The following is a 266,163-nucleotide window of genomic DNA, read 5'->3' as shown; positions in this document are numbered from 1 at the left end:
TACCCAGCTGGGTCCAGTTGCGGATCAGGCGACTTCGGCATCGTGATATTGTACGTTGGGCCGGGAGAGAATGGGGTGAGCGGGGTACCGGAACCGCCTGTGCTTGTGGTGCCGGCAGACGTGCGGTGCAAAATGCGGGAACTTGTGTTGATAGGAGTGATGATGCTTGAGGATCCTGATGTGAGAGACGATTTTGAATGGGAACTGGAGAGAGGTGCTGGCGGGATGCTCTCCGCCTTCGGTGCCCGGTCTCGTCTGGAGAAGAGGCCCATGTTGGCTGCGGCGAGCTGTCCGTGGAGTTTGTCCGAGTGGTCGGACGGGGGCGTCCGATCGGCAGGTCGCGGCGGTCTGCAGGTGACCGGGTTGCGATTCGACAGCGGGGACTGCGAGAGCTCTCGTGACTCGGTGGGGCGGGTGCGAGTGCTCCCTCGACTGTCGCTGGTCACGATTGGAGGGCGTGGCGTTGACTCTGATAGTGGGGATGGAAAGGGGATGGTCGGGTTGTGGCGAGCATTTATGTCCTCTGTTGTTCACTGGTGGATGTGCTGATGTCAAACGGCCGCAAAGAAGGGATACTGGCTTTTGGTCTGCGTCGTCGGCGCGGCTAATCACGGTTGGTGAGTGGATGGTCAAGCAAGAATTGGATGCGGATGCGGGCTTGCCCTCTGTTTTGTGGTTGACGAGCCAGAGCACATGGATGTGGGAACCAGGAATTTTATGCGGCAGGGGGCGTGCTGAGAATGCTTTCTTGCTTCGACAGCAGGGGAAGGTCAACAGCAGCAACAAGAATTGGACGGGACAGAAGGCGTGAGGTCGCAATGGAACGAGGCCGTGGAACCGTCCTCTGTGCCTTCCATCCGCATCACGGATCGGTGGAATCCCGCCGGGGCGAACCTGGAAGTTCGGGATCAAGAGGGGCATGGTGGGGTCTCTCTGGCCCGCCCTTGCACAATTCCTATCTTCAGGCCCGGGCGCCCTTGCCCAAAAGACCCGCACCACACTGCTGCATGCAATGGGAAATTGGAGGGGAAATGCATCAACCCTGGCTCGAGGAACGCACTTTCTCTTCCCATCAACTGCGAAGATCGATCGATGAAAGCGACTGTCGAAGTATCTTGTTGGATCCAAATTCTTCTTAGACGCATCGTACCAGGGCGTATTTACTACATTACAATGTCCTATCCACCAAGCTTTCCATTAGTGAGCTGTGAGGTGAAAGTTGGTGGCTTTGTTTTCATCGCCCCCGGGATTGCTCCTCGGCCTCACGCCCTTCACGGAATCGTCAACATGACTTCTGCTAGGTCTGCGGTCTTGTCTCTCCGCGCTGACGCTTTTGTCGATATGTTTGTAGCTCGGAATCGCCGTTGCTCCCGCCCATCGCAGCCTCGACGCCCCGCAAAATTCAACAGGCGATGAGCAGATCAACAAGAAGCGCGCTTCAACTGGCGCTCTGTCCTGGCGCCCTGGGCACGAGTTCAGGATTTTTCCAATGGGACGCAAGGAACGAGAATCCTGGCGCTGGTGGCTGGATAACTTCTGACGGGCGCGAACCTTGTCTTTTCGTTACCAGCGAGCCGGAGTTCGAGCAAGCCAGCGCCCTGGTCGATGACCTGGCTGGGTCGCGACAACGCCGATTAGCGATGCCGAGATGGACTGATGTTCAGCGGTCGAGAACCGCTCAGAGGATATCCCCCATCAAACCAGAATCGCAGGCGACAACTTTATCCCTGCACGCTATGGCCGGCAAGCATTCTAGTTGGGTTGGCCAAAAAAGGCGCCGCGCCTGGGCCACAACGTGGTGAGGATATCCCCTGTCCGAAACCATGGCTTTCCTGCAGGTACGGCGTAACCTCAGCCCTCCATCTCAGGAAGCGCCGGGGTTGATGCGATCCTTCCAAAGAGCCATTGCACGACGGCTGCGAACAGGTGTTGTGCCTGAATTCAGTCGCAGCAGATAATTGATACTTCAGCAATATTGACGAGAGCCAAGCGCTGCGGCTTGTCTACTTTCGTCACTCGGTGACAAGGGGCCTCGGAAAACAAAGCCGACATCGTCCAGTGTGCCCGAGTCCAAGATCTTGAGAGATGGGAGGTCGTTGTCCTCCCTCGACGGCGTTGGACATTCACGTCACCCGACGCACGATTGACATTGGGGCGCCCCATTGCGGACTCTCTGACCCGGATTGGGCATTCCAATGTTTTTGTGAGTCTCCGAGGGTTGCTTATTGGATCGTAGCCCATTTTGTCAGACCACATGGAATCGCCAGCGCAACACCGTTTGCCCAGCGGCGATTCCCAGCTGGGAAGGCACTAAGCTTCGGGCGTCCTAGCGCTGGAGTAAAACCGAGACGCCCAGCCCACCCACCAGCTTGGTCCGGCGTTGCACGCCCTGGCGGGTGACTAATCCGTTGGTCTTCAACAAGCAAATCACGTTAGACAAGACAGCAGCGCCGAAGCTTTGTTCAACGGAGACCGCCTTCTATCAATCAATACCGGTGTTCGCACTATGTACGAAGACTCTCCGCCTCTTTTCCAAGTTCCTCTTCTGTCGTTATGTGTCGGAACCTTCGATCAGCTGAAGAATGATCGAAAGCCAGGGAATCTCCTGGCAGCGGGCAGTATGGCCGGTTCCTCGATTCCTTTGTCGTGACGTCTTTCCCACTCCATCCCACTAACCATGTACTTCCTAAAACTCTGTCATTCCTGAAAACTAAGCGGCGATCAACCCCCAGTACGGCAGTCGATCGCTAGCCGCTGGTTTGAACAAACGCTGCTGTCAACCTCGATCAACAAAGATCCTCCCCTCGACTAGAGGATTTCTGCCCGGCATTCGCTCGAGTTACGGTTTGCATATCGTCGATATGTTAGCCAACTAGAAGAGGGCCGATTGCAAACATGCTCCGTATTTTGCTCTCGGCGAATGCCTTGTTTTACCACGGCAGGGAGAGTCAACCTGAGCACGACGAGGCGGGCAGCCTCTCCACAACCGGGAAGATCGACACATTTTTGGAGTTTGTCACGATTGCGGGGCCCCGTCCCCTGGCTTTGGTGCCTTTACCCATCCGAGGTGCATTGGAAACTGAAGGCAAATATTGAAAATTGGCACTCTTCACTCTCCTGCCGTCTTTGCTTCTTGGTCTCGAGATCATCCCGCCTGACCTGCATTCTGAGACAAATCCTAAACTGGCGAGATGCAAGAAACCTAAGTCATGGGCAGTACTTCCTAATTCACATCCGGAACAGCGGGGATTCTCACATCGTGCCTCTCACCGTCCAGTCCCTCTTTGACCTCCCACCACACCAGTACACTACGGCCGTCAATCACCGTCATGAACGGACGGCTCTCCAGGCAGATCCTCATGATAGCCAGTTATACACTAGTGCAGTGTACCTGAATCATGAACTGCGACCTCACTCTGAGACCTGCATTCTGGTCTTGCCCCAACCCGATTCCGGGGGTGTGGCACACTACTACCACAGGCCGCACGCCATGCCCGTTCTGTCGTTCGACGCGAACCCGAACGGACTAGTTAGCACTTTGTCCCTTGCCCCCGTGAGAGTTGCAACCGGCGATGTATGATCAATTTGGATTTCGTACTAGTAGGCGGTGCCGCGTGAGGGATCATCGTGCTATTTGTCAAGGGAATCAGGCTGGAGAGGGAAGGTTTCACATGCAAACAAGACTCGGAAAGCCGAGAGTCCGGAAGGGCATGAGAGATATCCCTTGGCGGGGAGCGGTAGAGGACAACTCGCCCATTTTCAAGCCGCTCTCTCTCGCCCACCATCTCTCATTCAACCCGCTGTCCTTCCTCACCGCCTCGGAAGATGGTAGCCGCAAACACGGAGAATCAACGCCGATGGGCTCTTTTTGAGCTATGTATGTAGCCTTCCTGCATCCTCATCCACTCTACGGCACCACCACCGACGGCAGCGCTGGGTGAGGGTAACCCAGAGTGAGTGAGTGAATTGCAGCCATCTAATGCAAATGAGTAGGAACGAGATGGAGATGAGGAAAAGATAGAAAAACAAGCAATATCAACAATATCAACCAACCACACTCCGTGTCAGGCCAGCCACCAGGTATCTGCCCTTCCTCCGCTTCCTTTCTTTCTTCCCTCCCATCTTCACCGCAGTCACCCATATCTACCTTTTTCGTCTCACCGAAAACACCCCACTCCTTTCCATACCCCTCTTTCTTTTTCGCCTCAAAAACGAACCAAGCCAAACCCAGTCCACAAAACCCACGGCAAAATCGTCAGCAAAGGGTTTGCGTGACTAGCCATAGAATACACAGTGATGTACATGAAATTCCCATCGGCCCCGTAAAAGACCGATGCGCGAGATGAAAAGCAAAATGAACAGGAGACAATTACCCTTGTGTGAAAAGACCACGGGATAGAAGACAACGCAAATGGAATACATAAAGCAGACAAATGTAAAGTCAAGAGATCAACGCCTCTGTGTGCATCCATCTGTCGACCCACCCACCACTCACTCCCATCTCCATGGTGGTTTCCCCATACGCCATATAGACGAAAACCATCCTTCCATCTCCCTTGACTTCCACGCCCCAACGAACCATGGCGCAAGGGAACCCCGAATGCATAACGTAACGTATTGCGAAAAGGCAAGAAGCAACCCAAAAGACGACCAGTGCAGCACGCGCCAACTAACGTCTAGAGCCACCCGGGATGCGAGTACGAACCGTCCTACGGTTCCTTCCTCTGGTCCATCCACGCAGCCGCCTCGCCATCAGCCTCCCCTTCACCCCGGCCGCCGTGCTCGTCCAACAGATCCGCAGCTTCATTTGATGGCTGCGGGGCCTCAACAGCAACGCTGGCATTGCTACTGCCACTGCTGCTGCTGTTGCTCCTGCTGGCACCCGCGCCAGCACCGCTAGTCTTCTTCCGACTGCGACCAGGATGATCGGCACCATCGTCATCATCGTCCTCATTGACAAGATCCACAAACATGCTGTCGTCACCGTCGCCTTCGTTCCCAACACCAATGCCAATGGGATCGTTGTCCCGCGCCGCAGACGACGGCGCGCTAGCACGGTCACGGCCCTGGTGGCCGCCCCATACGGCGGGTCCAAAGATCTCCTCGGCACGGCGTCGGCCGGTTTCGGTGCGGGAGAGGATTTCGAGCACGCGGGCTTTGCCGCGGTCGGTGGCGAGGTGCGCGTTGAGTTCTTCGTCGTCAAAGGTGCCGCGGAGAAGGCGCTCTTCGAGTTCGTGCGTCGAGTCGCCGGCGACCAGCAATTGTGGGCTAGGGCCTGCGCCGTCCCGCATGAAGAGGGTCGCGTGGCTGGCGGATGGGTCGATGTCCATAGGGTCACCGCGGAGCATGGAACTAGAGCCAGACGGGCCGGGCTGGTTGCGTGATGGCGACGCGTCTGACCCGGCCGAGGAGTGGGCGTGGAGGTTGCCCGCCAGACCCGGGCCCGAGGGTTGGACTGAGGAATTCCTCTGGAAGAAGGTATGGGGCGAGGGGCCAAACCCGGGGCTGCCGACCATCATAATGGAGCCTGAGGGGGCTGAGGCAGCGGCCGCAGCGGCCTCCGCATTCATCGCCTTGCGCTTCAGACTGTTAGCCTTGCCCTTGACGTTCTCAGGGAGGTCGTCCGGGTCGTCCACGCCGTAGTGGGCCAGCATCTTCTGTAACTTGGTCGGCCGCGGCTTGCGCGTGCTCTTAGATACTTCCAGGACCGGTGGGGGCTCCGGGGCTACGGGACTCCATTTGTGCAACTCCTGGCGGAAAAAGTTGGTCTCATAGGCCAAGAGGATCTCGGCGCCTTCAATCTTGCGCAGATAGAACCGCTGGGTCTCGGCTTCCGAGGCTGTGGCCATGATCGGGTTGCAGTAGCCACTGATGTGATTGCGGAAATCGGTCGCGTTGTCAATGATTTTCTTGAGAACCTCCTCTTCCTCGGGCTGGAAAGGCAAGTTGGGAATCTCATCCTGCCAAGACAGGAGATCCTCCAGCTTGGGGCGAGCGGCATCACGAGGGATCTTGACACGCCAGTCACAGATCGGGCACGTGTACTTGTCATCTTCCTTGACCTTACCACGGGCGATTTTGAGACACTTGCCGTGGTACCACTCGTGACAGAGCTCGCACTCAATCATCATGCCGGCTTCGGTGCGGCGGCAGATGCAAAAGACCTCGCGGAACTTCGGGTCTTCCCATCGGCTGACCTTCTCCTTGTCCGGGCTGGGCTCTCTGGACGCAGGCTCCGCAGGGACACGAGGCTTGTCGTGGACGATGTCAAAGCAATCGAGGTTTCGATCCAGGACGTAATCCATATGGCTCTTAAGAATATGAAGAGGGGCGTTGGTCTTCCCAAAGAGCTTCTTTCCCTTCCTCATCCAGTCCTCGTGCCGCTTCTGCTCCTTCTCCAGCTCGTGCGTTCCGGTCGGCTTGGCCTGCAGCTCCTCGATCTTCTTCATGACCTCGGCAACCTCAGTGTACTTTGGCCGCTTCTTGTAATCATGTTCTTGCGATCGTTCGTTGAGGTCCATGATTTGACGGTGCGCTTCACGTTGTTTATGAAGAATTTGGTCTACCGTAGCCATGGTCTGCGGGGAGACAGGCCAGGCATTGGCCTGAACCTGGTCCGCCAAAGCCTGGAGTTGTGGGTAATGGATGGAATCGGCGTTGATGAGTTCCTGCACCTTCTTGTCCCACATGTGACCAGACGCCAACTGCTCGTTGTAGAAAGCGAGGTGGTCGTTGTAGACCGGCACGTTAAGTCGGCGGCCCTCATCAAGAAGTTGTCGGACTTCGTCGAGCGTCATGATCGTGGTGCGGCTGCTGCTGGCTTTCTCGTTCCACTGCAACTGATCCATGAGTCGGGTCAGCTGATCCAATTCCGGGATATCAACGTTGAAGCCTTGGCCTTCTTCCAACAGCTTCTCTACCGGGCCTAGAGAACGGGTCTGAGGGTGTTCGAGCAGCTTCTTGGCGTCCTCTTGGAAGGCTTTGATCGCATCGGCACGCTCCTGGAGCTGCACAATTTCTGGGCTGTCAAACCCAATCTGCTTGGCTTCGTTGAGAAGACGATAGATGTCCATGACGCTGCGCATCTCCTTCTGTTCATGCTGAGCGTTTCCGATTGACCTGCGCGCTGCCGTCTGCCACACCTTCTCGTTCTTGCGCCGATTCTGCTGTTTCCGGACCGTGTAGTTTGTCGCCTCTTCGACCCAGTGGTTGCAACGCTCGACGAAGGCCTTGAGCACGGGAAGTGAGGGTAGCTCGAACGGAATCTTCTCGCCTTCGGCCAACAGCGCCCGCAAAGCCTTTAGAGACGGCGTGTCTTCTTCGTCCAAGAGTTTCTCGTATTTCTCCTCCCAAGCTTCTGGGACCTGTGCCTTATCCGCCACTTTCTTGCGCGTCGCGGCCATGACTTCATTCGACTTGCGGTAATAGAGGGCATGTTCTTTGCCAAGGATTCTGTCAGACTCTGGCATCTCACAGCACGGGTGATTTCCTGCATGCATGAGACATAAGACCTTGCCCGTTTTAAGGCAAATAAATCTTGACAGGTAGGTGAAAGCTTTGCAGTAGAAGCATCCGTACTCCTCTTCCGGAACATCGGTATCATCGATCTTTAACGTCATGAGGCACTCGTCATCACCCTCCCCGCCAAACACGCACTTGTGATGCTCGTTGGGGTGTTTTGCATCGCGGTGCTTGGCGATGAACTCGTGCTTTGCGATGAAGTCCTCTCTTTGAGACAGCTCCCGTTTCTCAACCTTCTCCAGCGCCGGCGACAGCCATTTCGCTGTCTGGATGGTGAGTCCCCCACTTGTGACACCCTCCGCCGCGGTCCACAAGAGTTCGTCGTGTGAAAAGCATGGTTGACGACGAAATTGCTGAAGTCTCTCAACCCCCGCAAGGCCATATGGCTCCCAATCGCACGGCGCAAAGTTGACAGCCTCGTTGAAGTTGAAACCATGGTTGAACCCGGCATGGTAGGCTTGCGGGAAGGTGATGACAAGTTGACCCGCACGCTGGTCGAGAGCAAACACACGCACGCCAGCCTTTTGCAGTTGCTCCGGTGTAAGCAAGGTCACCAGCTGGAAGAGCAGGTCTGGCTGTGTCTCGAACAACTCAGGAACCGCCTCGCGCATGGCGTTCTCAAACTTCTCAGCGTCGTCGCCCGGAATCCCGTACCAGGTTTTCGTGGCGCCAAAGTGCTGGTAGTTGGCCGAGTAGGAGTAATGGTCTTCGTTATGCCAACAAAATGTCGAGAAAGTCATGCCGACATACACCCATGGGACCGTCATGCCAGAAATATCGGATTTGATGTGCCGGAACAGACTGTCCGGGTGGAGCGGGAGGACGTTTAGATTCCAGGGGTCGGTCGCGTATGGGTTGTCGGGGAACTTCTCAATTGTGGGAAAACCTGAGCCGTGTGTAGTGCAGTGAATGTCAGCGCCGTACTCCACCGTCACGGTGTCTTCAATATCAGCCACCAGGCGCCAGAATTCTTGCTCGACATCATCTTCGGTAACGGGCCGGTGGCAGTTGAGAACCGGATCAAATGGCATCTTGTCCGAGAAATATTGCTGTTTGAACTGGGCAGCTTTCTCTTGGAACTGCTTGAGTGAGTATAATCCACCTTCTTCGAAGCCAAATTGGCCATCGCCAACGAGGCAACGCGGGCAGTTCCACTCGGTCTCCGGCTTGATCTTGAGCGGAGGATCCAGGCAACTGCCATGGTAAGTATGGTCGCACGATTCACACGTCAGGAGGAAACCCGTCCCCATATAGCCTTTGCCGCATTGCTCGCATCCCTGACCGGGGGCTGCAGATTCGTCTCGGGGGATCCTGGGAGGGGCAGAGCGGAACAGAGACATGTGTGAACCAGCAACTGTAGGTATCGTGTCTAGAAAACGTACGTCAGTACCTTAAGAGAGGCAACAAGCCGCCGTTAGTGCCAACATCTCTCACCTTTCTTCAGCCTCTTACTCCGACGGCTCCCTGAATCTCCATCATCGCCATCGACCGGCTCCTTCTTAGCCGCCTCCAGATTCTCACAACTCATTTGCCGCTTCAAACCTGAAGGTCCTAACGCAGAGGAGCGAAATTCGGGGGTGTTCTTCGCAGACACGGCGGGCGTACCGTTCGGCTTCGGCGTTGCCGGGCTCTTCCCATCTGACACCGCAGCTGATGGGCGATTGACACTCGTAAAGCCTGAATTGACGGAGGTAAATCCACCGGAGTTGACTGCCGTAAAGCCGGATTTGGGCTTCGCAGCGTTGGAATCGGACATCGACACGTCGGCGTCCGCCTCCCTAGTGTGGCCATTGATCGAAGCTCGCAGGGCCTCCGCAGCTAGTCTGGCGGGAGACTCGGAGCCGACGCCCGCTGGGGTAGCCACGTTGGATCGTTTCATGGGGCTAGGCGCAGGGCTAGGCGTCAAAGGACCGCCGTATTCGAGCTCCAGTTGCTGGTGGACTCCTGGTTTAGCGATCCGCAAATATTCCTCATACGGGCAAAGCCACTTCTGGTACGAATTCTTGAGTGAGGTAGACAAAGAAGACATGATCTTCCCACTGTAGCCCAAATCACGGCCGATTTCGGCCCATTTCTTGAGTTTGCAGACCTTCTCAAACCCACCCCGGGCCTCAACAGCCTTCTTTAAACGGTAAAGATCGAGCGGCTTCTTGTCAACGTACGGCCATCGTGTCATATTCGTCCCTTGCTGTTTGTGAAATTTGGCAAGAGCATCGAGGTAAGTCAGATTCGCACGAGTGCCTAGACGGTTAGTTTCAGCGACAGGATTTGAAAAAGCTTTATGGAACACCTCGGGTGGAAGGTAGCCTTACTGCCTTCAACAGAGTTCAACTCTTGTTTGCGGGTGCGAAAATGGAAGCGCTGCAGGAATCCTAGTGTCAGCTCTACGTGCGGACCAGCCATACCCTCTACATATCTCTAACGAATACCACCTACCTCTGTGTCAATAGCAAAGTCGGGATTCCAAGAATCTGGCGGAATAATTTTGCAAATGCCATACTGCCGTGCCTCCGCCGAAATCTTGGTGATGTACTCAAACGGCTCCTTCCATTCCTCCTCGGTCGGCCGATATGAAGGCGCTTCCTGCAATCCGTGCGGCCGGCTCTTCCTCTTGACTGGCTCAGGGCACGCGTTGGGCTGGCCCCTTCGCTCGACTGAAGCCAGGTCCAAGGGAGCGTTGGTCAGGGAGCTGAGGGGAAGCGGTGACTTCGTTGACTGGGCTCCGTTGGAATTGGAGTGGGACGCCTTTTGCCTCATGCCATTTCCAGCCATTCCCGATGGCGCCGTCTGTGGTGATGGTCTCATGCTTGCATTGGGAATCGAGCTCCGGGTGCTCCTTGCTCGAATTGTGAAGCGTGACAAGAAGCCTCTACAGGGGCCGGGTCCGCGAACGGTCGAAGTTGGTGTTACTCAATGGCACTGGCGGCTGCCTGTCGCGGAATCGGCTCGCGGTGGTATCTCAAGCGCTAATTCGGTCGGGGTGTGAGCATGTCACAGTGCCACCTGGTGCATTGTAGCGGGAGAGTTCCTGGAAAAGTAGGAACGGCGCCGGTCAGAATATGCGCAGCAAGCAACGTGTGCCTCACACAACTAGTCAGCTCTCCAACGAAAAGATACATACCTCTCGGGCTTCTGCAGGATAAAGAACGTTGAGGCTTGGGCCACCCTCCTCGGACGGATGCGAAGAATGAAAGAGATCGAGCGAACACTGCTCGTTGTTCTGGCGATCACGGGGAATTTAGACACGCCAAGCCGCAATCGAGATTCGCGGGTTTGCCGGTTAGTCGGAATCAGACTCGTGGGTAGGGAAGGCGGTTCGGTGTCGGAAAGATATATCGTGAAGGGTGAGTATGGGTCAGTTCTAGGGAGAACAGTCGTGAGAATTGTTACAAACCGCCCCCGGGAGTGTGGTGAAAGAAGGAAAAGGAAGGCGGAGAACGGGGGTCTCTTGAGCGTGTGATGGAGTGGGCGGGCTGTGGGTGAGAATGGACATGGGGCCGAAGACAGAAAACACCCCAAGGAAAGCGGCAGTGACCGGGGTGAATTTGGGAGGCGCAAAACCACACACCCATGCACCCGACATTCGACATTCCGTCGGCACCAGAGTGGGTCTGCGGGGGTAACTTCTTGGACGCAGGCCTCAGCACTTCAACCTCCATGTTCAAGGCAGAGGCAATGCTCACCACAAAAAAGGAATTTGGCCATCCACCATCAAGAAATACCTCTCGGCATTGGTTTTAACACCTATCTACACAAATCATTGCCAATCCCGCGAGACCAGTCTTTCGTTCTCCCAAGCTCCTATCCCGTGCGGCTGTGCTATGATTTCCATTTCTGAGCGCACAGCACCGCACCAGTGGGAACGGATGTGAATGCCCCGTCTCGTGAAGGGGAATCCCTGCATCTACGCTGCAACATACAAAAAGATGACTGCAAGATGATACAGATAACCGTTAAAGACTGTTTACCTTCTCATGCCCCGCCGAAGCCCTTGTTTTAGTGTTTTCTTTGCGATATCCCTGACATCTACCGTGGGCGAGTTTCTTGCTGACTGATCGGCTGCATCTTGCGAGGTCAGTCTGGTGATATCCAACTTGACCCTGATCAGCCCAAGCAGACAATGCGCTTGTTGGACGAAAACGGGGCTGCCGGTCCGTACAAGCGCAGAATCAAATGCACGAACCAAAAACATATCTATCTTAGCCGGTGCATCTTATCCTCCAACAAAAAACAAAACCAGGCTGAACATGATCAAGGGCCGAATGCGATCAAGAAATCGAAAACGGTGCAAGTGGGCTGTGCATGTGGTCTTGGTCCTCGCACATTGAGTCTAACCCAAACCGAGCATCCACCCCAACCTCAACGTCGGCCCAACATGTCGCTGCAAGTGCTCCTTGCTGCAGCCTACCCAAAATGAGCGAAGGTTTGGGTCTGATATTGGCAAGGCCCTGGTCGGGCTTGATTGCCCAGCGCGCCAATCAGCATTGGCCTGACGTTAGAACAGCATGCCTGTGCTGACGGATCGCTCGTGCAACCCTCGGCAGGCAATTTCCAGCTCCGACTTGACATCTCTGACGACATGAAACGGCCTGTGGTGATCGGCTTCAGGGATAGGAAGCGGACAATTGGTCCTCCAGGAAAAGATAAAAGGAAAAGGATAAGAAGACATGATAGGGAGAAGTTGACCAATAGGCAGCCAAAGTCCAAGATCAATTATTTCAACAAAACGCCAGGGTATCTCTCCGTCCACCGATGCTCCCGAACCAACGCCAAATGTGAGCCGTCCAACCTGGCCCAAGACCACAGAATAAGAAAATGGCCCCTTACCCTCAATTCTTTGCGGCCTTCTTTGCGGCCTGCCTTGTCGTCCGCTTCTTCTTCTCCTTCAGCAGCTTCTCAACCTCCTCCCCACCTCTCAGCCTTAACGTCAACTCCCGCATCATCTCGCCCCACTGCACCTCGCCTTTACACTTCGGGCACCGTCCCTGGATCGGCACGACCTCATCCGTCTCGCCAGAAGTCCGAAGAAAGTGTCTACCCCAGCAGGTAATATGCCCAACTCCGTCACAACCCTCGTTCGTGCAAAGCGCCTGTAGCCCCTCGCCCGTCTTCATCTCCTCGTGACAGACAACACAGCGGCCCTGACGTTCAAATTCGAAGATATCCCGCCCCTTGGCGACATATTCCTTCATCGGTTTGTAGTCCAAAGGCAGGGCATGTATTCCCCAGGGAGCCGGCGCCCGTTCTTGCTCTTCACCCTCTGTCATCCCGCCATCCCCAACTGAGCCGGCATCATCCCCTCTCACACTACCACCACCAGTTATCCCCCCGTTAACCATTCCCTCCCCAAAATCTGTCACAACCCTCAACTCTCGTTGCTCATCACCGCTCACCTCAGCGCACCACTGTTCCCACGCCGCGAAAAAGGGTTTGTTGAAAAAGTGTACTCGTAAGGGCCACCGGGCAAAGCTAGGCACACATAACAGCAGGTGCAAATTCGAGACGATCGAATCGATCGACTTGGAGGGGCGACCGGTCCGTCGGCGTTTGGACTTGGTGCGGCGGACCGTGGGGCCGGCGAGCCGCGAGGATGAGGGGATATGCGTCGAGATGTGTGGGTTGGTGAGTGCCCATCTGTTATCGCCGAGTGAGAGGTTAGTACTGGAGTGAGACGGAGGCTAGCAGAAAAGCTGCGGTGGGTGGGAACGTACTCGAATTTCAGAGCCGCCACCATACTCGGGAAACCTGATACTAGCGTAACCATTTCCCATGGCCTCAGGCTGGCACGGGAAGTGCGGGCCGCACCGCCCTTGACTAGCCCATTGTGCTGGTTCAGTCGGCGTGGCGGGTTCGGCGTGGAGCCGACGTAATAAGAGGAATGCCGGACGGTTGACCGCAGGACGTAGACGGTGTATAGTGCTGGGATCGGTTTGTGTGATGCCGACATCGTTGGCACATCCGTGATGATATGTATGTATATCGAGGTGGGAGGGGCCGAGTAGTTGTTGCGGGCGCAACGATCAGGTAAACATCCCGCGACAGGACGAGGCAGGGAAAGGCTGGTGAAGAGCCTATTTAATACGCAAAATAGGTAGTGCAATGATGAACGGCAGTGGGCCGAAGACCATGTTCCTGGTCAAAGTTTGTTTACTGTGTATCTTCAGTTTTGGTTGGTGCTACGGTGACGAGAGCCTGCATGTGCCCCGCAGGTACGCGAAACAGTGGGCCGGAGGCTGCTCAGGGCTGAAAGTGGGGCATCATGGCCTGGAATTCCATGCGGCCGGCACGTGAACAACGCCTGGATATAAACCAAACTACCTGCTCCGTTAAAACAAACAACCATATCGACCTAGCGCAAGCTTCCTCAGGTGGTATCTATTCAAACAAGCCAGAGATGGATGGACCACACGAATCGTACACCTGAACATTCCCCCCGCCACCCCAACGGCTCACAACAACCCCTGTTTCTGCAAATCAAGGTACACCTTCTCCGGCATCACGTTACCCTCGGCGTCCTCCATCTGCACCACTGCGCCGTCGTCAATATGACCCTTGTTCTGATCCCGTTGAATCTTGTCCCAAAGACGCACGGCCTGCTCGATGGAGGTGATGTCGCGGAACAGGTAGGTATTGGTAATCCCGAGCCGCTTGAGGTTGGTGATGTGGTTCGTCTCGTTGAAGTGCTTGTCGAAGGCCCTCCGGCCACGGTAGACAAAGTTGCCACAAATCTCGCATGGGAACTCTTGTCCCAGGCCGTGAAGCCTGTACAGCCAGAAAGGAATGGGCTTCCCGTCCCAGGCCAGCGGCAGCTTGAGGGGGTTGTAGAACTTGTCGTCGCCCTCATCCCTATCCTCGTCCTCTTCCTCCCGGTTTTGCGGCCCAGATGTCATGTTGTAAAGGTTCTCTAACTCTTGCTGCCGTTCTCGTTCCGTCATACCTTGTCGCCTCTCGACGTTGATTCGCGTGTCGTCCCGCTCGATGTTCATGGCGCCGGTCAGTTTTTTGACGCGGAACTCCCTCTCCGCAACGGCTCTCTCCTTGAGACGCTGGACTGATGTTGTACCAGACCCGGCACCATCCTGGGACTCCTCCCGCTGCGCAAACGCCTCGGCCGCCTTGACGTGTTTCCGCCCTGTCAGGTGACCATTGTAGACATTCCTGTTCTTGAACTCCTTTTCGCATGCTTCGCACCAAACGGCATCGGGAGAGCTTAGCGTGCGCGTGGCCGCTGCTGCTTTCGCTGCCTTGTCGGTTTCCCACCCAGGGACTTCGCTGTGCTCCCATGCCGATTCGAAATCTTGCTGCCAGGTCTCTAGTACTTGATCGATATTCTCCAACGGCCGCGTCCGACGCATGAACCCTTCCAGATACCCCATCAGATCGCCCAAATACTTGAAGTACGGGTCCGTCAATTTGTCCGCCCGCTTCAACCCCCCAAATCCCGGTTGAAAATTGTCAAAAACCTCGAGGTACTGCAAATACCCCAGGCGCTTCGCGTTCGGAAGGTTCAGGTAAGAGTCGTGGCAGTTGTGCAGGTCGAAGAATCGTCCGTACGCCTCCTCGCCCGAGAACATGGTCTCGACAAGGTACGGCTGGTCATCGCCTCCCTTTCGCGGTCGGTACCATTGCTCCGAATTCTCGGCTTGTTCATTCGCATATCGCGCGTGGTGATCCCTGATGTTGGTTACTTGGCGGTAAAACTCGTCGAGCGGGTCGCCAGTGCTGATTTGGAAAATCTCTTTCGATCGAAGCCCGGACCTGTCCTCGTAGAGAGGAAGAAGTTCAGAGGATTGGCGCTGGATTTGATCCAGGAGCTGCGATACTTCGTGATCTCGGTTCAAGCGATCGCGGATCTAATAAGGCGCAGTTAGTTTGGGCAACTTACTCAACGTGGGTGAACGAAAGGGCCGTACATGTTTGGGTTCCTCGCTCATGCGATCGGCAATACCCTGCTCGAGGCGCTCGAGGTCCTCATGAATGTATCTTTGATCTTCAAGTAACATTTTTCTCCTAGGCTCACTAGACTGTAATAGATGTGCGCTGAAGAAAGTGGCAGCCGTTTGCAGGACACCAAGATGGGCGGATGGTGGTGGGTATCGAAGGTCTGTCGCTCCGAACTTTTCTTGGCATTCAATTGCTTCTGCGAAGTTGCGACGCCACGACGCGTCTGGACCGTGCAGCTAAATTGCCGGAGTTCAGCCGGTGTACACCCAAGGGAAAAGTTGCAGATCCGCCGCCTTCTGCATTTCGCATCCAGACAGACGCATCCACACACCCTGCCGTCCACCTCGACACCCAAATTCGCCCGTTCTTCCAGGATCAAGACCCAAATCGACATTGTAGCAAACCGCGACGATGGCTGACAGAGGGATCGACCGCAAAGCCGATGAGAAGATTCAATTCTCCACCTCGAAGGAGGTGACGGTCCACCCGACCTTCGAATCGATGTCATTGAAGGGTACGTCGCAAAGCAGCAAAAGAAGCCCCACGATGCCCATCCACTAACGCCGATGCCCGGATCTAGAGAGCCTCCTTCGTGGTGTCTACGCTTATGGATACGAGTCGCCGTCCGCCGTTCAGTCTCGCGCCATCGTCCAGATCTGCAAAGGTCGCGACACCATCGCCCAGGCCCAGTCCGGTACGGGTAAAACCGCCACCTTTTCCATCAGCATGCTCCAGGTTATCGACACGGCGGTGCGGGAAACACAAGCTTTGGTTCTCTCCCCAACCCGCGAACTTGCGACACAGATCCAAAGTGTTGTGATGGCGCTCGGCGACTACATGAATGTGCAATGCCACGCTTGCATTGGCGGAACAAATGTAGGCGAGGACATTCGTAAACTCGATTACGGGCAGCACATTGTCTCCGGAACACCAGGACGTGTCGCGGACATGATTCGCCGGCGCCACCTGCGCACTCGTCACATCAAAATGCTCGTGCTCGATGAGGCCGACGAGCTACTCAACCAGGGCTTCCGGGAACAAATCTACGACGTCTACCGTTACCTACCGCCCGCGACACAGGTGGTTGTGGTGTCCGCTACCCTCCCTTACGATGTTCTCGACATGACCACCAAATTCATGACCGACCCCGTCCGCATCCTCGTCAAGCGTGACGAGTTGACGCTCGAAGGGCTCAAGCAGTATTTCATCGCCGTCGAAAAGGAGGACTGGAAGTTCGACACGCTGTGCGATCTTTATGATACCCTCACCATCACCCAAGCCGTTATCTTCTGCAACACCCGGCGGAAGGTCGACTGGTTGACCGACAAGATGCGAGAAGCCAACTTCACGGTCAGCAGCATGCATGGAGACATGCCACAAAAGGAACGCGACAGTATTATGCAGGATTTCAGGCAGGGAAACAGCCGAGTGTTGATATCGACAGATGTCTGGGCTCGTGGTATTGACGTTCAGCAAGTCAGCTTGGTCATCAACTACGACCTGCCAAGCAACCGTGAGAACTACATCCACCGCATCGGTCGCTCGGGCCGTTTTGGGCGCAAGGGCGTTGCCATCAACTTCGTTACTAGCGAGGATGTGCGCATCCTGCGTGATATTGAGTGTACGTTAGCGCTCACCCTCCAAAGCCAGGCCCTGACTAACGTTTCCCAGTGTACTACTCTACACAGATTGACGAGATGCCAATGAACGTCGCCGACCTGATCTCATAAGAGAGAGGCCCGTACGTCGTGGCAATTGAAGAAATTTGAGAGGCAAACATGGGTCCAGATCCAGTCCACTGTACGTCAGGTACAGTCATAAGGTTGTGGGAGGAAATGGGCACGGAAAGCCAAAAGTAAGGTGACTCCTTACTACAGAACTTCGCCCGATCTTGGACTAACAGAACCCAGAGGATGGCCACCCCCAAGATTGTACAGCCGGAAAAATTCTGTTTTAGGCACTCCAACGAGTTATCCTAGCCGCCTCTCAGCATCAATGAATTTTGTATCCCTACACATCATTCCATTCATAAAGGCCGGTCAGCTCGGCAGGTGACGATTTCAAGTGGCTCAAAATGCGTGATAAGATAATACAATATTTGAGACCTGACATTCGCTCTGCGTTTAATGTCGAGAACCCAAAACCGGTGCGCCATTCCTACTTGCTTGCCTCTTGTGCCCATTCAGTCACAGCACATGAACGGAGCCAAATCCTCATGGTCCCCCATTTCAAGACCGAGTTGTCCCAAAACCCTCGGCCTTACGGTTTGGCTGCGGGATCACCAGCCCTGATTCAACGGGGCCAAAGCGAAAGACTAGACAATCTGCAATAATTATCATCTTTCCGACCGAGGTTTCCTCTCCACGTTTTCCAGCCTTGGAAGATTCGTTGGACCCCCCCCCCTCCTCGAACCCAGAGCCGCCTTGTTTCTTGAGCGCCACTCAAGATCTTGGAGGCCCTTAGGGACGTGGTTGAGCCAAACATGACACATCCCCCGCCTAATCTCATGGTCACGGCCACGGGGCGGATAGTAGGACAATAAGGCAGCCTGCGAGCCGAGCGGTTTGGAGAGTACGTACGGCATGCTAATGTCTGAGTGTTGAGTATGGCCATGAAAACAGAACTGTCCTCGGGAGGGGGCCCAACATGTGGGTCTACATTGGTGTTCTCAATAACTGTCACCTTTTCTTTGCATTCGGGTGGCCTCACAGTTGTGTAGGTTTTATCTGTTCGACAATGCGCATGATTTTTGTCTGGGCAATGGCAGAAGAGTCTCCAATCGAATAGTTGGCCCAGCCAACTTAGCTCCTATAATTGGCGAGAGGAGCCAGATTTGAGAGGCATCCAAGGTCCAACACCAATGTAAGCGGGAGGGACAGGCAATATCAAGATCAAAAGAATATAGATCCGATCTCTCATCCGCTCTCGTTCATATTTTTTAACCACGCAACCAAATTTCAAATACTTTGTGGCAGAATCATTCACACGCTCTCCTCCTTCACGTACCGCCACAAACACATTATCGCCAGAGTCCAGACTCGACCCGCCTCGCCTCAAGGATCAAATGGTCGCCTCTGAATTCACACCGCTAGTCGACAATTGCGGCTGGGGCACCAGGCGCTGGCCAGGCCGATCCACATATAAGGTGAAGGTGTCAGATTGCTGGAAGAAAGCGTGTAAATTCTCCAAGACCTATGTCGCAGACAAAAGCAGCGAGGCCTACCTTGCGGTTGAAGTTTGTTCTCTGAATCGCCTCCACATCGCATGTACTAACATTAGTGATAACGGAAGAAGATGTTGACTTTTGAACGGGGGAGCATTGTATAACCCAGAGGATGGAACATATCCTAAAAATGTTTCTCGAGGAAGATGGCTAGGGAGTGGTTTGTGCTTTCTTGCTCCATGATGGCGTTACGGGTTTCCGTGAGACAATGATACAAGCACACTTATCCCTATTTTTGTTTGTTCTTGTCTCCTGTATCCGAGGTATGGCTTTTCCCACCCCTTTCCTCTCCATCGCTCATGGCCCTGCTCCCACATCAAGGCCGCGACTGACTTGAAGGAGAATGAATCTTTGATTCCCCTAAGATATATGATCAATGCTTCTCCCGGGTAGGTGAATGAATAGTCGTGGCATGTTTTCACCTTCCTTGACCATTGACCACTGCCCACAACTAGCTTGACTTCAAGGTACCACAGTCCACAAACTCCTGTGGCCCGTATCCTTTCACCACATGGTTGACTGGCAACGGAAACCACCAGGACAAACAGTTTAGACTTTAGATGAGATTTAACCTAATTATGGGGACATGTCAGGTTGGAACTTCATGTGACACTCAATTTCAAGCAAACTCGCGCGGTTTGCCCTAGAGGATTATTACTTCGGTGCCGAGTTCAACTTTAATTCAATGTCGAGAATAGGCAAGTGAGACAAAAGAGGGGACGTTCGGGAAGATTTAAACATAATGCTTCCTTCCTAGAAACGTAATGTTGAAACGTAATGATGAAACCGGTTCGCATTCGAGTTCGTCATAACCGCCAGCTAATTAACGACAAAAAAACTAGATCGGCGGGTTTTAGCCGCACGCCGAGTTCCACGGACGATGGCACCTAGCCAGACTAGATACAAACGTTGAGGAAGTGCCCGGTTGCTCCATTGGTGTCCTACCTAAGCTAGAGGGAGGCGGGAAGGCGGTCTGTTTGACTTTGTGGTCGTGGGAAACGGAAATGGCGCGGCTGAAGTGGGACATAACTAACCTTTAAAGGACTTGGCCCTGCCCGCGGATGGGCATTCTCTTACTATTTCTAACGTAGTGTTGTTACGCCCGAGTTGTGTTTGTTTAACATCCCTCCCTCATCTTGAAGTCTCTTGCTACGCGTTTTGAGTAGATCAAATCGGGTTGTTTGCCTGTGTTCACCCGATCCCGTTATACTAGTGTAGCCCGGCCCACGACGCTCGTGAATCTTCCCTAACCTTGTAAATTAACCGTGCTCTGCCCGTGTCGTTCCCGCATGGCGCGCCATATTCATGCGGTTTAGCGCTTCTTCCGCGCCCTGATAAGTGGTTCAATCAGGTATTTCCCGCGAACGAGCTATCATCTTGCAAGGAAGCTGGGACGGTAAGCTCGCACGTAATTGGAGCTCTTACTCATAAGGGGTGCGAACTTCCTAACACGGCAGGTTCGGCTTCCACGGTAACGTTATGGAGTGAGGATGAGCCGTGGGCGTCAGGGGAGGGGGGAAACGTCAGCGACAGGTCAGAAAAAACAAGCTCTCAAGGCTGCGCAGTTAAGCTTTCTTGGGAGTTCCATCCGCCCTGGGCCGTCCTCCTTCCTTTTGCTGGGCGTCGCTAGGCATGCTAGGCAGGCGCCACGCGCTGGGGCCATCCACGGCAGGCCCGGCCGGCTCCAGCGCCCGGATTGGTCAATTCGGTTGACAGCATGCGTGGCTCCAGCGCAACAACGGATGAACCACCACAATCACGTCGATCTGGGCCGAAAGGGGAAGTTGGGAAACCATTCAGTTCATCCGAAATTCCCCCTGGCGGCCGCGGCAACAACAGGAGCCAAGTGGCCCAGTTGTTGCACGGCCGTCGCCCATAAACACCGGGGTTCGCTCCCCGCTTCGTTCAATTAGCTCCCTCTTCCCTCCAGTGCCCTCAGCAGTCACCAGCCGGCACCAGGAATCGCACCTCACCAACATCCTATCTCTCCGGTCGCGATCATGCTTCACAAGCACGCCCTTATCACCGCGGCCCTCGCGGCCCTCGGCCAGTGCGGCTCGTCCGTGTTCGAGTCTGTCCCCGAACAGCCCCGCGGCTGGACCCGTTTGGCCGACGCTGCGGACGACACGCCGCTCAAGTTGCGCATCGCTCTGCAGCAGCCCAACGAGGCCTTGTTTGAGCGTACCCTCTACGAAGTGTCGGACCCGAACCACGCCCGGTACGGTCAGCACCTCTCCCGCGACGCCCTTTCGGCTTTGCTCGCCCCCCGTGCCGAGTCTATCTCAACCGTGCGAAACTGGCTCAGTGACGCCGGTATCTCGTCCGACCAGGTCAAGGAAGATGGCGACTGGATTGACGTCAAGTTGACGGCGCGCGAGGCCTCCGCCCTGCTCGAAACCGATTTCGGCCTCTGGAACCACGACGGCAGCAACGTCAAGCGTGTCCGGGCCCTCAAGTACTCGGTGCCTGACGAGGTCTCTAAGCACATCCGTATGGTGGCTCCCGTCGTGCGCTTCGGCGACATCCGCCCCGACCGCAGCCAGGTCTTTGACGTGGTTGACGCCCCGCCGCAGGCGAAGGCTGCTGCGGCTATCCCGCCCCAGGACCTGGATGAGGCGGCCTGCAACAAGACTATCACCCCGGAGTGCCTGCGCGCGCTCTACAAGATCGGCTCGTACCAGGCTAAACCCAGCAAGAAGAGCTTGTTCGGCGTAGCTGGTTACCTCGAGGAGTGGGCTAAGTATGACCAGCTGGAACTGTTCGCCAACGCGTACGCCCCGTACATCTCTGACAACAACTTCACCTCCGTCGGTGTGAACGGCGGCGTGAACAACCAAAACAATGCGACTCAGGACGATATTGAGGCGAATCTGGACATCCAATACGCCGTCGCCATCGCGTACAAGACACCCATCAACTACTACATTACTGGCGGGCGTGGCGAGCTCATCCCTGACCTTGAGTAAGCCAATTCTAGACTCATGATGATTGAACCGGTCACTGACAGCCTTTTAGTCAGCCGGACAAGGACGAGGTATGATTGATGATCCTCCAGCCCAATGTAATATTGGCAGTCCTGTGTACTGACTTGATACTAGAGCTCCAACGAGCCGTACCTCGACTTCTTCTCCTACCTGCTGAAGCTGAAAGACGATGAGCTGCCCCAGACCCTCACCACCTCCTACGGCGAGAATGAGCAGTCCGTTCCCCCCAAGTTCGCCGAGACGGTGTGCAATATGATCGGTCAACTGGGCGCCCGCGGCGTGTCCGTCCTGTTCTCGTCCGGAGAGTAAGTTGGATCATGAATCACTGAGAAAAGGACGGAAGACTAACGAACGTGATCTTCCAGTACCGGCGTTGGCTCGGCCTGCCAGACCAACGACGGCAAGAACACCACCCGCTTCCTGCCCACTTTCCCTGCGTAAGTCTCCTCGATCAAATACTCGCCGAAAGGCTTATGTCTGGGATTAACAACCGTCTCAGTTCTTGCCCATTCGTGACGTCTGTCGGTGGTACCCGCTATGTCAACCCCGAACAGGCTGTCTCCTTCTCCTCGGGCGGTTTCTCCGACCTCTTCCCCCGTCCAGCCTACCAGGAGGCCGCCGTAAGTGGCTACCTGGACAAGCACCTCAAGAAACGCTGGCACGGCCTCTACAACCCGGCCGGCCGTGGGATCCCTGATGTTGCCGCCCAGGGCGTCGATTACCACGTATTCTCGCAGGGCAAGGATGTCCTCGTCTCCGGTACTAGCGCGTCGGCGCCCATGTTTGCCGCCCTCATCAGCCTACTCAACAACGCACGCCTCGCCCAGGGCAAGCCGCCGCTTGGTTTCCTCAACCCGTGGTTGTACTCGAACAAGGTTGCCAGCGAGGGTCTGACCGATATTGTTCATGGCGGTTCCACCGGCTGCACTGGTACGGACATGTACTCGGGTCTGCCGACGCCGTATGTGCCCTATGCTAGCTGGAATGCTACCCCCGGCTGGGACCCTGTGACCGGCTTGGGTACGCCGCTCTTTGACAAGCTCCTCAAGCTTAGCACGCCAGGCATCGACATCAAGCTGTCGCTCATCGGTTCCTTGTCCCTGTGAAGGGATTGAGTGCGGCAGCAACCGCTGGTGTGGACTTGGGAGGTCAGCTTGTGGTGTGAATCATGTAATTAAGTCATAGAATCAATGGTGTTTTAATACTGCCTTTTCTTTTCTAGCCGTCGAATGTCCGCTACAACGATGGTTGACCGTAATAATGCGGCTTGGAAGTGAAACCTGGAACTTTCGTTCAGGAGGGATCCGAGGAAGAGCAAACGTTGGAAAGTGATCTAAGTCTCAGTCTGAAGGGAGCCACCTCAATACTTGCTGAAGACAATCGTAGCACTATCTCTGTTTGCCCAACACTTCAAGTCTCGGCGGTTCCCAAGATCCTAGCCAGCACCAAGCAATATCCCTCCACGGCAGACACAACCGGTAGTTGAGAACCGCCTCAGCCCTGGTTGGACAGTTTCCTTTCGCTACCTCGTTACGGGATGCGATGAATCTATTTGCGCCTGCATGGGCTTCTCGAAGGGGACGGACGACAAGGCTCAGCATGTCGCGTGACACTTCACCACGCGACGACACCTGGCTCGACCTAGCTCGACCTAGTAAGCCTTACGTATCGTCAACGGCTTTTTCCGATAAAGGGCCGAAAACAAATACGCAAAACTAACAGCCTGGAAGAACAAACGACGCCTGGTAAAACGTTTTTCAGAGCCCCTGGTGTTTTTCTCCTCAATCCAGGTTTTCTTGGTATCATGATGCGGCTCCAAAACCTTGAAGAAGGTAGGGGTCGGGTTTTGGGGATTGAGGGCGATGGAAGCTTATTGGGCGATGGGGTGGTGGGATGCGGGGGAAGGAGCCGATCGGCAATTGGCGAAAAAGGCCGCGGCAATGGCAAAGGAGGAAGGTGGGACCACGGAACCTAAACAAGCACCGAAAGGCCTAGAACTGCGTTGTGGTTCGTTCGGGCACTTCTTCCCTCTGAAGAGCTTACACTCCGCTAATACTTTTTCTGCCTTTCTTGCACAGGGTATGAAGGCATGGGACCGGGGCTAGGTTTAGTCGCGGCTAGAGAGGGCTGGGCGGAAAAGAGCTTTTTTTCGTCCGACTTTTTCCTTCCTATGATACAGGTACCAGGAAACAAGCACCCTCGGCATAGCCTTCGACATCGGACAAACCGAGCTTCGTCCGTAGTTTCATCCCATAACCCCGGGCCCGGTTTTAGGTGGATTTTCGGGTTTCTCGAAATGTCAGGCCGCAGCAGCAGCGCTAACCCGCCGACTCCTCTCGCCCCAGGATCAGGATCAAGGTGGGATTGGAGACTTTGGGGTCGACAACGAGAGTTTGTTGCAAGGCTACCCCAATCTGAGGCTCCTTCAACATTACACTACACTCTCGGTGCATCAAGCGCAACCTTAATGGTTGTATCCCGTGTGGGAGGAATTAATTTAAAAAGTGTAGATAATTTTCAAACTCATGGATTCCAAGGCTATTTCCAGCATTCCACGTGCAGCTATGTAGCACGCTATCGCCGACCTGTAAGATCTCGGTGAAGACGGAGAAATCACATCTCTGCTGCCAGTCCATACCAAGACCTTGGCAAATGCCAAATTCTCGTGCCGTCTAGGCGATGAACGAGACCACGGATTTCTCCGGACTTGTTTGTCTCCGCATACCGTCCAACAGGTAATTCTTTCCTCGTTCGATTCTATCTGGTCTGGGGCCCCGATTTCCTCTCCGCAAAATATGAGAGAAAAAGACCTGTGGGGTTTAACCCCGCACAGCATCCTTGCCATTGTCGCATCAGGGTGCGGCATCCCCAAATAGGGATTCGTCTCAGGGTGTCATTCCTCCTCACAACACAACACCACCTTGCCCGGCGGAAAACATGACAGGACCATTCACGCTGGTTGTTACTCAGCATGGGGGAGAGATGGGGATGACAATCATTGCCCGGAGCGGTGAGCGCAAGTCGTGCGACCTGTGATATCCAAGCTTTTTGTGAGACCCTTCCCCGTTTCTTGGCCCTGCTGCATCATCGGGCTTCTTGACTCTGCATGTTCGTTCCATGCGCATCATCCGGGCATTCCACGGCGGTACATATTAGACGCCGCCCTCCTAGCGTGATTTGGTTGGATTTTTGGGGTGCCTATCCTCCCTTCGTTGTCTCCCCCTCCTCCACCTAATCTCCTCTGAATTCACCGCATCTCCGCCCGAACACATCACCAGCAGCAAAGGGGGGGAACCATGGAATCAACACACGAGCCGGCGGACCCCATCGCAAAGGGCGTGCTGGCCACGGCCAAGCAATCCTGGAAGGACTTATTCATCTGGAAGCAGCGCGTCGTCGTGACCAACGAGCTCGGCGAGACCAGCACAGAATGGGCGCGTCCCGTGCCCCTGCGTAACCCAGTCAGCCTGATGCTGCAGCTCTCGTTGCGCGACTGGCTCTTCTTCATCGTCGGCCTGGCCGCCTGGACCGCCGATGCCTACGATTTCCACGCCTTATCCATCCAGCAAGTCAAGCTGTCAGAGTACTACAACACGACCGTGACTAATGTGTCGACCGCGATCACGCTGACGCTGCTACTGCGATCAGTCGGCGCGGCCATGTTTGGTCTGGCGGGTGATCGGTGGGGACGCAAGTGGCCGATGGTGTTCAACATGATTGTCCTGGGTGTGCTGCAGATCGCGACCATCTACAGTTCGACGTTCCAGCAGTTTCTGGCTGTGCGCGCGCTCTTTGGCTTGTTCATGGGTGGAGTGTATGCTTTTCCTCTCCAAACTTTATTTTCCTCTCGAGCGCGCGCTGACTTTCACAAAATAGCTACGGAAACGCCATCGCCATGGCTCTCGAGCACAGCCCGCCGGATGCTAGAGGTCTTATGTCCGGTATTCTGCAGCAAGGGTACTCCTTCGGGTATGTTCTTGCAGCCTGTGTCAACCTCGGTGTCGGTGGCGACCCGGAGAGCTGGAAGACGGTGTTTTGGATTGCCGCCGGATTATCCATCGGTGTCGGTATCATTCGTATCTTCTTCCCCGAATCGCAGCAGTTCCTGGAAGCGCGCAAGCACGGACATCAGCATGTTAGCGTCTCGGATTTCTGGAAGGAGACCAAGTTGATGCTCCGCGAGGAATGGAAGCTGTGTGTCTACAGCGTCATCTTGATGACCTGGTTCAACTGTAAGAGATTGTTTCATCGTCACACTCATAACGGTGCATGTGCTAACGGTTTACGCATCAGACTACAGCCATACCTCCCAGGACAGCTACACGACCTTCATGCTCACGCAAAAGGAACTCGACAACTCCGGTGCCAGCCGCGCCAGTATTCTCATGAAGGTCGGCGCTTGCGTGGGCGGCACCATCATCGGCTACATCTCGCAGTGGTTCGGCCGCCGCCGCACTATCGTGGTGGCCGCCCTCATGAGCGGTGTCCTCATTCCGGCCTGGATCCTGCCCCAAGGCGAGCGCGCCCTGTCAGCCACCGGTTTCTTCGAGCAATTCTTCATCCAGGGCGCGTGGGGTGTGATTCCGATCCATCTCAACGAGCTGTCCCCGCCAGCCTACCGTTCCTCCTTCCCCGGCCTGACCTACCAGCTCGGAAACATGATCTCGTCGCCGTCTGCACAGATTGTGAACGCGATCGCTAGCAGCCACTTCGTTACCAGCAAGAGCGGTAAGCTGGTCAATGCCTACGGCCCAACCATGGGGATTGCGACGGCCATCATTGCGACTGGTATTGTGGTCACCACCGCGCTTGGCCCAGAGAAGAGGGGTCGCGAGTTTGAGAAGGCGTTGCCGGCGGGTCTGAACGTGGTACCGGAGAAGAAGGTGGATGATTTGGAGAGAGCTGAGTCGAAGCCGACGGCCGCCGGCGCCGAGAATGTGGATGAGAAGAAGGAGGATAAGATTTGATGTAACGGGCCGGGGGTTGATGCCTGGGAAATGAGTGCTATGAGAGACAATATACCGATCGGTGGCTTGTATACTTGGATATGAAGTTGCAGTGTTACTGTCCAAAGCACAGGAAAGAACTTGATGATAAATATACCGCAGGGATTCACATTCAAAAGGCACAGTGTCAACGACAAAACATAACCCACTTCCCCTCTATCACCTTCCAGCCGGGTTCCTGAACTTCTGCCCCCAAAGAAGCTTCCTCTATGATTGCGGTTTCCATCACCTATCCCGCATCTAGGTACCATCGTCACGATTACCCACCTCCACGTATCTCTGCCGATTGACTACAGGAGGCTATTGCTCTAACTTCCAGCGAATACCCATGTCCGTATATTCGTATGTGTAGTTTAAAATATACAGGCAAAGAGGAAAGTATGTCGAAGGGGCTCCACCCCTAATCGGGACCGTGAGCCTTGAGCAACTTACAGACTCAAATAAGCTGTAGTGAAGGAGGTATATGTTACACGCTAGATGAGATAATGTGCCATAGTCCAAACGCTCTCTCAGGGAAGACATATTAGCAGACCTTTTTATGACCTTTCAAGTGTCGGTTACTTTGTGCTGTTACGAGTTCTATTCCCAACTCCGGAGTGTCTTTGTGGTCCCCTAACCTCATCTCTCATATATCTTCTTCGTTCTTCCCCTTTTCTTTTCCATCTTCAGCATTGCCCTTCTATTTTCTTCCTGTTCCCTCCCGGATTTCGCAGACCATAACTGGCCGAGCGGCAAAGCTCAGCGCCCAAGTCGACCGGCCATGAGGATGTACGAGCGCTAGATATATCCAGGATAACCAAGGCAGCCGGGATGACTTCATCCGGCACGGGCCTTTCGGTAGCAGTATATGGGCTGCGGTAAGCCCCCGATCCCAAAGCCCCTGAATCGCAGGTACTGGTTACGTTGCCATTGAGAGCATGCTGGCACAGTTGACGTACCTAAACCAACGATACGGCGCACAGGGAAACCATTTCACGCTGCTATTGCCGTGCGCCTGGGGGTTTTCGCCACATCCGCTCCGCTCAGTGAACCACCGCCAGTTCCTATTTCACCACCACAACGACGGCCGCTGGAATGCGATCGTGGTGCGGGCTGCTCTCTGCCGATAACGAGAACGCAAGACCCTCCGCGGTCACCTCTTTCCCGTCGCGCCCAGACTTCAGTTTGTCGGGGGATATAGTCTCTGATTCATCCCCTTGACCCTTCTATTAATCTCCTGTACCCCCTTTACTGCTCAGATTTTGTTCTCGAAGAAAATTGGAGGGAAGTTCAAGTGGACGGAGTTATTGTGTTTGCTCTCGCGCGCGGTTCTATCCTTGTGGACCAGGAAGAAGCCCGCGTTTTGCTTCGCTACCGGCCGGGGAAACTAGACGTGGCAGCGGCAGCGGCAGTGGCAGCGGCAGTGTCGTCCAAATTTGGCTTTCTGTCGCCCGGCTTGTCGCTGGGGATTGTTCTTTTGGTGGTGGTACTAGTTGGTACCCACCTGGCACAACCACCCCACCAAATGCTCGCCGAACACCATCTCCGCAAGCTTCCTCGGGCTCAGCGGAGAATATCAAGACCCATGAGTTGGACGTCATCAGCCCGGAGACGATGGCCCTCGAAAAAGATAGGTCTAGGGATGAAGACATGGTGAATATGGCCCTGGTTTCACTTCTGGACCCGATCACCATCTGTTCAGGAATCAACCAGCTTGGGGCCAGACAAAACCTATCGTGGCTCTTGACTCGTCAGTCATTTCAACTCGGTCCGGCACACAAGCCCGTGTGCGAGTCGTCTTACGCGCCTATGAACTGGGCCAAACCAAGTACTATGTGGCATATAGCCGTTTGGCTGGCACGCGGATGCTGAACCACGCGGTCGTGATATAATTGCGGACGACGTTGGAAGGGCATCGGACGTGAAGGAGTTGGAGTTCAATTCCTTGGTTTGATGTCGGCGTATTTTTTAGGGACTAGCAGCGTCTTGCCATGGACATCGTCATCCATAGCGAGTGAGGCAGCAGAAGTGACACAGAGGGCACGAAATACATTAGAGAGCGATTACCTCTTCATTGAAATGACGAAAGAGTACCTGATGAAGCGGTACATCTTCGGCGCATTCTAGTCTGCCACAGCAGTGGGCCGGACCAGCTCAATTGGTGCGTGTTTCTTCCACGGCTGATACTGCATCATTTTGAGGTTCCACCAACGATGCTCCAAATCGCTCATTGATCCATCTGAGAAGGACTATTTCCGGCCTGAGCCTGCTAGCATAGGTAATACGGGGGATTGCAGACTTCCTACGGGCCGAAAATATGTCCTTAGAAATTCACTTCACGATTCGGGCAGCACTTCCTCTCTGCGCTCGGAAATGTAGATCTCTAAAAATGAAACAATCGACAGATTGATGTCCTGACGACAGTGATTAACGACGGATCTCTTTCTTCTTAGGGCATCCATGGACGCCAAAGCACCCGCGCCACACATGCATTGCCGATTGAGGCAGCAATGCCATGGCTGGACACCTATAACTATCTGAAGAGGAAAGAGGGAAAAAAAAGAGGAACAAAATTTTCGTGGAGAGTTGGCGTTGAAAAGCCGTGTTAAAAGTGGGGCGTAGAGCATCCTGTCTCACGTGCTTGGAGCCGCACGCTCCAGCCAACTGCCAACCAAGAGCGGCATTCGAATCGCCGACGTTGTGATTGGCTGCTGAAGCCGAGGTGCCGACTGGCCGGGGTTTGTTTCCGAAGCGCAACTTCGTCAGTCCCGCCGGCATCACCATTGAAACCTGAAATCTCGCATCACGACAGCCTCAACGCTTGCTGGTTCGGCTCGTTCCTTTGTCATCAGCCCACACGCCCACGCACGGAGAATACAATCATGATTGCCCAACGAGCGGCGACGACGACGCTTCGCCGAGGTACGCTTGGCTCTTTCAATTGCGGCACTTCATAGCGGGGGACCAGGACGAGAAGGGGAGGGTTCGGGAATGTCGAAGCATACGACGAGCTAACAATGCATTCATTACAACAGTGGCCGGCAAGCCGAATGTCTTTTTCACCGCCAACGTTGCCCGGCTAGCCACCCAGCCTCTGTCCACCACCCAGACCAGGTCCGTTACCTCCTGATCGAGTTCCCCACCAAACAAAATATCACACCCGTCATACCACACCACCCACCTCACCCAGGCTAATATCCCCTTCCTCCCAACCAAATAGGCCCGTAGCAACCCAACCGCACCTCACCCCCGCCGACGCCAACGCCATCCTCGCGAAGCAGCGCCTCAACCGTCCCGTCTCGCCTCATCTCGCCGTATACGACAAGCAGCAGACCTGGTTCGGCGGCTCCATCTGGATGCGCATCACGGGGTCTCTCTTCAGCGGCTCGCTCTACGTCTTCGCCACGGCCTACCTCGCGGCCCCGCTTTTGGGCTGGCACCTTGAGAGCGCCTCGCTCGCGGCCGCTTTCGGCGCGCTGCCTGTGGCTCTGAAGGGTGGGATTAAGTTCTTGGCGGCGTGGCCGTTTGCGTTCCATGCGATTAATGGCGTGCGGCATTTGCTGTTTGATATGGCTAAGGGGTTCCAGAGGCAGACGATTGTGAAGAGTGGGTGGTATATCTGGGGCGCGTCGATCGTGGGGGGGTTGTACCTTGCTTTCCTCCTTTAAATTTAAGCAGGGGAAAAGAAAGGGAACTGCTTAGGGAGGAGATATTGGAGGCTCAACTCGGTGGGTGTATGGATAAATGGAAGGCATGGATTAGGGGCTGGGACGGCGGGGCATAGGGAGGTAGCGGGTCGGTTGGGTTATGCCATCGGAAAACTGTAACCCGGAGATGAGGGAAATGTTACGAGGGGCAAGAGAGGGGTAGACAGGATGGAACTGCATGTATGGACTACGCTGTCACCAACACGAACTGTTTCTTTGTCAGATAAACCCCGGGCCGAACATCAAGCATACGGCAACAGTGAGTTGAGAAATGTGAGGTATCGATGGTCGCTTGATGACGCCCGTCTTGCTTTTCCGAAATAAATAAAGCCCAATATTCGTGTCCCAGTCCTAAGTGGACGGAGCATAAGCAGTAAATAATAATAGAACTCATCCATGTCCGCCGGATAAGGATCCCCTAACGCCAAGTGTACCTCACTCTCCCTGCCGAAACGCCATGACCGTGCCTTAGGGTATCGGACAGTCAAGCCGAAAACCCTTCCTTACCTATTCCAAATGCCGTACCTCCAGGATCGCCCTATTCAACGTGTGATTCCTTAACCGCGCAACGCGTTGACCAATAATGGGCCCAACAAACTCCGTAACCTGTTCCGCCTCCCTCGACAGTTCCGGTGCGCTGACTCCGTTAGCAACGGCAATACCAGACCCACCCACCAGGCTCTCCACCCCCTTCATAATCCCGCCCACTAACATCTCGAGCTCCATCGCGTGGGACTCGCCCTTGTCGGATAGCGGCTGCAGCACGGCGGAGTCAAAGCTCTTCATATTGGGCAGCACCAACACGCGCACGGCTTCCGGGCCACCGGCGGCAGCGACACCACGCACAGCACCAAACAGCACAGCGGGCGAGCGCGTCGGATCCAGGAAGTGCTTGAGACAGGTGCGCGTCAGCTTGGGCCGCAGCAACGCGTTGCTCGCACCGTACTTGCGTGCGAGGATCTCCAGCAGGCTGGCGGCTAGCTCGCGCAAGTTGTACTGCTCACGCAGGGTGTCGGGTGAGTCTTCGGATGACGCCCCGCTGCCGTTGCCCAGTTTGCGTGACATCAGGCAGGTGAGGACGGGCGCGGATAGGGCGCTGGCATAGGGGTCGAGGAAAAGGTTGGGATTTTGGATGACAGCCTCGGCCAGCTCCATCATTTGGCGGAGGATGAAGAGGTCGTCGAGGTGGTGGGTGACTTGGTTGGTGACAAAGTTGACAAAGTAAGGGAGTAGTTGGTGTAAGCCAGGATCGGAGCGAACTGATTCGAGGGCGGCTTCCCGAAGGCGGCTCTTTTCTTCGTCGGGATCTTCGTCTAACACGGCGGCTTGGATCTTATCGAAGTAGAGGATCAACTCTTTGCTGATGACGTGTTTTACTGAGGGTCGGAAGGATACATTGTCGTTACCCGCGAGAGCCGCCAGGGCTGGGTTGGCGCCGGGGCCCTTGGGTAGGAGGTCCTTGGAGGACGTCTCGGCGGTTGTCGGGTTCTGGGGGATAGACGGTTGGACGCCTTCAACCGCGAGCCAATGGGCTGTAATCGGGATGCCAGGTCAGCAACGGACATCCAAAGCAGAACACATCGAGCGAATTAGAACTTACCCGTAAAGCTCATATCCCGTGGTACCTTCGGAAGAGGGGCATTGACCACCTTTTCAAAGTCGACTTCTTCATCGTCAATGTAGAACAACGGTTGGCCGGGCCCGAGGCTGGCCTCGCCGTATCGCAACGGCCGGGTGGACTCATAGCCATACAGCGGCTCGACGTCGAGCACCTTCAGCGCCTGAGACATGTCCTGAACGGTGAGGGTGGTGCGGTTGGCGGCACGCATGAAGCGCAGCGACTCGATGATGACTTGGCCGATGCGGTATTCGACATCTTGGGCGAGCACGCGGAGCGGTTCGTCCGAGAGCGAAATTCCGATCGAATCGGCAACGTCTCGCACGTTGTCAGGGTTCCAAAGGAGCTTAGGGCCATCGTTCGCTGCCATGTTTCCATCAATGACCCGCAAACCGGTTGCGGCCAGGTGGGCGATGAGGCAGAGGGCGTTGGCAGTTTTGGAGGTCGCGAAATGGTTTGGCGGTTTGATGCAACCCGAAGAAGCGCTTGCATTGGAATGGTTCAAAGGTGCCGAATCAGCAAATGGCAGGCTGAGAACATGGTGGGGCTTCCAATCGCTCCAGCGTCCGTGCCCCACAAGAGCTGGCCATCCACAATAACGTTAAGGGACGGCTGACTCCGAACGGTTCCTGAGCCCAGCTCACAGGGCTGTCACCAGGGCAGCTTTTCTCGAAAGCATCTGAACCATTCGCAACCACACTCTTGAAAAGCTTTGCATCAAACCACATCACCAACACATCCGAAGAGCCTCCTTGGGCTTGACCGACTATTCCTCTTCACATCCCCCCGAAGGGCCGGACTGCGAGTCCAACTCGAAATTTCTTTTTCGCGGCCCCCAAGAGCCCCCAAACTGCGTGTTGGCAAGTTCCTCCACACCACCCTCGCGCAAACCCGGTGTAAGAGCAGTGCCACAATTGGGCCCTCGCTGAAGGGCATGAACGAGTGACTTTTCCCTTGAGGCCGACATGCCTAAACTAACGGTGTAGCGCACTGCTATGGTAGATTCACAATGCAAAATTCCGATAAGTCCTCCCACCCCTGATCACCGTATACTCAAAACAAACATGCATCACGACGTGTAACTCGATTACCTATCGTACCTCATTGCCAGGATTGCCAATTACATCGATATACAATGTGTCGCGATTGTAATCGTATTACTGGTTGTTGTATTTTGGACAATTCAATACCATAATTGATAAGCCTGGCCGAGAGGTGTAATAATCGATGCTTGTTTAAGTGTACGATGAGCAAGCTCGGGGGGAGGGGGACTGATCAAGGCTGGAGCCAAAAGTGGGTGTGGTGGTGATCTCCTCGCCTCTTGCTGTGTTTCTGGAATTTGCACCGTCAATCTAGTGAACTGCATCGTCGATTTAGGCGGTTCGTTGGAGGTATTCCGGAGCCGCAAAGCCGCGTTTGGCAGTGTGGCTTTCAAGTCCGTCGTCGCCTTCTCAACTGCATGGTCGCCTTTCAAGCCCGCAGCCTCCACTAACTTCACGCCCTCCCTGTTCAGCCCAGATGCCGGGTCGGCCCTTGCTTGCTAGCTGCAGGGCGTGTAACATGTTACACACCCATCTTAGGTAGGTAATTCACACTGGCGTCATGAGTTTCCACGCGTCGGCTGCGTGTGGTGGTGAATTCCAGTTATTTCGGGCGATGTCACGCGCAATTTCGCGAACATGTACACTAACCGTTGGACTCTGGAGAAATGTCGGTGTGCAAGAAAGATGCCGTTGTCTGCCCGTGGGCCCGTGGCTCCTGGCCAAACTCCTGCGGCCGTCCAAGGCTGGAAGAGACGCGCACCTTGATTGGTTCTCTTTTCCATTCGAGGTCAACTTCGAGTCTGCGACCAATTGCACCAAATCTTAGCGTCTCGCATGCTTGTTAGCCTTGGTACCTAGTCGAGACTGGGGAAATTCTTCTCAAAATACTGTATGGACAGCGTTTTCCAGTCTTCACATCAGTACCCGGCTTCACCAGGCCTGGTGCCCGGTCGGGGAGGGTGCCACCTTGCATAATGGTGTGGTAACTTTGATAACAGCTCTCCAAAGTAAACTCGCTAGAGTTCCGCTGGCAAGGCCGCTGGCAAGGCAACAAGTGGCAAGCACAGCACACTGAGCACAGCCTTCGACGGGACCCAGGTCACCCAACAACATCAGTTGCTTTTGCGGCTCCCAGAAGGTGCACTTTTTGTCTGCCATGGGACATGGGTTTTTCTAGATTTTGGAGTTTCGTTGTCAGATGCCACAGGTGGTTTGAGGGGGGCTAAGATAACTCAATGAAGTGTGATATTATATATAAAGCGCCCTCGATAACAAGACCACAGAATCCGTAGTTCCGCTCAGTAGCGTTCCGTCATCGAGTCAGTTTGCCTACTACCTTTACTCTCATACCCAAATTACCGCGTATATTACAGTTGGGGGTGTTCACTGTTCAGTCGACATGGTTCAGCAATCGGTGGCCTCAGCGGCCCTCAGCCGCAGCGGCGTGGCCCCTATCTCGCCAGCCTTGCGCCCTTCCCCGAAGCTTTCCTTTCGCAGAAGACCCCAGTCCTGCCCCTCAAGTCCAAGTGTTGTCAATTCCACTCACGTTCCCGTTGTGTTTAACAACTCCACCATCTTCAACCTCGCCGAAGGCCACTTAGATGCCCGCCCTGGGAGTGCTTTGGGCCATGTTCCCCGGAACTTGCCCGGCCCTATGGCATGGGCCCAGGGAGCACCCATCGATTACTCCGAGGCCGAAACACATTCGGCTAGGTTCTGTCTGGGCGGGAGTCTTGAAAACCCCCAGTATTTCCCCCAGGCTCCATCGGCGGACCGGCAGCCCTTCACGATTGTGGCTGGCGACCACGGACCATATTGCAACTATGGCTATTATGCCGCTCCACGGTCCGATCGCAGCGGTTACCTGGGACAGAACGAGCATCGACAGTCGCAGAATGACGACAGCCACCCTGCGTCGGACGACGGTGACGCTGGCTCAGAACAACAGGACGATAATAATGGGGACGGAGACGAAGACGACGATGAGGCTCACAACCAACAACCCTGTAGCGGTCCATCCCATATAAGGCCGTTCAGCTGCCCCTTCCGGAAGAGAAATAAGAGACGATTCAACGTGAGAGACCATCCGAACTGCAACAAAGAATTCCGCACCTACCTGGATGTCAAGTTCGTACACCCTCAACTAGCCCCCCCCACTCACCTCCCCTTCTTTCTCCCCCAACAAACAACAACAAACACCAGCCGTAAACTGGGAGATCATTGTTTCAGATGTCAAACCTTGAAATACTTTCTGACTGGGATTTTGTTCTACAATAGGAGGCATGTCAGAACCGAGCACCTGTTGCCAGCGCACCATCGTTCCCGTACCGAAGAACAGAGAGCTGCCAGAGATCCTGAAGACGGCATTGACGAGAATATGGTAGCCAAACTGATCGAGCGGGAGCAGAAATTGAAAGTCAACACTTGGGAACTGTTGTGGGAAAAACTGTTTCCCAATGACGATGTCATACCCAGTCCAGGTTTGTGCATCGCTTGATTCAAAGACGTCATGCCCAATGACACCCCTTCTCATTAACCTTTGTCTCCTTCCTGGTCTAGACTACGAACCTTGGATTCAAGCAGCGACGATCGAGTTTGATGACATCGCCGATGTGGCGAGGCTTCGCGCCAAAGAAATCTTCCCTTGTCAATTTAAAGAGAAGCTACAATCGCAGCCTTTGGGCCCAGATACGGACACAATTGTTTCTCTTGGCACCGAATTAGCAGACGATATTTATGGGCATTGTCTTGCTGAGTCCCGACTCGAGTTCGACGCAAACACGGCGCCTCAACACCGCAAAAACCAGCAGACAAAGCAAGCGACAGGTGGCCCGTCAAATGCGGGTAACAAGAAAAAGCCGAACGATCCTGACCGTGTAATGGGCGGGCGCGTGTTGAAGTCGACAAAAGCCACCCAGTCCCGAGTCAGGGAACCTGGAGCCTTTCAACGCATAGCACCGAGACCGATGGCGAGCAACAATTTTACTGAGCTTACTGAACCTCAACCTCACCATCATCACTCGCTACCCAGTACCACTTCTGCGTCACAGTCAACACATCCACTCCCCGCTGCCCCAACCCCAGAGCATAGCTACTCGGGACCCCCCGAACACCCCCCGATTGCCATCACCCCGACCTGGCCTCCCCAACCCCAACCTCAACAGCAACACCAGCACCAACAGGCCCCAATTGTCAACAACCCGGCTTTGCGTCACCCCCCCCCACCTCAACCTCAACATTTTCAACTGTCACAACACCAGGTCTTCGCCAACACGCAATATGATCCCTATGCTCCTGCACAGAGGAATGTGAACTACCAGATGCCGCCTTCTAGCGGACCGCCGGGTGGAAGTATGGGAGGAGGTCGAGGATGGCCGGGTCAGTAGGGGCCTCCACTCGGTTCGTTGGTTGGGTTACCGTTGGACTAGGTAATCTGAAAAGAAAAAAAGGTGTTTGGCAGTTTGCTGGTAAGTCAACTATGGCTGAAGTGATGCTTCCTCATTGGTGTGCTTCGCTTGTTTTAAAGCTAAAGCTGACCATGCAAAGCAGTTACGTCCTTGACCTAGTTCTTGGACGTCTCGTAATATTTTGTTATTGCTCAAAATTTCTTAAATCTTTTCCTTTCTTCTTGGTTCCCTCTACTCCCCTCATCCTTTACTGTCCGAAAGTTAAAGACTGTCCTTTCCGCTGTTGTTTTTGATTTGTCTGCTTTTCATTTCATTATTTCCTTGGCTGCTGAAGGATCTGGAAGTAAGATGCAAAGACAAAAAAATATTAACTAGTGTGTTTCGACGAGATTGGTCACATCATACAGTTCGATTTGCTTAATCAGGTAGTTGCGGTTGGGTGAAGAGCGAATCATAAAATCTAATAGGACCCTGTCTTGTTTTGTTGCATGAGCTACCTATGCCAAACAAATCCCCGCTTCCAGGTTCTCATGTGAGCCATCAGCCATGTCATGCCTTCCCTCCCCAGTCCGGCCCTGAACCCGTCGCCCCGCCAAGCTGCCGGGCTGTGATTCCCGGTTATCGGCACGTGTCCCGCACCGGGAACTGCCGCTCCGGTCCGATTTGTCGCTGTGGGGCCCCGAAACCAACCAGGCCCAATTGGGTGCTCCCATCCAAACACCCTTGAGACCGCCAAGCACGCCATTCGCTGCTGTCCTCTCCCCTTGCCGCAGCATGACCACGCCTTCCTCACAGGGGCCCTTGTGGCCTCCCCCAGGCATTCCATGGGCCTTTGCACCACGCGACAACTTTTTGCTTCTGTCAAGGCTTGTGCAGCGTGTGGCTTGCTGGACTCGACTCCTTTTTAACAGGACAGTGGCCCCCCCGAAACAGAGCGCCGTTTTGGATCGTCCAACAATCGGCTCTTTTCCCCCCTTCCCTGCTTCGTTGTAGCGTTATCTGCAGCGCGGCCCGTACCGTCATTCTCCGATGAGTGACCGAAATGGCAAGCGGCCCGTCGTTGTGGTCCTCGACCCGCCTTCTGACGATGATGAATCCGGGAACCGGATTGTTGCTGGGGGCGTCGCAGGCGACTCGGCCCCCAACTCTTCCAGGAGAAAGATTGGCGCAGCTGGGACTGTGTTTTTGATTCTCAACAAGATGATTGGAACGGGCAGTAAGGCTTCACCATCCTGAGTTCGGAACTTCTGGTGAAACCCCCGCCTAACGAGTGTTGTTCCGTCGCAGTTTTCTCAACGCCATCGGGCATTTTTGCTGCCACGGGCTCTGTGGGAATTACTTTGTCGATGTGGGCAGTCGGTAAGGAAGCCTCGCACTGATTACTCATTTAATTACTCCTCATTTCTGCCAGTTATTAACTTGCATCAGCCGGCCTCCTCACCCTCTCCGGCCTGAGCGTTTTTCTTGAGTTCGGCCTTGCCATCCCTCGATCAGGGGGAGAGAAGAACTACCTAGAGCGAGTGTACCGTCGACCGCTGTATCTCGCCTCGAGCGTCTTCGCCGTGCAAATCGTGTTGCTCGGATTTTCCGCCAGCAACTCCCTGGCATTTGGCCGTTACGTGTTGTTGGCTACCGGCCACCCGATGCCGGACGGCTGGATCCCACGGACGATCGCCGTATGCTGTGCCACCACCGTCGTTCTCCTGCACGGCGTGCTCCCGAAATGGGGGCTCGGGCTCACGAATGCTTTGGGGGTCTTCAAGGTCCTCGTTTTACTCCTGATTGTCTTCTCGGGGTTTGCCGCGCTCGCGGGCCATCGTATGGTTCCGGATCCCCATAACTTTGATGACTTCTGGGCCATCGAAAAGGGAGATGGATATGGTGTAGGCGGGGCCTATGCCTATGCCACGGCCATGCTCCAGGTGGTGTACAGCTACAAGGGGTGGGAAAACGCCAACTATGTGCTTGGAGAGCTGAAGAACCCACAACGTACCCTCAAGGTCGCCGGCCCCCTCGCGGTGATCAGTGTCACTATCTTGTACACTCTCGCCAACGTCGCATATTTTGCCGCCATTCCGAAGGGGGAACTGGCCAAGTCCGAGGTCATTGTTGCCGGCCTGTTCTTCCGGAACATGTTCGGGGACAGCGCTCTTGCGCGAAGCCTGCCTGCGCTGGTTGCGCTCAGCAACATTGGCAACGTACTGGCCGTCAGCTTTGCGCATTCGCGTGTCAACCAGGAGCTGGGGCGAGAAGGGATCTTGCCGTGGAGCAGGTTTTGGGCTTCCACAAAACCGTTCAACACGCCGGCGGCTTCGGTACGTGTTATTGTTGATCCCACAGAGCATTTCGGTATTGTGCATTTGACTAATCATACTAACCGTACACAACAGCTCTTCCTACATTGGATAGTTACTGTGACTGTGCTCGTCGCACCTCCCCCCGGCCCTGCATACAACTTTATTGTCAACTTGTAAGGTCCCCATCTCACCACATATTTTCAGTGGCTTGACTAATCACCACTGTTTAGATACACGTACCCCAACGCCTGGATGAACGGATTCGTTGCCGCGGGGCTCATCTACCTGCGGTTCAACAAATCAGAGAAATGGACCTCGCCGTTCCAGACATACCTCCCAGTCGCCGGCATCTATCTCCTCCTCAACATCTTCCTCGTACTTGCGCCCTTTGTTCCACCATCCGGCGGCTGGAGCGCAGACGGATACCCATACTATGCTTACCCCCTGGTCGGCCTGGGAATTCTGTTTCTGGGTGTGGCATACTGGTTCTTCTGGACGAGGACGGGTAACCACTTGGCGACTAAATTGGATGTTGGTACCAATGGGGAGAGGAGAAGCGATGATGGCAAGTCGTTTGAAGATGAGCGTCCTCTGCTGCAGGAGGCGGAGGAGTCTCTAGTGGGTCGAGGGAATGGTGCGAGGCATGGGTACACGAGGATCGATGGGTAAATTTGAATTTGGGTGTCGCATTTTAAGGTATATCTACATATTAGAAGGCATGGAGTTCTGGTATGTTTTTGCGAGTCATGGCCACCTGTGCCTAGATGACTAGAGGCCATCTAGGATGATTTAAACCTGGCGTGGGCATAGAGACGTTCGTATAGTAGATTTGTGCCAGGGGTTTTCATATCACATCCTCTGCTATCTCCAACATTCTCGGATCAAGGTTTGTTGTAATTATACAAGCTCAGACTGATAGAATCCTGGGATTCTGCCCGTTATCCCCGCCCACAGTATCTTTGAACCCGTCCCCTTCCTAGACTGTGCAACGAGGCCACGACACAACAAATGTGCCAGGAACAGGGTTCAGCAGGTTCGAAAAGTCCATAGATTTCAAGATTAGATATTGAATATTAGCAGTCGTAGTAGTGATAACTTTCTTTCCAGTTTCTTAATCAGCATAAGCTGCCGAGGAGAAGTCTAAATCTGTGCGTATTCCTTGATGTCGTTGTATAGAATAGCTGACTTTGAGTCAAGGTAATAGTTGGATATAGTATAATTACAGCCCCGGTCTTTGTCTTATTGTTGGTGAATATGTATTATCGTGCGTGATTACCATGAACACTTAGAGTTCATGCCAACTTGTGCACACTAGACCCGCCGGTCCCCATGCGGAGCTCCGGAAAACTACCTTTTAAAGCACATCAAATCTCACTTGATGTCAACAATTTTCGTAACCACTTGTGTCTCGTCCTTGCTCCTGCCACCCACACTTTATGCTAACTCTACAATATCATCAATAAAGCCTTGGCTAGGCCAAGGACAATGCCAATGTGACTCACAAATCCTCGCAAGTTTACAATGCCTTTGCCAGCAAAACGACAACGCATGTTTCTCGTGTCACCGATGATCACACTATCCTCCAACCTACTAGGTAAGTCGTCTTCCGTTTTCACTCACACGTTTACCCTGTGCAGTGAACCATCACCAAACTACCACTGTAAGTACATACTCCAAGGTGCTCACACCGGAACATCACCCACAACCCGCCGCGTCGAGCACTTACAAAAAAATAGATACCAGGATCTAAGTATCTCCTCCCGCCGCCTCGATCCTTGGATTTTCGCCAAGGAAACAGAAAGAAGCCCGCCGCCATGGGCCAAAGCACATCGTCACCCGCCGCGGGAACCGGGAGCACAAAGTCCGCCCGGGCCCGCGAGGATTCCGCAACCAAGAACGGCGGGAATACTGCTAGTAGAAAGCCCACCACCAAGACCCCCAGCTCTGGGGATATTAATAAATATGAGGGGGTTAACGGGAACGAACCGGGCGGGGAAAAGGGACAAACAGTTGGAGAGGAGACGCTGGAGTTTCTGAGGAGGATTGAAGGGCCGTGGTGATGGGCTGGCAGTGGTGGTGGTCAACGTTTGGAGTTTTGTTTTTTCAAAAAAAAATACAAGGTACCCAGCCAGCCCAAATGCGATGGAGGAACACGATGGTGTCTGGGCATTGAAAGATCCTTCAAATACTAATACATTATCCGACAAACAAGTGCGAGCTTTAGCCTCGACCCGAAGGAAGATATTGGAGGCCTTGACTCGGGCCGAGCGGCCGGCTCGTTGGAGACCATGTTTATAAAGTGAGTGCTTACGCTTGTTCCATGCTAGCTTCTGAATCTGCACTAACAAATTGTATAGATGGCACTCTTCTATCCTTGGCGATGCGTTTAAGTCCCCGATGACTGTTCAGTGTTCGGTTCCAGACGGCTCCTTTTGAGCATCTTCCCCCAGCCTCTTGAAATGTTTCAGTCATAGTTAAAAACAATCAAAAGCCCCGGTTCAGAACCCGGAGGAATGGAGTACCTCAATTTCCCCGATCTAGTAATCCGTAATCCGGCAGTATAAACCCTCCAATCCGTTAATCCAGCGATCCCGTAATCCCCCGATCCCCCATTTCCAAACCTCAAAATCCATCAACTCTTTTCTACCCATCCACCAAAATCCCTGTTTCATCCCAACACGTTTCAACAACCTCATTCTCCCTACTCCCCTCCTCCCCAAAACCAACCTGACCTCCGGGCCCCAGACCCGGCCTGCGGCACAGTCCTATCAACTCCCCCATCCATCAACGGGTCGACCACGCCGGACCCTCTCTCCCGTGCCGCTTGTTAGTTAGTTAGTTGGTCTCCAACAAATCTCACGTGAAAATCGCCCAAACCAACCCGCAACCCGTTCCCCGTCCTTTCCTCGCCGCCCCCCTACCAACCGGACCCCCAGATCTGACACCCGGCAATCCGGCCCGTCGCACGATCAGTTACTGGAAAAGCGCGCAGAACACAGCAAGTCAAAAAGAAAAACCCCTCTCCAAGAAAATTTCCGTGCCGCTGGGTTTGGGGAAGATACATACATCTCTCTCACTAAATGTGGGCCAACAACACACCCGCTGCGGCTGCGGCTTGCGGGTGTCAGCAACGCGGCCCCAACAGCGACCACTTGCTTTCGGTCTTGTCCAACAAGCCAAGCGGGAGGTCGGGAAAGCAGGTGGGTGGGCCCGCCGCTTCGAAGCTCTTATAGTCTCTGCCCTGCCCGCCTTGGGTCGGGCGGGCTGGGTCTAGGACTTGGTGGTCATGTCGATCAGTCTGTGAGGAATAGTCTTTTCGTCCAATTTTTTCTTCCTTTCTTCTGTTGTGGTCTAGCAGCCGGGCCTGCACTTTTGGATTGGGGGATTTTTTATTTTTTTTTGTTGTTGTTGTTGTTTACTTTCTTTCGCTGGGTTGTTACACTTTTCTTCCTCGCCTTAGCCCATATTCTTTTCGGCTGCTGCCGCGGTCTGCGTCGTCTTCTCCTCAGTCTCGAACCCCCATCGCCGGTCGAATCTCTTCCTTTCTATCCTTTCGGCCGTGACTCTCCTGTCCGGCCTCATCATCTCTTCTCACTTCATTCTCGATGGACCAAAGACCGCAAGAACTCCAAATCATGTTCCAGGCGGTCCCGCTCAAGCGGACTCTTTCCCGCTCCTTCATCCGGATCATCCAGCGCACGTTGCCGCTTGTCAAAACAACTCGAGGGCGACCATGGACGACGAACGCGAAAACTAGGATGCCTATTGACTTGTGAAGAAGCCATCTGAGAGGATGGGATCGCGAGCGATGATGGGATGAGATCCCATGTTGTGGCTATGTTGTTCCGCCGGGATTCAACGGAACGAGCCGGGATGCGACGACCGTCGTTGACGAGTTCCGGGAAAGTAACAGGGTGATTCGTTTGTTGGCACCGCCTTGGAGGGAATCAAATGGTGACTGTCTCATCTGAGTGCAGAGCAGGGGCGACGGTTGTTGGGGGAATGATCTTTCGGTTTGCATCCTTTCTTTTTTTCATCAGCATGCGAGGAGTTCAGGGTCACGAAGTAAGGACGAGAGATGGTTAAAATGGTGTTACGGATTTTCTGATTGTTGGTTCCAACGCTGTTCAAATTTCCGGTCGTTGCATCGATAGACATAGACAAGACAAAACGCGCATGGCGGACCAAGGAGTTTGGCTTGGGTTAAAAGCGATAGAGCAGATAAATACCTATGCATTTTGAATGACATTATTCATGAAGCTCGAGGCACCAATGACTGATTGTAACATGTTTATAAGCTATTAATATTTTTGTTATAAGATTTCTTTTACTTCTTTCCAAGCTTTCCCAAAAGTTCTGTCCTGTTTTCAGGCTGCCCGCAGAACAGGGTATCATTGCTACAAATGCACTTTTTCTTTTGTGTAGGCCCCATATCACGGCCAGAATTACCCGACACTTCCGGGGTATCCTTTCATAGTCTGACAGTCGAGATAATTGTTCTCGATGAACGGTGTCGCCACCTGAATCCCGTAGACATCTGCCCACTTGTGTGTCGTTTCATTGAAAGGGAATGCGCGGCCTGTGGCTTTCCCACGCACTGCGACAGGGGCATGCTCGCCGGTGGACATGCTGGTGTTGAAGAACCGGATCATGTTGTCGCAGGAGCTGGCATTCGCGAAGGTGGGTTGGTTGGTTATGTTTCGGTAGAGCTCCAAGGGGTAACGATGACGAGATGAATGTGGCGTGCGGGCGAATTCGAGCTCGATAAAATCGCGAGAGTCAAGGCTGGTTGCTTTGAAGTAGGCGTTGCCGTTTGGCAACTGTTGATAGGCGTCACACGCCGGCTCGTACTCGGCCGGTGATACAACCGTCCCATACGCCCGGGATCCCTCCACGGCTATGTCGTTCGTGGAGGTGATGAGTTGGGCTGGCGCCCATCGGAAGGAGGAGTAGCCGTCACCCAAGAGGTCCAGGAATCCAAACTCAAACCCAGCACGCTGTTCCCGACGTTAGCACATACACGGGGGTCGAACACAATGAATGGAGAAGCTGACCGAGAAGTCGTCTATGGTGATGTTGTACGCCCGGAATTGAACATCATGGTCATGTGCGGCCTGCAGCAGCACTGGGTACATCCCCTTGGGAAAGTCGGGGATCAGAGCGCGATAGGCGTGCTCGAGGATCCTGTACTGAGATGGGATTAAGCGGCGAGCTGTCTCGAGCGGAATGGGAATGATGGCGAGCGTCGCGTTCAGAACTCCGGTCGAGTTGTTTGGGAATGACGTGGCCAGTGGGTTAGGCGGGTCGTGTGTGTGGCAGACACCCTGTACTGCTGCTGTTTCGCCATGGCTGAGGAGGAAGGAGAAGAATACTAGGACGGCGACGACAGAGACGTGAAGGAGGGAGGGTTGGAGAGCCATCTTGGAAACCCGGCTGAAACTCCAGTATGCCCGGCGAAGCTCGTGGTCTCGAGGGTGAGCCGTAGCAGCGAGCGAGAAGAAGCGCGGCATGTTAAGCGGCATGTCGGGCGACCGAGGGGGTTCATATAAAGGGCTGACGTGATGAGAAAAGGTCCCAGGCTCCAGGGATCAAGGGAATTTGCCGCCCACCCGCGCTCAACTCGAAAGGTCGCAATACGAGACCGAGGGAGATGGGGGGCGGGGGCCAAGAAGGGAGGAAGACGAGAAAAAGTAAACTGAGACCATGAGATCTCAGAAGCGTTGAAAGAGGTAAAATGTCCAGAGAAGACCCAAAACGGAGTGCGATGCGGTTGACTAACCTTTTACACGAGCACTGAGCCTGAGACTGGTAACAGGAGGGCAAGGGTCCGGGATGTGCTGCACCGCCGCTGTTCAGAGGAGAAGGACGAAGACGGCGGCAGTCTCATCAGGCGCAGGTCCCGTTTGCCAGGTTTCCCGACCGGGTGTCGGCTCACGGCCCTTTCCGACCGGGGAGTATGGACGGGGACTTGTTCACAACTCACGCGGTTTGCTCATCAGATGCTTCAACGGGGTTCATCACAAGTCGGGATCCAAACGAACCACGCGTGACCACGAGGCGAGGGAATGCTGACTGCAGTCCAAGTCTTACGGGTAGAAAGGTTGCCGAGTTTCGATCGTCCAATACATACAGATTGCGGTGGTGCAAGGAACAGATCCACTGGCCGGAGGAGGAGACGACAGACTAACCGCCACCGCGTGAACAGCGGGATGCCATGGGGGGCGCGGAAGCCCCAGTTGCCGGCGGGGAAGACTGACTAGGCAGTTGGCAAGTCGGCGAGGTTGGACGGCAAACGGGCGGCTAGTGGGAAGAGATCGGACGAAAGAGCGTTTGTTTCCAATCTCATTATCGGCGAGTCGCTGTGCTCATCCCAGCGCAGCCAAGCCCGTGCCCGTACAACGCCCCGTTTTGACACCAAAGGACCGGTCGTGTTTCAGCCTCGGATGTTGAACGTTCCGGAGGCGGCGATGAATGCCAGCCAATCGGGGTTGCCCCACCATCTCGGGATGCACCGACCGGCGCATTTCTTCCGGCCGGTATTCCGTCATCGTTTCTTTGGCCGGTGTGGTTGTTATTTATTGCTCATTTGGCAGCGAAATGTGATGAGAGAAGACTTGCTCGAGAATACGTCGTGAACGGTAGGCAGGCCCAGGGAGATAAAATGCGATCTTGGAATCTGTCCACCTTCCTGCAACAAAGTCAAAGGGGGTTCCATGACATCTGAAATTGTGGGGCATGTCTCAGGCAGGCGGTGTCCCACGGCAAATTTCACACCTGGGACTATTGACGTTTCCTTGGCTTCCAGGAGATTTAAACCTGTCAATGTCACCGACGCGTCCCTGCCCCAGAGTTGACGCTAGCTACCACGACGAGGCCTCGGATTACATAGGGTATCTGTTCTTCCATCTTTCCTGTCAAACGATCACGTGTTTTCCTGCCTTCAACCCCAGAGACGCGATCTGGAGTGTACTTCAAAAATACGACTGTTTCCGGACCCTGACGATCTGTTCCAGCAGCTGTGACGGACATGTTTCAAAATCGCACCAGCAACAGCCCATCAACACAACGACTGACAACTCGCACGGCCACGATATGCTTTACTTTAGCCGCGGCATATCACAGACAACGTTGCAGCTGAGCTACCTAGGTACCTTGAATTGCAACCGAGGAATCTTGATGCGTAGGGGTCACGTGCGCTCTATCTCTTGCCCACTGTCCGCTCCTTCCTCCATCAAAGCAAAAGGGCCTTCATAAGCCATTCCCGCGCTGCTTCTTCCCACGCCTCCCACCGATGAATGCTCAACCCTCGGATGGCGCATTTGGAGGGGCGTGGGCGTCAGAAATGGCGCCCGAACCCGAGCCCCCGTGAGTTCGACTCTGGTGATGGTCACAATGCAAAACCCGACCGCGGGTTTTCGTAACCGCCTACTATTCCTCGGCCCCCACCGGGGGGGTAGAGAGAAGTACGTGGTGAGCTTTTTGGCTTTCTTTTCACTAAAGACGATAATGAAACGAACCTGAAGAGCAAGAGTTGCAAATCAGGCTGCTGCAACACGGGCTTATTTTTGACCACCGATTGTTTATCAACGAGCACATTTCACAGCAACATCACCAATTCCATCCCCCATAGCGCAGATTCAAGCTTCACGAATGCGATCAATTTTACCCTACCGGGCACTCGAGCCACGGCCCCAGCTATCTCTCTACCAATAACCCCCCCTTACGCCTTCTCCGTCAGCTCACCACCCTCAACGCTCGCCGGGCCATCCCACTGCAACTGCGCCGGCACCTTCTTCTGCAGCACAGGCAGCCAGACGGTATCGTACAGACCCGGGGTGCCGTCGCCCGCGGTGCTTCCGGGCTCGAGACTACCGTACTGGTTCGAGTCGGTGCAGCAGGGGCTGTTAGGGCCCCAGAAGGGACCCGCGGCCCACGCGGTCCAGCCAATGTACTCTTCGTTGTCAGCCATGTAGTCGACCATGCTGTCGAGCATGTCGAGGCACTCGGTGGTGTTGGAGCCGCCGAACTCGGTGATGAAGGCCTTGAGGTTGTGCTCCTTGAGCCAGGCGGTGACGTCGGCGAGGTTGGTGGCCGCGTCCTGCGTGCAGGCCGTGTGTGAGCCGCTGAAGTCTTGGTCCAGGTATTCGTGGATGTCGATGGCCGTGTTGTTGGCCGGGTCCACCAGCTTGTGTAGCCACTTGCTGCTGGCCTCGTCCCCGCCCTGGGTCCACGCGTGCCCGCCCGTCCAGGAGTTGCCGGGGGCGATGATGAGGTTGTTTGCGCCCGCCGCGCGGATCGCGTCCACGGCGGCCTGCAGGTTGTCCAGTAGCAGGGAGCTGGGCATGTCGTGCGGCTCGTTCATCAGGCCGAAGATGACCTTTTCGTTGTCGGCGAAGCGCGCTGCGAGCTCGCCCCAGAACTCGCCGAACTGCGCGGTCGTGGCGGCCGTCGGGTCGGACGAGTTGCCGATGATGCTGCCGCTGTACGGCTGCGAGGAGGGGTCGTTGTAGCGCATGTAGTTGTGGGGGTCGAGGATGGCGTCTATCAGTCAGGCCCAAGGTGTTAGCAAGAAAGGTAAGCCCTCGTAAGCTTTCATCACAAGCAAACGGCATCGCAAGTAAACGGGATCACTCACAAGCCCCCTTGGTCGTGGTAATGTAATCGATCGACTGCTTGAAGAAGTCAAAGTGCGTCTCATTGAACTTGGCACCCAGCCCGTCCGCGGGCGGGCACATGCGCTCTAGCAAAAAGGCCACACGGTGCAGGTTGACCTTGTTCTGGTCCACCATGGTGTCAACGCCAGCCTCGTCGATGAACTGGTACTCGACGCCAAACGTGCCCGGCAGACCGGTGCCAGGCGTGGCATCGGCGCTCCACACGCCGAACTCGCCGCCAGACTGCGCTACACCGGCGTAGTAGATGGTCGCCGACGCTCCGGGGAGCAGGGCGGCGGCGGCCGTGACGGCTGCGGAGGAGGTGGTGAACTTCATGGTGGGTTGATGGCCGTCTTGCGTGGAGAGGGGACCTGATTTACAACAGCAGCGATGTCTACACAGCCAAGAAAGTAAACTTCAACAGTTCCCTCCCAAGAGGTCGGGTTATATATACCCTTCCCACGTTGTAGTCAGCTTCAAGTCGTGATGCAACCTCATCGACCACGCTGCCGATCCTTTTCCGATTTCCCACCCTCGTCGTTTGGTTCTCCTCCCGCCCCCCTCGATTTGGCCATCGCCCGTTCTTCCACGTCCCGGGGTATTTGGGGGTTGTGATGCGAGATACACTCTATCCATGACTTGTTCTCCACGAAAACCTTAATTCTGCACGGCAATTCTATGGGGCGATCATCTTGCCCGATTGGCTACATGCACAGGTTGTTGCATCGGGTCCCTTCCAGATTATACACTATATTATTGGAGATTCTTGAAGGTTAGCGGTCAGATATGCGGGCGGGTGGACAGGCGAGGCCTGCTAGCAATCCAATGCTGCGCGGGAGTTTTTCATTGTTATTCACTGTCGGGCAGCGAATAACTGGCTGGAATTGAGATTCCGGGCCGGGAATTGACAGGCTGTTGGTGCGAATGGAGGCTTGGGGACGCGGAAGAAGGACCTCCGTTTGAGGTTAAGGGGGAAAAAAAGGCTTGTTCCCGGGGCCCAATGGCCCGAGATGAAGTGTTTGCCGTTGTCGATCGTTTGTGTTTTCCGGTGCGGAATCCCGGGTTCGGGGGGCTTCTGGAATTCTTCCGTGCGTCCGGGGACTGGCCGCAAAGGTAAACGGCCCCACTGGAATGAAGACAACGTGATGAGACGTGGATGGTTTCTTGATCTTAAGTACTTGTAGGATTTGATGGCCGACGTATCATGAGAGGATTTGACTGTCAATCGCTCAAGAACTTGGTTATTCAACGAGAAAGCCGAGAACGACTAGTTTGACGAGTTATTAACGTGATAATGGGTGACCTTAGGTTTTAGGGACGATCTCATATTAGCAGCATTTTTAACTCACAAAACTGAAGTACAACCTGACTTGAGATTTAAGATCAAGTATTCCACCGTTTTTGTGTCAAACTTCATCTCATCGTTTTTATTAGACATTTGCATCCATACATTTACAGTCAACCCGCTATCATGAGACAGCTTCCCATGTATTAACCGCCTCATCACTCATCCCATTACCGACTTACGCCTTCCTCTCCGATCCCTTAGCGCGCTCATAATACCACACCGCGCCCTCCGCCTTCGCACAGCTGCTGATGCTGCCACCGTTGATATCAGCCCCAACCGGCTTGCCCTTACCTGCCTGCACCGGCCCATACACATGGTAATAATACCACACCTCGGTCAACGCAGTAAACCCGTTATCCAACGACCCCTTGCCAGCCTCCGTCTCATTGTACCGCTTGCCCGAGCAGCCCAGGTACGGCACCTGCCCGTCGTGGTGCGAGGCAAGCGTGGACTGGATATCGACCAGCGTGTAGCTGGTGGTGTTGCTGGGGGTGATATCGGCGGCCGCCAGCCAGTCGTAGGTGGGGAGGAATTTGAAGTACTGGGCGGAGACGTCGAAGAAAGTGAGGAGATCCTGGTGCTTCTTGAGGTCCTTGTGGGAGAAGCAGGACGGCGCAAAGGTGCTGAAGCAGGTCGCGTGCTTGGAGAACTCGTGCGCCCAGAGCTGGTGGTTAGGCTGCTTCTGCGCGATCCAGTACTTGTTCATCCACGCGAGGAGCTTGTGGCCTGGGTGGCCGAGCGCGGTCAGGAAGGTGTCGACGGAGGGGCCCGTGTAGGGTGGGACGGGCACGCCGTCGGGTTTGCCCGTGGTGGTGTTGGGGTCGGGCTTGGGGTCATATTGCCGGGCGAAGTCGCAGTACTGCGTCCAGGAGCCGTTGCAGAAGTCGGGCCAGAGACCGTGCAGGGTGAAGGAGTTGGCGGGGAGGAGCTGGCCTTCGGACTCGAGGCCGGTGTAGGTGTCCCAGAATTGGGTGGAGAGGACGAGACCGCCGAAAGTTTCGACTTTGCAGGAGTCGACGAGGCCGGACTCGGCTTCCGCCGAGCAGGAGAGCACCGGCTTGTGGGGTTTGCAGCCGGCCAGCGCCGTTTGCACCGAGCCGGCCACAGCGAGGCCGAAGAGGCCGAATCGTGCCATTGGAATGGTGTGAAAGGAGATGCACGCACGCAGGTGGGGACGGGGGATGGGAGATCTACAAGTGAGATTCGAGGACGAAGCTCGATCAGAACCTCCGATGCGTCCAACAGCCTTTATATTTGAAGGACGCGAACCAAACCATGACAATGGCAATCTCCTTGTGCAGCATCCACGTGGGATTTGGAGTCTGTTATCGACAATTCATTCGTCCAGAATCCTCCAATTCTTCAGCCCCCAGCTTTTGACCGAGCCATCGGCGCCGGATTAGGAAGTTGGAAAAATGGTTGCTGCGATAAAAATGGATGGTGGGTGCGGGTCAAAAGTCGTGGCAGGCACCCGAGGACCTGGAATTGTGTGTTTTGGCGACCTTGACATGTCCAATCAGTCGCTGATGAGGGGCATGACGGCGCTCGAAGAACCCCCCGGCTGACCACCTGCGCGCGGGGCAGCGTCTCATTCGTCAATTGGGAAAACAGACGCATGCACCACGGACACGAGGATACGACCTTGACGACACAGCTCTTTGCCTTGCACACGACACAACTTCACGATGTCACGATCGTGAAATCGCGTGTATCGAGTTCTACTGCGTAGTGTAGGAGCAGATATCCAACGTTCCCAGGATCAAGACACCGTTGAACGGTTTCAGGGGATTCCAAAATGACGGAGCCGGGCGATCAGGTGTTGGCTAAACCGGATTTGGGAGCTGTCATTTGACGAGGACGCCACGAAATCGAGGAGTGTTCAACTTTGTTTACTTTCCTGCATACGCCGTGTTCACGATCTTGCAGTTTCTACGAAGTAGAACTTTTATGTACGACTAAGAGCAACTGCAATGGCCCCACGAGCGAAAGCAAGCTCGAGCCAGGCCCCGCGAGGGCCGAAGCGTGCTAAGGGCAAACCCGACGAACCATTTGATGTAAGTGAAACCAGCGGAGATCCGGAGTTTGGTCAATATAACAGTTATGGCATGGTATCGATCAAAGCTGACCGTTTCTGTTTGAACGTAGTGGCGGGAGAAAGTGATGGCCGACTTTCGATTGTACACACGATCTTCTGAGAAGCTGGCCCAGAATATGCAGGCGGAAATGATGGCGTCGTGCTGGCCCACGGCGTACAGGTTCCAAGATGTTCCCGTCAAGAAAATCGTGGATGCCGTCAGAACCTTCCTCAGATGGAGATTCTCGTACCTTCGCTCCCCTTACCGCCAAAAAATGTTCGAAAATATCATGGCCGCTGTACCGGCTGAGTTTGCATCGGAAGCTGTCTGGGAACCGCCGCCGCCGCCGCCGCCGCCGAAAAAGAGTAAAACACCGTTCACCCCGTTCTCTGAGCCCAGGACAGTACGTTTGCCAAGTATACACCCTCGTTATCCAATGCCATAGCTAACATTGCCCAGAAACCCGGGGAACCGCCTAAATCAGGCGAGTTTTTCTTCGACGCCTTTACACTGGCCGTGGGATTCACTCCTCGTGAGACTACCCAACTGAAAAAAAGGATCATCGACTTCGAGGTCCTCGTAAATACCGGGCAGTGTGCAGGGGGCTGTGAGCACGACTTCCCAGACACTCCCGCATGCTTTGTCCGAGACTATATCATGGGGTACATCGACAGTGACCTTCCGGTGGGGACTGGGAACGAGGCTACTGCTCGGAGGAACGAGGTGAAGAAGGCGGTTTTTTCAGATCTGACCCCTGCCGAGATCGCCCAGTACTCTATACTGCTGAAAAAAGAGAGAAACGCAGAGTACCGCGAGGACAGCCCGACGCCACCACCGTACGACGAATTTGCGGTTCTACGCGACGTGGACGACACCCTCGATCTCGCCCCGCGCACCGAGGCCATCTACCGCTTCAAAGGCCCAGGTTACGGGCAATATTTTGTTCATTCCGTGGTCCACCCTCCCAGGCACTGCAGCCACGGCACCCTCGAGTTCCTCCCTGTCGAGAACCCGGAGCGACTTATTACCATCCCAAGCGAGATACACTACGACTGTGATCAGATCCGCGCCATGATCAAGATTTTCTTCCTTGAACGCGACGAGGGTGAAGGGGGATGGACATTGGAGAGTTTCTGCCCCGTGATTGCCAGCTCGCGTCAGGACCTGGAAAAGTTCCTAAAGCACCGCGGGCCTAAGCATTATGTCACCAGCAGGGCGTACAAGTATGCCTGGGAGTTCTTTTACCGCCGGGAGATGATGGGCCTGCCGTTAAGGGGCGCTGGGCCGGAGAGGGATAGTGAGTTGTTGCAGGCTTGGGCGGCCAAGCAGAAGACACCGGGCCAACCGGAGCAGACACAACAGACTGGGGGGAAACGACGGAGTACAGATGACACTGAGGATGTTGGGAATGGAAACAAGAGACGGAAAGTGGGTGATAATTGAGGTCTGGTCGTTTCTTAAGTGGGTTGGTGCTGAGCTTTCACTCTGAGTTTCTCTCTACACAGGTATGTAGGAGATAATCTCGTTAACTAAGTTTATCCGTATCGATGCAACAAACAGTTGCTTTTAGCTGAGACAGCTAGTTATATGGGCCAATCCAGGCTGGGTCGACGGAACATGTTTTACTAATTAGTGTCTGTAAAAACGTTGGGATCCAAGACCAAAGTGATTCACCACCATGTTCTTTGTCTGTTTGTGCGAGAAGAAAACCCCGTCTCTCGAACCCATTTCGTTTTTCCATTCACCAGAAATTAAGCCATTAGGCCTCTTGCTTCTATTTTCCAAGTGCCCGCGTCTTGTTTATTGACCTATTTACTTCCTATTCTTCATTTTCTTTTTTCCCCTTTTTTATTTTATTTTTTCTTAAAGAAAGAAAATGCCCCAAATGCCTCTCGATACGAGTCTCGCTCCGGCCGCCCGACCTCGCTTTGATCTCCAGGGGGAGTGGTATAGTTAAGACAATGTCTTTGCCGGGTTGTTGCCAACGGAGCCCTGAAAGTCTCAGTGAAAGAGATGCGGTTGGGCAAGTCGGCGGGTGATGGAGGGAGCGCAGGGCCAACGCAATATGTCTCAGATTTCGTCATCACAAACAACGCTAATGGATAAACTGACCTCGAGCTGGCTACACTTACAACACTTGCAGTGCTTACTCACAACCGGGCGGGCGGAAGCTATCAAATGTCGCTCTCCACGTTTTCACCGTCGCTACCGCCACAAGCGGGACTGTTCCTCAAGGTCGCTGGCAAAACACACCTCAGCGTTAACCCATGATAGAACCTCCCGTTTGAGGCCGATCATAACCTCCAACGATTCTATTTTTGTAACCCTCCCTTGTGATTTGATGGCCTAAATGTCCCCGGCTTAGGAATTAAAATCTTGTCGATCAGACTTGGATAACGACGACAACCGGCCGTCAGCCAGCCACAGAGTCTCTGCCAATCTGCTTTTGAGAATCCTTCGGCAAAGGCACCGAGCTGGATGATGAGAGGCCTGGGTGAGGAGTGATGTGTTTATCACGCTACGCAATGGTCCAATGAACCCAAAGCTCTCGGAGTAACCTTAATAAGGTACCTCATCTCCTCATGCAGGTAACTCGCTCACCCCATGGAACAGCTCACAGTTGTTGGCAGTGAGGTCAATCACAATTGGCGAAAGATATCCTGGCTTTCCCAAACTCCAGGGAATCCGAGCACCCACACCCTCTGTTTACTAAAGACGTTAATAGGTAACATTGGTGGTGTGTGTCCAGGAGGCGCGATGCCGTGGTTGGGATGCGAAAACCTGCGCCAAGCCCGGCCCCTGTGGCTCGCTGGGATGGGCTGGGCTGCAAAGGCGATCACCGCATCGGTTGCACCACCGTCCCCCGTCCCCCGTCCCCCGTCCCCCGTTCCCGGCCGCCCGGGACGCTTATCACATCCGGTGGCAGCTGAACAACACCTGTTTGATCTAGTGTAGTGGAGTCAATCCGTCAATCCGTTGATCCTGCCCGAGGGAAGCTCAGATGTTTTGTAACGACAAACTTCACCAGCAGATGCTCTGTTGGGCCCACACGTATGTACATCAGGGTTGTCTCTTAACTATATGTGAGTGTGTTGATCAGATCCAGAACATCCCACTGGTGGACTGATGTTACGGTGAACAGACTGCAGTGGCCCGTTTCCGTTCCCGGTAAAGGCTCTGCGACGTGTCGTGAGCTGTGATGTTGTTGAGGCATGAGGCACAAACTTGGGCAATCTTGGCACTTTGGACTGCTCATAGGATGGGAGCAGCAAGGCCGGGAAAGTGTGACAACGGCGGGATGAGCGCCAGCCAGCCGCAGGAAGGGAATACGGTGATGATCGAGGAGCCGAGGAGAGTGGATGGCCTGGGCAATATCCTGCTTTGCTCCGGTCTCAAATGGTCTATAAAGGGTGGCTTCACCCACCTCCTCCTTGTCTACTCTCGTTACCTCTACCATTCCTTCCCTATTTACAAAGCCAAACAACACACAAAACACAATCACACCTCATACAACGCCTCGATTTCGTAAAGATGGTTTCCTTTCGCTCTCTCTTCGCCGGCGCCGTGCTACTCGTGGCCCCTATCATGGCCGCCGTATCCCCCGAGCAGGTGACGAGGGGCCTCAACGAGCTGAGGCAAAAGGCCCTGACTCTCTAAAATTATGCCGAGAGCATTATAGATACCAACGCCTTTTTCGTTCTTTTAAACCGAGGCCCTTTAGCCGTAAGTATCAAAGACCGAACTCCTATTAGGGGTTCGCCGGCCAGGTAGCCTCCAGGGTCAATATTTGAGAAATTAAGATTGGCGGCACGATCGGCGCCGAAAGCTTGCTAACAGTAGGTACTATAGGACGTTGTTTCTAGGTATGAAGATATCGTCAGGACTGGAACTGTCTTTGCCCGCCAGATCGATTCTAACGAAAAGTGGGACTCTTCTGCCCCTGGCAACGACGCTGTGTTCGCTTCATTCGACGAGGTATGTGATTATTATTTCTAACCATATGTATCCCGGCTCTATCCGGTACTCCGGTCGCCGGCCAACTTCTACTAACTTCATTTGTAGTTCGCCGATAGAAACCGACGGGTGCTCGACATTTTGATTAACAAGGCAGGTCCTATCGAGAACCTGTCCGCCATTGGCGGGCGCGTCGCCACGACCCTCGACCAGGTCAAGGACACTTATCATGTAAAGCCTTACACCGGTTTCCAACCTTGCTCCTGTTCCCAAATTCCAATGGCTCAATTTAGGGGCCGAGCCTGTGTTTCTGCCTTGCCGCCCCGCGCAAAACCCCGGCCCGCTGATTCCAACCGGATTAGACTATCACCGCCAACATTGCCGCCCTCTCCGACGGGTTGACCAAGGACATGAAGCTGTTAGGCGACTCTCTGGAAAACCTCGTGACCCTTGCCATCCAGAAATACAGTGGCCGCGGAACGCAGAAGCGGGCCGAGACCTTCTCCGCTTAGATACACGCACACCTTCCTGTATGGCGGTAAGCGCGGTCCGGAAGGCTGTCCCCTGACTAGCCCCTCGTGAGGGTGCGACGACAATCGAGAGCGAACACGGTGATGGATGGTGCGGGGCGAGATACGGGATGTCGATCTGTAGCTGCCGATAGCATACCTTGATGTTATTAGAGTTGAATGAGTGATTAAGCTTGCAGTTATCAACCAACCTGATGCCTGGCCTCAACGTCTACTCAATAGCCGATATATATATCGCGTTGTAAAAGTCCACCCACACGCCCACACCGTGAGCACTTTATATTAAGGCGATAGGTAATCATCGGACCATCACACGAAAGAGGTAGAGGGCATATGAAGGTTAGGAGATCCCCTCTCCGAGCTCAATTCTGAAAGGCGGGTGGCCCGTCCCTGCAACCTACCTATTTATCTGCAGTCCAGGCCCGACTCTGTATCCCCTATGAGAGCTTTGTATGTAATGTCATTGAGGAGGCTGCGGCCTATAACACGGAGGCGGGTTGGGTATAGGTATCGAGGCGACAGCAAAAGCTGCGACGGTAGTGAAATGTATGTACCTGTGGAATAACAGAGCCGGGGACACGTTTGACCGAGGATCAGGCGATGGAGTTCGGGCTTTGGCTCGGGCGAAGATGGCACCCCTGCCTGGCCGGCCGTCTTCAAGCGGCTACGGCCGAATTCAGCCTTAAGCAAGTGACCTACGGGGCGTTGTGTTGCTTGTGAATAGTGAGAGCAAATTAAGCAAACCGGTTAGGTGGTCCCAATGGGGTAGGAGAGCCATCCGGGACTCCGGTCAGTATCATTACACCATGCCGTGTATATCCGGGAACATGGAAGGCGTTGCCAGTTGGGGATTTGGAGTCTCAGAGAAGGAACACCCCACTGGCCCCGTGCACCCCCTGCCCGTCCCCACCCCCGCAATATGGCCCCATAAATTACCAGATTTGACATTCTGCAGCACATTTCGTGCAGGCTTGGCAGCCCGCCGTTGGTCTCGTCTCACCTTGTCAAGCAGTCAAGCCATGCAAGCCATGCTCGAAGCAAGGTCGGGAGCCAAAAGAGAACCCCACGCGATGACGTCCGGTCCATATTGGCGAAGACCCATTCATCCAACCAACCGCAGAAAGTAGCGCGTTTCTCAGAATATCTGGGAACCGAGCCCTGTTCTTCGAGGCATGGCTCGACCGCGGGAACCCCGCACGGGAGACGGGAAGGGCGGGGAAACGGGGTTCGCTCGACCTAGGCCCCGGTGGTTCTTGAACCATGGTAATTCCACAGACCGTCGCGGGAACACCCCTCTCTCTCTCCTGTTTCGAGGCCCTCATGGCACTTTTGCATGTGCAACTCTGCGTAACAACACCACCCCGTTTCGAACTGAACCAAGGCCCAGTAGTCTGGTATCGTCGACACGCCACTCATGTCGTGTATCCGAGGACCATGACAGAAGACACGGTCTCGAATTCACGGATCCAGTAAAATACTAGGGTCTTAGCCCACTTCTCTCGCTCCTCTCGATCGTCTCATCTCCCTATCATTTCCACGCGCTCCCTTGTTCGCCTCAAGATTTCGGCCTCAAGACGTTGCCTCACGACAACTTGGTCCAACGGGTCACGTGTGAGCTCGTGACCGCACCCCCGATGGTCTACCTCGACCGCGTGAGCGTTCACGGGTAAGCCGATCGACGAAATGGCCAGAATCATCATGTCTTCGTCCCTCTTCCGGTCCGCAGCGGCGAGCAGCTCCGCTCGGGTCTCAGGGAGCGCCATCACCAAACGCGGCTCTATTTTGGTTTCCGCCTTCGTCGGATGCCAGCGCGCATGGCACACCACAAATTTCTCAAAAGGCCAGGGCCAGAACCTCCAGACCAAAATTGGCTATGTCAGAAACGCCCCCACCAGCCTGGCCTTGACCGTGGCCTCCAAGACACCACCATCTCTGCAACTGATCCGTCACGCCTCGGTCCTTTCCACTCTCCCCCCCAAGCAGGCATCCTTCTCAACCGAGACGATCACCACCCCACCAGCAACCCCTACCACGCCCTACGCCCAGCTTACCGTCGGCGTGCCCCGGGAAACGTACCCGAACGAGCGGCGCGTAGCGCTCACGCCTCAAAACGTCGCCCTGCTCCTCAAAAAGGGGTTCGACAAGGTCCTCGTCGAAAAGGGCGCCGGCGCAGCGGCCGAGTTCCTCGACGACGCCTACGCCACGGCGGGCGCCACGCTAGTCGACGATGCCTCGGCCGTCTGGAACGGCGCTGATATCGTGCTGAAAGTGCGCGGGCCCAGTGCGGCCGAGGCCGATGGCGCGCGCGAGGGCCAGACGATTATCAGTTTCCTCCAGCCCGTGCAGAATAAGCCGCTGGTGGAGAAGTTGGCTGCGCGCAAGGTGACGTCGTTTGCGATGGACTTGATCCCGCGGATTTCGCGGGCGCAGGTGTTTGATGCGCTGAGCAGTATGGCGAATATCGCGGGGTATAAGGCAGTGCTGGAGGCGTCGAACAACTTTGGTCGGTTTCTTACTGGTCAGGTCACGGCCGCGGGCAAGATTCCGCCGGGGAAGGTGTTGGTCATCGGCGCGGGCGTGGCTGGGCTGAGCGCGATTGCCACGGCGAGAAGGCTGGGTGCGATTGTGCGCGGGTTTGATACCCGCTCGGCTGCCCGAGAGCAGGTCCAGTCACTTGGTGCCGAGTTCATCGAAGTGGAACTGAAAGAAGAGGGGTCGGGCACGGGGGGTTATGCGAAGGAAATGTCCAAGGAGTTTATCGCGGCCGAGATGAAGCTGTTTACGGAGCAGGCGCGGGAGGTCGATATCATCGTGACGACCGCGCTGATTCCGGGAAAGCCGGCGCCCAAGCTGATTACCAAGGCCATGATCGAGATCATGAAGCCCGGGTCGGTTGTGGTGGATCTGGCTGCCGAGGCGGGCGGAAACTGCGAGAAGACCGAGCCTGGCAAGATGGTCACCTACAAGGACGTCAAGATTATTGGTGAGTCCTGTCCCCTCTCTCGCCCCTTGGAGGTCTTGAAGTGCATATACTGACCATCCCAGGGTACACCGACCTCCCCTCTCGACTGCCGACGCAGTCCTCGACCCTGTACTCCAACAACATCACCAAGTTCCTTCTCTCCATGGCCCCCAAGGACAAGGAATACGGCGTAGACCTGACCGACGAGGTCGTCCGCGGCGCCATCGTCACACAGCGCGGCCAGATCATCCCGCCTGCACCTCGTCCCGCACCACCTCCGGCCCCAGCTGCCTCTGCCTCTTCCGCTGCGGGCAAGAAGGAAGCCGAAGTCGTGGCCCTGACCCCTTTCCAAAAGACCACGCGCGAAGTCAGCCTTGTCACTGGCGGCATGGGCACAGCTTTGGCTCTGGGCAAACTGACCGGCCCGCTGTTCATGGGCAATGCGTTTACCTTTGCGCTGGCCTCGCTGATCGGCTACCGCGTTGTTTGGGGTGTCCAGCCGGCGCTGCACTCGCCTCTGATGAGCGTGACCAATGCCATCTCGGGTATGGTCGGCGTGGGTGGGTTGTTTATTCTAGGCGGCGGGCTTTTGCCGTCAACGATCCCGCAGGCGTTTGGAGCTGCGTCGGTGCTGTTGGCGTTTGTCAACGTGGCCGGCGGGTTTGTGATCACGAAGCGGATGCTGGACATGTTTCGCCGGCCGACCGACCCGCCAGAATATCCATGGATGTACGCCATTCCGGGAGTGCTGTTCGGCGGTGGTTTCCTGGCCGCTGCGTCTACGGGCGCTGCTGGTCTGGTACAGGCTGGTTATCTCGTCAGTTCGGTCCTTTGCATCACCTCCATCTCCAGCCTGGCGTCCCAAGCGACCGCCCGCATGGGTAACATGCTAGGCATGCTCGGCGTCGGGTCTGGCGTTCTCGCTTCGCTGCTGGCCGCAGGATTCTCCCCAGAAGTCCTCACCCAGTTCGGCGGGCTCGCAGCCCTCGGCTCCATCGTCGGCTTCCTCATCGGCAAACGCATCACCCCCACCGACCTCCCGCAAACCGTCGCGGCGCTCCACTCCGTCGTCGGTCTAGCCGCCGTGCTAACCAGCATCGGCAGCGTCATGGCCGACCTAGCGCACGTGTCCACCCTGCACCTGGTGACCGCCTACCTGGGCGTGCTCATCGGCGGGATCACCTTCACCGGCTCCATCGTCGCCTTCCTCAAGCTCGCCGGCCGCATGTCCTCCAAGCCACTGATGCTCCCCGGCCGTCACCTTCTCAACTCCAGCCTCCTCGCCACTAACGTAGCCACCATGGGCGCCTTCGTCACCATGGCACCCGGCTCCCCGCTATTCGCGGCCGGCGCACTCGCAGCCAACACCGTGCTGTCCTTCCTCAAGGGCTTCACCACCACAGCCGCCATCGGCGGCGCCGACATGCCGGTCGTCATCACAGTCCTCAACGCCTACAGCGGCTTTGCCCTCGTAGCCGAAGGCCTGATGCTCGACAACTCCCTGCTCACAACTGTCGGCGCCCTGATCGGCGTGTCAGGCTCCATCCTATCCTACATCATGTGCGTAGCCATGAACCGATCTCTCGTCAACGTCCTCTTCGGCGGCATCTCGGCACCCACCACCAGCGACTACAAAGTCGAAGGCACGGTAACCCAAACCACAATCGACGACACAGCCGAGGCCCTCGCCAACGCCGAATCCGTCATCATCGTGGTCGGGTACGGCATGGCGGTAGCCAAAGCGCAGTACGCCATCTCCGACATCACGCGCATGCTGCGGGCCAAGGGCGTCAACGTGCGGTTCGCCATCCACCCCGTGGCGGGCCGCATGCCGGGCCAGTGTAACGTGCTGCTGGCCGAGGCGAGCGTGCCGTATGATATTGTGCTGGAGATGGATGAGATTAATGACGATTTTGGGGAGACGGATGTGACGCTGGTGATTGGGGCGAATGATACTGTCAACCCGATTGCGTTGGAGCCCGGTAGTCCGATTGCGGGTATGCCGGTGCTGCATGCGTGGAAGAGCAAGCAGGTCGTTGTCATGAAGAGGGGGATGGCGAGTGGATATGGTAAGCCGGACACTGACCCCGTTCTTCGGCGGAAACAGTAGGCAGACGGAGATGGATGGATGCTGACGTGACAATAGCGGACGTTCCGAACCCCATGTTTTACATGCCCGGCACCCGGATGCTATTCGGAGACGCGAGAGTTTCGACGGAAGGTAAGCTTGCCCACTTGTGCTAGTGGAACGCTACGGAAAATCGCTGACACACCTTCCTTTGTAGCCATCAAATCCGCCATCGAAGCTCGCCTTAAGTAGACTGGCTAAACAAACCGTACATTTGGTAAATACGGCCCGTAACCCGTACATACGCCCATTTCTCTCTAAGCCTAGCGTTGGAGATAAGCCTCGCATGGTTTGGCTGCTTGCATGTGTCGCTCAACTTGTGTAGATGCGCGCATAGAGTTATATCTCGTTTCGTTGTGTTGGATGTTTACCTAGGGATTGATCTGTTGATCTATGTCGTTTGATGGATTCCCATGTTTGAATGCATTGTTGTTGACAATAGTTCCGAGTTAAGGTCTTGTGACACCTGCTTGAGTAAATCCGAAGCTTGTTTCCTTACAAAGTCGCACTTAGCCTGGGCGCCGCGTCCTCCAGTTGTCACTTCGTCCCCTATGTGAAAATCGGGCAGTTGTGAAAAACCCGGCAAAATGAAGTAAATTCCATTTCTTCCGCCAGTATGTACAATTCAACCATACCCCTCCATCTCCCGTCCTCACCTTACCCCACTCACCTCGGCGCGGCAAACGGCTCCCACGCCTTGATCTTAGGCTGCGTCCTGTACTTCCAGTCAGCACCCACAATAGCACTCACACCTACATCCACAAAGTGTCAACAATAAAAAATGGAGGAGACGAACGTGCTATAAGTCTTAAATGCCCCACGCGTAGCCGTCCGGTTGGGTACATGTTCCTTGGGCGCCCACGGCCGGTCGGCCGCCGCGCGGAGGGGGTCCTGGTTCGGCGGGACGTCGTTCACGTACGCGAGCCATGCGTGCCAAAGGGGTTCGCTGTGGGCGCTGGGGGCTTGTTAGTCTGGTTTATCTACCCCATATGAAGGATAAAAACGGGTGGCGGGGGGGCGTACGCATCGTAGTCGTGCTTAGCGAAATCAACCCATCGTGTGCGGACTGTGGAAGGTCAGATGTATGATCCGGTGTGGAAAGAGAAAGAAGTCGGGGCCACGAACGGGGCAGCTCGTCCTGCATGTTCTCGTAGTACTTGTTGCCGAACCTGTCGGTGCCGATCAGAGTGCCGGCTTTGGTGTCGCCTGTATTTTGGTCGTCAGTCACCGTCGTCCTCCTGATTCGGTAGCTACCGAAGCTGGTCGTGGTGTGATATATCCGTACCAATGTACTGTTGTCGGGAAGAGGGAGGGTTAGCTAAACTGTCGTAGTCGTCGGATCGGGCGAGAGGGGCTCACGTTGAGTTGATGCCAGAAGTCCTGTTCAATCATGCTGTTAGCGTCTGGTCGGTTGAGTTAGATCTGTTTTTCGAGAAACCCACCTTCAGGCCAATCTTGCGCAGATTGCCGAGGGTCCTGGTAACGGTCGACATGGTTGCGGCGGGGGTCAATCGACCGTGGGATGGTGTGAAGTTGCTGTTCAACTCTCCCAGCGATGATGGAATGCGCTCGGGGCCGCTTCACCACACCAGGAGCTCAAGGGTAGTGGGGCATTGGTTGGACGGTCAGCCAATCGCCGAGCTTGGAATGATCCCGGCCGATGCGTGGACTGCCAAGACTTTCCTTGTTCCTTTCCTTGTCTAAGGCCACTCGCGGGGCCGGAGAATCGCATTTTCGGCAAGTCCAACGTCGAATTCGATCCCAGACTTCCACAAAGAGCCACTCTCGCTCGCCAGCCTTTGCGGCAACCCCATTCCTCGCTCTGGGACCCGGCTTCTGCGACGGACATGCTAGCCAGGAGCGTGTCACGATGCTCCCATAGGCTCAGGCGCCCGGTTTCGGGCGCATCTGGAGTTAACGTTACCCCCTCCCTCCGATTCGGGTTCGGCCAACAAGCGCAATGCCGACGATTCTCGATGCACGCCGCCGGTCCGTCCTCCTCGGGACCTCCTCCGCCCATGTCGAGCGCCGGGATGCTGGCGCCCTTTGTGGGTGAGCTGGACCGGATTGCGCCCTCGTTTCGGATACATGGCTCGCAGATCCAGGTGCTGCGGACACCTGCCGAGTTCTACGAAGCACTCAAGGACAAAATCCGCGGGGCCGAGCGGCGCATCTTTTTGTCGACGCTGTACATTGGGAAATCGGAATTGGAACTCGTTAGTCTGCGTGCGAGCACCGGGCAGGCCCGGGTAGATGCTAATTAGACGGCTCCGGCAGATAACCACCCTACAAGAAGCCCTCCGCGCGAAACCTGAACTCCGCCTTAGTATCCTTACCGACGCTCTGCGAGGGACCCGTGAGGCTCCGGATCCATCATGCGCCTCGCTACTTGCCCCCCTCGTCGCCGAGTTTGGGCCTGAGCGGGTCGAGATCCGCATGTACCACACGCCCAACCTGACGGGCCTCCGAAAAAGGCACATTCCAAAACGGATCAATGAGGGCTGGGGTCTACAGCACATGAAGCTGTACGGTGTCGATGACGAGATTATCCTTTCCGGCGCCAACCTGTCCAGCGACTACTTTACCAACCGGCAGGACCGTTACCATCTATTTTCATCAAAAGATGTTACAGAATACTTCGCCAACGTCCAGGACGCCGTCTCCTCGCTCAGCTTCCTGATCCTGCCGGCCGACTCCCAAGCAGGGTTCCGGATGGTCTGGCCGGAGGACAACGCGGCGCCGTCGCCCCTGGAAGACCCTAAGCAGTTCATTAAGGAATCGACATCCCTCCTGGCCGGGCTCATATCACCCAAAACCGCCCCCCTAACCTCCCATGACACTACCCCGCTGGACAAGCGGGATACCTCCGTCTACCTAGTATCACAATTCTCCCAGCTCCTATTCCCCGACACATCCACCGAGCTACCCGCCATCACCCACGTCCTCAAAACCCTCTCCCTCCCCCAATACGCCAAATCCTCCTGGACCTTCACGGCCGGCTACTTCAACCCCGCCCCCTCACTCACCGAGCTCCTCCTCTCCACCCAATCCCACAACAACACCGTCATCACCGCCGCCCCACAAGCCAACGGCTTCTACGGTTCCCCCGGCGTATCCGGCCTGCTCCCGGGCGCCTACACCCTCCTAGCCCGGCGCTTCGTCCGCGAAGTCCACGCCCGCGGTCTCGACACCACCACTACCCTCCGCGAATGGCGGCACGGCACCGTCGGCGAACCGGGCGCCTGGACCTACCACGCCAAGGGACTGTGGATCACCTTACCAGGTCAGATGGACCCTTCCATCAGCATCATTGGGAGCTCGAATTACACGAAGCGGAGCTACTCGCTGGATTTGGAAGCGAACGCGATGATTGTGACGGAGAATGCGGATTTGCAGAAGAGGTTGGGGGAGGAGCAGCGGTGGTTGCAGGAGGAGCATACGAGTGTGGTGACGAGGGAGGATTTTGCTAAGGTGGAACGACGCGTCGGGATTAAGGTTCGCGTGGCGATGATGATTGTGCAGTTGTTGGGGGGTGCGTTGTGAAGGGGGTGAAGTATCCGTGTTGTGTATGGTTGTATGAATAGGTAGGTGTAACATCGCTCGGAAAACCCCCAGGATAGAAAAGTATTTATACCCAGGAACAACAATGTTATCAGATTAAAACATTGAGAGATAAAAACAACCTTAAAATTATCAAATATCATGGATGCCGCCGCTATCTCTAGATTTTTGTCTTGAATGCTAATAATAAAAACGCCCGAAACGAAAGAGCTCCAAATATGATTCCCAAAACTGACCCCATTCACGCTCATCGTACAACTTTCCTTCTCAAAAATTAAACCTGTGAGTTACAAACACCAAAATCTCCGGTAGAGTCAAACATCCCAACTGAGAAAGTAGCATGAAATAAGACCCTTCCTTCTCCCTTTTCTCCCAACTTCCCCATCAGCCATCCTTGTAACCTCCCAAATCTTCCCTCCCTCACGGCTTCATCAAATCAAACATACTACTAATACTCGGCATCGTCTTCAAACTTCTCCCGCCCGCACTCCCCTTCCTCAATCCCAAGCCCCCTCCTAATCCTCCTCCTACCCCCAACCCTCCACCACCTCCATTCCCTCCACCGTTGGGGCCCAGACCTCCCATCGCAGAAAAGCTGGACGCGCGAACCGGCGAGGGCTCGAGCAGGTCTTCCAGCCCGGGGGTGGTCGGTTCCATGTCGTCTTCGTCGTCGTCGAAGAAATGGCTGCGGAAAATCGGGGAGTGGGAGAAGCCCGAGAAAAGAGGAGTGGTGGGCGAGGGCGTGGCTGTGGTTGTGGCCACTGTGCTGGGTATGCTTCTGGTTGTTGTAGGGTGGATGCCGGTGAAGGAGGTGGTGGTGGGTGAGACCGCTGCTGGGGTGTGGATAGTAGTCGGTGAGACGGGCGGGACGGGCGTGGCTTCGTTGAAGAAGGCGAGGAGAAGGAGGTGTAGCTCGGCTGTGGCGGTCGGGGAGAGGAAGATGGGCCGGCTGATGCGCTTGTAGGAGCGGGGACGGAAGGTCGCGGACGAGGAAGGCGGAAGCCGGGAGGGGGACGGTGATCGGCTGATGGAGGTGGCCCGGGAGTCAAGGTGGTCTTGCTCGTCCTCGTCGTCATCGTCCTCGCCGTCGATGGATACGGGTTCTGGGGAAGAGAGACGGAGAGAAGGGGCACGGAGAGGAGAGCTGGGCCGGTCGAAGAAATCCATGGGGGGGAGTTCGAAAGACGGGAGCTCAATGGTCGGGAGCTCGGAGACGGCCGGGGGCGGAGGTGATCGTGCTCTTGCGGGAGAGACGGAGATGTGGTCCAGAGAAGCGCGAGGTTGGGTAGAAGAAACAGAGGAAGTCGCAGCAGGACCAGCCGCGGGCCGGAACCGCGATGGAGCAGCCGACATCCGTTTGCTGTGACGACGTTCGAGCTCGGCCTGCAGCGTCCTCAGGGGCTCGGGCGACCGAACCGACCGCTGCCGGCTAGGCTTGTTTACATGACGGTCAAACAGTGCAATGGCATCGGTTACGGGTACGTTGCTGGAGGTGGTGTGGTTGAGGTCGTCCAAAAGATGGGTGATTTGGGTCTCTTCGAGGTCTGCCAGCAGATCGATGACCCGATCGATGGACGAGCGTGAGCGGGTATGGCCTTTGGTCGCCATGGTGGGCAATGGGTATCTGGGACGTCGATGCTTTACGCGGAGTCGAAAATAGCAAAGGAAAATGAAAGACCCGAAAGCAAAGGAATGGGCGGGTCAATGTCCAGTGCAATTGAGCAAGAGACAACGATAGTTTATGGTGTTTGGAGGCCAAAAGGAGTGGACCAACTGCTCCCAAGGAGCTTGTTGCTTAGAGGTAAGAACAAAAAAAGAACGATTCGACGGCAGTTGTCGAAATTGGGGTTTGCAGCAGAAATGAGGATGCCCGGGACGCGCCCACGCGAACCCCAACGCCTTGTCGTGGGGTGCCCCATCGTTGAGTGACAGGGGCTGCTGATCCCCTTCGGGGGTCCAAACGGGCGGGTCATCCCAGCCCGTTCTTGCCCGCATTTTCTCCAATTCAACACCGGGCAGTTGAGGTCGGACGACGGGACCTTCCAGTTTCCATGGCCAAATGTTTTACATCCGATGACAGGTAATAATCCTTTGCTGTTTCCGCACCATATTCAATTCACCTTCATTTATGGCATCGGACGCTGCTGTCTATTCTCTGCAGACCCTTGCTCCGGATTCGGGTCCTACCGTGGCGGTCTCACCATGCCTCGAACCCCTGGAAGGACTGCCAAGTAAAGGGTCACACCGACGGCCTGCACCCGATGCCGCGTTTGAACAAACCTCTGCACCGAAACGCAAGAACAAAAGAATATAAAAAGGGGTGGGAAGTTGTTGCTGGGAGGAGACGGGACAACTATGATCTCGTCACATGATGTCTCCTTTATGCAGTGCCGATGCCGTTAACTCTCGAGCAGATGAGGATGTGAGACAACTCGTTTCAGTGTACAATAGTTAGTGTACAAGGGTTAGGGTTTTCGACGCTCCCAGTGCGCAAACGGAGGAATGTTCCCCTTTGATCAATCCCGCCGTTTAAGTCGAGTCCATTCCAGCACACACGTGGCCCATCTCGCACGAGTAATTACTCGAGGGGCTCACATCGCGCTTCTCAAGGGCAGGCCATATGGCGGGCCGTCCCGGTACTATGTAGTCGACGGTGGACACCTTGGAGTGGATTGTTTCGACGCTTGATAGGGAAGCTCTGTGAGAGGCCAGCGGAAGGATTGCCTGCCGAAAGATCCCCCAACCACCAATGCGAGCCCTCAGAGACAGACCCTGGAGCGTCACGACCAAGAGCTCAGGGATCTTCAAATCACACAGCAGCTGCTAGATTTTTTCCCTGATTTTAGTTATGACATGACAAATTCCCCCGCTTCCATCTTACTTCTTTTGTATCGATGGTTCGATAGTTATTTGGGGGTTTAAACCTACGAGACGGCTTGGCAGTTTAGTCGATCCGGTAACTCCGGACACTGAGTCGCTCACCAAATACCAACAAGTTGATCAACACATAGCTGGCCTCGCCAATCACGCGCGAGTGAGAGTGAGCTCAGCATGGCGCAACCACAGCACATCAACGCCATGAAACAAGATTTTAGCAGCCTCCTCAACCTCGGCGCATCAAGCCCTATCGCCGTGCTCGGACTGGCCGCCATCGTCCTGTTCAGCGTGTATCGCGCTCTCTGGTCGCGCAACGCGGGTAATCCACCGCTCCCGCCCGGCCCGCCTGCGGAGCCCGTGTTGGGACACTACCGGATCGTTCCACAAGATGCCGCCTTCCGGCGATATGCGGATTGGGCGAAGGAATATGGTATAGTCTCATGATCTCATTTTCGGTTATGTTGGGGGTTCGTACTGTACATAGCGTACGTGACGATGACCGGACTGACATGATTCGCTTTGGTTTTCCTTGACGGATAGACACCGACGTCCTCTTCTTCCACTCGTTTGGCACCAAATGGGTTGTTCTCAACACCCTCGCTGCGGCGACTGAGCTGCTTGACAAGCGCGGGTCCAACTATGCAGACCGGCCTCGGTTTGTCATGTTTGAGGAGTGCGTCCTCGTTCTCATTCTGCTATCCCCTGACAGACTACAGCTAACTAACACCTTCAGAATGGGCTGGTCCCCAACCCTCACCTGGCTCCGCTGGGGTCCCAAATACCAACTCCACCGCAAGGTCCTCCAACCCCCTTTTGTCAAGTCCAAAGTTGCGCAGTACACGGCACTACAGCGCCGGGAAGCACTACGGTTCTGTCTGGGGGCGATCGACCACCCGGAGGACTGGTTGACGGCGGTCCGGCGGTTCTCGGTGTCTATCGTGCTCAAGATTGCGTACGGGATTGAGGTGGAAGGTCGTGATAGTCCGTGGATTAAGCTCGCGGGGGATACCGCCCATGCAGTGGGCAAGTCGGGGGCGCCGGCGAGTTCGATTATGGATCGGATTCCTGCGAGTGAGTTTTGCTGATGGTGTGGGTGAGGTGGGTTTGATTTTTGGGAGGGGATGTGGAAGGCTGATGATGTTGCGTTTGTCACAGCTCGATATCTGCCGGACTGGCTTCCGTTTATGGAACGGCTGCGGTATGCCCATACGTGGCGGCCGACGATTCAGAATCTTACTGGGTTGCCTTTTGAGGCGACGCTGAAGACTAGGGCAGGTTTTATTTTTCTCCTTCTCTTTTTGATTTCCATAAGGATTTATAAACTGACTGCTCCAGGCCGCTGGGACGGAAAACAACTCCTTTGTGCACACCCGAATGGGACACTGGGACGCCAACAAGGCCAAAGGCCAAGTCAATGACTTTAGCCTCGAAGATATCAAAGGCGCAGCCGCCACGATTGTCATCGCGGGTAACGATACTGTATGCACCCAGCCCAACAGACCATTACCCATCACTCCCTATTCATCCACGGACTAATTTACTTTTCCCCCATAGACCGCAGCAAGCCTCATGCTCCTAGTCCTCTACCTCATGCAAAACCCATCGGTCCAACACAAAGCCCAAGCCGAGCTCGACTCCCTCCTCAACAACAAAGAAGAAAACCGCCTGCCAACATGGTCCGACCTACCCAACCTCCCCTACACCAACCTCATCCTGCAGGAAACCTACCGCATGAACCCGCTGTCACCGCTGGGCATTCCGCACGCTAGTGTCGCCGACGACGTGTACAACGGCATGTTCATCCCTAAGGGCACGATTGTGTACCCGAATGTGTGGGCGATGTGTCATGATGAGAGGGTATATGAGCGGCCGGGGCGGTTTTGGCCGGAGAGGTATCTGCCTGAGGAGGAGGGGGGGAATGGGGAGCCGTTTCCGGTGGGGAATTTTGGGTTTGGGAGGCGGTAGGTTCCTTTTTTCTTTCATACCTATTTTCCTTTCTCAGGGGGAAACAATGAGCGAGAGACTAACGGCGTACAGGATTTGCATCGGCCGGGCACTGGCAGAAAACAGCCTGCTGATCGTCCTGGCCACGATGATTTCGACACTGCGAATCGAGTGGCCCCTGGATGAGGAGGGCAAACGCACGCCGTTTGAGCCGGAGTGGTCGTTCAGGGGGCAGGCGTATGTTCCACCCCTTGTTAACACATCTTTACAGCCGAATTAAGACTAATCAACTTGAACAGGATTGTCATGCCGTTCAAGACCTCGATCACGGCCCGGACGACCACCGCGAGGAGTCTGCTGGCTGCGGAATTGGAAGCGCTTGAGCGTCATACTGAGGAGTAATTGGGAGTGCTGTTGCAAGCAAGAGGGATCATGTCTTGTCATGTTTTCGTATCTATTCTCAGCTAATACGCCAATACCCTATTTTTTGGTCCTTATTTCCAAACTGCCTTGTGTTCGATCCTTCTCTTTGGTTTTGACCCCCCCTATCTCTTCCCTCGTCTCCCTTAACCTCTCTCAGACTCTCACTCAAGCATCAAAAAAGTCCAAAGGAAACCCATCCGCCATGGCCTGATATCCCGCCACATTCGGATGCAAATGATCCCCCCCATCATACTTCCCCGCCAACTGGCTCACCATCGTCGGATCCCCAATCAACTTTGCAAAGTCCACCGTCGCATCAAACGTCCCACTCCCCAAAATCCACTCATTCACCGCCACCCTCGCAGCCTCCCTCACAGGACTCGAATACGCCTGTCCATTCCCCCCAAACGGCGTAATCGTCCCCCCAATCGTCTTGATCCCCGCCGCCTTACAATCCCCCACAATCTTCGCAAACGCCTCCTGCAACTCCGTCCCAATCCTCGTCTGCGTCCCGCTATCCGCGCTGCCCCCACCAATATCATTCACCCCCTCAAAAATCATCACATACTTCACCCCGGCCACCTGCAGCGCATCCCTCTGATACCGCGTCAACAGCGTCGGGCCCAGTCCCCCCGTCAACACGGCATTGCCCCCAGCCGCCTGGTTATTCACCCCCACCACCGCCGCACCACTCCCATTCGACGCCTGCTGCATCCTTGCCAGCAACAAATCCGGCCACCGATCATTCCCATCATCCGTACTCCCCCTCCCATCCGTAATACTATCCCCCAGAATCACCAACGCCCCCATCGTCGGCGGCGCCCACGCCTCGACCGCACTGACAAAATACCAGTGCTTCGTATTCGCCACACCACTTCCTCCCGACAGCGTGGCCGCCTCAACGTTATTCCCCGCTACCATCCACGACGTAGTCCTACTCCCTGGGTGGCCTGTGATACTCGACCCGGCCTGACCGGCTTGCGAGTACAGTGACACGGCGATGTTGGATTGGGCCGGAATAGGGGAGGGGAAGTCGATCGGGTCGGTGTAGGCTGTTTCGCCGGCGGGGATGGTGATGGTGGAGGAACCGTTGTGGAAGGTTAGGGGCTGGAGGGTGGTGGTGTCGATGGAGGAGACGCCTGGTTTACCGCTGGAGGGTAGGGCGATAGTGGCTGCAGTGATGGGTAGGGGGGTGGTGCCGAAGGTGTTGCTGATTTGGAGGCGGAGTCGGGAGGTGCCGAGGGAGAGGTGGAGGGTTTGGCGGAGGGTGGCGTCCTTGAAGGTTGCGCTGCCGCTCTATTTGTTTATATCGGTTAGTCTAGAAAGCAACAAAGAGAGTGAGGTTTGCAGCTCGGCATGGGTCGTGGTGGACGTACAAACGGCGCTGGGGGCATGTTGTTTGGCTCGACGAGCTGCGGCATGGACGTCCATGTTGCAACCCAATGCCAGTCCTCGTCCTGTCGTGGAGCTAGAGGGGTGTCCTGTGTGGGCGCGGCCAACGTGCTCGGCGACCATAGCAGCAGTGCTGCGATGGTCGCTAGGCGGGGTATCGACAACATCATGGTGGGAAATCACTGTCAAGAACGAAACAACAAGAACTTTCTAATCACACCCGTGACTTTGCTCAAATCCAAACGGGCAGATCAGTTTGTCTTGGCTTTAAACTCGTGCCATCACGTCGGTTTTGTACACACACGGAGAAAACATCACGCTCTCAACGTCACATTGCGGACATTCACAAGCCGAAAGGTTAATTTAGGTCAAGCATCAAGGCTGAATTCCATAGGCAGCCCCGACAAGAGCCTGACCAGCCCCAGCGCTGATCCAGCTGTTCATTGCGAGCCAGGAAGCTACTTCTGCGCCGCGAGAGAAAAGCTCCATTTGGATGAAGAGCGCTCGAACTGGGGCTTCAAGGGCTCCCAACTTGGTGACAATCATGGTGTATTTATCCAGCCGTTTCGTCGGACAGGACCCGCTGCAATTGGTCTTTCTGACTGGTGGGATAAATAATTCCCGGCGATCATCAACGCTGCGCCGGCAGACAGGTTTCCTGGTACTGGGTATTAACGGCCTGGTTGTTGACATATTGGGAGGTATTCCCCGCGCCAATCCAGCGGCCCAAGGGAAGTTGTAATTATTAACTTGTGGAAAGCGAGAGGATAGGACGATCTGAGGGGAACCCGTTGTTCTGAGGTACAGTACACATGTACAAGCCAGCAGTTAGCTACGTGACATGTAAGACGGGCCGTTCTTTGGAAATTATTGGAGTAGTTAATTAACATTGACAAAGAAATAGAGGTCGAATAATGAATCGAGTGGCTAAAAGTTAATTATAAATTATCCACGTCGAACCCTAACCCTCATTTCATTGCCCCTTTTTTCTTTGAAGTCTCGCGAGGCGACATAGTAATAGATCACAATGCTGTTCGAGTGGTCATATGGTTATTTCTTTGTCTATTGTAACTACTGCCAACAGCCTGTGCAGAACAAATCAACTAACGATGAAACGATGAGCTCGGCGTATTGTTCAGGATTCAACTCGGACAACTCGACTATGCTGAAGTATTAAATAAATTATTAGATTTTTCAAGTTCTCAAAGATTTAACCACTGGTTATCCCAAAAAGATTTCTTCAAACTGTTTAAAGAAAGTCATCCCCAGGCTCCAGGAAACAAATCAATTACTGGTCAAACTACTGCAACGTACACTCTACACTCACCGACTGACTTAGACAAGTCATGTTTACTATCCTCCACAACCGCCGCGTTCGCACCGGACAGGCTGGCTACGCCTATCTCTTCACCACCGAGTCCGGCACCTCCTATCTCTTCAACCGGCCGCTCTTCTCCGGATCCCAGAGCCACGTCCAGCTGGTCACCAACACCCTGACCCACGAACTAACCGTCCAAAAGGTAAGCAAGCTCCGGCCCGTCCTCCAGACCGCCGACAACCTAACCAAGGTACCCGAAGACAACGAGATCCGCATCGTCCACCTGCTCAATGACCTCGCCCAGCACCCCGTCAACCCTCTTCCCAAACTCACCCCACGCTGGACCACCCTGATCTCCCACGAGAACGCAGCCGTGACCAAGCAAGGTCCTAGTTCCTTACCACTTCGTACCGAGCACGTCCGCGTCAGCTACTGGAAACTCTGCAACGGCGGCGACCTCGCCACGCTCGCCTCTGACTGGGCCGGCGGACTAATCCCAGGCATCGCACCCGGCCATCTCTTCCCCGTGTGCGTGGTGGCCCTGTGCATCGCCCAAGTCTGCGAAACCCTCCACTTCATGTACCACGCCGGCGCCGAAACCATCTACCACGGCGACCTGCACGCCACCAACATCTTCCTGCACTTCACCAGCAACAATACATCCACACACAACCACGGTCTGCCAGACTTCTACCTCGGCGACTTTGGCTGGGCCACTACCGCCAGCGAGGACCAAGCTTACAGCGCCACCTGGCATAAAGAGTACCAGTACAAATACATCTGCACGTCTGACCTGCCGTATCCCATGGACGGGTTTGTGAAGCCCCAGCCGGCACCGGGGACTCAAGACCCAGATGAGCGCCGGCGCTGGGACGTGGGCCGGTTTCTGGAGGGTTTGCAAGACCTCATCCAGCATACCCTTACCCCATACACTCCAAAGAACAACACCAACAACGCCATCAACAACCTCCTCTCTCCAGCTCTTAACCTCACCTGGATCGACCCCAACAACCCCCACCAACCCCGACCCAAAACCCAACCCACCCCAACAACCCAGCCTCCAACCCCCCAAGCAACCGCCCTCCAAACCCTCCTCAAAACCTTCTCAACCCTCAACACCCACGAAATCACCCTCGCCACACACTCCCCCACCAGCCGCCCCCCCTCTCTCCTCCCTCTCATAAACCAAGCCCACCAACTCGCACACGACGCCTTCACAATCGAACAACACAACCCCTCACTGCAGGCTTTTCTTGCTTGGGGTCGGGCACGTGCGGCACAGGCGCTGGGGGTTAGGCCTTTTGTTTTTGGCGCTGGGGAAGGGGCTGAAGAAAAAGAAGTGGGAGGTCAGGGAGGAGGGAGAAGTAGGGGAAGTAGGGGTGGTGAGATGGCAGCGGTGAGGGAGATTAGGGTGGCGAGGGCGGAGGTGTATGGGGATGCTTGTGTTGCTGGGCCTTGGAGGGTTGTTGAGGCTGTTGAGTAGGTAGGTATTAGGTACCTCTTTGTTGATTAAGGTAAGGTATGGTTACGATGGCAAGGTACGGTGAGATAATCAAGGTAAGTATGAAAGGTGTGAATTACGAGGCATGATTCGATGGTGAGGTAGAAGGGGACAAGTAAGTACCCAATGATAATAATAATCATACATCCAAAAAACCCGTTTAATTATGCCGAACGCGTGAACAAAACTGTCCATTGATATCATGTAACTCGATGCTCATTGCCAACCTCGAGAACACAAATATAATTACCTAGTTAAGTAATCAATCAATCTTGTGCCCCGAACAATCAATCTTCCCAATCAAAACGCAACAGACGCTTCACCCCCGAATAACCCCCCTTTTGATTACGCTGATGATTACTCCTTCTCAGAGTACAAAATACCACCCTCACACTCCCACCCTCAAATCTGCTCAAAACACCTTCCACAAACCATCACCCCCCTCACTGCGGTACTGCCTTCGACCCGCTAAGGCGTATCGGGCACCTCAATAATCGTCGTCATCGATTCCGGAAGGGAATACCGCGAAATCGGAACCGACTGGATTCTCGGAAGCGGCGGCGACAAACGCAGATCCCCCGGTACGAAATCCTGCAGCGTAAGCACTTTCTCCTCTGGCAACTCGGGTGAGTCGGGTCGAGGCGGCTCCTGGGTTTGCCGCGAATGCTGTCGGAGGGATCGTCGGACCGGCTGCTGTTGCTGTGGCTGTTGGTGTTGTCGTTGCTGCTCGGTGTACTCTTTCTTGCGCCGAGTCTGGAACTGCGTCCCAACCTGGTACTTCTCCGGACGCGCCGGGTGGTTGATTTGACCTACCGCTCCCTTCTGGGATGCTCGCTTTTGGTAACTCGAGGCCGTAGACTGCATGTAACCAGGCACCGCTCTGCCGTCGCCAGGACCGTTTGGAGTCCGGGCGGCCCGAGAGGAACCAGAATCCCAGGTCTTCCTGCGCTGGGCTCTGACTGCTTCGGCGGCCGGGCTCGATTTGTCCGAACCGGTGGTAGCTTCCGGGGTCCTGAGACGAGTGCTGTGTGGTGCTGTTTTCCGGATGCGAGACGAAGACGTTAATTGCATGTACGACTTAGTAGGGCTCGTCCTCTGGGGCCCGGCCGGTGTAGGAGATTGGGCGGTAGCGATCCGGAGTTTGTCTAGTTCGGCCGCAAGTTCCTCGTTCTTTTTCCTCAAGTCCTCATTCTCGAGCCGAAGTGCCTCTGTACTCCCCATGGGTCTGGGGGGATCTGCCATTCTCCATGAGGGATCCGCCATCCTCATTGAAATGGGCACCGAGAGTGTGGTGGAGTACGGCATGGTGGGCGTTAACACCAGCCGGTGATGAGATCAACGATTAAGTCCGAGAGAGTAGGGGTTGGATGCGAACAGGGCCCAGTTTGGGTGTAGGCCAAAAGGAAAGACTTGAGAGAAAAGGATAGGAATTTATGGTAATGGCTAGGAGATATATGCGGAAATTCGGAATCAGCGTCTAATTCTTTGCTAGTTGTCACATCATCACGCATGCGCTAAGTTCATCTACTGTTGCCCCATCACGGAGGCCAAAACACTACCAAATGCAAGATTGGACATCCTGCAGAAGCTGCAGAGGAGATTCCATGCGTCTGATGCGTCTTGCCGGTGCTGGTATGTGCTGTCCTTCGCAAGAGGGAAGGGGTGGCCCAGCATCAAAGCAGGTTAAATCGGGAAGGCAGTAATCATCCCAACCAAGCTGCGGAAGAACCATGCATTCCCAAAGCTAACACCTCCTCTCGTTCCCCTTACGAAACATACTTCTGCAATCTACAAGGCGTACGTAATTTCTAGTTCATTCCAATTCGTTAACATGAACGTCAATTCCAAACACACCTAGCACACATTTCCTGGTCTTGGAATTCATATCTCATCCAACATTCAATCTCATTTTACATCCATTTTTCATTCCCCAATTCATAACCCCCTATAATCACCTCCATCACGCCGCACTCCCCGCCTTAAACACCACCTCATCCTCCCCATCCTCCCCCTTCCTCTCCTCCGCCGAAACCTTCACCCCTTCCAACCCACTCTCCAAGCCACCCACACCCCCTTCACCGCCACCAGCGGTACCATCACCAGAACCCGTAGCCGTAGCATTCTCCTCCTCCAACCCCCCACTCTTCTCCAAGAAATAGTCCACCACATCAAACTTCTCCCCAAAACTCGCCAGGTCCAGCGGCACGTAGTTCTTGTCGTTGGCCAGCGCCACCGACGCCCCGGCCTCTACCAGCACCTTCACCACCGCTAGGTGGCCGCCTAATGCGGCCCAGTGTAGGCCTGTGTTGCCGTATTCGTTGGGTGCGTCTAGGAAGGCTTGTTTGCTGTCTGCGGGTAGGGGTGGGCTGAGGTGGGTAAGGAGGAGGGTTACGATCTCTGGAAGATGTGTTAGTATGGTGTGATAGTGTGTTTTGTATGAGAGAGGATGTAGCAGACTAAGAAAATGGTAATGGTGAAACTCAAAAAGTTAAACCGGGGGGTGGTGGGGTATGATAATGAGAACAAAAGTTGATGCATAGAAAAATATGGAAACAGAAATCACGGGCAAAAAAGAGTTGAATAACGACCGAGACTCACCCAAATGCCCATTCCCCGTAGCCATATGCAAACAAGTCGACTTGCCCTCATCTTTAGCATTTATGAGAATCTCAGCCGCCGAGACCTTTTCCCGCTCCGAAAGCGACGAGAGGAGCGTCGTCAACTCATCCTGGTCCCCAACACGAGCTGCATACAACAGGTCGTCAATTTCGTCTTCTGTTAAGTGTGGTGCCATATTTTCCTCTTTCGGCAGGGCGAGCGGGGGTCCCGTCAATGTGGATGTTGATTTTGGCGGGCAATTTTTTTTTTCAAATCATCAGAAAGGGAAATCGCGAGTAGTGAGGACTTGCCCAAAACTGACATCAACGGCTGCCAAATTTTTTGGTGGTTCATTGTGACCCAAACAGTGTGGAGTGTATGATCGATAGGTATTGCGCACTGTACTCTTAGAGAGGACTGGAATATTCCCCATGAACCCTTCACTAATTTTTGAGATAAGCGCCTTGCAGTAAGTTATCTGACACCTGGAAGCTACTAGATACCAACTTCCACACAATTCTCTGGCTGTAAAAGGTGAAGTTGTCCCATGTCAAGATTACATTGTGGTTGTCACCGCTGTCGTGGGCTGTAAACCAGGAGGGTGCAAACAAACCGAACGAATATCGGAATAACCACTACTAAACCAAGGGACCATAAAAGCCCTCATAGCCGGTGTTAGCCGCCTGCATTACGCTGTTTGTATGATAGAAAGTTTGAAACCGCCCTTCTGTGCCTTGTATCCGTAGTGGATACACAGAACAATCCCCGGAGGTACTGGCAGGCACTAGGTTGTGTAAGGTTCTTCTCGAGAATTCCATGCATGAACCTAAACATATTGCACAGACAGGAGGACTTAGAAGCTTTTAAAAAGTATAAATACGGCCGTCCCCCCAAGCTGAGGAGTTTCCCATTCTGCTCGATTGTCTCATCGTACCAACAAAAAATCATCGTCGTTATTCGTCGATATACTATCACTCAAACTCAAAACCTACAACACAACAACAACAACACTCAATTCGCTAGCAACGTTTCCTAAGCGAAAGCTTTGGAATCATCATCCCCAAAAACACCAATCTCAAAACCCCCTCTTACCACTCAAAATGGCGCGCTCTTATACCAAGTCTAAGAAGAACGTAAAAGCCGCTGAGACCCCAGCGGGTTAGTCCCCCCCCTCTCTTTACCCATCCCTCTTACCCCTGTCCCAGTCTTCCAAACGTTGTAGGACTGACAAACTCCTCTTTAATAGAATGTAAGGGTGTCATCACACACAAATACTGCCGTGAGCTTGACACGGCCAGTTCCGGGAGATCCCACAAGGTTCACCGGTGCGCGGCGTGTCTGGCTATCAAGGCGATGGAGTGTAAATCGCCCGGTGGTGAGAAGGGGAAAAGGAAAGGGACACAGAGGAAAATAAAATAACTCCAGGGGTTGAGCGAGAATTGAGAGTCGGCTACCTGCTTTGTAAATGGCACGGACAACAGGGATCTAGTAACTAGATGAAAGTTGCACATAAATAAACTTCTTCTTCTAGTTCACAAATTAGGTTCCTACTTCCTAACGCTCATGAAGATATTACCTTTGGCTTTTTCGACCGAGCCTATGAGTAAACATCTTGCATTGACGAACACACACGAAGTCACAATTCTTGTGTGCGTCTCATACAGTTTAATTGCCGCTTTCATTATTTCATATATTTCATATCTCCAGATTATTACTGTGTGAGAACTGTTTAACCTCTTTTCAGGACAAGTGCATCTTTGAGGTCTCTCCTCCCCCCCATTTTTTTCCCCAGGAAATATAAACTCTGTTTACTCAGGCTCAGAGAAATTAACGCTCGCTCACGCTTTCCGATTCTCCCTTCTCCAAACACCACCGGGTGAGGGCAACAACCATTAAACCTAAATCCGCACTCGACCCCTCCCAGAATACTAGGACTGGCGTCAGGATTTATCAGCAATAACGATAGACGACGCCCCCATTGAGCTTATACATAAATTGAACCCATTCCTGCAACGCCTTGAAGCGGGTCGGTGATTTGACAACACCTGATGGCCACAAAATCTTGGTACCAAGGGGTTTATAACTAACAAATGCTAGTGATTAATTAATTTGGCATCAAAGTTGAAACCATTTTCAACGCGACCAAGCCGAGATGCCCTTTCCCATCATTCATCCCAATGCCGTCTTTGTTTTACAGAACTCGAAATCGGAACTTCATCCTGCGAAATGAAATTGAGCTCACAGCTCATCCGTTGGCAGCAAAAACCACCCCCTACTCACCCCTTGACCTCTCCCGGCCCCGATCAGCTTCTCATCTAACCACCCAGCGAGATCACCAAAATTATCCACAGCCTGAATTTCTGCCTTGACATTGAGCATCAGCATACGCTGCAGCTCTCTTATCTGTCCCATTTCATCATCTCCGGGTTCTTCAACGTTAACAATCTCCTTTATAACATCCACAGCTTTCTTTCTGTCTCCTAGAGTGAGAGGCAGAACGGAATCACTCGGGCCCCGTGTAACCTCAACCCGAGCTCTCTTGATGCGCCTCTCGAAGGAGTTTTGCGAGCCTTAAACGAGTCAGCGAGAGCTATGCTGATATCGAGGTCCACCACCTACCGTCAAGCGAGTAGGTCGCGGAATCCTGGCTTTCGGTTTCTTGGCTGTGACCCTGACTGTCGTGGCTAGATGCATTGCTGTCTGCTGATCCGTTCGGTAGGACATCGTCACTAAGAATCCCAAGCCACCGGAGCCGTGATGACGTGGCGTTTTCTTCATGGCCCAGTCGCTTGCTCCCATATTTATAGGTTCGCATGATGGCAACCCCGTGTGGGTCAAAGTCAACCAGAGCATGCAAAGCAAGATTTGGCCGGGCCCTTTGCAAGAACGATAGGAATCGTCGGGTGGCAAGATCGGGAAACCCTTTTGCCTGCATGACTGACATGTAAGATGAATGCTCATACCATTAACCAAGGGCAGAACTGCACACCGTTATGAGGACTCCATGACCCGCTTGAGATGCCACGCAATACCGTGATGCGGCCAATGTCCGAAATGTAGCCTTGTATCATGAGTCAACTCAGGCAACCTGAGGCCAGTTTCATATGAGGGGAAAAGATCCGTACCTCTTTTTCGACGACCAAAACCCACCTCACCCCACGGAAGTCAATTCTCTGAATCAAACTCGCCGATGGAAGCAGCATTCCCTTCCAAGATTAGTGGATGCAATTTCAAATTAGCTAGTCGAAGACACATACACTGTCGCCAGGGGCGTCGCAGCAGTGAGTAGAACCATCCCGGAGAGTTATGTTTATCGGTCCTGATATTAAGCCCTTGGCTGCAGCAACCTATAGTATTCCCGGTTAGCCAATCATGGCGAAGGCCATAAAGAGTTTTGAGGCTTACAATGTTCAGATCTTCGCGGCCAATCCCAAGTGTAGAAGCGAGGTTATCTACCATCACATCTACAAAACTTTGAGACTTGAACAAGCCGGGATTTTGGTAGTAAATATTCCTGTAACTATTACCACCCACTAATCCGGCTTTACTTAAAGTGACTCGTGACAAAGTCAGGCCTTACCTTTTTGTAATGATGTTTCCGGAGAGCAGAGCCTGATGGGACATTTCAAGGATACGAAACATAGCCTCTAGAACAGTGCTCGAGTTAATGGGGGACAGAATGTCAATGGCCAGACATATCAGGAATCCTACCGAATCGCTTTGCTTCCTGGATCGTTCGACCTGGGAATCTGATTACGTCAAACGGCTCTCTACTTTGCTGAGAGGATGCACCCTTCTGCTCGTTCTGGGGAGTTCGTGAGTTTTGGTACGGAATTACGAGCTCCTCTCCACTATCGAGTGCATCGACAATAGATTCAAACAAGTCTTCAATACGAGACAAAGCAGACGTTTGGCCTTGGTGAGGTACCGGTGCCTCGTCGGAGTCGACGGTCCTTGCAGGTAGTACTCGTTGATTTACCCTCGAACGAGTCTGTGATTTCGTGACGGGGTCACGTCGGGCCCCTGAAGCTGAAAACATACTTCCGGATTTGGCAGATCGCATCATCAGAAAAAGCATTAAAGACGCTTGTGTGCAAAAAACTTGGGGGTCGTGTGAAACATGTCTTGAAAACTGTGTCTTCAATCCAAATTCAACTCCAGCCGTTTGCACTTTCCTCGTTCGTCTCCAATCCAACTGTGCTGCGTTTGCCATCGTTCCTTCTCTAACTATCCATCGTCGTGTAATCAGCTGGTATAGGTTGTCGGGGCCTTACCGACACGGCACGGAAGGATCCGACATTGCTCGCGCGGGCCCAGGCCCTGCCGACATGCCAAGAAATATCTTGACTGTGGGGGTTACAGCGGCCGAATGGTGTGGATTCAGAGAGCTGGCCGGTGTGACAGGGAAAGAAGGGCCGCTTGATCAGCGCTGAACTGTCGGGACTGCAGTGATTGGCGAATGCACGAGCAAGGGGCCATCAACCACACAAAAAGTGACCGCCCGCGCTGGCCAACGGATCTGGACGGTTCCCGAACAGCTCACAAACAACCCAACGACACCTAGAATGGCACGAAAAAAGACGAACGGAGCGAGCTCCGAGGCTAGCTCGACCATCGAGAAGGATTCAACCCGGAAACGCCTCAGCAACGACGCCGACCACGACCACGCAACCAAGCGACAGCGGTCAGAGCTCGAGGAGAAAACCGACTACTCGCGATGGCGCATGCGGGATGACCACGGCAGACATACATGGCGTTACTTGGAGGACGATGAAGCCGCCAAGGATTGGCCGCAAACCTATGCCGATAAATATTACTTGGGACTTCCATTGGTGAGTGCAGGAGCTGATCATAAAGTACGGGAATGGCAACCGGAGACTGACTTCGTACCCTTACCATTAGGGCCTCCCCGATCTTCCGAAAGCCAAAAAGCCCCTTGACGCGGTCCGAAACGGTCTCGAATTCTTCGAAAAGCTCCAGCTTCCCAGCGGCCACTGGGGCTGCGAGTATGGGGGTCCCATGTTCCTCTTGCCGTGCATCGTTATCTCGTGGTACGTGACGAAGACACCGATTTCTTGGTACTACGCCACCGAAATCAAGAACTACTTGTTTGCCCGCGCGCACCCAGAGGACGGCGGTTGGGGTCTACACATCGAGGGCGAGACTTCCGTGTTTGGGACGTGCCTCAATTATATCGTGCTGCGGATCGTCGGGGTGGATGCGGACCACCCCGTGATGGTGAAGGCTCGCGGGACACTGCACAAACTTGGAGGCGCAACTCATGGGCCACATTGGTCAAAATGGTGGCTTGCTATCATGGGCGTAGCCAACTGGGATATTGTGAATCCCGTTCCGCCCGAGTTATGGCTTTTGCCCGACTGGGTTCCCTTCGCCCCTTGGAGATGGTGGATTCACATTCGGCAGGTATACCTTCCCATGAGCTATCTCTGGTCTAGGCGGTGGCAAGCCGAAGAAACCGATTTAATCCGTTCTCTTCGCAAGGAGCTCTTCGTGGAGGACTGGGCTACTATCAACTGGGCCGCGAACCGCAATACCATCCACCCTCGGGACAATTACCACCCAAAGACTTGGTTGCTCAACCTGCTCAATTGGATTCTCGCCAATGTCTGGAAACCCATCTTCAGAGTGAAGCCCATTGTCGACAAGGCTGAGAAGTGGGCCATGAAGCTAATTGAGATGGAGAACGAGAACACCGACCACCTGGACCTGGCTACCGTATCCGGCCCCATGAACCTCGTCGCGCTTTATGCCCGTGACGGCCCCGATTCGTATGCCGTACGCAGACACAAGGAGCGGGCGGATGAGTTCCTCTGGGTCAAGGACGAAGGTCTTCTCGCTAACGGGACTAATGGCGTACAATGCTGGGACACGGCCTTTGCCATCCAATCTATCATGGACGCCGGGCTCACGGAGGACCCACGATGGAGGCCTATGCTCTTCAAGGCTCTTGAGTTCCTCGACGACCAACAGATCCGCGAAAACGTCAAAGACCAGGACAAGTGCTACCGCCAACAGCGCAAAGGTGCCTGGGCGTTTAGCAACAAGGATCAGGGCTACGCTGTGAGCGACTGCGTCTCCGAAGCCCTCAAGTCGGTCATCATCCTCCAAAAGACTCCAGGTTTCCCCACCTTGATCGAGGACCAACGCATCTTCGACGCCATCGACACCCTCCTTACCTACCAAAATTCGAACGGCAGTTGCTCCTCATATGAACCACCAAGGGCAGGCGACTGGATGGAGATGCTCAACGCAGCCGAGGTGTTTGGCCGCATCATGGTCGAGTACGAGTATCCCGAATGCACAACCGCGGTGGTGACCGCGCTCTCCCTTTTCCACAAGCACTGGCCGTCGTACCGTGCCGCCGAGATTGACCGCTTCATCGCCCGCGCCGTGGCCTGGATCAAGACCAACCAGCGGCCACACGGCGGCTGGTACGGCAGCTGGGGCATCTGCTTCACCTATGCCACCATGTTCGCGCTTGAGAGTCTGTCCAGCATCGGCGAGACCTACGCCAACAGCTCGCACGCCAAACGTGGTTGCGATTATCTCATCTCCAAGCAACGCGAGGATGGCGGGTGGTCGGAACACTACAAGGTACGCTTCCCATCATCCCCCCTTTTTTCCGTCTTATCCATCCTTGCTAATACCTCCCTCCCCAACACATAGGCCTGCGAAACCGGCGAATACGTCGAGCACCCAGACGGCTCGCAAGTCGTCATGACAGCCTGGGCCCTCATCGGCCTGATGAAGGCCAACTACCCCGACAAGGCCGCCATTCAGCGTGGCATCCAGCTGTTGATGGAGCGCCAGCAGCCTAACGGCGAGTGGCTGCAGGAAGCCATCGAGGGTGTGTTCAACAAGAGCTGCATGATCTCGTACCCCAACTACAAGTTCACCTTCCCCATGAAGGCGCTGGGGATGTTTGCGAAGAAGTATCCCGATGAAGCGGTCTTGTAACAGGCCAGAGGCGAGAAAGGTGTTGGCAACTGGTGTGTGGGCGTGGGTGTCTGTGCGTGCGAGAGTCGAGGGGATCGAGACATGTTTAAGTATGAATGTCTAGTACGTGCAATGAGTGCTTCGGATATGGTACAGCGGGGCTAGGAATAATAATAATGTAATTCGACTAGACGGACTAGGCTGGGTACTTTGCGTCTGGGCTCTGCTCATCTTCGTCGCTGATTTACACATGAACCATCAAGCCGTCCTGACAAGTCAGGCATTTGCCACAAATAATGGTGTCTCAAAGTTATTCTCCATCGCTAACGCATCTACTACGTCGCCTACAGAACATACACAACAAACAAAGTCTTCTCATACTTCAACACGGTTCCTTTTTAGGTCATACCATGAACCATCATGACACCACGCGAGGTGAGAGATAATCCACCTCAAAAGACATATCCCATCACACGCCTCAGTCTGAATCCGAGTCCAAGTCCAACCACGACGTACCCACTCTCTAAGAAGAACTCGCCTCATCAGAGTTTGCCGTCCGGTTCTCGTCCCTAATGGCCTTCAGCTGGCCGCTAAAGTCCCGGTTGACCCACTCCCAGTAGCTTGTCCAGACCTGGTTGGATCCGGTCGGGCCGGCCGCCGCTTGAGCACCGCTGGTATTGAGAGCCGACTTGTTAAGTTTCTCACCAAGGAGCAGGGTGAGACGCAGGACCGACTTGTTGGCCTCCGCTTGCTTCTCGATTTCCTGCTTCACAGCGTTGTCCTTGAGCTTGTGCGATAGGGTCTTGCGGAACCCCCCTGCAATCGAGTCGAGACGGCGGACCGTCTCGTCGGCGTCGAGGTAGACCAGTTTCGACACCATCAGGTTGCAGAGGGCGCGGATGTCGTTGTCGTCTACCAGACCGGCAACGATACGATCGTAGAGGTCGATGATGCTGACGCGCGAGAAAGCCGTCTCCATCAGCGCATACAGCGTCTCGTACGCCGCCTACATCAGAAGATAATTAGACAAAGTAACCTGAAGTCAATAGGGGCAAGACCACATACCTTTCGGACGTCCAACCCATCATCAATGATGTGCTTGAACGGGCCCATTTGCACCTCCCGGATAAGCTCTGGCTTGACAACCGTCTCGGTCATGACAAAAGGCAACAGCTGGTTGAGGTTCCCTAGAATCAACTCCGGCTTGTTGTGCGCTGCTGAGGTCAAGGTCGACATGGCATGGCGGCGGATTTCAATCTCCTGGTCGCTCAGCGCTGTCTTCAGCATATCAACCAAAGAGAGCTTGAGGTATGCGTCGAACGCCTCGTTGTCGTCAGGGAGCGTGTATCGGAGAGCTTGCACTGCGATGGCCCTCAAGACCACGGATTTGTCCTTGAATAAGGCCTAATAAAACGTCAGTGTCAAGAATTGTAGAACCAAACACCCCGGGGATTGCTTTACCTCCAACTTGGGAATGTAAGTCTTGGGGTCAATGATGGCCATGCGCCCAACGCACTCCGCGCAAACGGCCTTGTTGTCCTCAGTACCGCTAGCCGCAAGAATCTGATCCCAGATCTGAGTAGAGAACTCGCCGATGTCGGTCGAAGAGAGAGCGACCTGCTGAAGGATCTCCTTGATGGACTGCAAGAGCAAGTACTGTGTACTGCCCTTCTGTCGAAGCGACTTCAGGATGATAGGCAGGTAAGAGGAGACATTGCCCGCACCAGTGCGTCCGAGAGCAACAGCTGCCGCGAGCGACACCTTATCGTACTCGTTGGTAAACTGCTCCAGGAAAAGCGTAGGCGGGATCTGGAACCTGCTTCCAAGGCGCAAACCGGCCTCTCCTATGACGGCCAAGGCAAGGCTGCTCCGAGCCTGGTCACCAGAACTGGCTTCAATTTCTTGAACAAAGCTGTTCAGAGTAACACCGGCTGAATCACCGCTGGCAACAAGAAGTGTACCTATTACCTTGCCGACCACAGACGGATCGCCGCCGACACCGACATCCTTGAGGAGCGCCACCATCAAGGGCTTGCCCTGGCCCGTCTGCCCGGCCTGTGTGACTAAGACAAGCAGAGAATCCAGGACCGTTCCTATAACGGTGGTCTGGAGCAATCTACTAAGAGCACCGATGAGCTGCGGGTTGATGACGACGCTGGGCATCTCTTGCGTGAGACGAGCGAGGGCAAGGAGGCCGGGTCCAAGAAGCTGGGCATCGTTATTGTTAATGACGGGCACCAATGCATCCACCACGCTCCGCACGGTGGCCTCGTCCAGTGTGCCTTTGGTAGCGGGAGAGATTGTGAGATGTTTCAGAGCCATGACGCTTGATCCACGCAGCGATCGGTTGGCCTTCCGCAGTTGAGCCGCCAGCTCAACGACAACCTGGCGTGTCCACTGGGGGTCAAACTGAACTGCTTCCGCGGACATGGCGGCGGCTGTGTCGACAGCACGCACGGCCGCGAGCCTGGTTGTCTCATTCTTGAGCCTATCGAGGAGGCAAGCAAGAGCCGCCTTCCGTTTATCGTCAGCAAGAAGACTTGTACCCTCGGCGCCCGTTGTACGGGCTAGGAGCGTGCCGAGAGCATGAATAGCCTTCTGACGAACTTCGGCGTCCGCATCATTGGCAGTTGCACGATCAATAGCTACATCGTAGAGCTTCTGCAGCTCTCCCTTGAACTTCTGGGCCGTTAGGCGAGAACGCGGCGGGGTGATGGCCTTGATCAACTCCTCGGCCGTTTGAATCGCCTCTCCAGAGATTTTGTAGAATCTGTCATGGGCGACCACAACCACACCGGCGACAATTGCAGAAAGAAAGGGCTGAAGCACAGCTGAGGAGTGGTTCTTGGAGATATCGCTTGTCAGGCGAAGGGCAGCGATCCTGAGGGTAGTCGCCGTTGCGGAAGCACCGCCACCGGCCGACGCCAAAGACGCAGAAGTGGATGCAGCACTTGATGGCTTGATAGCCTCAATTACCGGTCCGATAATCTGGTCAAAGTAAAGATCGAGGCCTCCCTTCTGCACGCAAGTAACGTCATCCAGAAGCTTGATGCAGGCCTGCTTTGTCGGAATGAGCTTTCCCTTGAGCAGCTTGGTCAGGGATTTGACGATAGACGGCGTGAGGGCGGCCAGGTCTGCGCGCGGTCCGGTGGCGGGGGGCTTTTCTTTAGTAGGCGAGGTAAGGCCAGTGCCAGAGAGATCAGTCGGGGCCAAAGAAAGTGTGAAGGAGGCAGGCCCGCCCGCGCTACTCTGGCGACGCCTTTTGCGACTGGCGGGTGGCTGGCTCAGGTATTCGCTCTGAGCACCATCGATAGAAAGAGGGATTACACCCTCGCCCGTCTTTCGAACAAGGAGGGCCATTGACGATAACACCTCGAGGCGCACATTCTCCTCGCGCTCGTTGAACCGCTTGACCAGAGCTGGGGCCACCGTGCTATAAAGAACACCACTGTCCAGAAGATCGCCGCTGCTCCTAGTCGAAATGATGGTGTACAGGCCCTTGGCAGCGCAGCGCCGGACCTTCCAGCTTGCGTCGTCGTCGTCGTCAAACCCTCCGGCAGCCTCGAACTCATCGTCTTCGTCGAACTCATCTTCTTCTTCGTCCTCTTCGTCCTCCATCTCCTCATCGTCGTCGACCGCATAGTTCGGGTCAAATTTCAAGTATCGGAGGCAAGCTTCGATGGCTTCGTTGGTAAAGGGGCGCATTTGTGTCGGACAGGAAGAGAGGAACGCCTCCAAAGCGACTAGCGCGGCTTCGCAAACTTCGTTAAACTCTAATGTTGCCTCGCCCTCATTGATATCCTCAAGCTGTGCCTGTAGCTCCTCCTCGCTCAGAACACTGAGAACAAGGGGTACCAAGTCGGGCAAGTGGAGGCCAAACCGATAAGGAATCGACCTAGCCATAGAACCCAGAACCGTAATGTACAAGCGGCGGGTGGAGTCCTTGATTTGGGATTGGCGAAGCACACTAGTAGCCCGCTTGATAAAGGCAGAGAGAAGATCATCAGAAAGGTAGTGGGCGAGCATAGAAATCGCAACCACCGCCCTTTTCTTGACAACTGAATTCCCCTTGTCCTTCTCAAGGATATTCACAACAGCGTTATGGAGGGCCTCGATTTCGAAAGATTGAAGCATGGGCCCGAAGCAACGAACGACTTCAATGAGGACATCGACCGAATCCGAGCTTGGGTCCTCGGGGTCTAGCAGACTAGAGCTAGATCTGCCCCCCGAGTTCGAACGGCCAAGGAAACGCGGTATGAGAACCCGGCTAAGACTGGTATACGCCTCGCTAACGTCCCTGGCCGGAGCGACACCTGGCGAGGGGCGAGGTAGGGCCTCGACCACAGCGCGAATGGCCATAGACGGAAGAGAGTTGTCGACCGAGTTCTTGAGCTTCAAACTGCAAAGCTTCTCCATCATCGGTGCGATAAGCTGCGGTGTGATTTTCTTGACTAGCGGGCCGAGACTGCAAACTCGGTATTAGACAAAGCCTAGATAGAATATTCAAGACAGCCGACGTGTGGTGACATACACCTTGATTGCCTGGTTCTGGACCTCCCCATTCTGATCGTCCAAAGCCCGAACGACATGATCGACGGTTCGGGCCGCTGTGTTGTAATCGTGGTTCAGAAATTCCGGTTTCGCAATGTTGAATACCGCCAGCAAGTCGCTAAGGGCCATAAACCGGAAATCGGGGTCGGCATCGGTAATCTTGGATAGCAGCTGGGTGACCGTCTGCGGGGTCGGGTGAGCCGGAAGAGTGGTCGCCATGACGAGGAGCGGTGGGAGTCGATTTGGCGGGACCTGCGCAAGGTAAAATGAGTCGCGATACACGGAGTCACCACAGTAGTCCTGTAAAATCGGTCGTGTCAACGCGGTAGCAATACAAATTAACTTGATCGATCGCGGGGCTCACATACCGAACGTGCTGACACGCGGATACTAAGTCTGGACTCCAAGAACAACCTAAGTTGTAGTCTCCAAAAGTAAACAGTCTAGGTTGCGTAAGAACCAACTGAAAAAATATTAGAAAGAAAGCTTTCCGGGTTGTTCGCCGCAAGAAAGCGTGGCAGTTGAGATGCCTCCCCCACCAAATGATCAGGCAGCTTCCAGGTGCCGTTCAAGTTGTGGTGGGGACAGCTTCTGTTTGGCGGGGCACCTTCCCGCGGGGCATCTTCCCGCGACTTATCGACGCTAAGCCCAAAATGGATGTTGCGCCAAACCAACACAAACGAGCCCCATTCCAGATCTCAACAAAGCAAGCCCTGCCGGCAAGATCGCACACAGGGACTTTGGGGGTCCTCTATGTATTCATTGTATTTATTTGAGTTTCCGACGAGGTTTCTTGGTGCGTTGCTGCGTTAGTGCTGCTGAGAGAGCCTACTGACCTAACCGGCCGAGAGGAGAAGGGGGTCCATGGCAGCAACTGTTTTTCAAACACAATCGGGCAGAGCAAGACAAATAACGGAGGATATATGTAAACCAACGCTGACTAACCAATTCCGGCCGCTGTTGGATTCAAGTTGCAAAAGGAGGATGTTGAATCATGATCAAACAAGCAGATTCGGGCTTTCAATAACATCTGAAAATGGATGCCTCAAGGGTGTATGTGTTGTGGAGGGAATTTTGACAACCGTACTGGGCAGAATTATTCCGAAGAGCTTAGATCCCTGCGCATTACGACTCAACGACGCCATAGAAGTGGTCCAGGCTCTATCACCTGCCCCTCGACCGTACACTAGGAGCCCAGTTATTAAGTCATTCCGGGAGCTATGTTTGGTTTGCCTCATCTTCTCCTTACTCCAATTCTTGTATGTTAACTTGTTAAGACATTTGTATTTACTTTGGATCGAAATATTCATCTACGTTACAGCCAACCATGATTCCGAACAGAACTTGGGTCTTCCGAGTGGCTTCCCAAACGGGCCGTGCTCAACTGCGGCGACCCATGGGAAGAAGGGGATATGCGACCGTCCAAGAACGAGTAGCCCTTTCTAGTACCACGACGTGGTGAGTTCCCTGTGTGTCAGTTTGTCAAATTGTTGGGGTGAATTCTAACACAATCAAACCCCGCCCGTTTCGTAGGCAGATCGCAGCCGTTACAGTGGCAGTCCCTGGGCTTTTATACCTGCGGAGCGCACATCCACATGGTACTGGCGAACCGAGACATGGGGAGGTGGACCCCAAGACACGGAGACGAGCGAACAAGCCTGTTGTCGGAGGAGCTACTGATATCGCGACTGAAGCTAAATCCACTGCTTCCGATGTCAAAACAATTGCTGCGGAGAAATTGAAGGAGGGCATTGAGAAGACTCAGGTTCCTGAGTTGGGGAGCACCAGCGGAACAACCCCTGGAGACACTGTGGCTCCATCTGCTTCGTCTTACACGCAAGGCACATCGGCTCAGATGGGCAACGCAATCAGAGACGTAAGGCACCAGAGATGGTTCCGTTCGCTTAGTAAAAATGCTAACCAATCTTCATGTATGCAGCAAGCTCAAAACCTAGGCAATAAGGAAGCGTCCCAGCCAGTTAATCCGACATGACCATAAAGATACTCTGAGGGGTGCTTCAATGCAATTAGAGAGATTGACATACGAAGCGGGAAAGTTTGGTTTGATGACCCGCAGTACCTACACCAAAGCTTGTTGATGTATGAAGCAGTAAAAATTGAGCAAAAAGGGAAAGACGCTGGGGAAAAAGAAGAGAAAAGAAAACGACTCTTTGGACACAGTTCCATCGTATCCTGAGGCATTGTGTCCATCTACATCATCACATCCCACTCCAATGTTCTTTGGGGGTGTCGGACGGCGGCGGCCGAGAGAAGAACCTACGAATGTTTCTTGTGGAACCCGACCCTGGGTTTCTCTTAACACCTAAGGTCGCTCCAGCACTGTACGATGCCACAGTACATGTACTTACCTCCTGTGAGGTCAAAGTTTAAAAGGACAAATCGTTAAAGTTGAACCTCTTATTACAGGAAAATAGCAGATGGGCATCATACGATTCCGTGGTTTACATTATCTGCCTTGCGAGGGAAGAGAGTGCGTCTACAAACGCGTATTCTGCGGGTAATCCGCAGCGTATTCGGCCGACATGGAAGCTGCGAAACTCTAACCCCGCCCCCGCATTGCGTTCCACCGATACCCCGAATATTAATTTTTTGCCCCGCCATCCATCGGCTGTTCTCCGTTCATACTAAAAGTCATCGAGTCAGCCGAGTATTTACATTCAATCCGAGAATCGAATTTGTCCAGTTTCTGTTCTCAGTTTTTCCAACACTATAAAGTTCACTCATTGTCGATAAACTCCCCCCAAAACACCCCAAAACCACGCCAAAAATGGCAACCCCCACCACCACCATCCGCATCGGCACGCGCCGCTCCGCCCTTGCGCTCAAACAAACCGACCTCGTCATCGCCACGCTCCAGCGCGCCCACCCGCACGTCCGCTGCGAAGTCCACGCCACCGCAACCATGGGCGACCGCGACAAGACCACCCCTCTACCCGAACTCGGCAAAGGCCTGTGGACCAACGAGCTCGAGGCCCAGCTCATCGAGCGCAAGGTCGACGTGATCGTGCACTCGCTCAAAGACGTCCCGACAACGTTACCGGAGGGTTGTATCTTGGGTGCGGTCACGGCGCGCGAGGATCCCAGGGATGTGGTGATCTTTAGTAAGGTACATGGGGACAAGTATTCGAAGCTGGTGGATTTGCCGGAGGGCGCAGTGGTCGGGACGAGCAGTGTCCGCAGGGCGGCGCAGCTAAGGAGGTCGTACCCGGGGTTGGTGTTTCGTGATGTACGGGGGAATATTGAAACGCGGTTGAAGAAGTGTGATGAGGAGGGGTATGATGCGATTATCCTTGCGGCCGCGGGATTGTTGAGGCTGGACTTTGGCGGGCGGATCGCTCAGTACCTAGACTCGACCACTGAGGGCGGCGGTTTGTTGCACGCCGTAGGCCAGGGTGCGCTGGGGCTAGAGATTCGGGAGGACGATGAGCAGCTGAAAGAGCTGCTCGGGGCGGTCAAGGACACGCCGACTATGACAGCGTGTTTTGCGGAGCGGAGCGTCATGCGGACGCTGGAGGGAGGATGCAGTGTGCCGATCGGCGTGGAGACGGCGTGGGTGGAGGAGGAAGAGGACGGGGAGAAGAAGAAGAAGCTTCAATTGCGCGTTGTAGTGGTTAGTCTAGACGGGAGACGAGCTGTCGATGGGGAATCGACACTGGAGGTGGCTACCCTTGAGGAGGCGGAGGCTGCGGGCACGAAGTTGGCGCAGAGGCTGGCCGGGCTTGGAGCCCAACAGATATTGGACGACATCAACAAGGGGCGGGACTCGGGTGCAGCTCTCAAGGTTGGCGACGTATGAAAGCTCAGCTGGCGAGGAGAGTCAGACCCGTATCATGATGGCAGATAGACTGTAATGGCTGTGCATGTGGGATGAACAATCCGCGAGCTTTTCGCCCAAGTATTGCAAACCGGTTGTCTTCGACTAGGTACGTCGGACACTGAGCCAAAAGTTTTTTTGGCCCCGTACCAACTCTCTGCATTGCTCATTGTTGAACGCCCCCTCTAAATCAGATCCGTGAACCGAACACCGATCCCCCCAGCGGCCGTTATGGTACAAATCCCTATTGGCCCTCGTATCTATCAGGTTGAACTGTCCGAAATGATAGTGATGATGATATCCCTGTAGCCTCCGTCCCTTCCATGCCCAATCAACCACTAACCGCCGAGTGCCATGCAACGACCCAGCTCCTTCGTTAGACCGGTAACAAGTCCCATCGCAACCTTGCCCCAACTAATCAACAACTTTTCCCCGGTACAGAAAGTTTTAGTGGTCACCCTGCTCGGTGGTGAACTCCTTGTACTCAGCCTCATCCAGCAACCGCTCGAAGTCCTTCAAGCCCTGCTCGCTGACCTCGATCTTGGCAACCCAACCACCGCCATGGGAGTCATCCTCAGCGACCTGATTGATGGTCCCCGGCTTCTCCTCCAGGACCAAATTGGAATGGATAATCGTGCCGGAAACAGGAGAGTTGATGTCGGAGGCGCTCTTCACAGACTCAACGGCGCCGATGGGGTCGCCAGCCTCCACCTCCTTCTTCTCCTCGGGAAGCTCGACATACACGATATCGCCCAGCTGGTTGGCGGCGTATTCGCTGATGCCGATAACGCCTGTCTTCTTATCCGCGGAGAGGTCGATCCACTCGTGGTCCCTGGTGTATTTCTTGATAGCATCTAGAATTGTAGGGAAGGCCCGCGGAGGGCGTAGAAATATTAGCGCCTAGATTTGCCTCTGGTGTACATGCAAACATGAAGACAAGACCCAATCCGATCTGAGGGGGAGGGGGTGAGAGGGGTCCTCACTGGCGGCGGTCACAGAAAACGCGCGGGCGCCGATAGCACGAGGGGTCGAGTTTCGGGCAACGGCAGAAAAAGCCGTGGGGCGGGCTGCCCTCAGGCACCGAGCAATTGAGGCCATTGCAAAATAAAAATCCGCGTGGAGGTTCCTGGCGACTGTGCGAGAGGAGGAGTGCGGACAAGATGTACACTTGATGCAGATTTGAGGCGCCGACGACAACGACCGGAGCGGCACAAAAGATACCGGAATAAATCGAATGACGCCCGCAGCAAGCTCCGAAAGAGTCGAAAAGCCGGCAATCGCCGGCCAGCTGGCCGCCCACCAGTCAGGGCTTGCGAATGAGGGCCGAGCTGCCGAGCTTACATAAGAGATCTTCCCGAAGCTCTTGTCGGCCTTCCGTTTCTGGGCCTACAGTGCGTTCCAGAGTGAAGGACCGTGTGCCTTGGCCAACAAAGGCAACTGACAGGGACAAGAATCATTGATGACAACATGAAATGTGGGAGCAACCCCTCACGACAACAAAGATGGGAGATGTGGAAAATGATGGGGGGTTTGTGTGGTCGGCTTTATGGGGTACCCTACATAGTACACTAACGTTATATTTTGTCCGAACGGCTAGCCGCGGATGCCTCAAGCCTGAGACCATCTCATACTATGTATATACAGGGAATATTATCTTTGAAAGTTGGGATACATTTGCTTTTTGTTTACACCCTTTTCCCATCTACAAATGTGAGTTGGCGGTCAAATGGTCTCTAGTTCGGCTACACCAAATTCAGTTCCTTCCCTCAAATGCTTCATCTCCCTTCGCCACCAGATCTAAACCTCGCCTTTAGCCTGCGTCAGTGTCTTGAGTGGCTCCCTCGTGCTGATTCCCCTCCAAACCGTTGATCTCCAGTTCGCGTCGCGCGTGTTGTGCATAAAGGCGCGTCTGCAGGCTGTCAATTCACTGCACACACTTGCAGGGGATACTGCCAGTTGTGGCACTTTCTCGGCCGGGATTCGCTCCCTGTTCGTGGCGCTGCCCAACCCTGGCTCGAATTTAGCGGTCGAACGACCACCAAGCAGCGGGTTCCTGGTTCCTTCACTGCCGCCCTGCTTTTACTAGTTATTGCACTTACCGGCTGGAGGCACGAGAACTTGCTCGAACTCCTGCACTTCCAAACATTCTATTCCCTGGCTATTCTCGGTTTATCGAGCCAGTGCGCAAAGTGTATTGCTTCAACTCGTCCGTTCCTACAATTCCTCCGCCCGGGCCGGGTGACTAAACACGCAATTAGCGGGAACGAGACGAAAACACGGGAAGTGGCAGAAACCGACCATAGGTAGAGGCCCATCGATCCGACCCGGCGAACCCCCACCCGATCGATTATCCAGCACCTACGCCTGACGGGTGAGATTCAGCTGGCATCACCCCTCCGTCGAACTCCTTGAAGCTGTCATCCGGCCAACCCAAGCGACCACACCGCGCATCCATTCGCATCCTCTGTCCACTCTCGGCCTTCAGACGAACATCATCCGAACTTCTACACTTTGATTCTAGCGCATTTTAACGACACCGCAGCACCGATTGTGGACCGGCCAACCCCGTTGCAAACAAAACATTCCAAAAACCAAACCGGCACCCTGGATCCATCAAACTTCTCGACGGGCGCCACGCCCCTTTTCCACGCTCCTGTGGACACCATGGAGCAGGAGCAGCAGGCCATGGCCCCTCCTCTTCCCATCATTCCGACCACCGGCATAGCATCCGATGCCCCTCTTGTTCCAGCGGCAGCAGCAGCGCAGGTCCCACTCCCGCATTCATTGTCGCCCCCGTTACAAATCGACTCGCACGACGACACCCTCAGCAGTGCCGGTACCGTTTCGCACCAAGCACTACCAGACCACAACAATTTCCACGAGCACAACGGTTACCATGAACAGCCCCAACACCCCATCCAATTCCAGCCCCTCGACCACAGCGTAAACAATTCTCCACGCTCGTACTACCCGGCCGATCAAACCGACAGCGAACCGACCGCCCGTTATGCAACACCGCCCGTGGCGGCGCCTGCTATATCTCGCCCATCTTCCGGGCTCTCGGGACAAGGCGCCGGGTATGGAGCAGACCACGTGTCCAGGGCAGGGAGCAACGGCGCAGCGGCCGAGTCGTCGCAGGCGCCCGGGCGCAACCATGTGGTGATCAAGGTCGGCATGGTGGGCGATGCCCAGATCGGCAAGACCAGCCTGATGGTCAAGTACGTCGAGGGCAGCTGGGACGAGGACTACATCCAAACGCTGGGCGTGAACTTCATGGAGAAGACGATTAGCATTCGCAACACCGAGATCACGTTCAGCATCTGGGATTTGGGCGGCCAGCGCGAGTTTGTGAACATGCTACCGCTGGTGTGCAACGACGCAGTGGCGATCCTGTTCATGTTCGACCTAACACGGAAGAGCACGTTGAACAGCATCAAGGAGTGGTACCGCCAGGGCCGCGGCTTCAACAAAACGGCCATTCCTGTCCTCGTCGGCACGAAATACGATCACTTTGTGAACCTGTCGCGCGAGGAGCAGGAGGAAATTTCCAACCAAGTATGTCCGGCCGAGAAAGAACGCGCGGGAACCGCAACCGTTCTCCTCCGTTTTGTGCTAGGTTTGCTAACCATTCACTAGGCCCGGCGCTTTGCCAAGGCGATGCGCGCAGCGCTCATCTTCAGCAGCACGAGTCACAGCATCAATGTTCAGAAGGTACGTCCGTTGCAGCCACCCCGTCTGTGTTTGTCCCATCGACTTAGGTTGTGTCTAACCGTCCACAGATCTTCAAGATTGTACTCTCCAAGGCCTTCGACTTGAAATGCACCATTCCCGAGATCACCAATGTCGGCGAGCCATTGCTCATTTATCAGTCCTGCTAAAACCGGCTAGTCTAGCTAAGCTGATATTGAACAAACCTCGAACGGCTAGCTATCTCAGTGTAAGGCCCGAATCGAGTATCCTCCGCGGATTTTATTATCCACCAGCGGCACAGCCTGCTGGAGAGGAACAACGAAGCAGCACAGCACACCCAGTGCGACTGGGCCACATCTGGTGTTCCAGGGAAGCCCGGTGCACCCACCCAACACGCGCGGTGTCAACCCATCGACGGCCCGCAGGAAGGGCTTAGAAAGAGAATGTTCCGCGACACGCCTCTCATTTACTGTTTTCCTTTTGTATTCCGAAGCAAACTAAGAAGCAGGCAAGAGAAGGTATCATTGGCTTGCTGTGCGTCAGATGCGTTGTAAAGAGAATTTTGAAACGGAATGGAAGGAAGGGGGCTGGGATTGGCTGGGATTTGGGGAACCCGCATTCGAAAAACATATATCTCCCCACGGTTGCGAACGCTTGGCAGAAGGATATTACGCCGAAGACCGAAGACCTCTGTGGGTTGTTTTGGTTGGCGTGAGCAACGTAGGCTGAGGAGTGTTGTCTGTATTCCAGGCTTATAATTGTTAAATCATAAATCTTGCGTTGTGTTGCCGAGAAGAGTCATAGTTGTTGACGTGGCCATTGGGCGAACTAGCCATCATCAGATCCCAGATTATGAGAGTCATCACCAGCATGTCAAAGGCGTGTACATTCAACACAGTCACGACAGTTCTCATTCATCCCATATAGGACTTGCTCCTTCAGGGGAAGCCTCACCGTAATACATTACAGGTATGCTAAACAAGTAATTCTACGGCCAGCCGTGTCCACGCGATCTTAGTTGTCTTTGTGGTCTTCCAACTTCTAGGCCGAGCTGGTCTGTGGTTTAAACACCTCAACGTCTGATGCTAATTGTTGATATGTATGTACGAGAGGGCCTCAAGATGGATGAGACAACACTTCAAAAGACAACTTTGGCAACTTCCTTGTTCTTTCAAGCTGCAGGTTTAAATAGTTTAAATACCCCCTTCTAAGTGCGTAGAATCCTCGTTTCGTTTTTCTTTACTCACCAAGATCAACACAACCACAGAATGAAGCTATTTTCAAGCTGCCGATTGACAATCCCCTTGCTCGCTGCAGGGGGTGTACTCGCCAACATACTCAACACCCCGAACACGCCAAACATACCGAACATACTAGGATCTATCAAGCCGCTCCTGTCACTTGAGCCTTCGTCAGGGGTTTCAACGCGGACAAGTACTACTTCCCGCTTCGTATTGCCAACTACTAACACCACAGGCCAAACGCCCCCTGTTTGCGGTGTAGGCTTCACCTACTGTGGGTATATTTTGCGTGATCGTAATTGTATGTACTACCACTTTTCCTTTACTTTACTACTCCGTATCAACGACGGAAAGTTTTAACGAAATAATCTCTAGACTACAACGAGCAAGATATTCTCACTGCTTACTGCGCCGGCCACAACGACAACTGTATCAACGGGACGACCCGGACTGATCCCTTCCAGGCGCTCTACATTTGTCTCCCAGTGAGCCCGAAACCTTTTGAGGCATCGACTGGCTCATATCGGAAGGGAGCACCATCCACAGCAGTGTCCCCTGAGCGAGACGAGCATTGGCGATCCCCGGATCCAATAGCCACGTCAAATCGTCGTCGTTATCTCCCCCCAAAGCGTCGTTATGGGCCCATCACACCAGTTTCTGAGGATGAGCCCTGCCTTTTGACCGTGCAACCAAACCTGGTCCAGGAGATGATGTCCAACTCTTCGACAACCGCCACGGCTGTTTCCGAAACACCAACCTCCCTCGTCATTATTCCGGTACCATCTTTCCCAAGACCACAGGGACCTCCAAGGACAACCCAAGCTATACCAACTTCTACCACCCAATCGCACAACACGGCTTATACGTCACCAGATCTATCAGGGCAATGGACCATTATCCCATCCAGGTCCTCAACGCTCTCTCCGGCATCTACTTCTCCGCTGCTTGTCACCCAACCAACGCCCGGCACAAATCTGCCCTCCTCATTCGTCTCCATCACAATCCCCAGTTGGAGCAGCAGCGACAACGGTAGTGACATCAGCAGCAGTAACATCAACAACAGCAATAACAGCACGGCCGTATTCCCGTCCCTGACATCACCCCCCAAACCAGATCACAACACCCCCGCACAAGCAAGCGACACCTCAACGTCGACCCCAGCCTCCGGTAACAGAATTGAACTGCTCTGCGCTTGTGGCGTCCAATGTCTGGATCCGTCTGGCGACCATATTGGCCGGTGTGAGGGGGCTTGTTTTTCTTGATAAGATAGGTAGTTCGTTGGTCGGTTGGTCCTTTGGGAACCTCTCTCGGGGGTGTTGATATCTCTTTCTTTGGTTAGTTTGGTGGCTTCTGAATGGGCGAGGGGGTTGTCCCTTCCTTTCGGCTTTTCCTTCTTTTGGGGGGTTGGAGAGGAGGCTTAGCCAGCCAGGCTGGTGGTATGACTGGAAGACACAAAGTATGGAGAGGGAGCTCATCATAGGTAGCTTGGGATCTCGAATAGTCAAGGGAGTAGGTACGCACCGGGTGCGTGTAAATACCGCCCGCCAATTTTCAGCGGTATCCCACCATCAAGCTTTCCAGAGCCGAAAGGAGACAACCCAATGTACACGAGCATACAAAGCACCAGAGTGACTACCTGCTTCATCAAGTTTCTCTATCTACGGCACAAAGCCCCTATTCTGACAATCCCCGCCCAACCAACGCCACGTTCGATAACCCCCGTCATTATCTTAACCCCAAACCCGCCTCCCCGCGTCCCATTCATTCATTCTTTCCGTTTCGCTCATACATGCCGTAACGTACGTCTGTCTAAATCTTACAACTCGAGTCCGTTTACCCAACGAACCCCAAAACTCCTCCACCCCTCTGCCCATACCGCCAGTCATCCGTTTTCCCCTGTAACCCTATAATAATCCCGAAGGCGAGAAGAAGAAAAGAACAACCGGAACAACCCCCTTCAATCATCCATCTCCCCCTCCCCAATCAACCGCCCCAAAATAAGGCTCTGAATCACCAGTTCCTCCCCTAGCGTCCGCACTCTCTTCACCGGCGGTTCAGCCGTCGCAAAACTCGCCGCCGCCGACGCCCTCTTCCTCTTCCCACCCCCGCCCGTTCCGCCGGCCCTAGGCGCGGGACTATATGCAAAGAGTGCATCCTCATAAGCCTTGCCATCCACATACACCCAGTCAAACGGCCGGCCGGCGTCCTCTGCCGCCTTCAGCTCGGTCTTGGCCGCCTCGACGTTGTACACCCTCGTCAACGACGCGCCGAGCACACGGGCCAAAAAGACATAAGCGACTTTTTTCCCCTCCAGCGCCTTCTTCACCACCACGAGGATTCTGCTCCCTTCCAGCAGTTTCTCTCGCGCGGCAAAGACATCCACGAGTCTGGCGGTAGCTGCGTCGTAGGGTGCCAGGCATCGCGAGCGGATGGCGTCACCGAGGAAGGCGGATTGGCCTGCGCATAGGAGGTAGGGCGTCCAGTCGACTAGTTCGTTTCGGTCGAGACACGTGGTTACCCAGCGGGCTGCGATGCAGGGTAGTCCGAGGGCGAGGGCTTGCATGTATTTGGCTTTGCGGGAGTGGCCGTCGGCGATCAGCGCAGTGAAGCCGGTGACGCGACCTTCTGAGGTGAGCCTGATTTCAGCTTCGAGGTCGGATGTTGAATTCGTCGACACCGGGCTGCTGGTTGGGGTGCCGAGGGAGACAGCTTCGAACAGTTCATCGAAGCCGTTCTCGAGAATTCGGCCTCCGGCTTGTCGGATGCGTTTCTGGACCATGCCGGAGAAATCGGTTCGGGAATTGTACTGGTCGCTGGTCTCGCCCGGCTTCCTTGCCTGGAAAGAAATAGCGAATGCCATGTTCTTAAAGAGCTTTTGCTCCCGCTGGGTTGACGACGGCCTTGTAGCTCCACGGCCTGCCCTGGAGACTGACCGGTGTATGGACAGCCGGGACACACGCAAGCTCTGTTCGAACGTAGGCGTCCCGGATAAAGACCGAGTTAGCTCGTCCGTCGAATTGGAATCCCGTCTGTTCCTCCTTCGCGACTGCCTAAGGCTTTCACTGGATACAGTTTTGAGTTTGGGCAACCTCTCATGCCCACCGCGACGCTTCGACTGAGCAAGGATAGGCGAAGAGCTGGCGACAATCGTTGACTCGGTCGGAGAGCCCGGCGGAACGGATTTTGCAATCCCGGATGCATCACTTGTCTCGTGGGAAGGGGTCGAACCCAGATTACTAAGTGGTGATGATGATGAGCTTAGCACTCGTGGGCGGCCCCTTGTCGGTTTTCGCTTCTGGGCTCTTGTGCTGATGGCCGGAGGAGAAGACTGAAAGTTTGGCGTGGACTTGTCCTCAAACTGATATGGGTCGTTAGATGGGGGAGGGCCCAGCGAAGGATCAACTCTTTTGCTGGTTGGACTTGTCTCCAGAATCGTATCTTCGTGTGCTACTCCGTTGCCTGGCCCCTGGTCTGGCCCGGGGGCTGAGTTGGTCGACGGATGTGGAGGCTCGGGGGCAGCTGTAGACGTCTGCGCGATGGTTGGTACCTCCTCCTCCTGCGGGTCGGACTGTGTCGAGTCATCGCCAACAATGGGGCGAATTTGCGTGGATTTCGGACGGCGATCTTGGGGCTCCTCTACAGTACCGAGGTTATCGGGGTTATCCAGGTCATCAACAACCGCTTCATCCGCTTGCCTTTGGACAACAGCTGCATCGGTCTGACTTTCTCGCAGGCGTTGACTTGTTGAGGGTACTTCGACGTCGCCATATTTGATCGGACGCGGAAAACTGATGGCATCTAGGTGCCTTAAAGCTGCTTCTTTCTTCTGTAACGCTCGTCTGCGCCTCGACATGGAGTCCGGTGAATCTAGTTCATCTCCAGAGCCGGCACGCTTGGTTTGCGCCGTAAAAATAGAACGCCGTTCCTGTGACTTATGCATGGGCTCGTATGTTGCCATAGGCTCGGGAACCGATCGTTTACGACCGGGCTCATCGTGCGAAGATTCGGGTACAACGGGGGTCTCGGCAGATGCAGTACCGATAGGGCTACTCTCTCGGTCACCGAGTTTCGACGACGCAGTGCCCGGAAGGACCTCGGGGCTAGATGTGATGGCGACCCCGGGCGAGGAACGGAGACCACGAGCTTTCAGTGGGGATGAAATAGCCGGGTTCGAGGAGATCGAGTTTCCCGGAAACTCGGCAGGCGAAGGCCGCGATGACGTGGGACTAGCAAGTTTAACGGGTGATGAGAACTGCGTGCCGCGAAACAGCTGTGACATCGAGAGAAGTTCGGAGCGGCTGTTCCGGAATGGATTTTGCGGCGGGCCCGGGGTTTCTGGCCAGTGCTGGATTGGAGATTGTGTTGCCTTCTGGGGCTCTGGATGTCGGCTGTTGATAAGACTACCCAAGTCCACGTAGCCGGAATCATCTTGGCCCACGAACCCTGCCTTACCGGTGTCCGTGATGTTGGTGAAGTCAAATCGGATGCCAACGTCGTCGTCATACTCCTCCTCCCGCTGTTCCTCTTCTTCATTGTGGACGTTACCAACTCCATTGCGAGCTAACGAAGTACTTCGGACGGGCTCAGGGAAAGGCGAGGTGCGGTCTTGCGATGATGGGCGGCGATATTGGTCGTAGCTGCGGCCCGCGTTGGGCTGGGTGGATGCCTGTGTTGAATCCATCTTCCTTCGCGATGTGCTATCGATCTCGGCCGAGAGGGGAAGGGAGTCGGGGAGGTTCAAATCGCCCACAACACCATTTTCGATCGCCACATCCCAATTTTTGCGGGTCTCCGCCGGCCGCTGGTTGCCTAGGATGTTGGCGTTTTGGGTTTCCGGGAGGGAAAAAGAATCGTGAATCTGTGCCGTTTCCTCAGCACGCGTGCCCCGCGTCGTTTCCTGAAGTGGAGGATGAACCGGGTCAGTGCCTGGCCAAGGCAGATAGATGCAGGGGTTTTCTTTGGTTATTGGCCTCAGCTACGCCGTGCGAAAAGACTCACTTCGTTGACACACAAAGATTTTGTAAGATCATCCAGATCTGCGAAAATGAGTAAGAGATCTAAGGAACATAAGAGCTAGGAGTGGCGCCTACCTTCGTTGTCGGCACTATCTCCCTTCTGCGGTGGACAAGAGGGAGAAGTGGTATCGTCCTCGGCAGTGGGACTGCTATGCTGCACAGTGCACCAAAGATTGAGCTTTGTTGAATCTTGGAGGGTTGAGGCAAGGTTTCGACGCCACTCACTAGGGCAACACCATAATCCAGCATGAGGCGACGTGCAATCAGCAGGGTGTCTTGCGACTCATTGGTTCCATCGAGAACCGCGTCGAAGGCCGCGTCGTCGGCTTGGCGAATGGCATTGGACAGCATTTCTCGGATTCAACCGCATGCAAACGGATGCTGCAGGCGGCCGTCGATACCCCGCGGCCAAAAAGCCGCCAGGTTGTCAGGTCGATAATGAAAATGATATTGCTGGGTTTGTACTAAAGTGGCGGGGATTCACAAAACCTGAGGAAGGCGAACAATTTGGAATGTGACGCTGAGAGGACGCAATCTTGTGTCAAGTCCGAATTCCCCAATTCCACAGTGCACGCTTTGTCTCCCGTGGCTCGGGCGCGCGACTTTCACGCGCCGTCACGTGCCATTTACCTATTTTGGTTCGGGGCGCCCGATTGTTCGCATGTGCTCAATTTGAGCGGTTCCACTAAGTGGACTGTGCAAAAACGCTGGGTGGACGGTGCAGAATCCAATACAGCTAGAGGCCTCCACACCAACTCTTGGCAGAAACCTTGCTCTAAGTATCTTTTACTCCTACCCGCTCTCGATAATTATAATAATACCGTTTTATTCAACTCCTCGCATTATAATTATAACTGTAACATACTAGACCGAATCATTTAAAAATGTTATAAAATCTTATTATACTTATATATACCTATATCTACTCCTAACGACTACCTTATATGTTGGTATAGTCGGTATACTTAGAGTGTGCGGGCAAGGCAGGGTAAGAGGAACTTTGATCAAGGATACTGCCAAGAGGTGGTGTGGAGGCGCTCTCCTTACCTCCAGCCATAGACGTGCCATATTCGATTTTGCACAGTCCGCCCAGTGCAACCGAATTTGAGACTTGAAGCCAAGACAATTGTTGGGGAGCTCCTTGGATCGGCAATCGCCCAGGGCAGAGATGATGAACGGTGGAGCATGGCAACCCGGAAGTGTTTCAACAAAACACAACAATCTCGGCTCATCCGATGAAAATAACAACAGGTTTTTTACATAACAGAGCTATCACGGCTCTCCGGATCCGCTTCGAGAGAGCATGAAAGGGAGACGTCTTTGACCTAGTGTACTAATAGGAGAATTGATATGGATACAATGCGAACTGCATTGCCTCTCCCAGATCTGATTGGAATGGAAAATCCTGCCACTGTACCCCTGAGAGACTCGAGCAAGACACCGCGTGTTCGGTGGGACCGATCCCCTTGTGCCATGGTCCCCGTGCGGATTGTCGGGTTGTCGTGGCCGACACTCGAAAGAGCGGAGCTGGGCACCCGACTGCTTGTTGCCTTGCCGGGCATTTGTTGAAATGGGGGTCAGCAGTTCTCGTCCCTTTTTATCCATCTGCAGCCCCATCTTCCATCCGGGCTCCTGGAATCTTTTGCGACTCGCGACAACTGAAATCCGACCCTGGAGGCGTGCAACGCAAGTCCCCAACCTGGTGGCTATCCTGCATCGTTCAAATTCCCGAAGTCTCGACCTAATAAGCCCTCAGGCTGCGAAACAAATTTGAGTTTGTCGTTCATCACACCCGAGTTCCTTCGACGAGTTGATTTGTTTTTGTCGGTTTTTCTCGGTATCCCGATTTCTCAATTGGCGTTGCAATCGACTCGAATTTCTTTCTAGCGCATTGCCTGGAAACCGCCATTTCGTTCCCTGGTCCTTGCGAGGTTCCCCAGAACCCTGACGCACGTCAATAATAAGCAGCTTGAGCCTTGCAACCCACTGCCAGCGCAGCGAGACGAAACGAAACAACGGCAGACCGAAACCCTGTCGGTCTGGCTCTTCTGGGGCCCACGCGCACACCGGGGGTCGAATCCGGCCAACCCCCCATTTCCCCCAAATCTCCCCCAGAAAAGCCCCCCTCGCGACCCTTCAAGCCCCCCCTTACCCAGTCATCCAGTGAGCGGTCAGGGGCAGCCTCACCAATTGGAGCCAAGCGCTGCATGAATCGGGCGAGATGAGGTTTCCACCAGCTGTTGACCTGGTCTGACCTGCTTCTTCCATTTCTTCTTCTCCATGACCTTATTGAGGACCTGCCTCGTCTTGGCCTGCGCCAACACTCTTTTCAATACTCGCGACTCTAGCTCACCCAACTTCCACAAGGCCGCCGTCGTCGCCAGGAGAACGACCCGCCTCCACGCTTCCTACCACCCACATCAACTCCCCCGACACTCATTCGCCACTTTCCCGCGGCCGGGCAGCCGACGGAGAACACAGCGCAGCGCTTCTCCCCTCCGTTCTTTTTATTATCGTTCCAAGCTCGCACAATCCCTCACGAGACGGGCCGTAGGATCTCGCCGTCCATCGCAGGCAACAGAGGATATGGATGAGATGGTGCTCCTCCAGCGAAGCATGGACGAGAACCTGCGAAACGGCGCTTTGACCCCGGAGGACCGGCGCCACTCCAGCCGTGCCGGCAGCCGTGACGACACGAAGCCACGACGCTTCCCGGACGAGTCTATCACATCGCCTTCCTCACAGACAGAAGACTTCGCCTCGGAGACCCGGTCCGCCCGGTCTGCCTCTACCACCTCGCGAAGCACCAACAGACTCTCCTTGACGCTACCTATTGTACCACCCACGGCTTACCCACTTCGGTCAACTCCTGCTTCAACTACCACTCCCGCGTTCCCCCCAACACCCCTTGATACACCGGCTTTGATGTCCCCCGTTGACCCGAACGACCTGATTACCGCGATAGCAGCGCAGGAACGCCGCGTCCTGGAATTGCGGGAGGAACTCAACCGGGCCGAGTCAGATCTTTCCAAGCTCAAGAAACAATGGGCAACCCATGAAGCCTACAAGAAGCGAACTGGACGCCGGAACGTCGAGCCAGCCGCGGGTCTTGGACCGGCCGCTGAACTGCAGGATGAAACTGCAATTAGGCGCAGCGCCGAGATTGACAGGCGAAAGGCGTTGCTCGGCCAGAACAACCCGCTTGCGACCCCAGAAAGGAGCAGGCGGCGTGTTTTCACTGGGAGACATACCCGCACTCTATCACTCCTTTCCCCAACGCGGCCGGTCAGTTCGTTTTCCGCCACTACCGATGACGAGCCGGAGAGCGCAGGACCGTCTGAACCCGGTGATCGCTTCAACAGCCCCGAGTCGCTCGCCCTACAGGCCAAGCGCGCATCCTGGGCCGCGCGCACGACGCAAACGGCCGGCGTGAAGCAGCTCGCGGAGGACCTTAAGACGGGACTCTGGACCTTCATGGAGGATCTGCGCCAGGCGACGGTTGGCGACGAGCCGATCACGGGACAGGGAAACTACATGCGCGGCACAGACGGCAACATGAAGTCGGCCACGGGGTCAAGCGGCGACCAGGATACCATCCGCGCGCCCAATGCGCCGCGGCCGCGTCTCTCGTCCGCTTTTGACGACCCAGCCAAGGCTTCCGAGGACGCGGATAATAATGACGGAAACGACGATCCCCAAGGTCTCCCTCGGCCCCGTCTCCTCCGTCGCTCGCAAACCGATGCCGGCGCCCGCGGCGGAGCTAAGCGCTTCTCCTGGACTCCCCTAACCATCGATGCCTACGATGACAACGACTGGTCCAACTGGGACACCCCGGGCGTCTCCTCCCCACGCTGGAGCGGCACCACCGTCAACGGCGACATCATCCCGACCATTCCCGAGAAGCGCGCCGACGAGGGCGAGAATACGTCTCTGTAAGCCCCTCTTCTCCTACCCTCCCACCTATGCATGATACCAGCTCCTCCCACTACCGTTAATCTCTGAACTCTCATTCGCCCTATCCAACCCCACGCACATGCAAACAAACAAACACCCTCTAGACAAAACTCCCACCCCCACAGGACATTTTTATTGATCGCCTCGCTGAAACAGTAACACCCAAAAGTCGAAGAACAGCAGCGGCAGCAGCATCAACAGCAGCCACAACACCTCGCGCTCCACCTCCCCCCACCAGACAGCGTCGGCCTCGCCCGCCTCGTTGAGTCCCAAGAGACTTGAGGATCTACTCCCGCAAGCCTTGAACAAGCTGAAGCCGAGCAACCTCAAGCGGACCGCGGACGACTTTATGAAGGAGTGGGAGCGCAGTCTGGCGTCGCCTGAGGAGGTTGAGCCGACTATCGAGATGGCATGAGCGGAAAACACGGAGTTGAGCCTGGCCAGTGTACAGACGTGGATGAAAAACGGGTGGATGCCCGGATATGAACACGAAATGCATAAAAATGGAAACGGGTACGGTACGGTACGGTACGGCACGACATTGCGCGTCACAATGGGAAACGAAGCATGGTCAACGGTAAATGGGCGAAACGGGGAAACACACGACTCTTAAGACTGGCTACGAACTAACTGGCCCACGCCGTCTTCTTTTATTTGGGCTTGGGTTGATTTGGTTTGGTTGGGGTGAGCAAAAGCTTCGGCAGTCAAAAAACCACCCATCTCCTCACTTTATTCCCTTCTTTTCTTCATTCCCTTCCTCTTCTTGTTTTATTAACCTCTTCTCCCTCTATTCTTATTCTCTTCTCTTCTTTACGATGACCCATGACCATCCTGTTTGTCGGCACATAACGGGTATACGTCAGTCAAGTCATACCATATCATGTCTTATACTTGGTTTTTTCTTCTTCTTCTTCTCTTTCTGTCTAGATACACGTCATGTCAGACTAGAGGTTACGGGTTGGTTGGCGGGTTATGTCCCTACGGTTTATTTTGAGGATATCCTGGTTGTAACAGGTGGTGGTGCTGGATAAAAGCTGATCTGCGAGGGGCAAGCAAGCAAGCAAGCAGAGCAAGCATGGACGAGCGTGCGACCAATATTCTTTTTTTATTCTGGGGGATGTTTGTTGTTTGGGCCAGGCAGGCTAGTGGCGGATTTATTGCTTCTTCTTGTTAGGAGTAATGATAATGACATAGACGAGTGTATGAATGCAAAGGCGATTTTGATCATTTTGAACTTATAACACCAGCGGTGGTTTTGTGGATGCTCGGCAGACCGTAATCCGAAACAGCATCAAAATAAGGGTTGTTGGCAAAAATCATGACAGCAGGCACCTTAAAGAGTGCGACAAGCGGTGTCTGGTATCCTCCAACTTCAGTAATAGCACCACTTCCAAACTCACCTGATCATGAGCTCCGACAACACACAAACAGCCGAAACAGTGGGAAGAGACAACAACATGCTTTATTTCGCCACGTCCACGGCCACACGAGCACCCGTTCATAAGACAGATACAGCCAGACACGCTAACTATGCAGCATGCATCCAAATTCAGATTTCCATTTATTCCCATCACACAAACCCCTTCCACACAGTCGTCTATCTACACCAAGTTCCAAGTTCCTCTGGTCACCGCCCCCTAACTTACTCATCAACAACCGACGCAAACTTGTCCAGCATGCTCTGCTGTATTGCCTCATACTAGTTTCAGAGTGTTAGCATCATCGTCATCCCGGCAAACAAACATACAGATCCCGAAACAGCGGACAAAGACCTACCTTCTTGCAAATGACCTCCTCTCCTTCGCTCGGCACCTCAAACTTAAGACTGCGCAGCTGCGACTGCAACTCCTGGGTAGCCTCGCGCACCTTGGCCCACGACAAGCCCTGGGCGATGGCCTTTTGCGATTCGTCATGGAACCCCATCATGAGCTTCATCATCCACTCGGTCTTCCAGATCGGGCAGAATTGATCGTAGTCCGAGTAACCGTTCTGCTGCAAGAAGTCCTCCTTGAGCAGCGTAGCCATGTCGAGCGTGATCTTGTCCGGGTCGGACAGCGCCGACTTGCCGACGAGCTGCACAACCTGGTCGAGTTCCTCGCTGTCGGACAGCAGCTGGCGGATGCGATCGCGGAGACGCGGGAAGTCTGGGTACTCCTTCTCATACCACTTATCAAGGATGGTCGTGTACTTGCTGTAGGAGAGCGAGGTGTTGATGGAAGGGAAGTGTTTGCGCTGGGCCAGTTTCTTGTCCAGACCCCAGAACACCTGGACGATACTGAGTGTGGAGGCTGTGACGGGGTCGGAGAAATCACCACCGGGCGGGGACACGGCACCCACGATACTGACACTACCCTCGCGTTCGGGGCTGCCGAGGGTCTGGACCTTACCGGCGCGCTCGTAGAAGGAGGCCAGCTTGGCGCCCAGGTAGGCGGGGAAACCCTGATCAGCGGGCATTTCACCGAGACGACCCGACAGTTCTCTCAGGGCTTCGGCCCAGCGGGACGACGAGTCGGCCATCATGGCGACGTCCATACCCTGATCGCGGAAATATTCGGCTACCGTAATTCCAGTATAAATGGAGGCTTCACGGGCAGCGACGGGCATGTTGGAGGTGTTAGCAATCAGGGTAGTGCGCTTCATGATGGGCTCTTTGCGGCCGTCGACATCAATGGTGAGTTCAGGGAAATCCTTCAAGACTTCGGCCATCTCGTTTCCACGCTCGCCGCTATGTAACGTCAGCTATTTCTGGGCCTGGTATATTAGAATATGGTATCAAGCCACTCACCACCCAACGTAGACAATCACATCACTGTTGGAGAACTTGGAGACAGACTGCGAAATGACAGTCTTGCCGCAGCCGAAAGCTCCAGGAATAGCGACAGTGCCACCCTGGACGGACGGGAACAGGGCGTCGAGCACGCGTTGTCCGACGATGAAGGGCTGGTTGGCCGAGTGCTTCTCCGTTGAAGGGCGCGGCACGCGCACAGGCCAGGTCTGCATCATGCCGTACTCAGACTTCTTGCCGTCGAACTCGACCTCGAGGATCTTCTCATCGACGGTGTAGCTGCCCTTGTCGGCGATGCGAGTGATGGTACCGCGGGCGCGGGGCGGCAGCAGGATCTTGTGGGTCGAGATGAACGAGTTCTCGTAGACGGTACCCCATACGTCACCGCCTGAGATGTGGTCGCCAACCTTGAGGGTCGGAGTGAAGTCCCATTTCTTCTCACGATCAAGGGCGGGGGCGACGATGCCGCGAGGAATGTAAATGCTCTTGGAGATGTCCGAGATCTTCTCGAGGGGCCGTTGGATACCGTCGTAGATGTTGTTCAGGAGACCAGGGCCAAGCTCGACGGATAGAGGTTTGCCAGTGCGCAATACGGGATCGCCAACGGTAACACCGGCTGTGTGGTGGCGAGCATGTCAGCATTGAACGGGTGCGTACTACTTCGAGCAAAATCAAAGGGACGTACCTGTTTCTTCGTACACCTGGATGGTTGCTTGGTCGCCATTGATCCGGATAACTTCGCCGACCAGTTGGTCGTGGCCTACTTTCACCTGTTTCCCAGACTCAGCACAACTGTTATCCGCCGCCAAAGTGCTCGCTCCTAGTCACATACCAGCTCGTACATGGCAACACCGGCCATATCCTCGGCAACCACCACAGGCCTGAAGAGAGGAGTATTGGTTAGCTATATGACGAGCCGGTGCGGGCGATCGGACACGATGATGGGCCGGGGAAGCTGTTGGGTGTGGACTAACCCGGAGACCGAGTAGATCTTGCCTATTGCGCCGTCAGTTACATCTTCAAGACTACGAAAAGAGCAAGCTGTGCTCGGTCCATACCTGTGTGGAAGCCATCATCGCCACTGTCTGGTTTCGACTAGAACAGAGAACGCCGTGTTAGTTAACTTGTTGGGATCGCATAGGCGTCGACAATCTACACCGCGCAGTCGCAGATGCAAGCGATGCGGGTGGGCATCAGGCAGCGGGGAGCTCACAGGGGCCATGCCGGGCGACGAAGTAATTGCACCGCGAGGAGGGGTTGGTGCAGGGTCAGCAGTAATCGTAATTGTTGTCGTCGTGGCGGGGCGGCCGTCTGGGTCGTCGTCGTCGTTGTCGTCGGGGGTCGTGAGGGTCAGCAACGGCGATGGTAGAACGGATGGGGGAAGAAGCGGTAGTGGCGGTGGTGCTGCTGGAAGTGATGGTGGAGATCGAGGTCGTGCTGGTTTGTCGGGCGATGGTGGAAGCGGGACGCTTGCAGCTCGATCCAGAACGGCAAGGAGCTGCCGGTCGGATGCCGGGGCGGTGCCCGCCGAGAGGAACAAGAGTGGAGGCGATGATGCAGCGCCTGTTCCAGTGCCTGCTCCTGCGGGCGGCGGGGGCACGTCTGCTGGGGCTTCAGGGGGTTGTCGCTCTCCAGGTCCAGCTCCAGCTCGAACCAACAGCTCAACCAGTGACGGCCGTGGCCTCAACCGCGGCCGGAGTCCCACCTGCATTCAAGGCGCAGCCGCTGTAAACCGGCCCGAAGTGCTTTAGCATCAAAAGCCGTTATGTGTTTCCCGTGTTTCTTTGCGCGTGCAAAACGCAAAATACATGCCCGAAATCGAATTCCTGTTGTACGCGCAGCATCGGAGGACAGAGGGTGGAGGGTGCAAGTGCTGAATTGGCCAATTCCCGGCTGCAAGCAGCTCATTTCCCTTCCAAGGCACTAACGTTGGATCCGGGAGGCAGGCGCAACTGCCTCGATCAGCCCGCCCAGGCCAAAACAAAGCTTTGGACAAGAATCCCGAGTCTGCGCCGCACTGTTGGTTGCGCTCCCAGCCATCCGATTCTGTGTGTAAGCACAGGAACCAGGGTTAGGGTCTGACGATGCTTTCCACGTCAGCTATCCGTACGCTGTAATTAAATACTGGGCATTTATGAACACAATAAGAATCTATAAGTTCAAAGAGTCATCCCGCTTAAATCTGGGATTATCAGTTCAGCTCAAAAGCAAAGCCCACATTATGCTTAGGGACCTTTCGGCTGGATTGTATTTCAAGCAAACCCGATACATTACATATACCGCCGTTCACTTTCGTCCCTTACCTTAGTTCTGGTCAAAACTAAGTGTGACAACTAAAGAAACCGTTGTTATGTTGGTCTTCTTCCAGTAAGCTTGTTTAAGGAGAAGTCGAATCTAATCACCCAATAGTCAAATGTAGTTGCGAATTCTGATGCTGGTTTTTGATTACACATTTGCACAGACCGAATATATATTTACACAATCCGAACCCGACTAGCATCACACAGCACATCGTGAAATACGAACAGAAACTCTGCGCGATAGTATTAGGCTGCCCGTCATGCCCCGTCCAACGGGAAGCACGCAGCTGCCCCCATCCTGATGACTCCCGGGTCAAGCAGCAATGACCTTATGTCTCCCCCGTTTGTCATTGCTTTAGAGAGTCCCCGGTCCTCCGTTCGACTTGCCCAGGCACCAAGCAAACATGGCAGATCTATAATCCCTTTCTCATTTTCCTTTCCCGTCCCTCCCACTTCCCCGGTCCACGTCCGCTGCTCAAAGAGGAGGCCTCCCAATTTCGAAGCTGTGAATGGTTCAAACCTAGAAAAGGTCGGGCAAGGCACCGGAGCGGCAGTATCAACAAACAAAACATTATGAGTATTACACATAGAGACCCATAGCAGGCAGTGGCGGTAGGGGTAGAGTAGCAGCAGTAGGGCATTCAGTTGAGGAATCCCTTGCAAGCGGCAGTCCCGCATAGACAGGGGATGCGATCGGTGCTGCCTAGCTCGCGCTCGAACTTGTAGTCGTAGGTCAACTCCTCATCTGCGATGGGACTCAGTTAGTTCATGTTCTGGACTGGAGGCCAGGGGGGGGGGATGAAAGGGGGTGAATAGGTGTCTGGGAACCAGGAAGAGAGAAACTTACTCTGTGCAATGTCCCGGAGAGCATAAATAACAATCCGCTTGCTACCCTCCACCTTGATAATCTTGGCTGTGCAGTTAGGCATGCAACTGTGGTTGATAAACCGCGCGATGCCGCCCTTCTTGGTCGCGTCGATGACCGTATTCTCGTCGATCCGGAACAGGTAGCTACTACCAATTCCGCTTTTGAGGTACCGGTTCTCGCGTAGCTCCGCAATCTGCTGCCGTACCTCCTCGCCCACGTACTCTATGATCATGTCGTCCTTGGGGATGTTCTCCATCGCGTACAAACCCCAGTTGTGGATGGCCGACCGTGCGAACTTGACCGGCTTCTTCCGTTTCTTCAGCTGGTTGAATCGCAACACGTCCGAGTCTTGCCCCAGAGTCTTGCGCTGGTCGTTGAGGTCAGCAACAAACCGGCGGTTGTTGGCTCGGTTGGCACGGGAGTTGCCCTTGGCGACGAGACTATCTGCTGCGAGCCTGGCCGCTTCAGCAGCCGCAAGCACCGAGTCTTTGGCATTCTTGCCGTTCTGCGCCTGCCGCTCCTCCCTGGCCTTCTTGACTTTGATGTGGTGAGGCAGATATTTGGACTTCTCGGAGTTGAGAATCTTCTTGACCCCTTCGGCCCTCGCACACCCTGCTGAGTTCGGGACGTAGTAACCCTCGATGCGCACAGGGGTTTTCGCCGTCCCATCCGCCGAGTTGAGTTGACGGATGCGATCCCGCTTCCATAGCCATAGTTCAGGATCGTCGATCTTGGCGCGACCGAACTTCTTGCGGAGTTGTTCCATGTCGGGCTGATCGTTGGACCCAAGCGCCAGCGCCTCCAAGGCCGCCACATCGAAGCGGAAATCACGAGGGAGGTCAAGAACGGACACCTTTTCTGGTGGATACAGATTCTGATCCAGCTCTGGTTTCTCTTCCCGCGCCACTTTGGTCCTCTTCGACTCGGCCGCTGGTTCAGGTGTCGGTTTGGCCTCGTCCACTTCTTCTGGCTGTAGGGCTTCCTTCTCAAATATCTCCTGCTGCTGACGCTTGAGGGCCTCCCTCTCTTCAAAGAGTTGCTTCTTAGACTTCTTCTTTGTCTTGCCAGGCGCCTTCTTCTTGGTCTTACCATCTTGAGGCAGAGGTGTCGGTAACCGGGAGCTGTCTGAGTCCTTCTCCTCACCGGCTGTTGCATCAGGAAGGAGAATGTCGTCTGGCGAAGGTTCCCTCGACGGAAACTCTGATGTTTCAATGCGATTAATAGTCACGCCGAAAAGCTCTTCGTCCGTCTTCTTTTGTCGTTTGATTGCGGTTTCCACCTGGAGGTCTAACTTTCGCTTCTTCTGCACCGTCGAGCCGTCGCCCAGTGCAAAGCTAGCCTCAGTCATGGAATCGTCCTCGCCAGGGCCCCATGATGCATAATCATCCTTATCCACATCCTCATCCGTACTCATCCGGCTGCGAGGGCGAGACTCGGGTTCCTCTGTGTCACGGCCGAGCGACATCCGGTTATCAGCTTCGTCTTCAGACTCGCCCTCGCTGTCGCTTTGCAGCCGGTAGTGGAGAGATCGGAAAGCAGTACGCCTGGCAACCGGGCGGCTGCGTGCGAACGGGTCGTTGAAGCCATGCTTGCGCGTGTTCAGCCCAGCGTTCTTCACCTTCCGAATACGAGGTAACGCGGATACGTCGAGGCGGGCGGTCCGGCGCTCGATGGGATCCGCCCTCGAGTTGGGTGTGCCGACCGGGGACTTGTCTTCAAACTCTTCGGGCCGAATTGGAGCCAGCCTTGTGCTAACAGGATCCTCAATATTGAGCTTGCGTCGCTTCGCCGCATGGTTAACGGGGTCGAGAAAGCCAAACAGCGCGGGTGCCGCAATTTTGGTGCGGATGTGCTTGATTAGCTGCTCCTTCATCTCCCGTAACACCACGTCCCTGGCCTCGAGAACAGGGTCGTAGTTCTTAGCCCTCTGCCGTTTCTCTTCCTCCAGGTCGGCTTCTTCCTCTCGTCGACGGCGATCGTGTTCCTCGCGCTTGATCCGCTCGTCGTCGCGCCGACTTCGGCCATTTTCCCGGTGTGATCGGGCATCATCGTGAGGACGCCGATGTTCCGGCGTACGGCTGCGGCGCCTGGTGTCGGGCGTATGTGGTATTTTGCCTTCCGTTCCGTACAGATGCATGTCCATGACCATGGTGTAGGTGAAGAAGGCGGTTTGGTTTGCAGACCGAAAACACCGCTCAGTCTCAGCACGCCCGTGTCCTGAATCCCGGAAGACGATGTAGTAACCGGACCGGTCGGCCCGGACGTCCTCGAACATGTATGTTTTGAGACGTCGCTTCATGTGGGCGACGGTGGTGGGCATGACGGGCACATGTTCATGGCCAACGAAGAGGTAAGGGTCGTGCTTCAGCTGTGGCGAGATGGGTTCTGTTTCGATGATCGAGTCCGGCCGAGGCTTCGGTACCCATGCGCCTTGGGCGCTCACTACCCCGGCCCGATGCGCCGCTGGCCCTTTGGGGGCAGTTGGGGGAGGACCAGGAATGATTTCTTTCGGCTTTGGGCCGGTCGGAATCTTCGCGTCCGCTGCCGCTTGTGGCTCTTCGTTTCCCTTCTTAAGCACATCCTCTAGCATGCGGGAGCTTTTCCTACCCTCAGCGTCATATTCGACTCGGACTGCGCTTGCCTCAATCCGCTTCCCATGCATCGCCCTGATGGCCCGCTTGGCTGCTTCGGTCGCGGGAATTGGAATCGGGCGCGAGCGGCTTGGCTTGCTGTCTCGATATCGAAAGGTAGCAAAACCCAAGTAGCTCCCTGTGTCTGGGTGCATTTTATTGCTGCTCTCGACAATGTCGCCGAATGAAGCAAAGACAGCTGTGACCTTGGAGAAAGCGATCAAAGGATTGAAACCGATGACCACAATCTGGGTCGGCGGTCCGGGGCCGCAAGACGTCTTTGGGTCATACTTGTACGGCTTCAGGTTGTACGGCGCATGACGCAAACGGGCTTTCGGGAGGTGGAAGTCGACATTGATGTAGTTGAGCCTCCCACCTTTTGCAAGGCGTGGGTCTGGGGGGGAAGCGTCGTCTTCATTGTTCTATGCGCAGCAGTATTAGCCAATTGATCCACAATCAAGACGACGCTCCCCCCATTTCCAAGTGTGAGATTATCATTATGTACATACCAAGCCAAACTCCTTGTATATTGGTTTCGCCTTTTTCTTTTCGGAACTCGAAAGAGAGGTATCAACAAGAGGGTCATATGTACGCTTAACGCATTGAATCGGGCGAGCGGGGTCGCGTGCAGGGAGGCGTTCGATAGCCGGGGTGTCACGGACGGATGCGTTGAGCATCGAGCCAAAACCGTCTATTCCGTCGGTATGTCGAGAAGCGGTTGGAGGCATTTTGTTGTGATGTGTGGTCGTAGATATGTAGGAGGAGGGTGACGCGATGGCGGTAGGAGGTGTCAGTTGATTATTTGTCCGTTTTAAGGCGCCGGGGGCGCCAAGTCGCGTAGCGCCGCTGAATACTGAGGAGCTTGCACTGGTATGAGGACTGGCCGATCCAATGGCATTGGATGTATCTCCGGCGAGCGACTCGGTGTCGTCGGGTAGAGGATGCGCCACATGGAAATCGTTGTTGCCGTTCAAGCGAGAAGCTGATGGGAAGCCTGAGCCAGGCCCATCGCCATTGCGAGAGGAAACCGAGTTGTCGAGGGGTGAGTGATAGCTGTGTGAATCATCTAGATGGGTAGGTGGAGATTCCTGCGTCCTTTCCCTCGCCTTCTCGCGTTCTGTAGCCCTGTCCCTAGCAGCTCGTGGCGCGGCGGGGAAGAACTGGGCGAAACTCGCACCAGCGGGCGGCGTCATGGCGAGAAGGGGTAATTATTGCCGTTCCCGACGTTTCCCAACCATCATCCCGAACACTAGCGATACTGGGAGCTACCATGCATCGAGGTTGTTGATGAGATTGAGTTGCGGTGTGCTGGGGCAATTACGCGCGCATGTGCCGTTCACGCGACAGTGACCAAGCGACTCTGGCGACCAGGAGGCCGTCGCTGACCTGCGCCGTGGGCTGGGGGCCGGCGAAGGGCGCTGCTGGGCGGCAAAAAGGGAGCTGAGCAGCAGGGAATTCGTGCGATGCGTTTAGCTTTGTTTTGGTCGGAAATAGTCCGCGGGGGAAGCCAAAGCAAGGCGTTAGGGTGAATCGTAAATTGAAGTGAAGTTAAAAGTTGAGCACCGTTCGGGGCGTGTGAAGTCGCGAGTTTCCATTGTCTCGCTAAACCCAAATGGAGCAGACGCAGACCTTGTCAAGGTGGTCCGAGCGCCATAACGAGATCGATGGGTGCCTGTGACTTTGAGAGCGTCCCAAAATTACGGTGGGGACCTTGATGCATGTTGCAATGAGTGGTGCAGCTGATTCTCATGGTCAAACCAAGCCCCCGATGAGAGAGTCTGGGTGATGGAAGAAGGTTTGAAGGGTTGCCTCGAACCTCAGCCCCCAGAAGTACTATGTATTGGGCGATTTACTTGATGGGGCCCAGTGGTTGTGAAAGTTTCCATAATTTTCAAGCGATACACAACGGAACCCGGCGGATAATGTTACAGATCGTCGAGACGGTAATTTCCTTGCACTTTTCATGTAACGAAAGATCACGACGGATGAGCACGAGCAGAGTTCAATACCAAGACCAGTTATTAGGTGGGAGAGGAGGAACAAAGGCGATAAAGTGAATAAGGTGGGCAACAAAGGGCAGACTAGAATAAAGATAATATGAGTGACTGTCATTCACCCAACAGTGCCACTGTGACACGTAACTAAGCCCCCAAATCCGCGCCTTGAAAATCCGGAGCCCAAACCAACGCCGCGATCCCATGTAACGGCCCCACAGACACTATCACAGCCTTATGATTCGGAAGTAAACCCAGAGGCGTTACTCAAAGTCCGCCGTGAGCTGGAAATCAGATTCATCATCATCCATCGGAGGCAATCCTCCCCCAAGACCATCCTCCTCCTCATCGTCGAAGATGGATAGAAAGTCGGGCTGCTTTTGCTCCGTTGCCTGGGCATAACGGGAGGGTGTAATGGTTGCGTCCGAGCTGGTCGATGCTGCGCTGACGGTCCGCGTAAACGCGCGAGGCTTGGGGCCTACAGTAGGTTGCCTCGTGGGAAGGCTGCGAGCGGAGTTGCTGCTGAGTACGTGGACGGCAGACGACATGGATCGGCCCTTGTTATAGCCCAAAGTACTGCGAGAGGCAGCAGAAAATGCTGCTCGTCCCCCGCCCGAAACATTTGCTGGTTCTATGGGCTGCAATACCTTCCGCCTCGGCAGCAAGAATCCTTTGGTGGAGGCCTTTGTGGCTGCTGATATAGGTGCCATGGCTGGTCTCGCATGAGAGCCAGCTACTGGCTTCGGACGCATTGCGAGGGCCGATGCTGCCTTCCGGGATGCGACGGTTGAGGGCTGTCGAGTGCCTTGTCGTACCACTGTCTTTACAGTGGTAGGTGCCCCAGCTGCTAGTGCAACGCTGCTCTTTTTCTTGAATACGTCCCTACTCTCTGGGATATCACCAATGCTCCAGTCGAAGTCGTCCATATCTTTCTGGATTTGCTCCTCACCCCTCTCAAAGCTGCGCTTCTGCCGCTCCTCTAAGTCCCGGTCTTGGGCCGTCTTGCCCTCTCCATCCATCCGGTTAAAGTAATGCTTATAATAACCATTGAACATGTTCTCGGGGTTTAGCCCTTCAAACGTCAGGACATTTTCGGGGAAAACCTCCGACTCGTAGAGGGGTTCTATCGGGTTCGGGGGGGCATATTCGATTTCTTCGTCCTGTAGCGGGGCAATATCCTCGTGTACCTCGAGTTTGGACGATTCGGTTTGCGGCGCAGCCTGCTTGGGGCGAATCGTCGTGGTCGGCTTTAAAGCACTCTTTTCAAAATTGCTCGCTCCAGGTTTGGCGCCAGGCGTTTGGTACGTCGACCTGGCTTTAGCATTGGTTGTCTTGTTCCCAAGCGGCGCGCGGCCCGTTCTAGGACCTGCATGTTTCGTTAAAAAATGGAAACAATGTAGAAGGATTTAGTCGCGAGAGGAAAACTCACCCGCGGGTGTCACCAGGGCCATCTTTCCAGCTTTGCCATTTTCATTGTTGTTTTTGCCTCGCAACACACTCTTCCCATTAAATCCGTGGTTCACATTTTCGTCGTTTAGCGGCACCTTCAATGGAGTCTTCGGGAAGCGAGCACCAGGTGTCTTGGCCTGCAATTGTTGCTTCGAGGCACCAGCCTGGTGCTTGTAGAGATTCTCCTGGTCGTGATGTGCGGCGAGCATCGTTGCGGAGCGGTGGGATGGCCTCCCGAATGGCGATGTCGTGGTGATTCACAGGTTTTGGCGGTCAAGATGTTCGCGTCCAAGATTGGTCAGTTCGATGCACAATGGGCATTGCCTCGCGGCGTCGCGTGGCTGGGGATCCGTTTCGGAAATGGTCGTTGGGGGTTGGCACAGCAACGGCGCAGCTGGCATGGGGGCGGGCTAGGCCCGGCTAATCATGGTGGGGTCGATCAGACAAGTGACAGCACCCGTCGCAACAAATGGAAACACCGCCGTTTTGGTGAGGGGCAATCGCTGGTCTTCATTTCCTCCACGGGAACGGCTTGGCTGCCTTCTAGGACTCCGTACTTCTACCACCTTCTTCCTCCACAACCAACCTTCGAACCACAACTTCTACTGATATCGCCTTTCCGATTTTTCGTTACTTTAGTCCACGCTTCAGTTCCCAACACTGCCCAGTTCCTGCCTTTCTCATCCGCTAGCAAAAATGGACCGCATCAAGGAGGTGAGCTGCCCCGCCCCTTTTCTCGCGCGAACTATACCCCTGCTAGACCCCACCATTGGGTTCACTGGCCCCCCGAGACGATCGCGCACGTTGCTCGCTTGGTGTTGCAAAACACTCGTATCATCATGTCAACGACGAGGCGTCACTCTTATCGTTATTACCTTACCATCGTTATTAGCTCCTTTAGCAACATAGGCCTTAGGATCTCGATTTGATGACTAACATGTCTCGCTCTCTAGAAAATGAACCAGCTCCGTTTGGAGGCTGAGGAATCGTCCAGCAAGGTCGAGGAGCTCCAGGCCAAGGTCAAGGCGCTCGAGCAGGACAACCTTGCAAAGGAACAGGAGATTACTTCCCTTTCGCACCGCAACAGCGTGCTCGAGTCTGAGGTAGAGAAACTGGAGACCCAAGTCAAGGATCTCAAGTCATCGGCCACCGAAGGCCAGGCGCACGGAACTCAGAACGAAGCGCTGACTCGAAGGCTCCAACTCCTCGAGGAAGAGGCCGAGGAAGCCGACAGGACTTTACGCGAGGCCAACGAGAAGTAAGCAGACGCTGCGCGGGGGTTAAACCCCGCCCCCAAGCACCCATAAGAACAAGCCGTACTAACCGCCCCCTCTTTTCTCAGGCTCCGGCAGACCGACGTCAAGGCTGGACATTTTGAGCGGAAGGTTCAGGCCCTCGAGCAGGACCGCGATCAGTGGGAGCAAAAGTACGAGGAGATGGCCAAGAAGCACGCCACCGTGCAAAAGGAGCTGGAAGACTTCCAGAACGAGATCAGCACCATCTAAGTCGAGCACGGTCTGGTTGGGAGGCGGGTATCCTCAGGTCCAGTTGTCCGGTACAGATTTGGGTTTCTTGCGTGTAACATGCTGCCTCGACCGAGGAGCATTTCGAAGGGGCGGTTCTTCTAGCACCGCCGATATTCACAGAGTGCTGCGGCGCTACAAGCAGGTCCATTCGTCCAACTCGCTGCCTAATCACGAACACCAGACGGTGTTCTGTCCAGACAGGGCCCTTGTTCTATTTTTGTGTAGTTGTTTTAATACGCTATCGGCCCAGTCTGCTTTTTTCTCCTTTTCGCCCTCTGCCGTTTGTTTTCGACATCTCTATCGAACTTGTTCTCGTACCGGAACTTCGGCTTCTTGTTGGCCCGTTCTTTTGGCGTCTTAGTGGGACCCTTTTTCTCTTCTTGGTTCGGGGGGCCATGTTCGTTCTGCGAGTCCTCTTCATCCTCTGACTTTTCGAGTGTCGGTTTGTGGAAACCATCTCTGTCAACACTAACCGCTTCGACGGTGACCGTTGTGTACTTGTCCTCATCTATGTACTCCTCCTCCAGGTCAATCGGTGCTTCAATTACATCGTTGTCAGATAGACCACCCCATTCCTCTTCAGAACCGTTCTCATTCTGGTCCGCTGTGCCCGCGTGCTCGGCTTCGCGGAGGATTTTATTGATCGCTTGCACGTGGTCTTCTACGGCTTGCTTTCGGTCTTCCCTAATCTGTTGGTCGTCATGTTAGGGCAACTAGGCGTATGGCGCATTGTAGAGACCCTGGCTACAGCATAGCATACCTGTTTCCTGAGTTCAATTCTCTCCTCCTTGGCCTTCTGCTCGGCTACCTCCTGCGCATGCTTGATGCGCGCCTGCTTGCGCTTGTGAAATCCGGTAAGGTATTCGGTCCGGGCGTCTCGGTCGAAGGTAATCTCTTCGATCGCATGGACCGTCTTTCTCTTTTTTGGCGGCGGCGGTGCGGTCTTTCGTATCCTTGGCTGTGCAAACATTGTGAATGCTCTCAGCCAGGAGGGTGTGGCCGTCGGCTAGCTCGTTGCACTGGTCTCGCAGCAAAACGGACGGCTAGAGGCAGAATGGAATTTAATGTGACCCCTGCAATGCATCGGCTTATCGGGGTTTCTGCCAGTCTCCACCGCCCCACTATAGCCTCTTGGGATCCACTCGGCGCGCAGTTGGCCGCAGCATGCAAGCCGGCCAGTGGCAGCTCCATGGGATCGCGGCCGAGACGCAATCCATCACCAACCAACCTGCTTTACTGCTGCACAACGCCGACGACAGCAACGGCTCGGCATCACCACTAATCGCCACCACAATGAAGTTCACCACATCTGCGGCTTTTCTCGCTTGCGCAGCGTCCCAAGCGCATGCATTTTCCGACTCATCCCCGTTCATTTTCCTCTCCACAGCGAAGTATGGCTACCTATACCAACCTCTCAATCATCCAGAACACCGTCACTCTGCTAGCAACGCTTCCTCGTCCTACTCGCCCTCGCATCTATCCGCGATTCACCCAATATAAAATCACCGTCGTAGAAGCAATTAAACTAATGGATCTTTCCAACCCAGACTCTCCTCCCCACCGCAAGCCGCTCAACTCCAAACCGCCTCACAAGTCCTTACCACCGTCCAGTCCTTACTGGCATCATGCCCGACCAAGCGTTACCTTCTCGTTTCTCAGCCCAACATGCACGCTGCCGACGTGCGTAGTGACGACAACAACAACGCATGCCGCATGCCCAACCTGTGCCGCGCGGCCGAGGAGCAGAACACCTGGGCTGTCGCCGAGGTCATTGGGCAGATCACGGACGCGCCTCTGCGCGAGCAGATTGAAAAGAGCTGCGGAGGGGACGTATTGGTGGAAAAGGTCGAGTTGCGGCATTTGCCTGCTGCGTCGGATCTGGAGGGGGCCGAGAAGGAGAGGGGCGTGGCGTTGAGTGATAACGGTGTGTAAGATCCTGCGTTGGGTGGTGGGTGGCTAGTCTGTGTGAGTGGCCAAGCATACTAACATCTTGGATTCAAAGATTACGACCTCGGTCAGCTTCTCGACGTGCTCGACGACGATGATTACACCATCCTTGTCTTCTCGGACCCGAACGAGTTCAAGGCGTACGAGCCCAAGTTCGGCGCGCCGGTGCACATGGACCTGAAGCGCCGGTCGAGTGATGCGCCGCGGGCGGCTCGGAGACAGGCAGACGACGCGAGGGACAACCGTCCGCTATTTGAGAAGTACCAGTTCTTCACACCTGGTAAGTCATCCCTCGGCGCCCTTGCTTCAATTGCGCGTTACTAATTTTTGTTCAAGGTATCTTTATGTCCTTCATTGTAGTCGGCATCATCCTCTCTATCTTGGGCGTTGGACTTAAGGCCCTTGCGAGTCTTGAGGTGTCGTACGGCGCATTTGACAAGGACATGGGCCCGGCCGCCCAGAAGAAGCAATTGTAGAGTATCGTGTGATCGTGGCGTGTGTGTTGGGAAATGTACTGTTTAGTTCCTGGATATTGGATCGTCTATAGCGTAGCTACGCGGGTCGGAGTTTATTGGGTTGAGCATAATTGTGGTATCCATGGTTAGAATTTTCTGAAATCTTCCTTCGCCCTCCCTTTGATAATCCTTTTCCCGCTATGGTTGCCGCGTCGAAGTCCGATAATACCTAGTCGCTCCCTGCGAAAGTAGCACACCTCGCCCTCTCTTCATGAAAGTGACCTTCCGTTTGCCTACTCCGTTCTCCGTCATAACCGTCGTTAACCCTCCCATTTTGAAACGCCCCTTGCCTGTCTCTCCTCTCTCATACTAAATGACTCGGTAACAAAAAGTTGGCGATGCCCTCCCGTACGGCATACTCATGTCCGCAATGCCCACACACCAACTTGCCCTCGTTCATCTGGGTTTCCATGAGCAGGGTGTGCAATTCCTTCAGCATCTTCTCGTCCGCCTGGAGTTCCTCCGCAGAAGGAGGTTGCTCTGGAAGTTGCGGGAATCCAAGCTGGGAATTGTTAAAATCGATAATGATTAATGGTCCCGGGGATGGAGAGGTTGTCATGGTCGTGAAGAGAGTGTCACTTTCCCAGGAGTGGATAAGGGGGTGGTGGGGGGTTCGACAGTAGGAGCCCCCTGACTGTTGTGGAAGAGGTGGTTGATGTAAACAAGATCTAAAGAAAAGCACTTACCTCTGTCGATGTTGTCCGCAAGGCGCTCCAGTCGATACGGGGCAGTAAGTTGACTAACAACTGCGGGTTGAGTTCGACATCATCACTGACAAGTTCCGCATCCTTGGGGTGAAGGGGGAACGAGTCAGACGAGGACTTGCAGGCCTTAACGGCACACGTCAAGAAATTCAATGTGAGGACCTTCATTTTTGGCAATTTGCTGGTTTCATGTCGGGAAAATCGGTTCTTTAAAATGGATTGGATATTTTTGGGGTTGTCACTGTTGGAAAAAATGGTGATGCTTGAAACGGGGCCACTTGCATCTAAGCGAGTACGAAAGATGAGCTCAACTATATTGGGCTCAACACACACATCATACACCGGTCCAAAATAGGTAGTACCACAAGAATAATTCAATCCCTCAATATGTCTTCAACATTTCACAGCTTATGCGTTGGCCTTCTCATAGCCGGCGCCGTTCCGGCCACGCGAGAACCGCAGCCATGCCACAATCACCGCCACCACGATACCGACGAGAGCCACCTTGACCAGAAAAGGCCAGTCGTCGCCAGACTCATCTGCAGGAGCGGGCTTGTTTCCAGCGGGAGGGGCGATCGGTCCATCTTCAGGGGCATCGATGCCTGTACAAAACGGTAACAACAAAGAACCAACGATCAGTACATCACCTCTCAGAAATAGGGGGATGCATCATGGGGAAGTCTGCAGACGAGATTTGATTGGAAGGAAAGAGAGAGGCAAGTTCATAAATGTGCAGTGTGTATCTTATTGTATATCCACAGTGGTGTCAAGGGAGACGGGGAGTTTTGGCACACATATCAAAGGAGAGCATCCTAGAGCTCCACGTGAATACCTTCAGGGGGGACCTCCAACTCGCCGCTCTTGGCAATCTTGACCGTCTTAAGCGGCTTGTCGCCCGGGGCAGTCTCGACCTGCTCGATCTTCTCCACGACGTCGTAGCCCTCGAGGACCTCGCCGAAGACGACGTGGCGGCCATCGAGCCAACTATTTATCCGTTGATGTCAGCACATTCGTATCTGAAAAGGTTCGTAACGCAATATCGGTTGGCGACTCACGAGGTAACGACAGTGGTGATGAAGAACTGCGAGCCGTTGGTGTCCTTGCCGGCGTTGGCCATGGAAAGGATACCCTTCTTGGTGTGCTTGAGCTTGAAGTTCTCATCGGCGAACTTGTCACCGTAGACTGCAGCCATGAATGTCAGCAATCATCCAGATAAACAATTGTCTTTGAACTTGTCTTGGAAATCCCCGAATTATCACGTACTCGACTTGCCACCGGTGCCGTCGCCCTTGGTAAAATCACCACCCTGGATCATGAACTGCTTGATCACGCGGTGGAAGGTCGAGCCCTCGTAGCCGAAGCCCTTCTCACCGGTGGCCAGGGCACGGAAGTTCTCGGCCGTCTCGGGGACAGTCTTGCCGTAGAGACCCATCACAACGCGGCCAAGGGGCTCGTCGCCATGCTGAATGTCGAAGAAAACCTTGTGGGTGATCTTGGGGCCTTTCGCGGCCTCGGCGGGCTGGGCGAACATCAGAGCCGCGCCGGCCATAACCGAAGCGGCGACAAAGAGGCGCTTGAAGCTGAGCATCTTGGCGGTTTGATGCGTTTGGAACAGGAGTTGACGGATGGAAGGAAAGAATATGGTGATAAATCCAAGTCAATTGGATGGTTTGAAGGACGGGGAGCCGGGAAAATAAGTTAAAGCTCACGCCGACGGTTGTTTGTTGAAGCTACGTTTCAACTTGACATGGAGGCAAGGATCCATCCATTAAGGAAGCTTCCAACCCCCGGCTTTCCTGGGCGGGAGGGTGGCCACCAGGGGCTTTGCAGTGGCCCAGCGGCTCTAGGCGGGCTGTTGCGGGGCCAAAAGAACATGCACAGTGATGCGACGCCTGAAGGGGTAAGGCGCCGCTTCCCGTTCCGCTTCGAGATTGTGGACGCTGCACCCACACCAAACCGTTGCTTTAGGTAAAGTCCGTCGTCAGCCTCCGGAATACAGGAACCGAGTTGGCGAGAGCAACACCCTTTCGGCTTGCAACGTCATCTTTTGAACGGCATTAACAACAGCCTCCGGCTTCCATAACCCAACGCTTTCCGTGCGGACGGTGCCTGGCGCGATGCCCAGCTGCTGGCTTGCTAATGCGACCAGCCGGCTAAAGAACGCGATCAACCACTACAAAGGATGATGTCCTCTACAAACGAGGAGGACCCGTTCCTCCAGGTGCAGCAGTATGTTGCTCCCCTGTGCTTTGCTAGAATTCTTGCGTTCTGAATTCTTCTAACCTACTCTTCCACAGAGATGTCCTCACCCAACTACAAACCGCCCGCTCCCTCTTCACCTCCTACCTACGCATCCGTTCCCTGACCACCTCACCCACCTCTCCCGAACTCACCTCGGCCCGCACCGACCTCGAAGCCTCCCTCGCGACGCTCGCCGAAGACCTTGCCGATCTCGTCGAGTCCGTCAAAGCCGTCGAGTCTAACCCGGCCCAGTATGGCATTTCCCCCACCGAAATGGGCCGCCGCAAGCGCCTCGTCCAGGAAGTCGGCGGCGAGGTGGATGACATGCACGAGGAGCTCGCCAAAGCCTCTGGGAGTTCCAGCAGAAAGGGGCGGCCAGGCGCAAGGGGAGGGGCTGGGAGCGACCTTCCCGACCCATCAGCCTTTGCGATCCCGGACGGTGAAACCGACGCCAACAATTCCAACCCTGACTACGCTGCCGAATTTGAGCTTGAGCAGCAGGAGGTGATGATGCGTGAGCAGGACCAGCACTTGGATGGGGTGTTACAGACCGTAGGAAATATCCGGCGGCAGGCGGACGACATGGGCCGTGAGCTAGAAGAGCAGGTCGAAATGCTGGATCACACGGAGCGGCTGGTAGAAAGTCTTGGCGGGAGGCTGCAGATGGGTATGGACAAGCTCAAGTATGTTGCGCGGCGAAGTGAAGACAAGTGGAGCAGCTGTTGTATTGGGGTTTTGATCGTTGTGTTGTTAATCCTGCTGGTTTTGCTGTTGATATTATAATGCGTGCGGTAACAGGATGGATGGCCGGGCGGTGGGTGGTGAGTGCTGCGAGCAGAATCATGGCTTCGGCAATTTCCTTTTGCGATGATCGGGTTGTACGATTTTGATACTGGGACCTACATAGCAAGGGTTGCCGCGAACGGGCGTCTAGGTTGTGTCGGTTTATCGTCTTTTTTTCAGTATGTTTTGGGTATCTACATAGAACCGGGCCAATATATGCGGTGATGCGGCAAAATGCCACTCACATCCGCCGACCCAGTGTGGCCATCCTCAACAGGTACTCAAACGACTAAACCCTGACCCTCCCTTCGGAGCCAGAAACGAAAGATCGATGCCATGTCCCTGCCCTTTCCCTCGGGAATGCCCAGACCTCCCCATCTGTGGAGCTATCTATCCAAGAACTAACCCGGTGTCCCTACGTAGCACCTGGGCTAACACCTCTAACGAATTTGCCGCAGCCGACTTCTGCGGTGCTCGAGCTGGGAACTCGACCAGCGCCGCGCGCAGAGCCGGGATAGCCGCTGACCCGTAAAACTCGATAAACTTCTGCTCATAGCCGCTCACCATCGCCTTCAACACGACACACTGCGTGTTGGATATTTCCGCCGCTGGCGTGTTGACGATTCGCGCCATGGCCGTCCAGTATTCGCGAGGCGGGTATGGGTTGGTTTTGGCGGAGAGGGCAAAGTTGCGCAGCGAGATAGCCGCAAAGCCCGCCCCTAACCCAGTCATGCGGTCCATGTGTTGTTGTTCAGGCACCCACCGACCGCTGTCCTTCCACCAACCAAGCCTTTCCCTCCCCTGTTCCGTCTTTTCGCTCCCTCGATACCCGAAAAGTACCGGGCAAACAATCCTGAGCTTGGCGAGCAGAATGTCAATCAGCGACACGCCGCGCCAGAGGAAGGCCGGGTCGGAGAGCGTTGCAGCAACACACACGCCAACAGGGTCGGCGGTCTCAGGCCGAGCACCCGCCTCGTTGATGAATTGGGAAATGACCGCTTTCGCAAAGATGTTGATCAGATAAAGAAATATTGATGGGAGAATGGGGTCGTTGTGTGTGGCGCCTTCAACCGGGTTTCTCGGTTCCACAACGAAGTTGCTCGGATCTATTAGCTGCGACTGCACTTGGTTCGAAAGTGCCTCGCGTAGGAGTTTTAGGATGGTTTGTTGCTGGAGCACGATAGAAGGACAACAGTCAGTTCAACGTCCTCAGTCAGAGCCTGGGATGAAAATATCGTACCTGTGTCTTATTCACACCCGCGACACCTTGGGTAACAGTGAGCTGTCCCACTGATTTCCTGATTTCTCGTCGCATGTCGCCCATTCTGCTCTTGAGCGCCGGGTTTGCTTTCGCCTGATCTGTCAGGGACTTTCGTAGCATCTTGAGGTTCTTGTGAATTGTAGTATATCTATCGGGAAGTGGTTGGGCTGGGGGAGGTGCGGCTGAGCGCGAGGTCCCCGGGGCGTTTGTCAAGCCGTTGGTCGGCGCCGGGGCACTGTTGAGAAGGCCGTTGATGCCGAGTACAGAGTTCGCTGGTTTCGCCGGCCCTGGTGCCTTGGTCGGAGCTGCCGGGGAATGAGGTTGTGTGGACTGCGCTGGTACAGGAGGCGACAATGGTTTGGGTGCGGTAACGCCCGGGGTCACAGTGGCTGCCGCATTGGCTGCTGTCCCGTTCACCAGGTTTTGAGGGAGTTTGTTCTGGGCCGGAGACGCAGCAGAATTCCCATTGACTGCTGGCGCAGAGGACGGTTCGGGTTCCGGTAACGGCCGGGGGATCTCAACTTTCTTCGCCTTGAGCGCGTTCAGCCTCGCGCGGTCTGCAGCGAGCTGCTCCTCGAGTCGGATCCGCTCCTCCTCCTTGCGGCGCGCATCAAGAATCCGTTGCTGTTCCTCCCTCTTTAGCTGCTCCTGGTACACTCGCTCGGCTTCCTCTCTGACTCGTGCATGTTCTTGTTTTGCTGCTTCAAGAAGATATGTGTGTCGCGCTTCTGAGTTCCTGTCACCGCCGAGAATTTCGTCGAGAACGTTCGTTGGTGGGCTCCCTACCCAGCTATAGCTTCTCCGGGAGGGCGAAGGGGACGCGCGTGTCATTCTCGAAGCGAATGATTTTCAAGTTTAAGGGCGTGGTGTTGCGGCCATGTTCTTCTTTGGATATTTGCCAAGCGCGGTTGGGGAGTGAATCGCGAACACCAACCAGCCAGCCCGTTTGTTAATTCGATGGGGCGCAGTGGCTGGGATCACCCTCGGGCGTGTATCGGCTGATCAGCCGCGCTTGCAGGTTGCCAATGCCGGATGGAGTTGGAGCTCTTCCCACTGGTGTTAAGGGTCCAAGCAACCCTAACCCTTTCCTGGATTCGAACAGTGTGCCACCGTGCGTGTGTGCGTAATCAGGAGGTGGCCCAAGGTGTTCCACCCCTCGGTTAAACATGAGGTTACGAAACTCGAAGAGAACGCCTTCGGGCAGCGAGCCAAGAGAAAACATTAATATTGCTTCAAGTCTGTTTGCGACCTCGGGTTGTCTGCCTTTTGGAATTGTGTTCCGCCGCGCCGCGAGGTTGCGAAAAAAATAGCAAGACAAAATCGGGCGGGAACCAAAGACGCAACCCCTGATCTCGTTTTCCTTCATCCCTTGCTTTTTGCTTTTACAAGGGGAGAAAACACAGTAGTTATCCGCACCTTGAATCTGCCCCATTTTGTAGTGTCCGAAGTCCTCGAACGAGGGATCTTTTTTGTCACCTTCGGGAAAAACTCGTGTCCATTTGACCGACATTCCGTGCGTCTTGGGAACTGGACCGAATGTTCAAGAATACGTAGCCTGAAGCAAGACGTTTCTCCGATCTATGGTGTACGGTGTGCACGCAAATTCGGGGGCTGCAGTCGAGATGACATCGACGCCTCTACGCCGGTTTTATTTTTGGTTTGCGCCTTCAACAATGTGCCGCAGGAACATGAGTTCCAGGTCAGATTCACATGTACCACTTAGCCCCCACCACCTCACGCGCCTCCCAGAACTGCATCCTCACCGTTTTTGCGCCGGTACACGAGAAATCCATTTTGCAGTTTCGGCGTGTGTTGACGGAAGGGCGACCTCCTCCTGATCGTCTGGGATCCATTTTACGGTGGTGTCTTGTGGACACTGGACCCTGATGCCCCGCCGCCACGACAATGGGGGTGTTGGAAATGTCTCGCATTGCAAAGGGCCACCTCCCGCCTCTCAAGGCTGCCCCGTGTCGAGAAGGGAGGAAACGGTCAGAATCAACAGTTGGGAACGTCCAATGCTGGGGATGTTGGCGCGCCTATCTCTCCTGAATTGGTCAACCTGGAGAGTCAAACCTTCAATGATCCCGAAAACAGCGTAGCCTGAGCAAGCCGCCCGTATCTGCAAGACTGTGATGGGAGGAGTGACAAGGAGGGAGGTAGGGGCTTAGTGAGTGTTCTTGGCAAAGTGCACGTCCAAGTTTCCCCACCTCCCAGGCTCTTGTGTCCCAGCTCCGTTTGGATTCGCAGCTCGATGCGGGAACTGCCCCACCTTCTAGTCCATTTCCGTAGCAGCATCCTTGAGCAGAGCTGGGCTTGCTGGGCTCCTGACAGACAGCCGTTGCTTGGGGCACTGGCAGACTGGGCACGGAGCATCAGGCCTGGAGCCTTCTTCGTCGACATCATACAGGACTGAACGAGTTCCTCCTCCTCACCTCACTCGCACCCTCCTTCAACCCATATCCCCTCCCTCTGCCATTCGGCATCCACCCCCCTTTCCAGAACGCCCGTCCATCTCTCTCGACACTCCCTCTTGGTTTTTTTCCATCTTTCATTAACCTCCGTACTTGGGCTTGAATTTGTACAGCTCCTTGAAATTGTTGGCAGCCACGCCTCCGCAAATCCACAACAATATCGCCCGCCAAAACACCACAGCAACAGAAATCACAAGAATTTCCCCGTCCGGCAGACAGCCATCCAACTCCCGTCCACTGCTGCCCGCAACAAACGCACCCGGTGACACAACCCGTTTCGCACTCGACGTGCATCTATCGAACCCTCGATTCGGTCGACCGATCGACCTGCTCTGCTCGCTTTCCCATCGCTCGCGAACACCGCCGCCATGGATCAGCAGCAGCAACAACAACATCAACAGCAGCCTCAGCCTGGAGGCGTCCCCGGCCCCACCGGCCGCCGGCTGCACATTGCCCATCGCCGAAGCCCGTCCGAGCTGACCCCATTGATGAGCATGTTTGCGAACCCAGGCAGTAAGTCAACATTTCTCCTTATTGGTGTCCGCTGGCGATCCCCTATTGCCCTGCGGCCCGTCTCAGACATCGCGCAGTGGTTGGACTCGAGCCTCGTACCACCATAACACTCTTCCCTCTTTCATGCGAAGTTAGAGAAAGTAAATAAAGGGGCCAGCGAGAGAGCAATGGCTAACCTAGGCGTGTCTTTCTTCGTACAGTGGAGCAGCTGGCGATCCAGCAACAGATCGACCTGTTACAGCAACAGCAGCAGCAGCTTCAAGCTACCTACCAGCAGATGAGCATGCTGCCCGGTCAGCCTCTCGGCGCCGGCGGTTATAACCCGCTTCAGGCCGGCATCCCCAACATGTCGCCTCAAGCCGGCTTCCAATTTCCGACCCCGCTCCAACAGCAGAATGTGAACCTGGCCCCGCCAACACAGCCGCTGTCACATCGCCGTAATCAGTCGGCTATTCCCAACATGGGCATCGGCCCCCCACCCGCACCTTCGTCTGGTGCTTCTGGATCTGCCTTTGGCAGCTTTGAACACACCCAGGGTAGAGACAATGGCGGCGGTCGCGGCGGCCGAGGTGGTGGTCCTCCGAGTGGTGGTGGCCACCAGAGGCGTCACTCCTTGGCGCTAGCCGACGCCAAAAAGGCCGCCGAGATTGCCCAGCAGAAGCGTACCACGTCCGCGTTTCAATTCCCCGCGCCGGGTGCCTTGAGCTCCGCCGAAAGACCGGAGGACGAGGCAAACGCCGCAAACCCCGTCCCGCCCGTCGCGGAGAACCAGGCTCCGGCCCCGGCTTTCCGTGGCGGCCGCGGTGGTCATGGACGAAGCCAAAGCATGGCTATTGGTGCGAATGGTCGAGGTGGTCTCGGTGGCGGTGACTTCCCGCGTCGTGGCGGCGGTGGCGGCCACGCTCGGACTGGGTCTCGCAACTTCGACAGCAACTGGCGCACGCAGGGCCAAAACCAAAACCAGGATCAGACTGGCAGCGCTCCTCAGAGCCAGGGCTTCCAACCGGGCCATCGCAGCCGCAACTCTGTCAGCCACCAGTCGATCTCGAACATCGGGGCCTTCCAATATGCCGGTCAGCCTCAGCTAATGCAGCTGCCCGGCCAGATGATGATCCCCAATCTCTACGCTGGACAGCAGCTAAACCCTATGCAGCTCAACCAGCTGCAAGCTCTCCAAATGATGAACGGCCAGCACCTGACCGGCCTTCAGGCGAGCCAACACGCTCCTCAGATGGGTGGCCAGCAGCCCCAACAGCAGCAACAGCAGCAGCAGCAACAGCAGCAGCAGCAGCGCAAGACTCTTTTCACTCCTTATTTGCCGCAGGCGACGCTGCCCGCCCTGCTAGGCGATGGGCAGCTCGTTTCTGGTGTTCTCCGTGTGAACAAGAAGAACCGTAGTGACGCCTACGTTTCCACCCAAGACGGCCTTCTTGATGCCGACATCTTTATTTGCGGTAGCAAAGACCGGAACCGTGCCCTCGAAGGCGACCTCGTTGCGGTCGAATTGCTCGACGTCGATGAGGTTTGGTCTCAGAAGCGTGAGAAGGAGGAGAAGAAGAAGCGCAAGGATATCACCGACACCCGCTCGGGATCCACCGCCGGTAACAACCAGTCCGGCGGGAACGGCGATGATAACGGCGGGGGTGATGGTAGCATTCGTCGCCGCGGCAGTCTCAGGCAGCGGCCTACTCAAAAGAAGAATGATGACGTGGAGGTTGAAGGTCAGAGTCTGCTTCTCGTGGAGGAAGAGGAGATTAGCGACGAGCAGAAGCCCCTCTATGCCGGCCACATTGTGGCCGTCATTGAACGTGTTGCTGGTCAGATGTTCTCCGGAACCTTGGGCCTACTCCGGCCCAGCAGCCAGGCGACCAAGGAGAAGCAGGAGGCTGAGCGGGCCGCGCGGGATGGGAGCATGTCGCGGCACCATGACTCGCGGGCTCAGGAGAAACCCAAGATTGTGTGGTTCAAGCCGACCGACAAGCGTGTTCCCCTGATCGCTATCCCTACCGAGCAGGCCCCTCGTGACTTTGTGGAGAAGCACCAAGACTATGCCGACCAGATTTTCGTGGCCTGCATCAAGCGCTGGCCCATTACTTCGCTCCACCCGTTTGGAACCCTGGTTGAGAAGCTCGGCAAGATGGGCGACTTGAAGGTCGAGACAGACGCCCTCCTCCGAGACAACAACTTCTCGTCGGACGAATTCGCCGACGCTGTGTTACGCAGCGTAGGCGTCCAAGACTGGACGATTGCTAAAGAAGACGAGGCCGCCATTGCCGCCCGTCGGGACTTCCGTGATGAGAAGGTCTTTACCCTTGACCTGAACGGTTCCCCCGAACTTGGCAATGGTGTTCACGTCAAGACACTGCCTGATGGTAAAATTGAAATCGGCATCCACGTCCCGGATGTTACTCACTTCGTCAAGCCCAACTCGCTCCTGGACCGCGAGGCCAAGAAGCGCGGCACTGCCGTCCAACTCGTCAATCGATTTTGCGCTCTACTCCCGCCCAAGGTGTCAGGTGAGGTTTGCTCGCTCACGCCGAACCAGGACAGGCTCACCGTCAGTGTTGTTTTCCATGCGCACGCTCACACCGGTGCGGTTACGGAAGGCGATATCTGGATCGGGAAGGGTATAGTCAAGAGCGGCGGCAGGCTCTCGCTCTCACAGTTGGATGAGGCCATCTCTGGCGATGGCTCATTCTCCCACCAGGCGGTCGAAGGCGGGGACATTTTAGAACTTCACCGACTAACGCAGAAGTTCCGCGAGGCACGCCTGGGCGACGGCAGTGAGCCTATCGCTCCTCTCCGCCTGCTCCAGCAGCTGGATGATGAGAATATCCCCGTCAAGCACAACGTCTTCGACACGACATCAGCCACCGAACTCGTCGAGGAGCTTATGCACAAGGCCAACACCTACGTTGCGCAGCGTGTGGCCCAGGCCCTGCCCGAGAAGGCTCTTCTTCGCAGGCATTCGCCCCCCAGCCCACGCCGTCTGCAGACCTTTGTGGAGCGCATGACTGCCCTTGGCTATGAAATTGACTCGACGAGCAGCGGAACGCTCCAGAATAGTCTGTTCCGCGTCGACGACGACGAGATCAGGAAGGGCATGGAGACGCTGTTGCTCAAGTCGATGCAACGTGCCAAGTACTTCATCGGAGGCAAGACAGCGAAGCACCTCTGGGCTCATTACTCTCTTAACTTGCCACTCTACACTCACTTCACGAGCCCGACCCGTCGCTACGCGGATATTCTTGTCCACCGCCAGCTTGAGGCGGCCCTCTCGGAAGGCAAGATTGAGTACAACGAGGAGCTGGAGAACCTCATCAAGACTGTCGAAGCGTGCAACACGAAGAAAGATTCGGCTCAGAACGCCCAGGAGCAGAGCGTTCACATCGAGGCGTGCCGTGCGATGGACAAGAAGCGCCAGGAAGCGAACGGTGACCTGATCAGCGAGGGTATTGTGGTCTGCGTTTACGAGTCGGCGTTTGACGTTCTCATCCCTGAGTGGGGCTTTGAGAAGCGTGTCCATTGTGACCAGCTGCCGCTAAAGAAAGCCGAGTTCCGCAAGGAGAAGCGGGTTCTGGAGCTTTACTGGGAAAAGGGCGTGCCCAGCTCGGCCTACGTCCCCGAAGACGAGCGGCCCAAGGCTGCGATGTCCCAGCGCTACACCAACGCGATGGCTGCCGCCCGCCAGGCTGAGGAAGCGGAGCGCGCCAAGAAGGAGCGTGAGGAGGCCGCAAGGAAGCAGACCGAGACGGGTACCATGTCAACTGATGCCGTCGAGGCCCTCTTTGACGACGACGAAGAAAACGCGTCTGACAATGCGTCGGATGTTACGGAGGCAATGGCCGGTGCATCTCTAGCGGAGCGCCCGACTCAGAGTGTCCCCGGCTCGCCGACTCGTTCCTCGGCCGACGCTGCCAGCGCTCTCCACCGCACCCGCTCCGATTCCAAGGTGCCGGCAGCCGATGCGCCCGAGACGCGCCTCACCAACAAGGAGAAGTACCTGAGCCTGTTCAAGCTCCGCGAGGAGGGTGGGGACTACATCCAGGATGTAACGGAGATGACGCGGGTCCCAGTCATTCTTAAGACGGATCTGAGCAAGAGCCCGCCGTAAGTTCTTTTTTGACTCCTGTCTTGGAGACTCTCAACAGCTAGTGGTACAGATTAAGCTAACAGATACGATAGATGCCTCACCATCCGGTCCTTGAACCCTTACGCTCTGTAATTAGTCAGAGTACAAGTAGTAGTGGGGGCATTGACACGAGGAGCCACCGCTTGATCAAGCTTTACGCAGCGGTAATTGCCTAATCTTTTATGTGGATATCAGGGCATGGAAGATACGTGAAGGAGGAATGGGGGGAGATGACAACCAAAACCTGCAGCTTGTTTTTGTTGGTGAGACGGTAGTAGTCCCATTCCATGATGCATGTTGCTTGGGGGTTGTCAAAGAAATGGCGGGGAGACGAGCAAGTAAGTCAACGAAGGGACCTTGAGAGTCAAGGCGGAGAATGAATGAAAGATAGGAGGCAAAAGATGAAGGAGGAGGAGAAGTGAGGGAGGGTGAGGTGGAAGAGGCAGAGAACACATAAGGCAACCATCTAATATTGTTGAAATAAACATTGTTTCTTGCATCGAATCATGTCCTATCCGATCGGACCCATGTGTCTGTCGGGCATCGGGAGTTTGAGCCTGTGAGATTGATGGACGGTATAAAGGGGGAGTGGGGTGGATTTGTAGCCGGGTGGTAGTCGGGGCCGGTTTCATAAATGTGAAAAAGGTAGTGAGCTTCCACAATGGCTTCTTCTTGTGTGAGTGCGAGAGCTTTCGGCATAATAGAACGGTGGATGTGGGTTGCTTCAGACTTGCCGGATCCCCGGGTCGTCTTCCGAATGTCCATGGAGGTGGTGAAGTCGGACACTGTTAACTCTCTTCCCGTCCCCCTTTTCCCTCAATTCTTGTTTTCGGATTCCTGTTGTTCCGTTTGTCGCTCCCATTTTTGGTGGAAAGCTCCTCTAGGCTATTACCCTGTTTATCATCTCCTTCCTCCACTGAAAACCTACATGATCCTAGTTATTGTGTTATTTCCATTGACCAGTTTCCGCTTAAATCTCATGAAGTGCTTTGAGTTCTCGATGGCTAGACTCGGCCATGGTTGCCGGTAGACAAAGAAGTACTTTTGCCAAAACGGGAGGGGTAATGGCCTCTTAGGGATCTAGCTTCACTAACGTAGTGTTATTATTATTCTTGTTATTTTCATTTCCGCAAGCGTGGTCCCGTTTCCTCGGCCCTGATGGGCGGGGTTTGAGGAAACGATGAATCTCACCCGCACGAGACTTACGTGCTTACTTACATAGCACAGCGGCTTCAACTCCCCGCCTAGTCAAAAGGTGAGATTTCAACGCCCGGCTTCCATTCTCCTCGAGGAGGAAACAAAGACCGCCGTTCAGTGTAGCAAATATCGTACGATATGGAAGACGCAATGTTGCTAATCCCGGACACAGACATAAACTGGCACGTTGGATTGCGAATATTGCCCGCACCGGCAGGATCACAGATCGCCCCAAGGGTTGCTGCGCGGCCATTCTTCTGTCCGAGTCGTGCTCGGGTGTGGTGGTGCCGGGGAGGCAATGGTGATCCCGGTCCGCACGGCCGTTTCTCTGTCAAACTATCGCCTCTTTCGCAAACTATCACACTATCCAACCGACTAGGCGTTGTGGGAGCAAGGACTTAGCCGGGACCCGAAAGCTTGATCCAGTTGTCAGACTCCTGGTGGCCAAACCGTAACTATCCTTTGTCACTAACCGCCGAAGTTGGTACTTGGTAGACAACGTGCCGGTGAAGTAAAATCAGTACCGTGGACAACCAACATTATCGTTCTCACTAAACTGCAACATAGGCAGACGGCCTAAAAAGCATAACCGGAAGCAAATTGCAGCTGTCACAGACGCGCCCGCAGACAGTCATCACCCCTCGGTTTTGATGTGGTCCGTCTGATTGAAACAAGTCTGAGACGAGCATCGTGGGCGCCACTGTCGCAAATCCTCGAAGCGTGGGAGCCGTGCACCCGTCCGGCCTTGGCGTTCGCCCCCTCGGCCCCTTCTAGCCAATCAAGGCCGTTATGGCCGACCCACAGATCAAAACCCCCAACTTGTTCCCTGCACACGGCCGTTGGGATGCCAGGTGCCGAGCAGGGATGCGAATAACTTCGTCCCAACTTTAAACATGTCCCGCATCAGCCTGATTGGCTCACTTCAGCCGCACGCCGGCCCTCTCGCAACCGCGCAGGGGTCATCCGGGCCTCCTATCACGGCGCCTGCAGCAAGGAGGTAGCCTCGATATCTTCCTACTGCAGGAACAGGAGGGTAGTAAGGAAAGAAACGAAACATGACGAAAGACCCTGGGTCCTCCTTGCCATCCGAAGTCGATCTTGGCAGCGTCCTTGATCTCGTCGGGGGTGCCTAAGGTGGCCCCGACCGGAAACTCGAGCTTTCGAAGGCGACATCGTCCGGCCCGGGCGTTCTGGACGTTGCCCTGAGCGTTCTCTCAGGGTCAACCGCCCCGGCAACTCGCCGTCCCCGCCCAGCATTGCCCTAGCCGGTTGGATGTTTCTAATCCCGTGTCCCTTGTTTGGCCTTCCATCCGGAGAGAAGGGGAGGGGAGGGGGGAGGTTGGATGGTGTGACGCGGGTCCCGGAACTGTCAGCAGCCGCCGGTCATGAAGAGAGGCGATCATGTCTGGCCTTTGGGTTATTCAAGGGCCTGTTTCCCACTTACACACCGGGGTTTCGCCTCTTTTTCTTCTTCTTTCCTTTCTCATCCCACGCCTCCGATCTTGTTCGTTTCTCTCGCCCCAAAGCGCTGGTCTGCTTTCACTCTCCTTCAAGCAGCGCAGTCTGTCTCTCTTTCAATCCCTTCCACTCCAGCACATGCTGTACTAGCTTCTTAATATTTTGTAATACCTCAGGCAGGCCTTCAATTCTACAGCCAGGCTAGACTTGCATCTTTCATCCAACGTCCAGTTCGCTTTGGACGACTCAGGAGTTTCAAAACGCAGAATACCTACAAACACGAGCCGAACTAGATTATAATCGACGCGCACCAAGGACGAGATGCCTTCCTTCACGAAGACCTTTGGAGTTGTTGTGGCCGGGCTGGCGGCCGTCTCTTCAGCACTACCGGCAGTTCCAAAACTGAGCCGGTCCCAGATGAGGATGTACCACAACGCAAAGCGTCAAAACGCAGCGGCCGCAGCACTGGGCCTCAACGATGTTGACATCCTGCAATTGTAAGAACGCCGCGCGCTACGAGTTGGGAAAGCGAAGAGGATACGAAGATACTAACCTTGGAATGATAGCGCCCTGACTTTGGAGTGGCTGGAAGCGACCTTCTACCAGCAGGGCTTTGCCCAGTTCCCAGCAACCGATTTCCAAGCACTCGGCCTCCAGCAGCAGGACATCGACGCCCTCACCAAGATCGGCAAGACAGAAGAGGAACACGTCAGCCTCCTCCAAAGCGCCATCGCCCAAGCCGGTGTCCAGCCCGTCCAGCCATGCACCTACAACTTCGGCTTCACCGACGCCGCAGGCATGGTCGCGACCGCGGCCGTCCTCGAGAACGTGGGCGTTTCCGCCTACCTCGGCGCAGCCTCCCTCATCTCCGACGGCTCCATACTCACCACAGCCGGTTCCATCCTCACCGTCGAAGCCCGCCACCAAACCTTCATCCGCGCCGCCTCCAGCGCCGTCCCCGTTCCCCAAGCCTTCGACACCCCGCTCTCCCCCAAACAAGTCTTCTCCCTCGCGGCCCCCTTCATCACCAGCTGCCCCGAAGGCTCCAACCTCATCCTGACCGCCTTCCCTACCTTGACCATGGCCGCCGGCGCCTCTGCCCAGGCCGTCGCGGCCGGTGCTACGGTGCAGTTGCAAAGTGAGGTTGCGTCGACGGCTACGCACTGCGCTTTTACTACGGGTGGGCTGCCGGGTGGAACGGCGTTCACGCCCTTTGACCAGGCTAATGGGTGTGAGGTGCCCCAGAACTTGGCGGGTGTCACGTATGTTAACTTGGCGAGCGCCGGGCCGCTGACGGGGGCGCTTACGGACGATATCATTGTGGCTGGGCCCATGGTGATGCAGGTTTCGTAAGCCTTGCTCCCGTTTGGGTTTTTTCTTTTTTTTTCTTTTTTTTTTGAGGGAGGGGGCTGGAGGTTGTGGGTTTGTCTTGTCTGGGTACTGTGGTGGATGGGATGGGGCCGGCTAGGGCAGGTTTATGCCGTCGTTTAAAAGCAGACGATCCCACCGGCGAGTGCTCGTCCTTTGTGGGTGGGTATGTGTTGTGTTATCAGACGCCAGACAAGACAGGTTAAAATACGCCACACAACACAAGCTTACTTTCTTCCCCCTTTTATATCCCTTTTTATTTCTTTGAAACTTGCTGTTTGTACATAATCCGGTCCATCTTCGGTGGCTGGGTAATTCGGTGTTGTGGTGTTGTTTTTCCTTTCTCGTCAGCGTGGCTGAGACTCGCTGTTTTCTTAACGTATTTATTTTCTCTTTTATCTTTTCATTATTTTTCTGAGGATCCACGAGAGTGGTTGATGGTGTAGATACCCGTCTAAGTCTGAGAGCTTAGGAGGAGGAAAACTAGGGTTGTTGTTACAGTACTCTAGACGGTAAATTGTCAAACGAAAAACTATCTTATCGTCCGTCCTTATCTCTATTTGACCCGCTCCATAGAAAACAATCGTGCATGTTAGGTGGAGAGGCTACTCCCCCTGGTGTTGAACGGTCCCACTGAGTGGACGTCCCTCAACACATACAAAATGCCCACGGCCCGCGAGTAGCTAGCCATAGTCACTGTAGACACTACTAGGGGGTATGAGAGTGGGGTACTTGGTTACATAGTAGGTTCAAATTCGATGACAACAGGACCAACGTAACCCTCGTGGGACAAAGAAAAGATAGTAATAAGGCATGGCGAAGAGAGTATTTCCATCCCCACTCTGCTTCTCCGGATGTTACCTCCCATCCTGTCCAATCCATCCTTGGAGGTACGGCCTTGTTACCCCGGATCAAGAAAGTGACACAGCGGAGGGGGTTTGAGGCGAGACCGTGAGATGAAGGGAAGAAACGTGGGGAAAGGGAAGTAGGCCGTGGCATGTGTGGGAGACTCAAGCAGTGGGAGAGTGGACCGTAGAGTATTGGGGGCGTGGCGGTGGGAAGAAACGTGCCGTCCAGAGTGTGCAGCTTGCGGCCCGACTCCTGCCCACAGGCTTGCCCAGGACCAGGTGGTTTTGGGGTCTCCTTCTTGACCGTGAATGGGCTGTGAGTCTGTATCGGGAGGAAATACTACTAATGGTATCACAGAACGACCTTGACGAGGGACAGGAGAAGAGAACCCAGCATTTACGTGCATGTGGTCACTGTAGTCGGTAGCTCGACCTCCTTGTCTTGTCGCTTCTTGTCTTCCCCATCCCGTCTTCCTCGGGCCTAGTTCTACACAGCACAGCAGTCTTACATCCGGCCGGCGAGCGGGCTGACCTCCACGGACATGGAAGCAGCATACAGCATTTCCGTTATTTCCGTCCTCTGTAGCTCTCGGTAGTCGGTATGTAACCACAATCTAGTTGGTTATCGCGAGCCGGCCGGGGGCAGAAGACGACAGAGATAAGTGCGTCCGTGGCGATAGGGCGATAGGGCGATAGGATCGGATAGCGAGGCGATGCGGATCGAAGATAACGGGTAAGTTGAGTTGTCACGGGTCGATGGCAGGGGGCTGCGGGTGGAAGCGGACACACACATGCCGACGAGGGAGGAATACTTAAAGTCGTGATGATTCCCATGTTGTTGCTTGCTTGCTCTTGTCGGTGTTGTTGTCTTTTTCGTTGTTTTTTGTCACTTTCCCCCCAGAGTTTCCCATGCTGGGCTGGGAGGGACCCTGCCCCACTCGGCACTCTTTTGACCGAAGGGGTTTTTTTCTCGGGTTACATTGACTCCACGACCCCGAACCGAAGCGTTGGGTGCCGCACCAGAATATCTGCACGGCATGCAAATTCGATCCTTGGCCCACGTCTTTATCACATGCCTTCACAGCAACCTCCATGGCTGACGTTCGACACAATTGTTGACATTTTCGTCGTCGTCAACGCTCGAGGAGAGCAGAGCCATGGGGTAAGGTGAAGGACGAGCGGGACGTGGAGCGAAGGAGGACAAGAGAGGGGAAGACAGGTGTGTGACAGACAGTGAAGAGGCACAGAGGCAACGAAACATCGAGACAGCAATGCTTCCGCGGAGGCAACAAAGACGTGTCCTGAAGGAGAGATGGACATGTCGATCTGACGACTCGGAGCGAAGGAGACAACGGACCGAATCGGGCCACCTATCACCAAGACACCGGCCAATGCATTACCAGTTGTGTTTAGCAACTCAAGATAAGCGAAGCGCTGAAGTGGAGGATCGGGAGGAAGAGGAGTGGTTCACCCACCACTGCCCACGCCCGGCACCTTTGAGGGGTTTCCAGTGGGAACACGGGAGGTGCTGGGGGTGCCTTGCGCCCACTTACCCAAAGCGGAAGGATCCGGGGGCGAAACTGAGTGGGCGGCCACTGCTGAGCGCCTTGAAGGGCAGCGAAGTCGGAGCCAAGGCGAAAACAAACCGGGTGCTCACACCAAAGGCTAGTCATAGAATTGACGGACTTGCGGGTGTCCCCCCCATTCAACCCCCTCCTTCTGGGTTCCGGTTGGCCTTCAAGATAAGTCCCACCAAGGCGCTTGAGCCCGACTCGCATGAGTCTAGGGACTGGCTCCCGTTGGTCCCGCAGAGAAAATTACCAAGTCGGATTTATCCAACATCGAGGCGACCAATTGATGCTCGCGGATAAGTTTTTGAGGAGATTTCGTGAAGACATGGGCCCCCCACAAAGAGGCTGGCCATTTTTGACCCCGCCTACAGGGAGGGCACGCGAGCATGCGGGGCATGCCACTGTCAGATTTCGACAGATTTGCATGTTCGATGCTTCTCGGCGCCAATCATGTCTAGGTATGTTTATCGATAGAAGGCGGCGTCCGTGGCGTGCAGCGAGGCTGTTGCGGGAAAAAAGCAGGTGATCGAGTAAAAGATGAAAATCAACCGCGAAAAGGGGTTCCGTTGCTGTTCATCGTGGCGATAAAACTGAAGGCCGGACTCAACGACCAAAGGACGATCGACCACCATTGCCCATTGACTGCAGGCCCGTAAATTGACGCGAAGACGAGTCGGGCGGAGGTGAACGGAACCGTAAAGTGGTGCATCGGTCTGGCGTGGGATGGCGGGTGTGCCGTTCTTCCAGATGGAGCGAAAACCGGCGCGACGAGAAAGCCAAACCCTCGCCAAGACGCGGCCATTCGTCCCGCACAGGGGCGCCCCTCGTTGTCCCTCGGGTGGGTACGACATTGTATGCGTGGACGGGTTCGCCGCTCGCCCATGTTCCCGCGTGCCCGCCCACACCCAATTGAACCCCGGCCGGGATGTGAAACGGAGTCTCGCGGTGCGCTCGCCTCCAACAACCCGCCGCCTATGTCGGCCGGCCAGTTCATCGGAAGAAGGGGGAGGAGAAGGGTGGGAAGTGGGCGACGGCCGCTGGTCTCCATCTCGAGTCTTGTCAAACCCCCACCATCCTGAGCTAGATCTCTGGTATATAGTCCCTTCTCTTTCCCTCCTCCCTCTCCGTCTTCTCGTCTGCCCTCTTTCCTTTCGCATTCTCGCAGCGGAGCCTGAGTCGACAGCGATAAGCCGGAACAGCCTGCCCTTCTCGCACAACCCACACCCGACGACTCTTCCTCAACCACACAAGCAACCACCAGCCATCATGTCTCAGCTTGCCCCCGAGCCCGAGTTCGAGCAGGCGTACAAGGGTGAGTGAGGCAATGCCGGAACCGCCCCCGGAAGGCCATCCTGGGTTGTATCTGCGAGGACCGAGAACTGACAGTGATTTTGAAAACAGAGCTTGTCCTTACGCTCGAGAACAGCACCCTGTTCCAGAAGAACCCCGAGTTCCGCACTGCTCTCAAGGTCGTCTCGATCCCTGAGCGTGTCATCCAGTTCCGCGTCGTCTGGGAGGACGATGCCGGCAACGTCCAGGTGAACCGCGGCTACCGCGTTCAGTTCAACTCGGCCCTGGGCCCGTACAAGGGCGGTCTCCGTCTCCACCCCTCCGTCAACCTCTCGATGTAAGCGAAACCCACAAACAAAAAAAAAAAAAAAAAAAAAAAAAAAAGAAGCGCCGCGGGCTTGAACCAGGGGGTGAAAAAGAGCAGAACTGACAGTTTGAAACAGTCTCAAGTTCCTTGGTTTCGAGCAGATCTTCAAGAATGCCCTCACTGGCCGTAAGTTGAGACCAGACGAAAAGAAAAGGAGAAAAGCAAGGAAAGGAAGAGATCGCTAACTTTCGCGACTAGTGAACATCGGTGGTGGTAAGGGTGGTGCCGACTTCGACCCCAAGGGTAAGAGCGACGCTGAGATCCGCCGGTTCTGCGTTTCTTTCATGCGCGAGCTCTCCCGCCACATCGGTGCCGACACCGATGTCCCCGCTGGTGACATTGGTGTTGGTGGCCGCGAGATCGGCTATCTGTTTGGTGCCTACCGCCGCGAGCGCAACCGCTTCGAAGGTGTCCTCACCGGCAAGGGCCTCGACTGGGGTGGATCGCTCATCCGCCCTGAGGCCACCGGCTACGGCCTCGTGTACTATGTCGGCCACATGCTGGAGCTCGCCGGCGCTGGCGACTGGAAGGGCAAGCGCGTTGCCATCTCCGGTTCCGGCAACGTCGCCCAGTACGCCGCCCTGAAGTGCATTGAGCTTGGCGCCACTATCGTCTCGCTCTCCGATTCCAAGGGTGCGCTCGTCGCGTCTGGCGAGGGACAGGTCACCGTTGAGGATATTGAGGCCATTGCCGACCTCAAGCTCAAGCGCAAGTCGCTGTCTGAGTACTCCGCCAAGGGCAACCTCCAGTACATCGAGGGTGTCCGCCCGTGGCTCCACGTCGGCCAGGTCGATGTCGCTTTGCCGTGCGCGACCCAGAACGAGGTCAGCAAGGAGGAAGCCCTCGGCCTGGTTGCCGGCGGTGCCCGTTTCGTCGCTGAGGGTTCCAACATGGGCTGCACCCTCGAGGCCATCGAGGTCTTCGAGAACGAGCGCCGCACTAAGCAGGGCAACGCTATCTGGTACGCCCCCGGCAAGGCCGCCAACTGCGGTGGTGTCGCCGTGTCTGGTCTGGAGATGGCGCAGAACAGCGCGCGCCTCTCGTGGACCCGCGAGGAGGTCGACCAGAAGCTCAAGGATATCATGAAGACCGCCTTCGACATTGGTGTCACCACCGCCAAGAACTACGTCGAGTCCGCCGAGGGCGAGCTTCCCAGCTTGGTCGCCGGCAGCAACATTGCCGGTTTCGTCAAGGTTGCTCAGGCCATGCAGGAGCACGCCGATTGGTGGTGAAGGGTGTGACGGGCCGTTGATCTGAGTTATCCTTTCGTCCTCATTTTTCTTGTTTGGATTGGTTGGCGTTTCGGGGCGGGCATAGGATGAGTTAACGACATGATTCCCTGGTTATAACCGGTTGAGCGTGCGAGTTTGTTGACAACTGGTTATTTATTTGGTGCTGCAGGCGTGTGGGAAGCGAGAAGCGGGAAATGAAGCATTTTTCTGCGGGTACATAGATGGAAGATGGGAAGCGGCATCCTTTTACATAGCAATGAAACCAAAAAAATCATCAAAACAACCAGGTGCCGAATGATAGTCCGCTATGCAAGCAAGCACGCCATGAGGAAGATCACAACTTCCTCGGATGGTCTCCGGTTCGACCCGGTCGGCCCATTGCCCAATCACATGAAGATCAAAGATAAGCCCAACCGCGTGGTTCGTTTTTCCCCGGAAAACGTACTCGAGGAATGCCGATAAGCTCCAAGGTCGCACAAGATCCGCCAAATTTGGCATGTGAGGGCCTCCTTCCGATAATAGATAAGACGGGAATTCGCGGGGTATTAGTATGAAAATAAAACTGGTCATCTATTTCTTTTCCGTGTGTAAAAGTAACGGTGTCGTCGAATATTTGAGAATCCCGTCGGTTGTAATCATCGTAGTCGTTGGTTTCGAAAGGGGACATGGGTGTTTCCCGATTCAGGGACAATTGTCCTTCGAATACTATGTATGGCCTGCATCTTGTACGGCCCCTAGGCACCATGTAAGTCCATTCATAACTCTCAAAACTCCAGCTGATCAATTACTCATGCTGTGAGATCCAGGTTTTCTTCCTTTGACTCCCAACCCATAATGATATCTGAGACATGCTCACGTGGTGCGCGGAATGAGGCCAACGGTCTTCGGTGCCATTTCCGCCCCCTGAAACTCTTCTTCTGCGGAAGACTGAGACCGGACCTACGGCGCCTCTCGACCCCTCCCTAGGCCCCTTGTCGCTAATTCGGAGTCAACACCGAAGGACAACACCGAAGGACTTTTTCGGGCCAGTGCCTCGTTGAAGCCGATCGAAAGGCTCGAGTTACATCTAAGGCTTGGTCATGGGTTTCTCCGCAGGGGCTGTTGGGGCTCCTCTACCTCGGGGTTGCAATCCGTCCCGGGAGTCCAATTCTCCCTAGGACATTGGGGTTGCTCATTGAGAACGACGCGCGGCGATAGTATCCCGCCGCATCTAGTCCGCCCTCACTACAACAACTAGGTAAGGATCAGGTCAGCGTGTGAACCCTTGGTGCTGGGCCTTTCTGTTGGTTGATCTCTTCACGGTCGTCCTCTATCCCACACCCTTGGCTTCTTTCGTATTCCCCAAAAGGTCAAGCGGAGGAGTCATGGTACCCGTGAACGAACGGGGTTGACTCATGGCGAAGGATCCTGTGACGACGCTTATGGTGTTGAGCCACTCTTAGCCGCCCTGTTGGTGTGCCGACGATGTTCGGCTTCCTCGGAGTTCGCTGAGACTCGATCCGAACGCCGGAGTGTTTCGCCTCGGCATGGCCGGGTCATGTTGCCACAGCCTTGAGCGTAAGGCTAGTTACATAGTATGCTACCCTGAACTGTACATACGAGATGGCCCCGGGAATAGGACGTTGGTGGCGCGCCTCGAGGGCTTGGACGGTTGGCGGGGCTTGTTGGAGGGGGCCAGACATAACTTATAGTGGTTGGGGAATTGCTTGTATATACCCGCCTACCCTTATCGCTTCATCGTTCCTGTGTCCGATTCAAGGCCTTTTCGTGGCCCGAGTTATACGCTCCTAATCATAAGCAATGTACTTAACAAAAGAGACCTGCACATTTTGCTCACAGACCGAGGTCATCATGCCGTATTTCAGAAACTTTATGGGGTCGCACCGTACATTGTTGAACATCTCGGTGACGCAGGTGTGGATGGTTTCAGCCAACTTGGAAGTCTCAACCGTGGTCATGAGAAGTATCCTTTCCAATTTGGGAAAGCAAGGCTTCTTCTGGCAAGCGCCGGGTGAGCAAGCCTTGCCGTTGAGGTACAAGATCGGAGAGCAGATGGAAGTCGCAACCCTCGCATTTTCCCGCAGCTGACGACCTCTTTCCACTCACTTCCACCATTTCACACTAGGTAACGAGGTAACTAACCACCCATCACTCCCACCCACCCGAGCCACCATACCTATCACATCCCACTCCCAACTCAATGCGGCGTCGAGTGTGCCTTGTCCCTTGCACGACCCGGCGGCATCCATTTCGCACCCAACCACGGCAGCGGGCCCAATTGGGGGCGTGTTTCAATACACACTTCCCGGTGCGACTCCGACGCCCATCTCGTGCTCAGCTGAGGCCGGGTACAGCAGGCTGTTGTTCAACCGCCGGATTTTATTCTTAGTCGATGTCTCACCCTGAAGCCTTTGCCAGGCAGCCGAGGACCGGACTAGCACTCAATTTGGAACGGGTGCGCCCTTTTGAAGTCGCACGAGGCCAAGGACTGATTTCAAGTGCTGACGACGAGCTCGGTCAACTGATGCCGAAACTGGCCGGCCACAGATATCACGAAGAATCGGGCAATATGATACGGGACCCACCGCATGGGGCACTGTGAAGAAGGTTCGGACACGGCGCCGGGAGACGTCCACCCTGCAGTTCGCGATCCCCTTGCGGCATGTCGGACGATTGGATCACTGGGCCAAGTTACCGGGGGTCCGGGGGCTGACGGGAAGTCGGGCACAGGGCTGAAGAGACTGGGGGTAGCCGAGGGTTGACGAGCCAGCGCCGGTGAGGCACAAGGTTGTAGCGTAAACTCTCGGTTTGAACTTCTCACTCTTCGCAGAGCCAATCACCCATTATCCAGTCACGATCGGCCCTCTCAGCCACCTCTTGCTGCAGCTTTGGAAACTGAGAGGGACGCGTTGGGGGCGACCTTTTCAATACGCTGCTGCGTTCAGTTGGTTCTCGGTACTGCGACACCAGCGACGTATCACAGGCCAGGGACAGCGTTCGCAAACCATCCAATCGCACAATCCTCCCGCAATTGACCCCGGTCAACTGAGGACGAAAAGGGACTTTTACCCGGCTCGAGCCCGGCAGGTCGGGGCATCTCACAACCGCGAACTCGACAACGAGTCAACGACCGAGTAACTTTCTCCTTCCCTGCTCACCTTGCTGTGCCCTCTTCGACGCAGCCTCGCGGCCTGTCGCCCGCTTTCCTTGGAGAAAAACCTGTCGATCGCATGCGAGACATCGGCCGGGCGGTTCGTCTCATCAGACGCCAGCGCTTGCGTGCCCCCGTTGACTTTCGGCCCCTCTGAAATACCACGGTCTCAGCGGACCAGAGGGACCCACGGGACAATGGCACTGCACCATTGAGGTCGCTGTCCACGACGCTAGTGTAGAGATGAGCCGAGTGGACGCCACAAGGCAGCAACGGTTTTTGCGCGATGATTGTCAGGTTCTGAAGAACGCTCATTTGAAAAAGGTCCATCTCGATGGTCGCCCAGGGCTCAAGAGTGGTCGAGCGTGGGTTGCGGGAGACGCGGGAAGCAGGGGTTACTCGTGGCTGTGGTCCCAAAAGCTGTGGCCTGGCGGAACCACGCTGATGGGTGCTCCACTGCCATGCCCCGATACCCCATCTGGATACAACCTCCTTGCGGCAGCGCGGACAAGAACCTGGCCGCGGTATTTTGGCCAATGGCAGCCCCAATTGCCGTCCATCTTTAATATTTGCCCAACCAAATGGGGGCGGGCTGGGGCCTGCGCCCTGGTCGGGGATGGAGGTAAAGGGGGGTGACTAACCCTTTCTCGGTGTGCTGGAGCGAAGACCTGATGTTGTGCCCATGAGAGGAACCTACCTGCCTGTGCCGTGTTTTTTTGCTGACTTTGCACAGTACGGAGCCGGTCCCCCTCCACCACCAACGCTTCCACGACAGACACTAGTCTAGAATGGTCAGGCTATGATGGAAGGGAGGGGTGAGGTGGGTGAAGGCTCTGGGACTGATATATACTCGAGATGCCCTCCCAGCCCTAGCTTGCAAACCCACTGGACGAAGTCCCTGAAATTGCTCCGTCCGACCCGACCCCTATTCGCCTTTTCCCAGCTGAACTCGACCATATTAGACAAAACATAACCTATTAGTTAATACACCTTTACTTGCTCAAGCAACTTCTTGTCGGCATACCGGGGACGCGTCTGGTGTTGATCGCGTCGCCGAACAGGCATAACCACTAGCCATTCAGACTAATGAGCATGGACAAGTCTTCGTCTTCGTCTCACCGGCCGCGGACCGGGTCGTTGCAAGTCGACGATCTGCTCTCGCCACCCCTCACCCCAGACCCGAGCGGTAACAATGCGATGGGCATCATGAACGGTCCCCGCAACACCTTCCCAGGAGCCCGCCCAGTATCGCCAGACCCGAGTGTCTCCTCTAGTAGCTTCTCCAGCCCCGCCCGCCGGCCAGATTCCGCCGGCCAGCCTACGATCTCTTTCCAAGACTCGAGCAGTGATACCGCTCACCAGGATCACGACCACACCACAAAACACCCAATCCGGTCCCACAGCGCCGAGCGAGCCCCATCACCCTCCGTAGATGGCGGCCACCAACACCAGCATCACCCCAAGCCTCGACGCCTCTATAGCGATGGCCGCGAAGACGCCGCTTTCCCGCGGCTCTCCAAGCCCGTGGAGCTACTGCGCGGCTCGTACGACGTGGTGGTCATTGGATCTGGGTATGGTGGTGGTGTGGCAGCTTCGCGCATGGCGCGCACAGGCGAGTCGGTGTGTCTCCTGGAGCGGGGCAAGGAGAAGTGGCCTGGGGAGTACCCGTCGGGGGCGATTGATGCGGTGAAGGAGCTCCATTGCTCGGGCAACCTAGCGCCGGGGAGTCTAAAAGGGATTGGGGTGGAAGGCGGAGACCCTACGGGGATGTTTCACTTGGTGCTAGGGAGGGGGCAGAGTGCGTTGGTGGGGAATGGTGAGTTGTTTTTTATTTCCTCTTGTTCTGTGTTGATCCCCTTTCGGCAAACGAGTCAGGGGTCGGAAGTTGGGGGTGATGTTGTGAAAGTACTGACACGATGGCGCACAGGACTCGGAGGCACAAGCCTGATCAACGCCAATGTGTTCATGGAGGCGGACAAGGAGACTTTGGCGATGAAGGCGTGGCCGCCTGAGATCCGGGAGGATGTCGATGCCTTGGATAAGTGTTGGTTGTACCGTAATAACCCCTGTGAGAACATGGCGTGCTAATAACACCTTCCAGACTACGAAAAGGCGGCCGAGGTCCTCGACCCGCAGGAGTACCCGGCCGAGTGGCCCGAGCTACCCAAGGCCAAGCTACTCCAGAAGCAGGCTGAGCTCATGGGTCTAGGCGACAAGTTCAAGCGGGTACGGCAGACAACGAGGTTCATCAACGGACCTAACAGCATGGGCGTTGAGATGTCCCCCTCGTCGCTCACGGGTCAGGACAGCACGGGCGTCAACGACGGGTCCAAGAACTCGACGCTGGTCACATACGTGGCCGACGCCTGGAACTGGGGCGCCGAGCTGTTCTGCGAGTGCGAGGTGCGGTACATTGAGAAGGCGGAGAAGGATGACGGCTACCGCGTCTTCTTTGCCTGGCATGGCCGAAATAGGGGCCTCTTCAAGGCCAACTTGCATGGCGACCTTATGTGGGTGCATGCGAAGAAGGCTGTATTTCTCGGTGCTGGCGCCATTGCGTCGACGGAGATTCTGCTCCGGAGCAAGGCGATGGGTCTGGATATGAGTGACTTGGTCGGGCACAACATGAGTGGGAATGGGGACATGTTGGCGTTTGGGTGAGTGCTTTTTTTCTTTTCTTTCCCCCACAAGCAGTGCTAACAATTCACATAGGTACAACACCGACGAGACCGCGAACGCCATCGGGCGGGAGAACCCGTCGCCGTACAACCCCATCGGCCCAACCATCACTAGCGTCATTGACTGCCGCGAGGGCAATGTAAACCACCTAGACGGCTTTGTGCTCGAGGAAGGGGCCGTTCCACACGCCCTGACGCCACTCTTCCAGGCCATGCTTGACCTCATGCCGGGCAAGAAGGCTCCTAAGAACGACACTATCGTTGAGAGGACGCAGGCCGCCCTCGCGCGGTACGGCAGCCGGTTCCTGGGGCCGTACTTCAAGAACGGTGCGGTCGAGCGGACGCAGGTGTATCTTGTCATGTCGCACGACAGTGAGTATTTTCCAAAGACATATTACCGGGAGTTTGGATCAGATATAGCTAACACTGTGTGACTGTGTAGCCAACCATGCCGTCCTGTCGCTCAAGGATGACAAGCCGATGCTGGAGTTCCTCGGCGTTTCCCGCAGCAACCATGTCAAGAAGGTCAACAAGCTGCTCGAGCGGGCAACTGAGCTGGTGGGAGGAACCATGGTGCAAAGCCCCTTTGCTGCGCTTCTGGGCCAGGAGATCACGGTGCACCCCGTTGGGTATGTAACGTCCCACTACCGTCATTTATCGGTTCGGATCGCAAGTCGTACGGACGTTAGCTAACCGTGAGACCAGTGGAGCATGCATGGCACGCGACAACACGGGCCGGACCGGTGTCACCAACCACGTCGGCCAGGTGTTCACCGGCCGGGGCAAAGAGGTCTACCCGGGCCTGATTGTGACGGACGGTTCGGTGATCCCAACAGCCCTCGGTGCCAACCCGTTTGCGACCATCACGGCTCTGGCTGAGCGGTCCGTCGAGGCGTACGCGGCGTCGCAGGGGCTCACCATCTGCCAAGACAGAAACGAGAACATCGACCTGCTGGGCGAGCCGCAGCACGCACCCCGACGTCAGCACCCACGCCACCGGCGAGACAAGGTGAAGGCGTTCGAGGAGCAGGAGAGCATCACGGTCGCCAACACGGTGATCCGCAAGGCGCGCGACCTCAGCGCGGCCGGGTTCGGGTTCACCGAGGTCATGTCCGGGTTTGTCCACTACGACGACGGCCTGGTCGAGGACACGCAGGAGACGTACGAGCTGGCGCACCGCGTGGCCAAGTCACTGTGCGAGAGCGCGCGCTTCTTCCTGAGCGTGCAGGCGTTTGACACAGACGAGATGGTCAATCATTCGCAGCACCGTGGTATGTTGACAGGCACGTTTGTATGCCCCTCCATCCCGGGCTCGCCCTTCATGGTGCAGCGCGGCGAGTTCAACTTGTTCATCCTCAACAACAAGGCGCCCGGCACGCGCAACCTGACGTACGACTTCGACATGACGGGCGTCAACGGCCGGCGGCTGCACTTCCACGGCTACAAGGTCGTCGACTCGTCAGTGGCGCTGGCCCCGTTCCAGTTCTGGCGGGCCACCAGCACGCTGTACGTGACCGTCAGCGAGCATGTGCCGGGCATGTGCGCCGACCTGGACGACGAGGAGGCCTGGCGCCGCGGCCGGGTGCTGGCCAAGGGCATGATGCACATCCAGCCCGCCGACTTCATGTCGCAGATCAGCACGATGGCGCCCACGGGCAGCAACCTTGTGCGCAAGGCAGTCAGCGCCGCTAGCTTCCTGACCTACTTCACACGCAAGTCGCTGTCGCTGTTCTTGTCGCCCTTGACGCCGCTGCAGTACCCGACCAAGACCTTCAGCGGCTTCATCAACAACACCCCGCCCAGCCAGAGCTTCGACATCGTCGCCTCCGACGGCGTGTCTTCGCGCATGCACATGTGGGAACCCACCCACGTACCTGGCAACGATCCGGCCAACATCCGCAACCTGTTCATGATCCCCGGCGCCTCTGTTGACCACCAGATCTTTGCCCTGCCCACCATCCCCTACAACGCGGTCAACTACCTGACCCGCGCCGGCTACCGCGTCTTCGTCACCGTCCACCGCATCAGCCAGCTGATGATCGCGGGTAGCAACTGGACCACCTTTGATGCCCGCCTCGACCTGCGCGCCTGCCTTGAGCGCATCCGCAAGGACTACGGCCCCCACAAGATCTACACCATCGCCCACTGCATGGGCAGCGTCGCCTTCTCCTCGGGCCTGCTCGACGGCACCATCCCGACCGACTGGATCCTGGGCATCACCTGCTCGCAGGTCTTCATGAACCCCGTCTGGGGCCCGACCAACATGGCAAAGGTCATGGCCGGACCCGTGCCCATGGACAAGCTGTACAACATGTTCGCGGGTAGTTGGTTCTCGTGCAGCACCTCGACCTCCGATACCCTCGTGCAAAAGGCCCTCAACCAGGTCCTGCGCCTGTACCCACAAGCCCGCCGCGAGATGTGCAACAACGCGGCCTGCCACCGCACCTCGCTCGTTTTCGGCCGCTGCTGGAACCACAACAACCTCAACGAGGCCACCCACCGACAAATCGACCGCTTCTTCGGCGGCGTCAACATGACCCAACTCAACCTGCTCATGAAGATGGGCTTCGACGGCCACGTCATGTCCAACGCGCCGCTATACGACCCGCTCGACACGCCCGAGAATGTCAAGCGCCTCCGCGGCATCCCCATCATGATGTTTGTCGGCCGTGACAACGCCGTGCTGTCCCCCGAGGCCACCGAGCGCACCTACGAGATCTTGAGTGATGCGTTCGAGGACGGTGATTACAGCCGTCGTGTGGTGCCCGGGTATGGCCACTTGGATGGGTGGATGGGCCGTAATGCGTGGAAGGATGTGTACCCGTTTGTGCGGGAGGAGGTTGATCGGGTGACCAGGGGGGAGAGTTATGAGTTTGTTGAGCCGGATGATCGGTTCAAGGCGATGGTGCATGGGGGGGAATTGCTTTATTGATTTGATTTCTGAATCGGAATGTGTATGATGAGGAATGTCGAGCGAGGCATGTATGATGGCTGAGTGGGTATATGGACAGGGAGGAGTTTGGGTTGGGATATAACTGATACCTCTGGGTTCTCTTTTGGCTCTTTTTTGGAAGGCGAATTTTGGGGTATAAATCTGGCTTGGATATCTAGGCGTTTTTCTTCTGATTCCCTACTCGTATGTCAGCAGTATACTTGATTATTTTCGGGACCTACGCAGAAGACACCGGCAGTCTCAGGACTTGGATGGGAACCGCGAGGGCGTTGGCCGGACCAACGGATAGGATAGGCAGTGTGTCTGTTTAGTTTAGCTAGGGAGAATGATAACCCCCACTGCTTTGTAAACCTTGCTACCTGAAGTGAACATCCCTTGTTTTCCATGTAATTTTGTACTTCGCATTGGGTTATCTCGGGCATCGTGAAGGATACGACACATCACAATAGGGAAACAACATGCTTCATTAGCGTGAATCAAGAGACAGAAAAATGCAACAGTCAAATTATCGCGAGCCAGAAATAACTTTAACAAAGCCCAACCGTTCCAAGCCATGACTTATATGTCCTATGACTTATATGTCCTATGACAAGTTCCTGTTCCTCCTCCAAAACGCCTTTCCTTCTCCCATCTCCACACATGGTTAAATAAAACAGCCATAGTCATGAAAATATTATCGACCTCGTACCACCTTACCCAGCCATTCCTCTCCGTCACGACCCGAACCTCATCTCCTACCAAATAGCAGCCTTATCAAAATCAAACCGACCCAGTTCCTTATTCCCATCCTCCAAATCCTTCTTCGCCTTCATCCGCATATAAAAGATCGGACAATCCTTACTACTACAAATCACCTCGCAATGCATACTCCCCTGACACCGCTGACACTGCGTCCACAACCGCCCAAACCGCACCTCCAACTCCGACACCTTATCCAGCGTCTTCTTGTACAATTCCCCAACCCGCGGCGCGTCGTCGGCACACACCGCCCCCTGGCTCTCCTCTTTGCCCGTCAGCGGCTTCTTGCAGCCCATGCAAGTCTGCGTCTTCTTCGCGAATTTCATCAGTCCGCCGACGGTCGGCGCAGCGACGGCGATGGAGCGGGTGTGCGCGCCAGAGAGTAGGGAGCGGACTTTGGTGTCGCTGCCGAGGATGGGTTCGAAGATGCGGCCGAGGGGCTTGGCGAGTTGGTTTTCGAGGTAGTATTTGGTGTCGATGGGCACGTTGTGCTCGAGGACGTACATGGGGTCTTCGGAGTTTTCGAAGTTTTTGGATCCGGCCGCGCCTTTGACCATGACGTAGGCTACGCGGTCGCCGAGGCCGGGGGCGGACCCGGGGTCGCGTTTTCGCATTCGCTGTGCGAGCTCAACGTGGGCTTGCTTGGCGGCGTAGTCGTCTTTGGTTAGGGCTTTGGTGATGACTAGTTTGGACATGTCGACTTTGTTTTGGAGGAGGTCGGCGATTGTGTCTTTGACGTATCTGGGGTGACGGGTTAGCAACGAAATTCGATTCTGATGCGAGGAAAGGGGGGGTTAGGGTGGACGGGAGAAATATCGTACTCTTGAGCCCCAACGACGTCTCGGTCGATGAGAATCATCCTCAGGACCTTCTCAATGACGGTTTGCACCAACAGGCAGTTATCACGACGGACGGTCTCGATACCCTTGGTGTCCATCTTGTCGTGCTTCTCCGGTTTTGTCCAGTACAAACCGGCGTAGCGCTTCTTGTTGATGAGCAGGTAGGGAAAGTAGACCTTTTCGAATTCGAGCTTGATAGGCTTGACGAACTTGCTCGAGACAAACTGGGAAGCGTCTTCGCCAAGCTTCATGGCTTCTGCGAGATCGGTAGTGCCGAACTTGACCATGACGGAATCTGTGTCGCCGTAAATGACCTGGGCATCGTGGGAGTACCCGTTGGCAATCGTGTACCGCTTCTCCACCTCCTGCTTCGTCTTCTCGATCATTTGACGGCCGAAACTGGTTGTGCTGCTGGCAATCTCCAAACAGGGGAGCTTGCCGCCGTTTGTTGCACCGGTCAACCCGTAGACGGAGTTGGCACTGATCTTCAACGCCAGCTGCCGACCGTTCAGCACGGCCTTCTTGAAAGGATCCGTCTCAGCGGCGAGCTCTCGCTTGGCCTGCTTTCTGGCCGAGAGAAGTTCTTCTAAAATCTGAGCCAGTAAACCCTTCCGCTTCTTGGACGTGACAAACATGTCTCCACATGGGGTGACAATGTAGTCCTCGTCCTTCACGAGATTGTACCGCTCAATGTCTCGCTTCTTGATGAGAGTGGTATAGCACAGGTTGTGGGCCTGCATGATACTCGGGTACAGAGAAGCAAAATCCAAGGTGGCGATGGGCACGTCGTAATAGTTCCTGATAGGCTCGATAACGGTGGCGCCCTCGTATTGTTCTTCGGAAGACTCCATCTGCATGTTGGGAATCACTAGCTTTTGCTCCAGGGCTTTACGGTACAGCTGACTCAAGAACTTGACCTGCTGACCCCTGGCAAGTAGGAAGTTGAACGGGACACCCGTGACTCTCGCCATTTCGGTGTAGTTTTCGAGACAAGACAGCTTCTCCATGAGCCGCTGGGGGAGGTAGGCATCCTTGAGACAGTACACTGCTAGTCTGCGTCTCGACTCTGGCGTGCCCTCAAAAAGCTCCGTGATCATGGAGTGGTGAACGTCTTCCTTTTGCTCCCCGAGGAAGTGGAAAGATACTGAGTTCAGTGTGTAGCTGCGCAGTTGATGGTCACGCTGAATGAGCTGCAAAAGATCGAGCTGGAGACGCCCGCTGATGAGGGTGGTCTTGGTGTCGCGGTTGCCCATCTGTTTGCTGGAGAAATTGGAGTCCTTGGAGTATGATTTGGTACGGCGAGTACGGGACCAGTACTCAAACCCCGACACCTTGAGATGCTCGGCACGTTCAAGGAGGTATGGGAAATCAAAGTTGGCAATGTTGTAACCAGTGATGATGTCGGGGTCGACCTTTTCCAGAAAATCCCTCCAACCGGAAAGCATGTCCTGTTCCTTGTCGAACGATATGACTTGGGTGGCAACGATGGGGCTTGTGGTATCTAGACAGAATACGTTCCTGACAAACGGCTTTTTGTCTCCATATTTGGTCACGACGTTTGCGATCTGGATCACGGAGTCGTGGTTGGCTTTGGGGAAGATGCCCTTGCGGCCGGCGCACTCGATATCGAAGGAGAGAATCCTCAGGGGCGCCATCTTGGACCACTCGCCGACCGGTTTGTGGGAGATCAGGTGTCGGTAGCTCATTTCGGCTTCGATTTGGCAGTTGGACTGCTTGCTGCTCGCAATCATGTACTGGCCCGCCGGGGCTTCGACCCAGCCCATGCCGGCAATCTATTCATATCTCTAAGTCAGCGCAATTGTCCGTGTTCAGGTGCTTCGTTCCCCCCTGGGTTAAGGGCGGGTGAGGTGTTGACGTACGGAACAGTCAACCATAAATCGGAGTAAGTATTGGATGTTGTCGTAGGTCATGATGGTCCCGTCGAAGCTCTTCCATAGCTTCTTGTAGTTGGCATCGCCGCCCTCTATTGCCGTGCGGACCCTGTTAATTGACCTGTGATCGGTGACGCTGATCTTGATGAATGGATTCTGGGTGTTTCCCTGAAAGCCGTAGATGTTTTCTCGCATGGTGAGCGAGACGGAGTCGATCACGCGTCCATGCGTGGCAAGCTGTGTTTCGAGAAAGGCCTGGAAAGGAGCGCAGTCTTCGGGAGTAAATGACACAGGCGCAGCAACATAAAGGTAGTGCTTGAAGTCCTTGACGAGGAGCAGCACCGAGTTGCCATGGTCTGTCACGCCAAAAAGCTTGATGGCTGGGAGGCCGCCATTTGTGAAACCCTCTTCGGCTTCGATGGCCTGGAAGCACAGGCTGTTCTTCTCTGGGTTATAGTCACTGGGAAGTGGTGGGCGCTCCCACATCTGGTCCTTCTCTGTGTTGTTCTGTTTCAGGTCGGAGATGTCCTGGCTCATTCGCTCGAGGACCTCGGTCTCGAAAGCGCTCTTTTGCTGGCTCGAAGCCAGTTTTCCCTTTCCGTCATTCCGGGAGCTCCGGAACTGCGGGGCAGGTGAGGAAGAGGGTTCGTCGAGACGTCGCTTCTTGGCAGAGACCGGCGTGTTGGCGATGTTGCGGCGGGCACTCGATGCCTCGCCGAACACCCGCTTCTGGGGGAGCGTCGCAGACGGCATTATGGAAGATCCAGGTATGCACAGCGGGGTAGTAAGTAAATGTAGTAAACCGTGACGCGGAAGTGTAGAATTGTGATGGGTTTCAATTCGTTAAGTTATTAACTCGTAAGTTGAGGGATGCGGTCCATTACATGCCGGGTTTGGATGTTGAAGCTGCAAAAGGAAGGGGAACTGAAGTTGGCCTGTCCCATACAAGAGCTTCGAAATTCACGACCGAACGCGCTCCTGGCCCATGTTACGTGACCCGCCCCACTTTGTGACGCGACTGTTTAATGGGGCAGGGTACGTACCTTGCAACCACCACGCGATGCTGCCCCTTCTAGTCGATGCGGCGGGACAAAGCTGAAATAAAAGCTAATGACTTCCCACTTGGTTCCATGTAAAATTATGAATATCTGGCTCCTTCATTCGCTCTGTCGCCCCCCTCCAACTTCTCCTGAGAGCTTCCGCCTGGCACGTGAGTTCGTGTAGCCAACCCTAACCCTTAGAACACATTTACCCCGCCAACCAGAGTCGCTCATCCCATGAGCTGCGTTCACTGTTTATTTTCACCAATCTTCCCCATTTACATCTTCAAAACACTCCAATCCAGTTCCTCCAATCTCAACACGCCGCCAAGCCTATAAATAGCCTAGCATCTATTAGCTCAACCATGGCCGAAAGACACGCGCCCGCTCCCCGCGCCGTCGGCGCCGGCATCAGCAAGGCGCGCAACGGGGTACCCTCCAGCGTCAGTGTGCGCCGGAACCTCTTCCAAAGCCATGCCACGCGCCGGGTCCCAGCAATCCCCTCTGCCGCCCCATCGGATGACATGCACATGGACACCGAAGCCGCAGCAGCAGCAACCGCAGCATCAGCATCACATAGAGACCACCACCTCCACCAACAAAACGTATTCCATAACCATCACCATCTCCAGCAACACAACAGCCAATTTCAACCCCTGTCCGATTCCAGGGGCAGCCCCTCTCCCTTCGCGCATCGCAACGACGAGGATGACATTGTAGTGCGCGACCACAACGGGGAGATTGAGCTTGAGGACCCACCGACGCCTATGGTGGACGACGACCCGCAGCAGTTGGAAGCGTTGGAGGCACAGCACGAGGACGAGATGGAGCGGCAGCGCCTGGCCGAGGCTGTGAAGCAGCATCAGATTGGGATGGGGCAGCAGCATGGTCTGCCGGTTGAGCATGAGGGTATGTCTCTTCTCTCTTGAACGGCTATTCTCCTCCTAAGACTATCCACGAGCAACCCGCCCTGTTGTGGTGGGATTGTTCCCCCCGTATTTGTCGAACTGAGGCCAACTATTGTCACTAGCAGAGCTTGTTGAGGCAGTCAAGGCGAGCCTGAGAGCCAAGGTGGCCGAGCTTGACGAGGACAACTGGCTGTATGAGCTAGCACGGAGACGGCAGCAACATCGGTGATGGGCAGTGTGAGAGTGTTTTTCTTTCTTAGGCATTCATTGAGTCTTATCTCGGCTTGACAAAACACCCCCGGGCTCGAATCGGCAAATTCGGCCTCACCATCTTACCACGGCCCGAATCCGCTCAATCTAGCCCCTCCGCAGCCGGCGGCGCCTCTACCCGCCGTGTTGTTGGCCGGCTTTGCCCGCCGCCAGGGGCACCGCCTCCAAACAAGCTCCCCATCATGTCGAACAATGGGTTGCTCTGCCTCGGCCGTTGGATCCCAAAATACATCTCGGCAATCATCTCCAGCGCCGTGTCCCACGTACCATCCAACTCGTTTATGTTGGAGCCATATTTGGTCTTGAGCTGTCGGAAAAGGTCGGGTGTTCCCTTCTGAACCGCCAAAAGGAGCAGGCCCAGGAAGTTGAGCAGCGGCAAGCTGGGAAAGATGCGCACGTCGGAGCCCTGCGAGCTCACGTCTTGCACGGCGAGCCCCTGGTTGTCCGCCGCTAGGGCACTGACGAAGGCACGGTAGGACGCGTTGGCCGCGCGAACATTGGCGACGAGCAGGTAGGGCAGGACGGCGCGGGCACAGTATATGGGTGCCGTGTGTGAATCGTCCTCTTTGTACCACTCGTACTCCATGCGGCTCAATACCTCGGCCGACTCCTTGGTACCCAGAATCAGGTGTCGTTCCGCTTCCTCTGGCTCATGCTCCTCGGCGTAGAGCGCGCCAACCACATGGTGCAGCTCCGGGTCGCCCGCGGGATAGTCACCGAACTTCTTAGACCACCTACATCACCCCAAACTCCGTTAGCTTGTGCCCATTATAGTAGATAGCTCCAACCCCCCCTAGCCTCACAAAACACAAGAGAACATACTCAATCATCTCCTTAATAAACTTCTTCCTCGTCGGCTCCTCGCTGTCAAACAACCGCAAACACGTCACCAACTTTCCACGCGACCCGCCATCCGGTTTCTGTGCTGCCTGCCGGTACACTTCTACCAACAAAATTGCCAAGTCGCCTCCACTACCGCCCTGACCCGCGCGCAGCAGCGCCTGTGATACATTCGACAGGATATCCACGGCCGCGCCCCAGTTGGCCTGTTTGGTGTAGCGCGCCGCGACGAGACGTGTCTCCTGTGCCGCTTCGTACTGTTCCTCGAAGGCGCCTTCGGCGATGCGTTTTTGCAGTCGCGCAATGATCTTTTCGATTTTGGAGGCGGACATCGTGAGGGAGGGGGGAAAGGTGCTGAGGCTAAAGAGTTGGGTGTCGAAGAGTGCCTGTTCGGATCGGCGGTTTCGGGGTGGGTTGACTCCGACCACGAGTCGGAGCGGGAGCTCGTTTGTTTGCTCGAGTATCGCTGTGCGTTTTCCTTGCCTGGAGAGATTTATGTGCTGCACGCTGGCTTGTGGATGTTATAACAGGAATTAGGAAGGCACTGGCGGTAATGTAGCTGAGGTTTCGCAAGCATAGGCGGGAAGCTTCCATTGTCTCGACGTGCCCCGCCTTTTCAGATTGCCCCACCACCAGAGAAATGCCCCACAATGCGTTCCTCGTCGTGTAAGTGAAGTCGCAACATTAGGCCGCAAGCAGCTCAAACCTACTTGAAATTCCGTGCTCGTGCGATGATATGTAAATGCTTTCTCTTGAGTCGTTGCCGGATTGTTTTATACTTTGGAAACCGTCACATGTTCGGCGGTATACCCCCGGTTTTCCTTGACTTCTCGGTAGATATATGCGTTGTTAGTAGGGAGACTTAAGCGAGGTTAACAATCATATGGGGAAGCTAGAAGCAACACATGTTAAGAGTTTCATACGTTATGTACATGTACGTGTTGAGTGCGGTGAAAACTCAACGAGACGGACGGGGAAAATCAATATAGACCATAGCTAGACATTACAAAAACAAACCAATAATACAATAGTTACAATTGCAAACCCGAACGAGCTCCCATGACGCTTGCTTGCAGTTCTGGGGGTATCTATCATCCGTCCGTTTCGCCATCCGTCCATGTGTACCTGGGCGCCTGATGATGTGCTAAAATAGACAATGGAGTGCTAGTCCTTCCGAAATGCTTGATGCTTTCCGCAAACGGAGAATCGAGTGAGTCGGTCTAAACCCCCACTGCAAATCAACTCCTGAGTTCCCCTCTCAAACCCTTCCGAAGCCATCATTTCTCTAGGGACTCCCCGAACGAATGCCAATAATGCATGATACAAAACGGAATGCCTACTCCTAGCAACCGTTCTAAACCCACATGGAGCCACCCTCCCTTGTCGTCCAAATGCAACGCGTCAGATGTTGCGCCTTTCGTTAATCCCACGGTCCCCATGAGCGGTGACCGTTACGAAAGCTTGTGAACTTCTTGAAGGGTGTCTCGTCTCTCCTCAGAGTAAAGACTCGTCCTCACCCATATCAGCCTCTCTCAACAATGACAGGTGTTCCATAGTCACGCTCTTGGCCGAATCGTCGTCCTCTCGGTCAGCGGTTTCCTAAACTCCGCCCGCAGGGACTTTCGGATCCACATCGATAGGCTCGCTCAGATCGATCAGCGGCTCGTCTTCGTCAACACCAGTGCTGGTATTGTTGTTGCCTAGCTGACCAAAGAGCTGCGAATTCGGTCGCTCCTGCATTTCTTGCCCCCCCTTAGGCAACGGGCTGCTCCCGGCGTTGTTGCTGCTACCGGCGTTGCTGATGCCATTAGCATCCCCCAGCGAGACCTGCGCAAAAGCCGGGGACACACTAGCGGCTTCCACCTCGGCGTAGTTATCGTACGACGGCGGAGCGTTTAGCGTGCCCGAAAGGGGCGGGATATCGACTAGATCCGGGATGGCATCGTCTTGCGGCGCACCTGTCGCGCCGAACACGGCGTCGGTGTCGAAAGGGGCGTCACGCATGTCGTCATCTTCCAGATCGCCCGCTGAGGCGTGATTAGTATCCATCGAGCCGATGCTAGAAGAGCGTTGGAGACGCTTGGATTGGGAGCCATTCTCCGCGCCGGCGCTCCGCTTGTGTCCGAGTCGGCCAGCTTGTGATACCTCCTGTTTAAAGTGTCGGTTGTCGAGCCGAATGAAGGTTTTGAGGGCGTCTGAAATTGGTAGGTCCTCCTCCTGCATCGCTTTGTCATTTGCATACACCACAATAGGTTTACAGCCTGTTCCGCAGGCTTCGCGGAGGACTGCTTCGTAGGTTACGGCCTAGAGGAACAGTCAGTATGGCTCGACATAGAACTTTTGCAAGCGCCACGGAACTAACCGTATGCTCAACCGTGTTGTCCTCCGGCTTGAATGTTGTCCTCCACCACCCCTCTTCACCATCGCCAGAGGCACCACATGCAGGGGCACCATCTGCTGGGGCATCGTTTGTAGGGGCCACCTCGGCTTCGTCGATTGGTGCGCGCATCCGCAGATAAACCGTATCTGGGTCAGGGATTACTCCACGAAGAGAGTACTTATGCTTGGGGTTCCACTCTTCGTCGGCGGATGGAGCCGTGAGAAGCGCTGCCATCGCGAGGTTGACCTCGTCAATTGCCCTTCTCTCCGGGAGGACCGCGTCTACGCCCAAAAATATGTCAACAATCATAGCAGTACTAGGTTCGGAAACGGCTCTTCACATACCGTTCATGATGCGGTCCATCTCAACCAACTTGCCCTCAAGCTCTCGGATCTCAGCTTCGCACATATCCGCAATTTCCGCCTCTTCGGGCAACAAGGCCAGCTCGCCAACATGATCTGGCAGGTAGTAGTCGCCTTCCACTTCAATGGGAGTTTGCCCTTGTGTCCGCCAGTAGGTGTCATGCTTAAACTTTGAGGCCCTTTCCAGACGACGACGGATCGCGGCGCCCATAACAGCCCTGCGATCATCGCCGAGGTTTGTTTGAGCGAGTTGTCGTTCCTTGGCGACGTTGACCTCGTAAGCATTCAACAGAGTCACCATCTCAAATTGGATCTTCTGGAGCTTCAAGCCGTTCTCCTGTAGGTACCGGTCAATGTAAAAGGTTTCGGGAATCTCGAGAAGCCTCGGAAAGCCCTCATCTCCCTGGAAGCGAAACGTGAGAATGTCCGAGGGTTGGGTTATCCAAGCCATCCGCACAGCACTGGGGTCCTCCTTGGCAAGTCTCAGTTCCGCAAAGAAGAGGGAATCCAGGACGTGGTAGAGATTCTCAGGCGGAGGTCCGACGTCCTTGACCACATGTAAATCGAGTAGGGCGAAACGGTCGTTGCCTTGCTCATCGAGGGTGTCGAGCATCAAAATCGAGACCGAAGAGACGAGGGTCTCTATTTTCGGAACGGCCGGTCCTTCCAAACTAGCCTCAGTGAAGTTCTCGAACAAATCCTTTTCCGCGTCCCAACTGTCTCTAATCGTTGGGGTTCTGGCGCGAATAAGAATGTCGGCGGTCCCGTATGCCCTCTCTGACAATTCCAGGAAGGCTACCAAACGGTGAATCTCGTCCGTCCAAGACGGGACAATCTTGCCGGCCCATCCGTCAGACTCGGGCTGCAGCGGGACGCCAATCGGCTCGCCCTGCCACCAATCGCCCTTGTTCCCATAGCCATAGTCGGGGGTGATTCCTATCCGTAGTATGAGGTTGCGAACGGCTGGGATTTTGTGGAACACCATCATCAACCCTCCAACGCGGTGTTTTTCCCACTCTGAATTAATACGGCAACGCAGAAAGACCGGCGCGCCGCTTTTCCTTGCCCGCAACGACGGATCCGAATCACTGTCCTGTCTACCCAACGGCACCATGGCCCACTGGTCCTGATCATAGTCTGGACGGTTGGCCGGCCCGAAGTAGGCGGATGATTCCCCGTTGCTATTCATGACGCCCGATTGCTGTGGGACCGGTAGCGGGGGTGGAGGAAAAGGATGTGGGCTTTGAACGCCAGAGGTATTCAGAGACAGGTTTATGGCTTGCTGTAGTTGATCTTCTTCCTCCTGGCGGTTGCTCGGTGTCGCAGTGGTGTACTGGCCGCCTGCGGCACTCTCGACTAAACGACTCAGCGGCGATCGGTTATTGGCTCTCGACGGGGGCCGCGAAGGTCCCCCATAGAAACTCGGGTCGGTTCCATAAAGTACGGGCGGCGAGTTTATCGTAAAAGCTGCGTAAACCACCCCTCGTCAATGATATGTACGCGCATAGCATCTCTCTCGAAACTGGGATTACCCACAGGGAACATTCGGGTTATTGGCAGCCGACTCGTCGCCATCGCGGCCGGCGGAAAATGCGGTTTCGTCCCAGCCATACTTGCGCCCGAACTGCATATCGCGTTAGTAACCACAGCCGCAATCGCAACTGCAACTTGAAGCTCTTTACTACCCCGCCAAGTAAGGAAAGCTGGGGGGTAAAACGACGAGCACAACTGACCTTAGCGGGATCGTCAAGATATTCGTTGACGACGGTATCGACATTGCCATGGTTCTCCCGTAGAGCATTCACGATAACGGCGCGGTTCTCGAAACCTGTTACCATTTCCACCATCTGGGCTTGTTCATCCAACGCGGTTGCTTCGTTGGACGCCATCCTTGCTGCTAGTTCCACGCCAACGGTGGCTGGACCGTCGGGGAATGCTGAAAGTTGGCTTTGTCGAAGCGATCGTCAGGTGGGCATCTGGGAGAACGAAAGAAGAAAACTCGAGCGCCTCGAGTCGTGGGGAAGGAACGCTGTTTGGTAACGTTTTGGCGGGAGGCGGGGAGCAATCGGAAGCCGCTGTAACGGGCAGATGGAGGGGAGCTCTTCGGAGGGGCCGCCGTGTTCTTGGCGGTTCGGACCCGCATGAGGTTCCCTTAAAGGCCACGCGTGCAGTGCAGGCGGGTCAGCGGAGCGGCCCCGTGGCCCCGTGGCCGGTACCCGGGCAGTACATGTACCTGCTGTGGCGGGGCATGACGATGGCTTTTTAGATGGCGCGTGTGCTGTGGATAAGTAAAAGGAACAAGAGAGAGAGTGGTGGTACTTTGTGTGCGTGAATACGTGTGCCCAATTTCTCTTTGGATTGTCCTCGACGTGTTTCAATTCCTCGGTGTCAAGTTGAAATGGTAACTGTACAATTCTTGGTTCAAAGACCAAAAAAAATGCCCAGAACTCCAGGCTTGGCTAGCCTAACGGCAGCGCAAGGGCCACCTTCTGAGCTCAACAACAGGCAGCGCAGGAGTCCAGGCGTAACTAATGGATCCCTGTGATCCCACGGCAAGTAGTCAATTCCAGAATTCCAGAATGGGGACCGGTGTCCTACATATTTGCTACTAGGAATTTGTCCGCGGAAAGTGGAATGTGATATCAACATTGGGTCTAGATTAGCAAGAAAATGAGCTGTCCTGGGGACCCATATTCGGTGTTCCTATAAAGCAAAAGAGATATGTACCTGACTCCACGTCGCCTCCGCCCAGCCAAATGACCAAGATCCTGCGGTAAATCTAACCCAGGAGACATGAGCATGCGTAAAGAACAGAAGGCCTGTCCTCCCATAGACGCCTCCCATAAAACGCCCCCTCCCCTTTGGTGGTTCTGCACCAACGCTATGCATGTTGTAGTGGAGTGCGACCGTTTAAAAGAGACCCGAAAAGGAAAATAAAAGCAGTGGGAATAAGGGAAAGCCAGTCGAAGAACGATGCGTGAGTGTTGATGTTAGGGTGAAGGCCATCAACACCACCACAGCTTTCACTTATCGTCCTCGTCCTCATCGCTAGCTTCACCTTCGCCATCCTCCTCCCCATCCTCATCCTCGAAATCCATCTCTTCATCATCACCAGTGTCGCTGCCACCAAAATCAAACTCTTCGTCGGAACTACCGGCCCAGAAGTCGTCATCGTTGTCTTGCTTTGGCGGGGGGGCAGCCTCGAAGCTCGTCGGCATCTCAAAGCCTTCGGGGACGTCTTTCTTGGAGCGGGACACCACCTCAGCCGCCTTCTCATGGTACTCGGCGCGGCGGTCGCGGTACATGACGCCGGCGTCAACGTTGGCAGGCGAGTTAATCTCGGGGTCGTCGAGCAGCAGAAGGACCGAGCGGAGCACACTCTCAGCGCCCTGTAGCGGAGACCAACGCTCGCTCGCTTCCTCGCCCGATGTAATATCCTCGCCGGGCTTGTGCAGAATCGAAATGCAGAGCTGACCGTCGGGGTAGACGTTCGGGTGGGTAATGGGTAGTAGGAAGCGGAACTTGGGCGGCTGGTATGGGTACTCGTCGGTGAAGGTCATTTCGGCTTTGAAATAGCCGCCGTTGAACGGACTGTCGGAGTTGATGACCATGAGCGCGAAGCGCCACTTCAAAATGTTGCTTTGCTCGTCCTATGACAGAAGAGGGAACTTGGGTTAGCCGGAGGCTCGGGCGGCAAACGTAACTTCCGGTGCTTGCAAACGACGGCAGACACTCACATCCTCGAAATTAATCCACTTCTCCTTACGAAGTGCCTTCATCTCGCTCATGAGGCGTGTCTTCGCGCCGGTCGGCGCGGCGGATCGGGACATGGTGACGAGATCGGGAAGATTGACGACGTGATGACGGGCGAAAGACAAGGGAGAATGGTCTACTCCGCGCAGAACGCAACACACGGCGTGGTATCTGAAGTTTAAAAGCGGGACAGATGGGCGGGCGCTCAGATAGAACAAACGATGGGTGAGATCAGAAATCAATCTTAAGAAGGGCGAAATCGGTTACGCAGGGACCAAGCGTGACCCGAGGGTTGGGCGGGCGGTGGGCCGTACAAAGTGGAAGAATGGATACTGTGTAGCAACGAAGGTATTGTGACCAAGAATAGACCCGACTGCAGCGCTATGTAAAACTCCAAAACCAACAACCAAACTAGGGGTTATTGAGGAGCCCAACAAAGGGAAACGGCGGATAACAGAATTGGATGGAAGGGGGGTTCGCGCTGAGGTGGCTGATTACCTATAAATACCTTGCCCGACCCTGCCGATCACTGTACCCAGGCGGTGTGTCGGCTTTGATGTTACAGCAAAGCTGGGCGTCAAAGAGAGGAATCGCGCTGAGCAACAGATCCAATGACCCGGCCCCCCCGGTCTTGCCCACTCCTTGGTGACGGCCGAGCGACGACGAGGGGCAAGTGGGGGCTGCCTGCCGCGCTGCCCCTCGCCAAGAGAAGCGGCAGATCAAGTAGGTACCTTGATGTTCAGTTTTGTACAAAAGTGAAAAATACAAGAATAAACCAAGCCATCTGTCGTGTAAAACAAGGTTTTAAACAACAATACTCCAACCGTATGGGCACTGCAGTTCTGAGCACCTATTTCAGTTATAATTGTCAAAATCCGTTGAGGTTTGATGGAATTTGGCGGATTGGACTCAATGTATCTCTTTTAGGAAACCGCCCTTTTGGCCAGGTGATCCTCGAGTCCCTCCCAATTGTCGCGGTGGTCCCCTGTTCACTTCTTCGCTCTCCCCATGGCTTCCAGCCAGCAAAAGGGGGGTGTTGAGGCGAAAGGCTGCCTCTTCTTCATTGTATTGTTCGCCAGTTAGATCACTCCGAGCGGGAATTTTACGTTTCACCCCCCGTTTCTAATCATATTTTTCCAAAATTCCACGATGAACGCCCGTCCAAAGTTGTGTTTGATTTGCCCACAAACCAGCCCCATCCGGCCCATTATGCAATGCTCACCATTAATCGCCTCACTGACCATGGCGTGGTGGCGAAAGTTGGATCATTTTCACCAGCCAGTTTCGGGTCGCAACTCAACGGCCTACTCCCACCCTGGCAAACGACATCACACTACCATTCCTCGCGGCAAATAAAGCTTGGGCGGATTGATGTAGATTTGTTCAACATTTTAGCTACTTGGTTAGGGGAAAAGGACGAGGTAATAACATCCGGCCTCAAAACCTTCCGACTTAATTTGCAAATTCTGGGTATCAGTGACCAGATGTGACTTACACGCGAAGGGAAGAGAAAAAAGAAGTAAGAAAAAAAACACAAAGTAGCACCAGAAAGGAGGAAGGAACCGATAATGCCGGCGCCTAAAAATCCTAGGACACGGACTCAAACACCCGCCATTGACCACCTCCGAGTCCTTTCCCGCTTTGCTGATCCCGGCCCGGAGCTCGATGCCGTTCCAGACCCACCTCCGGCCCCGGATCCTGCCCCTGACGCAGATGTGGACTCCAACCGTTGAGAAGCCCCCTAAGCCCCTAGGTCATAGTAGACACACTTGCCGGTACGGAAGTTGTACACAAACGCGTTTGGGCTGCTTCCTTCCTTCTTCGACTCCCACTCCCACCGCCACTGTTTGAGCATATCGTGAATCTCACGCACATACTTCTTCTCCGTCGTGCCGACGCTATGCTCCACGCGCCGCCAGCTCTCTGGATCCCCCAAGCTAGTCCCGCGGATCAGGTCGACGACGGCATCTGAAGTTTCGATCGCCGCGACGGGTCCATCCAGGAACGTACGGACAAGTCGCGCGGCGCTGCTGTGCGCTTGTTCCACGACGGCGTGGCGATTAAATTTCTTCGATTTAGTCTGCGCAACTAGCACGCGGACCTCCTGCTGCTCGTTTTCTGGCGCACCGGCACTCGTTGGGAGCGCGCCGACCGAGTCAGAGTGCGGCAGACCGGCAGCCGCGGTGCGGTGTTTCGTACCCGCGCGCGAGTCACGCTCGCGGATTTCCGACCTGAGCCAGTTGATGAGCTCCTTGGCTGTGATGTCAGCGTCGGACGCTTCTTTGCGGCCCATGGTTTTGATCTTGAGCAAGTTGTCCTGCTTGATGATCACGATCCAACTGAAGGATTCGTCACGGTAATTAGACAGAAGATCTTCGGGTGATCGAGCGTCGCGGGCGAGCTCCGCGCTGATGCCATGCGCCCAGAGGTGTTGGAGGAGCTCGACCCCGGAAGAGCGCAAGATGGATGGATCGAAGCTGGCTACCAAAACGTCACACTACTCAAATCGTTAGCAACCTGTTCTCAAAACTTGCAAACACAGGGGGGCAAGTATGGAATGAACGGGGTGCCTCACCCGCTTCGCGCTGAAAATACCATGAGCCTCCTCCTCGACCGCCTTCTTTAGGAACGCTTTGCCCGTAGCCTTGGGAACCGGCTTGACTAGCTGCTTCTCCCAGTTCAGACTGAATCCCACAGCATGCCGCTCAGCAAAACGGGTGCCGATCTTGGGACGTTGTTCCTTAATCAACCCGTCGTATCGGCCGCCGGCCGCGAAGACATCCTTGATCTTCTTGTCGTACAAACACGCAAAGAGGATACCTCCGCGGAAGAAGCTCTCGTTGATGCTGCTCAGGGGGGCGATGTACACCTTGCTACTTAAATTGAACTTCTTGGTGTATTCGTACACTTCGCGGAGGTGAACTAGTGTGGATGACGCCCTCTCAGTGTACTCGGTACCTTCAAAGAGGCCCCTCAATTTAGAGATTGCCTTGGTAGGGGTATCTAGTCGAAGGTTAGCTACTAACTTCTCAATCTTAACCCTTTAAAAATGAACGCTCTACCGACCTCTGAAATCGAACGCCTGCATCTCGTCAACGCTCGTGGCCGACATACTCACCGGAGGTGCCCTGAGCTCGCTGCGGATCTTTTGCCACGTAAAGTTCCGGATGTTGAGCTTGCTGAGAACTTCGGCCGCAGCATGTCGTGAGTCCTCCTCGACGCCACAAAACTCAAAGATCAAGTGTAGCAAGTCTGAATGGCCAAGCTGGAAGCAGATGGGCGTCGAGGATGTGGTAGGGAATGTAGATATGATCTCATCCAGCACCTTGATCACCTCAGCTTCCTTCAGCGCAAGGTCCAGGGCATCGTTGGTGATGATGTCAAAATCAACCTCCCCGTACACATCCGGCTGCCCGCCGTCATTGCGGTCGCGGAAGATGTTGCCAAACGAGTAAGTGCGCTGCGGCACTGGGCCGCTTGCGGTTCTCGCCAGCGAACGAGCGTGGCCCATCATTAGATCAAAGGGCAGTTGGAGTACCGTGCCGTTCTTGTCAAGCAAGTGGACGGCGTTCTGATCGTAATGCAGCGACCGTGGGTAGAGGGATGCCGTAGGGGCCTCGACAGCCCCATGCTTTCGGAAGATCGAGATCAACGTCTCCTTTACAATGTACCGTCTCATCAAATCGATGGATTTGGGGCTAGTCGACGAGATATCCCACGCGTAGTCCTTTGCTTGATCCACCTGGCGCGAAAAGACTGTCTCAAGCATCTTCTCAAAGTAAGGCGAAGTAGGATCTGCCACTCCGGCAATAGCGCGCCGGATTGCCTCACTTTCCATCTCAACCGGTAACCTCCCGCTTTTGAGCAGCTCGGTGCTAGCGGGCCGGTCTTTGGGGTTGTGAGACAGAAGAGATAGCAAGATTTCAGTGTGGTTCTTGTCAAACGGCTTAAAGTCTTCTGGTAGAGTTGGCGGATCTCGCCGTACTTGCTCGAGCACCATCGCCCGCTGCATTCCAAGCATTGGAGGGTATGACATCTCAAAGAACATGACGCCCAGGGAATACATCTAACAACAATGTTAGCAGAATGGCCACGGATGGGCTTTGAATCAGGAGAAAGGTAACCTACGTCCACCTTCGCAGTGTAGGAGCCACTACCTCCCGTCCTAACTTCAGGGGCCACATAAACAGCGGTCCCAATACTCCGCGTCATGTCGGCGGCATCCAAACCCGCGGCCGACTTGTCCATAGCAAGCTGCCCACTGGTAGCCAAACCAAAATCGCCAATCTTAACATTTTCAATCCCGTCTGCGCCGGCACTGATGAAAACATTCTCGGGCTTGAGGTCACGATGGACAATGTTGAGGCTATGGATGTGGGAAAGGCCTTCAAGGATTTGGCGGAAGAGACGCCAGACTTCCTGGGAGTCTTTGGACAGGTTGCGAGCGATCAAGTCGCGAAGGGTCTTAGGATTACTGGTGTTAATTCTCCGCTCATATCACTCATATTTGGAGTAACTCACCCGTTTTTCGCAATACTCCATGGAAATGTACATCATCATTCGGAATGGGCGACCGCTGCCTCTTCTAGCGCGGTCTGCTCGGGCATTGGTCGGGACAACGAGTTGATCTTTCGGGCCCTTGCTGTTTAGGGTTGATGTGTCCTCGTCTTCTTCAGACGACGAAGTTTCCTCTTCACCTTCGGCATCAGTTCCTTCCTCCTCTTCTTCTTCCCCACCTCCTTCTTCTTCCTCCTCCTCCTCATCGATGGCCGAGTCAAGGCCCAGTTCCAAGTAAGGATGGCCACTGGAAGACATATAATCCAAACCCCTACTCTTGCTCTCACCAAATTCTATCACGAGACTCCGTGATGTTGCGTCTTTGGGTGTGTTAGTTCCGTCCGTTGACGTGTCCGTTTCAGTTTCAGCTTCAGCGTTGTCTGGGGCCTCCTCGAGCCAGGTGTTATAGTACCGGACGACCGCGGGGTGATTCATCTGCGACAGTAATCTGACTTCTTTGAGCATCTCGGAAAGGGTCTCCTGAGACCGCTGTGTGATCTTCTTGATAGCGTAGAGCCGACTGTCGATCATCTTGCGGGCTCGAACGACTTCTCCAAAACCGCCTTTGCCCAACCGGCCTTCTTCCACATAATCCTCCAGGTATCTTGAGGCAGCAGCACTGCGGTTCATGGAGTCGTGGCGCTGCCGCCGCGCCATGCCCTGAGAAAGAGAAATCATGGAGCTTCCAAAAATGGAAGAGACGTCTTCCGTTAGAACAGCGCAGTTAGTGGCGAGGAATTCACTCGAACCGAGCTCAAACGCCCGTGGCCGCTTCTTCGGGTCTGACTTGAAAAACTTCCCTACAAGTTCCTTCAGAGGGTCCGAGAGTGAGAGTGATTCTATCAACGCCGATGGAGAATGGTACTTATCGGGCACGTCCAGACCAAAGAGCATCTGCAGCATCACGATACCAAAATCCCAAACATCCGTCTTCTGTGTGTACTGTGGCTTAGAAACGCCCGCAATTTCAGGAGGGAACCAATAAGCCGACTTCGCTGCTCTAGTCGCCGTCAGCGTGGTTATTTTGTTGCACATGTTGTGAAGAGCTCGCTGGTAGCCAGCGTCGGCCAACTTGGGAACAACATCCCCGCCTTGATTTCGGCACAGAAGGATGTTTCCAGGGTGAATATCCTGGTGGATGATGCCGTGGTTATGTAAGAACGCCAGGGCATCGAGGAGATCGGTCGTCCAAATTTTGGCTTTGCTACTGTTGATTTGGCCAGCGAGATCTAGCAGTTCGTCGACGGGGCCTCGCTCACTGAAAGGGGTGAGGACACTGACAGTCCACAAAGCGGGGGCAGACGAGTCTGTTTCGCTGATAGAACGATCAATTTTGAAGTCAAGAACAGGTAGAAGGCTCTTATGGTGGAGTTTCTTGAGGGACTCCAACTCCATCTCCAGCGACTGGAGTTGCTTTTTGAGCTGCACGGAGTCTTTGCCATGATATTTCAGCTCGATTTCCTTGAGAGCCAAACTGGGGCGAACGTTTCTGGCAGAGAGAGCAGGCTTGACTTTGTAGACGGTCGTCGCGGGGCCTTCCCGGTAGACGGTTTTCTCAATGACTGTCTGGAAGTACACGGCCTCGCCTGGCGTGTCCGCCAGCTTGCATGGTTGATCGAGAATGAGAGCGACGTCGACACCAGCCGGATCCTCCGTCATGCGATCCGGCGGCATCATCTGGCTGGTGTTCTTCTTTCTCGACTCTTTCGCTTTGTTTCTCTGCCGCTTGAGTTCCTCTTGAACCATATCGCCCAGGACACGCTCCTCCTCCAGCGTCTCCTCGAGCTTTTTGCGTTCCTCGAGCTCCCTTTCATCTTTAGCTTGCTTGGCCAATGCAGCTTCATGTGCTGCCCTCTCCTCCTCCAGAGACGGGAGCTCAAGTCCTTGGGCTTTCTTGTGGGCGGCAACTTCAAGGATCTCACGGATCCCCTCGACGATGCGGTCAATCATCTCCTGCTCCTCCTTGGCCCATGACTTTGGCTGCGTCTCGACAAACTTCTGGATCTTAAACCGGGTCGATTCCCGCAAGTCGCCGTCATCCTTGATGATCAACAGTGGGGGGGATTTCGGGTATGTTGCAACTAGGACAACACCCAGCGTCATGGCGACTTCTTCGTCGGACGAAGCCTTCACCCGAATATCGAAAGAAGGCTCGGATTTCTGACCGACGTTAATTTGCGAGGCACGAACCACAAATTACGTGTATTTATCAGCACTTACATGCCATGCAGTGTGCGCTGCGGTGTGCTCAATGAAGTCTTCACCATAGATAGCCTGTAACACCTAAACGTGTATGACATTAGCACTTTAGGGTCAGCCACAAGGTCACCCCCTTTTTTTTTCAAATTATTTTTAATTACTGGGCTAACAATCAAAGCAAAGCAAACAAGGGCCACCAACCATAACTTCTTGCTCTTGCAAGTCTTGATACTTGGTGTTGGTTGCGGGCTGCCCCGGGCTCTTGAGCCCCGGGAACCCCTCGCTGCCATCTTGCTGTGCTTGTTTTGTGGGCTTTTTCTTTGCAGCCATCGTAACGATGAGCGACCTGAGACTTAAACTGGTGAAATAACCCAGTAGGTCTGGTGAGACTCAGGGGGATGATGGCTTGTTGACTTGGAACTCGGACGTATGTAATAATACCCAAGAACCGGGGCGGGTATGCAAATGAACTACACAGCCAAAAGCGGCTGTGAGACTCTACTGCCGAGTTGAGCCCAGCATTTTCAAGAAACTGGTCTCATGTATTGGTTAGAAAGAGGGGTTAGGATAAGTGGTGGTTCTTTGGAAAGAACCTATGTAAAAGGCACAGTGTGACTCGAAGTTGATATGAGCGGGGTGTTCAGAGAGTGCAAGTTAGCTGCTCACAAAACACCTTTAGGTGACTCTCCGTACTATTGGAGGTGATGCTCCAGCGACCTAAAGTGGGGCGATTGCATTAAGGCAGCCCCACCCTGGGGCCAAGCGACGCGCCCACGCGCCCCACCATCCGCGGAAGCCCCCACAACAACGACTTTCGTCGCTGAATGGCTGGATTCGGAAATCAATCAATAACTAACACAAACAGCGGCAACGGAAACGACAACAACACGACGATCCGGCAGACGATGCTCTCTCGATAGGGCTTGAGTTTCAAAATTTGAGCTCAGAAGCGGCAGCTATTTTAAAAACCTCCCAACTCTAGCTAGCGGAGGTAGGAGATAGTCAAAATGATCAGCTGGGCGCTGAAGCGCAACGCCGACAACACGCGCGACGCGACAGCATCTGGTGGTACGATCTGCTTCAATTACGTCCAAAAATTCGTCAATGCTCGATTTCTAACATGGTTGTAGATGACACTACCCAGATTGATGTACCAGACACTCCAGCGCCGGTATTCGCCGTTCGCGCCCTAAAGACGGTCCTCTTTGGTACACCGGCACCCCGAGACCGTCGGCCTCTATCCAGGAATGCGAAAGACAAACCATCATCGCCACAGAAGCCAGGCGAGCCGTCAGCGCTGGCGGATAAGTCACCAGCCAAACCGCCTGGCATTCTTCTGACGCCAGGGACAGGCACCACGCGTCGGAAGCGCGTCTCGTTTGGCCACGATGTGAAACAAGGGTCGGGAGGAACGGCCAGGACCAGTACCACCGGATTACCCGACGATTGTCCCGGGAAATTCCCTAGTCCGTGGGTTGACCGGAGTACTGATGGGGGCACCCCGCGGCCGAAGACCAGGCTTCAACGGACGATGGAAAACTCGAGGAAGAATAATGGTGCCAAGGGCAACATAACAGATGAAAAGGATGTTGACCCCGAGCCGAGAGAGCCGGAGGATGCTTGGGAGGAGGTGGAAGACGACTACGAAGAATCTGATTTTGAGGCCGACGTCACCACGGACCTCAATGAACCACACTCACGCTCCGGTAAATACTGGAAATCTTACTTCGAGACCTACCACAACGACGCGAAGACAGAGATGGAGAAGCTGGTCAAGTACAAGCATCTTGCCAAGTCTTATGCGAAAATGAAAGACGCTGAGGCACTCGAGCTTAATCAGAAACTCAAGGAGGAACAAGAAAAGGTCAAGGGGATGGAGGAAAGGGTGGCGGAGATGGCTCGGGAAGTTGCCGTATCTGCCTTGAAGAAAGGGGGTGAAGGCGATCCCGTCCTGATGGAGGAACTTAGGAAGCAAACGGCTCTCGCAGTAGAGTACAAGACGCAAGTGGAGGAGTTAGAGATACTAGTTCAGGACACTATCGAAGGGGACGGGGATGGGCTGCGACGGCAGCGACGGAACGCATCACCCCGGACACAACGAACTCTGATGGAAGCTCAGCGGGAGCTCCGGCGGGCGAGGTCTCAGGTTCGGGAACTGGATAACTTGCGGGAGGATCGAGACCGGCTAAGATCCGAATTGAGGGCCGCCGAACTACGCGCTAACAAGTTGGCCGAGGAGAATCGCAAGCTCACAAACGACCTTTCCAAAAGCACATTGAGGGTGCAGGACCTAGAAAAGAGTCTAGAGGACTCTAAAGGCTCCTACGAAAAGTTAAAAGATGACGCCAAATCACGATACGTTGAGGCCCAGCAGGTACTACAGAAGAGGAACACGAAGATTTTGGAGTTGCAGGAAGAGATCGAGTCGCTTAGGAAACCTGGGGAAGGCCCAAAACGAACCGTCCGGTCAACCAGAGCGAAGAGCTTTGATGATAAAGTCATGGAGCTCAAGCCCTCAGAGTCGGTCGAGAGCGAGAGCGCAAAGCTACGAAGGGATCTTGACGAGATGAACCAAAGGGGGGGTCAGAAAGGGACAACGGCCTTATCCACGGCCGCAGAGATGAGACAGCAGCGAAGAAAACAGAGTAGGGAAGACCTCAAGCGGTTATCTCACGACGATGCGACACTGGCGCAAGCCCGGGCTCTTAGGGAAAAGCTCGAAGCCGAGTTTGGCACAAAGGGGTTACCGGTTACATCTGTTTTGGGCGACCGCGGGAACCTGCAAGACAACCACAGCTCTGCATTCAACGGCCGTTCCGCGCATGCTCCGGAGGACCGGCTCCCTAAAACCCGGGCCGGCCGTGCCGCACGACCAGCCCGAGTCTCAGAAGTGGCTACAGCATCAACCGACAAAACAGCCCCAGACGTCGGTACCACTGAACCCCGCGAACACAAACGCGGCAGCAAGACCGCGTTGCTCGGGCAACCACGCAAGGTATCGATCCGTGCCGTATCACAAGAGGACGACGCGGTGCCTGACGCTGCCGACACCAATACCGTCGGCCAGGACAGTACTGTTTGGAGCACGATGAACCCCTCACGGACGACGCTGCCAGAACACCGGAAGGCGGCCGCGCTGGCGAGGATTCAGCGGCGGATCGCGGAGAGGAAGATGCTGCAGCAGGCCGGGCGGGATAAGGAGAATGCTCGGCCGTAGCGCGTTGGTCCTCCGTAGTTTTCTTGTTGAAGTACGTTTTAAGGTTGTTTTGGTTGGTGTTTTGATGCTAAAGATACCGTTTTCATGTCATGTCTGGGTTGGTTTAGGGGTGTTGCATAAGGTCTCCATCTCTCGGATGGCTCGGAGATTAATGGGAACGGCCGGATGGGAGAAATAGCACATGGTGTTTGGGAAATTTTTTAGTTGTTGGCTCCACGTTGCTTAATGCGAATGTGAGTATTCACTAGCAGACTAAGAAGGTGGAATTGAGCTTTTTGAGTTGGCTAGACGGGAACAGCGTTGTAATTGATTTATATCCGATCGTAAAGGGGTCACCGCAGATAAGCTTATCGGCCGATGTTGCCTCTGATGAACCAAAAGCCCCATCTTTAACCACCCGAGCGCCCCCGAAACTAAACAACAAGTAAAACTGCGAAGCAAATCCAAATAAATCATAAGAAAGCGGAAAGCAAAATAATACCTGAAGCCAAAATGGGCTCCGTCGCTATATCAAACAGCCAACCCGGCGACGAGCTCGATAAGGAGATTGCGCTTCTTGAACAACAACTAGCAGAGGCCAAAGCTAAGCGTTCTACATCAGCTCACCCCTCCAAATCACCCTCACAAATTCCAAGTATTCAACACCCCCTTTTCTAAGTCATAAAAATAAAAAGTGAAAGTAAAAGACTTATTGCTAACCCCCTCCCCAGAACCACTCCCCTCAACACTCACCTCCCCCACACATTTCCTCCTCCTCCTCTCCGACTCCGCCCTCCCCCTCGGCAGCTTTGCTTTCTCCTCCGGCCTCGAAAGCTATCTTGCCCACCAGAAATCCGTCTTCCGCCGACCAGCCTCCTTCGCGCCCTCCTTCCTCCCACTCTCCATCTCCTCCTATGCCTCGGCCACGCTCCCTTTTGTCTTGGCCGCGCATCGTGACCCGTCGTTTGCGTCTTTAGCAGCCCTGGATGATGCGCTAGATGCGGCTGTGGTGTGTAATGTGGGCAAGAGAGCGTCGGTTGCGCAGGGGCGGGCGTTGTTGGGGATTTGGGAGAGGTCATTTGTGGGGGCGTTGGGGAAAGGGGGAGGTAGTGATGGTGGTGAGGCGGCGCTGCGGAAGTTTGCCGCGCAGTTACGCACTTCAAACCTCCCATCATCGGGACCAAAAAGCGGAGGCACTACTACCCCCTTCGGCACCGTTACAACCACCACGGCGAACGGCATTGACGACACCAACGAAGACCCGGATGCGCCTCCTCCCCTCGCTGCTCACCTCCCGCCACTGTTCGGCGCGATCGGCGCGCTGGCGGGGTTAAGTGCGGAGCAGACGGCCTATGTATTCTTGTTGGGCCACGTCAAGGCGTTGGTATCAGCAGCGGTGCGGGCGGGCATGTTTGGACCATATCAAGCACAGAAGACATTGGCGAGCGAGGCGGTGCAGGGCCTGATCGCTGCGATGGTGGAAAGGGAGTGGACGACGCCAATAGAACGGGCCGGGCAGAGCGCGCCGGTGATGGATTTGTGGATGGGCAGGCATGAGGTGTTGTATTCGAGGATTTTTAATAGTTAATGGACGGCATTGGGATGAGGAATGAACATCACGGAATGTCGTCAAAGCAGTTTCGTGTCGGCGGATGTGGGCCGGGTTGTGTGCTCTTGCGACAAGTGGTATCATGGTTGATGGGCATCTAAATATCAAGTACCTGCATGGGGTGGGCAGGCACATCTAATCACTATCATCACTGTCATAGGCCACCAATGGGCCTGACGGTGCCGCAGCTTTTGGCTTCGAAGCAACCGAAACTTGAGCAGCTTGCAAAGCAGCTAGAGTGCTGCTCGAGAGAAGCCCCCCTGTTGCTTGTGCTTCCTGCTGCCGTTGATCCTCGGCCATCTCGGCCTCCGCCGCCTCAATCAGCAGCCGCTGTTCATGCTCCAGCTCGTACCCTTCTCGCCCTCTGGGGTTGACGGCATTTGGGCCTCGGGCAAAATGCACCTCGTCTGGCGCCTCATATCCCTCGAGCCCGTAGCCACTCTCCAGCTTACGCCGTTTCCTTGCTTCCGAGTCCTTGCCCTCGATCTCCGCGACAAATTCTGCTGGTAGCGCCCTGCGGATAGCCTCGGCCGCTTGTTCCTCAATCCGTCTCGCCTCCCGCTTTTGTGCCATCGGGTTCGGGTCTGCCGTCGCCCACCGCACGTTTAAAATCTCGTTGTGGTCAAGGGATCTACCACACAGGTTAGCCAGGGAAGTCACTCCAAATGCTACGGGCTGATACATACTGATGTGCCATCGACTCCTTGGCAAACTGCGCGTTCGCCTCATTTGTGTAGGTCACAAACGCCACGCCCCTCGTATTGAGTACGCGGACACGCTCGACCTGGCCCCATTCCGCAAAGTGCCGTGCTACGATCTCCTCGATATCGTCTGTCACATGAATCCGGCCAATGTAGATCGTGCGGTTCTGCCGGGTAAAGCTCCCGACACCGCCCATGTCATCGCGGTAATCGCTGAACTTGTCGCGCCCGAAACAATCCACATTGGGGTTGAAGAGGTCGTGGATACCGGGTAACCGGTGGAGGTAGTCGCAGTCTTGGCCCTTGGGACTGTGAGATCTGTTAGATAAACCCATCATAGTAGTAAAAGAGAGGCATGAAAACAACGGAGATGTACCATATCCCCCTTGCAAAAAACAAGCAGAAGTACGACCCCGGCCGCGCATCAGCACGCGTGTATCCCGTGTCCTGCGCAATATTACACCGTCCCTTTGCATGTGTCTGCGACAGGTACTTGTCTTCGCGATCGCCCCCCGACCATTTGTTGTACCAGATATTGAACACCGTGCCTGTCTGCGGTGGCGGCTCTGACTTGATCTCGGATGGATCGATCTGCGGCCGTGCCGGGCGCTTCTTTCGCCGGATGATCTTCTTCACTTTCTTCTCTGCTGGTGGAGCGACTTCGTTGTTTACTATAGCGAGAGCTAGGTCTTGAGTTGGTTCTTGCGCGTCGTCCCCGGCCGCAAGGGTTGCGTCGACTCGCGCTTCGACTTCTGCCATGTCTGAAATTGATGGATGTTTGTGTTTGCGGTGCAATGTTGCCACCTGGAAGCCGAGGTCGATGGGGTAGTGTCGCCGGATCGAAATGGCAGATTCGAAGGGGCGAGGACCGTGTGCGCAATGCTTATTTCAACGATTATTCGTCCTGGTTTGATGAAGTTGCAACAAGAAAAGTCCCATAGCAACGGGTTGAACGATGCTCGCCAAGCTCATGCATCTGCAGGGATCTTCAACACCCTGGTCCGGGCGAACTGGGCTTAGGTAATCATCAAACCTTCACTTTCTATTCTCAAAACCTCGGAAGGACAATTCATCTTTGTAGTCTTTAAGATCACCGAAAATGACCCAGTCACGTAGCAAATGCTTTAGGGGTACGAAGAACAAATATTCCAAATCCGTCCCTAGAGCTCGGATCTAGAAGAATATGAGTCTGCAGCGAAGGAAATTATTTCAGAGGCTCGGGAAAGGCGGCCTCGCTTTGACCAAAAAAGCGGCACACTAAAGCAGATAGCCCAAGTCCAATCCATTAACATTCGATCAAATCTTAATAAATTTTGATTGATTTACTCTTTTTTGTCTTTTTTTTCAATTTCTAGATTTATTCATTTTTGTCTTCTTTCACTTTCTTTGGTTTATTCTTTTTGGTCTTTTTCACCTTTGTAGCAAAAGTCAGTTATCCATGGACTTGGTTTGCCGCTTTTTTTGGCCATTGCGAGGCGGCATATCATTTGTGTCCTCGGTAACATAAAATGTTTCGAGCCAGATTCCCAAACTAGTCTAAAGAGCACAACAAGTTAAAGTTCCCCAAAGTCGAGTTGGTCGTGAGAGAGAAACGCTGTGCATTCAAAGGCGGTGAGTTGATTTGTTCGGATGCACCCCACCTGCCCCTCGAAATTCTGCCGTCTCAAAACGTGGGGTCCAAGCATCCAGTTACGGCCCACGAGGGAGGACGCTGCATCTCATCAACAAAGCTCACCCCAATTTAGCTATTGATTTTGACGATTGAAGCCGGCTTTTTCTCTTCATTTTTTCTCGTGACTCTGGGTTAATAACCCCTCACCTTTCAAGATGGTGAATATTACAGAAAAGATCAAGGAGTATGGCATCGCAACGGTCCGTGAATTTGGGGGCATTCACTAACGACGAGGATAGGATCGAGGATGAGATGAGGAAGACCCAAAGTTTGTTTCACTGTATTATCGAGTCAAGTGGCATTTGACTAACAAAACTGTAGAAAACAAGGCAACGGGTACGTGCTTCTTAAGCCAGAGTGAGGGCCGATTCTAACTTTCATCAGAATATCACTTGGGTCTTCTCAAAGGGTAAGTCGGTCGCTGCAGTTTATTGATCCTGGAGCTCTGACTTTCTCCAGAAAGCTTGCGCGGCTTCGTGCTCAATTACTTGAGCCAGGTCCGGGAGCTGGCGGTGGTGGAGGCGCCGGTTTCGACGTGAGCAAGAGCGGTGATGCGCGCATAGCACTTGTCGGTTTCCCATCCGTCGGCAAATCCACATTCCTTTCAAAGGTTACAAAGACCAAGTCCGAGGTCGCATCCTACGCCTTCACAACATTAACCGCCATCCCCGGTGTTCTCGAGTATGGAGGTGCCGAGATTCAGTTGTTGGACTTGCCAGGAATCATTGAAGGTGCCGCGGAAGGGAAAGGGCGAGGGCGGCAAGTTATTTCGGCGGCCAAAACCAGCGATCTTATTCTGATGGTCCTGGATGCAACAAAAAGGGCGGAACAGAGATCGTTATTGGAGGCTGAACTGGAAGCTGTGGGGATCCGGTTGAACCGGCAGCCGCCGTGAGTCGCGTTGGTCACTCATCGTCCCCTAAAGTACCCCTGGGCTGACACTACGCTACCAGAAATATTTACCTCAAGCCTAAAAAGGCCGGTGGTATGAAGATCACCTTCCAATCCCCCCCAAAAGGCCTCGACGAGAAGATGATCATGAGCATCTTGCGCGACTACAAGCTTCTCAACTGCGAAGTCCTCGTCCGCGACGACAGCTGCACCGTCGATGACCTGATCGATGTCATCATGAAGGATCACCGCAAGTACATCCAGTGTCTGTACGTCTACAACAAAATTGATAGCGTATCGCTCGACTTCCTCGATAAGCTCGCCCGCGAACCGCACACGGTCGTCATGAGCTGCGAACTTGACCTCGGCATCCAAGATGTCGTGGATCGCTGCTGGAAGGAGCTAAACTTGATCCGCATCTACACCAAGCGCAAGGGCATCGATCCCGACTTTAGCGAGGCCCTCATCGTCCGCAGCAATAGCACCATCGAAGATGTGTGTGACCGTATCCACCGAACGCTCAAGGAGACGTTTAAGTATGCCCTGGTATGGGGTGCCAGCGCGAGGCACGTACCGCAGCGAGTAGGGCTGGGTCATCCCGTTGCAGACGAGGATGTAGTATATATTGTCAGCGGTTGGAAGGCGTGAAGCCATTTCCGAAATACGAAAGGGATGATTAGTGCCCATTTATCAAGCCTCGAGTCACAAAATATGTGGGCAGCGTCACCAATGTTATTATCCCATGTTTTGTGCGTTCTGTCTCTGCTGCTGTCATACCCAGTCGTAAACACAATCTTCCCCTGCTTCCGTTCATCAACCCATACCCAGCCAACGTGATCAATATTCCCCTGCCCTCACCCTAAACCCGGGAGAGGGACAAAACAACAAGAAAATCAATCGCCCAAACGCCTCCATGGTATACCAACCATCCCATCCGTTCCTATCCCTACCCGCCAGCCAGCAAAAGGTGCAAAACAGCCCCAGTCTATGAGAAATACAGAGTAATACAAAAGAAAAGAAGAATAAAATGATAGGCATCAGTAGGCCAAGCTGCAATATCCCTGGCTCTCGTGGCCGGGTAAGACCACGGGGAGGAGGTTCGTCGAATCGAAATAAGATAGGAAAAGTTCCAAGGTGTTGGTGCATAGAAGGCGACGTTTACTTGCTGCCAAAAGGGTTGCTGTTGTTGCCCTGCGCCGGCGCAGCAGGCTTGCTGCCGAAAAGTCCCGCGCCGTTGGCGCTGTTGCCGGTGCCGAGCTTCTTAGCGGACGCCTGAGCGAAAAGCGACTTGGGCTTGACTCTGTAAGGTACATATTAGCCTCGGACATAGACGCGAGAGGGGAGGATCAAGATATTGGAAGGCACTGGGGATGAACGTACTTGCCGACCTGCTTGCTGCGGAAGGCCGAGAGCTTGGCCGTGCAGGGGCTCATGATGTTGTCTGAGGGAGAGATAAACTTGTTCCTGGAGAGGGTGAGGAATGTTAGTCTCGGGTACAGCCTTAAGAAAGAACTTGACTCATGGTTACGTACTCGCCCTGCTCCATCTTGGATTGAAAGACCTGGCGGTGGTGCTCCATGCTCATGACGCCGGGCTTGGTGTTGCTGTCGACCTCAGCAGGCTGGGAAGCCATCGAGGTGTTGACGTCGCGAGCGGCCAGAACGTTGGAAGACATGATGAATTTGCGGATGTCTAAATCTTCGAAAAATTCGGCAATAGGATTGCGGTATTTGTCTGAGGAAGAATGCGCGGAAGCAAAGTCGAGTGGTAACTATTTGCTGTGTGTTGTTGTTCGATGCGAAACGGGAACGGAGAGCAGATGGATGGACGCGGATGTAGTGTGTTGGTTGTAGGTTGTAGAATGCGGAAAGAGCAAACGGAGGCGGCGGATTCCAACTTAAACCCAGCCAGGGACACAGTGACGGCGTGGCTCATCAGGCAGGCTGGCAGAAAAAAGAACAGAAAAAACACACTTCTGGTTTCGGCTCCGTCGACGGGGCAACCGCATGAACAACAGGGGTCCCGAAGCCCCACAGCACCACCCCTGCGTCTTGGCAACCAAACGGTCAGGAACCATCTGCGGCATTGCCGTCAGTTATGACTCCACCAACGGGCCAGTCAACAATGGGAGTCGACTGCTACCATCGCAACGCAACACAGGAACAAAGAATGGACCAAATTTAACCGCATCCGCCGGTCCGGAATGATGATTAGCTCAATTTATGCGTGCCTTGTTTACCAACAAAACCTAATCGAACCTATGGAAGGAGCAAAAACAGAAATACAGTCGAGGGAAATCGAGAGAAACCAAACAAGCAGGCCATGGACCGTTCCGCCAGCTTTGCGACTTAATGCTTGATGTTGGACCCAATCTCGATGCGCTCTACCCCGTACTGCTTCAGAAGCTGCTCTGACTTGGCCTTTTGCGCCGCGATCTTCTGGGCCACTGCATTGCCGCGCTTATTCTCATTCCTACCCATCTGCTGCAGATGGACCTCGTCGGGCCCGTCCGCCAGCCTCAGCGTCCGGATGCCCGCCCACATGTAGGCCAGCGGCGTGTCCTGGCTGACACCCGCTCCACCAAACGATTGTACCGCCCGGTCAATGACGGTCAGCGCCGTCTGCGGGACGAGCACCTTAGCCTGGGCAATCTCGGTGAGCGCAGCCTTGGGGCCGTGGTCGTCCATCTTGATGGCCGCGTTAAGCACAACCAGGCGCGCGGCGTCAATCTCAATGCGCGACTTGGCCACCCACTCCAGAATCACACCGTGCTCGCGCAGTTGCTTGCCGAACGTGGTCTTCCTGGGATCGTTGATGCGCATCAGCATCCACTCCAGGGCGCGTTCGGATGCGCCAATTGTCCGCATCGCGTGGTGGATGCGCCCGGGACCGAGACGCCCCTGGATGATTTCAAACCCGCGGCCCTCGCCGAGGACGAGGTTCGCCGCGGGTACGCGGACGTCCTTGAAAGTAATGTGGCCGTGCCCGTGCGGAGCGTCGTCGTACCCGTAGACAGAAAGCATGCGATGGATAGTAATGCCGGGGGTGGTCGCTGGCACAAGAATCACGGACTGTTGGCGGTAAGGGTCCCGGTTACCGGCATCACTCTTGCCCATGACGATATAGACCTTGCAACGGGGGTCGCCAGCACCGCTGGACCACCATTTCTGAGCCCAAGGTTAGCGATCACGCGCGCTCGCTTGCTTCTGTATCCAAGTCATTCCATACCTGTCCGTTCAACACATAATGATCACCGTCCTTCTCAATCTTCATCTCAATGTTGCGGGCATCCGACGAAGCCACCTGGGGCTCCGTCATCAAAAAGGCGGACCGGATCTCGCCCTCCATCAGGGGCTTCAACCATTCGGCCTTTTGCGCATCGTTTCCGTACTTGGCCAGCACCTCCATGTTGCCCGTGTCCGGGGCAGCACAGTTAACGGCTTCCGAGGCAGTCCTCGACTTGCCCAGCCACTCGGCCATCAGGCCATACTCGAGATTCGTCCAGCCCGGCGACTCCTTATAGTGACCTTTGGGCAGAAACATGTTCCACAGCCCGAGGGACCGCGCCTTCTTCTTCAGGTCTTCCAAAATTGGGGGGTGGGCTTTCCATCTAGCATCACCAGATCCAATCTGGGCTTCATAGACGGCATCGGCGCTGGCAAAGCATCAGTTTTCTAATTCGTCACTGCAGCATCACGAGGCGGCGGTGTGGATTGAGGGATGGCGCTTACGGAATGCATTCTTCCTCAACAAACTTGGCAACGACGTCCAGCGTCGTCTTGGCCTTGTCGCTCACACGGTGACGAACCTACACAACCCGTCTCAGCTTATGATGTTGGAGACATGATTTGAGATCGGTGTGTTTTCTTACGGCAATTGGAATCTGAGCCGACATTTTTGCGGGATTAATCCAAGAGGCTTTGATTTAGTACAATTTCTGCTTCTCTGGATGAAAAGATGGAGCCGTTGATCTTCGTAAGAGGGTTTAAATGGGAAAGCTGATGAAGCTGAAGTTCAACGTCCTCGCTCCACTGATATGGTTAACCGTCAAGCCCGTTCGGCGTGTTCCATGCCGAGGTCCATCGGTCCCCCGGCTTCAGCGGGCCACTCAGAGGGCGAGAAGTGTTCGGCGCAGTCGTTCAGTGGCTGGTGTCAAAATGCGGAGATGCCCTGGCGGCTTCCTGGGCGACCCCGCTAGGCCCACCGCTAGAGCAGGGGCATCATGGAAGCAGCTTGAGGGAACCAAAGAAAACGTTCAATCTTACGAGCAGAGGTGACATTCATATAACAGGATCAACACCTTGGGGGCTGGCATCGCAAATATCATGACCAGTACGACGGTTACCCGGCCAAAAGGAATTTCGTGAAAAGCAGAATCTGGGACATTCGCTCACTGACCATCACCTCAGCTTCATATGCCGATTAGTTATCCATGCCTTGAGTTTAGGGAGGAAGATCGGTAAAGCATATCCTGCACCATGAAGAGGTCGGGCCGAAAGCCACACGAAAAATACGATAAACGGGTTAAAGGATCACCAAACTCGGGCCGTATTCCTCCTTGACTCCTCGGAAGAGATGTTGTGAGGTACTACCCGAACTGATACCGCCTCAACAGGTAGGTCTCTCTAAACGTGGCACTTGTATGTATGTACGGTCCCTACTGTAGTTAGGTACCTAGTGTATCCCAAACAGCCGGCCGGACGCTCAAAAGGTACTTCGTAAGTTGTTGATTTCACGATTCTTCATTGTAGATTCTCACATCATGAAAGAGAAACCAAAACACTGCCCAACAACGCCGACACTGGTCAATGTTAAAAACTTTTCAGGCCCTATGTGTTCGCTCTCCGCCGAGGGTGTCGTCATCAGAATCCGGCCCGGGCCCGGCCGGCCTTTACAAGCGGCCCCACGCGTCTAATTCCGGAGCCGATTGAGGGCGCAAACGGAGAGAGGGATGGCATTGCAGTGGGTGGCCCGCACGGCCCAGATTTGTGGCCAGCCGAGGGTTTTGGGATGTTTCGTCCCATGCCAACCGACCAACACAGGGTATTGCGGTTCATCCACTGTGTCACTAGGCCACCTCAACTTGTGTCAGGAGGTATTCCTCACAATTTCTGCCTCGAGACAGGTCTCGGGTTCGAGTCAGTGCTTCGTCAGCCTCGAACGTCATTGGAGACGTCAGCCCGCGGGTTTGCTCCCCGACCCAATAAGTGTCTAACTAACGGCAGCCGGTGTCTAACAGATGAGGGCGCAACGGGGCCTCGGGGATTTTTGCAGATCCAACGCCCCGAGGAGAGAGTTGTGGTAATCCCAGTCGCATTTTTCAGAATCGGGCATCGTGGACATTTCGGCGTCGGGGTTTTTGAATGCTGCGAACACGGGGAGCTTGGGCGTTACGTCACTCGTTCATTTTGCGCCGGAGCGCTCATGGCGGTGTCGGCCATCTTTTCAAACTAGAAGGATTGGTCATGTGTGATGGGCACGGGCGACAAGATATTACTGCCTTCCATAAGTTCCGTCGAGTCACCCGATTGCAAGTCGATTCGAAATGGGTCCTGTTTCGGCGAGAGTCCAAAGACGCTGCCCCTGATTGGTGTTCGAGTCGAGATCCTCCGTTCAGGGAAATCGGTTGGGGGTTGAGGCTTGCAGCGGCCCGCTAAAAACAATCTCAGGGAGGGAACCTGGCGGCCCACGTTTTTGGGCCCCGCTTTCCCCCATTTGGAGTGTTTTGAAGCCCGTTGGCTGCAGCTCTCTGCTTGCCTTTTCCATCGACCGGGGGCTCCCCTCCTCAACCTTCAAGCCTCGACCCAAGCTGTCGGCACACCACCACATCACATTCAACGTCCTTTTAGGCACGCGTTTCTGGAGTCTTCTCAGCTTGGCCGACTCGAAGCTCCGAATTACTCACCTACCGCGCGGCCTTTCTAATTTCCTATTCAATTCCCTACGTCACGAGCATCCATATTCCGCCGCCTCCCTTGCCTAGTTGAGCCAAGTTGGGTTGTATAACCACCACCTGCAGCCCCTCAACACCGCCCCCACGAAACCAATCCTTCGTTCTCCAAAGCCGACCGACACAGACTCCCAGATCTACATCATCTCTTTGCCGCTCCAGTAATTCGTCAAAATTCGCTTCAGCCTCTTCAGGGCGACTTTTTGATTCCAATTTTTAGCATTTCTACTGCTGCAGTTCCATCGCTGAGCCAACCGCACGCGAAACCCTCCAAATCATGCCACCATACCACCAACGAGAACCTTAACATCGAGACGACGCGAGGCCTATACGCCGCCTTCTTCTAGTCCACACGAGTCACAATGGAGATGGTGAAGGCGGCTAGCTCGCTCATGCCCAAAAAGTTTCGGAGCGTCCGAGAAAAGAGCGGGCATCGCCGCCAAAGGTCGTCCGAATCTGGGGGCAAGGTTAGTGAAACATATTCCCAATGTCCTTCCATATGGGTTCAAATTCTTAATCATCCTTTATTTTAGGTCCGCCCACTCACGACCGACTCATGGCTTTCAATCTTTAAGTCCGACTCTACAAAGCAGGCGCAGAGGGAAAAGGAGGAGGTGGAAAAGGAAACAGCAAAGGTACCCTTTCATCTTAGCCCTCACGATCCAACCAGGGCCTGTGTTAATTGTTTGAATAGGTCGATATCATCGTCAAGCGCTTAGATGAGCTCAACTACCACACCGTTTCCAAGGATATTATCCGTATCGCGCTGCGCTCTACCTTTGCTAGCGGCAACGTTGAGAAGGCAGTGGAGCTGCTGCAACTTCAACAGCAAGCCTTTTCAGGGATAATACAACCATACGACCCAAATGTTGAAATGCTTGGTGCTGAGAATAGGGGAAACGTTACATGCTACTTAGATTCCTTACTCTTCGCCATGTTTGCGCATCTCTCGGCGTTTGAGTCCATGCTGAAAAACGACTTGGAAGGCGAGCCCCAGAGGAAATTAGCTGCCCTGATTAGGTTATGGGTCAACATGCTCAGGAGCGGAAAGTTGATACACGCTGATATGGTATGATATGAACCCCACTATTTGCTTGCCTTTCGCCTTATTGACTTGAGCGTCACAGACGGAACACATACAACTAGCTCTTGCCGAGTGTGGTTGGAAAGATGCCGCCCTTCTCGAACAGCAAGATACCTCGGAGGCCTTTGCCTTTATTGCCGACGCATTATCATTACCACTTCTCGCTCTCCAGATGGACCTTTTTCACCAAGGAAAAGGAGATGTGGACGATCATAAAGTAGTCCACGAGAGATTTCTTAATCTCCCAGTGCCACCAGACACGGACGGAAAAGGCATAAAGCTCGAGGATTGTATGGAGGCATATTTCAACAACAGGGTGGACGTACTTCGCGACAGCTTGGAGGAGAAAAAGTCCATCGATCGACCGCCTTTGACCTCACAGACTACGATTCGAATGGTCCCTGAGGATGACGATGAGACCCCACGTGCGGAAGATGAGAACGTACAGTTGCAACGAAGATGGACGACACATGGGGCGCTTATGCAGTCGCCGACCGGCACGTCCAGCCCAGACTTCGTGCCATCAAGTTCCCGGACTCGGTCAACCAGTATCATACAGCGCTTCGTGGTGAACGAAAAGAATTCAGAAACTTCGTCAGCGGATGCAGAAACGAAAAGCCTACTCCAGCGAGCCAAACGTACCGGGTCAACGGTAGTGAAGGCTGTCACGATCCCGGCCTGGCAATTTTATCGGTTGATACGTCAGTCTACCCACCCCTCTTACTATAATATCCGTTCTGAGCTGAATCTAACATTGTTGCCCAGCGTGGAATGCCACATCCAACAACGCACCGAGCAACGACGTAGAGCTTGCCCGACATTTCAATAAGCGGCCCGTCGTTGCTATCTGCTTGAAGCGATACACTATGACGGAAACCGGTGTTCCAGTCCGACAAAACACGTTCATCGACATTCCAGATAGCCTCCGTCTCCCGCATTTCATGGTCGTTGACCGGGCCGAGGATGACGACCAAGACCCGAATGGCCTAAGTCAGGGGTACAAGTTGGTCCTGCAGTCGGTCATCTGCCACCGGGGAGATTCAATTCATAGCGGGCACTATGTAGCCTACGCTCGGGTCGCACCGAAGCTCCTTACGGATAACCGCAAGCACGACTTTGATCCGCCTCCCGATTATGAAGAGGCCCAGTGGGTGCGGTTTGACGACCTTGCCGTCGAAAAACGTGTTGATACTGTGGACGATATCCAAGAGTGTCTACGGCGCCAGGAGGAAATGCCGTACGTGCTAATCTACCAGATCGTCCCGATGGTGGACGTAACGGCTACATCAACGGACGGATCCGTAGCTGAACCCCCAGGCTATGTTGAATCGACGACCACCGTTCCCGGGACGCCCAGCGTCGAAGCTGTATCTGATGCCGGTCAGCTCTCTAAATCAACAAGCGGTTATTTCGAGTCTGGCACGACGCTCGCCAGCAGTACGCCTCAAATCCGTCTCAGCTCTGAGGTTGAGATCCTACCACGGCTGAGTATTGAAGAAGCCGCGCCTTCTCTCGCTGTTCAAACAAATCTTTCTCGACGCGGTAGTATCACGTTCTCCGAGCCTGCCCTCCCTGGCCATGGTGCCTCACATCCCGATGCCATATCTCCTGTCGTCACCCCTCAGGAAGAGACTACAGGGGCCCGGCTCTCGCGGGCAGCAGCTATGTTCAAGGCAGGAGCTAGCAGGTCCCGACCAACCAGCCAGGCTGGCGAGGGCCGTCTGAGCCTCAATATATCGCGGTTTGGTTTCGGCCGACAGGGCAAGGAAAGCAACTCTAACGGCGCCAATAGCGAGGCGTCGGCGAGCGAGCACGGTGGTGGATCCGTTACAGATGCTGACGAGGCAACGGCTGATGGAAAGGATCATCTGGCTGCCGGGATTCCCCCCAAAAAGGAAAAAGAGAGAAACAAGTCCAAGACCCGGGATGAGAAGAAGGACAAAGGCAAGGGGAAAACTAAGGAGACTGGAAAGGCAAAAGGAGGGGTGCCAGACCGCGAATGTGTCGTCATGTGAACATGCGGACGACCCAACCATGGTCTATTGCATTTGGCTGCATTCCACATCTTGAAAATCTAGACTTCGGCGTTATAATGGTTCAAGTGGGAGGCCAGTCTCGTTCACAGCAAAGGCTCAACTATTTTTTTGTTTGGCTTAGGTTGAGGGAACATGGCGTTAGGCCGCGGCGATAAGGGCGAAACAAGGCAGCATAGGAGCGGGATGGGAAGGGTTTTCTTCACCCCTCGAAATGAGGATGAATTTTTTTCAACGGTTAAAACCAAGCGATAGACGGACCAGCATTGGGCTTGTTTCAGGAGTGGGCTGAAATGGATTGATTTTAGGGGGTTGCATGATGTTGAGTGATACCAAAAGGCAAGAAGGAGGCATGGAAAGGAATAACGAAAACACGGGGCGTCCACGGAATCATATCATAATGTTTGCTTGGTGTTGTAAGAGCGAAGAAGAAAGACGGAGTGTGGCATTGTCAAACGATGCCGCCGTAATTGGCCTGAGTGCTATCCTCGCTAGCGATTAAGAACTTGATGATAGTTTTTGAAGAATCATTTGTTTGAGGGCATTGCGGCATGTGGAGTTAAACACAGTCACTTGTTACCCGCACTCCGGTGACTGAGTTCTGGCTCTTTAGTTGTTTTAACTTGTTTTCCACATTTCATCCGCGTGCTATTTTTACACAACTTGTCCAGCTTATGCCGGTAGTATCTACAACATGACCACTGCTAGTCAAGGCATAGGGCGTGCCCAAAAGGAGAGAAAAACAATTGTAGCCTCCCAGACTCCTAGTTTTTCCCTTCACACCATGCTGACCTTTTCCTATCCCTTGCAAGCCCGGCCATCTGTCACTTTGCTCGTTCATATCAACATCAACATCAAGGCTGCATAGTCATATGGGGAAGCCCCCCTTCCCCCTTGTATGACCCGCAGCTAACTTTCCTCTCTCGTTCATCATCAACACAGATCTATAGTACACATTTTTGTAATTTTAGGGTTCCGCCGCCGCTCAGCAGTCCATCATCGTCTCCAGACGCCCCGGGTCCAGGGATGGGGAACCGCCGGCAGGTAGAGAGGGGAGAAGAGACGTCTATCGTTCATCAAAAGAGTCGGATATGCATAGACACGCTCGGGCCGACCTAATGCTGAAAAAGAGGACCGCGGACTTTGTGCGGCAGGAGAACTAGCCCGCTGAAGGCCACGGCGGGGTGGAAAAATATCCGGTGGAAAAAGATGGATGGGGCATGTATCAGTCATGCTCCCGTCCTATGTCGGCGGCGAGGTGTAGCTGACATGACATTAGATTAGGCGGTCGTGATAAATGCGGCGGAGGAGAGCGGACAGGGCGGCGTTGTCGGGTCGGTAGGCCCAGAGGAAACGGACATCTTCATGTTATGTCGTTTCTGACTGGTCCTTTAAACTTCCGATGTTGTTGTCTAGAAGGGGATGTTGGGAGGAGGCTGGGCACCCAGGGCCTCCTGCTGCTCCTGGAGCTCCTCGCCACCGGCCTCGATCGAGATGCCGACACCAATCTTCGCTTGTTGCTATTGAAGAGGTTAGTTGAGTCCTGTATCACTTTGGGAAGGGCACGGTTCTTACCGTCAGGTGGTCCACGTCCGCGGCGAAGGTCATCATAACGGGGGCAGCAACACGCTTCTCGAGCAGGCAGCTCAGCTTCCCGGTGGAGTCGATCTGCGCTCGGAAAGTAGACATGCGGAAGTCGTACTTGGCACCAAATGTGGTGACGCCCTCCTTGGCGAGACCACCCATCATGGCACCACTGGGGGCGACAGAAAGGGTCATATCAACACCAGCTTGGACCTTGTCCGATAGGCGTTGCCAGTACGAGGCGTTGAGGGCACCCTGAGCCTGCAGCTGAGCGCTTGCAATGTAGGTGTCGGTCTTGTACCGAGCGACGTAGGAGAGGGCAGTGTCTGGGCCTTGGGTAAGGCCAGCGCGTTGCCAAACACCCTCTAGACCGAGAGAAAGCTTGGGAGTAACGGATTGAAGGTATTGACCGATGAAAATGCCGGTGAGACCGCCCTCGAGGAAAGAGGGGTTAAGGCCCTTCAGGCTGGCAGTAAAATCGCTGCCCTGATATTCGTTCTCGAACTGGGCCATGTCCTGGCCGGTGGCACCGGGGGTGATCTGGAAGCGCGATTTGGTAATAAAAGAATCGTTCCACCTCCAGTTGAAGGAAGCCGAAAGCGCACCCTGGTCGTCGATGTTTCCTTGGGCGAACACCTTGCTAGTACCATAAAGCGCAGCGAACGTGTAAGGACTCAACCGCTCGCCCATGGCAAACTGATGAGATACTTGAAACCTTTGGGTTTTTGTTGATTAGCACAGCACCGAGGGTATTTGTGCGGCAGGTAACCTCTGAAACAGCCAATTGGGTGAAGGAGGGGCATACAGAGGGCTGAAGCTGAACGCTTTTGTCAGGTCGGCTCGGAGACCAGAGAACATCAAGTTCGTCGTAAGAACATCGCGCTGGACCTCTATAAGTCTGTTAACAACACCGGACTAGATGTCAAGGGTCGGAACTAGAGACGATAACCGAGGGCGGCTAGATAGTGGTTTTTCTAAATTGGTGACGTACCCTTGGCAATGTTTTCTACCTGCCCAGGATTTGACAGGCCAAGTTTTGCCCTCCTTTCTTGGAATGCATTGTAGACATCTGAAAGACCGGAATATACGGGGTTCTTGTGCAGGAACCCGAGCGGGCCGTCGGGATTGGTGGCGACGGCCATGATAATGGCAGTCGGATTGTGGTGGTGATCGCGCGATCCGCTTCACAGCTGTGTCGTGATGGAATTTGGAGGGGTGAGCGAGATGGTAAACAGCGAACTGATACCCTGGTAGGTCCAATTCTCTTTGTTACTCGAAAGGCAGTAAGTGCCGTGGTCGGAGTGTAAATGTCGAGAGACCACTTGAACCGTGCCGATTGTTTCGCTACTCGGAAGGCAATCGTTAAATTCCGTAGTTTGAAGGAGCATGGTCCAAAAATTTCGCGGTTTCCCGAACAGCGGCGAACCTTGGTTTGCTGGTCCGGGCGCTGGTGGGGCAACTCGCCGCCAAGGCGGGCTCACGTTCAACGCCCACAAGGGCCGAGCTGTTTGGGAGGAAATGGAAGCCCCCGCCATAACCACCGCATGACGGAGTCGGAGAAATAAGCCGCCGAAGATAGCCGGATGCAGGGTGCCCGTCCGACATCCCGGCAATTGACGTCGCTTCGGCTCACATCTTTGTGGTTGCTCAACCCAAACCGCGGCATGAGAAAACCACTTTGTACTCAGGGGGGCTATAATTCTTAACGCATGAGATGATTTGAGAAGCCTCTCACACACCAATTCGAACTATGATAGGGGAGTTCAGATAGCGCAATCTTACATAACATTGTGTGTGTCCATCGCTACTCCTTTCTTCGGATGAGAAAGATACTTGTGGTCACGAGACACATTTGGAGCTGTGCCCGATTCAACCCGAGCTCTGAATCCCAACTGCCTCCCTTACATAACACCTGCTTGTCTACATCAACTTGCATCCCACGCACAGCTGACACGTGGGTGACGTTGTGTTCTTATTTCACTGATTTCTTTTTCTTTATTCCGCCTTACTTCTAGCCTGTCCGCACTTTCTCGTCTTTGGTTACCATTCTATCGGATTCATTGGAAGCTCGTTAGGTTAGGTCGAGTGGGGGCGTGCTGATAAGTGTGTGTCATTGCCCGAAGCCACTCTTTACGTGCCGCCACTGAGACGGTGATCCCCGTCGTCGTCGTGCATCGGTATTTTCTTCGAGGACGTCTCGGCATCACCCAGGGCGAGGAGTTCTAGGCTTTACGTCCGGCTCCGCCTTTTCTGTTGCTGGCCAATTGGTGCGACCTAAGCAAGCCCAATACCCCGTGTGTGTGCCGCAAGTACCTGTACCACCACAGCATCCTCGCGTGGGGGGTGAGACCAACCCAATTTAAGACTTCCCAATTCCCTCCCGATTCCTGCTTCACCAGGACCCAAAGTCGAACGCTCTCCAGTTAGAAAACGTGGATCGGCAAAATGGATACCCTCTTGTAAGCGCTCCTCATTGATACTAGAACCTCGTTCGACCTCGATTTCATGTCTAACGCTTTTTAGGACTGCCGAGATCGCGGTTAATGCACCACGATATAGGCGCAAGAGCTCGACTTTCATCGATGGCATCCACGATGTTCCCGAGGAGCAGGGCAATCTGGCACCCGCCCAGCTTTACAGCACCATGTCTGGAAGGCTGTTCCACTCCGGCAGGATCGCAATTGTGATGGTTGGCCTCCCGGCTCGGGGAAAGACGTACGAAATTCAAGAAATGATGAAATATCAATCAGGAAACTGACCCGAGATTAGTCACATCTGTGTTTCCATGGCTCGTTATCTCTCGTGGTAGGTATTAAACGGGGTCCCTACATTATACCGGGGTCCCTACATTATACCGGCCAACTACTTACATCCGCTAGGCTTGGGGTCAAAACCCGCATCTTCCACCTCGGGGACTACCGCCGCGCGACGGTCGAGGGCGGCCACGTTCCGCAGGATTATTTCTTCCCAAATGCCTCTCCGTCCTCAGTCATGCTCCGCCAGAAGATTCTTAAGAAGTGTCGGGACGATGTGTATGCGTGGCTGAACCATGAGAATGGCCAAGTCGCCATTTACGATGCCGTCAATCCCACGGCGAATGGCCGCCTTGTTTTGGCGAAGGAATTTGCCAAACACGATGTACAGGTATGGATCTCAGTGAGGTAATTTTGATAACAAGTTTTGCTGATTGAGTTGTAACAGACATTGTTCATTGAGTCGTACGTTGACGACCAGGAAATTCTTAAGGAGAATGCCCGGAACGTCAAGATCTCATCCCCAGATGTGAGTATTTACTAATGGTACCGGATATGGAATGTGAGTAAAATACTAACCTTCCTAGTTTTATGGAATGGATCCCGACGAGGCGGCCAAACACTATCTCAAGCGAATCGAAACCAAGATCCCTGTGTTCGAAACGATGAATGAGGCAGAGTTGAATTATGTCAAGATGATCAACGCGGGCCGAGCGTTTTACTACAACAACGTCAGCTTCAACTACTTGTCGCATAGAATTGTCTTCTACCTGACCAACCTACACATCAAGTCTCGGACGACCTTTTTCGTCCGGGCCGGCCCGGCGACCGACGAGGATTCGTACAAGGCCGACGCGCCACTTTCTGAGGAAGGCAAGGTTTATGCGGAAAAGATGACGGAAACCCTGCTCCGGCACCGAGAACAGGAGCGCCAGACGGCTAATGAACAGGGCGGGACCGATATTCCGCTTCGGCCGCTGACTGTGTGGACGTCCACCCGGCTGCGCACCGTCCAGACGAGCGAGCCTCTCAAGGAAGCCGGGTACCGGGTCCGACAACGGTCCCAGATGAGTCAAATCAACCCAGGCGTGTGTGAGAAGCTCTCGGAGCGCGCGATTCGTTCTATGTATCCAGAAGAGGTCGAGAAGCACGAGCTGGATCCTTACCACCACCGGTATCCACGTGCAGAGGTGTGTAGTTGCCTCCCCCTTTACCTTTCGACCGGCCCAGAATTGTCTAGCTAACTTATTCAGTCCTACCACGACCTCGCAGTCCGTCTCGAGCCCATCATCCTTGAGCTCGAGCGCGAGCAAAACGACCTACTGATCATCGCTCATGAGAGCGTGCTGCGCGTTCTCTACTCGTATCTCATGCATTGCAGTACTATGGACATTCCGAAACTCAAGTTCCCCCGCGACGAGATCATTGAGATTATCCCCGCCGCATACCAGAATGAGGCGAAGCGTGTCCATATCCCTGGGTTGGATCCGAGGACGATCCCCGGGTCGCCAGAAGACATCCGGATTTATGTTCCACACGATAACAACGCCAACATCCCCCCGATTCCGGGCATGAGCAGCCCGGAACCAGCAGAGGTACCGATTGCCTCGCGACCTCCGGAAAAGATCCCGAACATGGCTAAGGACATGGTGTCGGACAAGGTGGCCGATGAGGATTGAGCGGGATTAGCGGGCAGGTTGTGGATCGGGAGTTAGACAAAGAAACCAGCAGCATTGTTAGCATCGAATCACTGAATTTTCCACTCACGTAGCAAACCACATCGTGACTCTTGTGTTGTTCATGAGATACATTCCCCATGCCCGCTTCCTCGTGCATATTTAACCCTAACCCCCTCCTGTACCGAGCATCGGCAAGCAATGACGTCCGTCGCTCTTGGCAGCCCCTCGAGCTCCTCCAGCAGCTCCCCGCAGTCGTAGCCAAATCCGAGCTTCCCTGTCACTTTAGGTAGGTAGCTCATCACATTGACGGGTAATTCGACGACACCAACTATAGGATCTTGGAGAGTGGCATCCCACCGCAGAACATGTCCGACACCACAAAAAAGACCGCGCTCGTTACGGGCGCGACCGGGTTTCTCGGCCGGCAAGTCGTCAAGGCGTTTGCCTCGCATGGCTGGACGGTCAAGGGCACGGGTTACTCCCGCACCGACGGGGTCAACACCCTGAAGGTTGACCTCGCTGACCCTGTGGCGGTTGAGAAGGTGCTGGAGGAGGTTAGGTATGTTTTCTTCCCCCATTATACATACAGCCAGGACGGTTTTCCACTTTCCATTCCCTTTGGAACGCAATTCCATTCGTCCCCTGAATCTGTTGAACTGTCCTCCTCTTGGCCTTTACTATGTATGTACCTTACCTTACTTTCTCCGCTTGGGGATCACAGCCCACAAGTCGTCATCCACTGCGCAGCAAACCGATTCCCAGACAAAGTCGACGCCGACCCAACCGGCACACGCCGACTAAACATCGAGGCATCCGCTTCGCTCGCCGATGGCTGCGCCCGCCGTGGCGCGCTGCTCGTCTACATCTCGACCGATTATGTGTTCGCCGGCCGACCAGGCGAGGCGCCGTACGAGGCTGACGCCCCCACGGGACCGACGAATTTGTATGGACAGACGAAATTGGATGGAGAGGGGGCTGTGTTGGGGCGGTTTGAGGAAAGGGGGAGGGAAGGGTGGGGGGTGGTGTTGCGGGTGCCGGTGTTGTATGGGGAGGTGGAAGGGGGACGGAATGGGGAGAGCGCGGTGAATTGCTTGATGGGTGTTGTGTTGAAAAGGGGGAGCGGTGTGAAGATGGACCATTGGGCGTTGAGATTCCCGACTAACACGGAAGATGTAGCGCGGGTTTGTTACGGTGAGTTTGTTTCCCCAATTGTTTCCCTGCAGCTGTGGCGGCGGTTTGTTGCCCTCTGTCGGTAAGAGAGCATTAGTTCATGACTAAATGATGTTGCAGACGTGGCTATTCGTTACTTGGAAGACGGAAACAAAGCGGCGCTCCCACGGGTGTTGCAATTCTCGAGCGAGGACAAATACACCAAGTACGAGATGTGCCAACTGTTTGGCGACATCATGGGTGCGCCGATCGACCATATTGTTGCCAATACCGAGGGGAACGATCCTAAAGCGAGTGTCCAGCGGCCGTATGATTGTCATCTCAGTACCAAGGCGCTACGGGACCTCGGCATCGACGTCTCGACGCAAGACTTCGTCGGGTGGTGGAGGAGAGAATGCCGCGCGTTCCGGCATTGATGAATCGGTTCCTGGGGTCTCAAATGTCGATGTTCTCTGGCGACTGACGTGATTTGCGTTGGAATGTCTCACATAATCTTCAACGACGCGAGGCGGTTTGGTGGAGCGCAGGGAGAGACGAGACAGAACGTGCGAAATTCGAGACTGTGTCTGGCGAGGTTTCTCAACATTCATGAGTCAAGGAGTGAAGTCAACGTGAACGGGTCCCAAGAGTTAACCCCTGGCCCTCCTGGCATCCAGTGATCGGCGGCAGTATTGTTTCTCAGCTGTGCCTGACATGGCGCACAGTCTCACGGCTAGCCTCATCAGCGACATCGTTTGCCTGGGAGTTAGCGGACTCGCCGATCAACGCGCGTTCCATTTCCGCTCTTCAGAAGAATTGCCGATGAATGAAAAGGAAGTCTTCAAGACATTTTTACGGTCAACCTCACGCGAAAAAAAAAAAACTAAAGGTTTCCCCCTTCTTTTGTGCCCGATGAAAAGTCACTTTTTTCGATCCTAACCTGGAAAGTCGTTCTCTCTGTGCCCACTTGGCTGCATTGGCGAAAGGCCTGCAATTCGACAGGCCCCCACAATTCTGTTTCCATTCTCGCGCCTTGCCCATAAAACATTCCGCCAAGAGCACCGGGGTAAACACTCCGCCGCTCACTTACAGGGGCCCATGCTGCTGCCAAAAGTTTTCCACAGCGCGACCCCCGCGATGCCTGCCACGACGACGGCGAGCTCAGCTCAGCTCTGTACATCACCGAAGCAAACCATTCAGGACGAGCAGCCATGGCCGATCAGCGCCCTTATTTGTGGGCGCCGCTGGCGGACGTGGGATGATGAGAGCCGAGCCCATCGATCTTGCCCGACGTGCATCAGCACGCGAGATGCGGCGTTCAGCGGTACCTGCTTGCAGCTTGCAGCACGCTGAGGTCGGGTGTAACTTCCACCATGCCTGCGGGGCGACACCCGGCCCAGAGGAAGCGAAGACACTAGAGCTAACTTTACCTAACCATGGTGGACATGGGCGATCGAGTTCGCAACAAACACCCACCTAGCGCCCTGTTGGGGTTGCCCAGTCCGGTGGAGAGGGCGCAAACCGCCAGGGGCAGGTAACGACAATAATAATAAGATGGAAGGGCGGCCCTCCAGTTTTAGCTTTGCGGCCCAGACGCACAAACGATGACGCGAAAACGAGCTCAGTGAGGCAGGTAGGTCAACGACTGGGCAACTGCGCCGCGCATGGACTTGAAGAACGGAGCTTGTGTACGAAACCGTTATTCACCCTGCAGTATTACCCGAGAAGCTTGTCCTTCCGTCCCGCACGACCCCTGCGTCGTCTGGAGTGTCCATACCTCCCCGCGTTCCTCCCCTTTTCGACGTTGCATCTCCCTCGCTCGATGCGGCAATCAAGCCCTCGTGGTCTCCGTCTCCGGCGTCCACCGTCAACGCTCTTTGCCCGTCTATCAACCCTCACGGACAACATCGGCACGACGATCGCCAACGGCTGCGGGAACGCCACAAGGTCACTTCGACGGCGGTCTTGGCACCACAGCAACGACCACGGCACGGGCCAAAACGAGGACCTGGCCGCGGCTTTGGCTTCATTCCAACCTCCACCTGCCGTATCTGCCCAGGCTGGCAGCGTGGCACAGGCACCACCCGAAAGTGAAACCCGCAGGATTTCGCTGGCCAGAACTTTCGGACCCGACCACCTGGCCGTTTTGACCGAGGAGGCCGAAGAAATCGACGAGGCCGTCGGCCGGCCGGCGGTGTGTCAGTCCGCACAACCACCGCCATCCATCGTATCGCCAAAATCGCCAACATCACCGACGCTACTGGACACCGAACCATCTCCCAGCTCACCGCGCCAAACAACAAGCCCGATGCGCGAAGCGTTTTCTTTTCTCACGCGGGGCCGCAAGAAGAGCGGCTCCGGGAGCTCAGGAGGAGGAGGCAGTGGTAGTGGTGGTAATGGTGGTAATGACATGCACCGGACTCTCACCAAACGCCATCGGCCGTTCCCCACCTCATCGACGTCGGCTTCCGTTGATGCAAGTGTCGACTCCAGAGAACGCGCCCTCCGTCCGTCTCCTCACATCACGACCAGTTCTGAGATCGCTTACAGTGGCCCCACCGAAGTGCTCAATCCCACGTCTAAGGTAAGTTAAAGTGGAGGAGATCAAGAATGAGGCGGCTCGTGCGGCCGTTGTGCACCGTTCCCCGTTTCCGCCTTTGTTTCGCGAGGAACAATAAAAAGACGACAAAAAAACTACCAAAAAATTGTAACTGTGCTGAACTAATCATTCTTCGTAATAGTTGGTCAGTGCGCGGTGTAAAGGTATAACGGTGACGGTCGAGATCTTCAAGGAGACATCCGCCTCTGATTTTCTCGTCGATTGCAGCCGGACGTTAGCTGGACTTGGGCGGCCGGTTGACCCCGACGATTGCGTTGTCATCGAGCCCTGCGCTCGACCAGGGCTGGAGAGGAGGTTGCGGCAGTACGAACGAGTATGGGACGTTGTTAGCGCCTGGGATCACGACACTGCCAACACCTTCATTATCCTGCCGGACTCGTCCGACCCAGACGAGGAGCTCGTTTTGTCCAGTGTGCCCGACACCCAAGATGAGCCAGAGGGGTTTGTCTTACCGATTTACCACCTTTACCGGCCCGGGAAATGGACCCAGCGCTACATCACGCTCAAGGAGAACGGGCAAGTGTTTGCATCCAAGAAACGGGAATGGAAAGTTTCGGACAAGGACGTCACTCGGCTCTGTCATCTGTCCGACTTTGACATCTACATGCCGACCGAAGCCGAGATGCGGAAGCAGCTCCGACCGCCTAAACGATACTGCTACGCCATCAGGAGCCAGGAGAAGGCCACGCTTTTTATCGATTCCAGTCTTTACGTTCAGTTCTTTTGTACGGATGATCCAAATGTCGCGCGGCAGTTCCGATCCGCCGTGCAGGGCTGGCGAAGTTGGTATCTTGTCAACAGAAAGCTTAGGTTGCATGATAAGAAGGTACCGTCGTCACCGACGAGCCCGTCTGGCGCGGGACAGAGCTACCGGATGAAGACCCCGCTTGATCAGGGATCGAGGGCGGACCATGTTTATCGAGGAAGGACCTCGCTGGACCAGGGGCCCAGAGGGCGGCCATCTATCGACCAATTGCCACTAGTTCACTCCGTGCCGAGCTCCCACGAGAACGCACCACCTGGTACGTCCGCAGGAGCAGGTATCCCGCCAATTCCACCGCTTCCCGGCTCTCTCCGGGGGAAGAAGCAAGATCCGTTTGCGGCCTCGGGGTTGCTGGGAAACGACTACGAGGAGCGCCGGCAGCATGCTGTCAGGCGTGAAGGCACGGTAAAGCATCGCCAGGGGCATGTGACATCCGCGCCGGACGACGGGCCCTTCACCGACGGGCCCAACCTCCTCAACGGCGGCATTGTGAGGCTTGACGACCGTCCTGGTACTGCCGGGTCAGGGAGCAGCCACAACACGTTGCCCCGTAGATCAGACCGCACGGGTTGGTTTCCTTCTGCTGTTCAACACTCGGCTGAGCACTATAGCGCCCGCCCGACTACTGCCGGTTTTCCCACTTCTGTTGGGGCAGGTGCCACTTCTTTAGCTCGTCGGCCGAGTACATCCTCCCACGTCCCCACTCGCAATCGCTCAGTTCGACAGCCGCAGCAACACGGAGACGACCACCACATTCCAATTCCGCCATCACCCACGCATCAACAGCCTCAGCCTCTCTCCCGCTCACGTTCCATTTCCCGGTCCAAGTCCGTATCCCAACACGCTCACTCGCAGTCCCAACAACAGCAGCAGCAGCAGCAGCAAGCTCAGCAACCCCTCGTCGACCTTACCCCAGGCTTTATCGAAGCTCCGCAGTGGTCCCGCGAGAACCGCGGCCGCGGCGTGCGTGCACCACAAGGAAAGCCCCTCGTTGACCTCGCCACAGGGCCTGTCCTACCCCCTAGCCGGATCCGCGATGCGGCCCCGCCTAAAAATCTGGTGCGTCGGCCTGATGCGGCCCCAACATCGCCGATATCTCCCAGTAGCGGTGCGGGAGGGACGGCAACGCTCATGCAGCAGTACGAGACGCAAAAGGCTGCCGCTGCCACTGGTGCTACCGGAACAGGTGTTGGAGGGTCAGCAGCAGGGCGGATGGGAGGGGGGAGTAGACGAGGGAGGCATGAACCACTTATCGCGAGTGTGCCGGGATCCGACAACACGCAGCAGCTAGGTGGGTTGGTCGGGTCGTTGGCGAGGAGAAATACGACGCGGAGTATGGGCGGACGAGGTGTAGTAGCAGGGGGGGAGACATCGGATGTGCCTGCTGTGCCGTTACTTCAGGCGGCGTTATCGTCTGGGACGATTTCGAGCGGGCCGACGGCGGCGTATTTGCAAGCTAGAGGGGGGATGATGGGGGTTGGGGAGAGGGACAAGGATCGGGTTAGGGAGTGGTTGCGGAATGGCGGGGAGAAGGCTTAGATTTGATGCGTTTTGGGTGAACGTTAGATGGTTGGTTATGATTGGGGGGTGGTGTTTGGTGTTGGTTGACTTCTTGTGGTGTAGATTCTCGGGTGTTGTTTTGGCGTGGGCTGTTACTGCTCGTTCGTTGTTTTCTTTTCAGGGGTTAACTGCATTTAGTAAGGCAGCATGGATTCACGACGTCATGTTATCCCATCCCTATGATGGACGGAAGGTTTTGGAAAAGTAAAGATAACACCGGTTTAGACACATGGGAGAAAGGAAAAGGGGAGGTTGGGGCCGGCTGGTCGGCTGGTAGTAGTATTGTGGTTTCAGCGGTTAGGTTTTATCATGATGACGGTTTTCAGTTCTGCTCCAAGAATCACTTCTTTTGTGTGTTGAGTTGGATAGGTAGTCAACTAAACGTGGTATTCCAAGTTTTTATTTGTCTCGTTCTTTCGTCTTCTCTTCTTGACATTCATTAACATCCTAGCTAGGTGCCATATATGTGTATGGTCTCGCTCTACTTTGCAACGCCGTTTTGGACTTTAATTACAAGATGGGTATTAGTATGAGGGGGTGGTGTGGGTTCGTGGATGGACGTGAGTGCGTCACGCCGAGATTTGCGGTTCGTTCCCCGTTTCCTTCTTTACTTGCTGCGCTTGTAGATCTTGCCAAGGAACGCCTCAAACACGCCCTTCTTGAGGCCTTTAGCCTCGTCGATGCGGTCGATCTGAGCGCGTAGGTCGGCAACGATGCTCTCCTCGTAGTCGCGGTAGCGCTGTTCAAGCTTGAGGTCGTCGTAGAGCTTCTTGACGACGGCCTCCTTGGCGGAGTCCTTGCGGCCGTAGTTCTCCTCGAGAATGCGGCGCTGCTCCGGGGTCACGATGGCCAGGGCCTGGTTGACCAGCCACGAGCACTTGTTGTCCATGATGTCCGTGCCGATCTTGCCGATGTGCTCCGGCAGGCCAAAGTTGTCGAGGTAGTCGTCCTGGACCTGGAAGTACTCGCCGAGCGGGATCAGGATGTTCTCGGCCTGCTTGAGGTTCTCCGGCGTGGCGAGGTCCAACTGGTACAAGGCCAGCGCGACGGGCAGGTAGAAGCTGTAGTAGGCGGTCTTGTAGACCACGATGAAGCGGTACTTCTCCATGCTGAAGTTGTCGAGGTCGACGACGTCCTCAGGGGCGGTGAGCAGGTCACAGAGCTGCCCGATCTCGGTCTGGAAGGTGACCTCGTGGAAGATCTCGAGGAAATCGACGTAGCGTGGGTGGGAGCGGAAGAACTTCTTGAGCAGGGTGTAGATGGCCGTCTCGAGCATGAAGGCGTCGTTGATGGCGATCATGCCCACACCCTCCTGGCGGTACCAGCATGGCTTGCCGCGGCGCGTGATGCTGCTGTCCATGATGTCGTCCGACACCAGGAAGAACGCCTGCAGCAGCTCGGTCATCCACCCTAGTGTCGCCGCCTGGAAGTACTCGTCCTCAGTCAGGGCGCGGCCGAGCAGCAGCGACACCGAGTCGGGCACCGACATGCCGCGGTTGCATTTTCCACCGACGGCATTGACTTGGAGGGACTAGATACAGCAATGCAGGGATTAGCAACTCGTGGCCTGGGAGGCGGGGAAACCGTTGTGTACGTGATTATCTCGCTCGTGGAAGTAGTCATTTTCTTGGGAATCGATCCCCAGTCCGTCTAGGCACCCACCTTCTTGTACCAGTCAAGGGCCTGGGTGGGAAGTTTGTAGGACTCGGCCGCCTCGAGAAGCACCTTCTCCAGCTTGGGGAAGACGGACTCAAATTCCTGGAGGGTAGTCTTTTGCGCCATGGTGACGGTGTTGTTTGGTTGATTGCCTCTTTAGGAAAGGGTGAGGGAAGATGCGGGAAGATAGTAAACAAAGAGGGAAGGAAGACTCGAAGGTTAGGTTGTTCTTGAGAAGCGGGAGTCACGGAGAGGAGGTCGGGTGGGATCGGTAACAAAGGGTGGAGGTTCCCGAGCGGTGTAACAGGGCCTGGGGGGTATTGCGCAAAAAGGGGTGGGCCGCCAAACAACCGAAATGCGTTGGAAAAAGAATCGTTGGGCCCAATTGACCCCTCCTTTCCCCTTTGTCTCTTTTTATTGTGGGGAAGCTTCAAGCGATAACAAGCAGCTTGACCCCTGAAATGCATTAAATTTTGGCGGTGAGGGCTGCGTGAGTGGGGGCCGAGTGGCAGAATTCCAGCGGAGCCCCCCGGCAACCGGCAGTTACCCCAACGGCTGCGCGTCACCGGCGGCAGACGCGTTTACGGAGTTCTGACAAAGCTCTAGCTGCGCCAGACTCATGCAGGCTGACAACGTCAATTCAACGACACGGACCGGAACAGACGAACTAAATCGAAGGGGAATATCTCGTGGATTTGGTCCCATCTCTACCTAATCCAGTGTCCAAATTAGTCCACCAACTAGAATCTTGACCCCGCAATATTTCAAGCTTCAGGCAAGGCAATAGCAAAACACCCCGCTTCTACGAAGCCTTGCTGCAATACCTGTCTAAGCTCTTTCTCGACGGCTTTGAACCCCGATACATTGAATTTACCCTGTTGGCTCTCGTGATCCCCCGCCCATCATGGGCCTCTCGGCGAAGGACTCGGTGCAGCTCAAGGAAACCCTGCAGATCGCGGTGGTCAAGTGTTCGGAACGATGTCTCTATCAATCGGCAAAGTGGTGTGTGGAATTGTTGAGGCTATGAATGCCGATACCGTAGCTAATATTGCTTCACCAGGGCGGCCGAGCTCCTCGATTCTCTCCCCGACCTAGACGTTGATGCCTTGTCAGAGACCGCCGGAGACCAATTGCACCCTATATTTGCGCCAAACCACGATCCCGCCGAAGCAGAACGCGAGGCACAGGAGTTGGGCCAGTACTTGCTAGCAAAGTCGTATTTTGATTGCAAAGAATTCGAACGATGCGCCGCCGTCTTTCTCCCAGAGCCCCTGCTAGCCAGCTTGCTTGGAGCGGCGCCGAACGAGACTCAGGCTTCAAAGGGCAAAGGGAAAGCCAAGGCGTCTAGCGGCTTTGTGTCCGAATCAGCACTACCAAATATCAGCCAAAAGAGCTTGTTCCTGGCCCTCTATGCCAAAGTCATGGCGGGGGAAAAGCACAAGGATGAGGACACTGAAATGATCATGGGACCCCAAGACTCGGGCGCGGTCATTAACAAGCAATTGGTGGCCGTCAGCCGCATTCTTTCTATGTGGTTCGCCCAGCGGAAAGACGACGAGGGTGACTACCCGGCCAGCCAAGGATTTCTCGAGTACCTGTACGGCATGGTGTTAGCCAAAGAGAAGAACGACAATTTGGCATTGGAGTATCTCATGCAAAGCGTGCATCTATTTCCTTGGAATTGGGGCTCTTGGCTAGAGATTACAAACCTTATTTCCAGAGTTGAGCAGGTAAAATCGAACTACCCTCCACCCCTTTTTGTTTATTCTTCAGTCGTGATCTGACCTGCTCCCACTAGCTCACCAAAGTTGCACGCCACTTGCCGCAAAACATCATGTCCTTTATTTTCCACGCCAACGCTGCCGTTAGCCTTTACCAGCAGAACCCCGAATTAGCTTCCTCGTTGAACGACCTCCTCAGCATTTTCCCGACCTCCTCGTTCTTGCTCACTTGCAAGGCGTTGCTGTGCTATCACTCTAAAGACCTCTTTGCGGCGGAACAAGAATTTAACAAAGTTTTGGCTCTCCACCCACAACGACTCGACTCCCTCGATCATTATTCCAACATATTGTACGTCCTGAACCGTCGGCCAAAACTCGCCTTCTTGGCCCATCTCTGCTCCAACATCGACAAGTTCCGGCCCGAATCCTGTGTGGTGATTGGAAACTACTACTCGCTACTCTCGCTCCATGAAAAAGCCGTGCAGTACTTCCGGCGGGCCCTCACTCTAGACCGCTCGTGTCTCTCGGCCTGGACACTCATGGGGCACGAATATGTCGAGCTTAAAAACACACACGCCGCCATCGAGTCGTATCGCCGGGCTGTCGACGTCAACCGGAGGGACTACCGCGCCTGGTACGGCTTAGGCCAGACCTACGAAGTGCTTGAAATGCACTCCTACGCTCTGTGGTATTACAAAAAGGCAGCGGGTCTTCGGCCATGGGACTCTAAGATGTGGCAGGCCGTCGGCTCGTGCTTGCAAAAGATGGGCCGCGACAGGGACGGCATCAAGGCGCTCAAACGCGCCTTACTGGCTGACAGCTACTACGATAGCACAGCCGCGGCTAGCTTCAGTAGCGCCGGGGCTGTCGATCGCATGTCGCAAATGGACCCGGAAGTCCTACTGCAAATCGCAAGCATGCACGACCGCCTAGACGAAGAAGACGAAGCGAAAGCCTACATGGAATTGTGTCTGGCGCAAGAAGAAGGCGCCGCCAACGCCGAAGAGACCGGCCCCAGCAGCGGCAGCGGCCTCCCACTCGGTGAATCCATGGCCCTCAACGACTCGCCCGGATCAGATGCCGGGGGCGACGGTGGCGACGGCGGAGTTGGGCCGGATGGATCCGGCACGGGTGTCACCTTCGCGACCAGCAAGGCGCGCATGTGGTTGGCCAAGTACGCGATGCGAGCCGAGGACTACGATACAGCCAACCGGCTGGCCATGGAGCTATGCCAGGACGGCGTGGAGGTGGAGGAGGCCAAGGCGTTGATGCGCGAGGCGCGCTCGCGAATGGAGCTCGCGGATATGGTGGAGCACTAGAGGTCGCTGCCGCTGTCTGGCATGCGTGCGCTGAGCATGCATGATTGGTCGGAGGTGGAGGACGGCTTGGTCCCGGGCGATGCAGATGCCGACGCGGCTATGCGCCGGAGTAGCGACCGCCCCCCGACGGGAGAGTGATTTGCGTGCCTTTGTTCCTTGCCCCGTTGCTTGTCTACCGGCCTGTGGGAGACTTGTATCACGGAGCCAAGCGGGGCTTACTGGAGAAAGCTCTAACCGGTAGGACGGCACATACAGCCGCGCTCCCCAGAGTCACACCCTTATACCAGTCAGCAGAACTCAACTTATAATCACCAAATTTAAGGCGGCTATACGATACATATAAAGACCACAACGCAGCAACAGTCTCAGCCTCCGAGGACCCGTCGAGTCCAGTGGTACACGGCCTCAGCGCTTCAACTGCAACATCTCGAGGCGCGAGAGCCGACACTCACCTCCACAAATAAAACAGGAGGACGATGATACGATGCGGGGCTTACGTCTGACGTAGAACGAATTACCAGGGAATTGTGACCCCCCGACACAACTGGGACGGGCTATCTTCAGTGTTAGGAGTTTAGCGGATTTTGATGCGCGACAGAAGCAAGAGCTTCGGCGCACCGAGGGGGGCCATGATGAGATACTTAAATCCATAAATACCCGCATACCACGATATTGTATGTCTTCTTTAGCGATTCTTAATATTACACTCGAGTTATCTCGGGAATGGTTTTTGGGCCATGCGTGCACCGGTTGAGCATATGCTGTTATGATTATTTGCTTAGACGAATTGACGTTACCCCTATTCATTCATGAAGCGCAGCCCTTACCATCCCCGTTTATGGTTTAAACCGCATTGCAACGACTCACAACAAAACAGAAGGCGTAATTTAACTCAACAAGTATGATCGGAGAGTTTCACAGTACATTCAGTCAGTTATTCAACACCAATGGTAAACGGTTGATAACACGCCAATTATTGAACCATCGCAAGACATGCAGACAACCAACCCCCAACATGTTACCTTCATACTCGAAAATCCTAATCTATCAATACACCCTACATCCCATTCCGCATCACGTCCAAGCCTGACGGTCATACGATATAATATAAATCAAAAAATAAGGCAGCAGAAAAACAAAGTCAACCTTGCACACCACCGCTAACGTGACGTAATTACACACACACCGAGAGAAAAAGGAGCGAAAGAAAGAAGATACATTGCACAAATCCACCGGCTAACAACCTCTATATTCCCGCACTTCCTTCCCCATTACGCCTTAGTATAGACCCACCTACCCTTTTGATCATCAATCCGCCTACTCGTGTTACCTCTTTCGATCTAAGGTCCCGATTCCCCTGCCTTAGGCGCTTCTTTTTCTGATTTCTCTCCTTCCCCTTCCGCGGTTTCTTTTGTCTCCGGTTCTTTTGTTTCCGGCTCAGGAGACGACTGGGCCGCAGGTACCGGGGCAGAGTTCGAGGCTGGGGCTGATTCGGCCGGCGCTGGCGATGTTGGTGTGGGGGATGTTGATGGTGATGGAGCTGCGGCTGCGGCTGCGGCTGGTGCTGGTGTTGCAGCTGGGGGGGTTGGAGGTGGAGCTGGCGCGGTGACTTGTTTACTCATGATGATGCTGACGAGGTGATCGCCGGTGTCCTCGAACCCGTCGATTTTGCTTAGGCGGGATTGGAAGTACTCGACATCTCGGAGCATTCTAAAGCGAAGTGTTAGCATATTTCCTTTTTGTCACAAGCGTATTGTACGGCTGGTTCGGCGTGGTAGAACATACCTTTTCCGGCCCTCCTCGGTCTCAAGCTCAGCCGCCTGGTACGCCGCGCCAAAGGCCTCGCGGTGATTCTTGAAGACAGGCATCATGATCATCCGCACGGTTCCTTCGGGGAGATGCTTGGTCAAGTTGCGGTTGAGCGTGGTGGTTTCCTTGACCACCGTCTCCATGTACTCGTTCGCAGGGCTCCGAGAGTCGCGGTCCCAATGGATAGCTCTCAATTTCTTGGTGCCGAGCGACGCGCGTCCACTCATGATTTCGACGAGCTTGTCATAGATGCTGTTCTGGTGCTCTTGGAACGCGCGCCTGACCTTGTCGAATTCGCCCATGATCGGGGATGCGGTCGTGCCCGAGCCACAGTGCCGTCGGACAAACTCACGGGTGTGTGGGATGAGGGCGGCCATGAAGGCAACAGCCTGGGATGCTAGGGCAAGATGTTTCGTGGTGATGTTCCGGAGCCCCGCTGTTTTCAGGGCCCCGGCACCGAGGATCAGTTGGGTGCAGCGCGAGTTGAAGAGCTGGAGGTAGGCAACGAGAGAGGAGGATATCTCGCCCGTCATGGACGGGATAGCTGCTATCAGATGCAAGAAGCGGACCATGCCGTGCATGCATGAGATGGCAGAATTGGGAAGCAGGTAGCTTTCTGCTTCGATCACGGCGCTTCTTGTCTTTGCCTTGCTGGTGCCATTGGCGCCATTGGCCTGCGCCGATAACACGTCCGCGTCTTCACCCGCCTTTAATGTTTCGGGGTGCGGGATCCAAACATGTGCGGCTTCAACCCAGGCAGCGGCGTCCCGAGTGCTGCTCTCCAGAATTTGGTTGAGAACTTCGGTATCCTTGTCGCCAAAATCGGCGGCATTCCACTGGTCCGATTCCATCCCCTGGGCGAGTTTCTGGTTCTCGCCGTCCCCGTGATATTGGATAAAGTCTTTGATGTGGCTGTTGACGACAGTTTTAAGTGTCGTCCCGCTGCGTCCAGAAATAGCCTCGCATTCGTTGGCAAAATGGAGGTTGAGTGTAAAGTACCGCAAGAACCACGAGAGGTCGAGCCGCTTGCTCTGCTCTGATCGTACTCGCAGGACTTTCACGATCTTCTCTTGGGCCACGTCGACAGCCTGGCCGAGCAGATTGGCAATATCTACGGCCATGTGGATCTCTTCCTGGGCTTCTTGTGCAGCACCGAATGCCTGCCTTGCCGTCGGACTGAATGGGGGAGATTGAAGCGGTGATCGGGCGCCCGAAGGTATAGGCGCCGGCTCGCCAATGGAGCTCGTCACATCCAGCAGGACCTTAGCTTGCGTACTCAGTCTCCTCAGCGCCTCAGCTACGCCAATGTACATGGTAGTCAAAAGGGTCTCGGCGTCTGCAGGATCCATCGCGCGGAGGTTGCGGGCCAGAATGATGGACCTGTCTTGTTGCGAGCGCTGCCTACCACCAGTCCTGGTGGAGGTAGACATGAGCGACTCGTTGTCATCTTCATTTGAGCTGGGCATCTGCCGACGGATAATGGTCCTGATTTCTCGCAGTGCAGATTCCCGGTAGGCCGTGGCCGCGGCGGTAAGGTACTTTGCACGGTGCAAGCCCGTCAGAGTAGAGAGGAGCTCTGTACGTATCGCATTGGTCCCAGCCATGTATGCAGGGAAAGCAGACGACTCGCGGCTGTGTGTCCCGCGGGTCCGGGCCGAAGCGCTACTCCAGCGCATCAGGACCTCCTGGGACGAAACGGTTGCGACATGGTTCTTGAGATCCGTCAAGAGCGTGGCAAGGAACTTGGTCTCGTAGGATTTTCCTATCCGGTGTCGGAGCGTATCCAAGTCGCCGCCTACACCTTGAAGGGCGGTAGCATCCCTGAGGTCGCGAAGTTGTATGCCGGGAGGGTGAGCGCTTGAGGCCTCGCCCGCTGCGAGTGCGTCGACGGCATCAATTTTATCGAGGGCTTCGTCAACTTCGCCGGCTTCAACAAGGGATTCGCAGACAGCAACGCCGCTAACAATCTCCCGCAGTTGCATGACGGCGTCGTGGAGCTGCTTGACATTCTCGCGCTTCCTCCGTTGCTGGACGAGGTTTAGACCACCCGTCGCGACCTCTTCGTCAAGCGTCCCCAGCTCTTTCCGAAGGGCCTTAATCCTGTCTACCGAGTCCGCAGCTTCGGAGTGCAGTTCCCGGAGAGAGCCAAGGGCCGTAAAAAAGGTGGTCGATGCCGTGGAGATAGACTGGATCAAATGCATTTCGACGGTGTCCATGTACCACGACAACTTCTCCTGCAGAATAGCATTGGTGGCCAAGGCTTTGCGTGGCGCTGGGGCTTGACCATTGGATGCGCTCTTTTCCTCGCTGCCCGGTGCGGGCCGCACGACCTCGGAACGCTCGCTAACCACGTCGAATATGCGCGGATTCTCGAGGTGAAAGTCCTGGTCAAAGTACACGGTTGGGATGGTGGAAAGAGGTGGTGGGCCGTGTGCTTGTGTCCTCCTTGGACGTGAGCTCGAACGTGAGGTCGAACGCCGCTGGGCCTGGGGGATGTCGATTGACGGTAGAGAGCTGATGGAGGCAGTCGAGGTCCTGCGTGATGACGCTCCTGGGCGCCGGCCCGGGCGCAAGTGTCCCTCGTCCGACGTCTCTGGGGGCTCCTCGGGCTTCCCCCCCCGACGAGTCACGCGGCCCCCCTGATCATCCTCTGCCTGTATCCGCCGAAGCTGCTCGTACAACGTCCCAACCTCGGACAGGTATCCGGTAAACTCGGAGGATTCGACATGGGGGATATTGGTGAGGGCCACGGGCGGAATGTCTCGCGCCGTCGGGGGCTTGTGTGCGCTCGAAGCGGGCGGGGCAGTGTGTGGGAGAAGGCCGGTCCGGACTATTGGCGGCTGGAGCAGCGTGGATATCGCATTTTGTCCGGACTCGAAAACGGCGTTGGAGGCGTTGCCCCAGGTATCTAGCGAGCCCCCGACGGAATGGATAGAGCTGGCGGTCGACCCTCTTCGTTGTTGGGGCCGCTGGGGGCCATGGGGCCCTGTGCTTCTCAAGGTGTTAGCCAAGGATTCATACTGAGACGGACGGCACAGCACGGCCGCGTAACGCCTAGGCGAGCGTACCCGTGGAAGGGAAAGTCACCCCGATGCCCGGAAGGCAGCGTTGGTGACAGGCTATCGACCGACTTGCGCGATCCCTGGTTCGAGTACATGATGCCGCGCCCGGTCTCCCCAGCCACGAGGCAAAGTGGTTGGGCCGGTTGCGACCATCCAGGCCGGAATGCAAGTGACTCGGGCGTCGACCGGGCGTGTCTCTTGTTCTACAGATTCTGTTGCTTCAAAAGCCAAGGGATCCGAGGCGCCGTCGTGCTATTCTATGCTGTGCCCAAGAATGTGGTGGTGGAGTCGGCTTAGGAGGCTGCAGTCACTGGGGTTTCGGAAGCTGGTCCGGGGAGCTCTCGAATCGCATGCGCCGGGAATTCTGGACAGGTATTTCGTCGTCGTATGACTAGCTGTAGCTCGTTGGGAGCGATTGTTGACTGGGAGTTCGCTGCCGGGCGCTGTCGTCCGAACCGGAGGGTGGGCTGGCTGATTTGGTTTGGAGTTTGAAGATGCTAAGCTCCAGCCGCGTGTCGTCGTTTGGTGAATGTGGCCCGGAACTAGCCCATGCCAAGCCCAAGACTTGTTGGAGAACCACTGTGCGGCTCGAAGCTCCCATTCATTTTCCGTAAATACATATTCTCGACTTTCTGGATTTTAGCCCCACTTCGAACAACAAATCGTTCTATCGAGTCCACAGCGGACAGTAATGAGCACGGGCCAACTTCAACTTGGAACCCAACTGTGGGCCCAATTTAGATCCCTGCAATAGAAACGCGTCGAGGTCGCGTTGCCCTGGCGCTTTCACGCGTCGTACACTTCCCCCCTTCTGCAACATTTTGAGCCCCTCCATCGTCACTGGCAGCCCGCTGCGATTACAACCCACCATTCCTTCTTAACCCAACGCCGGACTATTCTGATTTTTGTCGCCGTTTTTCGTTATGGATCGCCAGTCGGTCTATTCTAGCCGCCTTTACGGCACACCGTCTGAAAGCGAAGACTCCAACACACACGTCCGCGCCCTGCTCGAGTCCTTCATTCTCGATTTTCGGCTTGACAACATATTCATTTACAGGTTGGACATTTTTTCGGATGTTTTGGTTATCGTAAGGGCTGTTAGAAGCTGACATACACACTACAGAGACCAACTGCGGGAAAATGCGCTCCTTAAAAAATACTACTGCGATGTCAACATTGGGGACCTGATCAAGTTCAACGAGGAAATTGCCCACAGACTGGTGACAGAACCTGCAGAAATTATTCCCCTGGTACGGTACCCCGGGTTACGCCTCGTTAATACACTCGCCCTGACATCATCTAGTTCGAAGCCGCTTTGAAGCGGTGTACACATAGGATCGTCCATCCCCACGAGCCCAACGTCAAACTGCCCGAACACCAACTGCTCCTGCACTCGAACGCCGAAGATGTCTCGATTCGCAACCTAGATTCTCTCACCATCTCGAGGCTAGTCCGCGTGCCCGGTATCGTGATCGGTGCCTCAGTCATGTCCTCCAAGGCGACCGCAATCCACATCCAATGCCGTACGTGTGACCACGTACAAGATATCCCTGTTCTGGGAGGGTTTAGTGGCGTGTCACTACCGAGGCAGTGCGGGAGAAACAGGGCGCCGGGCGACCCAACGGAGAAATGCCCCCTGGATCCCTACTTTGTGGTACATGAAAAGTCGATATTCGTCGACCAACAGATCATCAAACTCCAAGAGGCTCCCGACCAGGTGCCCGTAGGAGAGCTGCCCCGCCACGTATTGATATCAGCAGACCGCTATCTCACGAACCGTGTGGTGCCCGGGTCAAGGTGTGTGGTCATGGGCATCTTCTCGATCTACCAGAGCAAGGGGTCCAAGAACTCAAGCGGGGCGGTGGCTATTCGGACGCCCTACCTTCGTGCCACGGGCATCCAGACCGACCTCGATCAGACCGCCAAGGGGCAGGCCGTCTTCTCCGAAGAAGAGGAACAAGAGTTCCTCGAGCTCAGCCGACGGCCCGACCTTTACAACCTCATGACGGACTGCATCGCGCCCTCCATCTACGGAAACCGGGATATCAAGAAGGCGATTTTGTGTCTGTTAATGGGCGGTTCCAAAAAGATTCTCCCAGACGGGATGAAGCTTCGTGGTGACATCAACGTTCTCATGCTGGGTGATCCCGGTACCGCCAAGTCACAGCTGCTCAAATTCGTCGAGAAGGTAGCACCCATCGCCATCTACACATCCGGCAAAGGTTCATCCGCGGCCGGTCTGACGGCCTCGGTGCAGCGTGACCAGTCAACGCGCGAGTTCTATCTCGAAGGCGGTGCCATGGTGCTTGCCGACGGCGGTGTCGTGTGCATCGACGAGTTCGACAAGATGCGTGACGAGGACCGAGTGGCCATCCACGAAGCCATGGAACAGCAGACAATCTCCATCGCGAAAGCCGGCATCACCACCATCTTGAACGCCCGAACGTCGGTTCTCGCAGCGGCTAACCCCATTTTTGGGCGGTACGACGACATGAAGACGCCGGGCGAGAACATTGACTTCCAAACCACCATTCTCTCCCGTTTCGACATGATCTTCATCGTCAAAGACGAGCATGAGCGCGGCAAGGACGAGCGTATCGCGAAGTACGTCATGGGAATCCATATGGGCGGCCGCGGCGTGGAAGAGCGCATTGAATCCGAGATCCCTATCGACAAGATGCGCCGCTACATCAGCTACTGTCGGTCGTAAGTTCTACTCCCTTCATCACACACACACACTCTCTCTCTACACCGACCGCTAACCTTGTCCCTCAGACGCTGCGCCCCCCGCCTCTCCGACGCAGCAGCCGAGAAACTCTCCTCCCACTTCGTCGCCATCCGCAAACAAGTCCACGCCGCCGAACTCGAAGCGAACACACGCTCCTCGATCCCCATCACCGTCCGTCAACTCGAAGCCATCGTGCGCATCACCGAATCCCTCGCCAAACTGACCCTCTCCCCCATCGCCACCGAAGAGCACGTCGACGAGGCCATCCGCCTGTTCCTCTGCTCGACCATGGATGCCATCAATCAGGGCAGCAACCAGGGCAGTCGCGAGCTGAACGAGGAGGTGAACCGTGTTGAGTCGGAGTTGAGGCGTCGGTTGCCGATTGGGTGGAGTACCAGTCTGGCGACGTTGAGGAGGGAGATGGTGGAGGGGAAGGGGTTTAGTGAGACGGCGCTGAATCGGGCGTTGATGGTTTTGCAGAGGAGGGATACCATCATGTTTAGGAACCAGGGGGCGCAGGTGTATCGGAATGGGGCGTAGTGGAGGTGGTGAGGTGATTGTTGGGGGAGAGAGAGCGGCCGGATTTGTTTGTTTATAATTTGCATGGAAAGGGGCGCGGGCGCGGGCGTAGGGTTGGTTGGCTCAGGGGTTGTTGGTTCAGAGGCTACATACCCGAGTCCTGAGTGTATACCTCTCCGGGAGGTGGGATATGTAAAACGACTGGGAAATAAATCCAACGATTTGAACGCATTGTACTACGTCTGTTTACCAGCCGATGAAGGTACAGGATAGGGGTGGCTTCTGCTACATTGTAACCTCTGTCCATTGCTCATTACACGCACCTTTCAGGGGTGTATTCCGTGTTTCCCACCTCAAGTCTAATATAACTCACCGTAACGTAATAACCGCTCCTTACCAGATCATACCAATAAAATATCCAGTTGTCATCAACACCACCACCACAAGTACAAGCACCCGCTTGCTTGCTTGCTTGCTTGCTTGCTTGCTTGCTTGCTTGCTGGCTCGCTCTTCCGCCCGCTCTCGTCTCCTTTCCTTGTCTTCTCTACTTCTCACTCTAGTCCTAAACATACGCAATCGTGTTATCCGCCCTCGTCCTCCCGACCACACCCAGCGCAGCCTCGTTCCCAGCAACAGATGGGCCACGGACGATAATCTGTTACAAAGTTAGCTGTTAGCAACCCAAAAGTCCACTCGGTACCTTGAAACCACAAAACAACTTACCTCTCCCCGACTCCCCTCATCCCCAGTCTTATGCACCCCGGAATCACGAAACAAAATCTCCGTGCTCGTCACCGGCGGGCCAAAATGCGCCTCACTTTCACCACCAGCCGCACCACCATTCGCACTCTCATAAACGCGATAGTCATAAAACGCCGTCTGTGCCACAGCGCCCGCAACCTTGGCGGCTGTCAGGGCATACATGATGCGCGCGCCCGTCAGCACACGCAAGTCGCCCAGGACAGAAGTAGTCAGCAACGGTGTGTCGGCGCCGGCGCGTTCGGCGGTGAGGATGAGGCGGAGTTTCTTGTTGTTTTCGGCTGGGTTGGGGAAGACGCCGGACTGGGCGATCCGGCGGACCTGCAGGCGGTGCAGGGTGCGGGAGAGGAAGGAGGCGTTGATCCGGGCGAGGGATTCCTTGTGGGTTTTGAGCAGGGCTGCTGGGGTGGCGACGAGAACGGTGGGGGACGGGCTGCCGCGGGTTGCGATGGCGAGGTCGTCGGCCTGGGCGGCTACGGAGTTGAAGGCTACGGATGCGTTGGAGAAGAGGGCGGTTAGGGTGAGGACGAGGGTGTGGGTGTTGGCGAGCGAGTCGGCGGGCAGGAAGACGTCGGCCGGGCTGAGGCGCTGAGCGGTTGGGAGGGCGAAGAGCTGGGCAGCGATGCCGGAGACGAGGTTGGCGGAGGTGAAACGGACCATTTCCTCTTGCTGGCCGGGCTTGGACTGCCAGAATACGGTGATGTCGCGGGGCTCACGCTGGCCTTCGAGGGAGGGTAGTTCCTTTCCGGCGTCGACGGGGCTGTCGTTGATGATGTCCTGCCAGGTAGATACGTTGACGGCGCCGCCGGTGCCTTCGGGGACCTCGTTCCAGTCGAGGTGCTTGCTGCCCTCGTCAACGACCCAGACCAGCTGGCGCAGTGACGGGTAGTTCTTGACGACGACGTCGAAGGGGAATGATCCAGGGGCGGTCACAACGGTGTCGGCGGCGGAGCGGCGCAGCATGGAGATGACGGCGTCGGTGGGCTCGTCGAAGGGCAGGATCACAGCGGTCAGGTTGTGGAAAGCGCAGGCGAAGAGCGTCGCGATCAGCTCGACCGAGTTGGGCAGGTAGATGGCCACACGGTTGCCGCCCTGGTCGGCGATGTGCTGGCCGATTAGGTTGATTTGACGCGTAACGTCCTCCAAGCTGTGCTCGATGGCCTTGTCGGTGCCTAGAACAGTCAAGATACGGCCGGTCTTACCCTTGTTCGGGCCATCGTCCTGCACGCCCGCGATCGCCTGACGCCAGACGTCCCTAAGATCGCCGTCCCGGCCTCTCGACCACTTGGAAGCCCCGGGCTCCTTGACGTTTAGGCCGGCGTTGAGGGGCATGCCATGAGGGGCACCCTGGGGACGGTAGACGGGGGACTCGCCGGGTTGGCGCACAGGGGAGCCCTGGGCCTGGCGGGCGAGCAGGAAAGGATGGGTATCGGGGTCCTGGCGTGTGACGAATTGGTAGGTCAGGAAGCCGGCAAAGACTGTGAATAGGGCGCTCGTCCAAATGTTCCACTGCCCGAAGAGTCCGGTCACGCTCTCGTCGAGCTGGAGCAGCAGCTTGTCGAACATGGCGACGGCGTTGTTTTGTTTGTTTTGGCTGTTGCGGGCTGTTGTGTTCGTTGCGTATCGCTGGTTCGGTTTCGGATGATTAACGAGGGCCGGGTTCCGGGCTGGCGGAAGCCGCGGTGTTCAATCCCGTGGTTTGTGGTGGTTGTACAAAACAAACGAACCGAGGTTCCAGCATGGAATGGAGTGTCCGGAGTGTCGGGTGCTTACTCCTATGTTGAGTTGTTGGTACGGATAGTGGAGATTGTTAGCATCAGGCAGTGGGGAGCTTCCCGCTTCAGCTTGTGCCAGCACAACCCTTGTTGGCCGAGACGGGACAGCTTTCGATGTGGGGGACCCCAGATGGGCTGTTCAGGCAGGTGGCAGCCAGCTGACAGTATGTCAACACCCCTGCTCAGCCCGTCGCCTAGTGAGAATTGCAGTTGTTGACTTCGCGCCACACCGCGGGCAGCTCTCGCACTGAGAAACAACAACCAGCAATCGACATCGACAAGGACGACACCAGCCCAGCGGAGCGTCGCCCGCCCGCGGCTTTTAGCCACCCGATTTTACTAACCAACCATACAGCAGGACCAGCCGTACAGATCTCCTTTTTCGCTCTTGAGGGCCTCGACAAAGCCTCGGTCGAGATTCAGGTTGATCCGTTCTCGGTCGCTTTCTTAGGCGCATCGCATCGCATCGCCGTGCAACGAACCCATTTATTACCGAACACCGCCCTCAACAAACCAACGCCATGTCTACTAGATCAGCCCTCACCCAGGTGAAATCCACACCCGCTAAACAGACTGCGGCTGCTCCTGTCACCGAGAGCCCGGGCAATTGGAAACACCCCCGCCTCGCCGAGATCACGCGACGCCAGAGCCAGAATGTATTCGGCGAAAAGAACATCCGGCAGATTGTCTACAATGTGATAGCATTGGTAATTGTCGGCGTGGCGCGTCGGCTGCTGCTTCCCAACTTGCCATCATGGGCGTGAGTTGTCCCGTTTCACCTGAGATCCATCAGCAGCGACTAACCTCCCGTACAGGATAAGCACCGTTCTCAAACAAAACAGCAGCTGGCTCACCGCCACCCTCTTCGTCATCCCCCTCTTCAACATCGGCATCGCCCTCCTCCCCCTCTGGCGGCCCAAAGACGACCTCTCCGACATCCCCCTGACCCCCGCCCAACGCAAGCTCCTCGGCCTCCCGCCCAGCGGCCAGCCGCCGACTCCCAACTCGGCCTACAGCACCCCGCCGCGATACTCGCGCACGCCCTCCCTCGCCGGCTCGCCCGCGGCCGCCAGCATCAAGAGCTACACCAGCTCGCCGCTCTCCAATCTTGCCAGCCCCAGTTCGGGCCAATACTCCTCCCCGCGGTTTGGCAATAATGGCAACAACAACATCTCTCCGTCCAAGTACGCGCCAGGACAGTCGCCCTACTCGTACTCGCCATCGCCGTCGAACGTGAGCCCGCTGCTGCAAAAGGCCACGGCGGCTGGGGGGAGGAGATCCTCGTTTGGGTCGACGAGCCCGCTGAATGCGAGCACGTCATCGAGTGTGTTTGGAGAGGGACCCGCGACGCCGACACCGGCGGGGAAGCGGTCGAGTGTGGGATTGAATAGCAAGTGGTTGTATGCGAAGGGGAGGCGGAGTTCGGGGAATGGGTGGTTGCATACGTAGAGTTGGGGGAGATTGGTGGGGGGGGTTTCTGTGGGGGTGTGTTTTGTAGACTTAGATGACAGAAGCTGTAATAAAGGCCAAGCTACGGCGTGGTTTGTTATCAAAGACCGACTTTACTGATGGCCTGGATCACCACTTACATGAGAAAGTCTAGCTGAGCATGTCCATAATAAATCGTAGTACATTCTATTTCCGGGTATTCTGGGTATCTCGTGACAGCCTCAACCACTACCTCCAACAAGAGAAGAATTAGAATTAGCCAAATCGACACCACAGCCGACCATCCAAGCCAAGCCGGAACCAGCATCACCCCATTAACCCATTTACCCAAAAGCTCTTTTAAGAAGATATCTCCCTCAACCTCAAGTCTTCTCCCAAGGCGGCGTAGCAACCAACGTATCCGGACTCTCATCATGCGTACTCCCCACCTTCGGAGGGGGTACTAACAGCTCGTCCTCCTTCCCCTTGCCTTTATCGTCCACGGGTTCTAGCTCGCCCTGTGTCGAAGAGCCCCAGCCGTGTTTCCTTCTCTTTCTTCAACCGTGGGAGGTTCAACCGTGGGAGAACCAGTAACAACACCACCACTCCCATTTTTCCCCACAACCGGCCCCGAAGGTACGACACCACCACCCCCCATCAACGGGGCGGCTCCCACTATTGTTGAATGCTGTGTTTGTTGTTCGTTCCATTTCAGCCCCTTCGCTAAACCCTTCAGACCCACGAGAATCACGTCAGGCTGTTCAAATGCCAGCAGTCCGCTGCTGGGTCCGGGGATGCGCTGTGTGTGTACGACGTTGTAGTGCGGAGTGGCCCAGGCTGGGGGGTGGTAGGGCGTGGGAGGGTGGGTGAGGTCTGTGGGGGTTGGCCAGAGGGAGAGGGGTGTTGTTGTCGTCGTCGTTGGTGCTGTGGGTTGGGTAGGTTCATGTTTGTCCTTCGATATCCCCCCTGTGAACACGGTGATCGCCACCTTAGGTTTCCCTATCCGTTTCGTCCCGCTGCCCTCCTCGCCCTCCAGATCCCCCCTATTCGCCGCCTCAGCGGCCGCAGCCCAGAAGCGTAGCATACCCTCCGGCCCAGATAACCACATCACGCTTGCCAGGGTAACCAACTCATCCTTCGTAAACCCAACACCCCCTCCCGTCCCAGCCGCATCCCGCAAACCCTTCAGCACAAAAGCCAGCATCCCCACCGGCGAGTCACAGAGGGCATACGACAACGTATTCGGATCAGCCACAACCTCACGGATCCGACCATATCCCCCCTCCCGGTCCCCGTTGCCGATGTCTGGCTTCCTACTCCTTTCCAACGCCTCAAAATCCCCCCTTTCATACCCGCCGGAACCCTTCCCACCCCTCGTCACCCTCGCAATCCTCCACCTCACCCACACCACAATCCCCTCCAGCCTCCACCTCGGCGCGCACAACCGCGGCGCAATCAGATGTGTACCCACACAGCTGTCAGCATGTGCCGAGGCTAGACGACGGGCAACACGTTCGTCGATCGCCGCGCTACCGGGAGAAGAAAAAGAAGAGGAAGGAGAGGAAGGGCCGACGGTGGTGACGAGGTAGCGGGTGTATCCGAGGCGGTGCATGAGGGAGTTGAATAAGGTGGCTGTTGTGGGGATTGGGTTGTTGGAGGAGGTGCTGGTGGTGAGGTTGGCTGGGAGGGAGTCGGAGAAGGCGGTTCCTGGGAAGGAGGGGATGACGACGTGGAAGGTTTGGGTGTCTTCCCCTGCTTCTTCATCAACTTCCGCTGTCTCCTCTGCTTCGTCTTCGTCCTCGTCGTCCTCTTCTTCCTCCTCCAAGGCAGAATCAGACGCGGACACAGCAGTCTTGGTGAAAAGCGGAATCAGCGGGGCGAGGGAGATAGCGGGTAAGGGAAACGGAGGGATGACTAATAGCGGGATAGGGGCGGGTGTAGTGGTGTTGGTCGGTTGTTGCCGGCCACGGGCGTGGAGGAAGTGGATGCGGATGGGAGCTGGGTGGTTAGGTAAGGTGAGAGCGGTGCGGAACTGGGGGATGGTGTTGAGTTGGGCTTCGGTTGCGCGCCAGGAGTAGTTTTCGAGCCTGGGTACCTTGGTCAGGAATGCATATTACCTCCAGGCGGGCAAAGGAGGAGGATGTGAGGAAGAGTGTGTGTGAGAGAGAGAACAAGTATACCAATGATCAATAAGCGGCTCGATAATCGGCTTGGGAGCCCACGCGCCCGAGCCCAAGTGTGATGGTTCATGAGGGAGACGGGTCAACTCGAGCTTCTGGCGCGTCAAGTCGAGGTGTTTGGTCGGAATCTATGCCAATTTCAACATCAGTATCTCGGCGGTGTCTTCCCTTCTCAGAGAGTGGCTGCATTGGGTTGGCTTACATGTATCCTGTACGGTTTAACCTCGTCGGCCACCGGAGATGTGACTCGCTCGGCCATTGCGGATGAGATTACTCTCAAAATCTCGTGAGATGTTGCGACGCGAGCGTGGTGTTGATGCAAGTCAAGTTCGAGCTACCTTATCGATATAACCAAGGGAGGACGGGCGCGCATTGACTATTCGACGGGGAAGGGAACGAAACTACCAAGTAATCGAGGGAGTGTAAACAAAAATTAAATAAAAAAGAAAACGGCGGGAAAATAATGATGACGGCTCGCTGTGAAACAGAAAATGGAGCGACAGGGAGTCAGGGACGGACGGGGACAGCCGAGCGGGCCGAGTGTGTCTTTTGTCATTTACACGTACATGTCTACTGACGAATCCAATTGTAAGCCCGGTCTACTACGCAGTATTCGATTTCCGCATCAAAGACCACATTTCTTCACCCTCTACGTTTCAAGACGCGCCATTCAACCTCTTCCACATCATGACCCATGGGCCCATAGCCAGCATGCAGCACGAAAGATGACTGCAACTCGCAACCCACCACGCCCACCTCACCCGAAGCCACCCCGAACCGTTCCACCGGACACCCAGGCACCCAAGGCTGAACGAAACGAAAAACCCGGCGGCTGCAACAGAGAATGGAGGGGGGATTTGCTCAGGAGCTTCTCCTCCGCTCTCAGGGTCCATCCATTCTCCATCCATAACGACAAGGATGTCTCACACTTCTTTTTCAGGGTCCTTTTCCGCACAACACAACTCCACTTTTCCCAGGCTGCGGGTGGATCTCATCCGCCAAGACCGAATTGGGTGGGAGCCAATTGAAGCGCATCAGAAGCGCATCAGCGGCTGGAATTTGGTAATTTATGCATATGATTGGCTGAGAGTTCCCGGGCGTTCAAGCCACAAGGGTCCAACCGTTGCGGAAATCCATGGCAAAGGCCCTGGCCGGGTCTTCTTCAAGGGTGAATGATGAAATGGATCCGTGGAGACCTTCATGGTTTTTGCCGGTGATGGTTACCACCTGCGCAATGAGGGCGACGGGAGCTCGGCAGATCGGCAGGGGAATCTCACTCTAGTCTCGATTTCTGTCGAAGGTTACAATACGCGCCGAAAAACTACAGCCGGAATGCTGCGCGAGTGAGAGAGAAAAAAGACAAATTCTTGATTACGAATATCTACCGGACCTGTGTACGCTACCGAAAGAGGGGAGTCTTCTCGTACCCTCCGGGCTTCCATTCCTCCCGACCCATCTCATTCAAACACCTGCCCACATGCGTGGCCGCTGATCGCGAGGCAGGAGATTCTTGTGCTCCGCCGGTACGGGTGTGCTTATATACCTCCCATCTGTGGCATCGGTAAGGTAGCTCTCAAACCCGCTCAATATTTACTGATGCCTTCGGTATCATCAGTTGTAACTGGCCCGTCCCATGTGGTGACACCCGTTCAACCCTAACCCCAGCGCCGAACCCACAATGACACATTCTAAGCGTCCTGTATCGACGGCGCTGTCCCCGTCCCCATCCCTCCCACGGCTGGCCCCGTGGGGTTGTTGTTGCCGTTGCTGGTGTTGTTGTTATGGTTCCCCCCTCTCAAGTTCATCGCCCCAATCCGCGACACAATATTGCTGCCGACCGCATCAACAGCCCCACGCGGGGACGTCAGCGACGGCCCCTGCGCCGCCGTTTCCTGGACCCTGAACAGCTTGATCTGCGTCGTGTTCCACACCCCCACCGTGCCCTTGGCCACCTGCATCTCGCTGGCGAAAATGAACCCCCAGAGGAGCGACTCGTACCACCCTAATGCCAGAGGTGACCACTCAAACGAATGCACTCGTACCGGTGACGGCTCGACCCCGACCAGCTGTACCTCGCGGATCTTCGCTAGGGTTGTGGCCGTGGGCGCGTCCGCGGACAAGACCTGACGCGGGAGGAGCACCGTCAGTTGCTGGAGGACGGTCAAGATGGTATGAAGCGGTAACTCGGGCAGCCAGCTATCTATCCAATGGGCGGATGGCTCGAATAGGCCACTCGACGATTGGCCCGCGACGGGGCTGCTGAGGCTGGTTGTGCTGTTTTGGCGAGAAAAGTTGCTCGCCCCGGCTGGCATCTTCCCGCGTGCCTTCTCTGACATTCCCTGAAGCTGTCTTGGCACGTCGTCGTCGGCCACAGACGCAACCGATGAAGCGGCCGAGGGATTGTCGCTGGGACTGGACGCAGCCGGTGTCGGCCGTGCTTCTTCGTCGTCGTCGCTATCGTCGTCGTCGTCCTCGCCGATGGCAAAGGTGCCGTCTTCTTCCGGAACATTATCCAGGGTTGGCGCTCGTAGCGGTGCTGTCGGGCTCCTGATGCTCTCGATCGAACTTCGGGTCGAGTTTGGCTCCAATGGGTCGTGGGACGCGTTGCTGTCCTTTCTGCGGCGGTTGCGGCGTTCTATCTCCGCTTGCCCACTTTCCAGCGTCAGAGAGCGCAACGCTTCAAACCGTTTCTTGTTCTTCATTATGGCGAAGATAAACTGGGGGTTTCCTGTCCGTTCGTTAGCGTCGGTTTTGTGGCGGAGATATCCGGTCACCTACTGTTGTACTTGTGTTCAACAATAGCATTGATAGCCTCCAGTAGAGACTGTAACAGGCTGTGGTTGGACTCGTTCGCAAGTAGAAACGAAGGCGAAGACATCGAGTTGTACAACTGCATAATCTTGGAGCACGTCGGCCCACTCAGGCCTTCAAGGTATGCCGCAATGTTGTTAATGACCGCCAGGAGAGCGGGGTAAATGGCAGTCAACTTCCCCTGACTTGTCGTGATGAGTCCGTAGATGGACTAACTACTCCGTTAGTATTCGGTAGAAACGCCATCAACTATCCCACGACCACGAACCTGAATGAGGTAGTCACCATATGTGCCTCTAAACCCAGCAATGCGGATGGCAGCTGGCAAGGTGTCTTGCGCGTCAAACGACTTGTTCAGGTTCACCCCAAAGTTCTTCTCGACGCTCAGGGTCTGCAGCAGAAAGGCGCACATTCTGACAACCCCTTGTTTCGAGGCATCATTCTTGTACTCGAGCGCGTAGAAAAGAATGAGCACGATGAAGTCGTGCGCCCTCTCCGTGTCGACAATGAAAGATCGGAACCGCTTGTTGCACTGCGTGACCTCCCAAAACAACATTATGATCTCGGGAGAAAATCGGATCGACGACTGTGCTCCGGGTATGTAGGAAGAGTTGGACTGTAGCGGCTGGTTCAGGATCCGTGTCATGCCGTCCACGACGAACTGGAAGTCCTGCGGTCGGTGTAGGCGGCCGAGAAAGTGGCGATAGTAGTTCTTGGAGGGAGTGACTCCATTTTGCTCTGGGATGGGGTAGAGCAAGACCACCAGCAGGAGCTGCAGCGTGTAGGTGACCAAATTCTCTTTGGGATCTTTAAAGACCAACGCATTGTACGGAACTCGCCAGCTCGCCGGGTTGTATTTGAGGGTCTGTGTGGGTCAGCAGCTTGCTACATACCTATGAGAGAGAGAGAAGGAGGAATATGGCTTACCGTGTTTAGCAAGGAACACAGAACTGAGAGCACGACCTGCTTGTCCGAATTGGAGCATATGTAGGTGAGTGCCTTGGTCCCCTGCTGCGGCAGGACATTCGGCGACAAGTACATGCTATGGCTCGCCAGAGTCAGGAGCAGTCGCAGGATCTCGCATCGGTTGCTCTCATGCTCCCGCGTGGTGGGAATCGACGTGTTGCACCCCACGCCGCTCTGCCAGATGGCGTAGGTAACCTTGGGTTTGCCCTGCGGGGCCTTAGGCACGGTGAGATCGGAGAAGAAGAGGAGATCGAGCAGGGTGTCAATGAGCTCTTCGGCGAGCGGTTTCGCGTCCTCGAATTCCTCTGCGGGCGGTTTGGTTTGTGGGTCCTGGGCTCCGTCGAAGAGCACCTCGTTCGCGATGGAAGACTTCCTGGTAGGCTTGCGCCTCGAAGTCCAAAAGAGCTCCTCTTCCCATTGCTGCAGCGACTCCTTTTCGTAGACAAATGGAAGCACCCGGGTCAGAACCCTAATACAATTCAGGACCTCTCGGTCGGGAGCTAGCTCGGGATCGGGAAACGAGGGGTGATGGCGGAGCATGAACAGGCGGTCCGTCGTAGTCCGGATCAGACTTTCGAGATTCTCGAGCGCATTGTCACGGGTGCGGCGCACATCGGCGGGGGCAAAGAGGCTAAAGATATCCTCGGAGGATTCGGGCAACTCCCAGAACTGTTTGGCCGGCGACATCTACGGTTAGGGACGAACTCCTTAAACAGGGACGACGACGACAACTGACCGAGGCCCAGTAAGCATCGCTCGCCGCAATGCGCCGTTCTTCCGAGAGCCGAAAGATGCCCTTTTTGAAGACAAGTTTCGAGTCACTGGCACCCATTTTGGCAGCTATGATATTCGCATCGTGCGGTTGCCCGGCTTGTGTTGGTGGTGGATTGCGTGTCGTCCGAGCTGGAGAGTTGGGCGAGAGCGGCGGAGCAAGCGGTGGCTTGCGTGCATGAGCAGAGCGTCGATCAAGTGTAGCAACAGGTGGGCAGCTGGCTTCGGCACGACTGACATCACAGGCAACCCACCCAGATCGGGTTCTAGGCCAAACGATCGGCCAACCCTAACCCTAGCGTAGTGAATTGCCGAGCTGCAATCTGGGGTGCTTGCCAAGCTTGCGTGGAGAACCGTAACCTCGATTGATGCATACGTACACGGTGTGATGTATGCACGCAACAACGATCTGGCCTTTCGTTTACTTATCGCTATCACCACCAGCATTGGGGGCTGTTCCTACCAACGAGTCGCGAGCTTCGCGATACTACTTCCCACGCCAACTAGCCCATGACACGGTCGAGGTGACGCCGGCTGTTTCTCCCCGCCAATTGGGAGCCCAATTCGATCTAACTCTCAATCCCTGAAAATCAAGGGCGCAACGGCCCCAACCCATCGCCCGCCATGTACTCCTCCGTCGTCCGTCTCCAGAACACCTTCGGCTACTTCACCACCGTAGTATTTGCCGTTGCCGCCGTCATCGCCTTTTCCGACCTTTTCTCGCCGCGTACCCCAAGCGTAGGCGTCCTCAAGGCAACCAATGTCCAAGTGTACGCCCATTCCCTCCCACCATCATCACCTCAAGAGCCATTCGTGCCGCTCCATAAACCTCAACCTAACTAACCTACCCACCCCCCCTCAACAGCGTCCGCGGCCGGCCACACTACTACTCCTCCAAAAAAGAAGAATACGCCATCATCAAATTCTCTCTCGACGCCGATCTCTCCTCGCTCTTCACCTGGAACACCAAGCAGCTCTTCGTCTATGTGACCGCTGAGTGGCCTTCCGCCGGTGGCTCGTCGGGGTCCGGCCAGAACGCCACCAACCAGGCCGTCATCTGGGACAGCATCATCACGGCCCCGAGCTCCGACCACCTCGCGAACCTAGGGCCCGTGGCCATGAAGAAGCTGCGCCGTAGCGCCGAGGGCAAGAGTATCGATCCCAGCCGGTTCGTCCCCCACTCCCCCGTCCCCCATTATCCCGTGAAGAGGTATCTACAGGTGAACTAACATCCGTACCACAGCGGCAAACTCACCCTCAAGAACCAACGCCCCAAGTACCAGATCACCCACCCGAGCGGCAAGCTAGCCGAGCAGGACGATGTCGTGCTGCGGCTACACTACAACGTACAGCCGTGGGTTGGTCTGCTTACGTGGAACCAGGACGTCGACCTGTGGAACTGGAAGACGCTGCGCAACAACCTTAGCAAGAAGTTTACCCTGCCGGCGATTAAGAAGAAGAAGGCTACGGAGGAGAAGAAAGCGGGGAAATAAGAGGAGGGTAGAATGGGCGTGCGGGCGAAGGAGAGGTGTTGGGCGTTAGATACCATCTATAAACAGGAAGCTTTAAAAGCATGCTGTGTTCAACCAGCATTAGATACGGGAATGCATTCGCACTTTGTGGTCTTTGGAAATGGATTCGCTGAGTTTCAGGTTTTACATTGACGTATAGTCCGTCTGTACAGCGGGCAAGAAAGTCCAGCGCGCACACCCCACGCTACAAGTCAGCTTGGGATGACTTTCAAACCATTCCGCTCATATACCCGTAACATATATCGCCCATGGCCCGTTGTCATCATCTATCATTACCTTATCCAGACAGAGCCCCCAAACCCACATCACAACCCTTCAACACTCCGCTTCCTTGGCCTACGCAAACAGTACCTAACCTTGCAAAGCCGCCGGCTGTTGCGCGACACCCCTTCCACCACCTCCACGTCCTCTAAACCCCTGTCCATCACCACCACCACGACCCCTCCCACCGCGTCCACGACCCCGTCCACCACGGCTCGGCGCATCCAAGCTCGCCGGCGGTGGCACAGCGCCGTAGATACCAGAACCGCCATTTCCGTTACCACCACCACCGCGTCCACCCCTAAACTGGCCACCTCCTCCGCCACGGCCCCGGCCTTGGCCGTTCTGCTGGAACCCGTCGCCGCCCTGGGTTTGATGGTGCGGACGATACGGGAGGTTACCCTGGATCGCACCACGCTGTCCACCGCCGCCTCGACCACCACGGCCGCCGCCGTTCACTGCGCCGCGCCAGCTGCCTTGCAAGGGGGGCGGGGCTGAGGCATCGGTGTAACGCTTGCCATTCATGTGGTAGCCGCCGTGGGCCGTGAGCGTCGTGACCGAAGGGCTGACGGGCTGGCGGGCCACTTGAGCCTTGGAGTCGGCGACAACCTGGTGGTGGGTCAAGTTGAGGAGCGTAGTCGAAGGGACAGTCTGCCCGCGGAACGGCGGGCACCGGTCGCCGAGGGTGGTGCCGCTCATGAAGGTGACGTCGAAGACGACGTCGAGGAGCTTGGCGGTTGGGGTGCGGCTGATGCCAACGACGGTACCGTGGAACGCAATAGGGACTTTGCCGGTGGAGGCGACATACGCCACGCGATCGCCGAGTGAGAAGTCCTGGTTGCCGAGGCGGTGCTCCGCATCTTCGGGACGCATGAGAGCGTTGCGTGGCACACCGTTCATCTTCTTGGGAGTGGCCGGGATGGCGCTCAGCTGCAGGTTGTCGGCCTCGGTAGCGAGCCGCATGACCACATCGGAGTCGAGCTGTTCAGCATCGAGAGGGACACGTTCCATGGAGCTGGTCTTGAGAGTCTTGAGCCAAGCACCGATCTCCTTAACGCGGGTAGACCCAGCGGTAGCATCGGCCCAGAGATCGCTCTCGGTGAGCTCGGCGCTCGAAGGGTTCCGCTTGACACCAGCGAAGAAGTCGGGGAACCGTGTCATATACTCCACGATCAGGTGGACTGCAGCGGGGCTAAACTCCCAGCCAGTCTGGGACTTGCGGGAGTACCCGAGCACCTTTTGTTTCCTCCCCTCGAACTTGAGATTCAGTCCGAGATTGACACGGAGATCCCCCAGGGTCCGGATGAAGTAGGACGAAGTGATCTTGCTTAGCGTCAGTGGATGCAAGTCGAGCTGTTTCGCGACCATGTAGGACGGCAAGTAGTGCATGCCCCTTTCCGCATCGTGGATGATTTTCTTCGCAAATATAGTCTCGCCCTTCTCCTGGACGACCTTTTTGTCCTGAACGGCCAACCAGATCGTGAGCTTGCCACTCGAGTGACCACCAACCTCGAAAGGCTGGCCGTAGTTGAAGTCGCCGAGGAAGAAGCCGACGGAGTTGAGAGGAAATTCAACCTCGACCGGCAGAGCTGCCCTCTCAATAAAACGCTCGTCCTCATTGACCACTTCATCCACGATGATCTGGGAGGCGTACTCAGTCTCCATACCGGGAATCTCGCCATATTCCTTGATCGTGGCGCCCTCGTTGGTCTTGATCAGACCCTTGAGCATGTGAACGGAAACGAGCGACTCGACAGGGCCAATCAAGATACCCAGCCGCTTGCTGTAGAAATTCTCAATCCTGTCCGCCTTCTTGCTCCAGTCCTCGATCTCACGGTGTGAATGGTTCTGGGGGATGACCTGCCCGCTACCATCTTCCGCAAGCGTGTAGTCAAACAGCTCGTCAGAGACCTTGACGATCTTGGCCTCCTGCAAAAACGGGAAGCCAACAAAGCAGCGTTGGCCAAGCTTGACCTTCGCCGACTCCACATTCGTCCGCAGTTCTGTGTCCAGCAAGTTGACAACCATGCTCTCGTTGCGGCTGTCCTGCTGGAAAACATTGACACCGTGGAAACCCAGGCTTGCGACGTATGGCAGCGTCGCCAAACTGGGGAACCCGGCCAACGCCTCGATGTTGAGCAACGCACCATCCGTCAGGCCAGCGCGGTATTCCAGTCCTTCAACGGGCGGCAGGTCAAAGATGTTCTCCACGCAGTGGCAGTGAGCGATGGGTGGGAAAACATCGACTAGCGGGGATGGGTACACAAAATTCATGTCTTCCGAGTACGTGAACTTCAAGGCAACCCCGAAATCGTTACGCGCCTTTTGGTCGTCGGACAGAAGCGCATCCTTGGGCTTCATGGCCGCCAACAACCGCTTCTCGTCGATGAACGGGATCTTGACAACAGCTTCCCAGTCCATCTTTTTGCCGTTCATGTCCAATTCGAAATCCCTAGGGTAGAAATCGATGATGGGTGAATTGGCATCCGTCATGAGTTCCCAGTACACCGTGGGGACGATCTTTTTACTGCGGTCCGGCAGCACACCCATGAGTTGTTCGTTCGGCCTGAATGGCTGGCCAAGCTTGAAGTTGAGATCCGCGTTCAGGCCCTTCATGACGTCCGAAATCATGGGCGAATAGTGATACCGGTAGAACCAGGGCCATGACGCGATTCCACGGTAGTAGTAGTAAAGCACCCATTGCAGGCCTTGGACGTAGTTCTCCGTTAGCTTCCGGAGCTCCTCCTCCTTGTTCTCTTTTGTCCAGTCCTCAAACTTTTGGAAGTAGTACTCGTCCTTCCATTCCTCGAATTTCTCTTTGTACTTGGCATCCATCGCAGCCTGGGCGTCGGCCGCCGTGAGGTCTAGAACCTGTGCATTGTCATATCTTTTCACGATACGCAACACTGCCGATTGCGACTCTTCATCCTCTTCATCCTCCTCGTCCTGTGGGGGGTAGGACAGGATCAGATGGCGGTGCCCCTCGTCGTCCGGTTTTGTGGCCCATTCAAGATGGGCCGCTTCAGCAAGGTCCTGGACAAACTTGCGGTCCTCGGCGTTGAGTTTTGAGCCTAGATCGAGGGACTCGGACGTGCGGCTGGTAAGGAACTTGCGAATTTTCTGTTTCCAGATGGCCTTTTGGCCGGTGCTAACAATGAGCTTGCCCTTGGCTTTCGCCCGAAGCTTCTCCGTCTCATCGTTCTCGAGCATTCGCTTCCCACGCAGCCAGCTAGCATCCTCATTCTCGTGCTCGAAGAAGCGGTACTCCTCCTTTCCAAGCTCATCGAGGAGACGGCCAAGGCGGTGCAGGTTCACCGTTCCATTCTCGTTGATGTAGCCGTCACACGTCGGCAGGACAACCTTGTATATCCTGAACATGGTGCTCAAGGCACCCTCGTTGATGTGAAGGTGTGGCAAATTCGGCAGAAAATCGTTGCCGACAAAAAAGGCCATGAGAATGAAGTCGTCAATCACCTTTTCCATGTCGAATGGGAAAGGCAAGGCCCCCTCCTTTTTCAAGTCTTGGAACTCAAGCTCCAAATACTCTCGAACGATACATAAGTGCATCAGATAGAAGTTTTGGTGTTCCAACTCTTTCGACTTGTTCTTAGACTGGCGTCCGAACGTGACCTCCTCGCGGAGGAGACAGAAGTGTGGGTCGTGGCTCAAAAGCCCCAACATAATCAGATCCGCATCGAGACCGTACAAACAATGGCGAACGTTGGGGTTGTAGTCCGGCTGGGCGCGGGCGTTCCGGATGTACTCCATAATTTTGTGCTCGCCTTCTCCGGGCACTTCATGGCCGGAAAGCACAATCTCGGGAGACTGCCAGTCCCTATCCTCCGAGACTTTTTTGTTGATGAAGTACTTGAGCTGCTGCGTCAGCTTTGCCATGAACTCGGTCCCTGCAAACAAGAAATTAGCGCGGGCAAACCGCCAACCCAAAATTACGGAATCCCACCTGGCGTGATGCAGTTGCTATCAAACGGCTCTTCCTTGGGCAGCTCCTTGCCCTCCTTGATGGCCTTATCGCGCGCCTTTTCGGCATCCAGGGCCGTCCGGAAACGACGAGCACGTTGCTGGTTCATCTTGGCGCGCGGGGCAACGCCATCGATGGCCATGAAGAATAGCTTCTTGGGTTTGATTTTCCCGAAGAGATGTTCGATGTAGTTGAAAATGGCGATGAACATCTCCTCCTCGCTGAGTCGAAATTGCACATCGTCGGAATCTTTGTGGGTACAGTTGTGAATGATACCGTTCATATCCAGCTACAGACCTCAGTCAGCACAATGAGAGGATTGCTAGTTCAACCACTAGGAGGGATATTCGCGCACGTAAAGGCAGTCGAACTCGGGGATCCGGTTCTCGGCGATCAACTGGGAGATGGCTGGGTAGCGCTCCGAGAGCCATCGGAAGAACTTGGGAACACTGCAGCCAGTTAGCAATTTGCCAACGCTTCGAAGTCAATCGAGGAACACGAACCCCATGATGGATACAAGGTGCGCGAGGCAGCGTAACTCAAATCAAGCGGTTGGAGGTTTGAGAATTCGGTCCGTCCTTCGGGGTCACGGTTGGCCCACGGAATTCGATGCCTCAATTCAATGACGAGAGATCTTAACGGCGCGGAGAGGGCCTAGAAAAAAAGATATACGATTGCCGGCGCTGAATAAAAACGGCCGGTCTTTCTCTGAGACTTTGAAAACGAAACAAGGGGCGAAAGAGAAGAAAACAAAGCAGGCGATACTCCCAGAGCTAGAATATCGCACCCAATCCACCCCGGGCTCGAAAGGCGTGCTAGAAACGGAGGTTTCGTAGAGGTAGTAATGGCGCGAAAAAAGGTCAGACAGGAAATCCCGAAACCAATGTCCTTCGTGATGCGGTCTTCCGCTTTGTAGGAGGATGGAGGTTCTGCTTTCGCCCGAGACTGGAAGTTAGGCCCTGCCGGTGACTGCTGGCCGGAGGCCCCCACTACGGTACCACAGCCCGTAGCCGTGAGCCCCACCAGTCGGCAGACATCGAAATGCGTGCCCCCGCCGCACTGAGGCCCTCAGTGCAGCAAAGGCGCAGCAATCGATGTGTCTAAATGGACGGTGCAGCCTGTCTATTGTGACGGTGCAGACCTCAAAACGGCTAGAGACCTCCACACCAACTCTTAGCCTCAGTCTCGATTCAAGTCCCTCTTCTTCTGCTCCTCATGTACCTACCTACCCAATTACCCATCGTAACCAACGCGTCACGCCAAAGCATTGATTCACGATCGCAATACTAGGAGTCATGTGTTTTATTGAAGCCCTATTACGATATATCGTACTTGCGGTTGTGATGTTGCGAATTATGTTGAATCAATGTCTTCGTTTATCTATTGCGATGTATGTTGCTCAGGTACATGGAAAGCAGGAGGACGATGTACTTTGATCAAGGTTGCAGCCAAGAATTGGTGTGGAGATGATCGACTTCTTTCTAGCCGTTTTGAGGTCTGCACCGTCCATCAGACACGTCGGCAGCAATCGGGCATTGAGGACCTGTGAGGTCGTTAGTTAGTGGGTCCGTGCTGGGCAAGCCGGGCATGATCACGTGGCCAGTGCTGTTCCATAGCTTCCATTCTCCACTAATCCCATTCCAGTAAGGCGGTCTTTACAGTGCAGGCGCGGGCAGGCAAGGTCAATTAACTCAAGATCACGTCGCGTCTTGTACGGCGCGCTTCCTGCAGCACCAGAGTACCTGAACAAAACCCGAAAAATCTCATTCTTCCACTTTCATCTACCCCTACATCTTTCACGGAACAATCCTTTCCCAATAGAATTTCGGTTGCCATCCGGCCCGCCACCGCACTGAAAATCCATCACCTATCTTTTCATTCACCCATCATGGCGCCCGGTGAAGCGGTGGACGACGTTGACAGTATGCCTCCTGGTTTTTTATCAATCGATAATTCTACTATTCATTTTTCTACCTGAATGTTTTGCACAGGGAGCTAATTCTTCCTGTGTGTAGTCAGCATGGAGGACCAGGACGATGCCGATCAAGAGCAGAGGTTGATCAACGAAGGTACGTATCCATTCATCTCAGTCCGATATTAGACCCATCGCTAATTTTTCTTCCAGAGTATAAGACATGGAAGAAGAATAGCCCTTTCCTCTATGATATGATTCTGAGGTCCGTTAGGTTCGGTCTTTTCCGTGGGGAATCAAAGCTGACCAACGTTGAAGCACTGCTTTGGAGTGGCCAACACTTACCACCCAGTGGTTTCCCGACATTAAGGATGTGCCCGACAAGAACCACACAGTCCACAGGCTACTAATTGGGACGCACACTGCCGAGGGAAAGCCCAACTATCTCCAGATCGCCGAACTTGAGCTTCCGAAATTTGTTGACCCCAACCCTCGCGACTATGATGAGGATCGCGGGGAGATCGGGGGCTATGGGAAGACCTCCTCAGGCGAGCCTCCGGTTATCAAGTTCAACATCACACAGAAGATCGACCACCCAGGCGAGGTCAACAAGGCCCGCTACCAACCTCAGAATCCTGACATCATTGCGACGCTTGCCGTTGACGGCAAGGTTCTCATCTTCGACCGCACCAAGCACAGCCTGACGCCCACGGGCACCCCTAACCCCCAAGTCGAGCTCATTGGTCACAAGGAGGAGGGCTTCGGCCTGAGCTGGAACCCACACGAGGCTGGCCATCTGGCATCTGGTAGTGAGGATAAGACGGTCCTCCTTTGGTACGTATTGACGACTAACATTTTTGAGAGGGGATCCTTGAAATGCTAAACGTGAATCGTAGGGATCTCAATACTCTCCAGGGCACGGGTAAGACACTCAAGCCTTCGCGTAAATACACGCACCACAGCCATATTGTCAACGATGTGCAGTACCACCCAATGGTCAAGCACTGGATCGGTACCGTGTCGGACGACCTGACGCTTCAAATTATCGACGTCCGGCGCTCCGACACCACGAAGGCGGCTGTTGTCGCTCGCGATGGCCACAGCGATGCGATCAACGCTCTCTCTTTCAACCCACGGACCGAGTTCTTGATCGCCACTGCGTCCGCCGACAAGACGATTGGTATTTGGGATATGCGTAACCTGAAGCAGAAGATCCACACGCTCGAGGGCCACGTTGACGCCGTCACCTCACTCTCGTGGCACCCCTCGGACATTGGTATTCTGGGGTCTGGTGGCTACGACAGGCGGGTCCTCTTCTGGGACCTCAGCCGCGCGGGCGAGGAGCAGCTTCCGGAGGACCAGGAGGACGGCCCGCCGGAGTTGCTGTTTATGCACGGTGGGCACACCAATCACCTGGCCGACTTTAGCTGGAACCTCAACGACCCGTGGCTGGTCTGCAGTGCGGCGGAAGACAACCTGCTTCAGATCTGGAAGGTTGCGAATTCCATTGTCAACCAGGACGACGTCGAGTTGCCGATGAACGAAATGGGCGCGTCCAACTAGAAGGGGGATGGAAAGAAACCGGGGTCGCGACGGTCGTCGCAAAGGTCAGGACGCGGGAGTGGATCCGGAACTCGATCAAGGTCAGCCTCTCGCCCATCGACAGCTCTCGGTCCGTCTGAGGTGACAAACACCGAGCCCACGGCCGTACCTGCTGCGACCGGAGACGAGCCCGAGCCTGATCCTGCTGCGACTGAAAATGAGCCCGAGCCCGAGCCTCAAGCGGCGGCAGAGGAGACGTCCTGGAGGGAAGAAAACCGGTTTTCGTATATGACCACCAGAAGGGCATGGAGAGAGCAGCAGAACTAAAACCAGTAGGCAGTGAAGTGGTCACAACAGGAGGTACAGCAAAGACGGTACAGAAGCAATCAGTCACGTTTGCCAGGTAGCACTCGGTATTCTTGAAAATGAGAACGTGTTTCCGGCGAAGGCTAGTGGCCAGCGGATGCAAGTCCGAACATTCCTTGAATTATGTGTTTCGTTTGTCTCACATGGGCGGTTTCTCTCTGTCTTGTTTTGGCTCCTTCCTATTGTCTAAAGGGTAAAAGTACGGCGACCTCATGAGCGTCATCTGCCCGGTCTATGAACTTCTCAAGGTACCATCCCTCCACCCTATGAGCTTCCCCAGGAATGCCGAACAAAAGGCCTTCCGCCCTATCGTGCAACCGGTTGCCCTATGTGTGGGTTCATCCGATGTATTGTGGTTGGCTAGGATTGTTCTTTTCCATTCCGAGCTCTCTTGAGCTCTATTGAGTTCTATTGTGGATGCTATTGTTGAATAACAACAATAGGGGAAGCACTCAATCACAACAATACCAGAGGGCTAAAGCGAACTTCCGTGCCTGCCAGTCCGCACACGTACAAGAATTTTACACAACACGTAATAATGTTGGCCATATTTAATCCGGGCACACATGAGTTTCGACTTTTTCGACTTTCTCACACCAGATTTCTCACATTCCTTTCAAACTACTTGGGGCCTTTGTCAACAACCTATGGTCTACAAGTTGCCGTCCACAGCAAATGCACCAACTCATTCCTTTCTTTTATTCCCTTCTACCGCGTTAACTCAAAGTACTCGACTTTTCAGTCTGGCTTCATTCGAATCCACGAGACCCGTCGGCTAAGCAGTGTCTGCCCAACATGTCGGCTAACCAAGTCGGCGTGGGCACCCTCGAAGAGGCCCGTCGTCGGCTAGCCATCGCGCAAGCTGCTCGACGAAACGCCACTCGCGAGGAAATCGAGTCACAGGGGATCCAACCCTTTGTCGACATGACCATTGAGAACATGAACACTACCCAACCGATGTTCTCTCACTCGTTCAAACGAAGCAAACTGTTCGACTCGAACACACACAAGGTCTACGACTATGGAGCTGATAAGATGGAAGAGGAGTATGAGGACGAGGACGAAGATGAAGATGAGGATGACGCCGCAGAGGAAGAGTTTGAGATGTACTGGCGGTCGATGATCAAGGAGGTGGGCAAGGATGTGCGTGTGGATAACCTCAATGTAGTCCTCCTAGCCGAGTTCCGCCAAATCGCCCGCCAGCGACAGCGGATGATCACCAAGGCCGCCCTCGCCTGGCGAGAAGGGGTACCCCCGCCCGTACGTCAGGACCGCTTCGACCTCTTTGGTTCACTATGCAACTGCACCGACCTCATCATCGAAGTCTGCAAGCATATGCGGCCAAAGGACATCGTCACCTTATACAGCATCAGCAAGCGTTTCCACGCCATCGTCGACCAGAACATGCGCAACTTCGTCTTCGCCATGGCCGGTCACATGGCGCCCACCGGAGCCCGAATCTTCTCCAGCCCCGTCTACAAAGACTCTTTCATCCGAGACCCGTCCCAGCGCACCGTCACCCACGCCGACCAGGCGCTCAGCGAGCCGCAGTGGGGCCAGGCCAGATACCGGGGCCAGGATGAACTCAACGAGATACGGGGGCGAGTCCGCTTGATCCCAGGCCTGCTATGGCTCCAGATGGTGGTGAACCGCGAGATCCGCGTCCGCGACATCCTGGCGTGCCTCGCGAGAATGGGCCACCGCATGCCCAAGGGCTCGCACGTCACGCTCAAGAAGATCTGGCTGATCATGGACGCCTCGGCGAGCCGGGTGCGTGTCATGTTCCTGAACAACCCGGACTTTTTTACCGATGAGGACCTGTATATCGCCCAGATGTTCATGGTCAAGCTCGTGCTGGCCTTCAACCACCCGACCTTCGGCCCGCAGTCGTCCATGCTCATGCGCCTCATGCTCGGCCAGCGCGGACTATCCCCTCTGTGGGCGCTCCTCCGCAACAAAAAGTACCGCTCCGCGGCCGAGATCCGCCAGCTCAAACTCCGCTACGACGTCGGCGCCGCCCAGATCCAGGACGAGAACCTGGTAGCCATGACCGGCCACGAGCTCGACCGACTCGGCACCCTCCACTTGGAGGGCTGGGGCGTCGGCAAAGATCATCTGATGCGGCTCGACGAGCTGATCCCGCTGGAGTGTGCCCGCCGTCAGCTTGGCTACGACCAGTGCGTGGAGGAGATGATGATCTACGGTCACGTCGACTTTGACACGGGTAATTCGCTGGTGCCGTCGCTGGACGAGATGTACATGAGCGACGACGAGCTCCCCGAGGTCACCAAAACCTGGAAGCCGCTCCGGCATGAACTGATCCATTCCGGCTGCGGTAATGTGCCGTTTAATCCGAGCAACTGGCAGCCCAAGCATGCCCGCAAGGCGCGGTGGGACACGCTCACGGAGGAGGAGAAGGCCATGATCCTCGAGGCAGAGCAGGAGGAAATGGAAGGACTCAACGAGCTCGACCTTGCGCGGTGGCACCAGAGCGTGGCTTGGGCTCGCCTGGCGAAGCTCACGAGCCAGGAGCTGGCTACCAAGAAGATCAAGACCAAGTACATGGTAAAGGCTCCGTCGAATGCGGACTTGGATTCCCACCTCCACCAATTCAACCACGTCCGACCGCTCCGGCTTGCTTCCCGTCGTTATATCAAGCCCAAACCCGAGCCCATCCCTGAGCCTACGCTCCAGCACAGGCCCAAGCCCAAGTCCGAATCCCAGACTGAACAACCCAAGTTCAAACCTCGTCCAATCTCTTCCGACGATCGGTTCACAGACGAGGAGCTGGCTGAGACTCATGGTCCGGATGCAATGGACATTGATGGCCCGGCTCCGGCTCAAGACCACGACTCGGACAATCTCTCCGACATCCCCGACGAGGACCTCATCCTCGATGCCATTCCCGAGACCGAAGTGAACCGCATCTTCCGCTCCTTCGGCCCGCGCCGACCCTACCGTGAAGACTCCGATCTAGGCTCCAACGACGAGGGTGACGGCCCCAACAACCAAACCCACAACCAACAGCACGGCGCGCACGACAACAACCCCCAAGCCCAGGCTACCCAGCAGCCGCTGTCCCAAACCCAATACCACAACCTCCACCACCCCCACCTGCAAATCACCGGCCCAGCCCTAGAAGACCAACCCACCACCGGCAACAACAACAACGCCGAAGAAGCCGAATCCGAGCTCGAAACCGAATACGACGACGCGACCGACTCCTCCGGCCCCGACTCCGACGACGAAGACGACATCTTCGGCAACTACCCCGTGCGCGTCAGCAGCGCGGTCAACCTGTTCCCCGTCAGCATCTACGACGTCGCGCCCGAGATGCGCACCACCTACTACACGCCTGCCACTGCTACGGCGATGGATGTGGATGATATGTTGCTTGCGCTGGCTGAGATGCCGTATTCGGAGGATGGAATTGAGGAGGGCACGGCGGGGGGTGGTGGTCATCAGGGTCAAACGGTTGGGGTTCAGGCCAATAATGGAGGGCAGGGAGATGGGGGTGGCAATGATGATGATGAGGATGGGGATGACGAAAATAGCGAAGATGAAGAGGATTCCTATGACGACGATCCCGAGGGAGAGTATGACGGGTACGCGACCTACGAGGAGTGGTCGCAACACAACACTGTGTATGACTTGCCCGTCGTCCTTGGGAGCCCTGACGAGGGAGAGATTGTCATCGACAACACCAACGCAGAGGACGAAGCTGAAGCCGACGCGGATGCCGACGCAGACATGCACATGAACGGCCCAGACGACGAAGATGACGATGATGACGTCGACGATGACGATGATGGAGCCAATGTCAACGCCGCCCCAGGCATCCAACTTCCGGTTCAAGGCTTTGAAGACGTTGCGGGTATTAACTTGCTTATGAGCGAGCTCGCCGTCGTGCCTGGCAGTTCCCAGGATCAAGATCAGGGCCAAGATCAGGAGGACTCGGAGTCCATGGACCCGGGTGAGTCGGCTGAAGAGCAGAAAATCATGAAGTTGCGGGATTGGTACCGGCCTTGGTAGGCTGGATCAGGGGTTCTTTTTTTCTTTTGTTTTGTTTTTCCTTTTATTGTTTCTTCTTCTTCCCCCTTGTTTCTGTTTTTCTTCATCCTGCACTTTGCTGTCTTTTATTTTTCCTACGCTCGGTGTTGGGGCGACTTTCCCAACAAGGCTGAATTGCCTGGCGTATGGTTGGGGTTTGTTGTTCTTTGCTCGGGAACAAAGGCATGGGAAGAGAAACGGCTGGATTCTAATACTCTGGGATAATCCTCATGATATGGGGATAGTGAGAGAAGCGGACAGTCTCCAGGCTCACAGGAGTTTAGTTTGTCATGAAGAAGACACTGTAGCATACCACACAGATAGTTGCTTGCGAAATTCACATTGATCAAGTCATCTCGGACCGAGTACGCAAAGTGAATCACAGTGTAGTTCCCCTACACTGAATATCATAATGTTCTCCCCCCGGCGCGTGATATCGTAACCAACTGCGGGGCCTGAAACTGAATATGTTACCTGGTTACCTAGAGTCTAATACAGACGGTTTAGCACAAGCAGAATACAACATCACAAACCAGCCTCGCAATCCTACCTTTACACCCCTTATGTGTTGATTAATATTCGATATTAACTAGAGGCGGGGCGTTGATTATCAGGTATAACCAGGCAGTAATATATCTTGCAAACACCTTATATTGAGAAAAGCAAAAAAAGCCAAAAGAAAAAAGTGACACGAACAGGACTCGAAAAAAAGAACTGTGGTCAGCCGCATCACCCAGGGGGGTGATTTCACCCTGGGCGGTGACCAAACGAGGTACACAGTTCTTAACCACTACACTACCGGCAGGTGTGATCCTCGTGATTTCCTTTTGATGTTGGAAACCAGGACCGTGGACCTTCCTTATATACTGCCTTCTTGCCTCAACTTCTTGCCTCAGCCTCTTGCCTCAATTTCTGACACCCCCCACAACCAAATTAAAGACATGGGACTAGCAAACATAGTTGATTAAATTAGGCGAAGATATTTAAACCCACCGTCATCTACACCTTGAACTAATCTATGCCGATGAACCGAGCTACAGGGGAGAGTAACGCGTCTCGAGAACCATAACTTACAGGCCCGGTCTCGACAACTAAAGGAAAGGGGGCTAGATTTTTTTTTCTTGGACGAGATGGGGACGTTCCCAAACAAGTCAGCCATCGTGCCTGTATGCCGTGGGGGATAGGAGGGAGCTTCAAGTATCGGTCCACCCCCATCTGTGTACATCCATGGGCGTATGTGTGCATACAACTCAACCCACCTGAGCGTATGAAAGAGCAAAGTCCAGCACAGACGGTCCTCTCTGGTCCCTAAGGAGGGTAGGGAACATGTGGCGTCGAAGGTAGAAAGGTTTGGGAATAAAAAAACGGTAAAAACACATCAAGGGTAACATCAACAACCACCTTTCCCCTTTCGCTTTCACTCCGACCACACGGCCATCCCCCCCAAGCCGGCGCGCATCAACCCAACCAACCAACGCATCCCATCCATCCATCCCCCTCCTCCGAAAAGGCCCGAAATCAACAACACCCCTTCGCCCCGGTCCCCCGAATGGTTGACTTTCCCGCTGTACCCCCGACCCCCACCCGCTTGCCAGTCCGCCGGAGAGCAAACTTTTTTGTACCGTATGTGAGCAAATTATGAAACGAGAGAATAGACCTCAATCTGAGAGCATACTAGTTGAATAGGACGAAAAAAAAACGGGAGAGCAAGAGCAAAGAGAGAGAGAAACAACAGAATCAGAAATGAAAAAAAGGGTAAAACAGGGAAGAAATGAGATAGAAGAGAAAGAGGACAAGAGGGAAAGACAAGATTAACAAGCAGAAATAGGGCCAAAAAGGGCATGATACAGTTCCAGCCGCCATCCGCTCACGAGCACCAAAAGGCCAGAAAAATAAAAGAACCCTTATACACTCCCTCGCTATGCACGCCGCCTTCTTTCCCTCTGTCCTCTTTCTTCCTTCTTTTCCCACACGCCCTGTCCTGTCCTACCCTGCCTTGCCTTGCCTTGTCCTTGCCTTGCCTTACCCCAACCGACCAACACCCCGCCCAGATCCTGAACCAAACCCGCCCAACCCATGATGCCTGACCTTGACTCAAATCGATGTGTGTTGCCTATTTGTTGCTTGCGAGGCCCCGAAGTCGGAGAAGAATCGGAAAAGATGGAAGAAAGACAACCGTATGCGTGCGCGTGTGTTGAAAGTATGCGAGAAAGGGGGGGCGCCTCCAGACGACTGACTGCGAGGGAGAGTAAGGCATATAGAACACACCGTGCCCAGCCCCCGAACTCCCAAACATTGCGACCCCCTATGCCGGAAAGAAGAGAGTCAGGTACAATGTATTGTTGTCGGCCCGGAGAAAAAGAAAACCCCGTCCCGAGGGAACCCGTATTGTGTAAGAATGGCATGTTCTTTTTTGTCTTTCCAGCCCTTTGTACTTTTTGACCCCCCCAACGCGCCGTCCCAACCATCGATCGCCGCAAGCCTCGAGCAGACGAACCCCCCTTACACCTCCCAAGATTCACCACATAAACCCCGTAAATGACCGGCCGCGGTATCTCTCCCAAAAATCCCATTAACCCGCACCTTTGATGACGAAACAGACGAAATTTGCCGCAATTATTGCCAAGGCCCAAAAGATCCTCTATTCCCACCAACCCCTTGCCCCCAACCTTGCCGAAAAAGAAAGCCACGCGCGACGGAACCACACAAAACAAAATTGTGGTAGCCTCGAAGCAACAGGTCGTCCCCTCCCCCTCTCCCTTCCCTCACCTTAACCATCGATGAGGACACTAGCGATGCCACTCGCTTACGCGGGCGATTTGCTCTGGGGAGCGCCACTACCGTTCTGACGAGCATCCTGGTTGCTAACGGAGAGCGAACCAATACCCGAAGAGAGGAAGGCAAAGGGGTCGGTCTCGCCCTGTGAGTAAAAGTTGTTGTTATTGTTGTTGTTCGGGCCGGCAGACGCAGGGCCGTTACCAGCCGATTGGAAAGCCGCCTCAGCGGCACGGCTGTCAAAGGGGCCGGCCGAGTGAGAACCCGGAGCAGGACCGAAGTGGGTGTTCAACGGAGGGTACGGGGCAGCGCCACCGCCGAGGCCGGAGGGAAGGGCATAGGTGCTGGGGGGCCCACCAAAGTGCTGGCCATACTGGCCGCCAGAGTTGAAGTTACCGCCACCAGAGCCAAAGGGGCCGCCAGGACCGCCAGGACCACCGGGGTTACCACCCATGTTACCCTGTCCCATGCCATACGAGGAAGGGCCGTCCATGGGAGATGGGTAGCCGGAGTCGGCAACTACAGCAGCACCGGCGCGGCTCGCACCGCAGCGCAGGCAGCAGACGTTCTTAGCGAAGTTATGGTAGCCGCAGACCTCGTTTCCGCACTTCCAGTCACCGGCACGGAACGGTACGACCCCAGAGCCACCCATGCGGCCGTGACCACCGCCGCCGTGGCCGTGGTGGCCCATGTGAGGAGGCGGGGGCATCATAGCCGGAGGCGCGTACCCGTACCCATAACCCATCTCGCCCGCAGGGCCGGCAGTCACGGCAGGGAACGAGCAGCGGAAGCACGCAGTGCGGCGCTGGAAATTGGAGAAGCCGCAAGACGGGCAGGTCCAGTCGCCGGGGCGAGGGCGGTTCTTGCTAGGTGGGAAGGGTGTCAGGATCTCAGAGGCCCGGTCCAGAACCCGGCTCGACGATGGGGAGACCTCGATGGCCTTCTCGTTGAGAGCACGGCCGTTCATGCACAGGCTCTCAGCGGCCTGATCACAATTAGTCAGCAGCTAGGGACGACACGAAGAACAAGCAAGGAGCCGCGGAAACCAAACTCCAGAGCTAGAGCATCGATTGGTACTAACCTCTTCATGGGACGAGAAGACGGCAAAACCGGTGCCGGTCGGCTTGTGCTGTTCCGGAGTGCGAAGAGTCCAGAACGCAATCGGACGACCACCGAATTGGGTGAACCAGCTCTCAAGTTCCGACTGGGTGGTGTCGTGGGGCAGGCCGGACATGTGAAGGACCTTGCTCCGTTCCGAGAGGAATGCACGAACATCGGCACGAGCGTCCATGGGTCGGGTGAGCACATCCGGATGCTCATGGGGTGGCTGAGACTTTCGAATCAGTCCGCGGAGCACACGAGCAAGCGTCACGGCCTCCTCCATAGCCCGACGGGGCGACGCCGGGGCCAGGGCCTGCAGGTGGAAAGGCAGGTTGTGCTTGATGGGGGCACTGGACTGGACAGCCTCAACCTCCAGAGCGGCACAGATGTTGGCCAACGACGAGGGCCCGAAGGGCAGCGACTCAGGGTGGTGCTGCTGCCACCGTTGGTATTCGGTACGGAGCTCAAAGGCGCGAGAGTGCTGTAGGTAAGGCGGAAGCACGACCGACTTGTCGCGTGCCTCACGGGGGAGCTGCACACGTAGGTCCCATGCCTCGAGAGTGACGAAGACAAAGTCGAGGTTCTGCGAGGTCAAGTGCTCGGAGGCAAAGGCATCGAAGCGGTTTATAGCGTCCCTAAACGTCCCGGCGTTCCGCACATGCTCCCACGTTAGGGTAGTCAGGCTCGCTGTGGGAGAATTGGTCAGCTAAAGGCGACTCGCTAGAGAGAGTACCGGGGACCGAATTGGCCGATGACGATTTATAGGGCGTCAAGGGTTGCTTCGAAGAAAAAACAGAACCAGGCGGACTCACTACAAAGGGGCGTAATAGGAGTGTTGACGGGCTTGACAAGCACGCTCTCTCGGTGAAGCTATAGGCGAGAGATGGTGAGCAACCAACAGGATCTTTGTTTAAATATTCAGGGGCCGGCTTGGCTTACCTCGTCGAGTGTGTTTGCGTCTAGCAAAATCCAGCCGAGCTCGATGACCTCGGCCGAGTCCTTGGTCACGTAGACGCCGTGCTCATCACAGGTTGTAGCAACGTGTACGACGACGTATCGGTCGACCTTGAACGGCGGGTTCTGTTGAGTAGCCATGACCGCGGTCTAGAGAGAGTAAGGGAGACGACGGAAGGGAAGGAGATGGTCGACAGCGTTCGAGCTCGGAAGCCGAACTTTTGGTTCGAGGGATTCGAGAGAAGCGGGAGATGCGGCTACCCGGGGGAATACTGCCTGCGAGAGAAGGGGAAAGAAGACAAAATGTCAGCTAGGGCACTCGGAACGTTCAATGCCGAGAGAGCGGTGTCGACGGCAGTCTCTTACCTTCCTAGTTTTGTTTTTGTCGCCCGGTGGACGTCCGCAGCAAACAGCGGGTTTTCGGGAAAATGAAGCAGCAGCAGAACTGCTGAGCAAGGTCCACGAAGTTTACCGAGTCCACTTTCTTTACAGCCCCTTGCAAGGAATTGCGGAGCTGAGAACGGGTTCGGGTCCAAGCTTCGTACTGTATGTAGGTACCTTGCGGCAGGAGCAGACCAGAGCCACAACGGGCGAATAAAAATGCAGAGCCCTCGCAACGACGTTGGTGCAGACACGCTTAACGCGTTCCTTTTCCCGGGCTACGAAGGATGAATTCGAAGTTCTGTAGCCTCTTTTTCCCTCCTCGACGCGAGCAAGCACAGGGTAGAGTAGGAAAGAGCGGAGTGGAGGAGGGTTTGGTGGAGAGGCGAAAGGGGAAAGGGTTAAGTGTCAAAACTGGAGACACGCGTGAGAAGGGAAAAATGACTGAGAAAAGTCAACGCAGAGACAAGAGGTGTGGACTAGTTTGACTGGTCGACTGGTTGGCCCCGTGTCAACGGTAACCTCACCCTTTTCCTGCCGTCTCTTCTTTTTCTTCTTCTAAATATTACACTCCTTCATGCCTTCCCAGTGAGCTTGTTTTTTCGGGTTTACACAGTATTGTTTCGGAATTTCGACACCAGCTGTGTAAGGATGGTTTCTTAGGGACTTCAATGTCACGCTGTGCTCAACCGTTGTGGTGGGTGGGTCGGCGCGTTTTGTGGCTTCCCCTCGTATCATGTATTGAAAAGGTTTCCGTTGACGACGACGAAGACTGCTCGCCGAAGGAACAACCCATGGCGGCCGTGTAGTCCCTATCTCTCGTCGGCAAAAACATATTCACTTGAGTCAACATCGGGACTTCATCGCCTCTTGCTAGGGGCTTCAGTTGATTTTTTTGGGGTTTGGATCTGGTGGAGCTTCCATACCGACGAACTGTGTACTTGTACTGTGTCCGGTACGGTACGGTACACACGTCCCGCCGGCTCGGCCCTGCTTCCATCCGCGCAATCGCCTATCAAGTTCCCTCATCAATTCCTGTCCCATTTGGGGTGAACCGTGACGCGGTGATTGACGCAACTAGCAAGCGCCATCGACGAGTCCATTGGCAGATATGCCCCATGAATCAATACACTGCCCATCTGCCAAGACGGCGGATCAAAAAAACGAACAAGCCGAGCCCCCGAACTCGCTGAGCAATCCGCAGCCGCACCAAAGAAAAAGGAATCATACGAAGACAGATTCGGGATGTCGTGGATGTGGCCCAGACTCTTGTCTCATCAACAATCAACTACGACACTTCCTCGACACCGTGTCCGCGCCCGTGCTCTAGGACTCCCTCCTGGGCTCCCTCTCGCTTTCGAGGCGAAGGCAGCCCTTTTCCGTCGTCATGGGTCGCATCCCGGCACTCGGAAGCGCATCCGGTAACCGTGGGGATTGGATTGCGGTGTGGGGCGCGAGTCGGTTTTCATTCCTCGACCACAGGGGCAAAAATTGGTGGAAGAGAGCGCTGACAGATACACTACTCGTACAATACGTCCCTTTTATGCCCCTTCCTGTCCCCTTTTCTTGTTGCACACCACACAGCGACGAACGCTCAACCTGTGTGTTGGGTCCAGAGACATCGATTTCCAAAACCAGGCAAGGACTCCCGCTGTGGCGGGACTGGTGAGACGTTTTCTGCTCCACCAAGATTCTGTGCTCAGGTTCCACATGCGCGCTCGCAGGTACATAATACCAAACACTCCAGTATTCCATGTCTGCACCACGACATCATCTGTGACACTTTCACGGACACCTCTTTACGGAGGCGAGCCCCTGACCAAAATGGGTCGAAATATAACATAAGCCGCCGGGATGTGGTCTCTTGGGCCCAGAACATTTTGGCCTGCTGTCGGCCCAAATGTGGAAGCGAGCTCAGGAGGCAATTCAAGATGTCTTGTCAAGTATTTCGCCCCGTTTCACTCCAAGGCTACTCAAGTCACATGAGCAATTCAGCTCGGGAATGCAGCAATCCAAATTCATCCAACACCGACTGTGTTACAGTGAGGAAGGCGCAAGGTGGTAAAGTGGTCTGTGCATCGCTACGTCATACCCTCTTGCCATCTTCATTTTGCCATCCATGAAGATGGCAAGAATAAGTTCGAGTTTCGACTGTTCACTCCTCTTGCAACACTGTAAACCCAAAACCAATCCGTAGTGGACCATCATAAACACAGACGTGCCGTTATTTCAAAACGCAAAAGTAATGGAAGGCGCAGCGGGAATCCTCGTTGCGATATTGAGTTTCTTCGGTCAGCTCCAGATTATACTCCTCGAACTCGCTATTGAAACCCCGTACTAACTACAAGCCACAGTCCCTCCTCTCGGAGTCGCTCTCATAGCAGGATGTGGAGCGGATCTACTCATCAACATATTACTCACCATCTGGCTGTATGTCTCACATCCTCAAATCACCTTCGTTGGTGTTATGGAAGAGAAACGCTGCTAATAGAACACGACAGGTGGTTCCCAGGCGTGATCCACGCATTCTATCTCCTCTGGGTCTACTACGACCGTCGGGAGAAGTACAGGGCTGGCATCCCACCGGCCCCGAGGGCGCCATTTGTGTACAGCGATAAGGTGCAGGCGGGCGGGCTGACGAGGCATGGGCGGATATAAGTTGAGACGTTAGTGCAGGTGGTGAGAAAGAAGGGGATCCCTTTTTTTCGGGCAAGGAGCTTCTCTTTCTTTCTCTTATCTTTTCTACTTTCCGTCCGATAGAGAACTCCAGCAATGTGCGGGTTTCAAATTGACTGAAACAACAAAAATAACACTCATCTCGCACTCAACATATCCTATTTGTCTGCTTCCTAGGGTAGGTTGTGAGATTCGAAATGCTGTGTTTATAGATGTGGGTGCACCGAGCCACCCAGCGAGTGGCCCTGAGCTGCCTAATATGTTTTAGATTTATGAATAGTATGGGCAATGTGTTTTGGAGGAGCGCAGCTGGAAAAACAGGATGCGGTGAGGTTGATAACCGGGCTGCAGGCGTTCACTGCCCATGATGGCAGGTTTGCCATGGAAGAAAAGATGGAAGAATGTATGGAAGTCGGCAGTGGTCGGGGAGGTCCCTGAAGCTCTCTTGGCGGGGCAGCACTGTCCCCATTGGCTCCGTGACCAGACCCCTGCTCACCCACTGCAAGGTGTTTGGGGCACACCTCTGAGAGACAGCCACGACTGCTTGCAGCAGCGCGAGCCCGTGATCATCCAATGGTGGCTGCTCTCACCATGGGCACTCTTCCTGATCTGCTTGACTGCGACTGACGGTCGGCCAGTCACGACGCTTTGCACGCGGCCGAAACGCCAAAAGACGCCAAACTGAGAAGCGGAGATTCTGCGGCCGCCAATCTGAAGATTGCACCGTCCATGCGCGCATGCGGGCGACTTTATCCCTCTGGCCATTGAATCGAATCAGCGACGAGAAAGCTCAAAAAGGGAACGAGAGAAGGGGGAACGAAAGGAGGGAAAAGGGAGAAGGGGCCGTCGAGTGGAATTGAACCGCGCACCGCTCAGACAGTACCAGCACTGGGCAGAGGACAAACCAAGCATTTTACCTGACATTCCAAACATTCCCAGACGCAACACAACGCCAGACGCAGGCACCATTTAGTGGAACCGACTCGACGGTCCATACCCAGACAACCACGTCGACACGGCCTCCGGACTCGTTCCTCCGTCTTCCACCGTCCGGCCGAGGTCAGGACAAGACGGGACCAAACGACACGCAGCGGCCAATCGCTCCCGGACGACGGCCAAGCGCTGAGGTGACTGGCATGCCGCCCATGCTCTGTCCTTGTCGACTTGTTGATTGTTGATCGGACCCACTCCACGCTTGACCCCTCAACGCTTTTTGCCCGCCATCTCGAGAGTCTCGCGGGCCCCCTGTTGCGTGGACTGGGGCTCTACCGCTCTGGTTACGGCTTCGGGACGTTAGGAACTTCTTCAGTTCTTCGGCTTCCAATTGCCATCACAGCGCGTCGGCACGGGACGGTCCCTACCCGTCCTCCTTGCGGCTTGTACATCCTGCATCGCCGTCGCCCGCTTACCATGGAGATGCCCAATAAGCCGGCCGCTCCTCGCCCGACGGCCTCCGAGTCTGCAGATATCGATGCTGCGGGCGTTGCCAGCGCAGAGCTGGCCCCTTCATGCCGTCCAGGGGACCAGGAAGACCGCTCGCCACCACCCCCTAGTCCCACTCCTCATGTCCATGAACCTCATCCCCTTCTTACGTCTTCTTCTTTTTCTTCTTCCCCTTACTCCACTTCCCCTCTCCCAGGGCAACCGTCCCCCACAGCTGGACCCTCCCTCGCTGAAACGACGTCGTCGTCCAAGCCGGGACAGACCTCCTTGCCTACCTCCTTTCCTCCCATATTTTTCCAGTCCAGCAAGGTCCCTTCGGCCTCTTTAGCCCCTTCCACGGCCGAAGGCAAACCGGTACGCCTCGCCGATCCGGCCGACACCCGCCATACGGGCTCTGCGTTGCAGAAGCTGAACAGCAAGTACCCGTCCGCCGCTGTCCGCCGTCACGGTTACGCCCCGGAAGCCTCGAGTGCCCAGAGCAGCACGTATTCGCAGCCCGTGCTTGTGCGCACTTACAGCGGGCCCTCGCCTTCGCAAGGCTCGCGCAGTACCCGGTCTCGTCAGTACCGGCCGCCGAGCAGTAACCGAGGAACTTCCCGACGCGTTCCTCTACCATCGGCCTCAGCTCCAGGGAGTGGGGGACCGGGCCGGCCTGCCCAACCCACGTTGACTGACGTTGGTGTTGGTACGACGAGCAATATCAGCGCCAGTATCAGCAAGCGCGGCAACGTCAACATTAATACTAACAGCAACGACCCGGCGTACAACAACAATGCTAGTCCAGTAAACATGTCAAAACCATATAAGGCCGAGAAGGCCACGACCACGGCCACGAGCACGAGTACGACGACCGGTAGCAGGATACCCTTGGCATGGCCCTGGCCACTCTCCACGCGGCGGGAGCCCGAAGAGCCGAAGCTACCCCCACTAGACGCCTTCTCTTTCAAGAGTTTCATGGCCGACCTCGAGACTCGCGGGAGCGATAGCGACATTGGTGCAGACCTGGACCGCATCGCCGAGATATGTGCCCGCTCGCGCTACTCCCTCAGCAACCAGTACGAAGTCCACGTAGCACCCCACGGCTCCGGCGCATCATTCACATCCAGCCCCCTCCCGCCTTCCATCTCACGCACAAGAGATGCCCAAAGCGGCCACCACCGCAACCGCAGCAGCGGTTCCGTCGCCAGTACCGGCGGCGGTCCCACCCTCCAGGCCATCACCTCTGACGATGAGAACCCCGCGCGACTTCACTCCCGAAGAAGAGCGGGCACCAAACGGCGAAGTGCGGCTTACGGAACCCTCGAGACAATCATGTCGTCGAGCCGGTCGTCCGAGGAGGACAAGAGCAAGAAGAAATCGGCCGCCGAGCTCGTCACAGAGGTCCGCGGACGGGCCGCCAGGAAAACATGGGATACTAACCCGAGTGCCTCAACGTCTGGATCCGTCGCAGTATCAGCATTGGAGTCCACATCAACCAAAAACAGCAGCAACAACAGCAGTGCCAGCCCCGATGCCACAGCCGAGCAACAGCAGCAAGGACAACAGCGCCCCACGTCCACATCCTCCATCACCGACGCCACGCGCCTCCTAGCCCGCAAGAAATCTGCCACCTTCGCCAACGCCAGTATCTCACCGTCCTCCGTCTCCGCATCATCATCAAGCCACCGAAACAGAAGACCCGGCAACAACAAGGACGACCGTGGGAAACAAAAAACCACCGCTACGGCTGAGAATGCCTCCTCGGCGCTGGTCAGCAGCAGGCAGGACGATGAAGGGACTACTACTACCACGGGCCGTGTACCCCAACAGGAGTTGGCGGCTGTCCAAGCCGGAAATATCAACCCCCACGACACCGGCGAGAATATTGCCAGCAGAGGCTCCGCCGGGGTTGGGAATGCGAGCGGTCAATCCTCATGGGGCGCCTGGATCCCATGGCGGTCAGGGCAGCAAGAACAGATGCAGGCCCGACGGGTGGTGAGGAGTCATGCGGAGGGGAGTCTGAGGCAGTTGTTGCGGACTCGGGGGAATTGAGAGTGGATGTGTGATGGGTTTGGAGGCGGGGGGGTGTGTTTGGGAAGAGTGAATTTGATTTCCTTGTGGTTATTTGATCTTTGGGATATTGGGCGTTGGGGTTATTCGGGATGATGATGAATGACTTGGGGGTTGGGGATGAATCAAGCTGGCTATGATGAATGAATCACTGGTAGGGTTGGGTATGACTGATGTCAAAGCGGTATTCCATCCATCCTCTATGTTTTCTTTACCTCACTCTCGTTTCCTTCTCCTGGCTGGAAAAGCTTAAGATGGGAAACGAGATATAAGAAATGACGGGTCGGGAACCCATCTGGTATGGCACCGGGGAGACAGAAAAAGAGGACACAGGGATGAGGTCGTTTTCTCTAATACGGAGTTTTCACCGATTCAGGCGTTCATGGAGGAACAGACAAGACAGACTGGATTAGCGAACAGGTGGACGAACAGAACACTATGTACCTTGCGTTTATGTACGTTATCTACACAGTGAACAGGACAAAGCAATTGTTGGGCTAGTAAACTCTGTGTGTAGAGAAGAGATAGAGTGAGGGGAAATATGAGTGTGTACTTGCGAAGATGTTCACAACCTTCATGCTGATAACTTCAGGTTGAGAGGGAGCAATAACAGACAGGGTTGGATGTGATGATGCTTCTTTATGTTGGCGGTGAACGATAATGATAATGGTATCAAGGACAACACAACAGAGAAAACCTAACCGATAGCCAGTGGCTAGTTACTTTCCCTGAGGTTGGGTTCAATGAGCATGGATTCCCAAGTTTTAGGTGTTCACCCTGTTTATTTATTTACATTTGTCAGTCTGTTTGGGATGTGCATTCACTGCGCGAATATCAACTTCAATAACAAGCCGCTCACTGCGGCCTGGTTGTCTAATTTACCCCTTGAAGGGCAATACGGTTGTAGTGCAATCAATCCCATCAATAGTATCCCCACTCTAACTGGAAAAAAGAAGACATGAGGTGTGACGTGAAGTGAGGTGCGGCGTTAAGTTAAATATAGATAAATAGCGCAGGTGTGTGAGTAGGTTAGCAGTGCTGGTTTGAAGTAGCTGTACATTCATGTCATCACATCCCTCATCTCTCTCTTTTATCCCAGTTCATTTAGGCCCCCTGCTTTTCCCATCCCCTCTTTTCCACATTCTGCCTGCCTGCCTTAACCCATTTTCAATACCTGTATGGATTCCCCGCCGTGGCCATCATCTCCACGGCACCCACCCCTGCATCCCACCTCGTCTCTAGAGGTTGACTTCGGTCCTCGTTCTCACCCATGGGTTGTTTGATTCTCGCTTTGGCCGCTAGCTTCACTTCCCATTGGCATCCAGATGCGGCCTCTTGGCGTCGCGTTGTGCCACATCCGCAGGACCACCGCCTTCGATTGGTCGCTTCCGCTCTTCTTTCCGCTCCTCTTTCTGCTGTTGCTGCTGTTGCTGCTGTTGCTGCTGCTGCTGTTGGGCGGCACGCACACGTTCCTTTTCCTTCTTTTCCTTCTCCCGTCGGAGAGCCTTAGACTCAAGCTCGTGCCATTCGCCGTCGATGTCTTTGAGTCTGCGGAGGAGAAATCACGTCATGTTAGTGAGCTGAATCTTTTTTAATTGGAGTAATTGACAAAGGGTGGGTGGGCATACTCAATCGCCTGTCGTGGACGGGGCTCCTCGGCGGTAAAGTAGGCGTGATTCAACACCTCAGCGGCGGTGGGGCGTTTTTTGGGATCATAGTGAAACATCGAAGCAAGCAAGTCAAAGGCGGCAGGGGTGAGTTGATGTTTGTACTTTTCCTCCAACAGGTTCGGCTTCCGGTACGCCGGTCGCAGCAAAGCAAACCAGGGCATCTCGCCGAGTTGCGGCCAATCACGTCGATTGGGTGTGCCGAGCACGGCGTAGATCTTCTCAAGTTGATTGATCTCGCTGCCGTCGCCGGGGAAGATGGCCCGTTTTGTGAAGATCTCCACGAGCACGCAGGCAGCGCTCCAGATGTCAACGGCCGGTGTGTACTGGGTCTCGCCGAGCAACAGCTCGGGCGGGCGGTACCAGATCGTGATGACGCGGTTTGTGTAGTCCAACTGGTGGTGTTTGGCATAAAAGCGGGCCAATCCGAAGTCAGCGAGCTTGAGAACACCCTCGTTGCTGACGAGGATGTTGGCGGCCTTAATATCGCGGTGAAGGACGCCCCTCGTGTGGAGATAGTCCAGCCCATCAAAGAGCTGCTGTGCTAAGTGCTTCTTATGCCCCATCTCCAAGCTGTAGGTAGGGTGGTTGAGCAGCCCTGTCAAGTCGTGAGATAGGTACTCAAAGACCATGAAACAGTCATTCGCCTCGACCATGACCTCCTGGAGTTTTACGATATTCTTGTGACTGAGGGAGCGGAGCAGCTTGATCTCCCGCACAGCCGTTACCGGGAACCCATCCCGTTCGCCTTCCATTCGAATCTTTTTGAGGGCGACCAGCTTCTTAGTGTAGACGTTCAGCCCCTTGAACACCTTGCCATAGGTACCCGAGCCTACAACTGACCCGTCTCCTGGCTTGCGGAAGTACACCGATTTGGAAGCGGCCAAGTCGGCGGGGAGCACGGGCTTCTCCTTAAGACACCTCACAATCTTCTTCACCTTGCGCGTCCTTGGTGTCGGCTCGGGGTGCCTCGCTGGCTCAGGTGCCCTACGGTCGCTAGGGCCAGTTGGTACCCCAGGGCGGGGCCGTGCGGATGCCGGTTCAGTGGGGGCATTCCTCGGGAATCCGCCTCGGTCTCGTTCTGGTCTTGTTGGGGGTGTTTTCTGTGCTGCCGGTTTGGTCGGGGGTTCTCGTGACCCAGGAGCAGCGTTGAACTTAGATGATATCTCCGGCCGCGGTGCCGTCACAGCCGGTTTCGCCGCGTTCTTCATACTGAAACTAAACTTATTAGGTGTGCTGGACTGCGGTCCAGTCGGTGGCGGCCGGCTCGGCGGAGGCATCTTGTCGTTCTTCGCTTGCTGCTGTTGTTGCTGCTGCTGTTGTTGCTGCTGCTGTTGTTGCTGCTGCTGTTGTTGCTCATCCTTGCTGGTATCCTCGACCTGCAGGTCCTTGGATGGTCGGAAGGGGTTTTCACCGCTGTCTCCCATCGCGACATCGTCCTTCTCAGACTGGTCGCCAGCATGCTTATTTGGGGATTGGTGGCCGGGAGTGTGAGACGCTTCTGAGCCCTCAGCCGATCCGGATGGATTCCGCCCGTTATTTCCCTGAGGGTGCCATTGTGTGCTCTTGAACCCACTTCTGAGGCCGCCGCGGGCAGGGAACGAGTTGCCCCGAAAGGAACCCCCTCTATGTCCCCCGCCACGGTATTGCCCTGAGGGATACTGGGCAGCAGGCCCGGTTGGAGCGTAAGGAGGAGACTGGCCTGGACCGGAGTGATAGTGCCCCTGGGGGCCTGTAGGGGGGCCATAGTTGTTGTGAGGGTACGGTGGTGAAAATTGCCCACTGCAACATGAATTAGCACGGTTAAAGTTAAGGAAAACAAAGGAACAGATTGTTGTCCAAACGTAGTCAGATGAACTAACCCTTGAGGTGAAAATTGTGGCTGGTTGTTCCAACCACGCCCATTACCACCGTATGGAGACTGGGCAGTCGGTGAACCATGAAAAGACGAGTTAGGAGTCCCATGGCCCGGCGATTGGGCATAACCACGGCCGTCATATTGGCCTTTTGGATAGTTAGGCTGCGGAGCATAACCGCCACGGAACCCGCCCCGTGCGGACATATTTACCTCGACGGAGTTGGCACCCGACGTCGGATCAAATTTCTTGTCCGCGCGCGGTCCTTCCCGGCTCCTCCCTCTCTCGGACGGGTTGGCGTGCCGACCACCACGCGGTGAGTCAGGCGGCGCTCGCCCGTGAGGTGCACGAGAGGATGGTCGACTCGCACTTTCTCGACGTCGCTGTGAGCCGGTATCGGATGGGCCAGGGGGCCGGTTGTCCAAGGGAGCAGGGGCTCTCCGTGGGCTGCGACGGCGTGATCTTGATCGATGCCGAGGCCGAGCAGGAGATCGACTCCTCCGGCGAGACTCTCCACGTTCGGGTAAGCGAGGGCGCGATAGACGGCTGTCACGTGGGGATCGAGAGCGATGTCGGCGGGGTGGGCTCGGAGATCTAGTACGGCCAGACCGTCGGCTAGGCCGAGAACGTTCGTCACGCGAGACGGGGGAGCGTGGGCGATGTGGACGGGGGGACAAGCCTCGGTCGGTCTTGGTCGGCAAAAGTTTCGGTGGCACACCCCTCTCGGGGTCCGCTAGATTTGTTTGCTGTCGAGCCTTCTTCGACTGCGCCTCACGGCCAGGAGACGGACTACGGCTCCGGCGACGTTTGCTCGGAGCGGGCGAACGGGATGGCCGGCGCTGCCTCTCTCGGTCCTGATGATCCGGCCGTTCGCGAGGCTCCTTTCGCGGTCGGGATGATGCGTGGTCAGGGCCACGGCGATCTGGGGAAGCTCGGGTCTCACGATGCCGGGGAAGTTCGGGAGAGCGGCCTCGATGGCTGTTGCTGCGTGGCGAGCGATGGGATGGCTGCGATGGACGCTCGGGGCGATTGTGGTAATGGACGGGGCTGCGGGCGTGATCACGCTCACGATCACGCTCACGCTCACGGCGACGATGCTGCTGGCTCTCTTCCAGCTGCTGCGGATCGCGTCGCGACGGCTCGGGCGAGCGACCACGAGAATGGTGCGGTAGGGCTGCAGGTCGCGAGGAACGATGTTGATGGTCTTTTCGGGTCCGTACTCGCTCGCGATCCCGTTCACGGTCTCGCTCTCGCTCACCCTCCCGATCCCGATCCCTTTCCCGCTCTCGCTCTCGCTCTTTTTCTCTGGGGGCGTCTAGCGACCGGGGCGCGGCAACAGCGGTGGGCGAGGTGGGCCTTCGTGAAGTAGTCATGCCGAGGTCGTTACCGTCCTGACGGCGGTGTTGGTGCCTCTGGTGGCTGCTACTGCCATTTGGTGATGCAGCGTTGTGTCGGCGTTGACGGTGTGCAGGGCTGTCGTCCATGTGTGGTGCGAGATTCGACATTCGAGTTTTAGTTGGCCAGAGGGCCGCGGCCGACAGGGGTGCGGTTTAGGTGAGGTCCCCAGTGGCTACGGTTTTCGACACGCACCGACAGGGCAGCCCGCCTAGAACCGCCTGCAACGCGCCTTGTCGGGGAAGTTGAGTGCTGTGGAGGGGCGGGGAAAGCGCCTGTTTGGGCCCGTGCTCAACCTCAGCGGAGACCCAGGAACGGAGACCACGCGTCCACCACTGTCTTGATAACCCTCACACCCAGACGGCAGGTAGAGAGGCTCGGAGGTTATTTGCAACCTCGAACCAACAAACACAACCGATTTTGGGCGCTCCTCACTGCACCTCAATCAACCAACCAAAAGCACCCAATTCCCCGCCCAGCATCGATCCCGATAAGCGGTGGCTCTCAGAACAAAATGTTCGCGGAGAGCCTGCGTGAGCTTTTCACAAGAGTAGGAAAAATACCTACCCCATTCCCTGAAGGACAACAATCGTAGAGCCTCAATGTTGCTCCCGTCCTCAAGCACTTTCCCAGCCCCCTCCCGTCTTCAGCTTCTCCCGAGTCGACCTCGAGTTATTCGTTGTTGCGGGGGCCACTTCGCTTGTGCGTGTAACCCGAACGACCACCAGACGCCGAGGAAGTGGCCGATGGTTCCTCATCAGAAGTCCTAGCAGATGTTCCTCGGTGCAAAACTTGGTGTTGTCTGTGATGGTAGTAAACAAACCGTCGCATCCAGAATCCCACTTCATCGTGGTTGACGCCGGTTGACGTTGACGAGCAGCAAAATTTCACCCGCTGCGTTAGACCGAAGTGCTCTGCGTTGTGGCTCGCAAACGTCCAGAACCCCGTCCACGGGTATTCGGGAAATGCACCGCCCTAGCCTTTCAGATATGCGGTATGCGCAGCGGTGCAAAATTTTGGGGGGTGGCTGCTCCTTTCCTAACCGTCCGTGACTATCCGTAGGCGAGGAGAATGCGAAGGCATCTCACCCACCAGAAAAGGCGGCCGAGAGAACGTTGCCCACTTTCCCAATTTTCCAGCAGCTAGAAGGCCGATGGGCCCACGGGTTAAGAGACCCCAGGCCCGTAGACTTCTTGGCTATTGCAAACACTTCATCACCAAGCAAAGACCACTATATACGACAAGATATGCTTTACGGGCGCAATGGGCCGCCTCAAGTCCAAACCCACCGAACAAGGGAGCCTAGCCGAGACTACCATGAAGGTTCATCGTAATCCCACCCAGAGATGGCTGCCAGATTAGTAGGGTTGCCGTCCGTCGTGCAAGCAGAAACACTTGTCTCAGCAGAGCTATCCGCGCCGAAGCCGTCGGCCATCTTTTGTTGTTGTACGCCGCCGACGGGCGTGTGTCTTGATGGTTTGAAAATTCGTATCGGCATGGTGAAAAGTAGCCGTATTATCACTCAAGGGCTTGTGTGTCGAAGTTGAATTTGGAAAACACGCCAAAGCGTGAGCCCCAAATGGCTGCGGAGTTGGTCCCGCTGTTCCACTGCGTTTTGCTGCGAATTCGTTCCCAATCGTACGGGTCGCAATTGTTCGAACGTCAAAAGTTCGCGGAGGCAGGTTGGCCACTGTTCTGAACAAAACAAAACCCATGTTCATATCAATGAGGGAGCTCGACAGCATCATTCAAGAGTGTTGATGTCGGTGCTTGGCAACTTGGCGCGGTCCGCCAGATCGGGGCCGAGGGGAGGACAGCCTGCGTTAGACCGAGAGTAACGAGGCTCTCCGGTACTTCATTCAAGGAATCGAATCGTTCCCACCCTCTGGCTTGGGTGTAATAAGAATGACGTGGAAGTGGTCTCTCGAAGTTACTGAATAACATCCTCCGACGAGCGGTCTGTTGGCAAACCCCGCAGATGGAATCCGTTCACCCAAAGACCACATTGCCGGGAAGTCGACGACGGCCGCAAGCGACCGATATCGGGAAACGGCGACATTTTAAGCGTCCTATGAATAGCGAAGGCAATGAAATCGGAAATGGTAAGAAAAGCGCGCCCCGTCGCAGGAGGTCAATCGTGGTCTCGCGAAGATGGCGTTCTGCAGGGAGAATGGTGCAGGAGAGAGAGGTGGGCGCTTGGGCTGGGCTGCTTCGCCGAAATTAGACCTGGACACGGGCCATCCAGTCACGTGCAGTGCTTGTCACATGTGTCCCGTTGAATTCCTTGAAACAAAACAACAAAACACAAAAAAAAGGATAGCTATCTTCAAGTAACCCTAGGTTTTGCCGGAACAACTGCGACAGAGCCCGGACCTGAGGTGCAGACGGTTAGGGGTAGTTAGTGTGGTGTCCTCCCCCCTTCCCCAGGGTAGGTAGCAAGTTCGGTCTCCCCAGGGTCAGTCAGTCTTTGACTTTGACGATACACTATTATTTGCCTGAGTCTCATCTCATTTTCATTTTTTTTTCTTGTTTACTTCTACATGTGAATAACATATCCTATCAACCCGATACTATATCCACCGCCTAATCCGGCCCTCAGCGAAGGGAAGCAGAGTGTTATTTTGCGTCTAATTCATTCTCCCACCACTTGCCCGTTTGGGATCGAGACCCGCGGAGCCTGATTTATTGTGAATTTTGCAGCATTTCCATATACGATTGGTCTGCCCGAATGGCATTGACTCGACGCTTGCGCTCCTCAGCCGATGACCAGCATCGGCCCTTCTCACCGGCCAGATTTACCAATGCTTGCAAAATGTCGACGAGCGGGCCGTCCCCGTGTATCACACCAGCGAGGTCGGCATCTACGGGGGGTTCAGCGCCGGCCATGATGGAGTCGCCTTCCAAGTCGCAACTAAATCCCAAGAGGCAGAGGCGAACGACCCATTTGGCCTGCAGCCAGACCAATTTCGATATCGGTACTGTCCAGACAAACTGCTGGACGTTCATCCCAGCGCTAAGGCATTGAAAAAGTCCGCATGTAAGCGTCTTAATGCTTGTGATGAACATACTGGCGGCTTCCTCCCCCTGGAAGGGATGCGCCTGTAAGAGGTTCAAGGCATGGTTAGTGAAGGGTGAGCCCCGGTGACCTGAGGTGTCCCTGCGGCTAGTATTACCTTTACTGCTGCTGTCATCGTCGGCGGCATACCCATCGCGATGGCCGAAGTTGTTGTTGGTCTTCTTGGGTCTTTGGGGGTAACTCTTCCCAATCCTACTTCCTTTGCCGTTCCAGGGGCCGTCACCCCTGCCCTGTGAGTTGTATGGTGCTTGATATTGCTTACCGCCACCATTACCGGCGCGCTGGCGTCTCTCTCGGACCATGGTGTAAGGACGAATTCGATATTTGATCGCAGTTCGGCGTACCTAGCCCATGCGGATGCCTTCGTTTCTTCTGTCCAACTTCCAAAAGCAGTGGTAGAGCGTGCGTTAAAATATACCCCCCAGCTGGCCTTTGAAGCCTGTCGTAAGTATGAGGAACTCAAACTCAAAGACCAAAACAGGAACCAAACCGCCAACCGAAGGCAAGAGCACGGCTGGCCTCCGGCCCGCTTCTGCTATAACCCATCCGAAACTAAGTCATTGTTCCATGATTCGGCACTATTATAATAGCATTGTTCCCCGAGCCTCAACCTCTTGAGGTCCCGAGGCACTTCGCTTTGTCCACCAGCCGCTCGACTGTCAGGTGCGAATATGGGAACCACGTGAGGGCAACTGCTTTGGGAGCCAAGGAACCAACGGCGATCATTCTCGGAAGTTGGAGGGATGGTTTATTCTTAAGGTCTGAAGCTCCGGCCCAACGGCGCCGAAGTGAGGCCGTTTTCGGCGCAAAAGAGAAAATACTTCGCGGGGAAAAGAGGCGCGGGAATTGGCAAGAAACTCTAGATACCTGAAGCGTGCAGCTGCTATATGTTACACGGCATTGTCGACCGCGAGAATCGACTCGAGTTGTAAGTTATACCTTAATCATGCGCCTGGCAGAGAGCAATGGTTGTCAGATAAAGAACTTTTAACAAAACCTCCTGCCAGTCTTTGACGTTTCGCGGTGGACCGCGGGCCCCCGCGAACGAGTTGGGGCGATGTCGTCATCCTGGGTGGGATGCCCCACTTGTGAAGCGCGACGATCGACCGATCAACACGAACCGACAGACATTCGGGTAAATCTGTGGCTCTGGTCTCGAACCCCGGTGGCGATTGCAAATCGCGAAAGTTTTTCGCGCTGAGCTCGTACTGAGTGGATGAGAGGTTACCTTGCTTGCCTTGATAGGCTATCATGGAAAGAATGGTCTCGGCATTGCCACAGGCTTGCAGGCCTGACGGCAGTTGAAATGCGGCTAAGGGGATGAGTGAGCGGGTGGCTGGTAGAAAATCGTGAAACGCCATCGATGCAGAAAAAAAAATTGTTTGGCAGAGAGGTTGACGGCATGGACCTTTTTTTGTCCATCCCTGCCGTTCTGCAGGCAGTGACACAGTCTATGGGCAAGCGCGAGAAAAGCTCCCCCTGTCGGAGGCCCATGCTCGCCCACGGTGGTGCTAACAGGAGAACGGCTGCAGGCCCAAGCAGCTCGCCCCCCACTGTTGCCTCCTCTGTTGTAATGCGTCAACTTTGCGCTTCCAGCCTCTTTACCCTTCGAGCCTTCCCACCAGAAGTAATTATCAACTGGTTGAAGAGCCAGACACCAAGTACATAGTCAAGCCGACGGGAGTAAGGACCAGCCGTCAGCTTCTCAGCTCTTCACGCTCACCAACCCGCTCATCTGCGGCAAACGCCTCCCCCTTCCGCCTCCCACGACCCGCATTGGCACCCTTGTGTCTTCACACCTTTCCCGTTCGAGTTTCGCGCAGCTCCCAACCGTCAACTTCGCCGCACCAGAACATCCTGCGACAGGGCGTCTAGATCCGACGTCAACCCACCGGCCGCTGCATCTGGCCGCTATAAACCGGGTCACTAGCCTGTCTTTTTTCATCCGGCCTCAAATCTCGGCTCGCCCCGATCACCTTCCTCGCTTGGATCCCCTCTGGAAACTTTTCACCCGGCCCGGCCGTTGAGTCTTTCTCTTGTCGCTTATTTTATTTTTACCAAAAGCCGTACTTAGCCAGCAGCGTTATCGGCGCCCGGCCCACCTCCCCAGCCTTCTTCGCGGGGGTCTTTGGCCAAACCATCTCGATCCGCATATCTTTTTGCGATATCGCAATCCCTGCCGTGCGAGCTGACTCTTGGTGACTTTAGCTCCCAGAGCTTAAGAAAAGGGGGCCTTGCCTCGAAGTTTTCTTCGTCTTCTCTCTTTTCTAGCGCCAATTTATCCCCCACCCCCCACAGACAACCACCAGACAACCACCATGGCGAACGAAGAGACAGACCGCGCGCCGCGCGAGGTGAAGAACCACATGCTGTTCGAAATTGCCACAGAAGTCGCACACAGAGGTACGCGACGCGACCCATGATTTGGTAGAAAAAGGCCACTCAGTTAGTTTGGACGGGTTGGCTGACTTGCGCCTGTTTGTAGTTGGTGGTATCTACTCCGTCATCAAGTCCAAGGCGCCTGTGACGACGGCCGAATATGGCGACCGCTACACCCTCATTGGGCCGCTCAACCACCAGTCCGTACGTATATGCGCCCAAACCGCGGGCTCGTTGCCATTGGTGCCTATCTCGTTGTCTCGCCAGTGGTTCTGATATGTTTTCTCGTAGGCGGCTGTGGAGGTCGAAGCTGTAGAACCTACCAACCCCGAACTTGCCGCGACGATCCAGTCCATGAAAGACCGGGGCATTGGCGTCTTGTACGGGCGTTGGCTGATCGAGGGCGCCCCACGAGTTCTCCTCTTCGACACAAAAACAGCGTATGGGTACATCAACGAGTGGAAAGCAGATCTGTGGAACGTTGCTTCCATTCCATCGCCAGACAACGACGACGAGACCAACGAGGCAGTCGTTTTTGGATACCTTGTTGCTTGGTTCCTCGGCGAGGTTAGTTACCCCATTTGGACTTTCCGTGGCTGGATGTTTGGAGTAAAAGCTAACACCGTCCCATTTAGTACGTGTGCCATGAGAAGAAGAAGGCCGTCATCGCCCATTTCCACGAGTGGCTGGCAGGTGTTGCCCTGCCACTCACCAAGAAGAGACAAATCGATGTGACCACCATCTTTACGACTCACGCGACCCTTTTGGGGCGATACCTGTGCGCCGGTTCTGTCGACTTTTACAACAACCTCCAACACTTCGATGTTGATGCGGAAGCGGGAAAGCGTGGCATCTACCACCGATACTGCATTGAGCGAGCCGCTGCTCACTCTTGCGATGTTTTCACGACCGTCTCCCACATCACAGCTTATGAGAGCGAGCACTTGCTCAAGCGCAAGCCAGATGGTGTGCTTCCCAACGGACTGAATGTCACAAAATTCGCTGCGGTCCACGAGTTCCAGAACTTGCACCAGCAATCTAAGGAAAAGATTCACGACTTCGTCCGAGGCCACTTCTATGGCCATTACGACTTCGACCCCGAAAACACACTTTACTTCTTCACGGCCGGCCGTTACGAGTTCAGGAACAAGGGTGTCGACATGTTCATTGAGTCACTCGCTCGGTTGAACCACCGGCTCAAGTCGGCTGGTAGCAAGACGACAGTCGTCGCTTTCATCATCATGCCAGCGCAGACCACCTCGCTGACGGTCGAGGCCCTCAAGGGGCAGGCCGTCATCAAGTCTCTCCGGGACACCGTCGACACGATTGAGAGGAATATTGGCCGGCGCATTTTCGAGCGGTCGCTCAAATGGCACGATGGCGAGCCCCTGCCAGAGGAGAAGGAATTGATCTCCAGCCAGGACCGCGTCCTGCTCCGCCGGCGCTTGTTTGCCATGAAGAGACACGGTCTGCCGCCGATTGTCACGCATAACATGATGAACGACAACGACGACCCGATTCTGAACCAGATCCGCCGGGTACAGCTCTTCAATCACCCCAGCGACCGGGTCAAGGTTGTGTTCCATCCGGAGTTCCTCAACTCCGCTAACCCAGTGTTGCCCTTGGACTACGATGATTTCGTCCGGGGCACTAACCTGGGCGTCTTTCCGTCCTACTACGAGCCATGGGGCTACACCCCCGCCGAGTGCACCGTCATGGGCGTGCCCAGTATCACCACGAATCTCTCTGGTTTCGGTTGCTATATGGAGGAGCTGATCGAAAATTCGAGCGACTACGGCATCTACATTGTCGACCGCCGCACGAAGGGTGTCGATGACTCGGTCAATCAGCTTACCTCGCAAATGTTTGACTTCGCCCAGAAGAGTCGCCGGCAACGCATCAACCAGCGTAATAGGACTGAGCGGCTTAGTGATCTTCTGGACTGGAAACGCATGGGCATGGAATATGTCAAGGCGCGCCAGCTCGCCCTGAGACGGGCGTACCCGACGTCTTTCACCGGCGAGGAGGAGGAGGATTTCATCCCTGGCGTGGACCAGAAGATCTCGCGGCCATTCTCTGTGCCGGGATCCCCCCGCGACCGGTCAGGCATGATGACCCCGGGAGATTTTGCCAGCCTTCAGGAAGGCCGTGAGGGCCTCAGCACCGAGGACTATGTCGCTTGGAAGCTCCCGTAAGTACTACCGCATATCGCTTTTTCCGTGTTCTCGCATGGCCGTTAATACGTTGCTTGCAGTGAAGAAGAAGACCCCGATGAGTATCCCTTCCCTCTGACGCTGAGGACGAAAGCGCCTGAAGCCGGTGGACTTCCGTCCAACGGAACCCCGCTCAACGGCGAATGAGCCAACAACCCCCTACTTCTTTGGGAAGCCCGTAATGTTTGGACAATCCCGGCCATCATCATTATCTTCATCATCACGAGCACCATCACCTTTGCTCCTATCATTATAAAAACAAAGGATCCCAAAAGGAACCCTTTCTTGTTCATTCCGCCGGACACGTCTAGCAGCATTATCGGCATTGCATATGCATATTTACTTTCTGTGGGGTTCAAGGGGGTGGCAGATGGGCGAGCCCCAGCCACCCAAGGTGTACGAGAGTTTGGGATTGTGAACTTGCCAGCTACTTTTCTTTTCTTTTTTTGTTTGGTAACGGGGTTCGGAGCATGTGAGCAGCGTCTAATATTTGCTGGCCACAAGCCATGGTGTTTTTCTTGTTTCCCGCTGCTCGTAAAAGTCAATTCTCAAAGTTTATTTACTTTGCTTCCTTCCGAGTATGAAATCAGAGTGTGTTTCATGGAATGGCCTTTTTTTCTTCATTGGAGGTTGAAGGTTGTTCACCGGCTTAGCCAGGATCTCAACTGAGAACTGACAGCAATGATCCGGGGACGATTTCTAACGGTCGATGATAGTTCAACCAATTCAAATAAACCAAAATGTCAGCGCTCTATTGCAGTTAAGCCACAGCGGCCTCCACTTTGTTTCGAATCAGGACCCCTGAGGGTCAGTTGTCTTTCAACATTTCGTTTCTGAAAGAAAGGGAGCAGAGGCAAAAATCGTCAACGGGGAGCAAAAGCGAAACAAGCATGGTCGAAGCTGGCAAAGCAAAGAATTTGCGTGCCTTCACGCCTGACCTGCCTCCCTACTTGAGTCAGCTACCAACCTGTCATCTTTCCCCCTTTTGAGAGCCGGCTTGAGCTGTGTTCAGCTTGTATCGTGATTTTCAAGAACTCCCAGAATCTCGTCCGGACTCACATTGGGCATTGGCAACCCAATAAATTTGTGCATCCGTGCCTGACGGCCAGAAAACCCAATTCCACAACCGTCAAACACTCCCAACACAATTGCTCGGTTTCCAGCAAGAGAATCTCCCTCGAGCCAACCCAGGAGCTGCCGCTAGGAAAATACCCTGCCAAGACATTATCTGCGCCCTGGTCATCGTGCAGGTCCATTCATTGTTGTGGCATGCGCTGGAGCTGGGAGCCGCTGTAACAAGCGACAGCGCCGCTCACTGACAGCGCTGGCCTATCAATTCCAGGATTATCGCAGCGGTTCGCCCCTCAACAGGGGTTTGTCCATCGGGCTGCCTGGAGAGCAAGCAAGCACGACGGACGGCTACCAGCCCCGGAACGCCCCCAAGATAGCAGGAGCCACCAACCGGGGCCTCCCGTCAGCCGAGCCGTTCGTTCACAACCAGGTTCCATCAGGGAGGTCCCGCTGTGCCTCTTCTCGGCCGAGCGAGGGAGGGACCTGCCTTCCTTGGGCGTAAAGAAAACTCCCCCACCTCTTTCTTTCTTTGCGAATGCGATTCCTCTTCTTCTCCTTCACACCCGACCGCATCTTTTCGGGACGGGAATCGGCACTGCGACCTCGAGCACAATGAAGTTCTTCCGAAGAAAAGACAAGAAGAGGAACGAGAGCGACGGCGGCCATAGTCACGGCTACATGCCGGGTTTCGGCAGCGGTTCGAACGGCGGCAAGCACTCGACACCCGTGGGTTTCAGCGGGTATGGCGGTTCCGGCGCGTATGACGACTCCCGGCCCGAGAACCACCGACCCTTTGGCTCCTCTCCGCCAAACAACAAATCGTATTTCCATCACTCTCCCCCGTCGGGAGCAGGAGAGTACCTGTCGTCTGCCCCATACTCTCAGCAGCCCCGGCCCACGCGTGGGTCCGCCGCCCTCCTCGCCCAATTCCCACCAGCCGTCTATGAACGCATCTTCGCCTTCGTTTGCCCCCACAGCCAGGACGAGACATATTCCACGTGCGAACAGAGCTCAATTGACGATGGTTGCATGCTCTGCGACCTGCGCGACTTGGCGCGCTGTGTGGCCGTCTGCAGGCGCTGGAAAGAAGAGGCCGTGAAGTTGCTGTAAGTGAACTATCGCGGGGCCGGTTGCTGTTGCCCCCTCCCTTCCCCCATCTTTCTACCCCTGCGATAGCGAACTAACCCAACGGTCTGCGTGACCCCGCCCCTTCACAGGTATCACAGCATTCGCATTGACAGCGTCCATTACTGCGAGCTCGAAGCTATCCTCGCCGAGCGCCGAAAACGACGATCGTTCTTCGACCGGAATGGCGAACCCGAAGACCCTGCGCAGGCACGCCTGAAGCTGCTCTGCCGCACCCTCCGCGAAGACCCCGTGCGCCGCGGCCGCCTTGTGCAATTCCTCAAGATGCCATATATGCTCCGCGAATCATGCCAAGCCGACCTCGCCCGAACGATAGCCGTGACGCCAGATCTACACTATGTTGACCTGCCCGAGGGCCTGTTTACTGACGAGCCGGCCTTTTTGACGCTCCGCCTCGAGGTACAGGCGCGTTGCCTTGAGCTGCGCAAGATGACGTACATGAGGGGTTCCGAGAACAGTCTTCAAGCCTTGGCATCTGGGCGAGTATGGACGAAGCTGGAGGTTTTGGAACTCATCGGGATCGAGATGGAACCCAGCATGCTGCGCCATGCGCTGGGCTTCCTAGGGAACCTCCGCGCACTCAAAATTACTAAGACGACAGCATTCACCGACGAGACTTTGGAATGGAGCGATATGTTGCCGCCTTTTCCACCAGTGGAGGAGCTAATTTTCACCGATGTGCCTAATGTCTCGTGTGAGGGCTTAAAGTCGTGGCTGATGCTCCCGGAGGCCCGCCAGGCGCTGCGCGTGCTGACTCTCAATGGTACTGGCGCGCGCGTGTGGGGGCTACAGGATCTCATGGCGTATGCCCCGACTCTGAAGCACCTGTCTATCATGGACAGCGTGTCAGCGACCTTGCCGTCAGCGGCCGGCTCCCACAACATTCCCCCGCTGTCCTCCACGAGTCTCGAGTCTCTCCACTTCGAGATTACTGCCGCCGCATCCGCCCCAAAGTATTCGAATGTCTCGGCTAGCTACTATAACTATCTCGCCGGTTCGCTTCTTTCTGGGGGGTTGCCCAACCTCCACGCCGTCTACGTCCGCGATCCCAACTTTGCCGACCTCCTCCTCGGTCTACCCCCGCCTACCCCAGCTTATGCCGACGGCCGCACCGCTCACCCTTCGAGTAGTGGTTCTTCCTCGCCGTTCGGTTCCCCGCCAGGAAGCAATGGGGGGTTCAATCACAACAAGAGACCGTCTCAGGGTGGGTTCCCATCCCCACTACTCCCTCCTTCGGTTCCCTTTGGCAGCGGAGGCGGCGGTCACCGTCAGCAAGGATCTCTGTCTTCACTCAACGGGGCTTTCAGCCCTTCTTCGGGGCTAGGCGTGGGTACCAACCCCAACCCACGGTTCAGCAGCAACAATCCATTTGCGAGCCCCATCGCGTCTCCTACCACGGGCGGTATCGGCCCGGCTACGGGGTTGAATGCTAGCTTCCTGAATTTACCTGCGAAGTTAGAGGTTTTCACCAAGGGTGAGGACGACGACCAGCTCGGGTGGTCGTTTGTACAGGTTGGCGGCGGTGCTGGTATGGGAGGGGGTGGCGGCCGGGCTCAAGGAGAGCGACCGCTAAGTAGCTACGGACTTGGAGCCGATGTTCTCGGTGGTAGCACCTCCGGTTGGAGTAGCGGAGCCGGCGCAAGACGAAGTGTGCTCGTCAGTGGGGTGGGCGCCGGTGGTGGAGGCGGGTTCTTGGCCGTGCCGAATGAGAGTGTGGGCGGTGGACAAAGGAGAGGTAGTGCTGTTGGTGTTGGCGGTAGGACCGGTGCGGGGAGGAGGGAGAATAATCTGAGCCTCGGTGGTGGAGAGGATGAGTGGCCGAGACCAAAGAGCAGTGCCGGAGAGAAGAGGAGGGAGAAGCTGGATCTTTGGCGTTGAAACCTTCGAGAGAGTCGCTTTGTCACTGGGAAATGGCTAGGCAGGATTTGGGGGCGTTGGGCGGAATTTTCCAAAACGCTACACTGAGCTGGCTCGTTTGTTTACTTTTTTTCTTCTTCCGGGAACCAGGGTGCATAGGGTGTTCTGGCGTGGGCATTATGATCCGCACTTTGAAGGGGACCTTTCTAGAATGAAGGTACCCAGGCTTCGGTTTATTGGGTTGAAGTGGGTGGGCGATAGGGAGTCATGATGCTTCGCGGTTTATTTCTGCTTCTTTTCAAGGGATGGATGCTGCGCCTCTTGGTGTTCCATATGTTGGTAGATGTACTATACCCCCTCAATATTGAGAGATCTTTGCATTTCGAGGTGGTACATACTGTGCGAGAAGAAAAGATGTGAGTGGTTCCTCAACGGCTCCCACTAGGCGCACGGGTCCGTGCGCTTACGTAAACCTGAAATAGCTTAT

General features: G+C 55.2%; 79 protein-coding genes across 79 annotated transcripts in view; 39 read left to right on the top strand and 40 right to left on the bottom strand.

The window, feature by feature from the left end:
- The window catches only part of C8A04DRAFT_13382 (uncharacterized protein), a gene marked incomplete at both ends in the record, with an annotated part of 1,843 nt that extends 1,571 nt beyond the window's left edge, over positions 1-272 (bottom strand). The window contains one exon of the mRNA XM_062777686.1: positions 1-272. This exon is cut by the window's left edge and continues 136 nt beyond it. Coding sequence (XP_062635708.1) covers positions 1-272 — 272 coding nt within the window.
- A 4,437-nt stretch (positions 273-4,709) lies between these two features.
- On the bottom strand, positions 4,710-10,326 carry C8A04DRAFT_13369 (PLU-1-like protein-domain-containing protein; the record flags this gene model as incomplete). Its single annotated transcript, XM_062777679.1, has 5 exons — positions 4,710-4,762; positions 4,850-8,890; positions 8,956-9,762; positions 9,834-9,882; positions 9,958-10,326. The coding sequence occupies 5 exons, from the start codon at positions 10,324-10,326 to the stop codon at positions 4,710-4,712; spliced, it is 5,319 nt and encodes a 1,772-aa protein (XP_062635707.1).
- Positions 10,327-12,350: 2,024 nt separating this feature from the next.
- Positions 12,351-13,468, bottom strand: C8A04DRAFT_13359 (uncharacterized protein; the record flags this gene model as incomplete). The annotated part of the gene is made up of 2 exons (XM_062777677.1): positions 12,351-13,155; positions 13,233-13,468. 2 exons carry the CDS (start codon positions 13,466-13,468, stop codon positions 12,351-12,353), a joined length of 1,041 nt encoding a protein of 346 aa, XP_062635706.1.
- A 502-nt stretch (positions 13,469-13,970) lies between these two features.
- Positions 13,971-15,524, bottom strand: C8A04DRAFT_30129 (uncharacterized protein; the record flags this gene model as incomplete). Its single annotated transcript, XM_062781264.1, has 2 exons — positions 13,971-15,374; positions 15,435-15,524. The coding sequence occupies 2 exons, from the start codon at positions 15,522-15,524 to the stop codon at positions 13,971-13,973; spliced, it is 1,494 nt and encodes a 497-aa protein (XP_062635705.1).
- Positions 15,525-15,876: 352 nt separating this feature from the next.
- C8A04DRAFT_38434 (ATP-dependent RNA helicase fal-1) lies at positions 15,877-17,195 on the top strand (the record flags this gene model as incomplete). Its single annotated transcript, XM_062784238.1, has 3 exons — positions 15,877-15,979; positions 16,046-17,086; positions 17,137-17,195. The coding sequence occupies 3 exons, from the start codon at positions 15,877-15,879 to the stop codon at positions 17,193-17,195; spliced, it is 1,203 nt and encodes a 400-aa protein (XP_062635704.1).
- Positions 17,196-20,688: 3,493 nt separating this feature from the next.
- On the top strand, positions 20,689-22,778 carry C8A04DRAFT_30127 (peptidase-like protein; the record flags this gene model as incomplete). The annotated part of the gene is made up of 5 exons (XM_062781263.1): positions 20,689-21,650; positions 21,704-21,722; positions 21,787-21,977; positions 22,038-22,109; positions 22,172-22,778. 5 exons carry the CDS (start codon positions 20,689-20,691, stop codon positions 22,776-22,778), a joined length of 1,851 nt encoding a protein of 616 aa, XP_062635703.1.
- Positions 22,779-24,968: 2,190 nt separating this feature from the next.
- C8A04DRAFT_38432 (major facilitator superfamily domain-containing protein) lies at positions 24,969-26,639 on the top strand (the record flags this gene model as incomplete). Its single annotated transcript, XM_062784237.1, has 3 exons — positions 24,969-25,486; positions 25,549-25,904; positions 25,966-26,639. 3 exons carry the CDS (start codon positions 24,969-24,971, stop codon positions 26,637-26,639), a joined length of 1,548 nt encoding a protein of 515 aa, XP_062635702.1.
- Positions 26,640-29,539: 2,900 nt separating this feature from the next.
- On the top strand, positions 29,540-30,325 carry C8A04DRAFT_38431 (uncharacterized protein; the record flags this gene model as incomplete). Its single annotated transcript, XM_062784236.1, has 3 exons — positions 29,540-29,579; positions 29,693-29,771; positions 29,878-30,325. 3 exons carry the CDS (start codon positions 29,540-29,542, stop codon positions 30,323-30,325), a joined length of 567 nt encoding a protein of 188 aa, XP_062635701.1.
- Positions 30,326-30,871: 546 nt separating this feature from the next.
- Positions 30,872-32,352, bottom strand: C8A04DRAFT_13371 (TAF6-like protein; the record flags this gene model as incomplete). The annotated part of the gene is made up of 2 exons (XM_062777680.1): positions 30,872-31,896; positions 31,965-32,352. 2 exons carry the CDS (start codon positions 32,350-32,352, stop codon positions 30,872-30,874), a joined length of 1,413 nt encoding a protein of 470 aa, XP_062635700.1.
- A 2,327-nt stretch (positions 32,353-34,679) lies between these two features.
- On the top strand, positions 34,680-36,411 carry C8A04DRAFT_30123 (uncharacterized protein; the record flags this gene model as incomplete). The annotated part of the gene is made up of 2 exons (XM_062781262.1): positions 34,680-35,031; positions 35,585-36,411. 2 exons carry the CDS (start codon positions 34,680-34,682, stop codon positions 36,409-36,411), a joined length of 1,179 nt encoding a protein of 392 aa, XP_062635699.1.
- A 1,050-nt stretch (positions 36,412-37,461) lies between these two features.
- C8A04DRAFT_13344 (amino acid permease-domain-containing protein) lies at positions 37,462-39,398 on the top strand (the record flags this gene model as incomplete). Its single annotated transcript, XM_062777672.1, has 5 exons — positions 37,462-37,648; positions 37,720-37,791; positions 37,861-38,747; positions 38,823-38,902; positions 38,960-39,398. 5 exons carry the CDS (start codon positions 37,462-37,464, stop codon positions 39,396-39,398), a joined length of 1,665 nt encoding a protein of 554 aa, XP_062635698.1.
- Positions 39,399-43,174: 3,776 nt separating this feature from the next.
- C8A04DRAFT_38428 (uncharacterized protein) lies at positions 43,175-44,149 on the bottom strand (the record flags this gene model as incomplete). Its single annotated transcript, XM_062784235.1, has 2 exons — positions 43,175-43,726; positions 43,784-44,149. 2 exons carry the CDS (start codon positions 44,147-44,149, stop codon positions 43,175-43,177), a joined length of 918 nt encoding a protein of 305 aa, XP_062635697.1.
- Positions 44,150-46,449: 2,300 nt separating this feature from the next.
- C8A04DRAFT_30119 (glycoside hydrolase superfamily) lies at positions 46,450-47,719 on the bottom strand (the record flags this gene model as incomplete). Its single annotated transcript, XM_062781261.1, has 2 exons — positions 46,450-47,270; positions 47,365-47,719. 2 exons carry the CDS (start codon positions 47,717-47,719, stop codon positions 46,450-46,452), a joined length of 1,176 nt encoding a protein of 391 aa, XP_062635696.1.
- Positions 47,720-48,906: 1,187 nt separating this feature from the next.
- Positions 48,907-49,866, bottom strand: C8A04DRAFT_30118 (ribonuclease Trv; the record flags this gene model as incomplete). The annotated part of the gene is made up of 1 exon (XM_062781260.1): positions 48,907-49,866. The coding sequence occupies one exon, from the start codon at positions 49,864-49,866 to the stop codon at positions 48,907-48,909; it is 960 nt and encodes a 319-aa protein (XP_062635695.1).
- Positions 49,867-50,701: 835 nt separating this feature from the next.
- Positions 50,702-52,249, top strand: C8A04DRAFT_30117 (uncharacterized protein; the record flags this gene model as incomplete). The annotated part of the gene is made up of 3 exons (XM_062781259.1): positions 50,702-50,785; positions 50,877-51,209; positions 51,266-52,249. The coding sequence occupies 3 exons, from the start codon at positions 50,702-50,704 to the stop codon at positions 52,247-52,249; spliced, it is 1,401 nt and encodes a 466-aa protein (XP_062635694.1).
- Positions 52,250-54,391: 2,142 nt separating this feature from the next.
- Positions 54,392-55,272, top strand: C8A04DRAFT_30116 (uncharacterized protein; the record flags this gene model as incomplete). The annotated part of the gene is made up of 4 exons (XM_062781258.1): positions 54,392-54,415; positions 54,656-54,781; positions 54,869-54,991; positions 55,123-55,272. The coding sequence occupies 4 exons, from the start codon at positions 54,392-54,394 to the stop codon at positions 55,270-55,272; spliced, it is 423 nt and encodes a 140-aa protein (XP_062635693.1).
- A 1,716-nt stretch (positions 55,273-56,988) lies between these two features.
- Positions 56,989-60,572, top strand: C8A04DRAFT_30115 (NAD(P) transhydrogenase beta subunit-domain-containing protein; the record flags this gene model as incomplete). Its single annotated transcript, XM_062781257.1, has 4 exons — positions 56,989-58,273; positions 58,336-60,321; positions 60,399-60,473; positions 60,538-60,572. 4 exons carry the CDS (start codon positions 56,989-56,991, stop codon positions 60,570-60,572), a joined length of 3,381 nt encoding a protein of 1,126 aa, XP_062635692.1.
- Positions 60,573-61,046: 474 nt separating this feature from the next.
- On the bottom strand, positions 61,047-61,873 carry C8A04DRAFT_30114 (NADH ubiquinone oxidoreductase subunit NDUFA12-domain-containing protein; the record flags this gene model as incomplete). Its single annotated transcript, XM_062781256.1, has 7 exons — positions 61,047-61,095; positions 61,177-61,335; positions 61,404-61,446; positions 61,506-61,586; positions 61,666-61,672; positions 61,740-61,760; positions 61,823-61,873. 7 exons carry the CDS (start codon positions 61,871-61,873, stop codon positions 61,047-61,049), a joined length of 411 nt encoding a protein of 136 aa, XP_062635691.1.
- A 354-nt stretch (positions 61,874-62,227) lies between these two features.
- Positions 62,228-63,923, top strand: C8A04DRAFT_38423 (uncharacterized protein; the record flags this gene model as incomplete). The annotated part of the gene is made up of 2 exons (XM_062784234.1): positions 62,228-62,596; positions 62,658-63,923. The coding sequence occupies 2 exons, from the start codon at positions 62,228-62,230 to the stop codon at positions 63,921-63,923; spliced, it is 1,635 nt and encodes a 544-aa protein (XP_062635690.1).
- Positions 63,924-64,361: 438 nt separating this feature from the next.
- Positions 64,362-65,549, bottom strand: C8A04DRAFT_13313 (uncharacterized protein; the record flags this gene model as incomplete). The annotated part of the gene is made up of 3 exons (XM_062777664.1): positions 64,362-64,437; positions 64,543-65,021; positions 65,157-65,549. The coding sequence occupies 3 exons, from the start codon at positions 65,547-65,549 to the stop codon at positions 64,362-64,364; spliced, it is 948 nt and encodes a 315-aa protein (XP_062635689.1).
- A 1,443-nt stretch (positions 65,550-66,992) lies between these two features.
- Positions 66,993-69,164, top strand: C8A04DRAFT_30111 (uncharacterized protein; the record flags this gene model as incomplete). The annotated part of the gene is made up of 8 exons (XM_062781255.1): positions 66,993-67,248; positions 67,359-67,491; positions 67,552-67,889; positions 67,974-68,089; positions 68,154-68,297; positions 68,373-68,779; positions 68,856-68,999; positions 69,062-69,164. 8 exons carry the CDS (start codon positions 66,993-66,995, stop codon positions 69,162-69,164), a joined length of 1,641 nt encoding a protein of 546 aa, XP_062635688.1.
- A 186-nt stretch (positions 69,165-69,350) lies between these two features.
- On the bottom strand, positions 69,351-70,747 carry C8A04DRAFT_38421 (SGNH hydrolase-type esterase domain-containing protein; the record flags this gene model as incomplete). Its single annotated transcript, XM_062784233.1, has 2 exons — positions 69,351-70,481; positions 70,562-70,747. 2 exons carry the CDS (start codon positions 70,745-70,747, stop codon positions 69,351-69,353), a joined length of 1,317 nt encoding a protein of 438 aa, XP_062635687.1.
- A 1,176-nt stretch (positions 70,748-71,923) lies between these two features.
- On the top strand, positions 71,924-73,378 carry C8A04DRAFT_13381 (uncharacterized protein; the record flags this gene model as incomplete). The annotated part of the gene is made up of 3 exons (XM_062777685.1): positions 71,924-72,788; positions 72,876-73,234; positions 73,301-73,378. The coding sequence occupies 3 exons, from the start codon at positions 71,924-71,926 to the stop codon at positions 73,376-73,378; spliced, it is 1,302 nt and encodes a 433-aa protein (XP_062635686.1).
- Positions 73,379-73,864: 486 nt separating this feature from the next.
- C8A04DRAFT_30108 (uncharacterized protein) lies at positions 73,865-74,701 on the bottom strand (the record flags this gene model as incomplete). Its single annotated transcript, XM_062781254.1, has 1 exon — positions 73,865-74,701. The coding sequence occupies one exon, from the start codon at positions 74,699-74,701 to the stop codon at positions 73,865-73,867; it is 837 nt and encodes a 278-aa protein (XP_062635685.1).
- Positions 74,702-75,356: 655 nt separating this feature from the next.
- Positions 75,357-76,190, bottom strand: C8A04DRAFT_30107 (ankyrin-repeat containing protein; the record flags this gene model as incomplete). The annotated part of the gene is made up of 2 exons (XM_062781253.1): positions 75,357-75,793; positions 75,995-76,190. 2 exons carry the CDS (start codon positions 76,188-76,190, stop codon positions 75,357-75,359), a joined length of 633 nt encoding a protein of 210 aa, XP_062635684.1.
- Positions 76,191-78,232: 2,042 nt separating this feature from the next.
- C8A04DRAFT_13377 (Spo11/DNA topoisomerase VI subunit A) lies at positions 78,233-80,033 on the bottom strand (the record flags this gene model as incomplete). Its single annotated transcript, XM_062777682.1, has 8 exons — positions 78,233-78,564; positions 78,614-78,923; positions 78,984-79,055; positions 79,120-79,200; positions 79,252-79,341; positions 79,400-79,508; positions 79,575-79,641; positions 79,706-80,033. 8 exons carry the CDS (start codon positions 80,031-80,033, stop codon positions 78,233-78,235), a joined length of 1,389 nt encoding a protein of 462 aa, XP_062635683.1.
- Positions 80,034-80,559: 526 nt separating this feature from the next.
- On the top strand, positions 80,560-82,972 carry C8A04DRAFT_38417 (terpenoid cyclases/protein prenyltransferase alpha-alpha toroid; the record flags this gene model as incomplete). The annotated part of the gene is made up of 3 exons (XM_062784232.1): positions 80,560-80,826; positions 80,897-82,609; positions 82,682-82,972. 3 exons carry the CDS (start codon positions 80,560-80,562, stop codon positions 82,970-82,972), a joined length of 2,271 nt encoding a protein of 756 aa, XP_062635682.1.
- Positions 82,973-83,474: 502 nt separating this feature from the next.
- On the bottom strand, positions 83,475-87,721 carry C8A04DRAFT_38416 (armadillo-type protein; the record flags this gene model as incomplete). Its single annotated transcript, XM_062784231.1, has 5 exons — positions 83,475-83,957; positions 84,017-84,355; positions 84,413-85,909; positions 85,985-87,416; positions 87,483-87,721. The coding sequence occupies 5 exons, from the start codon at positions 87,719-87,721 to the stop codon at positions 83,475-83,477; spliced, it is 3,990 nt and encodes a 1,329-aa protein (XP_062635681.1).
- Positions 87,722-90,290: 2,569 nt separating this feature from the next.
- Positions 90,291-91,319, top strand: C8A04DRAFT_38415 (porphobilinogen deaminase, dipyromethane cofactor binding domain-containing protein; the record flags this gene model as incomplete). Its single annotated transcript, XM_062784230.1, has 1 exon — positions 90,291-91,319. The coding sequence occupies one exon, from the start codon at positions 90,291-90,293 to the stop codon at positions 91,317-91,319; it is 1,029 nt and encodes a 342-aa protein (XP_062635680.1).
- A 465-nt stretch (positions 91,320-91,784) lies between these two features.
- On the bottom strand, positions 91,785-92,435 carry C8A04DRAFT_30103 (glycine cleavage H-protein-domain-containing protein; the record flags this gene model as incomplete). Its single annotated transcript, XM_062781252.1, has 2 exons — positions 91,785-92,191; positions 92,321-92,435. The coding sequence occupies 2 exons, from the start codon at positions 92,433-92,435 to the stop codon at positions 91,785-91,787; spliced, it is 522 nt and encodes a 173-aa protein (XP_062635679.1).
- A 1,587-nt stretch (positions 92,436-94,022) lies between these two features.
- Positions 94,023-95,215, top strand: C8A04DRAFT_13331 (septum-promoting GTP-binding protein 1; the record flags this gene model as incomplete). The annotated part of the gene is made up of 3 exons (XM_062777669.1): positions 94,023-94,892; positions 94,974-95,048; positions 95,117-95,215. 3 exons carry the CDS (start codon positions 94,023-94,025, stop codon positions 95,213-95,215), a joined length of 1,044 nt encoding a protein of 347 aa, XP_062635678.1.
- Positions 95,216-98,225: 3,010 nt separating this feature from the next.
- C8A04DRAFT_38412 (uncharacterized protein) lies at positions 98,226-101,634 on the bottom strand (the record flags this gene model as incomplete). The annotated part of the gene is made up of 4 exons (XM_062784229.1): positions 98,226-100,289; positions 100,362-101,194; positions 101,359-101,437; positions 101,509-101,634. The coding sequence occupies 4 exons, from the start codon at positions 101,632-101,634 to the stop codon at positions 98,226-98,228; spliced, it is 3,102 nt and encodes a 1,033-aa protein (XP_062635677.1).
- Positions 101,635-103,563: 1,929 nt separating this feature from the next.
- On the top strand, positions 103,564-105,652 carry C8A04DRAFT_38411 (uncharacterized protein; the record flags this gene model as incomplete). The annotated part of the gene is made up of 2 exons (XM_062784228.1): positions 103,564-105,215; positions 105,418-105,652. 2 exons carry the CDS (start codon positions 103,564-103,566, stop codon positions 105,650-105,652), a joined length of 1,887 nt encoding a protein of 628 aa, XP_062635676.1.
- A 1,227-nt stretch (positions 105,653-106,879) lies between these two features.
- Positions 106,880-109,733, bottom strand: C8A04DRAFT_30099 (V-type proton ATPase catalytic subunit A; the record flags this gene model as incomplete). Its single annotated transcript, XM_062781251.1, has 8 exons — positions 106,880-106,936; positions 107,014-107,962; positions 108,023-108,638; positions 108,708-108,792; positions 108,855-108,903; positions 108,997-109,018; positions 109,081-109,117; positions 109,236-109,733. 8 exons carry the CDS (start codon positions 109,731-109,733, stop codon positions 106,880-106,882), a joined length of 2,313 nt encoding a protein of 770 aa, XP_062635675.1.
- A 1,230-nt stretch (positions 109,734-110,963) lies between these two features.
- C8A04DRAFT_38409 (SET1-like protein) lies at positions 110,964-115,013 on the bottom strand (the record flags this gene model as incomplete). Its single annotated transcript, XM_062784227.1, has 3 exons — positions 110,964-111,067; positions 111,170-114,242; positions 114,330-115,013. 3 exons carry the CDS (start codon positions 115,011-115,013, stop codon positions 110,964-110,966), a joined length of 3,861 nt encoding a protein of 1,286 aa, XP_062635674.1.
- A 1,064-nt stretch (positions 115,014-116,077) lies between these two features.
- Positions 116,078-117,472, bottom strand: C8A04DRAFT_13327 (uncharacterized protein; the record flags this gene model as incomplete). Its single annotated transcript, XM_062777668.1, has 2 exons — positions 116,078-117,180; positions 117,244-117,472. The coding sequence occupies 2 exons, from the start codon at positions 117,470-117,472 to the stop codon at positions 116,078-116,080; spliced, it is 1,332 nt and encodes a 443-aa protein (XP_062635673.1).
- A 487-nt stretch (positions 117,473-117,959) lies between these two features.
- Positions 117,960-118,768, top strand: C8A04DRAFT_13346 (tropomyosin; the record flags this gene model as incomplete). Its single annotated transcript, XM_062777673.1, has 3 exons — positions 117,960-117,977; positions 118,217-118,521; positions 118,606-118,768. The coding sequence occupies 3 exons, from the start codon at positions 117,960-117,962 to the stop codon at positions 118,766-118,768; spliced, it is 486 nt and encodes a 161-aa protein (XP_062635672.1).
- Positions 118,769-119,019: 251 nt separating this feature from the next.
- C8A04DRAFT_30095 (nucleolar protein 12-domain-containing protein) lies at positions 119,020-119,759 on the bottom strand (the record flags this gene model as incomplete). Its single annotated transcript, XM_062781250.1, has 2 exons — positions 119,020-119,478; positions 119,550-119,759. 2 exons carry the CDS (start codon positions 119,757-119,759, stop codon positions 119,020-119,022), a joined length of 669 nt encoding a protein of 222 aa, XP_062635671.1.
- A 323-nt stretch (positions 119,760-120,082) lies between these two features.
- On the top strand, positions 120,083-121,212 carry C8A04DRAFT_38405 (BIG/ATPase V1 complex, subunit S1; the record flags this gene model as incomplete). The annotated part of the gene is made up of 4 exons (XM_062784226.1): positions 120,083-120,180; positions 120,337-120,713; positions 120,792-121,016; positions 121,073-121,212. 4 exons carry the CDS (start codon positions 120,083-120,085, stop codon positions 121,210-121,212), a joined length of 840 nt encoding a protein of 279 aa, XP_062635670.1.
- Positions 121,213-121,555: 343 nt separating this feature from the next.
- C8A04DRAFT_38403 (peptidyl-prolyl cis-trans isomerase B) lies at positions 121,556-123,543 on the bottom strand (the record flags this gene model as incomplete). Its single annotated transcript, XM_062784225.1, has 6 exons — positions 121,556-121,753; positions 121,938-122,039; positions 122,433-122,557; positions 122,788-122,939; positions 123,011-123,137; positions 123,219-123,543. The coding sequence occupies 6 exons, from the start codon at positions 123,541-123,543 to the stop codon at positions 121,556-121,558; spliced, it is 1,029 nt and encodes a 342-aa protein (XP_062635669.1).
- Positions 123,544-124,140: 597 nt separating this feature from the next.
- C8A04DRAFT_30091 (t-SNARE) lies at positions 124,141-124,979 on the top strand (the record flags this gene model as incomplete). Its single annotated transcript, XM_062781249.1, has 2 exons — positions 124,141-124,184; positions 124,253-124,979. The coding sequence occupies 2 exons, from the start codon at positions 124,141-124,143 to the stop codon at positions 124,977-124,979; spliced, it is 771 nt and encodes a 256-aa protein (XP_062635668.1).
- Positions 124,980-125,369: 390 nt separating this feature from the next.
- On the bottom strand, positions 125,370-127,071 carry C8A04DRAFT_38401 (GLE1-like protein-domain-containing protein; the record flags this gene model as incomplete). The annotated part of the gene is made up of 2 exons (XM_062784224.1): positions 125,370-126,149; positions 126,220-127,071. 2 exons carry the CDS (start codon positions 127,069-127,071, stop codon positions 125,370-125,372), a joined length of 1,632 nt encoding a protein of 543 aa, XP_062635667.1.
- Positions 127,072-129,079: 2,008 nt separating this feature from the next.
- On the top strand, positions 129,080-133,449 carry C8A04DRAFT_38400 (uncharacterized protein; the record flags this gene model as incomplete). The annotated part of the gene is made up of 3 exons (XM_062784223.1): positions 129,080-129,224; positions 129,425-133,334; positions 133,410-133,449. The coding sequence occupies 3 exons, from the start codon at positions 129,080-129,082 to the stop codon at positions 133,447-133,449; spliced, it is 4,095 nt and encodes a 1,364-aa protein (XP_062635666.1).
- Positions 133,450-136,332: 2,883 nt separating this feature from the next.
- On the top strand, positions 136,333-137,364 carry C8A04DRAFT_13320 (protein rds1; the record flags this gene model as incomplete). The annotated part of the gene is made up of 2 exons (XM_062777666.1): positions 136,333-136,508; positions 136,578-137,364. 2 exons carry the CDS (start codon positions 136,333-136,335, stop codon positions 137,362-137,364), a joined length of 963 nt encoding a protein of 320 aa, XP_062635665.1.
- Positions 137,365-141,064: 3,700 nt separating this feature from the next.
- On the top strand, positions 141,065-142,687 carry C8A04DRAFT_13310 (NADP-specific glutamate dehydrogenase; the record flags this gene model as incomplete). Its single annotated transcript, XM_062777663.1, has 4 exons — positions 141,065-141,110; positions 141,200-141,425; positions 141,532-141,581; positions 141,654-142,687. 4 exons carry the CDS (start codon positions 141,065-141,067, stop codon positions 142,685-142,687), a joined length of 1,356 nt encoding a protein of 451 aa, XP_062635664.1.
- Positions 142,688-146,930: 4,243 nt separating this feature from the next.
- C8A04DRAFT_38397 (cholesterol oxidase) lies at positions 146,931-151,448 on the top strand (the record flags this gene model as incomplete). The annotated part of the gene is made up of 6 exons (XM_062784222.1): positions 146,931-147,654; positions 147,766-147,882; positions 147,940-148,495; positions 148,551-148,888; positions 148,959-149,145; positions 149,222-151,448. 6 exons carry the CDS (start codon positions 146,931-146,933, stop codon positions 151,446-151,448), a joined length of 4,149 nt encoding a protein of 1,382 aa, XP_062635663.1.
- Positions 151,449-152,203: 755 nt separating this feature from the next.
- Positions 152,204-155,691, bottom strand: C8A04DRAFT_13380 (DNA polymerase family B-domain-containing protein; the record flags this gene model as incomplete). Its single annotated transcript, XM_062777684.1, has 3 exons — positions 152,204-152,948; positions 153,029-154,839; positions 154,927-155,691. 3 exons carry the CDS (start codon positions 155,689-155,691, stop codon positions 152,204-152,206), a joined length of 3,321 nt encoding a protein of 1,106 aa, XP_062635662.1.
- A 652-nt stretch (positions 155,692-156,343) lies between these two features.
- On the top strand, positions 156,344-157,115 carry C8A04DRAFT_30084 (uncharacterized protein; the record flags this gene model as incomplete). Its single annotated transcript, XM_062781248.1, has 2 exons — positions 156,344-156,887; positions 157,009-157,115. The coding sequence occupies 2 exons, from the start codon at positions 156,344-156,346 to the stop codon at positions 157,113-157,115; spliced, it is 651 nt and encodes a 216-aa protein (XP_062635661.1).
- Positions 157,116-157,238: 123 nt separating this feature from the next.
- On the bottom strand, positions 157,239-158,328 carry C8A04DRAFT_30083 (uncharacterized protein; the record flags this gene model as incomplete). Its single annotated transcript, XM_062781247.1, has 2 exons — positions 157,239-157,890; positions 157,979-158,328. The coding sequence occupies 2 exons, from the start codon at positions 158,326-158,328 to the stop codon at positions 157,239-157,241; spliced, it is 1,002 nt and encodes a 333-aa protein (XP_062635660.1).
- Positions 158,329-159,595: 1,267 nt separating this feature from the next.
- Positions 159,596-162,627, bottom strand: C8A04DRAFT_38394 (uncharacterized protein; the record flags this gene model as incomplete). The annotated part of the gene is made up of 6 exons (XM_062784221.1): positions 159,596-160,300; positions 160,359-160,657; positions 160,721-161,111; positions 161,295-162,205; positions 162,275-162,362; positions 162,472-162,627. 6 exons carry the CDS (start codon positions 162,625-162,627, stop codon positions 159,596-159,598), a joined length of 2,550 nt encoding a protein of 849 aa, XP_062635659.1.
- A 1,134-nt stretch (positions 162,628-163,761) lies between these two features.
- Positions 163,762-164,568, bottom strand: C8A04DRAFT_30081 (ubiquitin-conjugating enzyme/RWD-like protein; the record flags this gene model as incomplete). The annotated part of the gene is made up of 2 exons (XM_062781246.1): positions 163,762-164,388; positions 164,476-164,568. The coding sequence occupies 2 exons, from the start codon at positions 164,566-164,568 to the stop codon at positions 163,762-163,764; spliced, it is 720 nt and encodes a 239-aa protein (XP_062635658.1).
- Positions 164,569-166,232: 1,664 nt separating this feature from the next.
- C8A04DRAFT_13376 (anticodon binding domain of tRNAs-domain-containing protein) lies at positions 166,233-171,577 on the bottom strand (the record flags this gene model as incomplete). Its single annotated transcript, XM_062777681.1, has 8 exons — positions 166,233-166,988; positions 167,067-167,494; positions 167,558-168,557; positions 168,620-168,955; positions 169,013-169,182; positions 169,228-171,208; positions 171,269-171,331; positions 171,449-171,577. 8 exons carry the CDS (start codon positions 171,575-171,577, stop codon positions 166,233-166,235), a joined length of 4,863 nt encoding a protein of 1,620 aa, XP_062635657.1.
- Positions 171,578-172,254: 677 nt separating this feature from the next.
- On the top strand, positions 172,255-176,031 carry C8A04DRAFT_38391 (putative urease accessory protein UreF-like protein; the record flags this gene model as incomplete). Its single annotated transcript, XM_062784220.1, has 4 exons — positions 172,255-172,315; positions 172,378-174,460; positions 175,139-175,143; positions 175,175-176,031. 4 exons carry the CDS (start codon positions 172,255-172,257, stop codon positions 176,029-176,031), a joined length of 3,006 nt encoding a protein of 1,001 aa, XP_062635656.1.
- A 156-nt stretch (positions 176,032-176,187) lies between these two features.
- Positions 176,188-177,512, bottom strand: C8A04DRAFT_30077 (uncharacterized protein; the record flags this gene model as incomplete). Its single annotated transcript, XM_062781245.1, has 3 exons — positions 176,188-176,683; positions 176,739-177,062; positions 177,130-177,512. 3 exons carry the CDS (start codon positions 177,510-177,512, stop codon positions 176,188-176,190), a joined length of 1,203 nt encoding a protein of 400 aa, XP_062635655.1.
- Positions 177,513-178,580: 1,068 nt separating this feature from the next.
- Positions 178,581-179,964, top strand: C8A04DRAFT_38389 (P-loop containing nucleoside triphosphate hydrolase protein; the record flags this gene model as incomplete). Its single annotated transcript, XM_062784219.1, has 5 exons — positions 178,581-178,609; positions 178,665-178,693; positions 178,810-178,834; positions 178,885-179,316; positions 179,379-179,964. 5 exons carry the CDS (start codon positions 178,581-178,583, stop codon positions 179,962-179,964), a joined length of 1,101 nt encoding a protein of 366 aa, XP_062635654.1.
- Positions 179,965-180,474: 510 nt separating this feature from the next.
- Positions 180,475-180,991, bottom strand: C8A04DRAFT_30075 (protein BNS1; the record flags this gene model as incomplete). The annotated part of the gene is made up of 3 exons (XM_062781244.1): positions 180,475-180,616; positions 180,697-180,780; positions 180,849-180,991. 3 exons carry the CDS (start codon positions 180,989-180,991, stop codon positions 180,475-180,477), a joined length of 369 nt encoding a protein of 122 aa, XP_062635653.1.
- Positions 180,992-181,664: 673 nt separating this feature from the next.
- On the bottom strand, positions 181,665-183,211 carry C8A04DRAFT_13341 (acyl-CoA dehydrogenase/oxidase; the record flags this gene model as incomplete). Its single annotated transcript, XM_062777671.1, has 4 exons — positions 181,665-182,483; positions 182,545-182,971; positions 183,048-183,124; positions 183,188-183,211. The coding sequence occupies 4 exons, from the start codon at positions 183,209-183,211 to the stop codon at positions 181,665-181,667; spliced, it is 1,347 nt and encodes a 448-aa protein (XP_062635652.1).
- A 2,417-nt stretch (positions 183,212-185,628) lies between these two features.
- Positions 185,629-188,365, top strand: C8A04DRAFT_30073 (ubiquitin carboxyl-terminal hydrolase-domain-containing protein; the record flags this gene model as incomplete). The annotated part of the gene is made up of 5 exons (XM_062781243.1): positions 185,629-185,733; positions 185,800-185,901; positions 185,961-186,335; positions 186,394-187,051; positions 187,116-188,365. The coding sequence occupies 5 exons, from the start codon at positions 185,629-185,631 to the stop codon at positions 188,363-188,365; spliced, it is 2,490 nt and encodes an 829-aa protein (XP_062635651.1).
- A 1,430-nt stretch (positions 188,366-189,795) lies between these two features.
- C8A04DRAFT_38385 (eukaryotic porin/Tom40) lies at positions 189,796-191,109 on the bottom strand (the record flags this gene model as incomplete). The annotated part of the gene is made up of 4 exons (XM_062784218.1): positions 189,796-189,903; positions 189,959-190,682; positions 190,773-190,857; positions 190,959-191,109. 4 exons carry the CDS (start codon positions 191,107-191,109, stop codon positions 189,796-189,798), a joined length of 1,068 nt encoding a protein of 355 aa, XP_062635650.1.
- A 1,303-nt stretch (positions 191,110-192,412) lies between these two features.
- On the top strand, positions 192,413-194,399 carry C8A04DRAFT_30071 (6-phosphofructo-2-kinase-domain-containing protein; the record flags this gene model as incomplete). The annotated part of the gene is made up of 7 exons (XM_062781242.1): positions 192,413-192,426; positions 192,491-192,682; positions 192,737-192,772; positions 192,847-193,111; positions 193,169-193,249; positions 193,308-193,910; positions 193,974-194,399. The coding sequence occupies 7 exons, from the start codon at positions 192,413-192,415 to the stop codon at positions 194,397-194,399; spliced, it is 1,617 nt and encodes a 538-aa protein (XP_062635649.1).
- A 365-nt stretch (positions 194,400-194,764) lies between these two features.
- C8A04DRAFT_13325 (uncharacterized protein) lies at positions 194,765-195,985 on the top strand (the record flags this gene model as incomplete). Its single annotated transcript, XM_062777667.1, has 3 exons — positions 194,765-194,958; positions 195,121-195,590; positions 195,690-195,985. The coding sequence occupies 3 exons, from the start codon at positions 194,765-194,767 to the stop codon at positions 195,983-195,985; spliced, it is 960 nt and encodes a 319-aa protein (XP_062635648.1).
- A 1,385-nt stretch (positions 195,986-197,370) lies between these two features.
- Positions 197,371-200,470, top strand: C8A04DRAFT_13351 (uncharacterized protein; the record flags this gene model as incomplete). The annotated part of the gene is made up of 5 exons (XM_062777675.1): positions 197,371-198,132; positions 198,290-199,739; positions 199,818-200,156; positions 200,223-200,322; positions 200,362-200,470. The coding sequence occupies 5 exons, from the start codon at positions 197,371-197,373 to the stop codon at positions 200,468-200,470; spliced, it is 2,760 nt and encodes a 919-aa protein (XP_062635647.1).
- A 628-nt stretch (positions 200,471-201,098) lies between these two features.
- Positions 201,099-202,273, bottom strand: C8A04DRAFT_30068 (farnesyl pyrophosphate synthetase; the record flags this gene model as incomplete). Its single annotated transcript, XM_062781241.1, has 2 exons — positions 201,099-202,022; positions 202,154-202,273. The coding sequence occupies 2 exons, from the start codon at positions 202,271-202,273 to the stop codon at positions 201,099-201,101; spliced, it is 1,044 nt and encodes a 347-aa protein (XP_062635646.1).
- Positions 202,274-203,051: 778 nt separating this feature from the next.
- C8A04DRAFT_38381 (anaphase promoting complex subunit 8) lies at positions 203,052-205,187 on the top strand (the record flags this gene model as incomplete). Its single annotated transcript, XM_062784217.1, has 3 exons — positions 203,052-203,149; positions 203,208-203,877; positions 203,946-205,187. 3 exons carry the CDS (start codon positions 203,052-203,054, stop codon positions 205,185-205,187), a joined length of 2,010 nt encoding a protein of 669 aa, XP_062635645.1.
- Positions 205,188-206,527: 1,340 nt separating this feature from the next.
- C8A04DRAFT_13338 (vacuolar protein sorting-associated protein 54) lies at positions 206,528-210,153 on the bottom strand (the record flags this gene model as incomplete). Its single annotated transcript, XM_062777670.1, has 3 exons — positions 206,528-206,897; positions 206,973-209,987; positions 210,065-210,153. 3 exons carry the CDS (start codon positions 210,151-210,153, stop codon positions 206,528-206,530), a joined length of 3,474 nt encoding a protein of 1,157 aa, XP_062635644.1.
- An 828-nt stretch (positions 210,154-210,981) lies between these two features.
- On the top strand, positions 210,982-213,326 carry C8A04DRAFT_13363 (MCM2/3/5 family-domain-containing protein; the record flags this gene model as incomplete). Its single annotated transcript, XM_062777678.1, has 4 exons — positions 210,982-211,115; positions 211,182-211,308; positions 211,362-212,764; positions 212,834-213,326. 4 exons carry the CDS (start codon positions 210,982-210,984, stop codon positions 213,324-213,326), a joined length of 2,157 nt encoding a protein of 718 aa, XP_062635643.1.
- Positions 213,327-213,867: 541 nt separating this feature from the next.
- C8A04DRAFT_38377 (uncharacterized protein) lies at positions 213,868-216,362 on the bottom strand (the record flags this gene model as incomplete). The annotated part of the gene is made up of 3 exons (XM_062784216.1): positions 213,868-213,960; positions 214,029-215,618; positions 216,354-216,362. 3 exons carry the CDS (start codon positions 216,360-216,362, stop codon positions 213,868-213,870), a joined length of 1,692 nt encoding a protein of 563 aa, XP_062635642.1.
- A 1,288-nt stretch (positions 216,363-217,650) lies between these two features.
- C8A04DRAFT_38375 (uncharacterized protein) lies at positions 217,651-219,706 on the bottom strand (the record flags this gene model as incomplete). The annotated part of the gene is made up of 4 exons (XM_062784215.1): positions 217,651-217,785; positions 217,845-219,354; positions 219,385-219,575; positions 219,650-219,706. 4 exons carry the CDS (start codon positions 219,704-219,706, stop codon positions 217,651-217,653), a joined length of 1,893 nt encoding a protein of 630 aa, XP_062635641.1.
- Positions 219,707-220,982: 1,276 nt separating this feature from the next.
- On the bottom strand, positions 220,983-224,056 carry C8A04DRAFT_38374 (high-temperature-induced dauer-formation protein-domain-containing protein; the record flags this gene model as incomplete). The annotated part of the gene is made up of 6 exons (XM_062784214.1): positions 220,983-220,997; positions 221,184-222,175; positions 222,226-222,469; positions 222,527-223,123; positions 223,186-223,893; positions 223,961-224,056. 6 exons carry the CDS (start codon positions 224,054-224,056, stop codon positions 220,983-220,985), a joined length of 2,652 nt encoding a protein of 883 aa, XP_062635640.1.
- Positions 224,057-224,619: 563 nt separating this feature from the next.
- C8A04DRAFT_38373 (signal peptidase complex subunit SPC3) lies at positions 224,620-225,488 on the top strand (the record flags this gene model as incomplete). Its single annotated transcript, XM_062784213.1, has 3 exons — positions 224,620-224,765; positions 224,861-225,163; positions 225,239-225,488. The coding sequence occupies 3 exons, from the start codon at positions 224,620-224,622 to the stop codon at positions 225,486-225,488; spliced, it is 699 nt and encodes a 232-aa protein (XP_062635639.1).
- A 390-nt stretch (positions 225,489-225,878) lies between these two features.
- C8A04DRAFT_30059 (XRN 5'-3' exonuclease N-terminus-domain-containing protein) lies at positions 225,879-230,275 on the bottom strand (the record flags this gene model as incomplete). Its single annotated transcript, XM_062781240.1, has 4 exons — positions 225,879-229,693; positions 229,750-230,056; positions 230,123-230,216; positions 230,271-230,275. The coding sequence occupies 4 exons, from the start codon at positions 230,273-230,275 to the stop codon at positions 225,879-225,881; spliced, it is 4,221 nt and encodes a 1,406-aa protein (XP_062635638.1).
- A 1,380-nt stretch (positions 230,276-231,655) lies between these two features.
- C8A04DRAFT_30058 (WD40-repeat-containing domain protein) lies at positions 231,656-233,242 on the top strand (the record flags this gene model as incomplete). Its single annotated transcript, XM_062781239.1, has 5 exons — positions 231,656-231,689; positions 231,783-231,836; positions 231,893-231,944; positions 231,998-232,513; positions 232,576-233,242. The coding sequence occupies 5 exons, from the start codon at positions 231,656-231,658 to the stop codon at positions 233,240-233,242; spliced, it is 1,323 nt and encodes a 440-aa protein (XP_062635637.1).
- A 1,140-nt stretch (positions 233,243-234,382) lies between these two features.
- C8A04DRAFT_13379 (uncharacterized protein) lies at positions 234,383-237,619 on the top strand (the record flags this gene model as incomplete). Its single annotated transcript, XM_062777683.1, has 3 exons — positions 234,383-236,234; positions 236,367-237,038; positions 237,096-237,619. The coding sequence occupies 3 exons, from the start codon at positions 234,383-234,385 to the stop codon at positions 237,617-237,619; spliced, it is 3,048 nt and encodes a 1,015-aa protein (XP_062635636.1).
- Positions 237,620-240,443: 2,824 nt separating this feature from the next.
- Positions 240,444-242,608, bottom strand: C8A04DRAFT_13356 (uncharacterized protein; the record flags this gene model as incomplete). The annotated part of the gene is made up of 4 exons (XM_062777676.1): positions 240,444-241,397; positions 241,494-242,200; positions 242,326-242,383; positions 242,453-242,608. The coding sequence occupies 4 exons, from the start codon at positions 242,606-242,608 to the stop codon at positions 240,444-240,446; spliced, it is 1,875 nt and encodes a 624-aa protein (XP_062635635.1).
- Positions 242,609-245,093: 2,485 nt separating this feature from the next.
- Positions 245,094-245,506, top strand: C8A04DRAFT_30055 (uncharacterized protein; the record flags this gene model as incomplete). The annotated part of the gene is made up of 3 exons (XM_062781238.1): positions 245,094-245,139; positions 245,203-245,278; positions 245,350-245,506. 3 exons carry the CDS (start codon positions 245,094-245,096, stop codon positions 245,504-245,506), a joined length of 279 nt encoding a protein of 92 aa, XP_062635634.1.
- Positions 245,507-246,940: 1,434 nt separating this feature from the next.
- On the top strand, positions 246,941-248,998 carry C8A04DRAFT_13318 (uncharacterized protein; the record flags this gene model as incomplete). The annotated part of the gene is made up of 1 exon (XM_062777665.1): positions 246,941-248,998. The coding sequence occupies one exon, from the start codon at positions 246,941-246,943 to the stop codon at positions 248,996-248,998; it is 2,058 nt and encodes a 685-aa protein (XP_062635633.1).
- Positions 248,999-250,320: 1,322 nt separating this feature from the next.
- On the bottom strand, positions 250,321-254,044 carry C8A04DRAFT_38367 (uncharacterized protein; the record flags this gene model as incomplete). The annotated part of the gene is made up of 4 exons (XM_062784212.1): positions 250,321-250,564; positions 250,645-252,465; positions 252,546-253,743; positions 253,798-254,044. The coding sequence occupies 4 exons, from the start codon at positions 254,042-254,044 to the stop codon at positions 250,321-250,323; spliced, it is 3,510 nt and encodes a 1,169-aa protein (XP_062635632.1).
- Positions 254,045-259,328: 5,284 nt separating this feature from the next.
- On the top strand, positions 259,329-261,749 carry C8A04DRAFT_30050 (glycogen synthase; the record flags this gene model as incomplete). Its single annotated transcript, XM_062781237.1, has 5 exons — positions 259,329-259,413; positions 259,496-259,593; positions 259,681-259,956; positions 260,025-261,580; positions 261,644-261,749. 5 exons carry the CDS (start codon positions 259,329-259,331, stop codon positions 261,747-261,749), a joined length of 2,121 nt encoding a protein of 706 aa, XP_062635631.1.
- Positions 261,750-263,285: 1,536 nt separating this feature from the next.
- On the top strand, positions 263,286-265,697 carry C8A04DRAFT_13348 (uncharacterized protein; the record flags this gene model as incomplete). The annotated part of the gene is made up of 2 exons (XM_062777674.1): positions 263,286-263,779; positions 263,891-265,697. 2 exons carry the CDS (start codon positions 263,286-263,288, stop codon positions 265,695-265,697), a joined length of 2,301 nt encoding a protein of 766 aa, XP_062635630.1.
- Positions 265,698-266,163: the final 466 nt, after the last annotated feature.

Source organism: Dichotomopilus funicola, assembly GCF_033296635.1.
Source record: "Dichotomopilus funicola strain CBS 141.50 unplaced genomic scaffold C8A04scaffold_46, whole genome shotgun sequence".
NCBI classification, from domain to species: Eukaryota; Fungi; Ascomycota; class Sordariomycetes; order Sordariales; family Chaetomiaceae; genus Dichotomopilus; species Dichotomopilus funicola.
Note: the sequence above shows the minus strand (reverse complement) of the source record. Positions and strands in the feature narration are given on the sequence as shown.